The sequence below is a fragment of the Phyllostomus hastatus genome, unplaced genomic scaffold (assembly GCF_019186645.2).
Source record: "Phyllostomus hastatus isolate PE091 unplaced genomic scaffold, TTU_PhHast_1.1 phas_scaffold_93, whole genome shotgun sequence".
NCBI classification, from domain to species: Eukaryota; Metazoa; Chordata; class Mammalia; order Chiroptera; family Phyllostomidae; genus Phyllostomus; species Phyllostomus hastatus.
In genome coordinates this window covers 20,763,725-20,967,748 of record NW_025334042.1, presented here as the reverse complement: position 1 = coordinate 20,967,748, position 204,024 = coordinate 20,763,725, and the positions used below count along the sequence as shown (strand labels likewise).

The 204,024-nt window shown below is 44.1% G+C and overlaps 8 protein-coding genes and 1 pseudogene across 24 annotated transcripts in view; 3 read left to right on the top strand and 6 right to left on the bottom strand.

Annotated features, from left to right (window-relative positions):
• The first annotated feature begins 9,374 nt into the window (after positions 1-9,374).
• Positions 9,375-19,717, top strand: LETMD1 (LETM1 domain containing 1). Of its 7 annotated transcripts, none has more exons than XM_045829046.1 (9): positions 9,378-9,532; positions 10,082-10,233; positions 12,197-12,312; positions 12,931-13,013; positions 14,336-14,522; positions 14,609-14,710; positions 14,815-14,967; positions 15,449-15,545; positions 19,580-19,717. In XM_045829046.1, the coding sequence occupies exons 1-9, from the start codon at positions 9,411-9,413 to the stop codon at positions 19,603-19,605; spliced, it is 1,038 nt and encodes a 345-aa protein (XP_045685002.1). In that variant the 5' UTR covers positions 9,378-9,410; the 3' UTR covers positions 19,606-19,717. The 7 variants fall into 7 exon arrangements, with proteins under 7 accessions (XP_045685007.1, XP_045685005.1, XP_045685002.1 ...); XM_045829045.1 differs by lacking the exon at positions 19,580-19,717 and adding an exon at positions 16,901-17,940; XM_045829044.1 differs by lacking the exon at positions 19,580-19,717 and adding an exon at positions 16,898-17,940.
• Positions 18,641-35,075, bottom strand: CSRNP2 (cysteine and serine rich nuclear protein 2). 4 transcript variants are annotated; one of them, XM_045829042.1, is made up of 6 exons: positions 34,973-35,075; positions 29,503-29,628; positions 29,031-29,267; positions 27,531-27,790; positions 24,041-24,337; positions 18,641-22,062 (listed from the first exon to the last, which is right to left on the bottom strand). In XM_045829042.1, the coding sequence occupies exons 3-6, from the start codon at positions 29,179-29,181 to the stop codon at positions 21,139-21,141; spliced, it is 1,632 nt and encodes a 543-aa protein (XP_045684998.1). In that variant the 5' UTR covers positions 29,182-29,267; positions 29,503-29,628; positions 34,973-35,075; the 3' UTR covers positions 18,641-21,138. The 4 variants fall into 4 exon arrangements, with proteins under 4 accessions (XP_045684998.1, XP_045684997.1, XP_045684995.1 ...); XM_045829041.1 differs by lacking the exon at positions 34,973-35,075 and adding an exon at positions 33,995-34,241; XM_045829039.1 differs by lacking the exons at positions 29,503-29,628; positions 34,973-35,075 and adding an exon at positions 33,995-34,241.
• Positions 35,076-39,273: 4,198 nt separating this feature from the next.
• TFCP2 (transcription factor CP2) lies at positions 39,274-87,323 on the bottom strand. 2 transcript variants are annotated; one of them, XM_045829778.1, is made up of 15 exons: positions 86,564-87,323; positions 64,463-64,614; positions 61,854-61,930; positions 60,638-60,743; positions 57,959-58,065; positions 54,409-54,561; positions 53,556-53,666; positions 53,152-53,240; positions 50,864-50,912; positions 50,361-50,454; positions 49,499-49,589; positions 44,864-44,991; positions 44,293-44,435; positions 41,853-41,904; positions 39,274-41,457 (listed from the first exon to the last, which is right to left on the bottom strand). In XM_045829778.1, exons 1-15 carry the CDS (start codon positions 86,683-86,685, stop codon positions 41,420-41,422), a joined length of 1,512 nt encoding a protein of 503 aa, XP_045685734.1. In that variant the 5' UTR covers positions 86,686-87,323; the 3' UTR covers positions 39,274-41,419. The 2 variants fall into 2 exon arrangements, with proteins under 2 accessions (XP_045685734.1, XP_045685735.1); XM_045829779.1 differs by having other exon boundaries at positions 39,274-41,454.
• Positions 87,324-96,921: 9,598 nt separating this feature from the next.
• Positions 96,922-122,647, bottom strand: POU6F1 (POU class 6 homeobox 1). Of its 6 annotated transcripts, none has more exons than XR_006784621.1 (12): positions 122,380-122,647; positions 113,504-113,598; positions 111,714-111,909; positions 107,561-107,682; positions 106,461-106,686; positions 105,674-105,927; positions 104,871-104,999; positions 104,035-104,238; positions 101,848-101,989; positions 101,136-101,304; positions 97,391-100,139; positions 96,922-97,120 (listed from the first exon to the last, which is right to left on the bottom strand). XR_006784621.1 is itself a non-coding variant. In XM_045829481.1 (12 exons), exons 3-12 carry the CDS (start codon positions 113,549-113,551, stop codon positions 99,794-99,796), a joined length of 1,836 nt encoding a protein of 611 aa, XP_045685437.1. In that variant the 5' UTR covers positions 113,552-113,598; positions 115,509-115,591; positions 122,380-122,647; the 3' UTR covers positions 96,922-99,793. The 6 variants fall into 6 exon arrangements, 5 of the variants coding, with proteins under 5 accessions (XP_045685437.1, XP_045685436.1, XP_045685439.1 ...); XM_045829481.1 differs by adding an exon at positions 115,509-115,591 and having other exon boundaries at positions 96,922-100,139; XM_045829480.1 differs by having other exon boundaries at positions 96,922-100,139.
• LOC123812610 lies at positions 115,159-115,741 on the top strand (annotated as a pseudogene).
• Positions 122,648-138,223: 15,576 nt separating the features above from the next.
• On the top strand, positions 138,224-142,445 carry DAZAP2 (DAZ associated protein 2). Its single transcript, XM_045829445.1, has 4 exons — positions 138,224-138,374; positions 139,315-139,433; positions 139,848-140,093; positions 141,008-142,445. Exons 1-4 carry the CDS (start codon positions 138,362-138,364, stop codon positions 141,134-141,136), a joined length of 507 nt encoding a protein of 168 aa, XP_045685401.1. The 5' UTR covers positions 138,224-138,361; the 3' UTR covers positions 141,137-142,445.
• Positions 142,446-143,657: 1,212 nt separating this feature from the next.
• Positions 143,658-161,543, bottom strand: LOC123812666 (small cell adhesion glycoprotein). The gene is made up of 4 exons (XM_045829446.1): positions 161,359-161,543; positions 160,497-160,568; positions 145,166-145,240; positions 143,658-144,419 (listed from the first exon to the last, which is right to left on the bottom strand). The coding sequence occupies exons 2-4, from the start codon at positions 160,528-160,530 to the stop codon at positions 144,241-144,243; spliced, it is 288 nt and encodes a 95-aa protein (XP_045685402.1). The 5' UTR covers positions 160,531-160,568; positions 161,359-161,543; the 3' UTR covers positions 143,658-144,240.
• Positions 161,544-166,516: 4,973 nt separating this feature from the next.
• BIN2 (bridging integrator 2) lies at positions 166,517-194,545 on the bottom strand. 2 transcript variants are annotated; one of them, XM_045829815.1, is made up of 13 exons: positions 194,402-194,545; positions 187,580-187,660; positions 180,161-180,215; positions 179,772-179,866; positions 179,133-179,228; positions 177,723-177,830; positions 177,322-177,407; positions 176,043-176,118; positions 175,092-175,174; positions 171,329-172,088; positions 169,809-169,889; positions 168,268-168,342; positions 166,517-167,473 (listed from the first exon to the last, which is right to left on the bottom strand). In XM_045829815.1, the coding sequence occupies exons 1-13, from the start codon at positions 194,480-194,482 to the stop codon at positions 167,444-167,446; spliced, it is 1,707 nt and encodes a 568-aa protein (XP_045685771.1). In that variant the 5' UTR covers positions 194,483-194,545; the 3' UTR covers positions 166,517-167,443. The 2 variants fall into 2 exon arrangements, with proteins under 2 accessions (XP_045685771.1, XP_045685772.1); XM_045829816.1 differs by having other exon boundaries at positions 171,329-172,085.
• Positions 194,546-199,519: 4,974 nt separating this feature from the next.
• CELA1 (chymotrypsin like elastase 1) overlaps positions 199,520-204,024 on the bottom strand; it is a 13,152-nt gene continuing 8,647 nt past the window's right edge. The window contains exons 7-8 of the mRNA XM_045829066.1: positions 200,418-200,567; positions 199,520-199,671 (exon numbers count right to left, since the gene is read on the bottom strand). Of these exons, the coding sequence (XP_045685022.1) occupies positions 199,654-199,671; positions 200,418-200,567 (168 nt within the window). The 3' untranslated portion in view covers positions 199,520-199,653. The remainder of the gene's footprint in view (positions 199,672-200,417; positions 200,568-204,024) is intronic.

The window sequence follows — 204,024 nt, the reverse complement described above, 5'->3', positions numbered from 1 at the left end:
CTTGTCCTTAGAATATTGCTCCTCTGAAGATAACCTTCTCCCCTCTTATAGGTCTTCTCTCAAACTGGCTTCAGCTGGCCTCGCCTGAACCCGGTCAGTGTGATGGTCGGGAGACCTGGGTTCTCATTTAGGTTCACCAACTTCTGTACAACTCTGTGTGCCTCAGTTCGCAGTCTTCTAGTAAAATTCAGAAGAAGCTCACAGGGCTTGCAGGTAGGACAGAGAAGTAAAATAAAACAGTAGATGTGAAAGGGCTTTAAAAGTAGGACACAAAAATCCTGTCAGAGGTAAACAAAACAAAACAAAATAAAACAAAAATGCCTTGGCTGGTGTGGCTCAGTGGATTGAGTGTGGGCTGTGAAGCAAAGGATTGCGGGTTCAATTCTCAGTCTAGGGCACATGCCTGTGTTTCAGGCCAGGTCCCCAGCAGGGGACGTGCAAGAAACAATTACACGTTGAGGTTTCTCTTTCTCCTTCCCTTCCCGCTCTCTAAAAATAAATAAATAAAATCTTTTAAAAAATCCTGTTAGAAGTCTATACTTCTTTTCTTTCAGGGCCAGCCCTCTGAGGCGCTCTTTTTTCTTCACAGGAGGATAATGCCCTTCCAGATCCTCAGGTTCTGGTTGTGAAGGATGAGGGACCACTCGTGTGTATCGGCATTTGCCGAGGTTCCTCTCAGTGACTCCCTCTACCTCATCTTTGCTGCTTTTCTAAGCCTGGGCCTTATTTATATTCCCATTCTGTTGTTTCTAAGAAAAAGACTTAGAGGGAGGACGTAGGATGCCTAGAATGCCAAAAATAATCTCTAGAGAAAGAAAAGTGGTAAAAAGTCAAATAGGGAACCCAGAAATTCAGAAGATAGAAAAGGAACAGGCAAAAAATCTGCTACATGTGAATTAAAGACCTAAAGTTATAAAACAAAACAATTTTGAAATTATCTGAAAAAATATATAATATCCTTATGCTCTTAAGGCAGAATGTCTTCAAGCAAATTATGAAAAAGCAGAAATCATAATGAACAACTTTGATAAAATTTACTATAACAAATTAAAAACTTCCACATGAAAGACATCTTAAGCAGGGTTAAATTGTAAGCGACAGATGGGGAGACAGGGAGAAGATATCTTCAAGAAACATGTATGTCAGAAAAAGATTGGTACCTACCATCTGTGAAGGACTCCTACAAACCAATGACAATAAAGAAGATAAACATCCCCATAGAAAAATGGACAAAATGTAGGACCTACCAGAAGAAATTCAAAGAACGAGTAACACATATAAAAATCAACTCTCTCGAGCCATCAGAGAAATACAAAGTAAACCAGCAATGAGCTTGATCGCACATCTGCTGGGTTAGCAATAATTTAAAAGTCTGACCATTTTAAACATCAGTGATGTTCACACAAGAAACATCCAAACCTGAGTGTATTTGAGCCAAACTGACCACAATTGCCAGGAAGCAAGATCTCGAGTGATCTGGAGAATGCCAGCTTGCAGTTTCTTCTATGCACTTGTCGTTAAAGAGGGATCTTCAGGAAGATTGCAGGAAGGGGAGATAAAACCAGGCACAGGACAGTTAACAAGATTATGTGCTCCCTTGAAAGTGTTTCTGCCTTGGAGGGGTCTGGAAAAGATGATTACTTCTGACTTTTCAAAGGCGTGTGTTAACCTAGATGCACGAGAACAGTGGGCAGGACTTGCTTAAAACACTTTCACTAAAGAAGTTATAGGACTGAGGCAAGACGACCCAAGACCAGCCTAGTTGGGAATCTATGGTCAGATCGCCCTGTGAAGTTGCTTTTGGTTAGATTTGTTACAGCGCCCCTTTTCTTCCACAGTGAGGATGCAGGAAAACTAGGAGGATTCTCATATCCTATAAGACCTGATACAACTGCTTTGGAGAGCAACTTGAGATTTGAGCAAGTTGAAAACACATATATCCTTTGCTCCAGAAAGTCTATTGCCTTAGAGCCACCTATTAGTGGCTCATGCACTCAGTTTAGTGGGTCATGTCCAGCATTTTACAAAAAAGAAATAGAACGTAAAATATATGAACTGGGTTTTGATATAAAATGTGTGTACTATGAGTTATGGTTAAAAAACACTCTGAAAACACTGCTTAAGTTTAAGAAAAACTCTTATACCTAAGAACAAGCAGACATCTTTGAGTATGTTCCCTGCAATGTAATGTTTGTAATAATGAAATGCTGAAAGCAATGTAAATGTAGCAAATAAACAAATCAGAGTGTATTCGTGTGATGGAACACCAAGCAGGAGCCAAAATTAATGGACTTGGTCTACAGCATCACATGGATGAATTCTGAAAACAAATTTGAGGGAAACAAAACAGAAAAATGCCACACAAAACCAAATATGTGTGTGTGTGTGTGTGTGTGTTATTTATTTATTTATTTATTTTGAGAATACATTTATTAAAGCTGAGGCAGTGAAACAAAGAAGGTCCTAGGACAGGAGAAGCAGCAGGAGAGAGCCCAGGCAGGGCTGCTTTGGCTCTCTAGAAACTTTATGGGAAAGGAGTGAGCCCAGGCGGGGCTGCTGTCAGCTCACTGGAGAGTCAGAGAAAAAGAATGCCTTAGTTTAGGAGATGCATGCCTGTAGGGGAAGGGAAAGGTGCAGGAGTGCTCCCTGAATTTTCAAAACATTAAAAGAAATACCATAGGCCTCGCAGGTGTGGCCCAGTTGGTTGGATCAGTGTCCCATAGACTGAAAAGTCACGTAGGTTCAATTCCCAGGCAGAGCTCATACTCAGGTTGTAGGTTTGATCTCTGATTGGGCAACCAATCAACTTTCTCTTCTTCTTTAGATTTTATTTATTTTTAGAGAGAGGGAAAGGGAGGGAGAATGAGAGGGAGAGAAACATCAATATGTGGTTGCCTCTTGCATGCCCCCTACTGGGGACCTGTCCCACAACACAGGCATGTTCCCTGACTGAGAATCAAACTGGCAACTCTTTGGTTCACAGGCTGGCACTCAACCCACTGAGCCACACTAACCAGGGCTGATCAACATTTTTTTCACATCAATGTTTCTCTCTCTTTCTCTCTTTCTAAAAGGAATGAAAAAATGTCCTCAGGTGAGGTTAAAAAATAATTTTTTGAAATACCATATACTATTTATTTATACAAGGTATGTCCAGAAAAAGTCCAGCCATTAATATAACAAGTATGGTTTGCATGACATCGATGTAGCCTGGAAGCCAGGAGGAGTGGACTGGAATGCGCATGCATGAACAATGACAACTTCACTGTACTAGTCAGTGGGGGTGGTAGATGCTGTTGAGTGAGCATGTGTACTGTGTGGCCGACGCATTCAAAATGAGTGATCAAGTAAAGCAATGAATCTGCATCAAATTTTGCATTAAGTTTAAACATTCCTCTGCAGAAACTATTCCGATGTTTCAGAAAGCCGTAACTATGGGCAACTGGTGATTGGCAGCTTCATCACAACAACGTCCTCACTAATGCATCACATCTCATGCACAGTTTTTTTGGTGAAACATCAAATCACTCAGGTGACTCAGGCCCACTACAGCCTAGATTTGGCACCCTGTGACTTCTTCCTTTTCCCAAAACTAAAATCACCTTTGAAAGGGAAGTCTTTTCAGATTGTTGATGAGATTAAGGAAAATAAGATGGGGCAGCTGATGGTGACTGGGAGAACTGTGTGAGGTCCCAAGGTGCCTACTTTGAAGGGCACTGAGGTGTCATTGTTTTATACACAACATTTCTTATATCTTGTATCTTTTTCAATAAATGCCTCTATTTTTCATATTACATGGCTGGATACCTTCTGGACAGACCTCACTTAATATAAATTATTATATAAAATTCAAAGATATACTCGTGTATATTCAAAGTATTAAAAATGGACTGATATAAAGGGGCTACCTAAAGGAAGAAAGGGAAATGGGCTTGGGAGAAAATAGGTATGACATTTATTCATTTTGAGTGGTAGATATGTAGATGAATATTATAATATTCTTTGTTCTTTTTCTTTTAAAACATTTTTAACACATAACAAAAAAAAGATGCAAGGACCTACATCCAAGATTGCTCTCTCCAGCAAAGCTTTCTATTAGAATAGAAGGGCAGATAAAGTGCTTCTCAGATAAGGTCAAGTTCAAGGAGTTCATCATCACCAAGCCCTTACTATATAAAATGTTAAAGGGACTTATCTAAGAAAAAGAAGATAAAAAACATGTATAGTAAAATGACAGCAAACTCACAATTACTAACAACCACACTTAAAATAAAAACAAAAAGAAACTAAGCAACTAGAACAGGAACAGAACCACAGAAATGGAGATCACATGGAGGGTTAGCAACAGTGGGAGGAGGAGAGAGGGGGAAAACTTATAGAGAATAAGTAGCATAGATGGTAGGTAGAAAATAGACAGGGGGAGGGCAAGAACAGTATGGGAAATGTAGAAGCCAAAGAACTTATGACACATGGACATGAACTAAAGGCAGGGAATGTGGGTGGGAGAGGGTGTGCAGGGTGGAGGGAAGGAGGGAAAACGGGACAACTTTAATAGCATAATCAATAAAATATATTAAAAATAGAAAAAAAGAGAAGTTTTAATACAAACCATCAGTTATTAAAATTCTTTCAGCCTGGGATTTTTTTTTTTCAATTTCTTCGGAAGAATAACCTGCCCCCAAACAGCCTGTGAAACTCAGAGTGAATTAGTATCTAAAAGTGGCAAATCACTGCAGTTACTGTCTGTACTAGCATGAGGTTTATCTTTCCCTGAATTTTCCAGTCTTTCTTATCTTCATGCATGCCGTTCCTTTTTTCCAAAAAGCCCTTCTTCACAATACTTGTCTGCTAGTCAGTCTCCAATCTATCCTCCATGATCTAGCTCACACCCGACTTCTCTTCATGCGGATGCACCACCATAACCACCAGGATTTTTCAATTGACTGCTCCTTGTTTAACTCTCACTGTACCTTGGACATTTTCCTGTTACAGCACCTATCATATGATAGCATAATTATTTTTTTCCTTTTAAAATCTTTTAAAGTTAGTTGCTAACCCTTACAAACTTGAATTTCTGGTTTTACCTAAAAATTTGGAGGCTCTGACACAATGTGATGAAGTGCCCAGGGCACCTTCCCTGGGGGCACGTTCTCAGCACACCCCATTGTTTTACTTGTATCTCATCTGCTTTGAGTGTGCTAGCCCTTCTAGGTATTTGAGTCCTAAACCTAAGATAAAATACATAATTAAGTAAATAAACCCAGGACTAGTATCATTGATTGTGTGGCTCAAACAACTGACATTTATTTTCTCAGTCCAGGATGCAGGAAGTCCGAGATCAGGAAGCTACCAGGGCTGGTTTCTGTTGATGGCCTTTCTGGCTTGCTGCCTTCTCACAGTGCCCTCACCTGGTGGAGAGAGCAAGAGAGAGTGAGAGAGTAAGAGAGGCACAATTTTTTTTTAATTTTAATTTATCAATTGATTTTAGACAAAGGGGGAGAAAAAGAGAGAGAGCAACATCAATTTGTTGTTCCACTCACTTATGCATTTATTGGTTGATTCTTGTATATGTCCTGCCAGAGGATCCAACTCAAAACCTTGGTGTGTTGAGATGATGCTCTAAACAACTGAGCCACTCCAGCCAGGGCTGAAGCATCTCAATCTTCTGTACTACACCTCTGAGCTTTTGGAGCAAAAGGCCCTGACATTTTCCTGGAACCTAGCAGAAGGGCTACAGAGCAGGCCCTCAAATGTCTGCCAAATGAACAACAGCAAATGGTGACAACAAGTTGAATGACATATGGGATTGGGGAGCTCAAATCCGGTTCCCACTGATTGCAGCAGAAATCTGGGACCACTTAAAGATGGTCACCATTTGGGGGCAGTCTGGTGGTTTCTCACTATCTCTTATCCAGATCTTTATAAAATAACTTTATCAACATCCTGAACCTCCAGTCTCTTCCCACTCTAATCTGTGTTAACTCCAGAGTAATTTTTATAAAACATTGCCTTCATCTTATCATTCCTTTGGACAAAATGCATTGTGATTCCCTAGTACCTTTCAAATCAAATCCCTATCTTTAACCTTTACACTTGAGGTCCACAAGCAAATCTAATCTTCACATGAGGCCCCAAAGGGTACTGCCTCACTTTAGAAATTCCAAACAATCTCTCAATCATTTTATAATGTAAACTATCCTAAGTAGACCTGGGGGAGATGGTCAATAACTGTGAAATTAGTTAATTAATTATCTATTTATTAGTGAATGAAAGAACACAAAAGATAAAGCAATTTCCTTTCTAAGGAATTATTTTGAGAGGAAAAACATTACCTTATACTCTGATATATAAGATATTTATTCAATTAGTAAATACTTAATAAGCACCTCTTGTGCCAGGGACTGTGCTAGGGACCAGAAATACAATGAGCTTAGAATCAAATGGGGAATACAGTCATTAAATGTATAATGCCACTGTTAATGTTGATCACTTTAAGTACTGTGAAGGATAAGTATAGATAGCTACAAGACAAGTTGAAGGGAAACCTAACTCTGCGGGCTTAAGAGTTTCCAGTAAGAGTGCTATTTACACACAAGTAGCAGTAATTCATGTGCCCAGTCTGTCTGGTTCCAACTGCTGACTCATGTCTTTTTTTTTCCCCTTAAGATTATTTTTAGAGAAGGGGGAAGGAGGGAGAAACATCAGTCAGCTGTCTCTCCTATGTGCCCAGACCAGGGACCTAGCCCACCACCCAGGCATGTGCCCCTACTGGGAATTGAACCAGCAACCTTTCAGTCCTCAAGCCAGTGCTCAATCCACTGGACCACACCAGGCAGGGCCAGATCTTGAGTAGGTTACTTAAAACCTCCCTTTCCTCACTTATAAAGTGGAGCTAACAATTGTATCTACCTCATGAAGTGAGGACTGATCGACTTAATACATGTTCTTAATATACTAAGAACAATGAAGGCACATAGTGTCTGCTCAATAATACTAGCTATTATTACCATTTCTAGCTGGAAGACAAGCTAGAAGGCTAGTAGGAAGAAAGAAACTCCAGGCAAAGAGCAACAAGTGCAAAAGCCCAGGGGTATAAAGTTGCTTGGCCTTTGGTAGAACTGAAAGGCCAGTATTTCTTAGCATAAAAAGTTAAGGAGAAAGGGATACCATGAGACATGGGGTGAGGGTGGGAAGGGAGGCCAGGTTAAAGAGCCTGAACTTTATCCTTGGAGTCAGAGGAAACGTGAAAGGTTTTAAAGGAAAGTGACAAGCTTAGATTTGCAGTTTCAAGAGCTTTCTCTGGCTACAGTATGGAGAACTGGTTGGAGAAAAGCCAAAATAGATGACAGGGAGCCAGTAAGGAAGCTACTCTAGTCATCTAGATCAGTGGCACAGGAAAGAAAAGGAAACTGGATGTTTCCTCTGAAGAAACAGAAAATAAAACCAACAAGACTTAGTGTGTGTGTATTGGCCTGAGGGGCACTAAATCATAAATATTTGAGGAAGAAATGAATGAATTCCCATGTTCCTGCCACACTATTTCACTGTATGGAATGCCTTTCTTCTACTCTGTCCTCCCACACAGTTCCTTCCATTCCCATTTCCTTCACAAAATTCTGATGTTAACCCCCTTCTTCCCAGGGGTGTTCTAGAATTTTAGAACTGAACATTCTTTTTATTTAGAGAAAGGGGAAGGGAAGGAGAAAGAGAGGGAGGGAAACATCAATGTGTGGTTGCCTCTCACGTGCCCCCTACTGGGGACCTGGTCCACAACTCAGGCATGTGCCCTGACCAGGAATGGAACCCATGATCCCTTGCTTTGCAGGACAGTGCTCAATCCACTGAACCACACCAGCCAGGGCAAAGAACATTCTCAAGAGATACATAGCAGTTGAAAGGAGTTGGAAATTTTCTGAAGGCAGTGATCATTTTTTAGTCAACTCTGTAACCCGCCCACTTAGCACTTGCAGACAGCCGCCCATGCACAGAACTTTTCCGCTGACTGCACGAGTGGTACAATCGTACATGGCTCACACTGACAGAAAGCTCTGTGACCCAGAAAGCCTCCTACAGCTGTGGGTGCGCTCGCAACCATTTTCTTCCTAGATCTTCACAAAACTCTTGTAAGATTGGTACTATTATAAAGGAAACAAACTCAGAGCTACAGTGACACGTCCAAGGTTACACATATATTAAAGGAAGTGGCAGTGCTAAGATTTGAACGAAGATCTCCTCGTTCCAAATGGGTGCTTGTCAGGATGGTCGAGTGGTCTAAGGCGCCAGACTCCAGCCTCTGCTTCCAAATGGAATGCTCTATTATCCTTCATGGGGAGTACAGGGCAGGACTAAAGTATGTTTAGGGTTGTGTGTATGTGACACAGTGTATTATTGCAGTATTACTATTTGTTTTCCATACAAACGGCTGTAACCCTGCTTTTGCCCCATCCTGTATTCATAATGTACTCAAGAAGACTTAACTCTTGGAAGCAGCTATGTGCCACTTCTGGGAATCTTTTCCAGTTTCAGTTATTAATTAATTCATTTAAAAATGTTTATTGCACACCTAGTACGTGCCAGGTATGGCACCTAGTGTTAGGGGTAGGGTATAGCAGTGAATAAGACAAGACGCTTGCCCTCAATCTCGTTCCGGGAACATGCCAAACAAGGAAGCAAATGTATAAACGATGTACGTGCTAAGTGCTATAAATAACATACACGGGGTGATGGGGGGGGGGAATGTGTGTACTTTGGTCAGAGAAAGCCTCTCAGGGAAGTGACATTTAAAGCCCAAGTTGGGTCTGCAGGAGGTGCTTAAGGAGAGATATTTTCCAACAAACCTATCCGGGGAACCCAACAACAGGAAAAAGCAGACTTGGTTTGCACAGAGGCGGCTCCCAGGCCTCCGGCCACCTGACCGTAACTGGAAATGGCCAGTTCCCAGAGCGTCAAACCGTCACCACTAGAGAATGCCGCGAGTCCTCCCAGCCCCCAGGAGGCGCCGTGGCGCCAGGCACTGCCAAATTGACTTCGGGCACCTACCGCCTTAAGGCCCCAAAGTCTGGGGTACAGAGAGAGGGCAACGGACGGCGCTAGGGAATTGAGAGGGGTCACTAGGCCCTCGAAGAGAGGACGTCCTCAAGATCACAAACCCTACCAGTGGCATGACACTCGCTCCCTTTGGGATAGCCCGCTTCCGGCGCCTTTAAACTAGGAAGTACTGGCTGCGTCCAATCCGACCCTTTCTTCCGTACTCAGTTTTTGGCTTTCGTAGGAGCTGGATTAGCGCGAGGCGAGCGGTCTACGGTTACCAATCAGCACCCAGGGAAAGCGCATGCGTTGTCAAACGAACGCGACGTACTGCGAACTACGACCTGAAGAAAACCTCTTTTGACCCCTCCCTCGCTGGGAAGATGGCGCTCTCCAGGGTGTGCTGGGCTCGGACTGCTCTGTGGGGTTCAGCGGTCACCCCCGCACCTTATGTCACCCGGAGGCTGCAACTTGTTCGCTTTGGACTGGCCTGGGGGGCCCCTCGGTGAGGGACCTGGAGAAGGAAAAGCATTTTTTGATGTACAGGCCCTTCTAGTGTCTCATCCTTCCTTGCATGCTGTTTCTTAGTTGTCAGGGTTCCACTCTCTGGCCTCGGGATTTTTATTCTGTTCAGAAATCGCACCCCGATCCCCGCTAGTGACCTGGCTTCTTGACGTTCTGAATTCTTAGAGCCCTATTTAGAATCCCGGAGCGCCGTTAGTTCGTTTTTCCGGCTTCCCTTTTCTGACTCAGGTTTTACCGCTGTTTACCTCGGTCCCACCCGTCTGGCTTTATCCTCCTGCTCTGGCCTCAGGCCTCGCGCGCTCCCTCCGGACTCATGCCACTCCCGAACTCTCTTTCCTGCTTAGCCTTTCATCTGCCTCATTTTGTTTTTCTCAGTCTGATTGCTTATCTCCTCTTGATCCCTAGGTCTTCCTTGTATTTCGGAGGTTTTAGTGTACATTCTATGAGGCCTGTGTTTTACATTAGGGACGCAGGTGTGAAGAGGCTTCTTGGACTGGTTCCCAGATAGTCTCTTTGATCCTCCTTGTAGGTCTTCAAAGCTTCACCTTTCTCCAAAGGCAGATGTGAAGAGCTTAATCTCTTATGTGGTGACTAAGACAAAAGTGATTAGTGGGAAGTACCATCGTTTTTTGGATCGTCATTTCCCCCGCTTCTATGTCCTGTACACAACCTTCATGAAAGGTAAAACCAAAATTGAAATAGAAATCACTAGAATTAGGTCTTGGGCAATGTCAGAGGGTTAAAGTAAGAATTTGCAGGTTTTGTTATGGGAGAGTGAGCTGGGGTCTTATGTTTCATAAATGCTTGAGTGTTAAAATAAATCTTTTAAGTTAGCACTTCTTGAGGGTGTGGTGGAGTAGCTTAGTTGGTTAGAGCATCATCCCTATACACTTAGTTGGTTAGAGTAGGTTCAACAAGCCCCTCCCCTCAGGGTGCATACATGAATCAACCAATGAATGCACAAATAAGTGGAAAAACAAATGATGTCTGTCTCCCTCCCTCTCTCAAATTAGTAAGTTTTAAAAAATTAAAGAAAAGTATTATGAGAAACAACTTTTAACAATATCCAGTGGGAATATAGGTATTTTTGCACTTTTCTTAACCACACACTTACCTATAGTAGAAATTCTTTGCCATGCACAGCAGCAGGGGTCTGTGGCTGCACAGACTTGCCCTGTGATTTATCAGTTGACTTGGCCCATAAGAAAATGTGGTTTGAGGCTTGTTACAAACCTATCCTAGTTAGCATGTTGTGGAAATAGCTGTGCAATGCTTGGTTTTTGAATGTCTTGGTTCAAATCAGAGCTGTGCTAATTACTAGGAGATGGTATAGTGCCAAGTGTCTATTCTGGAGCCAGAGTGCCTGGGTTCAAATCCCTGCTTGTTAATGGCGGTGTGATTGAGCTTACTTAACCTCTTTGTCATTTGTGTTTTTTTATCTGTAAATTGGGGATAATAATGAAACCTACCTGTGTGACCTTATGGTTGTGAAGATTAAATTAACACATGTAAAGTAGTTAAGGCCTGATATAGTAAGGGCTCAATAAATGTAGCCATAACTATTATTATACCCTATACTTTTACCATAATACCAATTAGAATAAATGCCACACTGTCAGCTCTGAATATTATCATAATTATTACTAGCTGTGTGGATGTGCAAATGACTTATCCTTAATTGTAAAGTGGAGATATGAAAGGCTGCTTTGTCAGCCCCCAGTTTGTAACTAGGATCAAATAGAAAAGGGTCTGAAAGTATTTTGGTTGTTTTTTTTTTTTAATTTTATTTATTTATTTTTTAGAGAGGGAAGGAAGGGAGAAAGAGAGAGACACACATATCAATGTGCGGTTGCTGGGGGCCATGGCCTGCAACCCAGGCATGTACCCTGACTGGGAATTGAACCTGCGATGCTTTGGTTCACAGCCCATGCTCAATCCACTGAGCTATGCCAGCCAGGGCGGTTGTTTTGTTTTTAAGCCTTTTATTATGGAAAAATTTAAACATATGCAAAAGTAGAGAAAATAATACAATGGGCTTCTGTGTGCTCAACCTCACTTCAGCAATTAATTCACAACTTCCCATTTTATTTAATTTATACACATGCTTTCTTCTGTATTATTTTGGAGCCAACCTAGACAGTATATTATTTCTTTCACAAGTAGGAAAGCATTTTTAAAAACTAATGTTCTAGATAAATGTAAGAATTCTAGAATGAAGAGAAAAATACAACCATAGAAATATGTTGCATTACAGTAATTATAAAAGTGTTCTAGAAAGGAGATAAGTTAATTTCTGGTTGGGGAATACACAGAGTTGATTGGACAAGACTTCCTGAGGTTAGGGAGCTTTGACATTTTGCTTTAAAATGGGATTGAGTAATGAAGCAGAAAAGAGAGACCATTCCATAGTAGATTGCAGAAGGCCCGCTTGGCTGGAAGAGAGGTGATGTGCTGTGGGAAAAAGGATGAGAAAAGACATGTAGGGTGGCCTAACGAGCTTCAAGTGACCTAGATGGAAATTTTAATGTCGAGGAGTGTTGGGGAGGGACAAACGTGTGTGTTGTGGGTGGGCTTGGAATAGGAGGCTGTGGTAAGCTTCATACTGGGGTAACGTCACACTCTGTCCTCTGCTTCAATGAGGCAGGATTGCAGATGATTTGGGCTGATGCCAAAAAGACTAAAAGAATAAAGACAAACATGTGGAAGCACAATATAAAGTTTCATCAACTCTCATACCGGGAGATGGAGCATTTGAGACAGGTATGGGCCAGGGCCAGGTACCCAGAAGTTCATGGTGAGGTAATTAAAGTTAACCAAGATCTCAAGTTTTTTTCTTTTCAATTTTGTTAACCACTGACTAAGGGTTTGCCCTTTGCCATGAGATTAAAGTATTGAATTAAATGAGAGCATCAGATTATTTGCCAAAATTGGATTCTTTCATAGTTGTAGCCATCCATAGCAGAGCTCTATAGAATTTTGGGCACATTTTCTGAATAAAAGTTATAGACAGTAAAATCTAATTTGTTTCTGAACATAGAGAAATCTGCAAGGATCAAAAGGCAGCAGGAAAGTGATATTTGGTGGTGACTTGATGAGTAGTTTCAAAGCTGAGAGTAAGACTCTAGGACCCATTCTGCAGATCAGGAATAACTCACTGAGGGATTTGGTATAATGTCAGGCCTTGTTCTCGAGAATATTTGGGATACAAAAGTAAATTAATCAGGGCTTTTGTCTTCAAGGAACCTACCAGCTACAGGTAGACAGAAATAACCTTGACCGTTGGCTGGGCTATAGAAGCTGGCCGCACAGTGGGGTGGCAGGGTGGCCACTGTGTTAAGAATGTGGGCTGAAACTGCATCTGTGTTTATTTCTGCGTAGTTCCGTCGAGACGTCACCAAGTGTCTCTTCCTAGGTATTATTTCCATTCCGCCCTTTGCCAACTACCTGGTCTTCTTGCTAATGTGAGTACAGACTTCTGTCTCCCTAGCATACTGAAGGTCTATAGATTTAAAAAATCACAAATTATTTTAAGGAGAACTTTCCATTCAGCAGCTAGGCAGAAGTTATCAAACTTCCTGCTCCAGTCTTTCCATTAGCCCCAGGTTCAGAAAAGCCACTCCAAATGCCTGGGTTACTGGGACAGCTGTAAGTGTAGGTGGCCTGGACTCTCCCTGTCTCTGAGCTGCCCCTACATGATGTAAAATAAGATAACAACCTTTTTCATTATCCCTAGAGGCAGTAACCCACTCCCTGAGAGACATAGCAATTTGGGACAAATTTTTTTCTTCAGGAGAAAAATGCATTTCATATTTTGAAAACGTAAATCTATTACTTTATCTCTGAAGATGACACTTTTAGATTATGACTTTGCATGTTGTCTGTTGCTGCACAACAAACAACTTCAAAGCTTAATGGCTTAAAACAAGCACCATTTTTATGATTTGCTGGGTCAGGAATTTGGTCAGGTCGGTGATGGACATTTCTCTTCCATGTGGTGTTGACAGAGGTCCCTCATTGACAGTGGTGAAGGTACTAGTCGGGGTGGTTTGAAGTCACTCTCAAGTTTGGTGCCTTTGCAGGGGTGGCTGGAAGACTGGGTCTGTCAGCCACAGTGCCTTCTTGTGGCCTCTTTAATGTGGCCTCAGGGCAGTGCGACTTCTCCCGTGGGAGCTCAGGGCTCCAGGAGTGAGTGTGCCAGGAAGGAAGAATCTGCATGGCCCAGAGAAACCGTTGTACCCCAGGCTTGGAGGTCACAAAGACATACTTCTGCTCTCTTCTGTTGGCTGAGTCAGTCACCCAGATTTTAAAAAGGGACATAGACATCACTTCTCAATAAGAGGAGTGCAAGGGAATTTGTGGCCATGTTTTAAAACCATCACACAGGTAGAGAAATAAATTAAAAGCAATTTTGCCCTTTCTACTTTGTATACACCTGAAGACTGCGTTACTGGTTGAGGTTGTCAGCATCACATAGTGTCCAGCTCTCTAACTCTGTCCAGCTGTGTCCAACATTCTCACTAGTGTTGGTACAAAGGAGTCATTTTTATCTGGCCGCTGCCTGCACTCCTCTTCCACTGCTGCTTCCTTTCACAGAACCTCCGCAGTGCAGCTCAGCCTTGTGCTTTACTGCGTCTCTAAACCTTGGTCTGAGAGCATCTGCAAAGAAAGAGCAGTGTGGTAGGGAGACAGGGTCTCCACCTCCCCTTCCTCGTATTCACGTCTGCCAAAGGCTTTGAAAGATGCCAATTTCAGCAAGTGACTGTTTGATTCCTTTTCCTTTCAGGTATCTGTTTCCTAGGCAACTACTGATCAAACATTTCTGGACCCCAAAGCAACAAATTGACTTCTTAGAGATCTATCATGCTATTCGGAAGCAGTCCCACCCAGAAATCCTCTGTTATTTAGAAAAAATTACCCCCCACATTTCTGATGCAGGACTCCGGTGGCACATGACAGAGCTGTGCACCAAGGTATTCCTCCTTGTTCCAAACTGGGAAACTTGTGAGATCAGTCTGCAATAGCCACCTATCTCTTACCTCTCCCACCCTCTCCCAAGATGCAGCGCGGTACCCATCCGGCAGCACAGGATATCCTGGCTCTGAGAGAGGGTTTCTCTAAGCGTCCTCTGGGCATGGACCAACTCCCTACTTTGCAAATGGTGAGTACTCGGAGGCTTTCTCTTCCCACAGCTTCACCTTGCTTCAGGTCTTTGCTTGCACTGGTGCTGTGTTAATTTTCTCGTCCTATATTGTTGTGTCACAGAAAGCCTTGAGTCGAGCTATGCTTCTCACGCCTCACCTGCCATCTGCCTTGTTGAGACACCGTTTAAAGACTCACACCACTGTGATTCACCAGCTGGACAAGGCTTTGGCAAAGCTGGGGATCAGCCAGCTGACCGCACAGGAAGTGAAATCGGTGAGAGCCTGAGTGCAGTACCAACCCTCCACCCTGGGTGGACTTTCAAGTTCACAGGGCTGGGAGCTTAGAAAGAGCTCGTTGTCTTGCTTGTTATAGCAAAATTCAAGCTCTTCATTCTCTCACCTCATTTCTAGATCTTTTTTTTTTCCTCAGTGAACTTAAAGTACTGGGAAGAAATTGCCCATAGTAATTTTGGTTTATGTTTCTCCTGGCCCTTCAGAAATCGAGGCCATCACACCTTAGATCTACTGTTCTAGCTGGCCCTTCAGAAATCGAGGCCATCACACCTTAGATCTACTGTTCTAGCGTCTATAGGCCTCTTTGCTTGTCATCTTAGTTCAAACTGCCGTGGAGAAAGGTTTCTTGGGATGAGGTTGTAACTTACTTCGAGGCGATTTTGGGTTATTTGTGGGGTTACACTTCCATGGCACACTTGCTCTGTGATTATTAAGGACCATTTCTCTCCCGAGTGTTGCAGGCTTGTTATCTTCGTGGCTTGAATTCTACCCTTATTGCAGAAGAGAGGTGTCGGACTTGGCTGGCGGAATGGCTGCAGATTTCCTGTAACCTGAAGGGTAAGGCAGATCTCTGGCATAACCAAAATCCAAGTAATTTTTGTATTTTATTCAAAGATTATTTTGGATTTATTTATTTATTTTAGAGATCTTATTTATTTTTAGACAGGGGAATAGAGGGAGAAAGAGAGGGAGAGAAACATCATTGTGTGGTTGCCTCTCATGTGCCCTCTACTGGGGACCTGGCCTGCGACCCAGGCATGTGCCCTGACTGGGAATCAAACCAGCAACCCTTTGGTTCACAGGCTGGTGCTCAATCCGCTGAGCCATGCCTGCCAGGGCTATTTTGGATTTAATTATTGAGTACTGTGAGGCCCTTCTCTCACACATATGTCTAACTGGAAGGCACAAGCTCATTAGCCTATAGGGGTTAAGCAGGTAACGAAATGGACTGTACCAGACGAGCGAGTGCACAGTGGGGACGGTGGGAGCACAGGCGTGAGTGCACGCCTGTCTGAAGCGGTTCTCCGCCTCGGCACTATCGATGCTCTGTTGTGAAGGCTGTCTTGTGCTTTATGGGGTGTTTAGCAAAATCCCTGGCCTCTACCCACTACATGTCATTGGTACCACCCTTTGCCCCACTTCTGACAACCTAAAACGTCTTCAGACTTTGCCAAATGCCCAGGCGGGAGGGGAGAGCAGAAGTGTCCGAGTTGAGAAGTACTAGCCTTAAAGGTATTCAGATTCAAAACAAAACCACTCAATTGGCTAAACAATAAGCATCTAAGGTGAGTATTAGGCTGGTGGGTCTCCTGTTCGGAACCTTTGGCTAGGCCTTGATGTTTCCTAAGCCTGTGAATATCAGGTAGGCCTGCTAATCCCGTCCCAGTTGAGAAATATCCCCAGAGCACTAACTTCTACCAGAAGAATCCCAAGGGTGACAGTGGTGTTTAATACCATTGCTGTCTCTGAATTTTCTGCTGCTGTCACAGGAGAGTCAAGAAACGAGGATAAGCCCTGGCTGGTGCGGCTCAGTGGATTGAGTGCCAGCCTGCGAATTGAAAGGTTGCTGGTTCGATTCCCAGTCATATGCCTGGGTTACAGTCAGATTCCCAGGCGGGGACCTGCTAGAGGAAATCAATCAACATTTCTCTCACATGTCTATTTCCTCTCCCTCCCTTCCCCTCTAAAAAAAAAGACATGAGGGTGAGCAGATAGGGGTCTGTGTTGGAAGGAGAGGAGAGCACACCATGCAGGGACTGGAGCGATGCAGGGGAGCTGGAGAACAACAGCCCGTTACGTCACACCTTCTGCACCCGGCTTCCTGCCTCTGGCTTCCAGTCCTGTGAACCAAGGCAGTTGGAAGGCAAGCTGTTCCCTGGCCAAACCATTAACGCTGATGGTGTTTTCAGAAGCTGAGCTGTCCCTTTTGCTACACAATGTGATCCTGCTTTCCATCAACTACACTGGGACGAGGCGCTGAGGGAACGTGTAGCGGATGCCACTGTCCTGCCGTCACAGCACCGCAGCGTGGGACCAAGCAGTACTTGTCAGCACAGTCTGTGTGCACTGCTGGGTGTGTGAGAGGCCGAGGAGCGGGTGCCACGGGCTTCAGTGCGGCACCCAAGTGGGAGCTGGAACCGAAACAAACCCTCTTACAGAGGTGGCCCATGTGAGGTGTCATTCCCAACTCCCTTGGAATTAGCTGGCAGTGGAAGCAGCCACTGTACTGGGCTGTTACTGTGACACGCTTAGTGCAGATCCTAGGAAGCGTCTGCCCCAGGTGGGAGTCCTCGTCTGGCCTAGGGCCCAGCACTGCGACCTTCTTTTGAGCAGTGTTTTTGTTAAAGCCGGTTTCTGGCTGGTGAGGGGACAGCGCCACTTACACTGGAGCAGTTACATGCATGTCCTCTGATGCTCCTCTGAACCCTGAGGTGACCAAAAATAAGAAATTTTTTTGTCCCTTTCATTGGGGTAACTAACCTCTCTTTCCTTCTCAAATCCTTTTACCACTGTAACTTTTTTCCTGAATAAGAAAAAGTTGCATTTTTCATTTTTTAGTGAATAACTTATGGGAACATTTGAATAGAAAAGATGAAAGGAAATACAAGCGCTTCTTGACCCCTTCCCTGGGGTTTAAAGCCTTCACACCCTTGTCTTAATTTCTGGGCTGTGCTACAATCCCTGTGGATCTTAAACTCTTTGCTACCTCCACTGTGTTGCAGCCTTCCCACTGTCACCTACAGTGGCTGCCTTCTTTGGGCCGAGGATGAAGCCCGTCCCGTACTAGTTACTACCCAGCCTGGGAGGCCAGGAGAGGTCTGCATCAAGATAGTAAGTTGGGGTTAGCTTTTGTCTCTGTATGTCCATCAGTGACCTGTAGTAACTTATTGTGAATGCATGAAGTACTGTTTTTAAACCCAAGTAAAGACGGTCTGAAATCAATTGCTGGAAATTACTTGTGCATACTCTAATCATTTTGCTAAGGCTCCTTTACAAGACGCATAACCTAACTAATAGGGGAGATAACTGGTGGGAATAGAACTTTCTGATGGGATGGCAGTTACAGAGGAACTGATTTGAAGTTGATTCTGTTCCTGGATTTTAAATAGCTAGGAAAGAAAAACTCTCTCTTCTCTCTCTCTCTCTATATAAAATAATGAAATTGAGTCCTGGCTGGTGTAGGTCAGTGGATTTAGCACAGGCTGCAAACCAACAGTCTGCTGGTTCAATTCCCAGTCAGGGCACATGCCTGGGTTAGGCCAGGTCCTCAGTGGGGGCCATGTGAGAAGCAACCACACATTGATGTTTCTTTCCCTCTTTTTCTCTCTCCTTTACCCTCTAAAAATAAATAAGATCTTTAAAAAAAGTAATGAAATTGAAAATGGGCCCCAAGAGTAGGGACCGCAGACAGGGAAAAACTCCAGCCAGGCAGGATCCGAGCCTGTTCAGCTGATGAGGGGCTAAGGGCATATGATGCAAGTGACGCTCCTGATGCTCCAAAGAGAACGTTCTATTTTTCCACTGTGAAACTCTTCTATCATTAACATTAATCCCTAACTGACCTAATTAGTTTCATATACAATGCTGGAGAAGTATCCTTTTTCTAACAAGTAACTGGATTGTGGCCTGCCAAGATAAAGAGTAACACACCATTCTTTTGAATATTTCTTTAATATTACATTTAAATATTTTCTTTAAATACAGCATTATTACAATGTAAAGGACCTAAAAGGCAAAAAAAAAAAAAAGTTTTTTTCAGAGAACCAGACAAGCTTTGGATTCACATTGAAAATACAACCTGTGTATAGTATATGAGGAGATTGGAAAATAATGAGTTGCAATAAGAAGTCGTTTCTTTTATCTAGGCCTGGACTGAGCAGGATCAAAGCTCAGTGACCACGAAGCCCTGCTTCTGTGACCAGAGGCCTAGCTTTTCTAGCAACCATGAGCTCTAATTGTGTCCAACTCAGGTAGCACCAGAAATGAGATGGACCAGGTTGTAGAAAAGGCCCTTTGCTTAACAACATAGTTAGTGCTAAATGTTAACACTTAGCATTTAAAAGCTTAGGATCAGTGTGAGTCAGAATTGTAGAGCTAACAAAGGGTTTAGATGAAGAAAACTAGTTTCTTCAGAAAAGTCATCATCATGGGGGTTGGCAATGAGTTTAATAAATTAGACTCAAAATCTTGCTTTGATCACAAAGGCTAATGTGTCTCTGAGCAACTGGAAACACTTCCTAGAGTAGGAACCCTTCCTAAGGAGGGAATGTTTACAACACACCCTCCAACACAAACTTTCGGACAGATTCTTCTCCCCAGAGTCCAATTCCCAATCAAGCTTCAGTCTTGTATTTCAGGGGACCAGTCTAAGGTGCGGGGTGGGGAGGGTTGCAAATCGGTTTGGAATAGTTTCTAGATCTCAGGTACATAAGGCTCTCAACTCTGTCTCATGAGGCTAGAGGATGGGGAGTGTTAAGGACCCATGTACTTAACTAAGAACCCTCCCCGCCAGGAACGGGGAGGCAGGTGGGTTAAAAGATGTCTGCGTGTTAAGTACAAGGCCTGTCAGGCTCAGTTCAGCAATTTTACAGGTGAAGTGCTGCTGGGACATACATGAAGGCCGCTCCAAGACCCCAGGGTCTGTGTCCCACAAGAAGAGGCTTTATGAGCAAGATAAGCAGGAACAGCGATCTCCCCCACCAAGAAAGGTTTTCCACTTTGTTCTACCCTGGTTAATGAACCGTAACCAGCAAAGCATGTTGTAAAGGACACTAGAGCAGAGTGTCTTGCTCCCTACTATCTCCATTTTAAAGCAAAGATAACCTTGCTGATGAGTTCAGTGGCGCGCGCACAGGAACGAAAGCTGGACGTGAGAGGGGCAGGAGCTGTGTGCCCAGGCAGAGGTAAGAACTGGGTCTGAGTCCTGCTCTAGACCTCGGAGGGGGTCAGCAGAACTTGAATTCTTTGGAATGTGGAAGTTGTATGTAGCATTTAAGAATTTATTTGGCATCCAATTTTTTTTTTACTTCCAATTTTTATATATCAAGATGGAGGGGTCTAATAAATATGTGTAGCTCTTGGGGGTGAACTGGAATGGTATAAATCTCCAACCCGATATATCCAAGAAGGACCACCAGGGTAGATACAGGGAAAAAACAAAACAAAACCCAAAACTGGTTGGTGACCTTAGACTGCCACATCCTATATTCCTTTAAAGCTCAAATCTCCCAAGGAGGGTCGGGTGGTGCCTGGGTGAAAGCAAGCACGGCACAAAGTCAACACCTTTGCAGCTGCTGTCTGCTCCTGCGGCCTCCTTTGGACACACTTAGCGCTCCACGTACGCCTCTGTGGGCCCAGCCTAGAGCGGCCTGACGGAGCTAGTGTTAGACACACACAAAGACGGGTTCTTTGTGCCACGTCCCCGGCCAATCTAGCTCTTCAAGGCAGGCCAAGGGTGGGGAGGGGGAGGCAAACAGACGAGTTAAACCCTAGTACCTAAGAACATGAGAAAGAAACAATTCAAGTTACAAACCAGGAATCCCCAGTGTGGGGAACAAGTCAGAGAACACCAAACATGTCAAATATTAACTTATTTACCAAATGGGGGACCGGGGAGGACAGGTTAAATTTTTATAAATCCTAGAGGTTTTGTACAGAGGCAGAGACCCTTCTACCCCCTCCTCTCCAGGCAACATTTCCAACTGTTGTTACAACACACCAAAATGGGATATCGGAGTAGCTACCGAGAAAAATGAGCTTGTACCCTGCCCTGGAGCTCAGGAGAGAAGGGGTTTTGCCATGCTGTTCAAATTATGTATTCTGATCCCTACATAAAGAACAGCTGCTTGAATTACCTAGATTCTCCTGTGAGATCCTAGTTCTTTGTTCTAGTGGCCCAGAAAGCGCAGTATTGGGCACTGTGCAGCCTCCTCTGCCCCAAGACTATCCCCAGATCAAGCTGGGGCTGGTCTTGATTCTGTTAACCCTTTTAAAAATACTTGTACAAACAATCCTTTCCCACCCATTCCCCAAAGACCCCAATAAAATAACATAGGAGCAGCAGCTGCTTCTACAGTTTGTTCTGAAACGGTGTTAGATAAAATAAGGGAATAAATAGAGAAGGGTAAGAGGCAGAATCTCTCTCTGCATGTCACACTGCCAGAGGAAGTTCCAGAGAAGGGTCTTCAGGGGGCCGGTCCTCGCCCTGCTGTGAGGTCTTCTCCACCACACAGCTTTCTTCACTGTCCGTGCTGAAGGGGAGGTTCGAGGGGGACCACGAGGGGCGGAAGTCTTCGTTCTCCGGCTCCTCAGGGTTACAATCTTCGGGCACTAGCGCTTCTAGAGTGGATGTTTTCCCGACCTCTGGTTTACAGAGGGCCGCTGGGTCTGTGGGGCTACAAGCCACCAGTGAGGTAACAGGGAGAGAGAAGACACTGAGATCCTTCTCCCTGGGGAAGGACGGTGGGGCTTCTCCTGTACTAGGCTCTCCTTTCACCCCCAGGACTGGCCTCTGCTCCACCTGATAATAGACCAGGGGCCCACTGTTCAAATAGGACGGACTGGTCACTGCTGAAGCAGCTGGGTGGTCCGAGTTCTCGGCAAAACACAGGACCGAGGAGCCTGGGGTCAGCTGAGCCTGGATGAGAATGGGGGCTGTCAGGCCTGGGCACAGCTCTTCGGAGACGGCCAGGGGCTCCTCCAGGATACACACACCCAGGCTCTCTATGCTGGAGTCCAGGCTGGCACTAGAGCCACTGGAGTCTTCCTCTGCCTTGAGCCGCTCCAGCTCCTCTGCACTCTGTAGGTGCATCACTGCCGTCTCGTTCTCAGCAATGAACTCCTGGAAGTCCTGCGTCTCAGACCCCTGTGCCCCGGTCAGGCTGCAGCTGGTGGTGGGCGAGGGCTCCTCATCTGGGGCGGGCGGGCGGCTCACCTGGCGCTTGCTCTCCAGCTCCAGCTTCATGATGGTGTGGAGGTAATGAGTCCGGACCCGGATTGGGTTAAATTCAATGCGCCCAGCCATGTTCCCACAGCCATCCCGGGAGCAGCCACACGGAAAGGACATGCGGTCCACCTGGGGAAGGCACAGGGAGGTTGAGGTGAGGAGAGACCAACAGATTTAACAAAGGTGACAGGAGACATTAGCTGGCAAAAACAAGCAGCTGGGACTTGTGGTCTCTTTCTAAGAGATAACCAATTCAAAACAACATGCAGCGTGAACTAAGACAGCACCAGAGGTTAGCAAGCCACTCGTGTTTTAATCCTAGTGCAGCTTTGTTCTCTCTCTAGGGCTTTGTTTCCTCTTTTCAACAAAAAGTAGAAGTCTTATCAGAGGGCACTTCCGAGCTCAAAAGTCCAGAGATACCTCTCTAAGCACCAACAGTTCTCAAAGCAAAAGAAATTTACATGTCTCAGATACTGCTTCAGAAGTTACTGGGTTTACTGGGGAAACCACAGTCTGGGGTCTGAGCTTCCTCTCCTGCGATGACAGGCAGGGAAAGGGAGTAGGGCCCCTGCTGGTCCAGACAAATACATTCTGGGGAAACTCCGCCTGCTGCATTTCCCCCGATGGCTGATCGGGCTGGTGCTGAGGCAATAACCAAGATAACTTTCGCACCAGGGATATCTGGAAAAGAGATGCTTTCTACCTCCTTAAAAAAATTTTTTTTAAAGATTTTATTTATTTTTTAGAAAGGGGAAGGGGGGAGAAAGAGGGAGAGACATATCAATGTGTGGTTGCCTGTTGCATGCCCCACACTGGGGACCTGGCCCGCAACCAGCCTGAGACTGGGAATCGAACCTTTCGCGGGCTGGTGTGAATTCCATGTGGATAAGCAATAAGAAAAAAAAAGTAATAAAAATGTTAGAAAAATTATTGGCAACTAAAGCTGCAGAGTACCATCAGCTTTTTCCTTTCTTCTTTTGTGGCAGCCCAAAAGGAAAATAAATATTAGATGGCATATAGGTGATAGAGAATATATTTTTTAATTTAAAACATTTTTTACTGATTTTAGAGAAACATTAATTTGTCGTTCCACTCATTTATACATTCATTGGTTGGTGTTTTTTTTTTTAAGATTTTTTTTAATTTATGTTTTGAGACTGGGGCAGGGCAGAGAGGGAGAGAAACATCAACATGTGGTTGCCTCTCTTGCACCACCTACTGGGGACTTGGCCTGCAACCCAGGCATGTGCCCTGACTGGGAATCGAACAGGCAACCCCTTGGTTTGTAGACCCACGCTCAAACCACTGAGCAACACCAGTCAGGCCCCTTTTCTCCTTTTTGAGTCCCCTAAAAGAGGGAAAAAAGTAGCAAAAAGAAATGAGCAAGCTGGTATATTCAAATACACAATGTCTTCCTATGACGTCAGCTTAAAGAGCTCTTCATTTCACTGCTTAGGGACCATCTAATCACCGGGACTGCCCTCTGGTCTGTGGGTAGCAGACTGATTCATTGTGGGACTTCACTCTGAAAAGCAGTATTTGTTTAGATCTATGATACCTACCCAAAAATAAGAAAAGGTTGGTCAGGAGAAGTTCAACTGTAAGGACTCAGCATCCATACCCTCAGTATACAAGCTCCAGATACATTTCACTCTTCAGGATGGTACTGCTGTTTTCAGTTGAAATGCATCTTCCACGCTGGCCGTCCGAGGGCCAGCGGGAGGTCGATGCATTCTACCTTTCAGGACACTATGAATTTAAGCTTTGCCGGGCCAAGTGTGATCCTGGATGACAGGATCCAAGAACTCTTTCAGTTTTTATAAAACTGAACTAGAGGTACTGTGAATAAGTGTCTGCCAGATAAAATCTAAAGGCCTACCTCATTTCTCTGCTTCCTTTTCTCTCAATGGACCGGTCATTATTTAGGGAACAGTTACTAAGTGTTACATTTACTAACCCCCATTCTTCCATTTGCTGACAGCTGCTTATGCCCCCGAGACACTGTATAAAACACAGACGAGATAACAGGTGTCTCCGCTGCAGGGGCCCCCACACCACATCCCTGACTCTAGTGCAGATACGCCACCTCAGGCCAATGTGGACTGACCTGGCATTTAATCCCAGCTTGGCTACAAGCACACGCTTCTGGGTCGCAATACAGTCGACAGTCACAACCACACTCTTCCCGTGACAGGCGGATGGCTCGAAGTTCTTGCTTCTCTTCAGCGTCAATGCGGTGCACCCCAGAAGCCCTCAACAGGGCCCGTCGCCGTTTGGTGGGCAGAGGTTGCAAGAAGAAGTAATCATCGACCTCCACATTTTCCACATCAATATCTTCATCAGAAACATCATCCAGTGTCAGGCCATCGGCCTCCACCGACTCCACTGTCCCATTCTTGGTCAGCTGCCAAGAGACAGGAAGGAAAGGTTAGCCTCTAGGGCCTTATCAGCCGGAGCTTCCTCCCAGGCTAGCATGGTTCAGAGCAGCAGGATCCAACTCAACTTTCTGCACTATGAAATACCCGTGCTGTCTAATACAGGGGCCACTAGCACGTGGCTCCTGAGCACTGTGAATGTAGCTAGTGCCACTGAGAAACTGAGTTTTAAATTTTACTTGATTTTAGTTCAGTATAAATAGCCATGTGTGGCTACCATACTGGACAGTGTAGGTCAAGAGGATTCATCTACAGCAGGAAAACAGGAAGCCTTATACCCTTCACTTTGCAGCCAGAAGGACACAAAACCATTTTGGAGACAGGTGCATTGGAGGGTAGTACAAGGCTACCATGTCCTTGTCAATGAGCCTGCATCTCCACACTGTGAACAATTCTCTATTCAGAAGAGCTTCATATTATCGGAAGGAAAAAAATGAGAAAATTATTTAGGACTATCAAGCCCTTGCTTCCAGCCCACGGTCTAGAAAAAATTGTATGTGCATTCTTTCTCCTTTCTAATCTGTTTTTAGTTAATTTCTAAGAAAAGTTGTAGGTGAGGTAGGGTGGCATGTGTGACACTGACTGTATTATCTACAGGCAGGTCTGGGTTCTCTGGGCTAGGAGAGACAGGCAGTCAGGAAAAGGGAATCCTAGCGGAAGGACAAGTTGAAGACAATCCATAGCTCAATGAGTTTTGAAAACGTGCTAGAGAATTCAAGTAAAGAAAATGAGGCCTTACAATCCCCAGGGCTCTGAAAGCTACTAGCAGGAAGAAAGCCAAGCTACTGGAGGGTTTGGCTTATTTTGTCAGACAGCCACGGAGTAGTGCTGGTAAAGGAACAACTCCTGGGAGAGATGTGATGCAAGAGAGCTGGGTAACAGGCTACATACCTGTTTTGTTCGTTTGCTTGTTAGCAAGGAGCTGGTAGAAAAATGAGGAGAGAAAGTGGTCCTTTTGAGAATTCCTTAGCCTATTATTTTTCTTCTCTTTTAAAGATTGCATTTACTTATTTATTTTAGAGAGGGGAAGGGAAGGAGAAAAAGAGGGAGAGAAACACCAATGTGCAATTGCCTCTCATGCGCGCCTTGTTGGGGACCTGGCCTGCAACCCAGGCATTTCCCCTGACTGGGAATCAAACCGGCGACCCTTTGGTGCTCAATCCAAACCCTTTGAGCAGGCTGGTGCTCAATCCACTGAACCATGCCAGCCACAGCAGTCTATTATTTCTGTACCAACTACAGGGGTCTTGCTGCAGACCTTAGGATTGCTCCTATCTATTTCACCTGGGTTGGCTTCCTCCCCAATCACCCTCGATCCTGCTCTTCTCTCGAGATCAGAGGTGCAACAGAAAGAAACCCATGTATATATAAAAATTTAATATGTCATGATAGAGGTGACTTTCATATCATTTGTCAGTTTTCTAATAATTTAATGGTATTGGGACAACTGAATATTCTTAAAAAAAGTTAGATCTCCAATCCATACTATTCATAATAATAAATTCCATGTGGATAAAAGGCAAAAAAAGTAGTAAAAATATTAGAAAAATTATTGGCAACTAAAGCTGCAGAGTACCACCAGCTTTTTCCTTTCTTCTTTTTTTTTTTGTGGTAGCCCAGAAGGAAAATAAATATTAGATGGCATATAGGTGATAGAGAATATATTTTTTAATTTAAAATGTTTTTTACTGATTTTAGAGAAACGTCAATTTGTCGTTCCACTCATTTACGCACTCATTGGTGGTTTCTTGTATGTGCCATGACTGGGGAATGAACCTGCAACCCTGGCGTACCGGGACAATGCTGTAGCAAACTGAGCTACCCCGGCCAGGGCCAGAATATATATTTTTGAGGGCAACTGCCTCCCCTATGGAGTGTAAAGATAGAAAAAGTTCTAAGAAAAGAGTAAACCAGACTTGGGGAGGGTGAAGGGTTTCCTCTTGACACAGAAAGTTGTATTAGAGGCCAGCACAGCTGCTGTGCACTAACCTGCTACAAGCAGGAGTCCTGTACCTTAAGCCTTGGGTTTGTCTCTGGACCTCCTCTGTGGGAGGCCACAGAACATGACAACATCCTGTTCTCACAGGTCATTTGTCTACCAGATTTGGGAGAGGGATTCTTCCTGGGGAGAGGGAAGCCTTCACTGCAGATGACGAGAACAGTGTATATTTGCCCAGCTGTTGCTATAGCAGCAGGAAGGGGACGGGGTCAGTGTTGGAATTCCTCAGACAGAAGAAAGGGAAGCCTGAATGTCGTTCCAGTTAGGAGAACAGGTGTAAGGCTTTAGGAGCAGGCTGAGGGGAGCAGACACAGAGCTCCCAAAGGGAGAAAGGCAGGGATCTAGTTAGCCTGCACCCTCTGCCACCAGTCCTCCAACCCTGCGACACCGCGGTTGTCTCAACAGGATTTCACCCCCAGCCCTGGAAACAGTGCAGCCACCGTTTTACTATGGGCCCACCAGAAACTTGGCCAGGCCTAAAGCAGTGTTCTTCCAATTTGGAACTAGAAATTCTGGGGGCAATTTTTGCTGACTGGTGGAAACTATGGCTGTAGAGTGTCCAGCAGCGCTACGAGAGCAAATGGGTGGCTATACAGCACCATCTGAGACGGGCCCCTTCCAGGCCCGCTCTCCTCCCGCACTTGAGGAGCCGGGGCAACACCAGCGGCAGGCGCAGATTATACAATCAAAATAGCCATTCAGTAATGCTGTTGTTTATACCCAAAGACTATCACCTAGAGATCATGGGGGTTACAGAACCAGTAGGATCCTTTCGGACAATGGAAATGATCCAAACCTACCCTGTGCATGCGGGCAACAGATATAATCAACTGACAAGGAACCGAAACATTGTCTTTCCTCAGGTTCTGGGGGAGCAAACTTGAATGCCTTCAAGTACTCACATTTTAAACCTTTAAAAAACAATGAGGGGGCAAGAGTAGGGAATTCTAGAGAAGTCATTTTGCTATCTCTGGTAGATTCCCCACGAGATACAAAAGAAGGGTGTCTCAGACTGAGATTTGATTCCAAATCTGAGCCTCTTCTCTAGAAAGATCTGGAGGCCAAGGGCAACAGTAAAAAAAAAAAAAAAATCAATAGACCTAGACGGTTTCCCACTTTATTTTGGCACAGGGGAAGTACCAGAGCCCAGACCCCCTAGGCACCTTCATCTTCTTGGCGTGGAGTTTCTCCTCCTTCAGGTGCTCACGAAGAATCTCCCGATGGTTCACCTCCTGCTCCTGAGCAAACTCACAGAGCGTGTAGCTGCGTACAGAATTATGACGCTGAGCCATGCCCAGAGAGCTACCGCCCTGGCTGGGCACGCTGGTAAAACCCTGGCGCCGGGCAAAGTAGTACACAGTCACCTGGTCGAAGCGCACATTCTTCCTCCGCAGCTGCTTCTGCCGCTTCAGGATGGAGGTGGCTGCGAAGGGAGCACAGAGTGCTTTTATTGACCCAGAGACAGCCTGTTTGGGGACCTTATTCCTTCTCATCCATCTAGGCTCTCAACTCTCCTCCAAAGGTGATCCCTGTACCCAGAGACACTGCTGATTTTCAAGTCATAAATGCAGAGCTGGAAGGGACCGTCGGCATCAGCTAGTCCACAGCACTACCTCCAGAATGACTGCACCCGAACAGACCGCAAAATCTATTTTTAGATGTCAGCCGGGAAGAGGATTTCCAGGTAATCTGCTCAGGATAAAACCACCTATATAGCTTTACCGTCCAACACAGCAGCTAACAGCCACATACATCGATTTAAATAAAACTTAGTTAAAATGAAGTAACACCTACAACTCAGCTCCTCAGTTACACTAATTCTCAATTCAGGTGCTCAATACTACACATGGCTAATGGCTACCATAGTGGGCAGTGCAGACACAGAACACTTCTTTCATAACAGAAAATTCTGTTAGACAACGTTGTATAATGAGATAGTAAACTTCTGTAACAGGCTAGTATGTGTTTTAGGCTTTTTAAATTTTATTTATTTTTAGAGAGAGAGAAAGGGAGGGAATTGAACCAGTGACCTTCCAGTTTGCAGGCACAATCCACTGAGCCTCACCAGCCAGGGCTAGGTTTGGCAGATCATCAGCACTCTGTTTTAACTACTCGACTCAGCCATTGTATCATGAAAGCAATCAGACAATGGGTGTGGATGTGTTCCAATAAAACTTTATTTACAAAAGTAGGCACTGAGCCAGATTTGGCCCACAGGCAACCCCTGATCTATAGTATCAGACGTTCTTTCCAAGAAAATAATTGAGCCATAAGGATGAAAAAATCTGGAGTTGCCCTCGATGAGCAGTCAGTCAGGATTTGTGTCCTGCTGGAGCTATGGTATCATGGAACTCTATGGGACTTCGGTGGGGAAGGGTAGAATCCTGCACTCCTCTCCTCCTTCACTTTCATTCAGCCCATTCCGGGGACCCACAAACCAAGCACAAGTGAAACCAGCTAGAATAAATCAGACTTAAGTCTACAATATTAGACCAACGAGGTCCTCCAAAGAGCAAGGCTGAGCTAAGAATGGGAAAGATTATGACTAAGGGAAAACCCCCAAGCTGGTTAGCAGCAGCTGTCTCAAAGCGGCAATGGGCTCTGAGGCTTGGGGACTGGGTGCAGGGGTGGGGTGGGGTGGGGTGGGGGAGTGGCTCACTCACGTGCGAAGCTGGCAGTTGTAGGAGGATTGAGGCTGTCGCAGCTGTCAGCACTGTCACTGCTGGAGATCTCATCATCTGAGTTGGACACTGATGAGCCCACATCCACATCATCAAACTTCCTCTTGAGACCCGAGCCCGTGAATGCATCCATTGGTTTCAAAGGGGTTTCCTTGGGGAGCCCACCGCGTTGGCCCCAGAGCCCCCGCTCACCACCAGCTAGCCAGGTGCATTAGGATTCTGCCCAGGGGAAAAGAGGAATCAGCATTCCTGTCCTAAGACAGACCCCTCCCGAGTCTATAAATCAAGCTCTCCGACTGAAGAAAGAAAGCACCTGAGCTAAGCACTGATGTCAGGGCTCTCCAGATTGGGTCATTTCTCTCCTGATTCCCGCCAACATTCTCCTACTTTTGTTTCCCCTCGGCCCCTCCAGTCTCAGTCACTCTCGGAATAATGAGATGAGTAACCACTGCACCTTTCCCAGTGGAGCGAAGGCCCTTGGTTCCGAGCCAGCTGGGCTCCAGGCTTCATTAGCTGGGGCCTAACAGGAACTGCTCCTCTGATCACACGGCGGAGCTCTCCAAGGGGCCAGCAGGAGGGACTGGGGATCAACAGCGGAATTAGGCTGTGCCCAAACCTAGGCTACATCCAATTATTTTTCCTACTGAAGATATGGCCTGGCATTTCCCAAAGTGTACATATGGAATAAACTTATCCAATGGACATTAATAGCTTTTACATGGAAATAGGACTGTCATGTTAAAATAGTTTAGAAAACTGCTTATGGGAGGACCTCTTAGAGGCTTTTAATACGCTAATGAGCATGGGGAGGAGTAGGAGAAAACAGAACACAGTGGGCTTCACACACCTGATTAGGGAACCTTTGTTTTCCAGAGTATTTTAGGGGGCAAATGATCCTTGGAACACACTTTGGGAAATACTGCTCCAGGCTCTCAGTTTCAAAGTACAGCGGCAGCCAGGGAAACACTTTACCCAGATCTTCACAAGTATAAAGTGTCTCTCTGGGCTCCTAAAAAGGTCAAATTTGGTTCTAAACAATGGAGTGAAGATTAGAATCTGCACTGGTTCAAAACTCAGAATCTTTCCCAATCTCATACTGCTCCATAAAACAGGGCTCTGCTGGTCTATCACCTTCCTCTGTGCAAGGAAAACTCAGCTTTCCCACCTTCACCCTCTGCGAAGAAACTGGCAAGGGGGAAACAATAGCAAAAGCAGTGACAATTTACTCCGGTTACATCTATATGGCAGGCAGTGTCTTTAACAAGCTGTCACAGAACCAAGGAGCCTGGATACAGATCTCTCCTCTGTCTTGAGACGTTAGTTCCCAAGGAGGTAAATCTGCTCGACAGAAATGCTGTCAGAGCCAGAGCCATGTGTGATGATAGAGGCCTCCCTGCTTTGCCTCAGTAATGCCAGAATCTCCCCAGACTATGATCTCACTAGTTGCTAATTATGCAGCAGGAATAACAACACTGCCCAGAAAGACAGGGCTGCATTACTGCAGAGCAGCAGCTACCCAGAATATACTGTGGTGTCAAGAAACGCCTGCTACAGAGCTGTTTTTCTGGACTATGTCTTTTAGATGCAATCTGTGTGTTCTTGGACAAGCCCTGCATAGTGAACCAGATCTAATAAGTACTTTAGAAATGACACTTCTGTATCTATCTATCTAGAGCTCATCAAAATCCTGCCTTTTTAAGTCACAAGAGGGATCTAAGAAACCTCAGCTATATAGGTCTCAGACAAGCGCATTCCTGAAATAAATGTGGCCAGGGAGGGGAAAAAAGGTAATCAAGTACTTGAAAGAATCGTAATTAAATTGAAAAATGAGTCCAAAGTATCATTTGTTTATTTTTTAAATCATTAAAAATATTTTTCAATTACAGTTGACATACATTATTGTATTAGTTTTCAATTCTGCTTTTCAGGTTACTGGTCTTGCCATCAGAGGTCACATTCCTAGGACATGGTAAGAATGGAGATAGCCAAGGTCTTTTTATGGGTTAAGAATACTGCTGTGTTTAAAGATAGCTATTAACAAATTTCTCATTCCATTCTATTATGGGAGGGGGGAGGAACCTTTGCAATTGAGTACTTATATGGGTGGGATTAAAAAAAAAAGAGAATAATGTTGACTACTAAATTTAATTCTTCTTCCCGATTTAAAATCCTTATCAACCACATGAAAACTCAAACTGAGCTCCAAATTCTGCTTCCTCAAGAAAGGTGCAAGTCCAGCCTCAGTTTTAACTGAGATCCAGGGGGCGTTGCCACTAGGAAAGAGGTCTTTTCCTCAGCCTGGAATTACTCAGAGATTCATGACTGGAAGCAAATATGCACTTCTGGTCCTTTCCTGGGTATCCCTTTGCTTCTGGCAGCGCGGATTCCCTTTGAATATTTCTCTGTGAGCCCTACATGATATTGGCTTTGGTCCAAAATCATCTTTATTATCAAAATTCTCCCATCTTCACCCAGTTGCCCTCAGGGGTATCATTTCTGGTAGGTTAATCTCTGTGCACTCTGGTGTAGCAAGGGATTGCTGGCTGCTAGTCTCACTCCCCTTTGCCTTTTTATCTGTGTCCTCTCCCCTTCCACTGCTGGAATGGTGGCTTCCGGGCAACCACAGGAGGTAGATAAAGAAGAGAAGATAAAAAGATGTGAAACAAAGGACAAAAATATTTTCTTTAAAATGCCTGAGAATAATCATCTATGGCTATATGTGTCAATAAGGTGTATACTGACTTAGCTCGATCTGTTAGCATCACATTCTCTGACATTAACTCCATTGTTTAAAAAAAAAATCCACCGATTCTGTCCTGACAACCAATATAACTTTAAATTTCAACCCAGCTTTCCTTGTCCAACTCTCTGGTGTGAACTTGACTTGTTAGATAGAAATGTTCACTAGGCACCCAGAACAAACCTCCCATCCACTTCCGCGGTGGCCTGTGGAGATCTTCCTTTGCAACAGCAACAACTAGAATAGGTTCCACATTTTCCAATTTATCAAATCAGTCTCCTTTCAAACCACAATCAGCAACCAGTCATTCCCACCTCTCACCTGGCAGAGGATCAATGCATGTGTTTGAGAAACACAAGTTATACTCCCAGCACTTGACCCCATACAGAAATAATCGAGGTGAGACTGGCAATGCAGGCCATAACTGACAGTTAACTGTCAAAATGAGCAACTCAAACAACAAATGCTTTTGAGAAAATAATGCAAACCTCTGTAAAAGTTTTTAAATGCCAGTGAAATGAAAGGTCAACTGACACTTTCTGGCTACATGCTTTCCGGTCTTCTCTCAAATGTTTCTAGCTTAACATTTCCCAAAGGTATTCACAGTATGTAGAGAGTATCAGGCTAGCACCAAACAAAATAGATATATATGCATACGTGCATTTTAGTACTAGATCTAAGCCTTTTCAGGCATATCACGATTCCTTTAACAAATCTCCAAAACCGGAATGCGCCCCTGCCAAATTTTGTGTATGCAAAATATATTTGCAAAGTTTAGGTAATAAAAGCCTCTCTCCTAAATGAATGCAAAATAAGACAAAGTATACATCTCACAGGAGAAAGCCTCTCCGCTGGAACCCAACCTTCTGCCAAGGGTTAAGGGAGCAAAATCTCTACTAAGATCACCAGGGCTACCATTTGTAGCTAGGTCAGAGGAAGGAAAGCTTTCTAAGTGTTATGATCAACCCGAATAAGATGACCTGTCCTATTTCTCCGTTTACAATATGTTGTGGTTAATTCTTAAATACTATGAATTTAATGGCTCTGTGTGTCCTTGTGATTACCAGGATCATGAACTTTTAAAGCACTCAAGTGAAAACATCCTTTAAACTAGGTATGTCTAGGAAGTCCCCCTCCAACACTCCCTGGTGTTCCCCGGTTCACCGACACAAAGTTAGAATTTGGCTTCCAGTGCCTAAAGCGCCATCATAAGGAGGACACAAGCAAGATCTCCATGGAAGAACTGGAACATGATGCAGGAGGGACCATTAACTCTCAAGGATATCCAGTCATTTATAACTCTGGCACACACCAGCATCCTTCTGGCTTTGGAGATTTGCAAGATGGAAAGTCAGGGCAGAAAAGGAAAATCTGAATTAACCATAGATTTACCTTGAACTGAAAACTGTAGGACAAGGGGTCACTGTGTCTCTTGGGAATAACGTCTAACGTTTCATACTGAAGAACTGTTTGTGTGAGACAATGCCACTCTAACCCCCCTTAAAACGATGAATCAAGACCATAGCACTAAAGGGGATGAATGGCAGTCAGCTGCGTGTTTGGGCCTGTGAAAAGGATCAAGCTAGCAACCAGGGCAAGTGATGCTTTCGTTTTCCCACAGAACGCCAGAAAAATGGGAGACACATCAGGAACCTGAGCTGAAAGGACATGTCAAGTCACCAGTTCCCCTTAATGGAACCCCGCTGAATCCTTCAGCTCCGGGCCCATTTCTTTCTGATTCCCGTTAACCTTCCCGCTCATTCTTATCTTCTGCAGCCCCTACCCAGTTTCCCATCCCTTCCTGCCTGCTACTCAAAAATTCCCAACCACTCCTCCCACATTTTCCTCTATTCTCCCTCCCCTTCCTGCACTTCCCTCCATCCTACATCTTCTCCACTCCATTCCGAACTTAACCCTCATCCGCAATCGTGCCGGCTTCCAAGCCGTCCATCTGTCTCCCTCAAGCTGTCCCCACAGTCCGGGCCCGCGATCTCTGTGCCTCTCGCTCCCACGCCTCTCCCTACTCTTCCCCTTCCCAACGACGCCTTAGCTCCCCGCCCCCGACCGCTCTCGTCCGAGCCGCCAGCATTTCTGACCCCTCCATCCTCACGGCTCTGGGGTAACCACTCTTCCACCGCCGTCTGAGGGCCGATCCCCAGAAAGGACAAGGCGGCACCCTCCGCCCCGCCACCCCCAGGCCCATTACCGGCCCCGCCGCAGTTGCCTCCTCCCGTGATGGTCTCTGCCACCCCCGCTGCTGCCGCCGCCGCCCTAGCCCGCTGGTAAGGAAGGAGGACAGCGCGAGTCCCGGGACTGCAGCGATGGTCGGGGAGTTCCCAGGGCCACAGGACAGGGAGGAGGGTGGGTGGGCAGGTCGGCCGGCAGGCGGCGGAGGGCGGACGGCTCCGGCAACTCGGACGCCCTCGGCAGCAGCCGCCCAGAACCGCCCCGGCTCCGGCTAACAATAGGCTGTGGCCGCAGAGCCCTGGCTCTTATAGGCGCCGGCACGTCTTGACCAAGGCCCGGGGCAGGCTGGGAAATGGAGTCTACGTCCAGGCCCCACGCTCCGCGGCATGCTGGGAATTGGAGGCGGTAACCAGCGCAAAGCCGAAACTCTCCAAGCTACCAGGCTCAGGAGGCGGCGTCCGTGCAGCAGCGGACCCTGGGAAACCGAGTTAGGCGCGGCTGCAGCCTTTTGGAGAGGGTAGACACTCAGCTACAGAGCTTCAATGACTCAACAAATTCTCCTCTAAAACTACCTTTTTCCTTTTGACAGAATCACACTCCCAAGCCTACAAAAGAACATAATCCTCTTTTGTTCGTTCATGGGATATCTTAATCTTAAACGGCATGACGTGCTGCAACCTGCCCAAGATATGGAGAAGAAAATACAAGCAATATACTGAGTTATCTCGATATGTATTGACGGATTGATTGTTTTCTTTCAAAATTATTTTTACATGATCATTGATCTTCACAACTTTGCAACTCACTTTTAAGATGGTATAAATGAAAACTCAGAAGTTATCTGTTATTTGTCAATAACACCCTGACTGGTTTCCCATTCATTCAGAATAGTTCATGTCTCTTCCTTGACATAAAATACCCTACAAGAGATAGGCACCACTTCTCCCTCCAGCTCCCCCAGTCCTATGTCCTCTTGTTTCCCTCTGCTTTCCCTTACCCTTATTCTGCTGGAATACTGGCCCACTGGCTTCCTTGCAGTTCCTTCAACAGGACAGTCATGCTCTCATCTCAGGGCCTGGAACATTATTTCACCAGCTAGCCACACATGCCCTCATTTAATATTTGCTCAAATGCCCCTTTATCAAAGACCTTCTCTAACCATATTTCTACAATAGTGCTTCTCCTGCCCTGGCCCGGTGGCTCAGTTTGTTAGAGTGTCGTCCTGTACCCTGAAAGGTTACAGGCTTGATTCTCCGTCAGGGCACATGCCTACCTTGTGACTGAGATCCCCCTTTGGGGGCACTTAGGGGAGGCAACCTATGGATGACATCGATGTTTCTTTCACCCCCACTTTCCTTTCCCCTCTCTCTAAAAACCAATAAACATATCATCGGATGAGGATTATAAATAAACAAACAAATAAAATAGTGCTTCCCTTTAGTCTCTATCCTCTTGCCTTGCATTTCTGAGCATTTACCACCTGACATATATTTGTTTTCCACTCTTCCCTCACTTGACTACATTTCATGAGAGAAAGGAATTGTTCTGTTTACTGTGTGGTCAGTACCCACTACAAAGCCAGGTATTTGACATTTAGGAGCTCAGTGGATATTTACTGGATATTGAATTGATGGATGGCAGGACTTAAACTCAGCTTAGGCTGGTTCCAAAGCCTAACTTTCCACTGCAACCAAGAACCATGAAGCCAGATCTAGAGGTTGGGTGGCTTGGGAAAAATGCCACAAATTCCATTCTTCCCCCTTAGGTGACATTACAGACTCTAAGAGGCTAAGAAACAATACTGCAAAATGAAACAGCAGCAGATCACAGAAAAAGCAGTCCTCAGGGTACCGTGTAATGGTCATCTCCCTACCGCCAAAATTTAGGTGTGATGCAACATGCAGTCGGTCCCGGAGCCAGATGGCCTAAGAGCAAACCCCAGCTCCCCTGCTCACTGGTAGTGTGACCCTTAATAAGGTATGTCACTTCCCTGTGCCACAGCTCTTGCATCTGGAAAATGAAGACGATAGTATGACTCTTACAGGGTTTTGTGAAGATTAAATAGTTAATAAAGTATCAAATGTTTATAACACAGTCAGTGCTATGTAAATGTTCATGACTCTGTTTTCCCTGGACACAGAAGACAAAAAGGAAGAGAAGGCCCCAGACCACTCTGTGATTCAGTGGGATGAGGAACAAAAAACAGTCTAAAAGTCACGTGGGCAGGCTAAAAAAGGTTTCACAGGCCTACACATTCAGAGTTTGAGCAGTCACGGAGATTTATTGGGGTACCATCCACCTCAGTGCCCAAACTTTGCTGGTTAATGATACCAAACTATATGACAGCCAAAGCAAAGTTATTCTTTAAGATAGCAGAATCCAATTTGGCAATAAGCTCTAGCTTAGTCAAAATACTACCTCGACTGCCCTGGCCAGTGTGGCTCAGTTGGTTAGAGCGCTGTCCTACAAAGCAAAAGGTTGCCAGTTCCATTCCCAGTCAGGGCACATGCCTGAGTTGTAGCCTATCACAGGTGAGAGGCAACCGATCAATGTTTCTCTTCCTCTCTCTAAAAACAAATAAATAAAATCTTAAAAATCAATAAACTTATCCTCAGATGAGGATTTTTGATTAGCAATAATTGCACCTCAGATAAACCTCATTGGCTATAGCTCAGGTGAGGATTTTTTTTTAAATATAAAATAAGGACTGTGTACAGTGCACCTCATCTTATGCAAATATATAAAACACAGATTCACCTAATAGGTAAATGGGTTATTATGCATGTCCCAAAAGACCTCATGCAGTACAAAATAGTATAATAATGCAATAAATAATACACTAATATTTTTTAAATAGCAAGTTCCCTTATAACTGACATTAATCCAATTGAAAATTTTAATTCATGTATAACCTTTAAATCTCTGAATTGGAGAAGGCAAATGTTAGACTGCTGCAATTTCCAAGGTGACATGCTGAATAGGCCTGTGTTCACAAGGAACAACACAGAAGAGATCTGGACATGAATAGGGAAACTGAAAAAAGAGAAAAGAGGAAGTGGAAACGCATGGAAGTTTAAAGCCAAAGGTAAAAATACAAGGTCATTAAGTGATTAAAAAGAGAGAGAGAAATAATGTATGAACGATACAGAAAACAAAAAGCACTGATGGCACTGATCTCACTTCATAAAGGCCATCTTTTCCAGCTTGTTCTACTTCGCAGCGGTAGTGAGTTCTTCCTCATTTAAGCCTTGGAGTTCATATAACAAAAGTCTAATCATAAACTAAAAATAAATATTCTAGTAGAAAAGCCTTAGCTCACACCAACGAAAATACAGCATTTTTAAAAGAAGAATGATGTACGATTACTCTACATGAAATGGTGTACAGGGTGGGGCAAAAGTAGGTGTACAGTTGTTCATATAGAAAATAATACAATCATTAATAACTAGTAATACAAGAATAAACTGTTTCTAGTACTCACAACTGTATACCTACTTTTGCCCTCCTCTGTATAAATTATGCAGCTAGGTGGGGCGTTTGTGCCATTTCCTTTGAGGTTGTGGAGTTCTCATGACAGACCAGCGGAGGCAAACAGACCAAAGGTGTCCAACCTTTTGGCATCTCTGGGCCACACTGGAAGAGGAGTTGTCTTGGGTACCACATTAAATACACTATGACACGTAATCACAAAAAAATCTCATGTTTTAAGTAAATTTAGGATTTTGTATTGGGCTGCATCCATAACCATCTGGGCCACGCAGGTTGGACACTCCTGCCAGAGGAACCATCCACAGCCAGGGAAACTAAATATTCAGAAAAATGATAAAATGGCTCTACTATAGCTCTCTAGTCCCAAGCTATATGGAATTGTTAAGTAGTGACCAGAGAAAAAAAACCTACAGAGAAGGAGGAAGCTCAGTCCTGACTTCAAATATTTGCACCCCAAATTCGCATCACTTCCAAAACTGAACGCAGAAGCTCCATTTAATCCTTCACAGTAGTTTGCAAGGCAGCCCATATCTCTGCAGCAACCCTACACAAAAGCCTTTCAGGATATTTGGGGATGCCAAGGGTTTTCAGAACACTCCTTCATTAGGCATAAATTAGAAATGGCTAGTTCCATTATGCCACACTTTCTTCCCTTGCCATGCTTCTCCGTGCTCCCCCAACTCAGTGGTGAGACCGCGATCTAGCCTCACAACACGCTGTGTCTGACGGCCCCTGGCCCTCAGGAGTCAGAATGCATGCCCCTCAGGCGGACCTCACTTTCTCAGGGCTTCCAGACTCTAGTGGTCTTGTATTCATTGTACTGTAATCTCTTTCCAGACAGCATGACCGTTCCCACTTCTCCTCCCTTTAAATGACTTCTTAAAGAAATCTTTTATGTGGGCAAACAATGTTCTTGTGCCATAATACTGGAAAACAATTTTAGTATTATTCACTGAACATGTTTCATGTAGTGACTTGCACTCAATCCTTAGAGCCCTGTAATGACTCCCCCTTTTTATTTCTCAGTAGCTCCTTTTTAACTGTCAAGTCTTTACACGGCAGATTCTTCTGGATGAACCTATTACCTTCAAGGGAACAAAACAGAAAATGCTAAGTCAAACAGGACACTACTCTACTCTTAGGGGGGTCTAAAACCTAAACATTCTCCTTCTCATACTCTATACCCTCCCTCTGACAGAAATATTGAACTATATATATATATATATTATAAAGATTTTGTTTATTTATTTTTAGAGGGAAAGGAAGGGAAGAGGGAGAGAAACATTAGTGTGTGGTTGCTCTCACTCGCCCCCCACTGGGGACCTGGCCTGCAACCCAGGCATGTGCCCTGACTGGGAATTGAACCAGTGGCTCTTTGGTTTGCAGGCTGGCACTCAGTCCACTGAGCCACACCAGCCAGGGCTAAACTATCTATTTTAAATATCTACTGTCACACTGTTTAAAAGGTAAAAGCCAGCAAATGTTACTTCTAGGAATATCTTAGAAATACCTGCAAAAAATATTGTGAAGATGCATGTTCCAATGGACCTAACCTAAAAGGCATCCACAGGGTATGGCCATTTTTTAGAAAGAATGATGTGGTACTATGAAGTCTAATAGAAAAAGAGGTTCAAGCTATGTTACATAAATACAAAAAGCAAATTGCAGATCATTGGTAAAACAAGAGCCCATCTGAGTATGTGTGTGTGTGTGTTTGTGTGAGACAGACAGACAGACATGGGGGGAGTAATTTTTTTCAATGTTGACCTCTGTAGAGTGAAACTAGGAGTTAAGTAGTAAGTTGCAGCTTTCTTTATTGTTTGCATTTATCACTTTGTGCATGAGTTTCATGAAGAAAAAGCAAGTTTTAAATTTTCATTAAATTGGAAGGATAGAGAACAGATACAATTTTTAAAGGAAGTCAAATAAGCACAATGTTTTAGCACTATACCAATTCTACCAATTATATAGTATTGGCACCATAGTATTTTTGAACCTAAAAAAAGCTTAAGAGATTTTCTGGTTAATTTAAGGACCTGTCACTACAAACTTGTATAAATTTATTTCTATAAATTTGAAGACTACTCTAAAAAAAGACCCCTAATGCCAAGTAAAAATAGTAAGTGTGAATTTATAGTAAATATATTAATAGAATTCTATGTGCATTTGCAGTCAACACGAGTCAAGATTCAGACTTAGAAGGGACCTTAAAAGTCATCTAGTCCAACCCTCCTAGCCTAACATTATTCACACAGAATAGAAAAAAACAAAACACAACAGGAGCCTTCTGAGAGAGCAACTTCCTTGAAGCTGAGAACCAGTCCTAGAAACATGGTGTAATTAGAAAATTCCCCTAAAGCGGAGACGAGACATATGGTAATCATTCACTAAAAAATTATTTTGGCCTATGATGTCAAGTTGCCCAGGTCAGTTCTAAACAAGTTAGTTGACTTAATTTTCCAAAGTTTTCAACTTGTTTCCAACCAAAAGAAATCAGACTGTGTTGCAGGTTGATTTTAATGAACAAAAACCTCTGTATAAAAACATTTAAACATTATCAAATGCTTTGAAAACACATACACACACACACAGACCCAAATTCAATACATAATCTTTGAACGTTATCTTTTTCACTTCAACATAATATGTAAAGGGATTTCTGGATAAAACTTTACATGTGAAAAAGAAAGACCCAGATTCTTACACATGTAAACACACACACAGTCATTCTTTAAGAAATAACAAAAATATATGGTAAGAATGTGAATGGGATCAGAATGAATTTTTTGTAAAGCTTAAATAAAAGAACACTAAATGAATAAAAGAACTTCCTACACCAAGAGAAAATGCAGAGAGGGGAAAGAGAAAGGAGGGGTTAGTCTATCTCATTAATAAATAGTTTGAGGAGGTCATCCAAGAACAGTGAATTTGGGGAGTTACAGAAAATCCCTAGTTTTCACCACCTCAAATGCTAAGACCTGATAACTAATGATGCTTACAAAGCACCTATGTTTTTACTGTCTGTACATTTTGATTTGTGCATCATTATTTAGGTATGGTTTGTCCCTTTCAGTGGTTAGATTCTCAGTTCTCACCCAGTGTTCTGTCCTATTCACCAGAAGAGCCACAGTAAGAAATGACGCCAAGCACAAGGACTGCAAAGGCGGCAGCACTGGGTGGCAACTAGTAAGACCCAGACTGCCTGGGTTTGGCTTTTGGCACCACCACCTGCTCGCTGCCTGCTGCTCAGCAAGCTGTCTAGCCACTACAAGTCTCCATTTCCTCATCTTCAATGAAGAATCATTATCACCTACTTCACATAGGATTATTAAGAGGATTTAAACAAGATAATCCATTAAAAGAATTTATCACACTGCCTGGCACAAATAAACACTCCATAAATGTTAGCTAAAATTACTCTTAGTGACAGTATTACAGAGGAACCAAAGGAAAAATTCTAGTCTATCTCAGTATTTCTCTTTGATGAGGTTTTCAGGGGCCGACTATGGTAAAAAGCCAGTACATGTTTGATGCAAAAGAAATTGAGTATCTAGTCTTATGAATATAGATGTTCACTTTTTTATATTAGAAAAAATCACACAGCTCCGTATCACAAAATTTAACATCTTTCCATTAAACATCACACAGTTATCATCATTGTTATGCTCTACATACACCCCAAATGCTGTGGAGTTTCCACTGATATTCAACAACAGGGTCCAGAAATTGTAACTCAGAAACAGCTGTAGAAAGGCCTGTCGGGCCGTAGTCTGTGTGCCACAGAGCCCGGACCCGCACAGACGGCTGGGCTCTGCCTCCATGGCCTGCGCTCCCCCCAACACAGTCAGATGGGCCAGGTTCCCGCAGACCTTCAACTCTCCATCTGCATCCCCTTCCAGGGGGGTTTCCCAGAGGTGAAGGAAGCAGCAGCCACTGAGGACGGAATGCCCCACATCTACTTCAGTATAATATGATAGCTGTCATTGGTTTCTGCTGTAAAACAGAAAAGAAAGAGGATAATCTTTAGTCACCTTTAAAACATAGTAGGAGGAAAAAAAGTACAGTAAGGTTCTTTTGAGAAAAGGAAAAAACAGCAGGGCAAAGAGCAGCATACCTATTGATGATCACAGAATACTTATAATAAATATCCATTATAAAAACAACATGCCTCCATTTCCTCATTTGTCCATGGAAGGTGAAAGACAACGGCAGAGTCACTAGTTACACTTTGTCTATTCTGATAATGACGAGAAGCCAATTTATACAAAGGAACAAACTCTAATAATGTCACTTTTTCTACTTCAAATATGGTGGTTCATACCTTCCCCCTCTACGAAAAAAGCTCTTAAACTCCTTAGAAAATAATGTTTGCCTTACTATTTTATTACCTTTCATTGTGTCCAGAATAAAACAGGCTTCTTCCTGAAAGTTCTGTATCATCTGAAAAAAAAAAAGCAAAAAAATGTGATTAAAAGCTTTGGTTTGTTGTATTTACTATGCTTATGTGGCTTTTTCTTATATAGATTTAAGTGAAAAATAATCTTTTGCTTTGTTTTGTTTTTAAGTTTTAAAAGCTAAGTAGTCTAGTCCTGGCTGGTGTGGCTCAGTGGATTGAGTGAGCACCAGCCTATGAACCAAAAGGTTGCTGTTTCGATTCCCAGTCAGGGCAGGTGCCTGGGTTGCTGGCTAGGTCCCCAGCAGGGGGCGTGTGATAGGCAACCACACATTGATGTTTCTCTCCCTCTCTCCCCCCACTCCCCTTTGTCTAAAAATAAATAAATAATCTATTAAAAAATAAATAAAAACTAAGTAGTCTAGCCCTGATTGGTGTGGCTCAGTTGGTTGGGCATTGTCCTGCAAAGCAAAAGGTAATGGGTTCGATTCCCAGTCAGGGCACATGCCTGGGTTACCCATTCAGTCCCTAGTCAGGGCATGTACGGGAGGCAACCAATAAATGTTTCTCTCCCTCTCTCCTTCCCTTCCACCCTCTCTCTAAAAATAAATAAATAAAATCTTTTTTTTAAACTATTGTAAAACAGTTGTCTTAAAATTGGAGTATACATTTTCCTGGGTTAACCCCAAGACTTTCCAAGGGGAACACAGACACTGAGAGGCGCATATGAGAGAACTGACTTCCAGTTCTCCAACTTCTGTATCTAATTTCCCCTAAAACTGCCTGAGATTCTTCTGTTTTCCTTTCCCACTTTCCCTTCTTAAACTCCCTTTTCCCATCTATAAAATAAAGGCATGAATTTTACCCTCCTGGAATCCTAAAATGCATTGCCCTGGGGTATAAAAGCCTCCAGTGAGTGAGAGAAACATCGATCAGATTGGCTGCCTCCCATATGCTCTCAGAATGCCCAAGTTTAACTGCAAATGTAAACGCTAATGACTAGGTAGCAAATTCTCTGTGGGGGGTCACATGGTTACCAATTTCTTCTTTTCACCAGAATTGGAGTGACTTAATTACAAACTGTCAAACGACAGATGATTCAAAATAATTTGTGACACCACCATTATGTAATTTTTGGCACATAACTCAGAAGTTCAAAAAAAAGGATCCAGCAATGATGTCATAGCAAAACTCAATCCATTGCTGTCAGTCAATAAATGTGAATCAGGTTCCACAGCACTTGTATCTTGAGGAAAATAACCAGATGGAACTGATGCTGAACTCTTATTTCAATCAATAGGCAGTAATCACTTATAAATGAATTAATTGTGTGCAGGATAGGGGGTAGGGAATCAAAATCAAACAATCCCATCCATCTCATTAATAGATGCACTTCTAATAAATTTTTTCTTAATGTTTAATTATTACTCATTAAAACATATACATTGACATTTTAATCAACTGCATAATTATGGTGTTAATTCTAGTCAGAAGAAATAATTTTATTGAAACAAGTATTTTTAGTGAAACAAACTTTTGTTTCAGTGAAATATAGTAGAATGATTAATAAAAAAGTTCAAGGATAAAAATGCTATGAGAAGTGAATGGAAATATTAATTCATGGAAACAAAGACAGTCTATACAATTTCTGGCCCTGACCAGTGTGGCTCAGTTGGTCAGGCGTTGTACCACAAAAGGAAGGGTTGCTGGGCTCAATTTCTGGTCAGGGCTGGTGGCTGGGTTGTGGGTTCTGTCCGAAGTTGGGGCATGTTCGAGAGGCAACCACTAGAAGTTTCTCTCACACATCGATGCTTCTCTCCCTCCCTTCCACCCCCTCTCTAAAAATGAGTAAATTAAAAAAAATTCTGTTAAATCACTCTTGTATTTAGGTTTCATGGAATACAGTTAGAATAGGGAAGCAATCATTTCATTTTTCTTTTTAATCCTCACCCGAGGACATTTTTTTCCATTGCTTTTAGGGAGAAAGGTAGGGGGTAGAGAGAGAGAGAAAAAAAACAAACCATCTATCAGCTGCTTCCCATGCACTCCTGGACCGTGGATCAAACCTGCAGCCTAGGTATGTGCCCTGACTGGGAATCGAACCTTCAACTCCTCAGTCACAGAATCATGCTCCAACCAACTGAGCCATACTGGCCAGTGCAACCATTTCATTTTTAAATGTCATATAATATGCCCAGAAGTAACATCTTTTGCCACTTTATTTGAACTTAAGAGAAAAAATTTTAAGTCCCTAAAAATGTGCAAGGGGATACACATTTTTGAAAAATTATTTTATTTGGTAAGCAAGTAGAAATGTTTGAGAACCTCTGGTCTAGAAAACAAAGCACTCTGCCTCAATAGAACTGCTCTTGCCCCTGTCACATGCCGTGATAAATCAACTGTCATCTGACGATTCAGCTGCACTGAAAATCTACCTCATCACTGATGAGCACATGGATTCCTGTTGGCCCCTGCTTGTAGATCTGGCTGATCTGGCAAGGAGAAATGCTGAAGAGCTGAGCAATTTTTTCCGTTAGTTCAACAGCTGTCAGTTCTTCTAGGTAGATGGCATGGTACACTGCAAGAGGGAGAGAACAGCGGCAGTCAGCACAAAGTCTATCTGCTCTTAGAGGTAGTGTGATTAATAGAAATGCCCACTTTTCTGAAGGACTCAGTCAATCCTGAGTTCAAATCCTGACGCACCCACTTGCTAGTGTGTGACCTGGGGTAAGTTACTTAACATCCCTAAGCCTCATTCTCCTCACCTAAATGCTGGAGATACAATAAAATCTACTACAAAGAGAGACACTAGTCATAAAAATTAAAACATGTAAAAAAGTGCTGAGAATAGTGCTTGGCACATATGAGGAACTCAATAAATGTTAGCTATTACCACTACTTCTGGCAAATTCTAAATCCACTGTTGGGAAATTCCTATCGTACATACTTGGTAGTCACCTCTTCCTCTTTCTTCACATCTGTCCTGGCCTGTCCAGCATGACCTACCGAAGAAAGTACCATTTGAATCTCCATCCTCATGCTTCTGCTGCTGCTGCTGCTGCTGCTGCTGTTGCTGCTCCCTCAACTGCAAGGATTCCTGACAAACATAAATGGTTAGCCTTGGACGCACCATCCTAAGGAGAAAAAAAAAAACACTGTTAGTTTCACATTTTTCATGGTAAGCACATTTTAAGGGAGAACTTATGTACTTACGTTAATACTACAATGCAAGGGCTGAAAGTTGGCAGCCCATGAGCCAATGCAGCTCACTTGCTGTGTTTTATTAGCTGCCCACTGGGTGCGTGCATGTGTGTGCGCTTAAATGAATTCCTTCCAACAGGAGACATCATATGAACCTCTGAATTTTTGGCTTTTCTTCAACAATCAGATCTGGCAATCCAAAGCCCTCATTCTAGAAGAAAACAATCAGCTGTCCCCCTTACTTGGGGTATGCATACTTCAGTACACCCTAGACCCCGACTGTCACTCATTTACATGTGTCCTCTATAGTTATCTGAGTTTGCAACCTTTGATGTAAAAGGTTAGAAATACAGATGTTCCTCAACTTACAGTGGGGTTATGTTCCGATAAACCCATTGTAAGTTGAAAATACTGTAAATTGCAAACGCCTTAATACGCGTAACCTACCAAATATCATAGCTTAGCCCAGCCTCTCTTAAACATGATCAGAATCACTCATATGAGCCTACAGGTGGGCAAAGTCAGCTCACTGCTGCTGCTCTGCATTACAGAGTACTGTACCACTGATCACTTGAGCCCAGGAAAAGACCAAAATTCAAAAACCAAAGCAGTTTCTGACTGCATATCACTTTTGCACCATCATAAGGCTGAACAATCATAAGTTGAAAGACATCATAAATCAGGGACCCATCTATATTCAAAATGTACAAGCCATTGTTTTATGTCTCATTCAAGATATATCTTTTACTTATTTGTTTATTTATTTTTAAATGTTTTATTTATTTATTTTCAGAGAGGGGAAGGGAGGGAGAAAGAGGAGAGAAATGTCACTGTGTGGTTGCCTCTCAGGCGCCTCCAACTGGGGACCTGGCCCGCAACCCAGGCATGTGCCCTAACTGGGAATCGAACCAGCGACCCTTCAGTTCGCAGGCCAGTGCTCAATCCACTGAGCCACACCAGCCAGGGCCATTAAAAAAAACAAAACAGGTTTATTTACTTGAGAGAGTGGTGGGGCAGGGGGAGAAAGTGAGAGAGAAAGAAAGAGAGGGAGAGAGAGAGGAATATCGATGTAAGAGAGAAACACTGATTAGTTGCCTCCCATATGTGACCCCACCAGGGACTGAACCCACAACCTAGGTATGTCACCAGACTGGGAATCAAACCTTCAGACTTTTGGTATTTGGGATGATGCTCCAACTGAGCTATACTGGCCAGGGCTCAAGGTGTACCTTTTATTTAAAAGTACCAATATAATAAACTGGAGAGTCTTATTTTCAACATTGCTGTCTCCTAAATAGCTTAAGCTTTCTTTCTGTTCTTACTTTTGATAACTGTATTTAATTACCTCTTCATCTGATTATCTTATTAATCCCTATTACTTTAAGTATATTTTATTGATTATTCTATTATAGTTGTCCCATTTTTTCTCCCCTTTACTCTCCTCCACCCTGCACCCCGCCTCCCACCAGCATTCCCCCACTTAGTTCATGTCCATAGGTCATACATGTAAGTTCTTTGGCTTCCCCATTTCCCATACTATTTTTAACCTCTCCCTGTCTATTTTATACCTACCACATACACTTCTTATTCTCTGTACCTTTTCCCCCATTCTCCTCCCTCTGCCTCCCTGCTGATAACTCTCCATGTGATCTCCATTTCTGTGATTCTCTTCTTGTTCTAGTTGTTTGCTTAGTTTGTTTTAGGTTCAGTTGTTGATAGTTGTGAGTTTGCTCTCATATTACTGTTCATAGTTTTGGTCTTTTTTTTCTTAGATAAGTTCCCTTTAACATTTCATATAATAAGGGCTTGGTGATGATGAACTCCTTGAACTTGACCTTATCTGGGAAGCACTTTATCTGCCCTTCCATTCTAAATGATAGCTTTGCTGGATATGATAATCTTGGATGTAGGTCCTTGCCTTTCATGACTTGGAATACTTCTTTCCAGCCTCTTCTTGCCTGCAAGATTTCTTTTGAGAAATCAGCTGATATCGCCCTATGGGAACTCCTTTGTAGGTAACTGTCTCCTTTTCTCTTGCTGCTTTTAAGGTTCTTTTCTTATCTTTAATCTTGAGTAATGTAATGTGTTTTGGCATGTGCTTCCTTGGGTCCAAGTTCTTTGGGACTCTCTGAGCTTCCTAGACTTCCTGGAAGTCTATTTCCTTTGTGGGATTGGGAAAGTTCTCCTCCATTATGTTTTCAACTTTTTGCTCTTCCCTCTTCTCCTCCTGGCACTCCTATGATTTGGATGTTGGAATGTTTAATACAGTTGTCCCGGAGGCTTCTAAACACCTCTTCATTTTGCTGAATTCTTGTTTCTTCATTCTGTTCTGATTGATGTTTATTTCTTCCTTCTGGTCTAAATCATTGATTTGAGTCCCAGTTTCCTTCCCATCATGGTTGGTTCCCTGTATATTTTTCTTTATTTCACTTTGTATAGCCTTTACTCTTTCCTCTCTTTTGCAACCATACTCAACCATTTCTGTGAGCATCCTGATTACCAGTGTTTTGAACTCTGCATCTGATAGGCTGGCTATCTCCTCGTCGCCTAGTTCTTTTTCTGGAGTTTTGATCTGTTCTTTCATTTGGGCCATATTTCTTTGTCTTAGCACAGCTGTTACGTTATAAAGACTGGGGCCTTAGGTATTCGCCAGGGCAGGGCAACCCACTTCACTGCCTTGTGGCACTGTATGTGGGTGAGGGGTCCGAGAAGGAACAATGCCACTTGCTCAGCACTTGCAGGCTTTCAGTCACTTCCCCCACTACCCACAAGTAAATTGGGCCATTCTGGTGCTGATTCCTGGGTGAGTGGGTTTGTGTATATTCTAGGACCCCACAGGTCTCCCCAGTGGACTCTCCTATGAAGTTGGGAGTTTCTCCCACCACTGCAACCCCTACAGATTTTTACAGCCAGAGGTTTTGAGGCTTTCTTTGCTCATGCTGGAACCTTGGGTTGTGCGGTCTGTCTTGCTCTCCCATTTTCCTCTAGGTTAATCCACACATAAATGCGGGACCGCCAGCCACCACCTCACCCACTCAGTATTCCAGCAGCCACTTTGCCACACATCCTCTCTGCCCTGGCTGCCCGTCTCCACCCCTGCTACTAGTCTGGATGTATGTTTCTTCTTTAAGTCCTTGGTTGTCGGACTTCCATATAGTTTGATTTTCTGGCAGTTCTGGCTATTTTTTGTTGTTATATTTGTTGTTGTCCTTCTTTTGGTTGTGTGAGGAGGCAATGTGTATCTACCCACACCTCCATCTTGGCCAGAAGTCCTCATTACTCCCTATTTCTAAATGCTCTTTAGATAATACATTTTAAAATGGAAGACCCAGCCCTGGCTGTAGCTCAGTGGATTGAGTGTCAGCTTGCAAATCAAAAGGTTGCAGGTTCAATTCCCTATTGGAGCACATGTCTGGGTTGCAGGCCAGGTCCCCAGTTGGGGCATGTGAGAGGCAACGGATCGATGTATCTCTCACATATCAATGTTTCTCTTCCTCTCTTTCTCCCACCCTTCCCCTCTCTCTAAAAATAAATAAATAAAATCTTTAAAAAAACATGAAAGATCCATTCTTTTTCCTTAAATCATTAAACCTTGAATTCCACCTCTTAAAATTTTCCAAGTTTATGGCCCACCTAATAACTCTTGTGATGTTCACAAACACAAACAGTTCACAGTCTGTTTCATTATTTAGTCACTGATTTGGTTCTATGGCATCAACCTGTATGTTTTTTCCATCAATACTACTGGTACCTACTGGAAATTAGAAATCATAAATTGGGACTACAAATTACTCTTTGTATTATAAATAATATTTGTAAGCAGACACTTAAGCAATTCCTACCCAATCTTAAAATTGATCTGTTCTCTAGCTAAAACTGATTCAGGGCCTTTATATCTGTTGTCCCTTCTGCCTAGAAAGCTCTTCCCTGGTATGACCTCATAGATGCCAGTCTTTTCATAACTCAGTTTATATAACCACACCCCAGAAAGATCTCTCCTAACCAAAGCCTGGGTACTCCACAGGCCAGAACCTTCGTGTTTTGTTTTGTTTCCCTTCAAAGAACTATCACTACCCAAAATACTTACTGTTTATATCTTTATCTCTCTTCCCATTAGAAAGTAGTCTCCATGATAATGGGTACCCTGTCTGCTTTGCTCACCAATGTATCCTTTAGCCTAAATGGCTCATAATAGTAACAATGAATATTTATTGAATGAAAAAACTACCTGAAAATAAAAAATGGGATATCATGAGGAATTCCTTGAATCAAGTGTGAGAAAGGATATTTTTCATCTTTATTTATTTGGTACATAGCTACGATTCAAAAAGAATGTTTTGACAAGATGTATTTAACTGTGCAATGAGTATTGTGAAGAGTCCCTGAATCCAAATCCATTTGAAATCCAACCTCACTGATATTTTAACACTAATCACATACCGGCCTTTTAATGCATTAAAAAGTCTGATTCCATCTGCAGGGCCACATATTTGGATCACATCATCTCTAGTTAGTTTCAATAAATCTGCCCCTGAAATAAATATAAGAAAATGGGTGATAGAGGCATTGTCTCTGTTTGTTAATGACAGCTAAAATGGGCTCTGCTACAAGGACACTTCACTACTGCTACATTACAATCCTTTTGCATGGTGCATAAGGTCCTCCACGACCTCACCCCTGCTTCCTTTCCCACCTCAATTCCCATCCAATTACTTCTCCACTTAACCCTGTGCTTTCGTGATACTGATGACATCCAATGAGAAGTTGTCCCTCCTGCCTGAAACATCCTTCCACTGCCTGGTCAACAAACTCCTCATCTCTCATGCATCACACATGCTCCTTAACCCCAGGCCCTCCCCTAAATGCCTGTTTGCTTCTACTACATCACAACTACTTGTTCACCCTTTTTTTGGGCTGGGGGTGGAAATATTTTGATGTGATTTTTTGGTAATAGATGATAAATGATCTGGAAGTATGCCTTACCCATTTGAGTATTCCTACCATGACTGGTTACCCTGAAGGTGTTAAATAAAAGTGGAATGTGCAAATAAAATACAATATTGTGACATCAGGAGAAAATTTCAGACTACCTGCAAATGCTCCTTCATAAAATATTATATAGTACATTTTTAAAGTGTTGTAAAAAATGAATATTTTAAAATTAAAATAAGTTTAAGCTAAGAGGTCTTTCTTTTTAAGTATTTCACAGCACATACATACAACACCCTCACAGGGAACCAGGAGGCCCTAGAATGTAGAAGAACATCCCGAGTGGGGGAACAAAAGGTTAGGCAAATTTAACCTGAGAAGTTTGTAAAAAGCCTCGTGAATGTAGAAAACCGGTTTCGATGCAACCACTGCTGAGCTTCCTGAGGTGTGGTTGTTGGCAAGAGGTTCTGAAAGAGAAAAAGCAATTTTTTGGTAACTAAATAGATTGAACTTAAAAAAAGGTAAATGTTACATTATTAGATAAGCAGTAGCCAAACACACCCACACTCAGATAGGCCTGGTTTGCTGGTAAACTGTTTATATATTCTTTTTCCTTCTCTAACCATGCAAGATACCCTTGGATTTTTCCATCCTTATCTTCCCCCACTAGATTATAAGTTCCTTAAATACAAGAGTCCTATGTTTCTTGTTTTATATATCTGGTCCATAGCATAGTATCTGGTTCACAGTCAAAATTCAATAAATATTTAATGAACAAATGAACACACCTTAGAAGTTGGGCACTAGTACTGAACTGCACAGTCATCAAAGTATTATTAGATATTGCAAATAGCTGACATTTAACTTTAAACTTACATCTGTGACTGGAGGGGGCGGCTCTGGCTGGTGGTTTGGTGAACCGTTTCTAAAGAAACATTTACAACGAAAGGATGAGTCCATGACGCGTACTAGGGTTCATCATCTCATTCTTGACCCTCTAAGTCCTAAGCTAGATATTTAAAGGAATCTGTGCTCTCTCATAAAACATTCTTGCTCTTGGACCCAGTTCTTCTATTATGTATTCATTTATTGTAAAGACTTTTTAGAGGGTGAGGGAGGAGGAACTATGTCACTTGCAACATTTTTTATTGGAGACATTGAAAAAAAATGAAGATTCCAGTAAATTGGGACTGATTAGACAAATTAAGACATAAAGACTATTTAACATAAATTTATAAGAATGTAAAATAAATATCAGAATATAAAAGTAATCTTGCCCTGGCTGGTGTGGCTCAGTGGATTGAGTGCCGGCCTGTGAACCACAGGGTGGCTGGTTCGGTTCCCAGTCAGGGCACATGCCTGGGTTGAAGGCCAGTTTCCCAGTTGGGGTAGCATGAGAGGCAACCACACATTGGTGTTTCTCTCCCTCCCTTCCCCTTTCTCTAAAAATAAATAAATAAATAATCTTAAAAAAGAAAGTAATCAATATATTACCACTGCATTAAATATATAAATGTACAAACATACAGAGAAAAAATATTAGAATAAAACTTATGAAATGCAATGCGATCACACAATTTTTATAATAAGAAATAATTATTTTAAAGCAGCTTCAAAAATTAGTGTTACCCAATTTGTAATCCAAGGTCTATTTACATAGTTGGTTTTTCCCTGTCCTCACTTTTGCTTTACAGATTGTCCCTCTTCCCTAATATTTACTTCTTTCATGAGAGGAACATGAGTCTAACAATAAATACATAACAAAAAGGTAAAAAACCTCTTAACCCTATATAATTTTTTTTTTTCCCAATGTGTAGTTGCTTCTTGAGCACCTCATACTGGGGACCTGGCTCACAACCCAGGCACGAGCCCTGACTGGGAATTGAACTGGCAACTCCTTGGTTCACAGCCCACGCTCAATCCACTGAGCTATACTAGCCAGGCCTATAGTATTTTAAATTGCTTATAAGTACACTGGGTAATCTACACTGGTAGTAAGACATTTTTCTTTCAAAAAAGACCTTTTTCTTTTTTGCCTTAATTGCAAAATTCAAATTCAGGATTCAAGTTTCATGATAAACTTATTTCAAGACCCTAGTTATCTATTCTTTCTACAACTTCTACCTATCTTTATTCTTAATGGTTACATTTTGAATATTTAAGCCACCCTAACTAAACACTTTCAGAAGTAGTTTGAACACAGAACCTAAATAAATAAGAAAACAAACATTACAACAAAACAGTATAGTCACACATTTCACAGTCTATTTGAAATTTCAGCTCTGGATGGCATGGATTAGTGGATTGAGAGCCGGCCTGCAAACCAAGGGGTCACCTGTTGCATTCCCAATCAGGGAATCCAACATGCACATGCCTGCCAGGTCCCCAGTGGGGGCACATGAGAGGCAACCACACATTGTTTCTCTCCTTCTCTTTCTCCCTCCCTTCCCCTCTCTCTAAAAATCAATCAATCAATCAATCTTGAAATTTCAATATGGCCTATGCTAAGAGATAAGACACTCTTTAGCAATCATGTTCAACCTTCTTCCCCTGATTACCAAAGATTCATGACAACTAGGTGTTAGGATCATTCTCAGTACGTAGCAAACAGATATCAGTATTTGTACATATGTGTTTCAGTTCCCGATGACCACTCTGCGGTGAGAGTATGATCAGGAAGGGAAAGAACCACAAGTAAGCAGTAACAGGGAGAAGTGAAAAGCCCAGAAAATCAGTCCCTGAATCACTAAAAACCAACAATAAATGTGATTTTCTAATGGGAGGGGAAAAAAATACAAAAGGGTACGTAAAACGCTTTCAGTCTCTTGCAAGCAGATGATCAAAACTGTCTGATACAGTTTGAGCTTTCTATAGCAACAAAGGCTAACTATTCTGGTGCTCTCTCCTCTCCTCTATGAGGAAAGTTATCCTATGAGACAAATTATATAGACTTAGGCAGCAAAAAACCCCACAAAAAACAAATAAAACAAAACCCTTCTTTCAATTTCTTTTGAAGGTAAGCCAAACCTCAGTTACTACATAAATCTATCAAAGACTGACCAAACAGAAGTATTTATTGGTTAGGAAAGATCTTGTTTCTAGGATGATGATTTAAAAATACACATTTACAACAAACACAAGCCAATTCCATTTCCCAAACTTACCCTTCCCCAAGAGAAAAACTGCTATGGGAACTGTTGAAGCCAGGTGATGGGGAATTATTGACATAGGTGATTTCGGGCCACGGAGAACACTGAAACAAAGGACAACTCAGATACTAAAACGTGTAACTGACTCTAGTACTCCACCAAAACACTGTCACTTGAATAGCTCATCTTGATCAGTAAATTTTAGTTCCTCAGATCCCCCCATAACTAAGAGGATAAGTAAGTTCTGACCAGGTGGGAAGCAATTTTTTAAAAATTGAGATATAAATGACATATGACACACTAGCTTTAGGTAAATTAGAACATAATACCTTGATATATGCATATACTGTAAAAGGATTAGATATTTCTTAATAGTAAAATGTATTGATTGAAACTGTCACCAAAGAAATCCTTTTTACCTCTGTGAGTATAGTTGTCTCATAGGAAGGTTGGTATTTCTCCTTTTCATGAGGTGTCCGTTTCTCCATTTTCTCCCTATCTGTTTTTTGCTTTCTGTCTGCACCTTTGGGCTGAAATGAGAAATACTTTATTTTAAACTCACCCTTCAACCCAACAATATTACTTCTAAAAACTTAAATAGTCACAAGTGAAACAAAGATATATTACAATGATATAAAGACAAAATGCATCATTGCATATAAGTCTGAAACTGGGAAATTTAAATGTTTGATGGAGTTAAAAAAGAATAAGAGATCTATAGCTATAGACATGGAAAGATCTCTAAAGCACGTAGAAAAAAGCAATACTCAAAACAGTTCATACAGTGTAATCCCATTTACGTTTGGGAGAAAAGAGAGTGTGCGTACACCTCTGCACACGCGCATGAACGAGCACAGAAGGGGACCGGAAGGACACATGCACCCTAAGCTGCAACAGCGGGGAGCTGCCTCTGGGGAGAGGCTGGGGGGTCAGGGCAAGAGTGGTGAGAGGGGAATGTCCGTTTCGTGCTCTGAATACTCTTGTATTCATGAATCTTTCGCGATGAGAACAAATTTAACCATGTGACAAACATAAAAAGACCAAAATAAGGAAAGATAAAGTACAAATATAACCAAAACTGTCAAGTTTTCATAACTTTGTGAGCTTTTAGAAGAGCCTGTAACTTCAATAGGCTTTAAGGACACTCCAAGAAAGTCCTTGAGTTTTCTTAGTTTTTGTAAAAAGACAAGCTGACTTTTTGACTTGATGACTGAATGTCACAAGCGAGAGGAGGAGGGTAGTTTTCGAGGCCGCCACAGTGCCCAGGGATACCTTGAAGACTTTGATCTGGCAGCTGGCTGAGTGCAAGTGCTCAGTATACTCCCCGTTCTCGTTCTCCTTGAAGGTGTCGATCTGCACGCGGAACGGCACGCCCTTCTCCCCGCCGTGCTTCCTCATGGTGAACTCTGTGCTGATACAGTGCACCTGCGGAGGACACAGCGTCCAGGTTTCAGGGCTGCTGCTGGGCAAACCTGTCCGTGCCATGTTTTGAGCAACTACTAACAGTAAAACCTTTAAAAAGCCTAATGAACACCTACCAGAAAAACTTTTAGTTTTTACCTTGAAGAATTTACACTCTAATGATGGAACTGAGGAAAATTTAAATGATTTACAAATGCAAACAAAGTAAACATACAGATCTAATGTTTACAAAAACTACTGTGAGGAATTAAATTCATTAACTGCTTCAAAGAATAGAGTTAACATAAAAGAGAAATGATTTGTTAGTAAAAGTTTCCTGGACTTCTACATAGATTTTAGAAAGTGGAGGCACCATCCATGCTGGGAAAATGGTAAATAGGAAAGCTGGCAACAAGGGGGAAAAGGTTTGTTTGGCTACTGCATAAAGTCTGAGACCTTGGCGAATGTAAACAGTGGAATCGTTTTTTAAAATATATTTTGTTGATTATATTATTACAGTTGTCCCATTTTCCCCCCTTCATTCCCCTCCACCCTGCACACCCTCTCCCACCCACATTCCCCCCTTTAGTTCATGTCCATGTGTTGTAAGTTCTTTGGCTTCTACATTTCCCATACTATTCTTACCCTTCTCCTGTCTATTTTCTCCCTACCATCTATGCTAATTATTCTCTGTACCTTCTTTCCCTTTCTCCTCCTCCCACTCCCCTGTTGCTAACCCTCCATGTGATCCCCATTTCTGTGGTTCTGTTCCTGTTCTAGTTGTTTGCTTAGTGTGTTTTTGTTTTTGTTTTAGGTGTGGTTGTTAGTAATTGTGAGTTTGGTGTCATTTTACTGTACATGTTTTTGATCTTCTTTTTCTTAGATAAGTCCCTTTAACATTTTATATAATAAGGGCTTGGTGATGATGAACTCCTTGAACTTGACCTTATCTGAGAAGCACTTTATCTGCCTTTCCATTCTAAATGAAAGCTTTGCTGGATAGAGCAATCTGGGATGTAGGTCCTTGCCTTTCATGACTTGGAACACTTCTTTCCAGCCCCTTCTTGCCTGCAAGGTCTCTTTTGAGAAATCAGCTGACAGTCTTATGGGAACTCCTTTGTAGGTTACTGTCTCCTTATCTCTTGCTGCTTCTAGGAGTCTCTCCTTCATTTTTACCTTGGCTAATATAATGATGATGTGCCTTGGTGTGTTCCTCCTTGGGTCCAACTTCTTTGGGACTCTCTGAGCTTTCTGGGTTTCCTGGAAGTCTATTTCCTTTGCCAGAATGGGGAAGTTCTTCTTTATTATTTGTTCAAATCACTTTTCCACTTCTTGCTCTCCCTCTTCCTCTTATGGTACCCCTATAATTCAGATGTTGGAACATTTAAAGATGTCCTGGAGGTTCCTAAGCCTCTCCTCATTTTTTTGAATTCTTATTTCTTCATTCTTTTCCTGTTTGGTTGCTTCTTTCTTCCTTCTGGTCCACTAAGGCTACAGCCTTAGTTTTTTTCATCTAATTTGCGACCAAATTCAACCAATTCTGTGAGCATCCTGATTACTGGTGTTTTGAACTGTGCATCTGATAGGTTGGCTATCTCTTTCATCACTTAGTTGTATTTGCTCTGGAGCTTTGATCTGTTCTTCCATTTGAGCCACTATTTTTTTTTTTTTTTGTCTTGTTGCGCCTGTTAAGTATGAGGGGCGGAGCCTTAGGTGTTCACCAGGAGGGAGCAACCCAGTCGCTGGGTTGTGACACTATTTGTGGGGGCGGGATCTGAGAGGGAACAATGGCGCTTGCTCTGCTCTCTGTTGGATATCAGTTTCTTCCACTGCTTCCCCCAAGCAAACTGGGCCTTTCTGGTGCTGATTCCCATATGGGTGGGCTTGTGCACATTCTAGGACCCTGTGGGTCTCTCCAACAAGCTCTTCTGTGAGGCTGGGAGTCTCTCCCTGTGCCTCAACCCCCACAGATTTCCCCAATCGATGCCTCAAGGCTTTATTTCCCAGCGCTGGGACCCTGGGTTGTGTGGTCTGTCTCGCTCCCCAGCCTTGCCTGGTTTATCTGTGCATAAATGTGGGACCGCCTGGTCAGCCAGGCACCTTGCACGCCGTGCCTCGCTTCACAATTGCCGCTTTGCTGGGTCTGCCTATTGCCACCCCATGCCCGGGGTCTGCCAGCTGCTGCCTGCTTCCATCTTACGCGCCCGGTACCACCGCTTTTTGTGCCGCTACTCCTCTCCGCCCAGCTGCCCAACTCCATCCGGAGTCCCGCCTACCGGTCTGGATGAATGTGTCTATTTTAACTCCTTGGATGTTGGACTTCCATACAGTTCAATTCTCTGTCAGTTTTGGTTGTTATTTTGTTTTTAAATTGTTGTCCTTATTTTGGTTGTGCGAGGAGGCAGTGTGTCTACCTATGCCTCCATCTTGGCCGGAAGTCTGAACAGTGGAATCTTGAATGACCAAATACTAGCTGGGGTAAATTATCTTCTCTAAGCCTCAAGAACTACTCCTAATCCACAGGATTACTGGTGAAAGTCTTAAATAAAATTATATATATAAAGTGTTATACTTAACACAGTAACCATCTCATGGGAACTACTCAATAAACAAACTAATAGTTCTTCTTATGACAAATAAAAATTTTCAAGCAAACTACCTGAAGAAGATAATCAGATATGCAAAGCAAACTTTAAGTACAGAGATGTTCAAAATAACTTTATGGAGAATAGTGAAAAATTAGGGAGGGGGGTAAAAAATACAGACAACTGTAATTGAACAACAATAATTTAAACTAAAAAAATAGTAAAAAATTAAGACAATCTCAATGCTAAATAATTGTTAGGTAAGTTATAGTCCATCCAGAACAAAATGTAGCATGGGGCAAAAGTAGGTTTACAGTTCTCTGTATCAAAAACACAGCTTATTCCTGCATTATTTATTAGTTATTGTATTATTTTCCACATGAACAATTGTAAACCTACTTTTGCCTCACACTGTATTATGCAGGTGTCAGTAAGCATTTGGGGAGAGACAAGCAAATAAATTGGGGAAATTAAAAGAGCACTTCAGAAACTCCTTACTGCTTTCAGGAACATGTTGAGGAGTCTGCACCTGTAAAGATTTCCAACTCGTCCTGGCTGGCATAGCTCAGTGGATTGAGCGCGGGCTGGGAACCAAAGTGTCCCAGGTTCGATTCCCAGCCAGGGTACATGCCTGGGTTGCAGGCCATAACCCCCAGCAACTGCACATTGATGTTTCTCTCTCTCTCTCTATCTCCCTCCCTTCCCTCTCTAAAAATAAATAAATAAGATCTTAAAAAAAAAAAAAGATTTCCAACTCAATGTGTCTTTTCCTTTAAGAAACAAAGTGGTAGTGAGAGATGTTCTTCACAGCTGGAACCCCATTTGCAATGCCTTACCTGAATAAACACTGACGTCCTCTTGGAAGGGTCCCACAGGAACTCCACTGTGTTTAGTTGGTTTGGATTAGCCCTAGGATCGATGATACCCACAGACATCGGGATGTCTGAGAAGCAAAGGGTAATCACTGAATGATTCTGAGTACCACTGGATAAAAAAGCACTGATTCTTATACAGGTATTATTGGCTCCTAGTTACCCAGATTTTTGTGTAAACCTCTTTTTGCAAGTGAAAAAGGTCTGAATAGAGCTAAAATTGACGTAAGTACTTTCCTTCCAAGTATCTTTTTTCCACTTGAAAAAGTTTTTTAAAAATGAGACAATTTAAAAAGTTTCTTTAAATTTTCCAAAATTCTACTTAAAGATAGACTTACCCCACACACTAGCTCTAGTGTCATGAAAATGGTAGCCTACAGTCTGTTTCACTTAGTTTTAAGATTAGCGTTACTGACAGAAGTGCGCTACGAGCACTGCTACAGAAGGGTCAAGTACAGTATCTGAACAGAGGCAGAAGGCACAGCATCACAGACAGAAGTGGAAAAGTCCTCAAATAGCCCTGTAACAGAGTGACACATCTTACACTCAAGAGGTGAGCAAAAATGAATGAGCTTTAGTACAACTTTGCTTTCCATTCTGTATAGCACAGAACCAAAAAGCAGTAAGTGGGCCCCACTCCACTGTGCTAGTTGTTGGGTTCATCCTAAAGCCAACTGTAACATGGATATCAGGATATCTGTATGAGATCCAGTGTTTTCTCAGGTAAAACTAACAGTACCTAGATTTAACTGTGTGTATAAATAGGAGAGAATAACCCATTAAAGGTCAAAGATACAGATGCTGGGATTCCAAGTACATTTATGAAGAGAGATTGTGTGCGTATTTGTAAAGACCTTTCTCTTATGTGCCGTAATGTAAGAAAAACAAATTCTCTGTGTAGCAAAGTAGAAAAACCTGAACTACAAACCAAGAGACACAGATTCTAGTCCAGGCCTCTTACTTCAGGTGAGACAAAGGACTGGCCTAGCTCTCAGGTATTAGTACAGTAAAAGGACTTAAGAAATTTAGGGGAAAAACCTGGTCCCTTTTTATCGGACTCTGAATAGCCAAAACAATCCTGAAAAGTAACAAAATTGGAGGCCTCATACTTTCTGATTTCAAAGCTGTTACAAAGTTACAACTATCAAAAACAGTGCCCAACTGGCATAAAAATGGACATAAGGACAAACGGAACAGAATAGAGCCCAGAAACAAACCTTCAAATATATGATAAAATGATTTTAGACAAGAGTGACAAGGCTATCAATCATAATGGACAGTCTTTTCAACAAATGGTGTTGGAGCCCTGACTGGGCGGCTCAGTGAGTTAGGCACCATCCTGTGGACCAAAAGGTCACCGGTTTGACTCCTGGTCTGGGAACATGCGTGGGTTGTAGGCCACATCCTGGTTGGAGGCGTGTGAGAGAAAACCAATACATCAATGTTTCTCTCCATTTCTTTCTCCCTCCATTCCCCTTTCTCTAAAAATAAGTAAATAAAATCTTTAAAATGAACTTAAAAAGTGGATGTACATCTAAACCTAAAACTATAAAACTCTTAGAAAACACACCAGGAAAAACTTCATGACTCTGGATTTTGCAAAGATTTCTTAAGTGTGACCCAAAAAGCACAGGCAATTTAAACAAACATATACTAGACTACACCAAAATTTAAAACTTTCGTCTAACAAAGGACACTATATGCACAGTGGAAGGACAACCCACAAGAATGGGAGAAAACATGCAAATCAATATCTAATGTGGGGTTAACAGCCAGAGTATATAAAAAACTCCTGCATTCCAACCACCCCCACCCCCCAGATTCGAAAATGGGCACAGGACTCGAATACACATTTCTCCAAAGTTATACAAATGGCCAATAAGCACATGGGAAGATACCCAACATCACTAATCATTAGAGAAATGTAAATCAAAATCACAGTGAGATGCCACTCCATATCCATTCAAGTGGCTAATATAAAAAAAGAAAAAAAGAAAAATAAATAAATGTTGGCACATATGTAGAATAATTAGAACCCTTGTTCATTCTGGTAGGAACATAAAATGGGCAGCCACTGTGGACAAACCGTATGGTGGTTACTAAAAAAACTGAAAGCAGAGACTGAAATAAGTACTTGTACATCCATGTTCACAGTAGCATTATTCATTCGCCATAGCCAAAAGGTGGAATTGACCTAGGCAGCCACTGAGGGGTGAACGGGAAAACAAAATGCGGTATCTATACACAATGGAATATTATTCAGTCATAAAAAGGAAATTCTGACTCATGCAATTATATAAACAAACCTTGAGGATTATACTAAGTGAAATAAGCTAATCACAAAAAGATAAATACTAGATTATTTAACTTATTAAAAATAGTTAAAATGTTATGTATATTTTACCACACCTAATTTTTTTTAAAAAATCACCCAGAAGTAACAGATATGACTGTTATGAGAAACAAAGTGTCCATACTTGCCAACTTTTGGTATCACCATACCAGTAATTTTTTTATACTTAGGCAACAGCCACTACCAATCCATGCTAACTGAGCCCGTGAAGCATTATGAACCAAGGTAAACATCAAGTAAAGAACATCACTTCTCAGACATTGCCTAGGCAGCAGGTTCCCGTAACTCACCTATGTCAAGAATCCTATCTCCAGGTCGGTTCCACCTCCAGCCCTCTAGTTGCTGGTGTTCGGTGTACTGTAGCCGTCTGTCATGGAACACTACACGGAATATACTCTAAAAGCAAACAACAAAACCGAATGATAATAGAATCCCTTAAAAATCAATGATGATAAACAAAAAATTGCAGTAGTCATCCCCGGTTGGTTTCTAGATACACCTAAAATTGTTTAAGACCTATTTCACTCTATTATTTATTTACTTATTTTTATTGATTTGAGAGGGAGGGAGGGACGGAGAGAGGGAGAGAAAGAAACAGAAACACTGATTAGTTGTTCCCCTTATTTATGCACTCATTGGTTGTTTCTTGTATGTGCCCTGACCGAAGATTGAACCCACAACCTTGAGTATCAGGAAAATGCTCTAATCAACTGAGTTACCTATTTCACTCTAAAACCCATACCATACCAAGCTCTATTTTAAGGTAAATTTTATAATTTCCCAAATATAATCTTTATCGTTTGGCTGGTACCATGTTTGGCTAAAACATCAGTCCTGACGGTAACCAGACACAAAGGACCCCTACCGGGGCACGTCTGCATGCCCCCACCGTTACTATGCAGTTGACAGTCAGCTTGGCTCTTCAGATGGACATGAAACCCCACCGAGTCCTCTGCTCGCCAACCCCCCATATAAACCAGGGGTGTCAAACTCATCTTCACCAGGGCCCATGTCAGCCTCGCGGTTGCCTTCAAAGGGCCGAATGTAATTTCAACTCCTAAACAGTTAAGGAGTAGTTACATTTAAACAGTCCTAAAATTATGTCTGCTCTTTGAAGGTAACCATGAGGCTAATGTGGCCCCCGGTGAAAATGAGTTTGACACCCCTGATATAAGCTGTAAACATTGAGAGTAAGCAGAAGTTGTTTCTATCAACTTGCCTTTTGTTACTCTTACTTTGCAGAGGTGCCTGTTAATTTCCTTCTCACCACCTTTTATAGCTGCTGACAACTCCTCTGTCCCAACTGTACTGAGAGTTCATTACCAGCACTCTAGACAAAGAAAACTGCTACTCATCCACACTAGCTTCTGTTTTCCTTACTACTAGACCAGGTACCCAAAAACACACTGGTACTTCTGTAAAGATCTCAAGAAGTTTACTTTGTACCATACAAAAAGAATTTCACTGAGCCAGGAGACTATCCTGAAACATAGTGATAAGTTTTACCTTCACCAACTTGCCATTAATTTCTGGAAGTTCTCCAAGTTTCCTATTGTCTAGCATTCGGATTTCATAAGACTGTCCTAGAAGAAAAAGTAATCATGTATTATATTCATCATAATTAACTTTCAAAATTCAGAAAGGAAAATTTCATTTGGGAGGAAAGTTTCTGTGTGGGTTGTTGTGATGGCAGCGAGTTGAATTTTATGAGAGCAATGTTCTCTGAGGATTCTGGGTATGGGCCCACTGTGCTCTGTCAGATGGGCTGGTGGGCTGAGGCGCGTGAGTCCTAGGGTGGGGGAAAGAACTAGCAGGTGCACCCAAGCTTCAGACACCGGCAGGCAGCTCAGGGGAAGGGAAGGTGTGCGGTGGGCCCAAGGATACCCAGGGGAGACCGGAACCTGTGTGCTGTCAGAGGAATAAGATGAGAACCCCCTTACTCCCATGACACCACAGGCTGTGGCACGCTTCCCCTCCCCCAACAGTTTACCTGCAGGCAGACTGAGGTGCTCAGAGGTGACACACATGTCTAGAATCAGCTTGGAGTTGGGGCAGCTAGAAAATGGTCCAAGCACAGATATGTATGTATACCACTGTCCTTGCAGTGCCATGGGACGTATTCATCTTTTAGACAGAATTGTGACTTGGAGTTACTGAATGAATAAAGATTCTTCTTGCTCCACACACCTACCCCCCAAAAAGGCAGTTTATCTTTTTGGAGCTTTGAAAGTGATGTTAGATTCTGTGTGGGATAAAAGTATACGAGGTCTGTCCAGAAGGCACCAGCCATGTAATATGAAATATAAAGACATTTACTGAAGAAGATACAAGAAACATTGTACATAGGACAATGACACCTCAGTTCCCTTCAAAGTAGGCACCTTGGGACCTCATACAACTCTCCTAATTGCCATCAGCTGCCCCATCATATTTGCCTGAATTTCATCAAGGGTCTGAAATCTCTTCCCTTTCAGAGATGACTTTAGTTTTGGGAAAAGCCAAATTTTGGAAGGCAACAAATCTGGCTGTAGGGGGGCGCTGAGTCACCTGGGTGATCTGATGCTTTGCTTAAAAACTCTGCATGCGACATGATGCATGAGCGGGTACGCTGTTGTGATGAAGCTGCCAATCACCAGTTGTCCACAACTGCAGCCTTCTGAATCATCTGAATAGTTTCCGCAGAGGAATGCTCAAGCTTAACACAAAATCTGATGCAGATTTGTTGCTCTACTTGCTCATTTTGAATGTGATGTCCACCCAGTACACATGCTCACTCAATGGTGTCTACCGCCCCCACTGACTAGTACAGTGAAATCACTGTTCACACATGCACATTCCAGTCCACTCTCCTTGGCTGCCAGGTTACGTTGATGCCACACAAACCATTCTCGTTATATTATTAATGGCTGGAATTTTTTCCAGACAGACGTCATACATTAGCCCTGGTCCTTTTCCTCAGTAATTCAATGTAGCTGGAAGCCAAACTACTCCTTGCATTTAAAACCCAGTTCTGCACTGGCTGGTGTGGTTCAGTGGACTGAGTGCTGGTCTGCTAACCACAAGATCGCCAGTCTGATTCCCAGTCAGGGCACAGGCCTTCTCCCTTTCTTTCTCCCCACCTTCCCTTCCATCTAACAGTAAATGAATAATGTAAAAAGTAAAAGTAAAATAAATGAAATATTTTATAAAACCCAGTTCTTCCATTGTGTGACCTTTTCAAGTTTGTTAATCTTTGCCTCAGTTGCCTCATCCACAAAATGAGAACAAGATTTAGTAGCCCATCTCATAGGGCTATAAGAGGAGTAAATGCCTGAATACATGTAACGCCATGTAAAACAATGTCCGGCACTCCATGGCTCAATGTGTGTCAGCTGCTGTCATTTCTGCTACGTCACCTACATCACCTAGAAGTGATATATTGTAGAAAGGGTCTTTCAAATCATTTAAGGATAGAGTAAAACTTAGTGAAAACCCTGTCTATCTTAGAAGAGCAGAGACCGAATCTCAGGAAAGTTTGTACACACCCACAATATTTTCTTTATGGAGGTATGACAGATAGTTGTTAAATGCAGGAGGAGTATTCATAAACTGCCTTACAGGCAAGAAAAAAAAAGAAAGAATAAAATTTAGTTTATTAAATATACAAGGGTATAATATTATTAGTATTGATAACAACAACTATAATCCTTTACTACATGCTGGGCATAGTGCTAGGTGTTTTCATACATTATACCAGTTAATTGATACAACTCTCTGAGGTATTATCAATCTCATTTTTACAGATAAGGAAACTGAAACATGAAGAGGTTAAGTAGCATGTCCAAGGCCACACAACTGATAAGCAAGAATGCTGGGTAGGGTAGTACTTCTCCGACAGTAACCAGGGAACATGACTGGACAAAAAGAGGGAGATGGGAACGGAAAATTGGCAGGAAGACAAAAGAAGCCAGGAATATGGTGTATATCACATATGACATTAAAACTCAAATATCTGAAGCAAGCCAGTGACTCTGACAGGTCACACTAGAAAAATGCGCTTTTACATGGAGTGTGCCCAATTAAACGTCATGGATCCAGCAGGGCTGCACTGAATGAAGGCACAGGAGGCACCTAACCTTGGTTGAGATAGGTCAGGGTTTCGTCGTGGAGCTTCACTGCCGGAGAGGTGGCAGCACACAGCACATACTGAAAAGGCAGGATTTTATTCTCATTATCAGGAGGCAAACTTGACTCTTCTTGCTTAAAAATGGGCAGTGCAAGGACATCACTGAAATAAAACAAATAAATGACTCTCATTAACATCTGACAAAGGTGCAAGAACACATTTATTATTGAAGAAATTTAACTGCAATTTGCTTTATAAAGCCATAAATACTACTCACTTTGTGGGGTTTCTTCCCAACCGTTCAGTTCAGATTACCTCCTATGACATCCCCCTGACAGTAACACTATGAGCAAAGACAGATACTCACTATGAAAACTACCTAAGTGCCTGAAAACTGCATTTCTAGGAAACGTAAGTATCCCTAGAAGGGCTCTGAAAATTGTATGTAGACTTCCAAAATCTCAATTTAGGACACTCAGCAATATAGTTGTTCTCAGAAAGGTACCAACTACAGTATCTTTTTTAAAAAGTTCTTTATTGTTGTTCAAGTACATTTGTCTCTATTTTCTCCCCACCATGTCCCCCCGCCCCACCCATTCCTGCCTCCCACTCTCAAACCCACCACCTTTGGCTTTGTCCATGTGTCCTTCAAACATGTTCCTCCATGCCTCCCCCCATTACCCCCTATTATCCCTCTCCCTCCTCCTCTCTGATTACTGTCAGATTGTTTTTTATTTCTATCCAACTACAGTATCTTCATAGAACAGTCCCCCCCTTATTCACGGTTTCCCCCATGGTTTCGGTCACCTGCAGTCTGAAAATATTAAATGGAAAATTGGAGACATAAACAATTCCTAAGTTTTAAGTTCCACACCATTCTGAGTAGTATGATGAAATCTCATGCTGTTCTGCTCTGTCCCACCCAGGGCGTGAATCATCCCTTTGTCCAACATACTCTCCGAATACGTTACCCACCTGGTAGTCGCTTAGCAGCACTGGCGGTTATCAGATATTTAGAAAGAGTGACAGTGAGAGCACACACACACACACACACACACACACACACACCCCTTTTGCTACAGTGTAGCAAAAGACATTAGTCTTTGGGAAACTTTGTTGCTATTCCATTCTTAAGTGTATCACATCTGATGATTCCTTGAAGGATTAGTGAAGATTACCAGGAATCAAAGCAAATCGGATTTGGCAACATAGCAACAGCTCAACCTTTAGGAATGTAGGGTGTTTTTTTCCTTCTCAAATTTCGGCGCCTAGCCAGGTTAATATATAGCAACAGTTCCTAGTCTTTTCAATAAAATGTGGCATTACACCTAACCCCTCATGACTAAGCAAAAGACTATAATTTGAGGCTGGAATTCTAAAATTGATTCTAAAATTACCCCTAAAAGTAACTCAGAATAGTATAGCCAAAGCAAACACACAAAACTGTATTTTCTCACCAGAGACTTTAAGATCTAAAGACCTCAAATATATCTGAATTACTCATGTTCTTGGTACACTGAATTTCTTTTACTCTGCTGTGGGAACAAAATACCACTCAGTCCCATATTCCTAGAGATGGAGGCTAACGGTCACTGGTACCTACTGTTCTAAGCCCCTGCTTATACCAAAACAGTAACAAATTCAACCAGAAACAATTTTGGAAATACAGAAAAGTCTGCTCCATCCAGAGGTAAGTTGAGTGCACACTGAGAAAACTCACTCTGGTGGACTCTCAGTAGTTGCCACCAATGTGTAACCTGGCATTTTATTATATTCTCTAATTGCTTCATGTATTTAATTCACTCAATAAAACATAAGCTATTTGAAGGAATTTCTCTTTTCTGTGTTTAGTAAATACTTTTGGTAGGATTTATATGTTTGATGGTTTCCATTCTCCCAAATACTCAGCCCTAATACATTGTGATCATTTTAGAATTCTCAACATCTCATAGTATCTCTGATCAAAGACAAGGATATGGAAAGCTTACCTGTTAAAAATAGTAAGTTGAGTATATTCTTAAAATAGGCATCGCTAAATAGAAATCAACACCTGAGAGTGGAGGCATAACAGTATCAGAAGTGATCTACCCTATATATAACTGGGATTCTCTGAAGAGCTGCTTTGTGGTCCCCTGAAGTATAAATTACCATATTTTGCAGTGTATAATGTGCACCTACATTTTTGGCCCAAACTTTCAGGAAAAAAATTTTTGTCTTAATTTTTAATTCAATTATTTATTTATTTATAGATACTTGTTTTCTGTATTATAAAGGAATTTTAGCATTTATTTTTGAACATATGGTACAAGAAATTTTATGTAAAAAATAATTACAAAACATAAGAACAGATACAAGGTACAAGAATCTATCTTACTCCGTGGATAAACAATACGTCACTCTTCATTTAATTTTTTTAAAGATTTTATTTATTTATTTTTAGAGAGGGAAGGGAGGGAGAAAGAGAGAGAGAGAAACATCAATGTGTGGTTGCTGGGGGTCATGGCCTGCAACCCAGGAATGTGCCCTGACTGGGAATTGAACCTGAGACACTTTGGTTCGAAGCCTGTGCTCAATCCACTGAGCTACACCAGCCAGGTCTTCATTTAATTTGGTTGAATTGTTGGCTGAAAATGCTTTTGTTGCAAGTTCATATTAAGTTCAACAAAATTAATTATCATATTCTGGGGTATTACTTTGTATACAGATATCATTATTGCTTTCTAGAGTTATGCCTTTAATGCATAAGCATAAATGAAAGAATTTAAAACACTCATATAGAGCCCTGGCTGGTGTAGCCCAGTGGATTGAGCACGATCTGTGAACCAAAGCATTGCAGGTTCGATTCTCAGTCAGGGCACATGCTGGGTTGTGGGCCAGGTCCCCAGTAGGGGGCTCTCGAGAGGCAACCACACACTGATATTTCACTCCCTCTCTTTCTCCCTCCCTTCCCCTCTCTTTAAATATAAATAAAATCTTTAAAATTAAAAAATAAATTTAAAAATTGCTAAAAAATAAAATAAAGCATTTATATAGATACAGGATTAGTACTACCCATGTATAGTGTGCATCCTTATTTTTCCCCTCAAGAAATTGGGCAAAAGTGCACATTACACATGGCAAAATATGGTACCCTTTTGATATAAGGCAGCCTCTGAATGATCTCTATCAATTCACAACTATAGTTTAACCTTCTCCCTCAGGTCTACAAGCTATTGAATGCCCTTTTCCAGAAAGAAGCCTAGATCACAGAGAGGGAGAGGTTTGATGAGCTCTATCTTGAGTAAGAGAAGCAAGGAGACAGGTATCTACAGCATCTAAAGAAATCAGAAACTAACACGGGACAATAAGATGCCATTAGCTTCTAGCTTCCCTATTTATAACCCTCATTTAGACTCCATTGTGACAAAAACAAAAAAATTTGAAAACCATGACAATATCCCTATGTTATAAGCATAAATGGGCAATAACTGAAGAGACTATACCCTACTCTGAGGTCAGCTTCAGAAGAAAAAAATATCCAGTAAATGACTGGTCATAACACCAGTTAAAGAGGAGAGAAAAGCAGACTGATTTCCTTGGATTTGTGAGCAGATCAGGGAGAAGACCTGGCAAAGAGAGGAGATGGCTCTGCAAGTTTTAACATGAAGCCAGTGAGATGTCCTGATTGCCGAGTAATGGTGAAATTGTCTTACTTTCTTGTTAGAAGCCTTCTGTCTCAAAGTGATAAAAAAGATTCTTGCTATCTGAACATCTAATGAAAAATCTCATTCAACTAAGAAGCAGCCAGCCTATATAATTTTAAAAATTGCCTTGCTAATTATTCTATTCACCCAGAAGGAATAAGAAATGAGTAGAATTATATTTTAAACCTAATGTGACCAAGAAGAAACTCATCAGAAAAGAGGAAGTGGTTGGAGCCTCAAAAGAAACCAACCAAGCCAAACAGACAAGGAAGAAGAACAAGGAACACATCAGATGTGATTCCTAGACTCTTAAAGAACAGGCTTCACACAGTGAAGACAGACCCAAGCCCAAGGGTGAAAGGTGCTAAAGGGGAGCACAAAAAGATTAAGATTGTCAAAAATGAAGTCCTGCCAATTTCACATTATCAGACAAGGAGGGGGGAGACGAGTGGAAGTATCTAGAAAGACTGGATGAAAAGCTCACCCATTAACTCAGAATTAGAAGGATATGCACAAGAAAAGTACATACAAGAGGAAAGAAACTATTTTTTAAATGTGGCACTGATACACAGAAGAGCAAGCCTGAGCCGAAGCCCAGAATGTGCTGAGACTTGCAAACAGGTAAGGGAGGCACAGTTCCACTCTGTGATGTAAATGGCGTATCACTAACTAATATGAGCAGAGACAGAAGAACATCTCAATTCCTGCATGTCTGTCTTTCTTCTATCTTTCCTGTACAGAAAAACTATTTTGAAAGTAGAAAGAGAAGACCAAATATGGGGAAACTAGATTAACGTCCAAGATAAATAAGGAGACTATCAAAAAGTGAAGGAATGAAATATATACACCTGGATGAAATTGTGTACCAGAATTAAAGAATGTACAGCTGAGACCCATGATGGCACTCTGTAAACTAAGACACATTTCATGATTCTGAAAATGCCAAAGTCACATCAGCTTTTTATGTCTGCAGTAGCAATTTTCAAAATGAGGAGCATATATTCTCCATACCTTACACCAGAGTGATCTGACATGAAATCTGGGCGAGACTTACAACAGGTTATTAAAAGAATAGTTTGGTAAAAAAAATAAATAAAAATAAAAGAATAGTTTGAGTAGTTACACAGGGCATCAGGGATCACTAGGAGACATAGCCAAACTAACTCATTTTCCTTTTTTCATATGATTTGATCAAGGAATGCTGCAAGCATCAGCATTTCTGGATTTTAGCAATGTATAAAATAAAGTCTTTGATACCCCTGTTCAAGGTGAAAACACATGAATCTTGCTACAGTTAAGTGGCTTTACAGATATACAACTGTACCTAAAGAATACAGGTAAGTCTAGATGATTTAGGTATGCCGCAGAACTCTAGAGAAACTCGTCCTCTGTAATATTATTCACAAATAAATGACTTGATGAGGACATTGAACAGGATGATGATCAAATATGCAAATCACAGGAATCTGGGATAGAAAAGCAAATATCCTATATGAGAGAATAACTTTTTAAATTAATTAATATATTTATTTTTAGAGAGAGGGAGGGAGAGAGACATCAATGTGCAATTGGTTGCCTATGCACACCCCCAACTGGGGACTGGCCTGCAACCCAGGCATGTGCCCTGACTGGGAATTGACCAGCCATCTTTTGGTTTGCAGGACAACTGAGTCACACCAGCCAGGGCAAAAGAATCAACTTTTACGGTAGAGTCATACCTTGGTGGTTGTTGGCTTTAGAACTCATCAAACCCTGTATTCGCTGTATTCTGATGAGTAAAAAACATTTCAGCACTTAGTGCTTGCTCAGGACTTGCCACACTTGCTAGAACTTGTATGAGTCACAACTCCTGCAAGAGAAGTGCTTCATCATTCAGTACTCATTGGTCTTGGCACCCGTCAGTTCTGGAATGAATTAACGTGTAGCAAGGCACCACTATAATTCTAATTGGCTGGAACAGGAAGCTAAATCTAATGGGATAAGATTTAATAAGGATAAATATTAAGCCATTCACTTAGAACTAAAAACAACAAAATGGTCCAATATACATGAGAAAGACTAGGGCTTTAAGAAAACATCTATATTAATGAGACAAACAGTGTACTATGGCTGCCAAAAATGCTGATATCAAGTTTCATTAAAAACAAAGTCTGATGATGGAAATGACATTCATCTCTTTGCAAATCAGACAACACTTGAGTACTGTTCTTAGTTCTGAATACAGAACTTTAAACAAGAAGATTTTAAAAATCTAAGAGAGAAATAAGAATTGAGGGGACCTAACATCATGCCATTTGAAGAATTAAATGAAGGAAATGAAGAGTGTTTATCTGAAGCAAAGAAATCTTGTTAGATATACTCTATAAAGAGAGTCAATTACCAGTTCAGGGTTGAGAGAGCTGGCCTCTTTAAAATGTCCTCACACAGCCTGGTGTGTCTCAGTGGGTTGGGCATTATCCCATAAACTGAAAGGTCATGGGTTTGATTCCCAGTCAGGGCAAATGCCTGGGTTGCAGGCCAGGTCCCCACTTGGGAGCATGCAAGAGACAACCAATGGATATTTCTCGCTCACATTGATGTTTCTCTCCCTCTCTCCCATCTCCTAGCCCTAAAAAAATCAATAAGCATGTCCTCAGATAAGGATTTAAAAAAAAAGCTTCCATCATTCATTCAAATATTTATTGAGTGCCTACTGGTGCCAGATACCACTCTAAGTACTAAAAATCACATACGGTTTCTTAAATAAATTTATTTTCCACCCTGGCTGGTGTAGCTTAGTGGATTGAGTGTGGACTGCAGACCAAGGGGTTGCCGGTTTGATTCCCAGTCAGGGCACATGCCTGGGTTGTGGCCAGGTTCCCAGTGGGAGCCATGTGAGAGGCAACCACACATTGATATTTCTCTCCTTCTCTTTCTCCCTCCCTTCCCCTCTCTCTAAAAATGAAATAAATAAAATATTTAAAAATACAAATTTATTTTCCTTTTTCCTCTTTTGTTTTAGTTTTATTTTTTATCCTCACTTGAGGACATGCTTACTGATTTTAGAGAGAGGGTTAAGGAGGGAGATGTATACCGATGTGAAAAACATCAAACTGGGGACTGAGCCCACAACCTAGGCCTGTACCCCGACCAGAATCGAACTCGGGACCTTTCAGTTTACAGGATGATGCTCCAACCAACTGAGCCACGTTGCCCAGGGAACTCTTTATTTTTTCTTTCCTTTGGTCTTCGATATTTCAGCAGTAGTGAATAACTGATGCCTCTTTTTAGTTCTTACTAATTGTTTAACACAAAGTTTATTGCATCATCTCTTTCCCATTCTATACACACTTCTCCCTAACCAATTTATATTCACTAAATTCTTTTTCATTTATGCCTAACCTACAGCTAAATGGTTGCTAGACAATTCCTATCTAAGTGTAACAGGACAAATGGCGAAACAGAGCTTGGAAAGAAATGAAAATAAATAAATCTAGACAATCCAAATATAGTCTTCAGTTTTATGTACCAGAAAAATTGCATGAGATTTCATAACTCGGTTGCTAAATGTTCCTTTAGTAGCTAATCTCCAAAGAGGGCCAAGGACGATCAACATCTCCACGTAGTCACACCTTTATGTGGCCCTCCCTCCACATTGAATCTGGTGAATCTGGACTGGTAAACTGCTTTTAACAAAGACAATCTGAAGGAAATACCAGTGTGCTAGGTCTGGCCTGGAAACTAATCTTTAAGGACTGTCAGCTTGCGCTTTGTTTGGGGAACCCTGACCTCCCAGGTGAGAAGTCTGGCTACTGTGCTGGGGAGACCACCTGGAGCAACACGTGAAAAGGGAGAGGCCTGAGGTATATGCAAAGAGACAGACAGATGCGAGTTGGGCAAGTGAGCCATCTTGAATGTCCCACATAAAGCAAATCTGCACAATCAATCCATGGGCTCATGAGAAGTCATAAATTGTTGTTTCAAGCCACTACATTTTAGCGGTGGTTTGTTAAGATATAAAATAGAGGAGTAGGCCCCTGTTCCAATGTTTCTAAAGAATTCTTTACAACCACATGTAATAGTAGTGCTAAATACATAAAGGAAGATATTAAATTCCTCACACAAAGAAAAAACCCAAAAGGGTACATTCCAAAAGCCATAGTATGGCACTTAAGGAAAAATAAACAACAAAGCACAGAACTGCTTCACTTATATTACCTTTTAAAACAGCAACTGATGCTACAAAAACTACATTGCCAATAAAGCATACTTATTTTCACTCTTCAGGTATAGAAATAGTAGTAAAGAATTTGATCTATGTGGCCAGATTCAAAGAATAAACCAACAGAAATATGCGTAAGAAGACAAGACGCGCACAATGATCAGCCTGACCCGTGAAGACAGCCGCCTCTCTCCTCCACCTTCCCAATGCTCTGGTCCTATGGCTTTCAAACTCTGGATACCATTCACATTAATTAAGTCATTTTAAAAAAGATTTTATTTATTTTTAGAGAGGGGAAGGGAGGGAGAAAGAGAGGGAGAGAAACATCAGTGTGTGGTTGCCTCCCAAACATGCCCACAACCCAGGCATGTGCCCTGCCTGGGAATCGAACTGGTGACCCCCTGGTTCACAGTCTGGCGCTCAATTCACTGAGCCACACCAGCCAGGGCTAATTAAATCATTTTTACATTAAGGCCCAGATGATACATATATATGTGTCTACAAAACTGGAACTAGTTTCAAAAACAATACTTATAGGCCCTGGCTGGCGTAGCTCAGTGGATTGAGCACAGGCTGCGAACCAAAATGTTGCAGGTTCGATTCCCAGTCAGGGTACATGCCTGGGTTGCAGGCCATAACCCCCAGCAACCGCACATTGATGTTTCTCTCTCTCTCTATCTCCCTTCCTTCCCTCTCTAAAAATAAATAAATAAAATCTTAAAAACAAAACAATACTTATTAATTTTTGTATTTTCTATTTGACTTTTTTAAATGTCGCCCACAATCTGCAGTTTGAAAAACACTATTCTAGTTTTTCTCTTAGAACTTTGCAATAAATTTGATCAAGTTTATTTACAGTCCATTTACCAGTATTTAAAAAACTAGCACAGTGAAAGACAAGCCTTCCGTATCAGACTGTAACTCAGCTACTTAAAAACAGGGATATTATCTACTTTAATAAATAACTAAACAAATACTCACAGAGACTCACACAGAGAGTAAACACAGACGGTACTCAAATAGAAAAGTGACTCTTCCTCCAACCCACCCTTACTGGGTCCCTTTTGACTCTCTCATTTATAAACTTATATGTACCTAACTCTCCACTGCAAAGCAACAAACAGTTCTGCAAAACCTAACAGCCAACATATTCATACCAAAGTCTGCCTTAAAAACTGCAATCCAAATCCTGCTTTTTAAGTCAGCAAATATTTGGAAATAAAATAGCTTTCGAGTCATCTTTTGTACCTACAGATTGCTTTACTAAATTAAAGGAGTTGGGTTTGTACGGGAGACATGTAAACACCAGTGGTTCTCAACTTTGGCTGCACTGCACATCAAGAATCACCAGGGAAGGTTTTAAATATCCCTTCCAGGCCATATCCCAATTAAATCAGAACTGGGAGGAAGAGGTTGGTGAGCTTAATTAGAGTGCTGCGTCTTAATAAGTCAAGGTAATGTGTTTGATCTCTATGTCATCTACAATGACCGCTTTTCTCCACCAAGACCTGATTTGACAGAGGCCTTCAGTCAGCCATGTTCGAACGTGACTAGTTAGGGCAAAGGAGTTGTTCCATGACCTCCACAAGGGAAAAACACTGAGCTTGACATTGAATCAGTAAATCCCTTCTAAACCTTTTTATTTTTTCTATTGATTTAGCAAATAGTCTTTGAGCACCTACGGTGTTCCAGGCCAGGCCCTACTTACTGTAGGTAGCAGGATATAGCAATAAACAAGTTGTAGGTAAGATCCCTTTACAAAGCATAGTATCACTGTCATCTAAATTTCTAACTCCCCACAGCAACAAATCATACTATTCTACAAACACCTACTGTTTTCCTACATTCCAGTTCCTTGTCCTTACAGTATTAACTAATACTCAAGGAAGCATAAATCAATTATTTAAAAATATAGTAAAAATGATGTGACTCAAAAGGGCTTAGTGTGTTTCTAGTATCTATTTTACTCAACTCTGCTCTCAGGAGCTTAACTCCACTCCCCTCCAGCTTCAAACCTGGAACGCAGAACACAGACTGCTGAATACGAAATCAAAACACAAGTGAGCAGTAGATGAAAAACACCGTATCTGGACTTTATACTGATTCTGCCCCTGATAGAGATACTGGTCATCTGATAGCCTTTCTTTAGGAATACTGTTTGTGGAACTTTTTTCCAGATCTCAATATGGGCTTAATATTCTTTAAATACTTTAAGAAGGTGCTTTTAGGTATAAAACATTCTATTTCTTCAGCACAGTTATGACAGACCAGAGGTTTGAACAGTTGCCATCATGTACCTATCAAATTTACTGAACACTGACACTAATTTCTTTTCCCCCCAAGTCTTTGACTCTCCCTCATTTCTACTCTGCTATTTGCCAATTCACAATTTAGTCCTCTGGGCAAGGTGTTTTTTAATTTATTTTAGCTAAGAAAGTCACTAAAAACTTCTAATTTCAAATCTGTCTGCAAGCCTTACTTATTTTGGAAGTGGAAAATATCTGACCAATGTCAGATACTTCCAAAAAGCTTGTAAGATGTTAAATGCTTAATCAAAGACTTCTGAATCAGCAAAGCCCTACCTCAGGAGATTTGCCAGATACAAGTCTCTTTCTCAGTTTTTTTTTCCCCCCTGCATTACAGGATTAGCTCTTACCAGCCTAAAAATCTCATTAAAACACTGCTAATTGAAAACATCACCTGTGGCATCATTAGTACTAGGCTCTTTTATTAAATTTCTGAAATTACTGACTCTTCCTATTAATGGCAAGGTGATGAATGGCAACCTGACACAGTATTCATGGGTTACATAACCAGGAAATCTGACAATTTCAATATAGAAAGTAGAACTGCCGCTCAGGCTGGTGTGGCTCAGTGGACTGAGTGCCAGCCTTCAGCCCAAAAGGTTGCCAGTTCAATTCCCAGTCAGGGCACATGCCTGGCTTGTGGCCAGGTTCCCAGTTGGGGACAGGTGAGAGGAAACCAATTGATGTTTCTCTCCCTCTCTTTCTCTCTCCTTTCCCCTCACTCTAAAAATAAATAATAAAATACTTAAAAAAAGAGAGAGAAAAGCATAACTCCCATTTCTGTATTAAAAGATCTGACATCTACCATCATCATATGACCTAATTGAGGGAACAACAGTTTCTGTGTTTGTTTTCCTGTGAATAAGGGAAACTACACTTAGCCCCTCATAGTGGTAAGCCTCAAAGCCTCATGCAGGTCCCAAATGTCTGCCAGTTGCTGCTGCCGCTGCCACCCCTTTTTCCTCTTTCACAGTTAAGCTTTTCTCCCTCTTTGCTGGCAAGAAGTATCACTCACCACCTTTGGGGTTCTTCTGCTTTGCTCATTCCATCCCCAGTACCAAACCTAGTTTCAAGGCCACAGAATCTCCCTAACCCTGATACCTCCCTACACTGAAAGACAAACACAGATAGTTTTCTGTTTTTTAAGATTTGAACTGATAATGACTTCTGGGAAAATCCTAAAGGTACCAGAACACTAGTCCTACGAAATGGTAAAAGGCTTCAGATATCTCCTCTCCCTTTATGCTCGCAGTGTGGGGCTTAGAAAAGTTCTCCTCCTCCTCTTCCTTCAGACCACAACTCTGATGAAGGCCCTCTCTTCTAAAATGGCCAACACTTCCAAGACGTCCTCGATTAGTTCTGATGCTGCAAACAAAGCAGAACTCTTATCTGCTCCCTTTCTTTTATAGAGAATCAATTTACATCTCTAAGAACATGCAAAGCAGAAGATACTCAGTTTATTTGCTAAGCATCAACCCTTTTTAGCAATGATAACTTTTTATCATTATCCTCCAATCTGCAGCCACAGTAACCTTTAAAAATGTAAATCTAAAATATCACTACTCTGTTTACAATGCTTCAGTGGCCTCTCAGTGAGATCATGATAGTTCTCACCAGGGCTCCCAAGTCCTTTCTAAACTGGCTCAGCTTACCTGTACAGTCTCATCTCATACTTCCCACTTTTCCTTTCTCTTTTTTGAAAGTTCCGGCTGAATAACTGAAGTGCCTTTTCCTTGCTCTCCCCTCTACTCCACTTCCCCCCCAACTATTACCCCAGGAAGTGTAACAGCAACTGCAAAGGCCCTGAGGTGGGAGTGCGCACAGCGCATGCGGCTGTGAGGCCGCCAGACTCGGTCAGAGAGGCAGTCCATGGGATCAGTGCCAGAACTCAGGCTTGTACTCAAAGTGAGATGCAAAACCATTGGAGAGTTTTCTGGAGGAAAGTAACATGATCTGTTATCATACATAATTTGTCATACAATTTATCACTCAATCAGGGACATTTTGGTGAGCAAATGAGTGTGCTACTAATAGTTAACTCAGGACAATAAGCATCAACAAGACCTTAATTTTAAAAGGCTTCTGCATGGAGCCAGATAGAAGGGATTCCTCTGGCCAAATCTGGAACAATTTTATCAAAATATATAGTGATAATAAAAGACTAATTTCCTGGTAATAACCTGTTGCATAAACTAATCTGAGGCTACAGGGATAAAAATAAATAAATAACAGAAAGCTCTTTGAAAGCCAACTAATAAATGTAGAAGATATGATTAGAAAAATCATCATTTAGCAACCATCATAAAGATAATTGATTAGGTCAAGAATAATCAGTAAATGCTCAAACTGGTGGAAGTCTGAAAATGGGATATTTCCATAGTCTCAAAATATCTCCTCAAAAAAACCAAGTCAATTCTTCTAAAAGATCAACAAAACTGACAAACTTATAGCTAGATTGTCCAGGAAAAAAAGAGAGAAGACACAAAAAAATAAAATCAGAAATGAAAGTATGCTATTACTACCAAACTTACAGTAATGAAAGGATTATAAGAGAAAACTATAAATAATTTATACACAACAAACTAGATAACCTACATAAAACAGGCAAATTTTTACAAACACACAAAGTACCAAAACTGACTGAAGAAGAATAAAAAAGTCTCAATAGACCATTTATAATGAAATTGGATCAGCAACCAAAAACCTCTTGACACTGAAAAATTCTAGGGCCAAATGCCTTCATTGGTGAACTGTATCAAACATTTAAAGAATTAACACCAATTTTACTCAAACTCTTCCAAAAGAGAGAAGAGGAGGGAACACTTCCTCACATTCTATGAAACCAGCGTTGTTCTGAAACCAAAGCCAGGTGGAGAGATCACGAGAAAAGAACACTGCAGACCAAGTCTCTTATGAATAAAGACACAAAAGTCCTCAACAAAATATTAGCAAACTGAATCTGACAGTACATTAAAATGATTGTAAACTATGACCAAGTAGGATTTATCCCAGGAATGCAAGGGTAGTTCAGCACAAGTAAATCAATCAATGAAATACCTCACATAATCATCTCAACAGAGAAAAGACTACAAAATTCAACACCCTTTTATGATGAAAAAAAAAAAACACAACTCAGTAAAACTTTGATGACATTATGCTAAGCGAAATAATGCAACCAAAAAGGACAAATTTACAAGACTCCAATTATGTGAGGTCCTAGGAGCAGTCAAGTTCACACAGACAGAAAGGAGAGTGGTGGCTGCCGGGGCTGGGGGCACTGGTGATCAGTGGGTACGGAGTTGCAGTTTGGGATGACGAAGAAGCTCTGGAAATGGATGGCAGTGATGACTACACAACAACGTGAATGTGCGTAATGTTACTGAACTGTATGCTTACAAACAGCTAAAATGATAAATTTTATATTATGTGCATTTTACCATAAACACACACACACAGAGCAAACTAGGATTAGATGCAGATGTCCTTAACATTAAAAGGGTATTATGAAAAATCCAAATTTCAATGATGAAAGACTAAAAGCTTTCCCTCTAAGATCAGCAGTAAGACCAGGATGCACTACTGCTATTCAACATTGTACTGGAAATCCTAGAACAATGCAAGAAAAAGAAATAAAAGGTATACAAATTGGAAAAAAAAAAGAACTTTTTCAAGAATGTGAAAAGACGACCTACAGAATGGGAGAAAATATTTGCAAAGCATATATCTGATGACGATCTTGTATCCAGAATAGATAAATAACTTATAACACAACAACAAAAAAGACAACAACCCAATTTAAAATTGGGCAAGGCAGGCTTCTGGTGTAGACAGCGGTGTAGGTTAATGCAGGAGTTGCCTCCTCCCACAACCACATCAAAATTACAGCTAAACTACAGAAACACCATCATTCAGAACTGCCAGAAATTGAGCTGAATAGAAGTTCTGCAACTATGGAATTAAAGAAGAAACCACACGGAGACTGGTAGGAGGGGCAGAGAAGCCGACCAGGCTGGTCTCACACCCACGTATGGTGGGTAAAAACCAAAGTGATGTCACAGCTGAGGAACAAGGGTGCCAGCCCCACACCAGGCCCCCTCAGCCCAAGGTTCCAATACCAGGGTGATAAGTCTCCATAACTTCTTGCTGTTAAAAAAAGCAAGGATCAAGGCCAATGAAGACAAAAATTTCTGGAGTCCCAGGCAGCTCCTCTTAAAGGATCCACACGTGAACTTACTCAGACTCACTCCCTCTGAGCTCAAGCACAGGGGCAACAGCTTGAAAGGCGGCATCAGGGTGAGAGCTGGGAGGCATCAGGGTGAGAGCTGGGAGGCAGCCCTCTCTCAGAAACAGGTGCTGGCAGAGACCGCTGTTCCTTTGATGAGCCCACCTCTCATAAAGCCAGCAGGCAGGCCCCATATCTGAGATCCATCAACCTAACTCATGCTATTTGCCCCACCCTGGTGATTCCCTGAGACCCCACCCCACCCAACTTTCAGGCCCTCCCAAACTGTTTCCAGTGGTTATTCCTGATGAATAGCTTGTCATGGCTTATGCTTCAGATTTCTCTAAATTCTCTCAAGCAAGCAGCATCTGACCTTAACAAGCCCCATTCTCTTGGTAAGTGGCCCCAGGCTCAGCACTAGCAGGAGCAAGCCTTGGTTCACAGCTTGGCCTCACCTGGGCACCTCCAAGCCCAGCATAAGTAGCAGCCACCTGCAGGTAGCTTATGCCAGGCAGCCCCAGGAAGAATACAGGCAGTGGCTGACCTTGGCTGACCTCCCAGGAGCTCCAGAGCCAGCACACCTAGTAGAGTTACAGACCACATCAGAGTACCACCACCCAACCATCTCCACAAGCAACACCCTCAGGGGGCAGACTCGGCAGGCATTAGGGCCCTGCTGAAGTATGTCCTGCTCTGTGTAGTGGGCCCCTGCCCAGCAGATCCTCCACAGTGGTCAGAGGTTGGTGGTTGGTAGTCAGTGGTCACAGCCAGCCCTTGCAGCTGACTGGCCTGGGTAAATCCCTCCTATAGACGTGCTAATAGCAATCAAGAACCAACTATAAGAGGAGGCTGTAGACAGCCCACAGGGTACTTGAGTACCGAGTACTCACGTGAGTACTGAGTACTCACGTGAGTACTGAGGTTGGGTGATGGGAGGCTGTGCCACTGGACCCTACAGGACACCTACTACATTAGACCACTCCAGCAAGCCTGGGAGATACAGCAGCTCTAGCTAATTCATAGAAACAAACCGAGGGAGGCTGCCAAAATGAAGAGACAAAGAAATATGGCCCAAATAAAAGCACAGGAAAAAAACTCCAGAAAAAGAACTAGACAAAATAGAGACAAGCAATCTAATTTACTAGATGTAGAGTTCAAAACACTGGTTATAAATTTGCTCAATTAACCTAGAAAGAACCTCAGCAGCATAAAAAAGATTCAGTCAGAAATGGAGGATACACTAATTGAAGTAAAGAATAATTTACAGGGAATCAATAGTAGAGTAGATGAAGCTGAGAATCAAATCAGCAATTTTAAATATAAGGAAGAAAACAATACTGAATTAGAACAGTAAGAAGAAACAATAATTTTTTTTTAAAAGAGGATAGTGTAAGGAGCCTCTGAGCAACTCCAAGTATAACAACACTTGCATCATGGGGGTGCAGGAAGAAGAGAGACAGCAAGAAATTAAAAACCTGTTTGAAAAAAATGACAGAAAACTTCCCTAACTTAGTGAAGGAAATAAATGTAAAAGTCCAGGAAGAGCAGAGAGCCCCAAATAAGACGAACCCAAAGAAGCCCACACCAAGATACATCATAATTAAGATGGCAAAGGTTAAATACAAAGAAAGAACCTCAGAAGCAGCAAGAGAAAAGCAGTTAGTTACCTATACAGTAGTATAACTGTCAGCTACCCCACAGGGTACTTGAGTATAAGACTCCCCCATAAGTCTACCCCATAAGACTGTCAGCTGATTTCTCAAAAGAAACTTTTCAGGCCAGAAGGGATTGGCAAGAAACATTTAAAGTGATGAAAAACAAGGACCAAGAATCAAGATTACTCTACCCAGAAAAGCTATCATTTAGAATGAAGGACAGATAAGAGACTCCCAGACAAGAAAAAGCTGAAGGAGTTCATCACCACCAAACCAGTATTATATGAAATGTTAAAAGAGTCTACTTTAAGAAGATCAAAAATATGAACAATAAAATGGCAATATATATCTATCAACAATTGAATCTAAAAAACAAAATAAACAAGTGGAATAGAAACAAAATCATAGATACAGAGAATGCTTTGATGATTGCCAGATGAGTAGGCAGGTTGGGGGAATGGGTGAAACAGGTAAAGGGATTAAGAAGTACAAATTGGTTGTTACAGAAGAGTCATGAGGATATAAAGTCCTGAGGAAGTGGGGGGGGGGGCGCTGAATGGAGGGGAGTAAAGAGGGAAAAACTGGGACAGCTGTAATGGCATGAAAAATAAAATATAATTTAGAGAATAGCGGACAAGGGACTGAATGGACACTTCTCCAGAGAAGACACATGAGTCATTCAAATGGTCAACCAGCTCATGAAATGATGTTCAACATCGTGGACTTTAAGGAAATGGGGGAAAAACCCCACAATGAGATACTAGTTCAGACTCAGTAGGATGGCTTTAATCTAAAACAACAACAAAAACTGACCCATGTGGCTCAGTTGGTTGGGTGTTGTTCCACAAAGCAGAAGGTCCCAGGTTCAATTCCCGGTCAGGGCATGTACCTGGGTTGTGGGTTGGGTCCCCTGTTGGGGTGCATATGAGAGGCAACCGATCCATGCCTCTCTCCCTCTCTTTCTCCCTCCTTAGCCCTTGCTTTAAAAATAAGTAAAATTTTTTTTTAATTAAAAAAAATAGCTTGGCGGTTCTTGAAAAAAATTAAGCATATACTACACACCGAATGGCCAAAATCTGGAACACTGACAACAGCAAATGCTGACAAGGATGTGAAGCAAAAGGAACTCTCACTCATTGCTGATGGGAAGCAAAATGGTACAGTCACTTTGAAGAACATTTTGGTGGTTTCTTACAAAACTAAACATACTCTTACTATATGACCCAGCAATAACACTCAATGATATTTACCCAAAGCAGCTGAAAACTATCTTCACACAAAAACCTGCACATGGATGTTTATACCAGCTTTACTCGTAACTGACAAAACTTGGAAGAACTAAGATGTCCTTGTGAATGGATAAATAAATCCTTCCAGACAATGAAATATTATTCACTGCTAAAAAGAAATGAGCTATGGAGCCATAAAAAGACATGGAGGAATATTAAATGCATATTACTAAGTGAAAGAAGAGTCTACATATTGTACGATTCCAATTATATGACCCCCTGGAAAAGACAAAACTATGGAGACAGTAAAAAGATTAAAAGTTGCCAGCCATGGCCAGTGTGGCTCAGTTGGTTGGAACACAGTCCTGTGCACCAAAAGGCTGGGAGTTCAATTCCTAATCAGGGCAATTACCTGGATTGATGGTTTAATATCCAATCAGGGTGTGTATGGGAGGTAACCAATCAATGTTCCTCTCTCAACGTTTTTCTCTCTCTCTTCCTCCCACCCTCTCTCTCTAAACTCAATAAACACATTTACAAATAAAAACAAAAAGGTTAATAGCTGTAAGGGATGGGAGTGGGGAAATGAACAGGCAGAACATGGAAGATTATTAGAGCAGCAAAAATACTTTGTATTGACATGATGGATACATGTCATTATAAATTTGTCTAAAACGCTAGAATGTACAACACCAAGAGTGAAGAGCGAACCCTAAAGTAAACTATGGACTTTGGGTGATTATGGTGTGTCAGTGTGGTTCATCAATGCAGGTCCTGTTACCACCCTGGTGCAGGATGTTGACAGTAGGGGAGGCTTTACATGGATGGAGGCAGGAAGTATGTGAGAAATTTCTTTTCTTTTTTTTTTTTTTTAAAGATTTTATTTATTTATTTTTAGGGAGGGAAGGGAGGGGGGGAGAGAGAGAAACATCAATGTGCGGTTGCTGGGGGTTATGGCCCGCAACCCAGGAATGTACCCTGGCTGGGAATTGAACCTGGGACACTTTGGTTCCCAGCCCACGCTCAATCCACTGAGCTATGCCAGCCAGGGCGAGAAATTTCTGTATCTTCCTCTATTGCTATGAACCTAAAACTACTAAAAAAAAGTCTTTAAATTCCAAAAAAAAAGTTAATCAAAGAATTAAAAGTTAATCATAATCATTGATATGACCCATCAATTCCAACTCTAAATATATACCCGAGAAATGAAGATACGTATAGTGCAGCATGGTGACTATGGTCAGTGACAATGTGTTGCACATCTGAATGTTGCTGACACTTCTTGTAACTATGTACAGCGATGGATGGTGATGGATGGTAACTGGACTTATTGTGGTGACTGTTTCACAAATACACCAAATCATTACATTGTACACCTGAAACTGATACAATGTTATACATCAATTATACCTCAGTAAAAAGAAAAAAATGTTTACACAGAAACTTGTACATGAATATTTATAAACATTCTGTTGTCATTTCCTTCATAAATACAACGCTATGTTACGGTTATTCATAAAAGTCAAAAAGTAGAAATGACCTAAATGTCCATTAAGAGATGAGTGGACAAATTGTGATATGTACATACAATGACATATGACTCAGCCACAAAAAGAGAATGAAGTACTGAAGCATTAATACATGGTACAATGTGGACAAACCCTGAAAACTTATGCTAAGTGACAGAAGCCAGACACACAAAGTCACCCATCCTATGATTCCATTATGTGAACTATCCAGAACAGATCCATTCAGAGACACGATGCATATTAGCGGTTACTAGGGAGACAGGGGAGGGGGAAGTGAGAAGCACTGTTGAGCAGGCAGAGGGTTTTCTTTGGGGGCGATAAGTAGAAAACCAGAACTAGAGGTGGTGGTTGCACAACACTGTGAACACATTAAATACCACTGAGCTCTTCGCTTTAAAACGATTACTTGCAAGTAATGTGAATTCCACTTCAACTTAAAAAATGAGAAAAAGGTAAAATCTTAAAACAAAATTTAATCTTTACTTTTTAAATAACTGTTCTATTGAAATACAATTCGTATGTCATACAATTCACCCATTTAGAATGTACAACGCAATTGTCTTCAGGTAGTCATAGAGTTGTGCAACCTCACAGCTCTAGAACCTTTTTATCGCCCCTCCCCAAAACAATGGTACCCATCAGCAGTCACTCCCCATTCCCTCCTCTCTCACAGCTCTAGTCAACCACTGATCTACTTCCTGTCTCTAGAGATCTGCCTACTCTGTACATTTCATAGAAATGGAATCTTATGTTATGTGGCCTTTTGTGACTGGCTTCTTTCACTCAGCATATTTTCAGGGAATCTCCTTTATTTTAACCACAAAGTTTGTGCCATGTATTAAAATGTAAGGAAAAAAGTAAGAAGAATAATATTAAAGGACTACTTATGAAAAGAACATTACTGAATATGATGGCAGATCAAGAATCAAAAAGAGGAATCCAGTTAAGATGAATCTTTATAAAATGGAAATCAACAGATTTGAAACAAAATCATTAAAGTAAACAAACTAGGGTAAAACAAATACATTAGGGAAAGAATTTTACAAAACAAATGCTTGTCAAAGAGAACATTTTCCCTAATTGAAGGTGTAAAAATGCAATCATAAGGTCTAATTAAAAGGAGAAACAGGAAGAGCAAAAAACCATGACCTCCATCTATAAAAACTCCTCTAGTCAGTGTTTCTTGAAATGTAGTTCCTGGGCTACCTGAATCAAAATCATCTAAGAACCTGTTTTTAAAAAATCAGATTTCTGGACTGTGTCCCAGATAATCACCAACTATGGGACCCTGGAAACTACATTTAATAAGTACTCCAGATAATTCTCATGAAGAGTAAAGTTTGGGAAGTAATATCTAATTAACACAAATTAATGCAAATGATTAAATGTATGCAAGAGCCAAAAGAATAGTGACAAGAGCAAAATGCATGAAAACGGTGAAAAAACAAAATAATAGTAAAAATTTGGCACACTGTGCTTTTGAGAAAACATAAAATAATGTTTGAAAACTCTTGTGGATTTGATGTTGGAAAAAAATTCTAAATGTGTAAAAAAAGCCAATCTTACTAATTCCTACAAAGACCACACAGGGTGTAACACAGCACTCATCAACAGAAGGTCATACAGCAGAGAGGGTACATAGTGGACACACAAATGTTTGTTGACAATGTTTACTATTTTTATAACAACTACAGTTATGATTAAGTATCTCCATCCTAAAATCTAATAACCTTCACAAAAAACAAACTTTGCTGTGATAATCTTCGTGTGAACAATAGCATAAATTGTCAAACATCATGCCAGATACCAACATGCAAGGTCAGACATTTACTTTCAGACCTAGTTAGTCTCTATTTTTATGGTCAGACTTATGTAAACAAGGATGGAAAACTAGAGTTAAATTTCTCAAGAGCACTGCATGACAGAACTCAGATTTCCTTGAAAATCACAAAAATTTGTATACACAGATAGCCTTCATTATTCTAACTATAAGCAAAGATTCCTGAAGGTGAAGTATTTACTAAGTTGTAACTCATAATTTTACTTCAACAAGAAAAGTTCATTTTAGTTTTACAGGGATAAAGAGAGGAAATTTACCTTACATAACTCTCAAAGGATCTCAATACTGTACCAGAATACAAGATTTAAATTTTTGCAGTTTCCCCATAGAAAACATCTTTCCCCTATAAACCCCTAAATCCAATTAAAATGTTAAGTTTTAAAGTGTCTTAGGGAGGAGGATGGGGGCTGGGTGAAAAAGGTGAAGGAATTAAGGAAAAAAAATCTCACAGACAGACAACACTAAGGTGATTACCAGAGGAAAAGGAGGGTGAGGGAGGTAGAAGAGGGTAAAGGGGGGATAAGTGGTGATGAAACACTTGATTTGGGGTGGTGAACATACAATATACAGATGATGTATTATAGAATTGTACACCTGAAACCTACATAATTTTATTAACCAACGTCACCTCAATAACTACAATAAAAATAAAGCCTCTTTTGACTTATTTAGATTAAGTCTTATAATACATTTGGAAACCCAATTATATTCTATCTAACCCTAAAATGCAGATGTTTCAACATTTCCAGACATGATTCTTGCACATCTTATAAATGAAACAATCCGTATTGGGGGAATGAAGGAGCTGATGTATGCAAATGAATTACATGGAAGAGTAGTGATGTTTTCAAAGGGTACTTTTATTTATCATCAACATTTGGCTTGATATAGAAAGGTCTAGGAGTATCTAAAAGCTCTCTTTGACACTTTTCATTTCACAGCTGTTTCAAAACCCCGTAGAATTAAGCAAAGCCTTAAAAGGACACTAACATACAGACGTGCAGACTTCTTCACCAAGGTCTCACATTTCCTTCCAACGAGCATTCAACCAATATTCATCATTAAGACCCAGTTTCCAACTCCCCAACTCCCTAAGTGGCCTCTTCTTCGTACAAGTCCAGTCCAACCTACACACACACACAACACGAGTCTCCAAGTCTCTCCGAGGCACAACAGCCTCTCAACATTTATCTGGCTGCTAATCAAGGGCCATTCTTCCTTCTTCTACTGACCCTGCAGACTTGACACTGCCTACAATCTCGTGTGCCATTTCTTTCACAACACTCACAACTCAAAGCAACGAAAGAAACAAGTCCCTTTTCCCTAAACGCAGACAGCTGCTTTAACTCTATACACTACTCTGCGCCCCACCCCCCACGGCCACCCCTACTCTCTATCCTGCCTTTGTTATTCTGAAAGTGCAGGGTCTGGGAAGACCTCACTCACCTCATGCTATAGGCACCAGCACCCAGTTCCTGGCCGATCCCGGACAGACTAGCATCAAAGTCCTGCACCAGCCCGGATTCAATCACTTCATCGGCCAGAGGCAGCTTCAGAGCCCAAGCCATCCTGGCTCCTTCCTTGCCCCAGGCGACACTGGTTCTTGCACAAAGGTGAGCAGTGTGATTCTACCCAACGGGGGCAAGGACTGTAGGAAACTCCAAACCAAGATCTCCCACGCAGTACCCACCAGCCACCCCTAAGCCCTCCTGCACTAATCTCCTGCACCCTTGGCTCCTTGTTCTGTGCTGCCTCGACTTCCAAAGTCCCTCCCACTCAGAGCTCTGGAGCGGCGTGAGAGCCCTTTCACTTATTCCAGACTGCCCAGAAGTAGCCCTGGACTTCCACACTACCACTCTCTGGCCTCCCCTTTTGCTCGTGGTGGTCACTCGCTGCTTCCCAATGAGACCAACAGCAGCGACCCACCGCCTTAGGCGCTCCCAGGTCGCTTTCGCACCTTTTCACCCCGCCCCTCGCCGCTAAGAACCCCCTCCCTCCCGGGACCCACACTCCCTTTCCCCTCCAGGCCTTGCTTCCGGTCAGCCCCAAGATCACTTCCGGTCAACCCCACGGCTCTTAGAACCAAATCCAGGTTTCTGCTCAGCCTACTCCCTGACTTCTGCAGCACCCCCCCCACGGCCTCGACACATGGAAGGGGAAAGTCCAGCACGGGTAAGACACCCGGAGTCGTCAGGCTCCTCCACCGCCCCCGGCCCCAAGGCCAACCAATCATGGCGCCCTCTTCCTAGGCCGGCCCGGCAAACATGACGTCACCCTAACTTCAACCAATGGAAAAGAGACTTCGTTGGCCCCGGCAGTGCTGATAGGCCAGCTACGCCGCTGCCTCCCGCCCCGAAAATGGGTTGGGTGATGTGGGGATGTGGCGTGCGTCAGGTGTCTTGGTTTAAACGTCTCTCCTCGTCGATACCTGCGATTTGTTTCCGCTAGCTGCCGAGTCAGCTTCTTAAGGCGTGGGTGGAGCTTCTGCTCTAGTTTTAGGGAACCCACACCCACCCCTGGCGACTCGGGGCCGTTTCCCAGACTCTACCTACCCACATTCGTTTGCTCCTGGAATACTCCTTAAACTCACCACTCTGGAGGTCAGGACTTTGCTTAAGCCCTGCTCCCTCCATGGCCTTCCTTTCTTCTGCATTCTTCCTAATGCGTTCGAACAGGAAAGCATAAAATAGGTGAAAATATGGTTTTTAAAAGGTGATGATCTAGCCCTGGCTGGTGTGGCTCAGTGGACCTAGTGCCTAGCCAGAGAACCAAGAAGTCGCTGATTTGACTCGCAGGCCAGGAACACGGCCTGGGTTGCGGGCCCAGTCCCCAGTTGGGGGCGTGCAAGAGGCAACGGAGAGAGAGATCTACCACGTCCATGTTTTTCTTCCTTCCCTTCTCTGTAAAAATAAATAAATCTTAAACAAAGAGAAAAGGCTGTGGTCTTAATGAAGATCAAGCTTTGGGTTTGCGTCTTCACTTACTAGTTTGGTGACTTCGGAATAATCGCTTAATCTGATTGAAATTTAATTTCCTCATTTGAAATGAGATAACCGTGCGTGCTCCACCTTCCTCCTTTGAGGATTAAATAATAATGTTCATAGTTTTTTTAGCAACATCTATATGCCGGGAAATTTTGTTACTGTATCAGTAATCCTCAAGACAATCTTGAACTAGAATTATAATTCTAAAGGTAAGTATTGTGACCCGCATTTTATCAATAAGTAGCGGAGACTAAGTCTTAAATTGGCCAGAGCTAAATTGATGTACCAACTTCGAAGCCTGACATTTTTCACTACAATACATAGGCTACTTGCTAAAGGATTGGCTTATCGTTGTAGTCCATTATTGAATTTTTTACAATCTGCTTTTTTCACTAAACTGCCATCTCCCAAAGAATAGAGAAGACGCCTTTTACAGCCTTCTGTTCTAAATATCTTCTAAAACAGTTCCTGCATCCAATAGAACTTTTTTAAAAATAAAAGTGCTCATTGAATTATAAAGGAAAGAGCTACAGGAAAGAGGTTGATATGAAGTCGACAGCATGCCCCCAGTTTCAACCATTGGCTTCTTTTTTTGAGGGCTCTAGGCTTCTCCATCTTTTTCCTTAATAAGGCCTGGCATCCAAGTCTTGGTTCACTCTTGTGTCAGTCAGTATCTCTTCGAGCCATATTTTCTTCCCTTAAGCCCATGTTATCTCAAAACATATGCCTTTGGCTAAAGGAATGGGTCCTGAGCTCAGACACTGAAAGATGTCATAATCAAAACCCTTTGTATTCAACTATTATGTCCAAAGTATTTTTAAACATCTATTAGGTAGAACTATGCCTTGTTTGAACAATAGTTCCATCACTAGATACATAATTTTAGGCAAGTAACTTTACCTCTCTGAGAATTAGTATTTTAATTCATAAATTAGTGAAAATAACACCCCTCCTAAAATTGTTGGGAGGATTAAATGAAGTGCCAAGAGGCCAATAATTATTATTAAATACTAATTATTCAGTAAATGTTAACTTCAGTCTCCCACTCGCCAATTTTCACTTCTCTGTTAAGATTGGGTCAGTATTATTGTCCTATTTAAAAACATTAAATGACATTATATGATGTGTTATGGTTTTAGTAGCACTTTAACATATATTCTCACTTAATCCTCCCAGAAGTTTTTGTTTTGCATTTCTTTAATGAAGAAACAGGCCAAGGGAAGTCAGAGTGATTAAGGAGACTACAACCTCTCTAGGTTGTAGTCTCTATACATGACTTCACTCTACATGTATACCCTAGAGAAGTCTTGCACATACAAGTACATACCAGGAGACTTGTCAGAGAATGTTCATGGCAGCATTTTTTATAGCAGCAAGACATGAATAAATCAATCCTAGAAATGAGGTAGGGGTGTACAGAAGTCCTCATACAGTGTAGTGTCACTTTCTAAAGATCGAAACCCAGCAAAATTAAGCAATCCATCGTCATTTAGGGGAATACACATTTCTTTAAAATATGCTAGATCAGGGGTGTCAAACTCATTTTCACTGGGGGCCACATCAGCTTTGTTGTTGCCTTCAAAGTGCCAAATGTAACTTTAGGACTGTATAAGTGTAACTACCCCTTAACAGTTAAGGGAGGGCTTGGTGCTGCTGCCGGGTAGAAACAAGGTGGAGGGCCGGATTTGGCCTGCGGGCCTTGTGTTTGCCGCCTGTGTTCTAGATGGTCACTTTAAAGAAAGGCAGGTGAGTGGGCTAGGAAAAGAACTCAAAAGTAGCTTCAGTAGTGTAATAGGTCCTGGCTAGTGTGGCTCAATGGATTGAGTGCTGGATTGTGAACCAAAAGGTTGCTGGTTCGATTCCCAGTAAAGGCACATTCAGCTGGGTTGCAACACCCAGTTGGAGGTGTGCAAGAGTCAACCAATTGATGTTTCTCTCATACATTGATATTTCTCACCCTCTTTTTCTCCCTTCCTTCTCCTCTCTCTAAAAATAAATAAATAAAATCTTTAAAAATAACAGTGGTAATAGTTTACTCAAGTTAAGTAGTAGTTCCATGGGTGATTGTTTCATCATTATGCTTCATAACTTACAAAAAATGTATCATTGAACAGGTAACAAATGTTACATAAACCAGCAGATGAGCCAGAAACTACATTCCTGGTCCCTGATTCTCTTAGCTGGGCTTTGTCTACAGCAATGCCTCCCTGCTGCTGGTTCAAGTTCCTAGGAACCACAGAGACATACAGCCAATAGTAACTAATAATGACAGTCTCATATTTATTGGCCCCGTCATAAGTGCCAAGCCTTGACTAGGTGCTTTATATATATAATCTCATTTCATCCTCACATCACCTCTCCAAGGAAAGCACCATTTCTAGATTAATTTTGTAGATAAGGAAATTGAGGCTTAGGAAAGTTAATTGGCTAGTTCATGGTCACCCAGCTTGAGCATTAAAGCCTGACTGACTGAAATTCCAAGCCAGTACCGAAGCCTGGGCATCTAGCCATCATGGTACTCTCGCTGTGGATGTTCTGACCTAAGAAAGATTTACTTCCTATGTACTCTCTTTAGAGATGAGTTTGAAGCTTGTGGAGGTAAGAATATTGAATTTTCAGAAAATTGTGCCCACGAAGGAATATGGACAATACATGTCTTTTCATATGCAGAAAAATAGCTCATATGAGATGTTTGGAAGAGATGACTGTGCCACATCTAGAAATTTCATGGAGCTCTGTCCTCTGGGAAGCATTTAGAAAAAGACAGACATGTACTTCTTGGAAATGTTTGAGCCTATATTTTTCTGAACCAAAATAAAGACTTCACAAAGGTTTTCTTTACTTTAATTCTAATTAATTCTAAAATAATCTGAGGTGAGGGGCCCAAACCTTGGCTTCTCCCAGTTGGAGTGCCGATCAGCCTTGAGATTTACGTCCTGGAGGGGAGAAGGCTCTTGAAATTCTGTGCCTGGGAGAAGTGGACTTTTCCCTTCCTCTCCCTTCCCCAGTGTTGTTAAGAGTGAAATCCAAATGCCATGGCTGGAAACATGGCTGGATTTCAGGGGCAACCCTGGGGGGTTCTGCCTCCAATAAAAGATCACCAGTGTTCCCCTGGAAATCCAGCAACATCTATCAATAAACCAAACTTTTGTGTTTATAAATTCATCCCATAACAAAAATCCTGACCCCTGTTAGACGTAATAAATGTGACTAAATAACCAGAGCACCTGTGGCACAGAGTTCCAAAATCCTTTTTCTAGACCATTGGGTGAAGTTAAGGCTCATTGCGAAAGGTTCTTTTCCCTAGATTAAATCCTGACACCAGAATGTTTAGATGGAACCAGGGTTTACCCTGGTATGTGGAAGTCCTATCAAAAAGATCGGGACAGATGGCAATCCCCAGGTGCCACCCTGTGTGGGGTGGGATTAGCACACAGACTTCAGAGATAGTTCACCTGGGTTCAAGACTTGGTGCTGCTGCTTACAAGCAAAGCAACCTTGAGTCACTTTCTCATTTTTCCCCATGCCTCAGTTTCTTACCTGTGAAATGGGTATCATAATAGTTCTTACTTTATGAAGTGACATGAGGATTAACTGAAATAATGCATGGTAAATGCTTAGAAGACTGCCTAGTGCAAGTGATAAATGAGGGTTAGTTATTATTGTGTTTGACAAAAAGGGGACCCTAGCACCTGTCTTGCCTACTTATTAAGACAAATCAATTCTCTCAGAGACCCGAGGGCTCGAGCTCCCTGGATCAGCACCTGGGGTTCCCCTTCTCACTCCCCAACTCCAGTCAGTGCCTCTTGCTGGGGTCCCAGGCCAGTCACTGGGCGTTTTCCTCTAAGTACAAGAGAAAACCATTATCCAGGCCAGCTTTTTGTTTTGTTTTGTTTTGTTTTACTGTAAAGCTAGGCTGACCATCTAGCTTTATGTTTTTACATTTTCTTACACCCCACCCAGCCTGTGTTCTTTGAAGGACCTTGCAGTTGAGAGAAAAGGAAATCAAACGTTTTCTCACCCACACAGTTCCAAACAACATCAGATTCCCTTCAACTCCCATCTGCAGCCCAGAACCAGCCCAGGTCCTCTCTAGCTCAGAAAAGGTGAGTTCCTCCTTTACTGCTATACACAGCACATTGGACATCTGTGGTGCTGTGGTTTACAAGAAATATGTATGTCAAATATAATGGCATTATTAGTACTAAAAGTCCATGATACTGAGGCAGGATAGTGGGACACTAGGAAAATTCCTTGGCAAGTGGAATGGGGAAACTGAGACAACTGAATAAACTGGCTGAGCAATTTACAGCCAGATACAGAAAGCCACAGGTGCCAAGTGATGGGCAAAACTGGTGCCGGACCTTGCCCCCAAGTAGACTTTCTGCCCCTGGCATTTAGCTAGCCATGTGGTTTAGACCCTCTGGCCTTTCCTTCCTGGAGATAACATCTAGGCCTCAGTTGCATTTCAGCTCCAGGCCCAGAAAAGCAGCAAAACCAGGGGGATCGATGCCAGGCCAAAAGGCAATGACTAATGACCTTGTGCCCTGGCACTGACCAATCAGTGGGGACCACAACCCTGAAAGGGAACACCTGGGAAAGCTGATGAATATTCTGTTGAGATCCTTCCCTAAGACCTCCCCTAAACTACTAGCCTTTAAAACCTTCAGGAAGGAACCTCTGGGAGCACACCTACACCTTCCCCATCCCCTTCTAATTCCCCCACAGGTACACATCCCCTAAACTCCAAGGATCCCCATGGGACTTGCAACCCGGGGAGCAATGGGCAGCGGCAGCTCATCCTAGGCTAAACGCCACCCCCAACCCTGTCTCCAACACTCCTTTTTCTCTGACTCCCTAGTGGCTGACAGCAGCCCCATCCTGGCTCGCTTCCTTTCCAAATGTTTCTAAAGAGCCAAAGCAACCCCACCTAGTCTCTCTCCCATTGCTTCCTCTATCCTAGGACCTTCCTTGTTTCACAGTCCTTAGCTTTAATAAAAGTACTCTCAAATCACATGGCCTTGTGTTGTGAAGTCTTGCCTGCATGCAGTCAAGAACCCAGGCACTACAGACTGGCTGGAGGCTGACCTGCTCTGGCTTGGTCCCTGTTCAGTAACAATACCACACTTAGTTTTAATACCTGATCTAATTGCAGTTTTAAACTTTCCAAGAAATGCAATCTTTTTTTTTAATACATTATTTTTTTAAAGATTTTGTTTATTTATTTTTAGAGAGGGAAGGGAGGGAGATAGAGAGAGAGAGAGAGAGAGAGAGAAATATCAATGTGTGGTTGCTGGGGGGTCATGGCCTGCAACCCAGGCATGTACCCTGACTGGGAATTGAACCTGCAACACTTTGGTTCGCAGCCCGTGCTCAATCCACTGAGCTACGCCAGCCAGGGCTAGAAATGCAATCTTAATTAACCTTAACCAGTCTGGAATTTTCTGGTCAAGCACTAGTAAGTTAACCTGTAATACAGGCCCTCTTTGTCCCCCATAAAAAGAAGGAGCAAGACAATCTCCAGGATAAAAACCCTTCTGCTTTCCTTCTTCTAAAGAAAAGATGTCTTGCCCTGGCTGGCATAGCTCAGTGGATTGAGCATGGGCTGTGAACCAGGCATCGCAGGTTCGATTCCCAGTCAGGGCACATGCCTGGGTTGCAGGCCACAGCCCCCAGCATCCGCACGCTGATGTTTCTCTCTCTCTCTCTCTCTCTCTCTCTCTCCCTCTCTCCCCCTTTCTCCCTCCCTTCCCTCTCTAAAATAAATAAATAAAATCATAAAAAAAAAGAAAAGCAAAGATGTCCTGGCCTGAGAACAATCCTCTCTTTACTTTCCCTAGTAGCTCCCTTGCACCCATCTTCCTATAAAATCCCTCCATTTCATACAGCCCCTGGGTGCACCCTTCCAGGTGCCAATTGGGATGCTGCTCGATTGAGAATCACGGAATAAAGCCAATTAGATCTTCAAATTCATTGAGTTGAAGTTTTGTTTTTTAACATATCTATTCGGTCACTTGCACCACCAAAATATGTTTCTCATATATGCTTGGTCTTCATCCATAGTTCCTGACTCGCATCTCCCCAAACCCTTGGAATTTCTGAGCTTAAGGGCATTGGGAACATCTTTTGTTACAGCATTTGGTCTCTTGTCCTCAGTTCTTGAAAACCTTCAGAGCCATAAAGGTGAAATGGGTCTTGTTTTCATAACAAGCCCCTTTCTACCACAACTAGGTTTATGTTAATGAAGGTGACTTTTGGAAAGCTCCTAAGGGTGGGGGCTGGTTGCCAGGGGAACCAACAGTGAAAGAGGGTTGGAAATTTTAGTCTCACCTCCTGATGTCTGGGGAGGAGAGAGGGGCTGAGGTTAAATCAATCACCTATGGCAAATGACTTAATCAATCATGCCTATGTAATAAAACCCCATAAAACCCAAAAGGAAGCAGTTTGGAGCAGTTCCAAGTTGGGGAACCAGAACACTTCCTGGGGCCACTGTGCCAGGCCCCAAGCCCTCAAGAACAGAAGCCCCTTTGTTCAGGACCTCACCCTATGTATGTCTAAATCGAGCTGTCGTTCACACCCTAAGTACCCTTTGTAAGAGACTGGCAACCGAGTGAGTAAATGGTTTCCCTGAGTTCTGTGAGCAGTTCTCTCAGATTAATGAAATGCAAGGAGGGGTTATGGGAACCTCTGACTTAGAGCCACTTGGTCAGAAACACAGGTAACATCCCAAACCTGTGATTGGCATCTGGAGTTGGAGGACATAGTCGAAGCCTCCCATATGCAGTAGGTTGGTCAGAAGGACAGGAAATAACCTGGGCTCTCACCTGGTAACAGAAGTGGAGGGAGGAACTGAGACGCTTATTTGTGGAATCCGATGCTTCCTCCAGGTAGACAGTGTCAGAACTGAGCTGAGTTCTTGGACACCCTGCTGGTGTCCGAGAATTGCTTGTTGGTGCAGGGAAGCCTACAAACATGAACACACACACACACACACACACACACACACACACAAATACACGTGTTGGATTTGGGTCCAGGAACCCAAAAGAACAGCCTAGGAATAGAAAGTATGGTTTCTCCACAAACCCACCTCTCTTTCTTTAAAACCTTCCTGGGCCAACTGCCAAAAACCATACACACTGGTCTGAGCCAGCGCTGTCAGCTTCCACTGACTCTTCTGATGGGATCTGCCTCTGTCCAGTCACCACCAGCTGCTGCCCAGGCTCCATTCACTCCTGTATCACAGTCTAAACCCTGCACAGCTAAGCAGAATTCTCTCTACCTGCTTTCACCCAGTAGCCTGAAGTCAGCTCTTGCTATTTCCTTGAAGGAGAGAATAAGAAATACATTCAGTCATCTATCTGAAATTTATCAAGCACCTACAATGTGCCCCTGGCCCGGGTACTAAGTCACAGCCTAGTGTGGACTGCTAGCATTAGGGTTGTGAGATCTGGGCAGAGGTAAGTGCTGGCTTTGATCTAATTTTTTGCTCCATGATTTCACAGTACTGTAAAGCTCCTCTGATCCTTAAGCCTTACATCAGTATCCTAGTCATCTATGGTCCCTTGGGTGGAGTTGGGGTTGTGGGGCATGATCTAGAACCCAGTACAGTGCCTAGTTCAGAAATTCTGTTTGGGTCCTGGCCAGGTGGCTTAGTTGGTTGGAGCATCATCCTGTACACAAAAAGGTTTTGGGTTCAATTTCTGGTCAGAGCACATACTTAGGTTGTGAGTCCAATCCCCAGCTGTGGCACATACAGGAGGCAAAGGGATCGATGTTTCTCACACTGATGTCTCTTTCTCTCCCCCCACCCTCTCTAAAATCAATAAACATCTCCTCGGGTGAGATTTAAAAAACCAGAAATTCTGTTTGGGTGGAATCAAAGGTGATGGATTGCTCTCACCAATTCAGGTAATGGAGTCTAGCCCACATCAGCACCAGGTAGGTGGAGTGGGGAGAGGCAGGCCGAAGGGGAGCGTGGCAAACACCCTGACCCTGCGAGGCAGATCAGCAGAGAGGACTCGTATGACAGCTGTGCTTTCCCAGCTCCAAGCTCACCCATCAGGCCTATCCCTCACGTTTGCAGGCCTGGGGAAGCACAAAATGAAGCCCCGAGTACCATATATTTTATCAAGTATACACCAAGGTAATCATGAATGATCTAGCAGCCGATAATGAATGATAAGCATACTTTCATGAGAACCTGGAAGGCCAGGTTTGAATTTACTTTTAAGAGTCCTTGAAGTTCTGTGCTAGAATATTTCCCAGCCCTGGCCCCCAGCCTCTAGCCTGCCCTCTCTGCCCTCTCTCGGCCCCACCTCACATTGCAAAGGGCGTTGTGTGTGTGTATACACACTCCAGCCTGCATGTCCGAGTTCTGAGCACCCAGGTCTCTGACAAACAGCTGCCTGTTGGTCACTCTTGAGCCTAGGAGCACGCACACAACATGTCTGTTGTCGGGACCCAGAGAAGAGGGGCTGAAAAGCAGGCTTGGCCAGGTCCTAGGTACCAGGAGGGTGGTCTAGAAAGAGAAAGAGCACATCCCCTCAACCCTGCTCCCCGCAGAAGGGGGTGGCTGGAGGGCCAGCGGCAGGGCCTTCTGAAGCGGGAGTGCAGGTCTTGCAGGGCCTGCACCCTCTTGCAGTGGGATTTTCCAGGCCATGCGCTCTGGCAGCTCACTGATACTTCCCGGGCCTCTGACAGGAAGACCTGCATTCCCCACCCTGAGAGGTGGAGGCAAAACATGTAGACCAGTGCAGAAGAAAAATACTGTTTATTCCACACAACGACATCCAGTGTTTCTCCCCTCCCCACCCCTCACTCCAGCCCCCAGTAGGTTTGGCCCCATGTCGGGGACAGACAGAACCTCAGCATCAGAGCCTGGCCTTCAGACTGGATGGGAATCCAACCGTAGGAAGATGACTGGGTGTCCAGGGACCCAAAAAAGGTCAGGGATTCTCATTCCAATTTCAAGTGTGTTCCTCAATCCAGTTGGCCAGATCCTTTCCTCAGACCTCACCTAGGTAAAATACCATGCATAACGCAGGTTCAAAGGTCTCAGCTAATTCACCAGGCCATAGAAAGTTTTGGTCTTTCTTTTATTTAAAACAAAAACCAACAAACAAAACCACAAGCAAACAGTGAAACCAGAACTGCCGTTTCTCCCTCCTTTCCATGGCAAAGGAGATGCTGAGCTCTGGCTTTAAGTCCAGAAAGCTGCTTTCAAAACAAAATTGACATCAACTCCCTTCAGAGTCTGATGCTTCCAGAAACAAAACAGAAAACCCACCTCAGCGCCACAGGTGCTTTCCCGGGGTGAGGGCGGGGGGTTCCCCACAGGGGGAAGCAGGAGATTGAGGCTGGCGAGCTCTGCTTCGGGCACACTTCAGGGACACTCTGCGCCCTCCTGCCTGGGGAATCCAGTCTGCAAATATCCTACCCCCGACACTGTTTCTCTGGAAGACCCGCCATCCTCCCTGCAGAGGAGAAAATGGTTTCGCTGTACCCCAGCCTTGGGAAGACAAATTTAGATGAGAGGGGAGCTGAGAAAGCACGGCCAGCCCTAATTTAGACCAGCAGTTCATTATCTTTTCCTGCCCAGATACCAGACAGACGGTGTACTGCGTGGCCACTGCCATGGACACACCCTGGATTATCCATTACTCCTGGATACTGCCTGTGACCCACCTGGAAGAAAACGCATCTGAACTCAAGTGTTTGAGGGTGAGAGCCTGGATCTCTCTAATTTATTGGAGGGCAAATCACTGAATCCTTAACAAACTCCAGTACTTTATAACACTTTATAGTACTTTATAACACTTGTTGTAAACAAGTGTTACTGAACACTTGTTTACAACACCCCTCCCTTCGTCTCATGGAGACAGGTGGATAACCCTGAACTTGAGTGTGGAACCTCCCCACTTTGGAGACATTTTCTCCTGGGAAGCTGGGGCAGGCAAGATGCCCACCCGCTTCCTCACCACCACTGCACTGAGGCTGGCTTGTTGGTCCCAATACAGTGGGCGGGAGTGTGTGCATGTGGCACTTTGACACACAGCTGTCTTCCCACTGGCAGGGCTACCCAGAGGGTGGCCATGCTGGCACTGCGGGGCCTGGGAGGGACCAGTTGTAGGCAGGAAACAGCATTCTAGAGGAAGCTAGGCTAGGAGGTGGCTGCAATGACCAGCAGAGCTGGTGACAGGCCCTCACCGGGCAGTCACCTCCTCGGGGTGTATCATGTGAGGGGCAGTGGAGGGCAACTGCTAGAGACTCGGCTCTGTCAGGACAGGAGTAGTGAAGGGGGTGGGTGGCGGCTGACCCCCGTGACTCGTGGCCCTGGACAGACAGTCTGCACAGCAAGGCTGGGTTCATCTAAGCAAACCTCTCGGTGCTCGCTGACTTCCTGGAGCCGCATGCAGAGTTCCAGGGGTTACCCAGCCACACTGGGGCTGGGACACTCAGTTAGGAGCCCAGATGAGCTGCCAACCCCCAAAGTGCCACGGTTACCCTCTCTGGGGGCAAAAGCTGTCCTGCTCCAGGGGCCTTCTTGGTTCAGTGGAGCACTGGAGGGATTGCTCACACAAACACAGGGTCTAAGTCTCTGAACAAAACAAGATTTCTCCCCCAGTATCCAAGGCTTAAAGTGACAAAGAAAGTTAGAGTTAGACTTCCACAAAAGACCTTCCTGGGCTGCCATCTGCCCTTTCTGGATGTTGGCCTTCCTCCCAGGCCTTGCTGCCCAGTTTGCTGTTGAATTTGCGCCTTCTGAGAAGGCCCTGATCCGGGGTTGGGGAATAATGTGAGGACAAGAGAAAGAGTCAGCACATCTTTCCTCATTTTTCTCCAAAGTGTCTGCTTACGGGGGTCGCGGGTTTTCCAGGCTGCAACGGTTCTGGGAGGAGATGGTCATGGACAGAGATTAGATTAAAACCTGGAAGAATGGCCTTACTTACTAAATTCCTGACCTACCACAGATCCAGGTCAACTCCAGGACAGCTAGAGCTCTCTGTTGCTTCCTTCCAACATGGATTACAAAAAAAAAGGTTCTTCTTTAGTGCAATTTTCCTCCATAGGAACCAGGGAGAGGTGGGAGGAGGTGCCATGTTCTGGTCCCAAGGCTGTGGAACCTTCTGACCTTGAGGTCAAGGTAGACACCAAGTCTGACCTTCTGAGCAGCACATCACACTTTTCAGAATTGTGTCTCTTAGGTTCTTTCAGGGGACAGAGTGCCTGTAGGCAAAGGGGGGTGAGTCTGTGGTCCTGTGGACACGCCATACCTGCCACACTTACACAGAGGAGGAGAGAAGAGAGGGTGGAAAGAGAATGCCATCGAAAACAAGAGCTAATAGCCAGTCCTTAGGGGCTGCTACAGCCCTGCCCCAAAGACGGGGCAGAATTCACTCTTCCAAAACCACATTAGCAAAGTGCTTATTTAAGTGACACCACAATTCCCTCCTTCAGCATGACCAGCCAGAGCCTGGCACCCTCGGCAGGCTCCTCTGCCTCCCCGTGGTGTGCACTATGTGGGGGGTGGGAGGGAGGCCACTGACACACATGCACACGGTGGAGTCTCAAGACCCAGGACAAGCACAGCCACATGTAGCAGAACGACAGGTGCTGTCACAGCCGTGGCTGCAGCCGGGTGCCAAGGGACAAGTACAAAGTGCTGGAACACAGGGCTGGGGGCTGAGCCCTAAGGGATCTGAAAGACGTTCAGCTTGCTGGTGTTCTTGAGTGTCTGGCGCCGATTGCAGAACCAGACCCGCACGACCTCCCGGTCGTAGTTGAGCTCCTTGGCAATCTCAGTTATTTCCTGGCCCGTGGGCAGTGGGTTCTTCTCGAAGTAGGCATTGAGAGCCACTATGGCCTGGGGGGTGAAGGAAGTGCGGCGTTTGCGTTTCTTGGAGGGCTCCCCTCCCACAAACTCCATCAGGTTCTGCTGGCCTTCCTGGTTCCGGAGCTCGGCTTCATTCAGCCACTTCTCCAGCACGGGCTTCAGCTTCTGAGCACTCTTCGGCGTGATGTCCAGCTTCTCGAACCTGCAGGTGACCCAAGCCCAGGAAGGGACAGTGAGAGTGTCTTACCCCCACACTGGGTGGGAGCACTCTCCAAGAGGTGTTGCTCCTCACCACTCCCGCCAAGTCCCCCCCGCCCCCACCCGGGCCTTGGCTCAGGCAAACCCAGACTTCTCAGACTGCCCTGGGTCCCAGTTCATAGCAGAGGGGCCATTCCCATGGCCTTAGTCCAGCAGTGCAGTGGCAACAGTGCAACTGCTACATGAACAACCATTCTAGAACTTTCACCAAGGCAGGGCCTTTCAGGTATTATCTTGTGAGGCAAATGGATGTCATCAGTGCTGTCTTCCTCTAATTACCCTCTCCTAGCAGTGCTGCTAAGTCAGACTACTCTTCCTGGTGAGCCCGGATGTGACTACAGAGGTCCCGCCGTGGCGCTGAGTCTGAGAGGCGCCATAGTCTATCTGCGGAACTGGAAGGCCGATGAGACCCTCCGGCTGCCCCCGAGCCACACCCTCACTCTTGTTTGAAACCCTGTGCTACCCCTCCTATGGTGCTGGCACTAGACCAGTCTGTGCATTGCACAGAGAAAACCAGCTGCATCACCTTCCAGTCATGCCTTACATGAGGGGGGGACAGAAGCATGGTAGGGGTGCTGGTGGGGTACAGTTGAGAGCCGAGTCAGAACTGAAGTTCCCACCTTTGTAACTAATTTTGTGAGCTGTGCTCCTTTCCCTCTAGGATTCCCGAGTGGATGGGTGTCTTGGCATCCCAGATAAAGACCGTGTGTTGGGAAATGCTCGGGATTGGAGGATAAACATCAGAGGCCCCGCAGAAGGACCTGATCAGTCTTTGGCTCCTCCAAGTATTCACGTCTATGCTTAAAGCAGCCATCCGTGTTTGGAAGAAGGCAGGAGCAAGGCAGAGGAATGAGGTCAAATACCCAGGTGGGTATCTGTGAACACCTAGTGGCAGCGGGCACCCGAGCAGGCTCTGACCTTGCCCAGGAGCCTTACTCACCGGCAGATGGCTGACTGGCTGTAGGCCGGGCCTTCTGTTGCAGTCAGAGCCTGCCCCACCTGGGTCTGCGTGAGGCCCAGGGACAGCCGCCGAATCTTAAAGTTCTTGGCAAACTCCCGGATCTCTTCTAAGTTGATCCCGTCCTCATCCAGGCTCGGGGTATGGGGCTCTAGGCCAGAGGAAGGGACCAGGGGTGAGTGCGGAGGGAAGGTAATCATCACTGCTTACCTAACCCACTGGCCTGGCCTGGTGCAGAGGGGTGAGGACATTTGGCAAAACGCCCATGCACCCCTAAGATCTTCATTAACCTTGTCCCCAAGACAAATGAGACTGGGGGGAAAGGGGCCTGGACCAACCTGTCTAGAGGTAGGGATCTATTTTCAAGTTCTCCCAGCTCTAACTGCTGACCCTCCCCATTCTCCACACTCTGGGACCCCAGGCACACCCACTGGTCATCCACATCCCTCAGATACTGGGTTCGGGACTGTGGGAGAGACAGTCAATGGCTTGGCTCCTCAGAGAAACAGCCTCCACTCTCATCATGCCTAGAATCCAGCTCAACAGGAATAAGAAATGCAGTCCCTGGCATCACGAGTCTGCCCTTGCCCTTTAGACTCCAGTAAATTTATGTGGAGAGCAGAATTCAAAGAAGTCAGCGTGTCCAAATAAATGCCTCTCCCTTTCTCCACAACCTCCTCTGGGAGCCACTTACTGGACACCAGCTGGCTGACAGTGGGGGTCTCCGAGCAGGTAATTGGGATGGGGGCAGAGGCAGATGGCTTGGCCACTGGGGCTGGGCTAGCGATGACCACAGCAGGTGGGGGCACAGCTGGCGTAGGCTGGATGGGCTGCACCTGTGAGAAGAGAGCCAATAAGCCCCTACTGCCCACCTGCCCAGCTCAGGGGGTCGGAGTCCCTGCATGGATCAGAGACAGGGGCAAAAAAAGGCACGATGTCCACACACCCACTTGTGCCCCATCAAAACGCAAGACTAGAAGCTACTTCTTATCACCCACCCGATGATAATGACCTCCGAAACAAGCACACAGCAACTTGTCCCACCAAGCTGGAGCCTCATGGCCACCTGTGGCACAGGCAGGTCCGAGGCTCAAAAGGCTCAGTACACTTGGTCAATGCCCCAACAAACGTTCCCCCTTGAGATAACTCCTCTCGAATCTGTCCTCAGAGGAGAAACCTAACCTATTTTAGAGCCTCCCAAGCCCAAACATCCTTTAATAGGGAACTGGCAAATGACGTTGGGGACCTCCCTACAAGGAGACACAGGGCAGCCATTCAAAAGAGCCAGGTATCTCTCTCCACTGCTGGCAGGGAGCGAGCTCAGGCTCATAGCGCTAAGTGGAAACAAAAAGGCAAGTGAAAACTGGGTTTTATGGAATAATTCTTTTAAAAAAATACATATGAATTTCCAGGAAAAAAATAGAGGTGGAATTAAAAGGCATTTTTACTTTTCTACACTACATATGATCTTGGAATGTTTGTAAAGTCATGTATTATTTACAATTGCAAGAAACTATAACTATATGAAATTAGCATTTTTAGTATTGTGTTTTTAAAAAGCTTCTGGAAAAGTTCAGATTTTTCTAGGATGGGTCCTGTTCTCTGGATTCTACCTCTTGGCAGCTCTGAAGTCCGGTCCTTCCTGCTTTTCAGGGCCTTAGGCTGGGGTCAAGTCCCCTGTCTCTTGCTAGAACTGTTGAAGCTGCCTGCCTCCTAACAGGTGACAAGGACTCAAGTCTCACCACAGTTCACTTCTTGGCTCCGCCTGCTGACAGGAAATTGTTTAATGCACGTTTAATCAGCCATTTCCTGCTAAAAACCCTTCCATGAACCCTCGCTAGCTAGCTCTTAACAGCGACAACAATAAAAACACCATTTTTCAAGTCCTTCCTGTGTACTAAGTGTTAATTGCCTCCGTGCAATATGTCCTTCATACTCATAACCTTCTGCAATTGGTCCTCTTGTAACCCATTTTCCAGATGAGGCGAAGAGGTTATTCTCAAAGCTGGGAAGCAGCTACCACGTTTGAGAACCATGGGTCTCAACACCTGAGAACGCATTATAAAGGGGAATTTTTGGGCCCCACGTGAGACCTACTGAATAAGAAAGTCTGGGATGGGGCCTGGAAGTCTGCATTCTAAAGACCGCTCCAGGTGGTTCTGATGCGCACTCCCATTTGAGAACCCCTGTGTCCTATACTGCTTGCAATTTCCTAATGGTAAAAGACTCTCATCTAACTCATCCCTTAAGGTTAGTTCAATGCCCCTTCTCTGCGAAGCTTTGTAATGAACTTCACAGTCTGTCGACAGCGCCCTTCTCTGGGTTTCCTTACAATGCCCCTTCATAGTCTTTGTCAGGGTACCTTGCACTGTCTCCAGCACTGAGATACCTAAGGCTACGAAGGGCGTCTTACTCATCTCTACATCTTCAGTACCTGAGGTACAGTAGGCACTCAAAAAGTGCTCTTAGAATGAGCAAATAAATGAATAATCAAAGCCACAGCACAGAGTGGAGGGGTGGAGGGGTGCAGGAGGAAGAGGGAGGGGTGCAGAATGACTCTCCGGGGCTCTTCTAGCAGTTTGTTCACCCCGGAGCTGGTGAAGGCCCAGCTTGCTTTGTCTGCCTCCTCCCAGGCCTTCTCAGAAAGGCACTGGCCTCTGAGGGCACACGGACCAGCTGTTGGTGTGTGGGCAGGGGTTGGGGGCGTGTGCAGTTTCCTTGGGCAGAGTATGTGTGACTCCTGTGAGCCTTCTTTCCTGGACCTTCCCTAACTTTGGGGAGGTGCCCCACTTTCCCAGGGGCTTCAGAGAATAACCTTGTCCTAGCTGCAGTCATGCCAGATACCACTGCCAGCCTCCAGCCCCACCCCCGGCCCCTGTACCTCACTCTTAGCAGGGGACTCAGGCGTGCTTGGCTTCCGGACTGCCACAGGCGGAGGCAGGGGGCTGCTGGCCAAGGTTGCAATCACCTGGCCCTGGGCATTCAACAGCAGCTGGGGGGTCACAGCCTGGACCTGCAGGCTTTGGGCTGGTGCCGGGGCTGCCACGCTGGCCGAGTTCACTACCCACGGGAGTGTTCCAATAACCTGGGAGGAAATAAGGCAGGGACCCTCAGTGCGAGGGTGGTATCCAGCTCCACCCTGCACCCAAATCCCCACACTGGCTGGGGAAGGGACTGAGACAAATCACTTAACCGCTATGGGCCTCAGTTTCCTCCTCAGTCAAGTGCAGGACTCAGTGTGGGAGCTGCTTCCATCACCCTGTCTGCAGAGCTGTGATGGAGCAGGAACGAGTCTGCACGTGGGGTCAGACAGACCCGGATGGGAGCCCCGCTCTGCCACAGTTTAGCAGTGTGGCTTCATTTCTCTGAACCTCAGCCTTCTTCCCTGTGAAATGTGAACAAAAGTCTCTACCTAGTACATCTACACCCAGAATGAAGTGAGATGACGTATGAGAAAGCACCTAGCACAGATCTTGGCCACAAAGTAGGTCTCGATAAATGAAGTAGGCATTCACTTCAACTAGAGTGGGCACCTCTAGGGCAAGGTAGCGGCTCTGCCCATGCCTGGTCTCAGCATCAGCAGAGAGCTGACACACGGGAGACAGGAACAGCACTCTGACACCCTGTTTGAGATTCTGTGACCTTCGGTCCAAGTCCTGGTCCTCTGGCCAGCTTCTCCACAGCCCCCATCCCACAGCCCTGGCTTTCACCACTTGCCTGTCCCTGAGCACTGGTGAGGATCTGACTGCTGATCCCTGGCATGCTGGGAATGGCGTTGGCAATGACTGGAGTTGTAGTGAGGGAGCCCAGGATCTGGGTCTGTCCTCCGAGGGATGCAGCACTGATCTGTGGGTGGAGGAAGAGCCTTGCTCAGAAGCCGAGGGGACAGTAAGAGCCCAAGGCAGAGGGAAGAGGGCTCAAGGCACTGGGGTGGGGAGGTAGGGATGTGGGGCAGATATGCAGGAACGTGGGCTACAGGCCCATGTCCTCCGGCTGAACAGCATCCAGGGCTAGGGATGGCAGGGGGTCGGCCGAGAAGGATGGGATCAAAGCCATGGAAGAGTAACTCTGGCTAATCTTTCAGGCCAGGCCTGGGAGGGTAGAAGGGCCAGACTGGAGGGGTTGACATGATTCTAGTCACATCTAACAGCTCCACTGCCAAGCTCGGAGCCACTGTGGATGACACTGACAGTGGGCTGTGAGCCTCCAGCTCCACCTTAGTGACAGCTCACAAGTTTGCAATCCCCAGACATCATCCCACCCTCCAAGGCTGGTGCAGTGGTTCAGGCTCTGGAGAATGTGCCCAGCCCTCTTGGCAGAGGTTGTCTGCTCTCGTCTGGGATGGACGGGCTGGTAGCTGCAAGGAGAAGGCTTCAGAGGGAGCCCATCTCTGCTGATGTGTTGGAAAAGAGCCACACTCTGGGGACTGGTACTCCACCTCCTTCCTCCCCTGCCAGTTCTACCCTTGGCCCAAGATTCAGTCCATCCCTGGTCAGCCCTGGGTGAGGGCAGCAGCTTACGATTCCCGGGCTAAATGCAAAGCCCGCAGGCTGGAGGGTGATCTGTTGGGGTGTGTCCACTGGCTTGGGGGTGGGGGCAGCGGCGGTGGCAGCAGTGGGCTGTGGTAGAATGGCAGGCGTGGTCTGCAGCAGCGGCGGGGTCTGGAACAGCGTCTGGGGCTGAGCTGGTGGCCGGGGCTGGGCAGGCGAGGAGGCCTGTACCGGTGGGGCAGCTTGCACAGGTGCCGGGAGAGCGGTGTTCAGCACGGCGGCTGCTATGGAGCAAGGCAGAGACAGAGGTGCTCAAATGCCTAGCCGCAGCCCAGAGCAGCTCCAATCCCAAGGGATCTGGCACAAGAACGAGAGGGTATCGGGGTGGTGGGGCAGGGGGACAGGCAGCTGTGACTCCCTTGATCCTTGTGGGGGGCAGCACAGGCCAACATCTCTCATCCCCCCTCCCTTGGGCCTGGAGATGTGTAGGTTCGAAACCAGAAGTTGCATCTTCTTGCAGTCCTTCTCAGGAGGCTGGCTGGTCATGGGGTGAATTCTGGCGTGGGGGGAGAGGGGCAGTCTTAGACAGTTGGCTGAAGTAAGACAGGCCTGCTGGGCCAGCATGGTGTCACGGCCTAGAGTCCCAAGGTGCTGCAGCAGCTCTACGGCTGGGTGCCTGGGACACCGCATCCAGACTCCAGGGCTGTCGTCCTGGGCAGGCCGTGGATTCTGAGTCCGACATGGCAGGCCCACGAGCACGAATGGTGGTGGTGAGTGGTGGGGGGCCAGGTGCAGTCCTGGGGAGAGTTGCCGTTACCTTGGAGACTGGCTAAAGGTGGCTTGAAAATTCCCCCCGTAGGAGAAGCGGCGGTCAGTCCTGGGAGGGCAGCCACGGTTGCTGTAGGAATTGTCCACACGGCCAGCCCCTGCTGACCAGCCACTTGACCTGCAATACTGATGGGGATAAGAAGAGGTTGAGTAACTGCCCCTGCTGGAACCATAACTCCTGTCAGAACTGTGGCTAAGTTTTCCTGAGTCAAGACCTGCAAAAGCAAACAAGATTTCAAAAAGAAAAGAAAAAATAAAAAAAAATCAACATTGACAGCGCAAACACTGGGTCTCTCAGACCCAGCAGAGCACAAACAAAGCATTCTGAGGGCAGTGGGGGAAAGGCCGAGGAGGGCGGGGAAGAGACAAGCCCTGGCCTGAGCCAGAGGCTCGACCCTGAGGGGGTGCCTGACAGACTATGCCTTCAGAGAAGCCGCCAAGTCGAAGAAAGGACCTGGCCCTGCTCACAGGACGGCCAAGGGTGCGCAGGCCTCTGCCACTGCAGAGTGCTGCTCCCAGGCTTCCCTGGGCCCTCACCCACAGGACCAACGTTTTATGGCCAGAAAGCCGGGGGTAGGAGCTGATGGAATCAAATGGTCAAGGGCCCACAGAGGCTTCCGAGAAGCTCTGATGGAGGCTACCCTTGATGAATGCCTTGGAAATCTGCGCGTACGGGGAAAGGTCACAGGGAGCTCAGCACTCCCAGAGGACCCTGGAGACAGCTCACTGTGCTGTGGGGCTGCCCCCGGGCTCTACACAAGGACTGTGAGCAGTGCATTAACTCTTCCAGGCACCTACTGGAGGAACTGACAAGGGTAGTTACTCATTCCGTCATTAGATAGACAGATGGCCTGTGGCATGAAAGGGTTAATGTAACTCTACAATCCTTGCTGGACCCAAGATCACCTGGCAAACCTGCTTTTCCCAGTGGGCCTCATCTGGGGCAGGGGAAAGCCGGGGTGCCTAACGGGGGACTCCCTCCCTCCCTCAAGCCACAGCCCCTTCCTTATCCTGCCTCGTGAAGTTGCCAGATCCCATGCCTTGCTTCTGCCCACTGCCCTCTGTCCAGGTCCCAGGGGTGGCTCTTACCTGGGGGGCAGCTTGTACAGCCAGTGGCGTCAGGGTCTGCGATGCCTGAGGCTGGCTTGGGGCTTGGCTGAAGGTGGCGACCGCGGGGACAGGGCTTGAAGGGATTGCTGGGAGTGACTTCACTTCATGTGGCATAGAGAGAGAGGACAAAGAGTGAGCCTGGTGTGAGCAGAGGGGTCAGCGGACTAGAGTGTCTTGTCTGCCGCTTGAAGTGGCAACTCTCAGCCTCCCATTGCATTTTTGCACAACCCAAGACCTATCACTGGCTTTCCCTGGCCCAGAAGGCAGCTTCCCAAATGCTACTGGTAGTGACACTAGGAGACTGGAGAGCCTTGTGCCAGACCTAGAACGTGGGCCCTCTCCTTCCCACACTTAGATGAAGAAAATGCAGGCCTATGCACAGCTGGGTATCAGTCTCTGGTTTTTTGGCTCTACAGAGCACTGTGACCTATCACATCATCAGTAGAGAGGCCTGCAGGGAACGTCTGGGAGGGAGGTCTAGACAGAATCAGTGGGAGCAGCTTCCCTCGGCTCATCCGGCAACTGGACCGTTGCTCAGCCCATCTCCAGGCTCCTTTTTGGATGCAGGTGCTAGCTTGGGGAAAGGGCAAGGCCTCTACAGGGTGCAGCCCTTAAAAGGACAGTCCCTGAAAACTGGACATGCTTTTGCCACACTCAGGATCACAGCGGCTCTCTGGGCCAGGGAGCTTTTCCCTGCCAGTCCCTGAGATCTGAAGTCTGGATGAGCCGCTTCAGTGAGCTTCTAAAGGAACTTCCCATGAACCAGAGCTTTTCATCCAGCTTATAGCTTCCTCGTGCTGTCCTGATTTGTCAGGTACTGGGGATCTCCACCAGGAAGCCTCTTCAAAGCCACACAATGAGGAAAAGGGTTATTATTTCATATATGGTGAGACATTAAGAGGAGTCTAGGTATTGGGTGATGGGTATTAGGCCAGATCAGTGGCCTCTTAGTCCTGGCTGGGCGTAGATTTCCAGGCCCTAATGAATCAGAATGTCTGGGAGTGGAGGGCAGCCACCTCTCCTCTCTCTCTTTAAAAATTTTTTTTTAATTTTTCAGTTGCAGCTGACATTCCATATTATATTAGTTTCAAGTGTACATCACAGTGATTAGGCATTTATGTAACTTACAAGGTGATCACCCCTAGAAGTCCAGTACCCCTCGGACATCACATGTAGTTACTACAATGTTATTGACTATATTCTCTCTGCTGTGCTTTAACTTCCCAGAGGCTGTCTGTGTGACCGGTGGCTGGTACTTCTCAGTCTGTCTTCTTTTAAGCTCCCTTGTGACACAGCACATGGCCACAATGGGAACCACTGAATGAGATCACCCTCCAGCCCTGCGTTCCCACCCCGTATTTTACTCCGGAAAGGCACCACGCAAACTCAGGACTATACTGTTCATAGTACATTATAAAAGAAATCCAGATTGTTTAAGGAATTAAAGAGACAAGCAAGCAGCAACAAAAGCCTTATAAAATACTAAGAGAAAACAAAATGGCAGATTTCACTCCCCCATGGAGGGGAGATACTTTTCTAACTACTACAAAAAAAAAAAAAAAAAAAAAATCAAAGAAGATAAGGATAATCTGAACCCAGAAAAATTAAAAAAACATTTTGCATGACAAATAATAATGAATTATAAATAAGAAAGTGAAAACAGGAATATGATGAGCATGAATGATAAAAGCTTACAATCCAAAGAAATGAACTATTCATTTTATTAGAATATATTTCCAGCCCTGGCCATGTGACTCAGTTGGCTGGGCGTCGTCCTGCAGGGTGAAGGGTCGCCAGTTTGATTCCTGGTCCAGGCGCATGCCTGGGTTGCGAGTTCAGTCCCCAGTGGGTGCATGTATGAGAGGCGACCAACCAATGTTTCTTTTTCATATCGATGTTTCTCCACCTCTCTTTCTCCCTCCCTTCTCCTCTCTCTAGAAATAAATTAAATCTTTAAAAAATAAATATATTTCCAAAGTAAGACCGAGGGATCCAAGTTTGCCTACGCTTAGAGCTTCTGTCACTTCCCGCGAGACAGCCTTTCAGAAAGACGAATGCGCGGAAGCACAGGCAGCGCCTGTTCCTCCGCCGCGTCCCCCGAATTGGTGTTTACCACTGTTGATTTTGCTGGCTTAACCGGTATGCAGTAGCTCATAGCCAATTACTTTTCCTCTCATTGATAGCAAGATTTTGTACTTTTTCATGTGATCACTTCTTCCTACATAAATAATTAATTTCTCTTCAAAAGTAATTTGAGTGGACTATACCTCAAAGGAAAAGATTTTTCAAAGGACCAATACAAAGCCATTCGAAGCAGCACTGGTTATGACAATAAAAAACTAGACAGTCTAACAATTGCCAAAACCAGAACAGGTCTATGAATCTATGGCAAAAAGGAAGCGGGCATCTGAACCAGCAGAGTGGCTAGCGTGACGCTTCATGGTCTGCCCTCGGTGGCCACAACAATAAAAACATGCATGTGTGACAAGGACTAGGAGGTAATTTCGAGTGCCAGAAACCACTAGATTTTTTTCATCCTGAAAAAGATTTCTATTACTTAGCTTTGTTTTGTTTTAAGGAGGAAATGCTTCTTAACATTGCATATCTAGAAAGGTCCCCTTGAGTCTGCAATCTAACCCGGCAGCTTCTTAGGAAGTACCATCAAAATACCTTGCTTGCCTGTGTGACGATAATTAAAATTCCTTTACAGAGAAAAATTTCGTGAAACACCAACCTCTGGAAGAAGATGCACGCTACCATAAACGCTCATGCTAAGGTGTAAATAATTGACTTAGGATCTATTCCCAAGAGCAGGTTTGGATAAGGAGCAGAATTAAAACACCAGAAGAAATGAGATGTGGAATATCCTTAAAAGGGTGAAGAGGGAAATTAAGACACTGTGGATAAACCTGGAAAACCTCTCAAATTTTCTGAAAAAGGGCTTCATCCCCACAATGGAAAGGAATAAAAGGTGGTTGACAGAAAGAATCCTTGTCTTTCCTGTCTGCTCTGCAGGGCGCTGCCCACCCCCCCACCCCCCTCAGCCCCGGGGAACTCAGGTACTGCATGGAAGCAGTGCATTTCCAGGCAAGGGGAAAAGGGTCATATTACTAGGGGGCGGGGGGGGGGGGGCGGGGGGGGATAGGCCAAGTTACTAGGGCCCCAGTTGAGTCTGCACACCAATTTGCAGGTAGAGCGATGGATGTGAGGTCTAGCAGTTTCCTGGTTGAGAAGCTGCTGTTTCCCTGAAGCCTGTCTATTCTCATTTGTTATCTTCTTGGCTCCCTCTCTTAGCCCACCCCCACCAGCCCAGATCTCCAGTCTAGGAAAGGGAAGATAAGCAGAACGCAAGGGGTGATGAATCCTGATGTTCTGGTGAAACTGGCAAGGGAGGCCCTAGGCTTCTTGCAAAAGGAGGTATCTATTCTGCAAGGTGTTAATGAGGAAAGTCCCTCGTTGAAATGGTGTCCTCATTGAAATGGTGTCCTCATTGAAATGGTGTCCTCAATGAAATGGCCAGAAATCGGTGCCTGGTACCAGCCCCAGGCTCTAGAACAACAGCCCCTGCAGTTAATTAGGGAAGGCAGTGTGGGTGGATCAGCCACATCCATTCCCATATAGGAGAATCAAGCTCACGCCCTCAACTCATCTTTGGAGGACAGCAGAAGTAAGCCCACCAGGTTGACTCACACTAGCCCAGCTGGCATTCTGCAAGGTCCTACCTAACCTATATCCTTAGTCCCAGGTAGGTAAGATGCCCTCCCATCCCCAGCTTCTGGGACCTCCCAGCTTCACCACAGCAGGTACTAATTCGGAAGGGCTGGCAGGATCCTGGAGGTCTAGTCCTCTCCGCACAGGGCCCAAGGGTCTGGTTTAGACCTAGGAGGCCCCTCTAAGATTTGTTCAGTCCTCTTAGCTGACCCATCCCAGGAAGTGACTGAAATCAGAACTAAAGCTCTAGGGACAATGAGTGCAGGGCAGCCCTAGCAGCTGGCCTGAAGTGCAGGCCATCATGGCCAAAGGCTGTCCAGTGGGGAGGAAGACAATGAGATCCTAAAGCCATCTAGGTGCCAGAGAACCACAAGAAGGGACCCAAGTGGGACCCAGCCAGATGGGGGCAATGGCCTCGTACCAGTTGCCTCTGCAGAGGAGTCTGGGTTGTCTGGCCCAGCTTCACCAGCAGGTTCATTGGCTTCAGCAGGGCCTCTGCTCTCGCAGCCCTCAGCGGCCACAGCTTCCAGTCCTTTGCCCTCCTCTTCAGCAGGGATCTGGGCATCCACGCCAACTTCCAGCACACGGATAGTCTCATGGCCTGACATCACGATGACCTGCAAAGAGAGGACAGGACACTGCTGGAGGAGGGGCTGATATAGACCCCCCTTGGGGATTAGAGCTCTGGGTATGGTTGGGGTTAGAGAGGAAAGGAGACCTGAGGGTGCAGACGTCCTGTCCCAAGGACTGTGTGCTCTGTGACAGTTCCAGAGCCTGGCGCAAGCTGCAGGCTAGGAGGAAGTAGGCCCCAGGGCATGACACTAGCTGGAAAAAGTCCCATGAAGCCAAACCATTTGGGGATATTTCCATTTGCTCCCTTTCTTGGACTCAGTTCAGGGAGTGGTAAAAGGTCTATCCCGCAGCCTTGCAAGGGTGTCCTCTGGCTGCTATGATATTGGTGTGTGCCTACAAGGTCCCCTGCCACAGTATCCCCAGCTTAAGCTGGGCCAAGAAGCGAATCCTGCCTCATGACCCTTGAAACCTTATAGAAGTTCTGTCAAAGGTAAAGCGGCGGGAAATGAATGCTCCATAATGTTGAGTAAATTTTTCAGCTCATGATTCCTTTATTTCCACAACTCTGGGGTAAAGGCCAAGATTTCCCTACAAGCTAACCCCACGCCCCTGGGCTGGAACTTGTACCCATGGGCCGGTGGCGACAGTTGTGCCATCTGCTGTGGGCCTGCTCTGACCTTGAAGGGAGCCTCCATGCCCCAGGGATGCACGAGGCCCCTGGGCCTCCTCAGAACACGGCCTTCTTGCTCAAACAACCAGCACTCGCTCTTCACCTCCAGCACTGAAATGCTTCCAGTCGGGCCATTCAAACATCAGGGACACTCTACATTGAAAGCTCTGTGTCTGGCCTCCCTGCATTTGCCCTGTGCCTGAAGCCGCCACCCCCACAACACTCTCCTTAAGCCTGAAAACTGGATTCAGCCAGAGACTCTGCTGGAAAAAGTGACAATGTGACCCATCAGGAGAGCGGGAATAAAATAAACCCCCAGAAGCAATTGCCTTTCTGACTCAAACTTGACTCACGAAGGACCTCACTCCCATTACATTCTCTTTTTTTTAAGATTTTATTTATTTATTTTTAGAGAGGAGAAGGGAGAGAGAAAGAGAGGGAGAGAAACATTAATGTGTGGTTGCCTCTCATGCACCCCCTACTGGGGACCTGGCCCACAACTCCGGCATGTGCCCTAGACTGGGAATCGAACTGGCAACCCTTTGATTCACAGGCCAGCACTCAATCCACTGAGTCACACCAGCCAGGGTCCATTACATTGTAAAAACTGTTTATCTTTTTTCTTCTTTTAAAAATTATGTAAGTAATAAGTGGTCATTGAAGAAAAATTAGAAAATATATATAAACAAGAAGAAAAATCAGGAGCAAATTACCCAATGTTCAAATTTTTCCCCAGGTAAACTTATACATTTGTATATTTCAATTTTACTTTTTAAAATCACAGCTTAAACCCCCAAATGTTGCCCCTGAGAAATCCTACCTGGCAAGTACACCTGGACAGGTGAAGTGACCATGAGTTTTGGTAAGAAACAGAAAATAAGGAGGCTCTATAGGGTCTTCCTACTTTCCGATACCCCTTGGCCCATCACCCTCACAACTCCCCCGCCCCTTCCTGCTCCAGAAAGTACCTGCTCGTTGACAGTCAGAGATGACTCTGGACCAGCTCCTGGATCCATGGTCACGTGTCAGGGCGGAGTGGGGGTCGGCCTACACCTAGCACATCCTGTGGAGTGAAATGGGATGGGAAAAGCAAAGGCTGAGATGACACAGTAATACAATTTCCATACTATCTCCAAAAGTCAGAAGTAGAATGGTAGGAAGTGAGAGAAACTAAGTTCTCTCAAGAATTTGTAGACAGAAAGGATTCTAAGAGCTTCAAAACTAAAATGTCTTGCTCCCTACAGCAACCCAGGAGAACCTACACTCAGAAGAACCAGGGTGACAAGAGGACAGAGAGGGGCAGGCATCTGTCCCTGGGAGTTCCCCCATCTACTGGGAGAGAAAATACTCAGCAGAGTCCAAGGAAACTCTGACCCAGACACTCAGAAGCTCAGACATGGATAAGGAGCGCTCTGGGTGTCAGAGTGCTTCTCAGGGGAGGAGTCTGAGCAGACTTCCTAGAAGAGATGGTAAAGACGGCATTAAATAGAAACAGCCTCAAACTTGAATGTGTATGATCATCACCTGGAGCACTTATTAAAATACACAGAGCCCCAGATTTGTCCTGAATAAACATTCCCACAGCGTCTGATTCAGCAGGTGGGTCCCACAGAATCAGCGCTCAGGTGGTTTTGTGCGGTGGCCTAAGGCCCACAGTGGCCTTTCACACCGCAGGCAGAACAACAGCTGGGTGGCAGAGCAGCCTGTCGGATACAGTGAGGAGAGGGAGAAGCCCGTGTAAGGCCAGGCTGTCTGGCTGGAGTCACAAACTACACAGTTATGAGAAATAAAAGGAATAAAGGGGACAAATAGGCATATAGAAAAGTAGGCAATTAACTTTTATTTTGAGTGCCTACTGTGCTGAGCATTTTGTGTAACTAATTCATGTAATACTCATGCCAGCTGTAGGCTAGAGGCATTATTATCACCATATAGATGAGGAAACCAGGCACAGAGAAGTGGTCTGGATTCCTCGCCTTTCCCTACCTCCTCAATCCTGCATTGTTTTACTTTTTCATGAGTGTTTTTATTGAATGAGATAAAACCCATATAACATACAAACTCAGTAGATGTTAACACATTCACAATGTTGTACAACCATCACCACTATTTTTTAAAGATGTATTTATTTGTTTATTTATTTATTTATTTATTTTTAGAGAGGGAAGGGAGGGAGAAAGAGCGAGAGAGAGAGAAACATCAATGTGCGGTTGCTGGGGGCCATAGCCTGCAACCCAGGCATGTGCCCTGACTGGGAATCAAACCTGCGACACTTTGGTACTTTGGTTCGCAGCCCATGCTCAATCCACTGAGCTATGCCAGCCAGGGCTATCCACTATTTAGTTCTGGAATATTTTCATCATTTTCCCTATCCTACCCAAAATCCCATTCCCTGCCACCCCCCAGTTCCTGGATACTACTAATCTGCTTATGACCTACGGGCTTTCCTAGTCTCCATATTTCATATAAATGGAATCTTACAATATATGGCCCCTTGTGTCTGGCTTCTTAGCAGAATGTTTTCATGGTTCATCCATGTTGTAACATGTGCCAGCACTTCATCCCTTTTTATAGCCGGATAATACTCCCTTGTGTGAGTTTGCCGTACTCTCTGAGGTTGGCTCAGGGACAGGCAAACCCAGATTTGATTTCCAAGATGGACAGTCCATCAGACTCAGCTGTGACTTTACCTAACCCACAGGCCCCCGCCAGTCCACTGCCTCCCCATGTAAGCAGGTCAAGAAAACAACCTATGAATTAGACACTTAGAGAATGATTAAGGAAAATATGAACATCATTTAATCCCTGTTACAGAGTGGTACAACATCTTAAAGTAGAGAACGAAGAAAACAATCTGAACTTTTCAGAGAAACCAGCATCTTCTACAGAAAAACAAAAAGTTGGAAATTTGAGAAAAATTTAAACGTATAGACAGTGAATTAAAAAAAAACACACGATGTATTTGAAAAATACCTTCTGGAACATCAAATGCTGTGAATCTGTCACTTGGTACCGGGTCACGCAGTGGTCTCCAAATAGATCTTGTGAGTCAGAATCTTTACAAACAAGAATCAAATGAGGAAAAGGCAAAACTGGTGCAGCAGGTTCAGGAGAAAGAGGACCTTCTTCAGAGGCTAAAACTACAAGGGTCAGAATGCAGAGCCCGCAGAGCCCACAGAGCGACCCGCCGCACGTGCGGATGCTGATGAAGTGGTGCAGTCGGGGCTCGGACTGAGAACGAGAAACGCAGCTCTGCTCGGGCCACTAGGGTTGATTGACATAACAGAAATGAAGAAAAACTTACAGGTGTTTAAGTCATATTTTTTTCTCTGGAATATCTTTGAGAATCACAATGTAATAAAAAAGATGCTTATATATTTTAAGGAGATGATTAAAAAAACACTAAGGCTTAGAGTGGCAATTTTCAGCCTTTTTCATCTCATGGCACACATAAACTAATTTCTAAAATTCTGTAGCACACCAAAGAATATAGTATATTTTTTGCCAATCTGACAATAAAAAATTGAGTATAATTTTGATTCATTTACAGTGAACAGCTATTGTTGTGTTGGCTGTTGTCATTTTTTTAAGTTTTATTTTTTATTATTTTTATTTTATTTTTAGATTTTATTTATTTATTTTTAGAGAGAGGGTAAGGGAAGGAGAAAGAGGGGAAAGGAACTACAATGTGTGGTTGCCTCTCACGCGCCCCCCACTGGGGACCTGGCCTGAAACCCAGGCATGTGCCCTGACTGGGAACCAAACTGTGACCCTTTGGTTCTCAGCCTGTGCTCAATCCACTGAGCTATGCCAGCCAGGGCTGTTGTCATTTTCTTATTTGACAATCTAAGGGAGAAGAGGTCAGTGCTCCTGACTAAATAGTCAGATGTTGCATGTTTTAAAAATTCTTGCAGCACACCAGTTGAAAATCACTGGCTTAGGTAAAGGTATCCTGATGATCGTCAGTTTAGGGCTTGGTTCTATAAACTGAGTTCTAAAATGAAAATTTTAGTATCTTGAATAAATACAACAAATAAAACAACATTTAAAGAAATATTTTTAATAAATTTGGTTCAATTATTTTTTTAAAGACTTCATTTATTTATTTTTAGAGAGAGGGGAAGGGAGGAAGAGAGGCAGAGAAACATCAGGTGTCGTTGCCTCTCACGTGCCCCCTACAGGGGACCTGGCCTGCAACCCAGGCATGTGCCCTGACTGGGAATTGAACCAGCAACCCTGTGGTTCCCAGGCTGGTGCTCAATTCACTGAGCCACACCAGCCAGGGCTTGAAGAACTATTTAAAAATGTAAATAATGACAAAAATGATTTGGACAATTCTGGTGGAAGCTGGGGGCTGGGGAGCCAGAGCCTACCCATAGCCTCCTCTTTTGCCTTCTTTCTCCAGGGAGTTGAGTTTGAAAACTCAACCTGAGGCAAACCTGGCAAGGTGCCCTGCTTGGCTAACAGCTGGCTCATTTATCTCTGGCTTTCCTGTGCTAACATCTAAAGATGCAGGCAATCTCAGGGGGGAATGAATGGCAGGTGTTGAGGCATTTGCCAAAACCTAAAAATCCAGAGGCCCAGGACCATCCATCCAGGTCTTGCAGTGGAGGGGACTGAGATGAGTTACGGGACCTGGTTCTATTTACCATTCTCCTTTAGGAATTGCTTTAGGCTAAGGGCCACATTCCAAGACACCCAGAGGAACACTGGTAAATCTCAAGTAAATCAGAACCCCCTAAAATAGCCCAAGATCACATAGGAAAAATCTGAAATGCTTTGTCCTTCATTTATTCAACAAACATTTCGGGGGTTACTATATGCTGAGTGTTGGGAATACAACAGGGGAAAAACACATTCCCCAGCTTTGTCAAGAAGTCTATAGCCTCCCTCGCATGACAGTCAAGGAAATGAAAACATAAGGACAATACAGGGTGTTAGGGGTCACAGTAGGCGCATACAGAGTGGTAGAGGATGTACAGAAACTATGCCCAATGAAATTTTGTGTGGTCCTTTCCCCTTTGTTCTAGAATGGCATGTGTTTCAGACATGAAATTTTAGGTATGAACAATCTTATGCCATGTACAGGAAAATGGCACTTGTATGGCATTCAGACTTTTAACTCAGACTCATTTCTGTGGTTTTACTCCCTTACCATTTCATGTGGCTGAGGTTTTCAAGGTGTAAAACACCTTCTCAATATACAGTCATTTTGGGGGGTGGAGGGTACTCTGTGTGAAGTCAGTTGACTCCAAGGAATGGCTGCTTGAGCTGAAATTAGTTTTACTGATATTCAGTTGACAGAAAGTCACAAGTCACATTTTTTTTCAGGGGAAATTACATTTCACCTTTTTTATATAATTCTCACAGGGGAGTTTGTTTGCAGACATCAGCATCTTCAGCTCTACACCACTTTCATATTTAAATTGTGCACCCACTCACCTTCTACAGAGTTGCTATTCAAACAGGCCACAAGCACAGGAAGTAGGTAGGAGGTAGGTACAGACCTGTAGCTGGGGCTGAGCAAAATGGGGCAGACAATTCACTCTTCCCCTCCGCCCCTGACAACTACCAAATCTAAATCTTGCTTGGACCTCACCTGGGAACTTTAGATTCATATATCCAATGGCCTACAGGTTGCTTACATCATCTCATACTCAGCGAATCAAAAACAAAACTCCTGCTTTCCACCCCAGATCTGCTGCGCCTGAATGCAGCTTTCCCCATCGCAGCAAATGAAAGCTTTATCCTTCCAGATGCCCAGGCCAACAACCTTGCCATCATCCTTGCCTTCTCTCTTATCCCTCATCTACTCCTTTAGCAAATCTTGTTGGCTCTCCCTTCCAATATGCCCAGAATCCCCCTCTTCCTATCACTATTCCCCTGGCCCATGCAGCTTTAGTGCCTAGTGTGAAGGAACACCACATGCCCTTCTGCACACAAGTACTACCTGCCCTGTTCTTTATTACTTACCCTGTTCTTTTTTCCTTTTTAAATATTTTATTTATTTAATTTTACACAGAGGGGAAGGGAGAGAGGAAGAGAGGGGCAGAAACATCAATGTGTGGTTGCCTCTCATGCACCCCCTACTGGGGACCTGGGCCACAACCCAGGCATGTGCCCTGACTGGGAATCGAATCAGCGACCCTTTAGTTCACAGGCCAGCACTCAATCCACTGAGCCACACCAGCTGGGGCTACTTGCCCTGTTTTTAAATGGCCAGACTCCAGGCATTCCACCACCTCTTTCCAGCTGTCATTGCCTGATGGACTTTCTCTATGTCCTCCCACCCTTCTCCATTTCTGGCCCCAGGACACAGATTTCCCTTCCCACTCGGTGAAGAATAATAATCACTGCCAGTTTATGGGGACCAGGCCCTTAACACGTAGTATCACAAGTGAGGATCCTCTACAGACAGCTTTCTTTCATGACCTCAGCTTTGATACTTGTTAGCTGTGGGACTTGGAACAAATGATTTAATGCCTCAGTTTTTTCATCTGTAACAATGAGAGTGATGGCACCTACTAATAAATTAATGCATGTAAAAAATTTAGATCAATGCCTGGCATTTAATAAGTGCTCAGATAATGGTAGCTATTATAAAATTTACATACATTATCTCATTTCAATTGAGCGTAGCAGTTAAGAACCTAGGTTCATCTCTCAGTTTCACCATTTCTTAGCTGGGAAACCTTGAGCAAAGGCCTGACCTCTCCATGTCCCTCTCCTTCACCATATCTGAAATGTGGATGGTGCTATAGTAAGTTGTATAAGGGCCCAACAAATGTGAACTATTATTATTCAGCCTTGACACTAGCCTCATGAGGCCACAGAGCAAACACAACCTGAAGCTTGACCAATAGTGTGACTGTCCACAGTAGGGCAGTTACCTCTCTGTTTTCTCAGGGATCAGTAATAACAGAGCTTGCCCTAGAATTATTGTACAGAGGACTAAGGACAATTAGCTATTATTACCCCCATTCTCACAGATGAGAAGGTTGAGGATCAAAGAGGGGTAAGGGTATAGGCTTCAAATCCCAGCTTGGCCATGAAATAGCTGTGCCATCTTGGGCGGCTGATTTAATCTCTCTGAAGTGTAATTTCCTTATTTGTAAATGGTGATTAAATGGGCAAGCCTGATGGGGTTGTTATAATGATGGTATAAGATCATGTAACCAAAATGCTTAGCATGGTGCTCTTATTATGATCCACATTTTTATCTGCAGGAAAATGGAGACAGAGAAAGGTCAGGTGACTTTCCCAAGGACACAGGAGAGGCAGTGGCCAATTCAAACTTCGACAGGTGTTCACCTGCCCCAGACCCCTACCCTCCTCTTACCACACCATGCCTCCTCACACCACACCATGCCTCCTCTCGGAAAGTGGAACAACGGCCGATAGGGGCTATCCTGGCACCCAAAGATTGGGACACTTGGAAAAAGGTAGCTCGCAGACCTCCGGCCTCAGACCATGGAGCCCTGGGCAGCTCTGGGTGGCTTGCCAAGCTGGTGGTAGGCTGGCTAGGCACACACAGGGGCTGGGAGGAAGGGCTAGGGAAAGTGATAGGGAAGGAGTGAACAACTTTATTTCCCCTTCTCCAGCATACCATTTGTGATCTTAGACATATAGAGTCAAACAGTAACGACTAGTTTTGTAAGGACAAAGTTAGGGTTAGTTTATCCCTCTGCCCCTTTGCCCTTGTGCCCAAACTCGATTCATCCCAGGCAAGGTGAAGGGAGGGGGCAAATAAAACGTGCAAAATAAAAAGTAGGTGTGTTCCCTCACCAGGTTGTAAGTTCCAAGAAGGTGTGTTTACTTATCCTCACAGCCCAGTGCCTAGTGTAATACCTGGTACTCACCAGGGAGCCGATGAATATAATATAGTGTAGAAATCAGATCATACCGCTTAGCCCCCTCATATTTCCTATGCTCTCCCTCAAATACATGTCCTATTTCATATCTTTTGCCCCTATTTCCAGTTCTGGGCTACCTAAAATGATTTCAAAGTAGTACTGGGTTCTGGACAACCCTGGTCACACTAACCCCTCCTGACGTGCCTGTCCTGCTCCTCATTCCCAAGCCCTCCTTCCCCTGGCCAGTTTCTCCCCAGGGTATCACTTGGTCTTTGGCCTCACTGTCCCTCATTTTGACACAGAAAGAGCTTGGTGTTTAAAGGCAGAAGACCCAAGCTGAGTGTTACTTCTGCCCCAAGTAACGCCCTCTAAGACTCAGTTTCCTTATCTGTAAAATGGGGCTAAATTACACTACCCATCTCATGGATAATTGTGAGGATTAAATTGATGACATTCGTGGGAGGCACTCAGAGCAGGGCCTGGCACACAGCAAACATCATGTAATTGTTACTGCTGCTGCCATTATTTGTAATTGAAATAAGCATGCATAAAAATGTTTTTAATTATAAAGTGCTATAAAAATGTAAAAGATTATTATGACTTTATAGTGAGTAAATCTTGGGGAGTGGCAAATGATCTAATCTTGTATTCCTTAATAATGCAGAAAACCCTTAGAGAAGCAATTTTTCTCTGGCTTTTTAATTGCCAGGTAGTACCTTCAAGAGAAGAAATAGCCCATCACACACACATGTCACATCACATGATAGTATCTTGTCTGTTTCCATGTTCATGATCTGCCTGTCCCCCAAACTGAAATGAAAACTCCATGACAGAGGAAGTTCTATCTGTATTGTTTAGAATGTGGCACACAGTAGGTATTTCTGTGGGACCAGTGAACAAATGAATGAAGTTCTACTGCAGAGAGCAAAGTGCCAGGTCACAGAAACATCACAGAGAGCACCAGGACTTCAATCCAAATGGAACCCTCCATGGAATCCCTCCACAGAAGGCACTGCTTGTCCATCAATGTGGGCTGCCTCAGACGACCAAGATCAGGGTGGGAGGGGGGAGTGTCCATGAACAACCGAAGACCAGCCCTCTACTTTTGGAACAAGGATGCAGAAAGAGCAGATGAGGCTAAAATCTCTGCAAAGAACTTCTTTCATTTGCCCAGGAAGGCTTTCTGACTGCATTTGATTTCCCCCGCCCAGCAGCTGAGGCTATTTTGTGCAGGTTTTAGGCTTCCGATCATATTTGAATGAGGGATCCCAACGCTAAAGTGGAGGTTACTAGCCCCCCTGGGCCTTGCCAGGTGAGAGTGCCCAGAGAGCATATATAGGGCCCATTATTATGACGATCTATTAATAATAATATTGTTATTAAATATTTATGAAGTACTCATGCTCTGCTCAATGGTGACCCTCCAACCTTTCCAGCAACGCCAGGTCCCTAACCCTGAGTCCCACCAACCCTCCCGGTGTATTGTGATCAGATAGAATTGTGACAGGTAGCCTTGGCCGCCTCCGCCGACCTTAACCGCCGGGAACCCAGGCGTCCGGGTTCTCCCGTGGGGCAAGAATCCGCTCCTGGTCGCCACGGGGACTGAGTGCAGAATGTGCTCCACGGTGTGTACCCTACCTGGGCTCCAGAAGCAGAAACGGGGAGGGGCCAGGTGCAGGCTTCCTGCGGGGTCCACCTGGTGGCCGCCCCCGCCCCTCCCGGGGTCTCCGCCAGTCCGCGGACAGGCTAGGGCGCGGCCCCGGGCTCCCCGGCCCCAGGCGGGAGACCGCGCGCTGTCCCACTCCCAGAGCTCCCGGCCGCCCGGCCCAGTAACCTGGAGCCCCGGCCCCGCGGCATTTTTTTCTCTTTATCATAAATATATAAATTATGCTAATTACGGGCATTGCATATTAACCAAACCCGAAACCTCCCCTGCCCGGCCCCCTCCCCCTCCGTGCAAACCCCTCCCCGCCCCGGACCCCGCTACTTACCGGAGCCCGAGCCCGAGCCCGAGCCGCCTTCGCCCCGGGTGCCTGGTGGCTACCGATTAGAGATTCATCTCACAGCCCGGGCCGGGAGGCCGGGGCCCGGGGCGGCCGCCGCCTGTAGACAAAGAAGCCAGTGCGGCTTGGCTCGGCTCGGCTCGGCCCAGGAACCGGTCGGGACCCGCCGCCGCCCCCGGGCCCCCAGCCCGGGAGGGACGGAGCCGGAGGGGACTCCGCGGGCTGCGCGGGGCGGGGGCGGGACGCCGGGGAAGCGGGCCGGGGAAGCTGGGGTGGGGGTGGGGTGGTCAGGTATATATATTTTTCTTCTTTTTCCCCTTCCACGGCCCCCCCTTTTTTCCTCCCCCCTTTTTCCCCTCCTTCTGCTACTTGGATTTTTTTAGCTGCTGCGTCATGAGCATAATTTATGCAAAGAGCTTTGCCGCATGCTGCACCGCGCTCGCCAGCCGCCGGGGGCGGGCGGGGAAGGGAGGGGATCGCGGAGCCAGAAACCGGCGGTGGGGGCGGGGAAGGGACCCTCGGCCTCCAGCCGCGTCCTGCGGCCCCCAGAGGCTCGCACCGGGACCGGACTGGAGGGAGGGCGGGCGGGCGGGGCGGGTCTGGCAGCCCCCCGCAAGGCACCGCTGGAGGCCGTTTCGTTTCGGAAGGTGCGCGAGTGGAGCGTGGGCGTGGGCGTGGGCGTGCGGACTGGGACCCGAAGCCACAGTCCCTCCAGCCTGGGGTCGGGGCGGGCACGGCTGCGACTGACTCCCGGCAGCCACCTTCCCCTCCCTGCGTTAGTCATCTGCCCTTCTCCACACTGAAAGTCAAGTTCGTGTCCTTCCCAAGCCTCAGGCCGGGACGTCTCTGCGAGAACGGAGAGGGAACTCGGACGTCGCTCTGCCCGCGTCGAGCCCCGAGCAGCTGCGCCCCACCTTCATCTCAGGGCGGGGACCCGGGTCCGCAACGCTCCCCGCCACCCTGGGGGCGGCGGCGGGCTGTGCTGTGTGAAGGCAGCGGGCCTGCGTCCTTGTCCAAGACGACAAGGAAATGTAGAAAATAGACAAAAGTTCTGTGCAATGGAGAAAACACAATGTCCGCCTTGGGGTGGTGGTGGTGGGAAGGGTCTGGCTCGTGCGGAGGCTCAGGAAGGTAGGGGAGGGGGCAGGGATAAGAGGCAGAGTTTGGGACCGAGGGAACGCGGAGGGGTTGGGAGAACCTAGAGGAAGAGGAGTGAGGGGCGTAGAAACCGGGGAGGAGGGAGCCTCTGCACCCCCGGGGAACGTGGATCCCCGAGTCGAGGCAGCCCACCCCCATCGGGGGTCTGCGGTGAGATGGGCACGCCGAGTTAGAGGAAGTGCAGCCTCAGCCCTCCCCAGACAGTGCGGAGGAGGGCAGGAGGGGGCGTAGCACCAGGTGACCCCGGACCACCGCACCCTTTGCAGAAAGTTCGTTGCTGCTCGCGCACACCCGGGCCCCTCTCACAGGCGTCTCCCTCTGGAAGCCGGGCCCGCGGAGCTCAGGGTCCGTCAGCTTGCTGTTTCCACCTGGGGGTGGGGAGAAGCCGCTGATGTCAGATTTTGGAGAACCGAAGAGTTAGGAGTACAATATTTAGGTTTTAGTCCCAACTCTTTCACTAGCAGTCCGGGCAAGTCATTCAACTTCTTCATTCCTTAAAAAGGAGGGTCCCTGGCTGGTTTGGGCATCCTCTTGATGCTTCTCTCCCTCTATTTCTCCCTCCCTCCGCCTTTCTCTAAAAATCAATACATAAAGTCTTTAAAAAGAATAAAATGAGAATAATATCTGTAATCACTACTTCTCATGGTTGAAACTTAAAAATATATGTTTGTTTGTTTGTTTGTTTGTTTGTTTGTTTGTAGAGAGGGGAAGGCTCTGGCTGGTCTGGCTCAGTGGATTGAGTACCGGCCTGTGAACCAAAGGGTCGCTGGTTTGATTCCCAATCGCCCTGGGTTGCAGGCCAGGGGCCGTGAGAGGCAACCACGCATTGATGTTTCTCTCCCTCTCTTCCCCCATCTAAAATAAATAAATAAAATCTCTAAAAAAGAGATAGAGAGAGGGAAAGGGAGAGAGGGAGAGGAACATCCATGGAAACATCCATGTATGAGAGAAAACGTTGATGGGTTGCCTCTTCCATGTGCCCCAATATGGGACCCTACCCAGCACCCCACCCAGGCATGTGCCCTGGTCCTGGATAGAGCTGGCACAGAACTGGCATCAAACCGCTGACCCTTTGCTTTACAGTACAACTCTCAACCAACTGAGCCATACCAGTCCACGCCAGTCAGGGTGGGGTTGAAGCTCCTTAGTTTAATCATGAGTCTGTATGTCAGCTCTATACAACAGTTTCATTACTTGTACAATAACTGGAATCACTTTAATGGCCCTGTGAAACTAATACGTCATAGTAGTATAGCTCTTGGGAGTTTTGTTTGGTTTGTGGTCCTTGTGGTCCTTCCCCTCACACTGTAAATTCCTTTACAGCACAGGTTGTGACTTGGTTTTGTAAGTCATGTGTTTCCTACCACTCTTTATGTGACGCCGTGTAGTGCTGTCACCATGAAGAGAGAAACCCTTAGGCTATGTGGCTTGGTTTGGTGCTATACACAGACCCAGTGCTGGGGATAAGGTGGATATCAGGGATCGTGTGACGAAAGAGATGGATATGCTCAAAGGGGTTCAGGTAGACATATGTCAAAATGTTAATTGTAGTTTTCTTTTAGAAAAGGAAACCTTTAATTTATAGTGTATACATTTCTGTGTTGCTCGAATGTTCCTTTTTAAATTTTTTGTTGGGATATGACATGTGACACGGATCCCGGCTCCTGGGGTCCGCCACATTGTGGATGAGACATGAGACATTCACACGGACTACGGAGTCCTGTGGAGGAAAAGGGCGAGCATGGCTTCTCTCTCAAGGAGAGCAAAAGCCAAGGCCCTTGCCGTGACCAGCCTTAATTGGGTTTCTCTGCACATTATATGATGGTCCTCACTTACTATGCACAGGTTCCCTTTAGGTGGTTACCTTTTACAGAAAACAAAGGAGATGATGCCACTAATCACATCACAGAAGAAGGATATTTGCAAATGCAAAGGGAAAAGTGATTGAACTGGGTATACTCCATACTCGGGAGTTTTAGCATAGATTTTAGGAAGTTACAGTAAGCACTTGCTGTGTCAATTCAGGGTGAGGGAGTTTTAGCAAAAGCAAGTCTCAAAGTGGCCTAGATACATTGCAGGCCTGATTCTCCATGGGAGAACTTATCCGTGGGCGTGGGTCCTGTGCATCTCCGAGTGGGAGTTGGGCCCACGCCATGCAGAACAGTCTCCTACAGACATGCACACAGTAAAGCGCACAAATCTTAATGTATACCTTGGTGACTCTATACATTACATATGTAATCACCACCCATAATAAGATACAAAGCATTTCTGACACGTGGGAAAGCTCCCTTGTGCCCCTTTAGACCTGGTAAACCCCCAGTGACCACTATTCCCATTTCGATCACCACTGATTGGTTTGCTGGTTCTTGAACTTCATATAAATGGAGTCAGACAGTATGTTCTCTTTTGTGTCTGGTTTCTGTCATTCAACAGATGTTTCTCAGATTTATCCATGTTGTAGGGTCTAGCAGTATTGTTCTTTGTTATTGTTATATATATTTCATTGCATAATTATGCTACAGTTCATTCATTCTACTATTGTTGGCCATTGGATTGTTTCTGTTTTTGTCTTTTATTAATAAAACTGCTGTGAGCATTCCTTTCTTTACAAGTCTTTTGGTGAATATGGACTTATTTCTACTGGGTAAACACTGAGGAGTGGAATTGCTAGATTTGGAGTATGTGTTTAACTTTTGTAGCTACTGCTAAATAGTTTTCCAAAATGTTTGAACCAATTTATGTCCTTACTAGTAACATATGAGAGTTCTAGTTGTTCTGTATCCTCAAATACTTCCAATACAGTCTCTTTTTCTTGGTGCAAGTTTGCAATATAACCTTTTTGGAATAGTGTATATTTTATAATCAGAAAAAAGTCAACAATATAAATATTTTCAAGGGCGGATAGGGAGAAGATGTCACTCACTAGTGGCTTCCTTCTGCTTCTCATGCCAAATAAAACTCCTCAGCAGAATCCTCAGCCCAGCACTTTTTCCCCTTCACTCCCACGTCCCACACCTTCTAATCCTACATTTATTTTAAAAATGCTTATTATTTTTTACCCACCATGGGCCAGACACCTGGGCTGGTTGCTAAGTGTCCAGTGGAATTTATAGTTTACTGGGAAAACAGACATTAAACAAAAAATAAACACATAAATATATCATTATACGTGATAATTAAAAACATAAGAAGGTAATTTAACACCCAGGGGCAGGGATGACACCTCTAAAGAAGTCATACATACGGTGAACAGGGCAAAGTTTGGAAGACAGAATAAGCAGGAAGCAGAAGGAACAGCAGAAGAGGCGATGAGGCAGGAAAGAACTTGGTGTTCAAGAACCAAAGGCTGGCACAAAGGGCTGGAACACAGCAAGTGACAGCACAGAATGAAGCTGGAAAGATAGGCAGCGCCAGATCCAGAAGGCCTGGCTAGATATATCCCCTAATCTTTTTATTTAATTGGGTCCCTTCTTTCTTTACAAAGTCTATCAAGATCTATCTCCTCCACGAAGCCTTCTTGAATAATGGGTTATTCTAATTAATATTATTATTTTAATTACATCATTGTTCCAATAACTTCATTGTGTAATTTGTCATTCATAGGCTGTTGATTCTGTTTCCTGAGAATACTTTGTTTTACCCCACAGATGTGGGACAGAGCCTCCTGCTTCCTCTTTTGCTTGCTCTCCAAGCGCCCAGCTTATCAGGGATGCTCTATTCATAATAAGAGTCTCCCTTGGCACATACTTTATTCCTAGAAAACTCTAGTAATGTAAGCAGATAATCCGTGGGGTCCTTACTTCCTTGGCCGGTGAACTGATTCTGTTCCAAGGCTTCAAAAGTTGTGGAGCAACCAAATTTCCCCAGGTTCGTGCATATTTTCCCAAACACCTTCCTTACCTCCATAGTCCATCTTGCCCCTCCCCCTCTCGGTGGCCAGACTAAAGGCACCACCGCTGTTGCTAAGGGACTGAGGCTTGGGCAGCTGCGAGTGAGCTGAAGGGTGATTCAGGAGGGAGTCAGGTTGGTCAGCAAGAAAAGAACCTCTCAGCTGTGAGAGCAACTCATTTCCCAGTGCTTCTCCAGCCAGTTTTTTTTTAACCCCCCTGTGTGTTTGTTACTTGCATGTTATCTCTGAAAGCATTTAGGATTAAAAATAAAAATAAAAAATCCCTGGAGACTTAAATGTTATAATGTTATGGCTTGTTGTGGTTGGTCACTTTTCTTAAAACAAGGAAGCTGTAGTCCATCTTGACTGGTCGCATCGAAGTCCTTGTGAGGAGAATGGGCTGTGAAGGGGGAGGTCCTGAGTGCTGTTAACAACCCAGGGATACTCTAAGGTGAGAAGCCAGGGTTTTTGAGAACTTGGACGTGACAATGAGTGTGGCTGTGCCTGCCCCATTTTTTACAGACCTCCCACCCTGAAATGCACATACAATATTTTATTGTATTTACTTTAATTTTAACAATGATGTATTTCTGGGCTGTTGTCACTCTGACAGATCACCCTACCAGCTCAAAGAGTAAATATGGTTTTCCCCCCCATAATTTTTGTACAGTAACAAGGTGAGGAGCATTTCAGCTCATAAATTATTTACCAAACCTCACAGGCATAATAGGCTGTGTGCATATTCATCAGGCTATCATCCATTATTCATAAGAGGTTCACTTCAACTGTTAGAAGAAAATGAGGTTGTTGATTGAAATGCTGAAGAAATGTGGGCTTTTGTCCTCCCCCCTCCTTTCTCCCATCTGAGTTGGTCTGGAAGTTTCCATCAAAAAATGATACTGTAGGGAAAAAATTTATTCCTGACGTGCAGATGTGTTGATAAGGGGAAAGGAAAGCTTGGAGTAGGAAATAAATTGGCAGAATCAACCACCATCCATCTAACTTGGCTAAAGGCCATTGACTCCTGCTTCCACAAATATTGTGGCCAGGAAGAGGCCAAAGGGGGTCCCCTTGCTTGCAACAAAGGGCAGCTTCAGCAAATATGATAGAATTAATACTTACATTAATTAAGATATAGGTTGCAGCCCCGACTGATGTGGCTCAGTGGGCTGGGCCATCATACAGCAAAGCAAAAGGTCATTGGTTGGGTTCTAGGTCAGGGCACACACCTGGGTTGCTGGCCAGGTCCCTGGATAGAGGTGTGTTAGAGGCAACCTATCGATGTTTCTCTTCCTCTTTCTCCTTCCCTTTCCCTCTCTCTAAAAACAAATAAATAAAATCTTTGTTTTTAAAGATACAAGTTGCATTCTACAGGTGAAGAAGTATTTGGATTTATCTCCTTATTTGACCTTCACAAGTCTGTGAGGTAGGAATAATTTTCAAGATGAGAAAACTGAGGCTCAGAGAGGTTGACTGACTTGTCTAAGGCTGAACAGCTAATGAGAAACAGACCAGGACTAGAACCTAAATTTTCTTCCACATTCCATGTTCTTTATATTCTGGATGATAATAAAACCCACCATACCCAAGGTAGATGCATTTTAGAATGTTTTCCATTAACCACTGATTTTATTGTTTTCCCTTTTTAATGCCTTTATTGTTTCCATGAGCTACAGTATAGGCTGGATAGCATCAAATAATACAAAATTCTATAGGATAGAGAATAACAAGTGTCCCTGGTGCACGGACAGGATGTTAAGTGCCACGTCTGCCAGCCTCCATCGCCACAGGAAGCAGTAGGAGACATCGTAACCAGTCAGATCCAGAGATCTGGGTTCAGATCTGATCGTGGTCACGTACTAGCTGTGTGACCGTGAGCAACTTAGCCTCTTCAAAGCACATTTATAAAATGGGGACAACATGCCTCGGGTGTTTTGTGTTAAACGAGATACAATATATGAAACCCAAGCGTCAGCATTTTCCTCACCTCTCTCTAGTTTGTATATTCCGTGTAGAAGGATGGTTAACAAGGCTCCTCTCATGCCCGCACCCAAGTCCTCTGCTTGACTGTCAGTGTCATCTGATCCTGGGCCACTCTCTTGGATGTTGGCCATGGCTGAGAGCTCCTGGTGTGAGTTTCCTGAATAAAACGCAACTGTATGTTCAGTGGGACACAGCTGTGAATTCTCCCTGACGTGTGACTACACAAGGTTATACCTGACTGAAGTGTTGGGGGAAAACTAAAAAGAATTTCAGTGAATAAAGGAAAACATGAAAACTTTGGATTTTGCCCTACTCAGTTAGCTAAGTTGGTTGGAGCATCGTCCTGGACACCAAAAGGTTGCAGGTTCGATCCCCAGTCAAGGCACATTCCTGGGTTGGGGATCAATCATATATAGTAGGCAACTGATCCATGTTTCTCTTACATGAATGTCTCTCTCTCTGTATTTTAAATCAATAGAAACATATCCTCAAGTGAGGGTTTAAAAAAAAAACTTGGATTTTTAACTTTTTCTATAATCCAAGTGTAAAACAGCTAAGAAATTCAATCTTTATTAAGGGGTCAGGTCCTTTCACGGATGAACCCTAGCCACTAACCTGGCTCCCAGCCCTCAGGTCCGCTTCCCTCCCTGGGAACTCCTGGGAAGGACTCCTTCAAACCCCGCCCCTTTCTGGGAAGCCCCGGGTCCTTCTTCCCTGTGGTTCCTCAGCTATCCTCATAAGTACATGTTACCGAATCCAACATATTCAGTCTGGAAGAGGCGGGAGTGTGGAGGGGAGGAACGGAGAAAAGGCGCCCAACTGCCCGTGTTCCAGTGAGCTTTGGCGCACAGCCATCCGGCGACATCGTCAGGGGCAGGCTGACAGGCCAAGTCCAGACCCCTTCCAGGCTCCTGCGATGCAAATAAGGCTCTGTTCCTCCGAGTACCCTTTGGAAAGTAAGTGACCTTTGGAACACACACACACACACACACACACACACACACACACACATTCACTCACCTCAAAGAATAAAATGACATCACAACCCCCAAACCAGCAAATGTGTGTGTGTGTTAGTACCAATCCACTACTTTGCATTTTAATAAGCATTTAATGATTCTGATGCAGTGATGCAGGTGGTTTGGGATTTCACATTGAGAAAAACTAATCAAACCTCAAAAGAAGAGACACTGCCCTAGGATGTCCTAGGCTGCCCGGCTACAGCAGAGTGAGCCCTGTACATTATTTTTCAGGGCGGTGTTAGTGCCTCTCCTACAAAGGCTTGCCGGGAATAAGAAAGGAGGGTCCATTTCTGAGTCATATATCTTATAATCCTTGTTCCCTTAGTTACACAAAACCAGCCAAAGCTTTAAAAGACTGCTTCAAAGAGCCTGACTAGATTCTCCCACAGATCTCCACCCTCCCTCTTTGGGGTAGAAAAAGTTCGTTTTGTTTTTTCTAGTTACATAAGTGAAGAGCACAACACATAGTAGGTGTACAATAAAGGCACATTAAAAAGCTCCAATCAGTGTAATGAACTGGGGGCGGGGGGGGGGGCCCTCGAGCAGGAAGAGGCAGTGTTGTTCTCTGAGCCCTGTGGAGCAAGTGCAGCTGCCCCATCTCCTCTGCAGCACTTACTGCATTATGCTGTAATTTCCCTTTCAGTGTCTGTCTGGCCCAAGCACGTTAAAAGAGTTCATTAGCCATCATCGTTGGCTTTTCCCTCTTCTTCATCCCAACACTATTTTTAAACATCTCTATGAGATGTAACTGACATACAATAAACTGCACATTTAAAATGTACAATTTTGTAAGTTTTGACATGTGCACACACACCTGAAACCATCACTGTCAAGATTATAAACATATCCATCACCCCAAGAGTTTCCCAGCATCCATCTCTCCCTCCTGGCCCTTCCCCTCCCTTTACACAGGCAGCCACTGACCTGGTCTTTATCACTATAGATTAGTCTGTATTTTCCAAAATTGTGTATAAATGAAATTGTGCAGCATGAGCACCTTTATAAAATCTGGCCTCTCCCTCCCCATCGTTGAGGTTATTTGTGTCATTGTGTGGATCCACAGTCCATTCCTTTGGCTGCACAGGAACGCCACAGTTTGCTCATCCACTGACCTGCTGGTGGACATGCAGCTTGTTTCCAGTTTGTGACTCTTACAAACAAAGCTGCTGTAAACATCCATGTGTGAGTCTTTGTGTGCCACTCAAAACTAGTACACAGTAGTATTGAGTGCAAACTGTAACCAAAAAAATTTAACAAGACTTTGTGTGCCCACATACCTTCATTTCTCTTGGGTTAACAGAGTGGAATGGCTGGATCACACAGTAGGTATACAGTGAACTCTTAAAGACCCTGCCATACTGTTTTCAAAGTAGTTGTGCCATTTTTTTCACTCTTACCAGCAGTGTATGAGAATTTCAGTAGCTCCACATCCTCACCAACACTTGAGATGGCCAGTCTTTTTCATATCTGGCATTTTAATAGGTGTGTCAACATTGTTTCAACCTTTTGAATTGATTAGCACCCACATAGTTCAAAAAAATTTTTTTTAATTAAAGGTATACAGTGAAAAGCCTCACTCCCATCCCTGTCTCCCCACACCACCCCATAACCACTTTTATAGCTATGTTGTGTATTTTTCTAGGATTCTTGAATCAAATACTAATAAATATCCTTGGTTTTCCTGTTCTAGTACACAAAAGGCACCATGCTAAGTTCTGAACCTTTTCTTATTTTTCATTTAAAAAATATTTTGGCCCTGGCTGGTGTATTGTGGGACGACAGCCAACAAACTGAAAGGTCATTGGTTTGATTCCCCATCAGGGCATGTGCCTGGGTTGCAGGTTCTGTCCCAGGTCGGGGTGCATGCAAGAGGTAACTGATCAATGTTTCTCTCTCACATCAATGATTCTCTCCCTCTCTTCTTTCCCCTTCTCTGTCTCTAGAATCAGTAATAGAAAAAAAAATATTTTGGAGAGCTTTCTCATTCTTTGTTACAGCTGCACAGTATTGTACAGATGTACTAAGATTTATGCCTCCAATTCCCTATTAATGAATATATGGGTTACTTCTAATCTTTTTCTTTTATGAACAATGCTGCAGTGAACAGACTTATATACAGTGTTTCTCATGAGTGCGAATTTATCTGTAGGAATCATCCCTAGAAGTGGAATGGTAATTTTTAATTCTGATTATATTGCCAAAGTAACCCTATAGGAGTTGTACTAATTTACACCCTCACAATCGATAAATTAGTGTTTGCTTCTCCACAGTCCCATACACAGAGTAAAATTAGCAAATGTTTGGCGTTCTGCCAATCTGAAATTTGTATCTGTGTAGCTTTAAAAAAAAAAGATTTTATTTATTTATTTATTTATTTATTTGTAGAGAGACAGGAAGGGAGCGAGAAGGAGAGGAACATCACCCGGTTGCTGCTGCAAGTTCACAACCAGGGCCCGCAACCCAGGCATGTGCCCTGACTGGGAACTGAACTGGCGACCTTTTGGTTTGTAGGCCTGTGCTGAACCTACTGAGCTACACCAGCCAGGGCTGAACTGTTTTCATATCTTCCCTATTCGTGAGCTCTCTCACTTCTAGGCCTTTGCATAAGCTGTTCCCTCTTTGAGGGACCCTCTTCACTTGCTTACCTTCCCACTCACCCTTTGGATTTCATCTCAGACATCACTGCCAGCAGGAAGCCTTCCCTGACCACAGTAGAGGAGACTGGGCGTTTTCATTACACCCCATACTGCCCTAGTATCAGCACTAAGCACACTATATTATGATTATCTGTTTACGCTTCTGTCTTTCTGATTGGGTAGACTACCTTCCATGAGGGGAGAAATTAAGCTTGCTTCTCCACTATTGTTCCCCTAATGCTTGTCACAGGGCCTGGCACATAATAGGTGCTCAATAAATAGTTGTTAAATTAATTCAGGAAAGGATGTTTGATAAATGACTAAATGAACATCTCACCTCCTTGGGAGACCCAGGAAAATGAGAACAGAAAGGCTCCTGATTCCCATCCAAAAAGGTGAGCTAGTTGCTAATTAATCCTACCTGCCAGAGAAAGCAGTGAGTTGTAACCCCTTCCATTTCTGTTAGTAATCCCAGGTCCTAGGAGAATACACAAAACATCTAATATCTTGTAGAGGAGGTACTGACCAATCTGAGGGCAGCTTGCCTTAGCTAGGTCCTGAAGAATTCCCAGGTGTTAGGAGTTAATTAACCCTTTAGTCACTGAACCGTGGAGAGGTCCTGAGGTAGTAGGGGATTCCAGTAGAGGGTTAGAGCAGAGGGGCAGATACTTGGGGAGAGGTTTTGCGTCAATGGCTTTTTACCATCCAGTGTAAGTATTTGAATATTTAATACCTGACAGGCCCTGAGTAGGAGTTACAACTTGATTATCAGCTCTACCCACTTCCCCTTGGCCTTCCCAGGCTCCCTTTGCTCTTTCCCCCCTCAAAGCGAGTCTAGATTTAGAGCTGAAGGTGACACAAAGATTGTGTAATTTGGGGGAAGATGATGAAATGGAGACCCTTGGGAGGAAATGGATTAAAAACACCATAAAGAGATTAAATAATGTAAACAGATTTTTTTTTAAAATGTTTGTACAGTCAAGCAAATCTAAGTTTGAATACTGACTGGCTCTGCAGCTGTGTAATTTAGTTCAGCTCCTTAACCTCTCTGAAACACAGTTCCCTTACCTGCACCTTTCCTCAGAGTCTGCTATGGACATTAAATAAAAATATCTGTAAGGTCACTGGCACAGTATCAGATTCATACACAGAAAGGAATATGGGGGAGCTGAATCAATTAGAACCAAAGTCTAGTTAGTTGGTGGCAGAGTGGGAGCAGAATTAGATCCATGTCCCATTGTCTCATTGACATGGGCAGCGAGAGATCGATCCAGTTCCAGGGTCCCTACATGAGGGATCAGAAGGACAAGTAAGGGAGATTCCTTTCACAGTTTCACTCCTTTACATTCTGAGGCCCTAAGCATAGGGTAAGGGTGGGGACAGATTAGTGACCTCACTCTCCAGTTTCCGGCTTTAGGCTGAAATTAGCTTAAGATCTGATTTAGAAAAGTTAGGATACAGGGAAAAAGATTTTCCTAATCTGATTTCCAAAGATTTATTCACTCATTTATTCACTGATTGCTGATTGCAAAGGCCCTAGGGATAATGGTCCAAACAAACAAACTAACACAAAACAAAACCCCAAAACAGAACTTTTCCAAACTATGGGTCCTGACTTGTTAGTGGGATGTGACATCACAACCAGAATTTAAAAAGAAAGAAAGAAAGAAAGAGAACAGAAAATACCACAGTACATTCATTGTATATAGAAGGATAAGTACTAGGTTATACAAGTTTGTTTCAGTTACATATGTTTATAAATGTGTATGTGCTGGGTAATGATGTAGAGTGAATTACTGTGGATTCTGCTGAAAAATTTTTACAAGCTCCTACCCTAGTAGGTAAGCTTCAGGAGAGCAATGGTTTTATTTTCTTTTAGGACAGTGCCTGGCCTTGGTAAGTAACCTATAAATAAATGTTGAATGAATGAATGTCTAACACTGTGCCTGCCTTCAAGAAGAACAGAATCAGACTTCCTGTCAAGACGGAGATATAGGCAAACACACTTCACCTCCTCGTGCAACCACAGAAAGAATCACAACTAGACCTCAAGATGAATAACAGCCAAAACCACCAGAAAATTGAGCTGTATGGAAGTCCAACAACCAAGGATTTAAAGAAGCCACATTCATCTAGACAGGTGCCTTTTCCACAATAGGCCACACTAATAAGAGAAGAGAGGGAGTCATAGCAGCTCTACCTAATGTACAGAAACAAACACAAGGAGGCTGCCAGATTGAGAGACATAGAAATATGGCTCAAATGAAAGAACAGAACAGAACCCCAGAAAAAGAACTGAATGAAACAGAGAGAACCAACCTATCAGAGGCAGAGTACAAAACACTGGTGATCAGGATGCTCAAAGAACTCACTGAATGTGGCAACAAAATAAAAAAGACTGGGGAAGAAATGAAGGTTACATTAAGTGAAATAAAAAGAAATCTACAGGGAACCAAGAGTGGAGGAGATGAAGCCAGGATTGAAATCAACGATTTGGAACATGAGAAGGAACTAAGCCTTTAACCACAACAGCAATAAGAAAAAAGAACTAAAAAAAAAAAATGAGTGCAGTATAAGAAACCTCTGGGATATCTCCAAATGTACCAACCAACATCCGAATCATAGGGATGTCAGAAGAAGAGGAAGAGAAAAAAATAAAAAATTTATTTGAAAAAACAATGAAAGAAAACTTCCCTAATTTGGTAAAGGACATAGACATTAAAGTTCAGGAAGCCAAGAGAGTCCCAAACAAGTTGGACCCAAAGACAGCCATGCCAAGACACATCATAATTAAAATGCCAAAGGTTAAAGATAAAGAATGTTAAAAGCAGCAAGAGAAAATTAGAGTTATCTACAAAGGAGTTCCCATAAGACTGTCAGCTGATTTCTCAAAAGTAAGTTTGCAGACAAGAAAGCGCTGGCAAGAAGTATTCAAAGTGATGAAAAGCAGGTACATACAACCAAGATTACTCTATCCAGCAAAGCTATCATTTAGAAATGAAAGGCAGATAAAGTACTTCCCAGACAAGGTAATCATCACCAGCAAGCCATTATTACCTGAAATGTTGAAAGGATTTATCTAAGAAAAAGAAAAAGATCAACTATGAACATTAAAATGGCAACAAATTCACAACAATCAACAACTGAATCTAAAAAAAAAAAACCAACCACCCCAAAACAAAACAAAAAACTAAGCAAACAATTAAACAGGAACAGAATCACAGAAACATAACACATGGAGGGTTATCAGCTGGGAGGGGAAGGGGAAAAATGCAAGAAAAGGTGCAGGGATTAAGAAGCACAATTGGCAGGTACAAAATAGTGGGAGGTTAAGAACAGTACAGGAAATGGAGAAGCCAAAGAACTTATTTGTATGACCCATGGACATGAACTAAGGCGAGGGGAGGATTGCTGGAAGGAATGGGGTTATCAGGCAGAGGAGGGCAAAGGGGGACAAATTGGGATGACTGTAATAGCATAATCAATAAAATATATTAAAAAAGAAGAAGCTCTGGCTGGTGTAGCTCAGTGTATTGATCATGGGCCTGGCAACCAAAGGGTCACTGGTTTGATTCCCAGTCAGGGCACATGCTTGGGTTGTGGGCCAGGTCCTTAGTGTGGGGCGGGCAAGAGGCAACCACACACTGATATTTCCCTCCCTCTCTTTCTCCTTCCCTTCCCCTCTCTCTAAAAATAAATACATAAAGTCTTTTTAAAAATACATTTAAAAATAAAAAATAGATAAAAAAGAAGAACAGAGTCTTAAATACAGGAAAAAGGTAGATATCAGAGGCTGTATAAAACAAGTATCAGCCTGAACCAAATTAATAATGTAAATATACTAAAAAGAGAAAAAAATACCTAAAAGACATTCAAAAACAAAAACTCTTAGAAATTGGATTTTTAGAATATTTTAGTCATGATAGGCAGTATGGTGTGTAAGAAAAACAAAAACACCAACTTGGGAGCTTGGGCACCAGCACACAAGACCTGTTTCTGTAACCACTTCACTGTGTGACTTCGGAGGATCTCTTTACTTACTCCTCCCATTTGAAAAACAGGACTGCTCAGACAAGACTTGCCTGAAGGCTGTTGTGAAGACCCCTTGAAGTCATGCATTTTAAGGGCGCTCATACAATACTGGAGACAAAAGTGAGAGTTGAAGTCAGTAGGGGTCTTTTTAGTGGTTTAATTACTTACTTAATCAACAAATATTTATCAGGTTTCTAAAGTTTACGGAGGGCTTTTCTTTCCAAAGCTTTCCCTTTTCTGATCCTTTTCTAACACCATTCTTATCACATACAATATAGACGGTAAACTCCATCAGAAAACAGTGTTGAGCTGTCTTGTTCTGCTTCCTCTCTGTACTTGCACATAGCAAGCTCTCAGCAGCTATTTTAAAATGAAGGATGGAAGGAAAAAACTTATTTGCTGCCCTGAAGGACAGCATCTTTGCCCTAAAGGGCAATTAAGTTAGAGGCAAAGTGATACAAAGAGAAAATACACACAAGGCACTGTAAGGGTCACCTGTAAGGAGCGCCAAAAGAAGGGCAGGGCCACGGCACTCCTTGGGTACCACGAGTATGCCACTTCTAGGGCCAGCTATTGTGGAGGACGCAGCACAGTGCGCCCTTGGTTTTGGTGAGGAAGACGAGCAACACAAATACATACTGACAGCCTGCCTGTGGAACGGACAAGACAGTGAAGATTTATTTGAGTGACGGTCTAATTCAGAAAAGGACAGCTGTGATCTGAACTGGCAAATATTTACGGAACTGAGGCTTAAGCTGGGCTTGGTAGGAACGCGTGATAGATCAAGGTTTAAGGAGCACATTCCAGGTAGATAAATCATTGAAATCTCTGCCCCTCGTGGAAAGGTTGTCAAGGTAAGGTGACCTTGAGCTGATGCGTGTAGGTGGAAAAGATTCCGGGGAATAGTTTAATGGTTCTGCCTCAGAGCGTCCCAGAGAAAAGGACCAGTTTTGAGACAATACCTGTACGCGTACTTATTTGCTTTTCCGCTAGTCGAAGGACAAGGGTGGGGGTTACAGGGCAACACCGAGCGGGTGGGGCCAACGCCAGTGGGCGGAACCACGCGGGCCCTCCCTTTAGCTACAGGAGGCCTGGCAAAGGGGCGGGGTTTCCGGCGGCAGCGGCATTTGGGCGTGGGGTGACGCTAGAGGACAAGTCGGCACGTGACACGGAAGTGACTACGAACAGGAAGAGGACGAAAAAAATAACCGTCCGCGACGCCGAGCCGAACCGGACCCGCAGCCACCATGAACAGCAAAGGCAAGGACAGGGATGGGCTGAGGCCGACGGGGGGGAAGTAGTGCTGACCGGAGCGAGCGGGCCTGGAGCCCAGGGACCCCTAACGCCAAGCTTGGGGCAAGCTTCGCCGTCCTCCTCGGCCGGCTACAGCCCTAGGGGCTGCGCCGGACGCCCTCGTCATCCCCGAATTACGGCTGCTCGCTCCCTCCCGGCCCTTTCCCCCTTCAACTCTGTGGCGCAGTTTGGCGGTGCGGGCTCGGGCGGGGGTGTTGCGGGGGGGGAGGTTTGTCATGATGGGCATCTGCAGAAGCAAATAGGGAGCTAGAGCAGGGATTTGGGTAGGCCAATGGAGAGCCGGCAGAGGCGGGGCTCCGCGCTCCGAAACGCTAGGCAAGCCCGGGGCTTAACTAGTAAGGTGCGGTGTTGGTGGGCGGGCCAGGGCCTGAGGGGTCAGGTTCCCCTTCCTTCGCTGGAGGCAGAACACGTTCTTCCTTTTACAGTCAAGACTTGACCCTTCACCCTCTGTCCGGTTGCAGAATTCACTTTCACCATTCACTCATTCTTTTAATTTGAAGTCGACCTTGGGTGGACATCTTTGAGACAGCCACCGTTACTCACGAGGTATTGCTGGTTACAACCAGGCCTGTGGAAACTATCCAGAGCAGGGGCACCCATGAAACATGGGCTCGAACTTGTGCATTCTGGAAGGAACTTGGGCCCAGCAAGACTTTTCACTTCCACCAATGTACTAGTGGGAAGAGCGACTTTGCTGTCCAGTTGGAATCTAGCATTTTCAGCAATAAGGGTGCAGGGAGAATGCTTATTTTCTTGGCTCCTCTGGGGCAGTCTGTTTTTGCAAATCCCCTACTGCTTACTCCCTCTAAGTTAACTATCCAATATGCTCTCCTCCATTTTGGTGGCTCTGTATGGTAGGCAGCATGCATTTATTCTTGTCTTCCAGGTCAATATCCAACACAGCCAACCTACCCTGTGCAGCCTCCTGGGAATCCAGTGTACCCTCAGACCTTGCATCTTCCTCAGGCTCCACCCTATACCGATGCTCCACCTGCCTACTCAGAGGTGCTTTCAGTTTACTAGACTTGAACTTGTTGAGAATAAGTTGGATTGTATTTTCAGTTCTTAGCTAAGTCTGACTCCATAGATTCATGAACAGGAGAGTACTCACATGAATAATCTAAAACAGTATATCATTCCTCAATTTCTGTTGGGTTCAGAATGCACTGTCTGATGATTTTTACATTATTTGGCACAGGCTGAGGTTAAGATGAATTTGTGTTCCTTGAGTCTGATGTACGCTGTAGCAGGAAGGGATTTAGGAGAATATTGAGCAGTAGGGGAAAGGCAACTTATATAATTCATAGATTGTAATCTGCACAGAGAGATTTAAGAATGACTCATTAAAGAGGAAACAGGAATGAAGTCTAAAGTAGAAGTGTCATCAAGTAACATTTTGCCTTCTCCTGCCTTTTCTAGCTCTATCGTCCGAGCTTTGTGCACCCAGGGGCTGCCACCGTCCCCACCATGTCAGCTGCGTTTCCTGGCGCCTCACTGTATCTCCCCATGGCCCAGTCTGTGGCTGTTGGACCTTTAGGTTCCACAATCCCTATGGCTTATTATCCAGTTGGCCCCATTTATCCACCTGGTTCAACAGTGCTGGTGGAAGGAGGGTATGATCCAGGTGCCAGGTTTGGAGCTGGGGCTACTGCTGGCAACATTCCTGTGAGTATGACTTTGTCAGAAAAAACTCAGCCCTTGTGCATTTAAACTTTCTGAAATGACTATATATTCATCCTTTCGCCATCCTTGGATAATAGTTGCTGATTTTAGTGCAACCAGTGACATCCACTAGTCAGGCAGAAAGCAGCTGAGAAGGCCTGTGAACTGTGGCAGGACAGTAGTGTCTGGAACCTTCACTGGGGTCTGAGTTAACCAGATTCCTTTGTTTTCCTGCCCTCGGAATCTTGCCTGCTGCTTTTTCAGTTCTCTTTGGTACAGTGAACTGGTCTGGTAACATTTACTCATTCCATAGCATTGACTTCATATTTGCCATAAGCATGGCATTGTATTAGGAGCTGTGATGATTAAAAAGTAAAATGCATAAGTGGCATTTAGGAAGATACTAGGAATTTTGTGTCTCCTGCTTAGTTTCCCTGTGCATGGGGTTTAGAGCCCAAATGGTCCTTGCTGGGCTTTAAGGCCTGTCTGTTTACCATCTGTCAGAGAAGAGGTGGGAACACTGTGGCTAGGTAGAGCCCTTTGGTTATCCCATAGTCTTCTGAAAGCTATTGAGGGACCTTGTGGTATAGGGCTGTGGACCTGGCAGTCGATCCATTTTTGGAATGTGGGTAGGAAATCACTGAAGATGCCAATGGGTCTAGACTACCCATATTCAGAAGGTATCCAGAGGCTTTATCTTGGAACTGGAACCCTTTGAATAAGTGGTGTCCCCTTTTCTCTTTGTATCTCTGGGTTCATAGATCTGCTTTAGAACCCAGATTGCTGGCAGACTGTCTCCTAAAGATGCTATTGGTCAGCACATTGCCATCTTCCATACAGGGTCCTCTGTTTCACCTGTACCTGCTTCCCTCACATCAGCTGCTTTGTGCCCAGTCAATCTTGTCTTTTCCTTTCAGCCTCCACCCCCAGGATGTCCTCCGAATGCTGCTCAGCTGGCAGTCATGCAGGGAGCCAATGTCCTCATAACTCAGCGGAAGGGGAACTTCTTCATGGGTGGCACAGATGGTGGCTATACCATCTGGTGAAGAACCAAGGCCACCTCTGTGCCGGGAAAGACATCACATACCTTCAGCACTTCTCACAATGTAACTGCTTTAGTCATATTAACCTGAAGTTGCAGTTTAAGACACATGTTGTTGGGGTGTCTTTCTGGTGCCCAAACTTTCAGGCACTTTTCAAACTTAATAAGGAACCATGTAATGGTAGCAGTACCTCCCTAAAGCATTTTGAGGTAGGGGAGGTATCCATTCATAAAATGAATGTGGGTGAAGCAGCCCTAAGGATCTTCCTTTAATTCCTCTGGAGTAATACTGTACCATACTGGTCTTTGCTTTTAGTAATAAAACATCAAATTAGGTTTGGAGGGAACTTTGATCTTCCTAAGAATTAAAGTTGCCAAATTATTCTGATTGGTCTTTAATCTCCTTTAAGTCTTTGATTTATATGACTTGTTATAAATGCATTAGTTGTCTGCCTTTTCTTTTCCATCCTTTGTCCCACATCTCACCCTCAGCCCGTCTTCCATTCCCTCCCGCCATCTCCATTGAATCAATGGTGCAGGACAGAAAGCCAGTCAGACTAATTTCCTTCTCTCCTTGCACTTCTCCCCACTTGTCATCTTTTAACTAGTCTTTCACAGGGATCCTCTGAAACCCCCCCGTGCCCAAGCACAGACCCCATTACTTCTGCTTATGCATCTCCTCAGGCAAGAGACGAGGGTACCTTTGGACCCTCTTCCTAGGTTGTCTCTTCATACATGAACCAAATCCAAATTTGCTTTGGTGCCAGAAAAACAGCTTGTTTGAACACATAGTAACACAAACTGTACTGTTAACAACAGTTTGTTTACAATGTGTGCCTGGGCAGGGGGCAATGAGGAGGATGCATTTCACAAGCCTGATGACTTTAGAGCCGAAATTAAGGGGAGTTTTCAGATCAAAAATTGGTCACCATTTATTGTTCGAGTGTCCGATGCAGCCACTCACGGCTCCCAGGAATTCCTCAGCTGGGTTAATGGGGTCCTGTTGTGAACGCCTCACTGCAAAATGACTCAAGTCCAGTGAAATCTCATTAGGGTTAAGACTATTTCAGGGATCCTTAATATTTTAATTTTTCAGCAATTGGAGTTTATTTTATTTTATAATTTCAGTTCATCTAAATTGTGTTCCGTACATGTGATGTTTGACTGTACCATTGACTGTTATGGAAGTTCAGCGTTGTATGTCTCTCTCTACACTGTGGTGCACTTAACTTGTGGATTTTTTTATACTAAAAATGTAGAATAAAGACTATTTTGAAGATTTGAATAAAGTGATGAAGTTGCATTACACCTCACTTCAAGGATTCTTTATTCAGCTTGTTTTTAGATTTATTCTGTTTATATCTTTTATATCTCACCAAGAATTCAGATTGGTGGTGCTGCCATTTAAAAAAAAACAAACAACGAAGCCTTTGAAATAAATGCAGGGGGACAAGGCTAAGATTGGATCATTCTTAATTCCACCCAAGATATTTCCCTTTTCCTAAGCTCTTTCAGATTTTTTTAAAATTTATTTTTAAAAATTGAGTTTAGGGGGAGAGAAAGAGAAACATCGATTTTTGTTCCACTTATTTATGCATTCATCAGTTGATCATTATATGTGCCCTGATGGGGGATCAAACTTGTAGCCTTGGCATATTGGGATGACTGTAACCAACTGTGCTACCTGGCCAGTGCAGATTCTCAAAAGTCTATTATGCCAGAGGAATTCAGAATACAAACTTAGAAATAAGGTCATGAGCCCTGGCCAGGGGGCTCGGTTGGAGCGTTGCCTTGTACACCAAAAGGCTGAGGCTTCAATTCTGGGTCACAACACACACCTAGATTGTGGGTTTGTTTTCCATTTGGGGCACATACGGGAGGCAACCAACCTATATTTCTCTCTTAATGTCAGTGTTTCTCTGTCTTTGAAATTGATTTTTTCAAAAGATTGATTCTGCTAACTTGCCCTAAAGTTTGACTTGAAAAAAATGTTTTTAGTATAACAGTTCGTGTGAGTTCAGGATAACCTTCAGTTCCTCCGAAGTTCCATGTGAAGAAGTACTGAAAACTGGAAGCGAGCTTGCCAGATTGATTTCCTGAACTCTTGAAATCTTACTTCAGGTGGACTTGGGGAGCTAATGATTTCTACCAAAATAATTGCACCTTTTAAACATACCTCATTTTGAGATACAAGTTAAATCCAAGAAGCTTTGCTGGGCTCGATTCAAGGACATTAGTGGGAAAAGTGAGAAGACTGCTCCCGGTTCCCCCTGTGCACACAGAGAATAGATTCTGGAAAACTGCTCCTTGTCAGGGTGGAGAGGAAACCAATCTATCTCCCAGGGTATGTTTGTGATGACACCCCTCTGGGACCAGCTTCCCAGGACCAGCTTCCTTTCAACTTCCAAAACTTCCCTAGGGTTCTTGCTTGTGTGAGAACACGCAAAGGAGTTAAGCAAAAAAAAAAAAAAAAAGTTTAGGGATAAGTCAAAATGAAAAGGTAGTTATTTCTTAAGAGAATCTGATTTCTGAGTCAATGAAAAATTTTAATTCTGATAAAAATAGCATTAAGTACGGCGTTAGGGAATACCTAAAGGATGGGCTCAGATGAAGGGATGCTGCACATTGACCAGGAGGTAAGGTCTCTACATAGTCTTCTCTCCCTCCTGGCCTGGCCTTTCACTGTGGCATCCAGCCTCTGGGAAGGAGTATGGATGCTCTCTCCACTCAGGCTATCACTAGGTGACCAGGCAGGGGGCAGAGGAGCAGCCAGTGACTTTAACTCTCTTCTCCCCTTTGACCTGTGAAAAAAACTGAAGATGATTGGGCACATACTCAAATGTTGCCTGGTATGGCTCCATCTTGCTGGTCAGTCACAAACACTGCAGTGTTACAAAGGCCCTGGCTAAAGACATAAGTAGCTTTCTCCATGTCCCTGGTTCCTGGTGTCAGTGATGCTGGATTTGGGCCTCCTCCTGGAAGGAGCTCAGGTTTGCCCATATCAATCAATGCTTCTCACTGGTTTTAGATAAAAGTTTCACCTAATAAATTAAATAGTCAGTGTGTTAGCACTGGAGCCTGGATAAGCTCCTTGGGGCCTGGGAATCACTAGATGAAATATTCCTCCTTCTCCCTGCCCTTGGCTGAGTCACTCTCCATCTGAAGGATGGTGCTGGGCTCTCCTTCTGCAGGTTCGTAGGTGACGTAGCTGCCTTTGTTCTTGTACAGGTAAAAGAAGATCAAGATCACGACTGAGAGCAGGGTGAGGAAGACCACGGTGATAACAACTTGGAAAGGAGAGGGAAAATGTAGAGATATTTCAGGATTGAGTATGTCTCAGTTATTCAAAGCATCCCCTGAGTTAGACAATTCCCTCACTTTTCATAAGGATCCTTCTGGTCTAGTTAACTAGTGTCCACTTCCAAATCCATATTCCCCAACCAAGCCCAACTCCCGTGGGACACAATCCCTGGGGTCTCTGGGTCTCAAGCTAAGGACACAAGGCTTTTGATTTCTGGTAAAACTGAACTCTCTGTCAACTAGTTTCTGATGAGTATAATAGAAACAGAAAGGAGGCAAACAGGAAATAGCTTATCCCAACAGGAAGGGTTGTTTAAATCCATAGCCTCCTGTTGGGGGTTCTCTGCTCCCTCCCATCCTCTTCCTCATCCACTGGACAAACCACACACATCCTCCTCCCGACCCACATGCTGGAGTGTAGACCCCACATGCATCTATATATCTATTTGTGGCCACATCCCAACCTCTCCCAACCTATCATTTACTGGCAGTGCCTCTCATGGAAGCCTCGAGGAGTCTCTCAGAGCTGTGTGTGTGTGTGTGTGTGTGTGTGTGTGTGTGTGTGTAAGACAACCTATGTGCCAAAATGAGCCCATTTGTGGATTTGGTCTCTGATTTGTAGTGCTGTCCTGCACAGGGAATCCCAGGTCATCACACTGCAGTCCTGGCTGCCTGGCACGAGAAGGCCCCTAAATGCAGAGGTCCCTCGGATTTGGCTCAGGGCCTTGGTTACCTGCAATGAGTGCTGTGCTGGCTTCCACATCTGGGGGCAGAGTCTCAGTGATCTGCTGGATTGGGGTGGTCAGTTCTGGAAAATAAAGAAAAGTGGAAAAGGAAATGGGGTGAATTTTTTCTTCTAAAGTATATATTTGTCCTTCAAATTTCATCACCCTACCTTCTTCCCTATTCAAAAATTTATCCTTCAGCTTCTATAGTAAATCCACAAAGGATACCTGGGGAATGGAGGAAAAAATAAGCCACCACCCGAAGACAGTGCACATTTTCATGGACTTCCCTCTGCCCAGTGCAGTGGTTAAGGGCTTTAGTGTCTGACCGACAGGGTTCAAATCTGAGCTGCTGTTTCCTGGCTGTGGAGCCCTGGGAAAATGACCTAACCACCCTGTGCCTCAGCTTCCTCATCTGCAAAATGAAGATAACAGTGCCTACCTTAATAGGGTTATTGTGACATGTAATAACTCAACGAGGCAAAGCCAGTATTAGAAATGCATATCTTTGCACAAATGAAATCCAACCATATGTGTATATATTTGTATTGTATAGTATATGCTTTTCTTCAGTGTTCTTACAAACTCTCCATAAATATTGTTTTTTAAAAAAGATTTGATTTACTTATTTTTAGAGAGAGGAGCAGGGAGAGAGAAAGAGAGAGAGGAGTATCAATTAGTTGCATCTTGCATACCCCAGGCATGTGCCTTGGCCAGGATCGAACCAGCAAAGGCTGTGAACTTTTTTTTTAAGATTTGATTTATTTATTTTTAGAGAGAGAGTAAGAGAGGGAGAAATAGAGGGAAAGAAACATCAGTGTGTGGTCTTGCACATCCCCAACTGGGTACCTGGCCCACAACCCAGGCATGTGCTCCGACCAGGAATCAAACAGGTGATCCTCTGGTTCACAGGCCAGTACTTGATCCACTGAGCCATACCAGCCAGGGCTGAACATTATTTTTAAATAATGAGATAAGGCTCCTCCCTTATTAAAAACCCTGTCTACACTCACTAGAGTAGGCCCTGCAATTTGAAAGGTTCTGAAACAAGGCCTCTCCTATCTTAAAATAGACCCCACACTCTGTCCTGCTCTTCTCCATCTATCCCTCAGGGTCGAACGTCCTTCCCCTTAAGTGTCACGCCAGGTGGGAACACTACAGAACTAGTTGTCTCTAGAAGTCCCTGTCAGATGTTACATGGGAAGTAAGGAAGCCCCTCAGTTCTCCCCTAGTTAGCATTTTAGTATAAAAGTTTGACAAGGGAACAATGAACACTACCACAGGACAGACGCACCCTGGGGAAAACAGGGTGGCTAGATCCTGGAATGAGCTACAGGAGGCAATCACTATTCATTCAACAGATGGTAATAGCAGCACTCATTAACTGCCTGCTGTTTGCCAGGTACTGTGCTGGGCATGATGGGGATAGAACAGTGAGCAAAACAGACAGGGCCTGCCTTCACAGGACGTACCCTCCACCCCACCGCGGTAACGGTTATGAACTGCAATACGTGTGGCAAAGGGAATATCCGGGCGCTTAGCACGTAGCAGAGGGGCCTGATCTGGTTTTCCAGCAGGAATAGAAGTCGACAGGGTAAAAGGAGCAGGAAGTGGGGCATATTCTATGCAGAGACTGGAGCCTGGGTCAAGCTCAGAGACAAGAGGACTCAAAGGCCAGTGTGGCTGGAGCACAGGGCACTAGCACGATTCTTGTCCAGCACCTGACACCCTCAGGTGTCCAGCCAGGGCAAGTGAAATCATGTGAAATCACTCGCCAGCGGTGGTCTGGTGAGCCTGGGAGCAGCACTATGAGGGGCAATGGTGTTGAGGGGCCTTTCCACATGGGCTAAGGGGAGGCTGGATGGCCCGTCCTGGTTCTGCAACAGAGTAGGCAGAGGCAGGCTGCCTAGAGCGCCTCTCATCCCAAGGTCAGGCCACACCCATCCCCACTGTTCTCCACTCTTTCTTTAGGAATGGGGGTACACTCAGCTAGTTTGTGGACTTGGGCAAATGGTTCTCTCTCTTGATTCATTCATGGAGTCTCATCTATTACAGATGGGGACTATATTAAAACCAACCTTGTGGGGTTACTGGGAAGATAAATTTAGAAAACATATAAGTGTCACATAGTAGCAACCACTTAAAATATTATTAAGGTGACTTTGTTTATATGTGTAGTGATTAAAAGAGAGAACTGTTCTGTTTGACTCCCGCCCCAGCATAGAACAAGGTGACTCTGAGGAAGTAACTAAACCCCTCCGAGCCTCAGCCTGTTCCGAGGGAGTGTGGCAGGAAGCTTCTACGGGGCCTCCCAATGATTCTGGCCTCCTGGTAGTCTCACCCTCGTGTAAGTCCCTCTCCCTGTGTGTGGGCTGGACCCAGAGACTTGCTTCTAATAAACAGAATACCACAAAAGGGATGAGACGTCGCTTGTGAGATTATACTGTGACTTCCATTTTTTTAAAAAAGCCCTGAAGTTTATCTACCTGATCACTGCCCCAAGCACACCGTCCCTCCCCCAAATCTCCCACAGCTGTACTCCATCTTCTCACCGTAGACCCAGAATTCTGTACACTTGCTCATAATCTGGCTCCCTAAACATTGGAGAACTTAAGATAAACAGAAAACCAAGAAGAATAATGTATGTACAAAAGCTTAGAATAATGATGTGTAAGATTTAGTTCAATCAATCAACAATTTACTTTGCACCTGCTATGTGCCTGAGACACTGCCATAGATGCTGGGAAGCAACAGTGATGAGGGCAAATGGGATGACCACGGCGAGGAATTTTAGTGAGGGTTCTGGGAACAGATACAAACGAGTCCCTGAAGATGAATCTGGGAGGAAAGATGATTCCTAGTTGGGAAATTCTGCAAACGACCTCAGTTACAACAGCTGTCATTTACTAAGTCCCTGCTTTGTATAAGGTGCTGTATAGATATAATTATTAATCCTCGTAACACCAATCACTTCAAAGTAGGTGTTTTTATTTGCTAATGTAGACCCCGAGGCCCCGGCAGAGAGGGCAGTGACATACCTCAGATTACAGAGGAAGGGGCGGTGTGTGCAGCCACGATCTGAACCCAGGACGCACTCCAAAGCCCAAGCAAGGTATTAATACTAAGCTTTCCTATCACCGTCCTTTTCTTTTCTTTTTTTCCAATAGGGAAAAAGAGGAAGAGGTAATGAACGATAATTACGAGGCTGCGCAACAAGTTTTCCAAAATGTTCAGGGTGTAAAAGATATGGATAAAGGCAGAAGGAGACCCAGAGGACTCCGATCAAATATAGACTGTCGTGCTTCAGGGAGCGCTCCGCTACCACAAACTCGCTCACGGCGATCAGTGAGTGGGTGTGCTGTCAGTGTAGTGTGGAAGTCATGTTAGTTCCTGAGCAGGTTTCCCAGCGTTCATGTTTGATGTTCTACACCTAAAGAGAACATTTCAGCAATATCAAAAGACCTTAAGAAACAAAATTCAATAGAAGGGCCCTGGCAGGGTAGCTCAGTTGGTTAGAGTGTTGTTCCAATAGGCCAAAGTTGCGGGTTCAATCCCCATCCAGGGCACATATAAGAATCAACCAATGAATGCACAAATGAGTGGAACACCAAATCGGTGTTTTTCTCTCCCTCCCCTCTCTTAAAAAATCAATAAAATTAAAAAAAAAGAAAAGAAAGAAAGCAACAGCCCTGACCAGTGTGGCTCAGTTGGTTAAGCCTTGTCCCGCAGATTGAAAGAAAGGTCGCCAGGGTTTCATTCTGGTCAGAGCACAGGCCGGGGTTGCAGATTTGGTCCCTGGCTGGGGCATGGACGAGAGGCACAGATCGCTGTTTCTCTCTCACGCTGATTTTTTTCCTCCCCCTCTTAAAAAAAAAAGAAACAAACAAACAAACAAACAAAATACTAGAAATGCCTTCCTTGGATGCAGAAATTGGTTGGTTTCCACTTTTATTAAGCTATCTGGTGAAGCAGTAAGTACCAATGAAGGAGGTACAGAGAAATTTACCTCTATATGAGAACCATGGACTGACGGAGAAGGCAGGCCCTGCATCTGATCGTTAGTTTTGATGAACAGCTTTACTCTGCTGGCGGCGAAGGCTCTCTGGGACCTACTTCTAAAAGGAGGGAGCGCACACGGCAGGACACAGTGGGCAAAGGACTAACAGGGATTTGAGGTGCAGATGTTGGTGGAGGTTTTACTGTCATTACTTCAACTGAGATTGTTGTTGTACGTTTAGGGTTCTCATTACAGTGTCGTAAGTGTTGAGGGGCCGGCCCCAATCCTGCCTTTCCTGTAAGCCCATTTTCAGTAATGTAATTTCAGAATGTGAGTCTTTTAAAAAAATGTGCATCAAGGTTTATAGCAGAAACACCTCCATTAAAGGCTACCAGAGACAGAAGAATGGTGTTAGGAAGTTCTATGTAGCTCAAGTTGGCAAACAAACTTAAGAAGAGTTATATTTGGAGCAAGAACAGGGAAAGGGCTAAGCATGCTGTTGGGGCCTGAAGATGCCAAGCTGGAGGAAACAGAGAAAGCAGAATTCCTCCAGCCCTTTTTGCCTCTGTCTCCTGTCAGAGAGAATGCTTTTTGCACAAAAGGAGCAGCAGGAGCTTGGTGATGTGGGGAAGTAAACTTAGGAGAAGGAATACAGCCCAGAAAGCACCAGGCTAATCCAAAGGGAATCCAGGTAAATGACAGCCAAGGGCACTGAACGAACATGTAAGAGATCACTACTGGTGACATGGCAGCACCCGAGAAAAAGAGAGGGGTCAGGAGCCTGACGAGCCATAGAAAGAACGTGAGTTCCGTAAGCAGCTGGGGATCCTGATGTGGTTTCCCAGCAAAATTCTGGAACAAGTTACTAGGGTCTGCTTTGGGGGCCTTGATCTTGAAATAGCACACACATCAGGAGCCAGTATGGGACCACAATGAGCAAGCAGCTCAGGCAAGCCACACGACCTTCTTAGACTTGAAGTCCAGGCTCATGGACAGAGAAAGTGAAAATTAACTCAACAAGCATTCACTGACCGCGTACTCTGTGCCAGGCCCTCTTCTAGGCTCTGGGCACAGATCAGCGAGCACAACAAACAACAGCCCACGCCGGCGCAGTTCCCCAGACAATCAAACAGAACTTACCGTATGACCCAGCAATTCCACTTCTGGGGATATAACCGAAATAAAGGAAAGCAGGAACTTGAACAGGTATCTGTACACCCACATTCAGAGCAGCACGACTCACACAGCTATTAAGTGAAACAACTCAAATGTCCAAGAACAGACAAATGGATAAACAAAACGCCACATACATGTACAATATTATCCAGCCTTAGAAAGGAAGAAAATGCTGGCACATAACACAAAATCATGAACCTTGAAGACATTATGCTAAATGAAATAAGCTTCCCGTGAAAGAGTAAGTATTGTATGGTTGCATTTATATGAGGTACCTGGAAGAGTGAAATTCACAGAGGCAGAATAGTGGGTGTCAGGGAGTGGGAGGAGGGGAGAATGGAGAGTTGTTTAACACGTAGAGTTTCAGTTCAGGATGAAAAAGTTCTGGAAATGGATGGTGGTGATGTTGCACAACAATGTGAATGACTTAATGCCACGAACTGTAGGCTTAAAAATTGCACGTTCGCCCTGACCGGTATGACTCTGTTGGCTGGGCGTGCCCTGCAAAGTGGAAGGTCCCAGTCAGGCCGCATTCCCCAGGCTGCAGGGTCGGTGTCCAGCACGGGCCTGAGAGGCGCCAACCCACACTTCTCTCTGCATCGTTGTTTCTCTCCCTTTCTCCCTCCCTTTCCTCCTTTCTAAAAATAAACAAAATCTTTTAAAAAATGTAAATTTTACAGTTTAAAAAGAACACTTTTTTATACAATTTACTCTCTGAGGGGGAAGGGAGACAATAAACAAAATAACAAATAGACTGTATTGGCTGTTGATCATCAGTGCTACACAGAACAAACAGGTAGGAAGGGGGACAGGGAGTTTGGATGTAGATAGGGGTGGTCTGGGAAAGTCCCCCTGATGAGGTGACTTGAGTGAAAACCTACAGAGGGTGAGGGAGGCAGCCATGTAGAGACCTGGGAGAGGAACATTCCAGGGGAGTTCAAGGGAAGGCTATCCACAACACGGAAATGCGCCTGGGACCACTGCAGACTCTGCGTGTGAGAGGTGCGGCCCAGAGGTCCCTTGGAGGGAGCAAGAAGGCGAGCAGGAGAAGAAATCCGGGGGCTGCATGAGCATGTGAGATGGGACTCTTTTAGAGGTTTCTGAGGAGACACTGGTTGGATTTATATATATACCCATATATAAAAAAATTTATATATAAATTTTAAAGATTTTGTTTATATATAGAGAGAGAGGAAGGGAGACAGATATGGATTTATATATATTCATATATATATAATTTATTTATATATATAAAAATTTTAAAGATTTTGTTTACTTATATTTATAGAGAGGGGAAGGGAGGGAGAAAGAGAGGAAGAGAAGCATCGATGTGTGAGATACATACCGATCAGTTGCCTCTCCCACACCCTCAACTGGGGACCTGGCCTTGAACACAGGCATGTGCCCTGACTGGGAATCAAACTGGTGACCTTTCAGTTTGCAGGCTGGCGCTCAATCCACTGAGCCACACCAGCCAGGGCTGGATTTATATTTTAAAGCAGTGCCTCTCAAACCCTGTTGTGCATAAGAATCTCCTAGGGATAAGGTGAAAATGAAGATTCTGATTCAGTAGGTTTGGGGTAGGGCTTGAAATTCCAAAGACCACATTTTTATTTTTAAAGTTTTACCCGAGGACACTTCTTTTTTATTGCTTTTAGAGAAAGAGGAAGGAAGAGAGAGAAACATTAATGTGAGAGACAAACATTGATCAGTTGCCTTCTGTATATCCCCAAACCAAGGACTGAACCTACAGCTTTTTGGTTACAGGATGATGCTCCAACCAACTGAGTCACACTGGCCAGGGCCCAGAAGGCACACTTTTGGAACAGTGTGTCCACTATGTTGTGAGAAAGCCTAATCCAGCACGATGAAGGATGAGATGCCACATGGTGAAAAATTGAGGGCCCCAGGCTCAGTCAGCCAGTACCAACCATACATGCTACATGTATGAGGCAGGTCATCTTGGACCTTCTAGCCCAGTGGACCTTCCAGTGGATTGCAGCTGCATCAGTGAACGCTGATGAAACCAGCAGAGGAGTCCCCAGCCAACTCACAGAATTCTAAGAAATAATAAATTACTATTCATGCCCTGGACAGGTAACTCAATTGGTTAGAGCATCATCCCAATATGCCAAGGTTGTGGGTTCGATCCCTGGTCAAAGCACATGGAAGAATCAACTAATGAATACATAAATAAGTGGAACAACAAATCGATGTTTCCCTCTGTCTAAAATCAACTAAGAAAATAGACAAATTGCTATTGTTTTAGGCTACTAAGTGTTGAGGTGGTTTGTTTTGCAGCAATAATAAATTAAAACAGTTGCTCTGGCTGGTGTGGCTCAGTAGACTGAGCACTGGCCTGTGATCCAAGAGGTTGCCTGTTCGATTCCCAGTCAGAGCACATGACTGGGTTGCAGATCAGGTCCCCAGTAAGGGATGCATGAGAGGCAACCACACATTGATATTTCTCTCCCTCTTTCTCCCTCCCTTCCCCTCTGTCAAAAAATAAGTAAAATCTTTTTTTTAAGGAAGACAGGTCAGAAATCTCTCTCATCTTTTTTTTTCTTAAATATTTATTTATTTTTAGAAAAAGGGAGGGAGAAAGAGAGGGAAAGAAACATCCATGTGTGGTTGCCTCTCACATACCCCCAACTGGGGACTTGGCTTGCAACCCAGGCATGTGCCCTGACTGGGAATAGAACCAGTGACCCTTTGGTTCACAGGCCAACACTCAGTCCACTGAGCCATACCAGCCAGAGCACATAAAGAAAATCTTTAAAAAAATGAAACAGTAAAGGATATTGTGGAAAGACAGGGGTAGAAGTAGAAGCTGGTGTACCTGGCACAAGGGCACAGGTGCATCCACCCAAAGGGGGAGCCTTTTTCTAATTTGCATGAAAACACTGACTGGGTCAAGCAGCAAATCCCCGAGAAGTGGTGGGATTCTGGATATTCTGTAGTTATGGCTGACAGGATGTGGGGTGGAGTCAAGGATGACACCCAGGTTTGGGCCTGAGTGACTGGAGGGAGGGACGGCATGGTGTAACCCGAGATGGGAAGCCTATAGGAGGAACAGATTTGGAAGGGAAGATCCAGAGTTCAATTTTGGACATGACTGCTTCTTAGATATCCAAGTGCAGAAGTTAAGACTGGAATTTGGGAAAGAGGTGTGCACTGGAGATTTAAAGTCAGCATAATTAAGATCATGAGAGTGGCTGAGATTGCCAAGGGAGTACAGACAAAGAGGATCAAGGACTGAGCCCAGGGAGGAAACAGCAAAACAGCAGCTAAACAGGCCAAGTACAAAGACCACTGGGATTCGCCAAGCAAAAGTCATGAATGACCTTGACAAGAGAAGCTTTGGTGAATTGCTAGTATAAGCCTCGGGTTTACAGTGGGTTCAAAATAAGTAAATAAATACATGGAAGGAAAGGAACTGAAGGCAGAATAAAACAAACTTTCCTGTAAAGGTGAGTAGAGAAACGGACTGTAGCTAGAGTGGGGAACAGTACAAGCCTTTTGTTTTTGTTTTGTTTTTTTAAGGATGAGAAAAATGACAGTATGTTTATGTCCATGTAGAAATGACTCAGTCTACAGCCATGCCACCCTGAACGCACCCAATCTCGTCTGATCTCGGAAGCTAAGCAGGGTCGGGCCTGGTTAGTGCTTGGATGGGAGAAATGACTCAGGTGAGAGGGAGCAACTGATGATGCGTGAGAGAGGATGGTGGCTGGAAGCATGGCTGGGGCGGGCTTGGGGTGTAGTGCACAAATAGAGGGGCTGGCTGCAAACAGAGCAGGGGTCATTCATGATTAGTGCATAGTGGGAACAAAGGCAGGTAGTAAGCAGATGCGAGTAGTAGGGAGGGGCCTTTGAGTCCTCTTCTGAGAACTTTAATTCATTCAAGAAGATAGAATGCAAGGTCATTAATCAAGAGTGAGGATGGGGAGGGGGTTGAAGGAGAGTTAAGGTGCTGCATGAGTAGGCAGCTACTCATCACAGAACACGTGTTAGGACTGTTTATCCTATCCTTATGGGGTAACGAGGCCTGGCTATAAGGACCAAGTGGGGCAGTAACTGACTGTCAAGGAAGGGAGCGAGTGACGGCAGTCTAAGCAGAGGTTCTTCCACTGGGGCTTGACCTTGGTTCTTTTCGAATTGACATTATTATGTCAAACCATGCTAGGGACAAATTAAGGCCTTTATGCAATTCAAAATAAAGATATTAAATCATAAGACTGGTAGAAGAAAGTCTAATAATACAATTTGTTCCTTGTAATGACTCTGGCTTTTTGTTTGTTTTTAAAATATATCAAATATTAAAATTCTTTGCAAGATCTTCTGTTTTGGTGTTCTCCCTTACTGGTGCCTCGCACACGAGTTAGTGCCCTTTGGGTAAATGCAGACTCCTGTGGACCCAGGAAAGGAACGACAAACTTGTGAAACACTCAGAGCTAGAGGGGCAACTAGCAAGCTGGTAACAAACAAGAGATTTCAAATGACTGGAGAAATGGGCCAAGCAGAACGAGATGAGAATTGAACAGATTCCCTGCTGTCAGGTCCAGGAAACCAATGAACTCAGAAGTAAAGTGGGGAGTGGGGAAGAGCGGGGAAGCCACGTTTAGTGGCAGCATATATAAAAGCCTCACAGTGGGACCACTAGAAAGGATATACCCCCACACAGTAGCAAGAATGACAGGTAGGTTATAGAATTTGGGATGCTTTTTATTTTCTTCTACTAGATGTTTCTTCCTTTATCGTCCAAATTTCTTATGATAGTTACTCATATAAAAGATTTTAAACTTGCGTTACATTAGGCACCATTAATATGGCCTCTGATCATGGAGGCGACGGTGCAGCCCTCCTTTGCGCCACTCCTAGACCGCAGAGTCGCAGCTGGTGGCACAGTTCTGAGATGAGCAGCCACCAATGTGACTGGCCTGGGGACCGTATCAGGTAAGAGAAGCTTGTGAGAGAAAGCCCAGACAGAAGACTTAGGGGGGAGCCTAGACCTTGAACTCCGTCTTCAAATAGGCCGCTGGGTGACCTGCACAAAGGGCAGAACTGGCGGGAGCAGACGCCCGGCCACAGGAGCAAGAGCACGAGTGGACACACACTTCCGGTCCCGGAGAGAGTCCCAACACGGGCGGGGGGCGGAACTAGCCGGCCCTCTGGACCTTTGCTGGCCTCGGTGTGCGAATTTTTATTAATTGAAAGCGTTCTATTGGAATTCACTTCACAATCAGTTTCGAAGTAGGGGAATCTCAGCGAAGTCTGCAGTTAACAGTACTACACCGATGTTCACTTCTTCATTCACAAAAGTGCCCTCGTCACGTACGACGCTGACATTAAAGGAAAACTGGCTGAAGCGTACATGGGAGCTCTCTGTACTATTTTTTGCAACTTCTCTATTCATCTAAAACTATTTCAAAATAAAATGTTTACTTTTTTTAAATAAAGATTTTTATTTATTTATTTTTAGAGAGGGAATGGAGGGAGAAAGAGAGAGAGAGAGAGAGAGACAGACAGACAGACAGGCAGATAGACAGACATCAATGTGCGGTTGCTGGGGGTCATGGCCTGCAACCCAGGCATATACCCTGACTGGGAATCGAACTGCGACACTTTGGTTCGCAGCCCGAGCTCAATCCACTGAGCTATGCCAGCCAGGGCTTAAAATGTTTACTTTTAAAAATTAAATTTCTGAACTCACATAGAAGCACTTTTCTCAGACTAAAGGTCACAGACTAAAGGTCCTGAGAGCTGATGAGCCAGGGCCCTTCAGGCTTCAGTGACAGAGCTGCAGTGTACATGCATGATTTACAGCTTACAAAACGTAACACTGTGTTATCTCCACCCCACGAGTGTGACGGAAGCAGGATTGGTAGTTTCATTCTGCTCAAGCCAAGACACCGGGGCAGCTCAGCAAGCCGTTGACTGAGCCAGGTGTCCAGTCTGTCTCTGCATTCCAAGGGTCTGAGCGCCACCCAGGACCACCGCCTGAGTTCCGGAAACATCCCGAGCTGCCTCCAGTGAAGCTTTTGTTTACGTGGCCACCGGGCTTGGTTCTCTGAATTTTACTGCAGATGGGAAGGGTGTTCCCTGTTGTACTGTTTGCAAGAATGACGCATATCTGAAAGTCCATCCACAGAGGAATGCTTAAATAAATTACAGGCCATTCATTCTGGAAACACTATACAGTTGTTAAGAAGAATGTGGTAGATCTGCAGTTACTGGGACAGGACCTATGGTTAGATGAAAAAAGCAAATTGCTGGGGCTGTATGTGTAATATGATTAGATGTTTGTGAAAAAAGTAAATTAAAATAAAAATATAAACACATACATAGAGAGAGTATATATATGTGTGTATACATGTGTGTATATAATACGTGTGTATACATATATATATAGAGAGAGAGAGAAGGTCAAGGAGGCTATCCCCTGAGGGGCACGGAACAGCTTCTCAATGAAAACAACAACAACAAAGAAAACAAAGTTCCCAAAGCCTGGGATAAAGGGTGGGGAGGGGAGCAGCTTTTAGCTCTTCCTCCATCATCTCCTGTTGCTACCCCATTTCTCTTCAATCTCTTGTCCAAGGAAGGAATAATAATAATGTTACTTTCTTCCTTCCCTTCTCAGGCTTGGAAGGGCTGTAGCACCAGTTTTTGTTTTTTTTTTCAGGGGGGAGGCCTGGGCATGAGAACCACATGATCTGAGGCTCCATCTAAATCCTAACGGACGGCAAATGAATTTCAAGATCTATTTTGCTCACTCACCTCCCTCCCTTTTTTTGTTAACCCAGATACGGGTTGGTTTCTTTGTGGCCCTTGTTCCCCTAATCTCTTATCACTGAGGCATCAGATCCTTTGCCACTTGAGTCTGCCAACCTACTTATTTGCTCTAGACCTGCCCAACACAGGGCGGCTCCCCCAATCTCTTTTCCCATGGGAACCCGCCCTGGAATTCTGCTTCCTTTCTCCTTCCTTCTCTTTTCTGTGCCCCAGCCAGTGGGGTGGCGCGGCACTCTGAGGGCAGTGTACCATGGCAGAAAGAATACAGGCTCTGGAATAAATCAGGCTTGGCACAAAATCCCGCCTCTGCCATTATCAGCCACGTGACCTTGGGAGAATTTCTTATCGTCTGAAAATTTAACTTCCTGTACCTTAGTTTTTGCTTCTGTACAATGAGAATAAAACCTGCTCATAGGGCTGTGGTGAAAAGTAGGTGAGATGAAAAACACTCTGTGTCTAATCCAGAGTGAGGAAAACCTAGGAGGTAACTAGCATGACCAGGTGGAAAGGGAGGGGCTTTACTCATGGGCAGACAGAGCCCACAATGCCGGGTTCTACTCCCTCCTCCTTCCAGAGAGGTGACCTTGGCACCAGGCACAGTGGGCACAGTGTCTAGGGTCGACAGCACTTCTAGGGGCCCATGAAAATGGATTTTAATGATTTTAGTGGTAATGATTTAAATCTCTTTTTAAAATCACAAAGAGAAATCAAATGTTTAGGTCGAGGAAATTGTAATAATGTTCTATCTATAAATGATTAATTACAAATGCAACTGTTAATGATTTTATTACACTATATTTTTCTTTACACCAACCTAGCTGTACAATACAATTTTCAATATACATCTTTTCTAATGGAGGAGTGAGCCTACAAGGGGAAAAGGGCCAAGGGCCCGTGAAGGCCGTAGCTCAGCCCTCAATTTCAACATCCCGAGAGGCTGTCTCCTTCAGGAGACCTTTACAGGAAAAGGACGTGACAGAGGCAGGTGGAGAGATGGGGAAGGGATGTGCAAGACACTCAGTGACGGCAACATTTAACATAACAGCCCTCACCCTGCTGGGATCTCTCCCTTCCTGTTTCTAAATTGTATTGGCTTGGGCCCAGTGGGTAGGGGCCGCATGGTCTGCCCTAAAATACCACATCACGCACATCACTAGTTGGGCCAAGAATGTAAATATAAAAGTCAACAACAACAATGATGGCAAAACAAGACAATTAAAATTGGGCAAGGGACTTGAATAGACATTTCTCCAAAGAAGATATGCAAATGCTCAACATCACTCATAATTAAAGAAATGTGAATCGAAACCACAAGGAGATACCACTTCACACCCATTAAGACAGAGACTATATATATAAAAAAAGAAATTAATGAGAATGTAGAGAAAATGGAACACTTGTGCACTGCTGGTGGGTCTGTAAACTGTGGAAAACAGTGTGGCAGTTCCTCAAAAAATTAAACATAGAGTTACCACATGATTCAACAGTTGCTCTTCTGGGTCTGTACACCCAAAAGAATGGAGATCAGGGACTTAAAGAGATACCTGTATGCCCATGTTCATAGCATCATGATTCATGATAGCTAAGAGAGGGAAACAACCCAAATATCTATCCGTGGATGAACAGAATAACGAAATGATATAGATGTAAATGCATAACTATACACAAAATTATATACATATACGCATATACCCAGCCTTAAAAAAGGAAAGAAGACCTGACACGTGCTACAACATGGATGAACCCTGGAGATGTTATGCTAAGAGAAAAAAGACACAAAAAGACAGAATCTGTAAGATCCCACTTGTATGAGGCACTCAGTCAAACTCACACAGGTAGGAAGTGGAACAGTGTTTACCAAAGGCCAGGGGGTGAGGGAGGTGAAGAAACTCTGGAGGAGGATGGTAGTGATGGTTGCGTGGTGCTGTGAATGTAATACTTAATATCACTAGCCTGTACACCAACAAATGGTTAAGATGGTAACACTTACATTATGTATATTTTACCACAAATTTTAAAAAAGAAAAAAATGTCAACACTTCCCCTTTTGCTCAAGTGCCAATTCCTCAGCTAGCTGCAGAAGCCTCACCTCTCTTCCCTCCCGGCGGGCTGATTTGGGAGGTCCTCTGCCCTCTCCTTCGGAACAACCCCCAGGGTAAATGCAGTCTCTGCAGTTTCACGCCGGGTGCTACCTTCATGCCTGTACACACCTCATCATCCATCCTTCAAGGGTAAGGGCTCGACCCCTTCCCCGCTCTTGAAGCCTTTGCTGACCAATTTAAACTTCTACCCATTTCTCCCTTTTCTTATCTCCCATCATTCCACTAACAGTCTGACTTGCGTGCATCACTAGCCATAGAGGACGCTGTCTTAGACTCCCCGCTGCGATGTCCTTCACCTGTTTCCACATCAGTAAAATAGAGAATGTCTGTCCTAATGACAAATGAAACTGTGTATATGAAAACAAAGATGTATAGACCAATCGAGCTTTTGTTCCTCCCTTAACCTAACTAGCACATGATGAAAAGAATCAATGAATATATCATCTCATGACCAGTTTGGTTATGAAACGAAAGGTGGGAATCTATTCTAAATGTGGAGAGATGGACCACTGCCAGGAACAGTGTTGGTTTTCGTTTTGTTTTTTGTTTTAAAGATTTTATTTAGTTAATTTTAGAGGGAGGGGAAGGGAGGATGAGAAAGAAAGACACATCGGTGTGAGAGAGGAAAACTGATGGCTGGCCTCCCACACTTGCCCTCACCAGGAATCAAACCAGCAACCTTTTGCTGTGCAGGACCACGCCTGCTCCCCTCAGTCCTCCCTTCATTGACCACACCAGTCAGGGCAGGAACAGTGGGTTTTTGATGCTTGAGTATGCCACCAGAGGTGTGGACTTAGACAGCAGGCAGAATTCCTTTCCAGGAAGAGGCAGGTAGGTTTCTAACAGGTACATAACAATAACCACCACCACCGTTACTGAGCTTACTAGATCTGACACACAGTACTAGGTGTTTTACATAGGTTGTCTCATTTAATCCTTACAGATAAACCTCATAAGATAGGTACTATTTCCCCTATTCTACAAGGAGGAAACTGGATCTTAGAGGTTAGACAACTCACTCAGGGTCACAAGGCTTGAAGTGGCAGTGCCAGGAACCCGCACAGGCCCATGAGACTTAGCTTCAAAGTGCGCTAACGTGCACGCTCTAGTTGCCTTCTGCTTCCTCCCACTACCTATTTGGGTGTGAGGCTGGCAGAAAGGTGGGAAAGTCTTCTTATCTGGCCTGGGACTTCAAGGAATTCCAAGACTGGGTTGGGGGCGAGGATGTTGAATGAGTCTCTACCATTCTAACTGGGAAAGGCCTTCACCTACCTCTTGGAGAAGGCGTGGTTGGGAAGCTAGTCATTGCAGCAAGTGGATGGGCACCTTGAGGAACGAGCAAATCTGCAGCAAGCAGGGGAAAAAAGACAGGTAAGAGGTGGGTGGGCTCCTGTTTGGGGCTGGAGACCACTCGAAATCCCAGAAAAGCCTTCGGTGCCAGATTTTCCTGAGTCTCTTCCCCATTCCCTCTTTCCCCTGTGGAGCTAGTCCTAAACCCTTGTTTGGTTTCCCTGAGTATCTCCTCAGGCTGCAGTTATCAAGAGCAGAACTGAGAGACCACCTGTATCTGGGGTGCATTATCTTTGAAAGCTCTACCCTGACATCCTTTCACTGGGTCACGACATTTACCTAAGAGATTTCTCAAGGCCTGAGTAAGTTGGGCAAAGGTATGCAAATTAACAGCGGCCCCAGTTTCGCCAAATCATGGTAACAGGTACCCAGTTCTTTCACAGCCTGGAGTTTGGGCGGAGCCATCCTCTTGTGTCAGGAGGGGGTGGGGGCTGTTGCGCAGAACCTGCGCCAAGGCTTGGGGGCCACGTGGGGGCTGGGACCTGCCGTTAAGGTGGAGGTGGGGGATGACCCAGGCAAAGGAAGCTGGAGGTAGGGGTCGCCTTTTGGCCTGACACAGTCGTTCCACCCAGCCAAGCTGGGTGTCTTTCATTAGTCTTCCCTTCATTGTCCACTGCGCCGTCCTACAGCCTACTGAACCCCACTAGCCGGCCACTGGAGCCGAACCCCACTTGGCCGAGCGGGAGTCTCTGGCGCTGTCGGGGGACCCTCTCCACCTCCGCGGCCGTCGGGTCTCGCTCCGCGGCCCCGCCCCCTGGCCCCGGCCCCAGCCTTCCTGCGCTACCTGCACGCCGCGGGCCCGCCGTGCTCCGTGGGTGGCCCAGCAGCCGTGACGGGAGGCTCCAGCCCAGGGCCGAGCTCCGGCCACGCTCCGTTTCAGTTCCTGCCGGGGCCGGCGTGGCTGCAGTGCGAGTGTGGGCGACCGGGCTCGCCTGGCTCTCCGCCCTCCCCAGCTCCCCTCCTCCACGTGCTCACCTTACCAGTCGGACGGGCTGGCGCGGAAGGGCCGGCGCCACGCAGCGCGTCCTTTTGAACTCGACCGGGGCGGGAACCGTGGAGATTCGCGCAGACCCACCGGGGGGCACCGAGTGCAGGAAGCCGCGGAGAGACGCGCAGAGTTAGTTGCCGAGACCAGCGAGTGGGGGTGGGCGGGCCGGCCGAATGGGTGGGACAGGAAAAGAGGAGAGAAACCGCCCTCTGCAGGTTCCCTCTGCTCGCCCGGCCGCCTCTGCTGCCCCAGGAGGAAAGGCAGCCTTTCCTTCTCCGACTGTCGCTTCACTCTCCATCCGGAGCCGCTTCCTCCCTCGCTCCGGGGCTGGGATGGGGCGGGTACGGGATGTGAACCCGGGGCCCGCTTTCCCCTTGATCGACGTTATTTGAATTTTCAACAAATGTGAAAATTACTTACTTGCGTTTGCATATCATTTACTAAATAGGTTTGAGTCCAGAAACTTGGAGCGTAAGGTAACTTAGTGGCGCACCGCGGGCCGGGCTGCTGGGAGGCGAGGCGGGGAGGAGAACGTCGCCCCCTCCGGATCTTCCTTGTCCCACATCCCTCTGAGGTGGTGCAGAGGCTTGGACTTTGGGTTCAAACAGTCCCAGCTCCGCGGCTTGTTAGCTGTGTGATTTCGGGCACATTACGTCACATCGCTAAAACCTGCGCCCTCGTCCCTGAAATGGGGGGCTGAAAATGATAATGCCTGTAAAGCCATTTCTTTTTAGATGTGGCTTGCGCGTGGTAGGGACCTTGATTTAATCAATGCCAGTCAGCCACCTCTCGACTCAGTTTGTGGCAGGAAATGCTACCAAATTAATGACGAACTCAGTGACTAAGGATGGGATAGTATAAACACAGGCTCTGGAATCTTCTCTGCTTCGTGATCTTGGGCAAGTTCTGTTTCATTTCTCTTATTGGGACATTTGTCTCATAAGAGTTACTGTAAGGATGTAATGGGTTAATACTTCTAAAGCAGCGATTTTCGACCGTTTTCACCTCGTGGCACACATAAATTACTAAAATTCTGTGGCACATTAAAAATATATTTTTTGCCCATCTGACAACAAAATAGGTATTATTTTTTTGTTATTTTTTTATTTGACAATCTAGGGAAAAAGAAGTCAGTGCCCCTGACTAAATGGTCAGGTATTGCAAGTTTTAAAAGTTCTTGCAGCACACCAGTGTGCCTGCCACGGCACACCGGTTGAAAATCACTGATCTTAAAGCCTTAGAACCTTACCTGATAAATAGCAGAAGTGCTCAATAATTGCTAGCTATTGTTATCCTGGCTTCCTACTTGGGTGTAGAGCTCCTGTGGTTATTCTGCCTTCCATCCCAGTGATACAGACTTCTGTGCTTTCTTCTTATTCCTGTAAAGAGTTCTCTAGCTTTGGGAATCAGTATTTACAGACTGGTAGAGAGACAGGGATTGTGCATGTGCATCTGGGGGACAAAAACTGAAAGAACCAGTCTCAGAGAAAAGAGGCATAGTGCAAGGAAAAAAGGCAAAGACGTAAAATAGCAAGGGTAGTTGCTTTCATTCCTAAAGGTGTGATTCGGTTGGTAAAACTGAGGATGAAACAGAGTAAGTTGATGAAATTCATTTTATTTGAATATATTTTTAAAGGCATAGCAGTGATCAGTGAAAATGAGAGCCTGACCCTGGACAGTGTGGCTCAAGCAACCCAGTGGAGAGTGTTGCTTGGGTGTCATCCCACAGGGTGAAAGGTCGCCAGCTGGATTCCCGGTCAGGGCACACGCCTGGGGTGTGGGTTCGGTCCCCAGTCAGGCGAGTATGAGATGCAATGATCGGTGTTTCTCTCATATCAATGTTTCTCCCCCTTTCTCCCTCACTTCCCCACTCTCTAAAGAGAAATGAATGAATAAAATCCTTAAAAAGAAAAAAGAAGAAAACTGAGGTGTGGGAAAAGTCACTCCAAGAAAGGCAAAGAAAGTAACACGTGGGCAAGACTTATGTAAGTTAATGAAAAGGTGAGCTGGGCCAGTAATTCAGATAAAAGAATAAAGAAAAAAGTAGCTCAGTTGGTTAAAGCATCTGGTCTGGATACACCAAGGTTGTAGGTTTGATCCCTGCTCAAGGAATATACAAGAATCAACCAATAGGAAGGGGGGGGGCAGGTGAAAGTGGAAGAGGGAATAAGGGGGATAAATGGTAAGAAATAATAACTAAAAAAGAACCAACCAATGAATGCATGGGTAAGTGGAACAAAAACGTTGTTTCTCTGTTCCTCTCTCTCTAAAATCAATAAATTAAAAAAGAGAGAGAAAAGGAAATTCAAATCCTAAGGGTTAAATTCCAAAAGTTGACAATTGCTTGCATTTACTGATAATGATGAACTGACCCTGAATTTCAGGAAAGGTTGAAACTTTTCTTGTATTATGGCTGGAATCTCTCTCATAGCATATCCTTTATGTATTGAAAATTGAATCACAGGCTCTCAGAGGCCATCAGCTGAATTGACTCTACTGATTTGCTATGTTACTTTCACAGTTTAAAGGTTAATAGTCTCTCATAAGCATCTTTTTTCTTTTATAACCTTAGAGGTCTTGCTGGTACATGATTTTGTCCCTGTAGACACATACCATTCACTTTAAAAGTGTAAAAATGCAGAAAAATAGGACCCAGCACACATGTTTGCCACCAGTTTAACAGACAACAAACAATACTGTAAGCAGTGTGTGCGCCCTGCTCTGTGGTGTATCTTAGATATCCTGGATATCTTACCTAGTCTGTCAGTACTGTCCTTCAGATTGCCAGAAGGCAGGGACTGGGTGCAGTTAATTCTACATAGAGATGCAAACAGATGACGAATGAAGCTTCCCTGGTGGTGAGCTGCCAGTGTCCTCCAGGGACTAACTGCTAAACCTCGGAAACTGGGGCAGCCATCCTTTTGTCAGCAGACGGACCTCTAGGGGCCTCACGACAGGGGAAAAGAGATGCTCATCTCCACTCCATTTTATTGGCTTTTGGCCCCTCGTGTTGCTGCCAAGATGAAAGTCTTCTAAGTCCTGGCCTTTTGCCCCTGGAAAACTTACCATTCTGTAAATCACGGTCAACAGTTTAGTTCCTACCTGGGACTATCTGTCCTAGGTAAGCCAAATTATTTGTCATACCCAACATAGTGGCTCTTTCTCCTGCCTTCCTGACACCTCCAGTAGAGCCAGTGGACAGATGAAGTGTCCATTCCACAGTTTGGTCCAATTTTCTACTTCGGTTGTACCTGTTAGAGCAGTTACCTTGGGTGTCTGTCTTCCCCCACAAGACCCGAAGTCACAGGCAGCAAACACAAGGCCCGAGGGCCAAATCCAGCCCTCCACCTTGTTTTATCCAGCAGCAGTGCTGAGCTGTCACGTAACTGTTAAGGAGCAGTTACATTTATACAGTCCTAAAATTACATTTGGCCCTTTGAAGGCAACCGTGAGGCTGATGTGGCCCCTGATGAAAATGGGTTTGACGCCTAAGTCCCTAGAAATTCTCTCTGGCACACTCCCCAAAGAGAACCAATTTCCTAGGAGATAAGGGTGAGTGCAAGCCTGCAGAGAAAAAGCCTGACCTGGGCTTTGCCGGATGAATGGGTAGGGAATCCCTAGCAGCTCACGGAGGGGGTTGGGGCACACCTTGGACAGCTAGGGCCCTGTATTCCAAGCCTTTCCCCCACCCTTCCAATACCCCTGGAGTATTGCTCCCAGCAGCAAAAGAATGAGATGCCTTCTAGGAGAGGTATTAAATTACAGGCAGTAGGCCTTTTAGAGGGAGGCTAGCAATCTCCTATCCATTACAAGAGAGATCCTCTGAAGATTTTTAAAATACAACAAAAGAGTAGCAGGAGCAGATCTCAGGAAAATGACTTCTGAATACAAACACGTATTTCCAGTTCCCTAATGGACACACCTACCAGAAAGTCCTGTAAGTTCTCAAACTTGTTAGTGTCCAATGTTGGCACGAGATACCCCAAAACCTGCACACAGGGCATACAATTTGATATTCTGACACATACATACACCCCACAAATTATCACAATCAAAATTAAGAACATTTCTATCACCCCCAAAGTTTCCTTGTACTTCTTTGTAATCCACCCTCCTTACTACCACCCCCACCACCAGTCTGTCACGGTAGACACTAACATGTTTCCCCCCAAACTGGGCCAATCAGATTCTTTCTCCAGGGAATCTGGATCTGGAAAGGACATAGGGGCACATGTTGCCTGAAGCCAAGTCTCCCAATGACAGCTGCCTAGAGGGGCAAGCCACACATTCCTGCTACAGACATCCGTGGGCTGGTTCTTGTCCTTTCTGCAGCCTGGCTGTTCTTTCAGCTCTGTGAACTGCCCAACATCCTTCAACATGTGCTTTATTGCTTACTCGTGTCAGTTTGTCGCCTGCAGAGAACCCACATACAACGCACTTCCTCCTGTAGTCACCACTTCAGGGAACGGCACCATGGAATTCTAGTCTCTCAAGCCTAACCTAGACTAACTCCCTAAACCTTGAGTCATCGTGTGTCCCTAACACATTGAGAAACCCTGCCTGTTCTCTGGGCTCAATGCTCTGTCTCTATAAAGTCCTCACTTTTTCTACTCATCATTGTTTCTCCAGTACCTAGTGCAGTGCTTGGCTCAGAGCAGGTACTCAATAAATGCTTGCTGAATGACCGAAAAAGGTAACATCTATCACCCTTAGAAACAAAAGCAGCTCTGGCTGGTGTGCGGCAGTGGACTGAGTGCTAGCCTGTGAATTGAAAGGCTGCTGGTTCAATTCCCAGTCAGGGCACATGACTGGGTTGTGAGCCAGGTCTTCAGTTGGGGGCATGGCACGATGTTTCTCTCCCTCTTTCTTCCTCCCTTCCCCCTCTCTAAAAATAAACAAAACCTTAAACAAAAACTTTCATCAGTGACATATAAAAAAGGCAAAGATGGAGGAATGAGTGTTTGCATGTGTACGTGTTTATCAGGGTGGCAGGATTTACGAAGTTAGTTTTTAATGTTTTTCACAGAAGCAAATGATAGAACTTGAATCCAGTACTTGATTCCCAACTCCATGCCATTTCCATAATATTACTATACTTTCTATCCTTTCCCTTCACTTGGAGTTCCATGTCTTCTCCCATCCTGCTCATAGCCTTACTTACACCAAGTACCAGATTATAAACACTAGACGTAGCTCTAAAGTGTAACCGCTTTCCAAGGGTATTTGCTTATTAACTATAGGGGGTGGGGGTGGTACACGACTTAGACTGGGGAGCCTGTGGCCCCTGGCATCATCAAAGCATATAGCCAGGTCGTCAGGTGAGAAGGAGGTCAGGGACGGGACTAAGGCTTTCCAGCCCCGGGGCAGAACCAGTTCCCTTGGGCAAGTGGAGGACACTGTTGGGCTGGGACAGCCTCTGTGTCAGACAAAGCATCTACACGTAGAATATTTTAACAATCTGAAAAGATGTTCTTTTGACAGTAAGTCTTGCAAAATGAGCAGTAAATCAAAGATTTGTTTCCTTTTCCCTGAGTATGTGTGGTTACATGTTTGTCTATAGATGCTTTTGTTTGTTGTAGTCATTGTAGCCCCACTTCAATTGATATGTAAAGTCTTAATTGTTCTAACAATGCCAAAATCTGAATTAAATATTCCCTGAGCCTGACGATCTCTTCTCCCAGGCCTGCCTCCCTCCCTCACCTAATTCTGCTCCTCAGCCTCCATTAATGTGACTAGGTCTTTAGACACCATCAGCACCCATACTGCTTGAGAATCTAGAAATGACCGTTGAATCTTAAGTCCCTCTGACTTATTTATATGCCCTGTAGCTGAGGAGTTTCTCTGGGAGGTGTAAGTGCGGGCAGGTCTTGGCAGTTCCTCTTCAGAGCTGTTCACTTTGAACTGTAGATACCTGGAAAGAAAACACGATTGCGTTAGATACTCACCTGCCCTCCCAACAACCGCTCAAGAAGGGCAGAAACTCAACGTGCTCCTGTTGAACTACACAGCATGTTGTGCACAGCCAAGGGACGTGACACCGGCTGTTGGGATTATTGTCAAGACTTGTTACACATATTGTTCATGACATCCTCCACTGTTTCTTCATGAGGATTTGCAGGAGGGATTTCTTTCTCTTCTTAGTATTGGAACAGTTGTTCTCTGAAGGAATGGCATCATGAGCTGGGTGAAGTGATCAGATTTTTCTCTTCTTGGATGTTTAGAAAGTCTGGAGCCAATTTCATGATCCATCCTTAGTAAGTTTACTTTATCGAATGTATTCTTGTACTCGCCTAATTCAAAGCTCCATTTTGTGTCCCTGTCACTAACACACTCCCGAGTGATTTTGCTGTGTGCGTACTCAATATGAATATGTGCATTTACCTTTTTGTATGCCTTTTGTAGATCTTAACTCCCTTTTGAAATAAGTTCAGATATAACTCACTAAGTACTTAGGAGACAGGGCCATTGTGAGAGTTCAAGAGTTTCAAGGCCAAATGTTGGGAAATGGGCACCAAAAAACAGAGTCCCAGTTTACTCTTGGTTGCCCGGGCTCCCACCTGCTTGACTCTGCCCTGAGGATACTGTTCACTGCCGAGTTCCCCTCGTAGCCCCTAGGGGAGATTCCGGTCTGTAGCCAAACTTCTCTTCATTCCCAGTGACCAATCTTACCACCCATCCTGGTCTCTGTGTATCCGGCTTCCTTACCTCTTCTTGAGGCTCAGGCGCTGTGACGTTGCTGTCTTCTGGGACTGCAGAGACATGAAGCTGGAGACCTGGGCTCTACAAAAAGAAGATTTCTCCCAGTGAGAGGTGGCTCAGGCTCCCCAGCCTCTCCACTTAAAAGGGTCTTTGGTGCCTTACACGACAGGGCCACAGACAACACTGTCATTTCATTCCTGTCATCCTCTTTCACAGGCCGAGAAACCAAGACTCAGAGGGTGAAATGACTTGCTGGGACAGGTGGCCAGGTCTCTGGGCTCCAGAGATGCTTCCGTGATCAGACACCACATGATGTGTGACATGCATCTGTGTGTCTGTCTCTGTGGGAGTCTGTGAGGGCGTAACCACCGTCTTAAGAACACCACTTCTAGACTGACCTCCTCAGCAGCACACTGCAGCTCTCACACTTAGAGATGAGCCTAACCTGTGGCGGTTAGGAGGCAAGTGGGATGAATGATGGTTTCTTTGGGAAAAGTTCTAGGTTCTGCGATAGGAACTCAAGTGTGGGAAGCCCTGTCAAGGAGCTGCTAAGCCAGGGGATGCCCTTGGCACTCTACAACTTAGAATGAATTTACTTTTTAATTGAAGTTTAATTCACACACTATAAAATTCACCCCTTTAAAGTAGAACCAAATTCTATCAGTGTGACAGATGCTTGAAATTCTCTGATTTTTCCTTTAAGGAAATTTTCCTTCTTACTATCTCCTCTTATTCCAAGCCATACATTACCTCAAAGGTAATACCATCTCCCAGAAAGTTACCATTCTCTCAGGTAATTCAAATGCTAAGTGAGAACAAATTTTCTCACAGTGATCTTTTTATTGACCCATTTTATATGTGATATGTCCATAATTCTGCTTGAGAAAAAATATGATTTATGATGCATCTACAAGGGAAGTGAATGGATCTTGTAGGACAGGCTTCGGAAGCCTGAGGACCCTGATAGGCTAGGATCTAAGATGCTCTAGTTGCTTAATTCCATGGGAAAAATATGTCTCCTTAGCTGATGACCAAGGCAATCCCACAGGAGAAGCCAGAGGTAAAAATCATGATAAATCTCAAATATAAGGAGGTGGCCTCGGGGGAAAGGAGGGCAGTGTTACTAGCCTGTTCCTCAAAACAGTCAGACAGCATCTTGGCTCTCCATAATCTCCACTTCAGTAAGATTACTCCCAGAATAAAAATGTGTTTTATTATTCACCAGAGCCAAACAGAAGGTGACTTGATTGCTGTCTCCACACTAAAGTCATATGTTCCAAAGTCAAATTTAAACTAACTTTGGATTGTTCATACTGTAGAGTTACCCTTTTCAGTACAGAAAGGTCAGAAGTGGCTACACTTGCCTCAGAATCCCACCTCTACCGTGTGCTTACTCACCAGCCACACGCCCACATCTCTCTCAATGAGCATGGTTACCTCAGACTAGAAACCAGCCAAGGGAAAGTTTTGTATCTTGCTCTGTTAGGACCTCCAGTACTTCCTGTGAGTCAAGTCTTAGGGCATAGTGTCCACTTAGATTTTAGTACCTCGGGGGACTCAGCCGAGATAAGCTTATTGTTCTCATCCTCGTCTTCCATCTTACTTGCCTTGTCAGACTCTGAAAAACCCTGTGGGTAAAAGAGGACAATGTAGAAGGAAGTTCTGCACCTTTACACCCTGGATGCCTTTGTCCGTGTTGACTCCTCTCAGATGGCAGAAGGCACCCAAGGTGGTGGGAGCCATCAGTTAGGCACAGGCAGGAGTAGGGTGCTATGATCTGCAGGTGCCAGACATCTCATGCTCCCAGATACCTGCTTGGCTCGTGCCCCAGCCTCCTTCATTGCTCTAAAGTCACCTTCTCTGCCACTCTGTTTAAAATCACAATTCAGCCCCCACTCCCTGTGTCTTCCCCTACTTAATTTTTCTCCATCTTTTATCACCACTAATTGTAATTTTACTTGTTTATTCTGTTTTGTGTGCTTCTCCCTTTCCCCATTAGGGTGTTAGATGCAGAGAATTTTGGGTTTTGTTCACTCTACTACCCCACCTTCTAGGAAAGTGCCTGGTACGTAGTAAGGGCTCAATAAGTAATTGTGGAATAAATGAATGAATGACTCTTGGTACCATCTAGTCAGATGCCTCAGCAAAACCCTCTCAACAATGCACCTGAAAGATGTTCATATGTCTTAGCTTTTAGAATTAAGGAAGGAGAACTATTTCTCAATGTGGTCCACCCCATTTTGGTTTTTAGAAGCCCGTTGTATCCCCTTTCCCCTATATTTAAAAAATATTATTCCATATCATTTTTAACAGAGCCAGTTACTAAAAGTTCTCCTTGTATTGATAAAAAATGTACTTAAAAAAATCTTTACACATAGGGCCTCCCAGTTCTGCCCCTGGGAATCTCATAGAACAAGTCAAATCTCTCTGATAGCCTTTCCATATAATGTAAATGGAATATGACTTTTCAGATCTTTCACAGAACTGGTTGCTCTCTGAAGGGTCTGTGTTTCCGTTTTAACACAATTCTTGTCTCATCCACATCCTCATCTTTCAAAAGACCATCTCCTTTGCTTTCCTTCCTCTGTGAGTTCCTTCTTTCAGGTCTTTCTTATCAAAGAACTAATACTTTGGAGATCTGCTAATGCCATTTTGGTTGAGGTCTATTTACCGTAGCCACAAGCAGGGCAAACTGAAGTGAGACCCTCTTCCCACCCCCCACCCCCCTTTTTAAAAAGGTAAAGCTCAGGATGCCAGTTGTTGATTCCCTATATTGGAACTCCCAGGACTTGGAGCAAAAAAAGAAAATTAGTAGAAATCTTCTCATAAAAATATTGGAGATGAGCCCCTCACAGAAGTCAATTAATTATCTAAAGAGTCAAGTCACTAAATTAGTTGCTCTGAAGATGTGAAATAATCCCCAGAACCAGAAAATGGTGATCAAGAGTATCTTTGAGACTATAATATAATGACATAAAGTCCACTCGACTGTGGGACAACCTGGCTGTAGTAAAGATGATCTGAATGGAGGCTATATAGGAACAGACTCAATCAGATGCACTCTCACCTGAGGGATCATCGTGGTGGGGGAAGCACAAAGTTCTGGGTTTGGGTGGTTGATGTTTTCCTTTTCTCCATCCTCAGGAGTTCTTGTTGGCTTCTCTGGTGGCTGTGGATCAAGAGAAACCTCCAAAGAGGCCCTAGGACTAGGACTCGGCGTCCCAGACCTCAAGGAGGCCCTGGAGCTGGTGGGTGAACCCTGCTCAGAGGCTGTGGGACTGGAGGGTGTGTTCCCTGTGGAGGTCCTGGGGCTGGGAGCGGCTTTGGGGGGAGGAGGCCTAGTAGGGGGTGCTGAGGTCCTCTGGACAGGGGCTCTCTTCTTCGACTGCTCAGACCCTTCACTCGAGGTTCGGGTTCGGAGGACAACTTCCGGGACAGGTGAAGTCTGCTCTGAAGGGGTTGGGGCCATGCCTGGGGATGGAGCTGGGGACTGAGGGGGAACTTCCTCCTGGGACTCCACACCCTCAGTGGTGGAAGAGGGCTGGGCCTGGGTGGGGCCATTGCAGGCCGGCAGAGGCTCTTCCCCCTCAGAGGAGCTTGTTTCAGCCTCTTTCTCCTCTATTTCCTTGTCTGGTAAGGGCTCTTCTTTAATCTCAATGTTGTCTTCTTCCTGGGCTGTATCGGATGCTAGCTCTTCTTCACTTGCTGAGGTGGAGTCCTTCTCACTCGTCAAGGGAACTGCAGAGGGACTGGTAGGTGAGGTAAGAGGGCTGGAGACGGCGGATGTTCGAACTGGAGAAGAGATGACTAAAGAGCGTCTGCTGCTGCTAAAAAATAAAGGGCATTCACATTCAGAAGAGCTAAAAACTGGAAGTTGTATTGAGTATTTTTAAATACCTCCAAACGATGCATGCCATAGAATAATAGAACAGAATAATAAAAAAATAAAGTACTTTAAAATGATATTAGAAAGTTTATATAATTTGCAACAATGCTTACATTATAAAGTGAAGTGAAAAGTGACTATATCACAACCACGATTATTTAAAAATATATAAGATATTTCCAGTCTCTACTGGAAAGTACTAGCAATATACTAACAAAATATTTTCTCTGGAGAAAATATTCCTGGGTGATATACAACTGATCTTCATGGATTCTGCATCTGCAAACTCATCAACCCCCTAAAATTTACTTGTAACCACAAATCAATACTTGTGATGCTTTCATGGTCATTTGGGGACACGTGCAAGTTGTAAAACATCAGTGCCTGACAGCACTTTCTCAGCTGAGGTCTCACCAGGAAAACTTCCGCCCCCTTGTTACAGCTCTCACACCGTGAATGTGTTTCTTGGCCATGGTGTCTACATTGCTGTGCTTCTCCTTAGTGTTTCTGCTGTTTAAAGTGGCCTCTGAGTGTGGCAATACAGTGCTAAGAGCAACAAGACTGCGATGAGCCTTATAGGGAAAACGTGTATGTTATATGAGTTTTATCCAGGCAGGAGTGATATAGTGCTGGAGGCTGTGAGTTCAGTATTAACGAATCAACAATATATACTAAATAAGAAGTCTCTAAGCAGAAACACTCAGAACACAAGCTTATGTCTGAACAGGTGATGACAATGTTGGGACCAGGGGCTCGCAGGAACCTAACCCTGAGTTTTCCCTGGGAGCAGTGGTTCGGTATTCACCAATGCAGTGCTGGACTTGATTTGATAGAACAAAACTACCATGGATAACAAAAACTGACTGTAACATTATCAAGTATGTTGGATACGGTGCCGAGTGCTTCTATAGCCAGTATCAGCTTAATGCCTCGCCTCTGTAAGTGCCTCCTATGAACTATCCACTAACTTACTCAACCACCCCAAAATATCTGCTTGACAGGTACCAACTATATGTTGTGTCCTGGGCACTAGAATGGGAGATATGGATAGGAAGGGAAAGATGTAGAAAAAAGTTCCTTCTAAGGGAGTTTCTGACATGACATTAAGCTGAGTGATATAAGGTTCTTTCCAGCACTAGAATTCTAGAGTTCAATAGGTTTAGAAGGCCAGGGACACAGCAAGTACACACCAGATTTCCCTACATGGTTCTGAGACACCTTGGTGTAAGTAATGGTAGGTTTCAGATGAACGGACAATTAGAGAGAACTACGGTGTTCAATACTGAGAAGAGGGGAGAGTTTTTGGAGCGAAGTAGGAAGTCTATTTTGGCTATTTAGTGGTTGTTTTTAATAGTCTGTAACTAATTGCTAAATGAATAGTATGAGCAACAGATGTGAGCCCTATTCTTCCTTCAAGTCCCAAGCTCAGTCTTACCACTGCCTTGAAGCCTCCCCAGACCATCTGCACACTGGCAATTACCTACCTCCCTGGGATGCCTACCAGGCTCATTAGGCTCTGCAGTCTCAGGCACTATGTATGTGCAAGTTCATATTGTTCCTTGTCTCCTTATGCACATTTTCTGTCCTTTCAAGTATTTGTAAATCACTTCAGGGAAAGGACAAATCTCCTATCTTTGGTGTCCTAATGTTTGGCATAAAATCTTGCACATAGAAGGAACTTAATAAAACTTCCTGAATAAAGGCTTCAGAATAAGAAAGGAATCACATTCTGAGGGGCCGGTGAATTACTTACACTTACCAGCATAAAGAATGCATGAGGGCAATAGATACCACAAAAAAAAAAAAAGTGGAAAATCAATGCATAACAGATTGAAAAAGGATTTTGCAACGAATATCATTAGATAATTAATACCCAGAATATACAAAACCCCCAAAACTTCATATAAATAATTTTTTTAAAAGGATAAAAAATCCAAATGAAAAATGTGAAAAAAGGATAAACAAAAGAGTTACAAAATAGGAATCTTAACTCACTACTAACAAGAAAAGATGTTAAAGCTCACTAGCAATTGTGGAGATGTGAATTAAAATTGCAAAAAATTCTATTTCATACCCATTAGCTTGAAAATTAAGAAATCTGACAACGTTACATGTAGCAAGAATATGGAGCAAGGGGGACTTTCATTCACTGTCGACGGGCTGTAAACTGAAACAGTCACTCTGAAGAACACTTTGGTAATGGCAACATCTTGTAAGGCCGAAGGAGCCCAGATGCACAGATCTGTGACTCAGCAGTGCCACTCCCTGCACACACCCTACGGAAACTCTTGATAATATTCACAAGGAGAAAGGTAAAATGTGTTCAATGTAATATTATTTGTAATAGCAAAAACTGGAAAACAACCAAAATGTCCATTAGCAGGAGAGGAGATGAATAAATTGTGAACTAGCCATACATAACAGTATGGAAAGAAAAGGTCAGAGCTAGCAACACAAAGCCACAAGAAAGAATAAACCTCATAAACAATACTAAGAGAACAAAAGAAGTTGCAAAAGAATACATACAGTATAATTGTACTTATATACAGTTTAAAAACCCGTGAAACAATGTTTTCCATGTGTATAGTAACAGTACAGAGACATGCACGTGCATGGGGATACTAAATACTGAATTTCAGGTAGTGACTGACTGTCTGTAGTGGAAAGTGAGTGGGGAAGGAATTAGGAGCTTCAGTCATATATATATAATAGTCATGTTCTTAAATTTGGTGGTAGGTGTATGGCTACTTGTATGATTCTTTATACCTTTGGTGATAGCTGAAATGTTTCATAAAGGGTAAGGTTTATACAGAGGCGCAACAACAAATGACATCATGCACGTAAGCAGGAAGGAAAGGCCAGGATCTGGGCCCGGGGATCAGAGTGTAGAACACGCCTGCCCACAGGGCGAGGGAACCAGGGAAGAGTCTCCGGAGTTGCTCACCTTGACAGTCCCTTCACCACAAAGACTTTGTTGGAATGTTGCTTCTCCAGTTTGCTCATCACCTCATAGAGATTGTGGTTCAGCTAGAGCCAGCAAGAGAAGGGGATGCTTACTCAGACGGAGCTTGAGGCTGACATATTCCTTCCCTACGCTCAGACAGTGAGCCAATCGAAAACCTCCCCACCCTTAACTATAAAGTCATCCCCATCTCTTTTGCACTAAGCGTCCAGGGTCCTGTCCCACCATCCCTTCTTTCTTGACTTCCTTCTTAAGTTCTGCCTCTTCCATCAGACTGGCAGTGTTCTGAAGGTGGGGTCCTTGATGTTTGATTTGAGGTTCTAGCTTCTCTCAGGTGATCCCAGGAATGAAAACTCATTGTATTATAACTAGGCAAATCATAATTTAGCCAAAGTAACTGTGGAGAGGAACATGTGGGGGTGTGAATTATATATGTGAATATATAATAATGGCCGAGAGTCTTGGAATCTCAGGACTAGAAAAGACCCCATGAGGTCATGTTTTGTTGGCTGCCTGTCACTGAACAGGAGTGGCCCTATTCAAAACCAACTAACTACCAGAGAAACTGACTTGTGTTTAATAATTTAAACATTGCCCTCTCTGCTCCATAGCAACCAAAGACAGAGGTCTCACAACTTGGTTCCCCACTTCAGCTATTTCTTCCATAGGCCTAACCCCCTTTATTCATCTGAAGTTCAAGTTTGGATGCTATTATTCAGTTGTTAATGGTGATGGAAAGGGTCCTCTGATATATACATTTATGCTTTAATATGGTCAACACAGTAAATCAGGCGCTATTATTTTATCATGAGAAAAAGGTAAAAATCTGTGGTGCTGACTTGGATACTTAATGAGATTATGTAAATGAGGACTACTTCCATATTGACCATAAAAACCCACTGAGGGGTCTAAAATTGACCAGCTGTGCCTTACCTTGCTCATTTCCCTGTAGAAGACATCCTTCAAGTTGGAAATGTTTTGAAAGATGGTCACATAACAGCCAATACGACTATCAGAAGGCAAAACAACAAACATATGGGTAAGGGGAGGTAAAGGAAGTCTTTGTTTGAAAACATAAGGTAGGAGCTTTAGTCAAAGCCAGCCACCACAGGGATCCTTGGAGAAAGGCACCCCATACTCTAAGACTCAGGATGTTCTGGGACCTGTACTTATCAGGGCCAGCCCAGGAGCACACTTGACTCTCAGGAGGGAGAAGGTCAGAGGAGGCACGCAGCCCGGGCTGACACCAAAATACAGTATCACAGACCTCTAGCTGCACAAAGTTATCTGATTCAGGCTCTTTAGATACTGAAGCAGACATAAAAGTGCTCTGAAGAATTTTTAAAGTGCTAACTAAATATAAGGCCATAAAAAAAAGAAAATGTGTTTTTTTGCAAATTAAAAAAATAAATATAAAGCTATGCAATTATAATTATTGCAATAATTAATTATTCTTTCTCATTATGCAATATTGGACTTCTGTGAAGCTGTATGTACACTAATGGGATTCTACTAGAAATGAATTGGGAAAATTTACATTTTGAGAAACTATTAAATTTCAATTGTATTTAAATTGAGTCATATAATGTTTTAGAATATATGTAGTTACTAAAAAGGCTCCATAATATGTGGACTAATATTAAGTGACAATATGAAATACACTGGCCACAACTGCATTAAAGCATATCTTATGCCGTGAAAAAAAAAACCCCATAGGATTTGTATAGAATTTCCGCGCAGATTCCTTTTCCAATGTAAAAAAGTTATACCTAAAACACTTTTACTGCTGTGAAGCAGACATCTTCATTAATGGAAATAATCATCCCACAATTTAATCTATGTAAATCTGGATGGTCACAAACCAAGGTTGTTTTAAACAATACGCCCTTGTGGCGTGAACCAGATACTCGTGGTAAGCCTGATGACAGCAATTTACTCGCCAAGATCTCTCCTATCCAAGGAGCACCTTGTTTTTAAACCCAGAAAAGCTGGCAGGGCAAGGATGGTTATCTCTGTACTGCAGATGAAGAAACCAGGGTCCAGAGAGATACTGAGGCTTGCCTAACATTACACAGCAGGTTAGCAGCTGGGCTGAGGCTACATCACTCTTAGACCGGGATGGTTTTTTTCATGAGATGACATGTTTGGGCTGCCGGCTGCCTGGGCCTCTGGTGGCCTAGGAGCCCAGCACTTTCCTGGACTCAATCATTACCTATTATAAAGAACGGGTAGCTCCTCTAGTAGTTCCTGGTTCAGATCCTCGAACACGAGCTGGGCTTTGTTGAACTCTTCCTCTGCCTACGTGGTAAAAGAGACAACTATTCCTCTCAATCCTCAACCCCAGGATAGAACCTACTTCTTTCATCCTCTGCATTTTTTTTCAGGGACTAGGCTTACTCAGAACCAGGGCTCTCCTCCCTCAGACCCATGCCCTCCCCAGCCTTGAGTTTCTGGCTCTCTGTGAAGCACTGGTGTCAGAGGAAACAGGATTTCCTTCAGGACTTTGGATGTTAAATTCATCACTTCCTAAACCAAGTGTGGTCCAGCCACCTGCCACCATTGTGGGGAGAGAGAGGGCAGGAAGATTTTATCAGGATTTTTTTTTTTTTTTACCTTGGCAATCTTGGCCTCATCCTTCTTCTTGGCATTCTGCACTGCCTCCAGGTGGTGTCTGGCACTGTCGTAGTCCACGAGTTTCCGACCCCGCTTGGCGATTCTTTCCTAACCCAGAGTCATGAGAAAGGGCCCTGATACTCTTCAGTGGCCAGGCGGTCAGCAACAGAGTATCAAACAGAGAGGCAAGATTCCTGTGTCCTACCGTCAAATTTCATGTTCTACTGGGGTTTTGTGCCCAAGGGATCTCTCTCACTATCCGGAAAGAATGGGGATTCTCAGGGAGAGAGAGAATAAAGGGCAATTCGACAAAGCACTTGTAAGCTTGCCATTAACTATTAATATTTGCTATGAACTCACTAAAACTATTTTAGCCTCCAGGATAAACAGTCTTGAGAATCCTATGAAACTGAAAGGTAGAGGAGTTTTGGGTCTTACTCCTAACACTGCCACTTACTAGCCTTGTGACCTAGGGCAAGGTCCATCTCTTCTGAAGCCTCAGTAGCCTCACCTGTCTTTTGGTATTATTTTACAGATCCAATGCTGAATATACAGTGCTTTGAAAATCCTAAAGCACCACAAAAACATTACAAGCACTGAGAGAAAGTCTACTCAATCTCATCCAAACTACAAATTATACCAGGGAGAAGTAAACTATGTTATTGACCCCCATCTCATTTTTTCAATCACTGAATTTGAAAGGATCTTAGCAATTATCTGGTCCAATGTCCTATGCAATACATGAACCTTCTGTACAACAGCCAAAATAAGAAGTAGTTTGAGTGTGGCTCAGGTGGTTGGAGCGTAGTCCTGTAGACCAAAAGGTTGTGGGTTCGATCCCCAGTCAAGGCACATACCAGAAGGCAACCAACCAATCAATGTTTCTCTCTCTCCCACTTCCTCTCCCTCTAAAATCAATAAGCATCTTTTAAAAAAGTAGTATGACTTCTGTTTGAACACAGAATAGAGAACCCACTATCTTATGAAATAAATGAATTCTAATTCCGCTTTCTGGAACTGTTTAGAACAGGTTCAGTTCCTCTTTAGCCTACCAGACTTTCAAGTATTTGAAGATAACTATTTCAACTCCTTCCGCTTCTCTACAATAAACCTCTTCTGGTCCCATCAGCTGTTTCAAACAACTAAAAGGGATGCTCTGGCCTCGATCTAATTCAAAACCAGCCCAAATCTAGTTCACTGAAATCTTAAGTCTAAACATAACCTTCATACTACCTCTAATCCTTCACCCTAACCTCCTGTCTAACTAACCCTCAACGTTAACCCTTCTAACCTACTCAACTTCATTCTTAACTGGGGGTCCTAACCCTACTTACAAGTTTAACCCAGTATGGTCTCTAACTTTATGGGCCACTCATAATCCATCCTTGATTCTGTAAATCGGGTGAGTACCTTTATTTCTCCAAACTGGGCGACATAGTTTTCCATGGTCCTCAAAGCCTGGTCAGCTAGTTTCTCTTCATAGTCTTCCCAGAGGAGGTCGTTATTCTGTGGGGCAGAGGTGAAGGGGAGTGGTGAGGGCCCCACTGCTCAACAACTGCATACCAGGGAAACACCCAAAGTCTTCCTGCAATAGCTTCCTTTTTTGAGCACCGGGAAGAATCAGATGAAGAAACAGCCCTTCCCCAAGGAATTGCCCTACAAGTGATTGGACATACATTTAGGGATTAAGAACAGGAACAGATGGTCAGAGTCTTGGACTCTAGTGCGTGAAAGATAGGGAAGTTTGGAAGTAAATAACAGCATGAGTTAGTTTTCAAAACCAACCAGTCAGGTTTTATACACGCAAAACATCCGTAAGGTTTTAAAAAGGGGAAGAAGGTCAAAAACAGAGTAGTCCACAGATTAGGGAAAACCTGTTTTTACCTTAGAGTTGCAGCATTTTCCTGTCACCTGTGACTGGGATACACAAATGAGCAATGTGAACTGGCTGCTTTGCTGTCCTGTCCGCTTGGATGGAGAAGCTAAGGTGAAACTGAAATGAGGGCAGGGGGGAGTTGTGAAGAGTTCTAAGGCCCAGAACACTCTTACCCCTACGATGGTCTTCAGCTCCTCATGACCGTCCCACTCGCTGCTGTAGATCTCCTGCAGCGTTTGTGACACTCTCTTTGAACTTTCATGTATCACTGGAAGGAGAGAACTCCATAAAGTTTCCCGAAAGAATAGTCTCATATAATCATATGGGCGACAGGCAAATAAGTAGGTTCAATTCAGAAGGACAAACTCAGAAGGTCTGGGTTATTGGTGAGGGAAGCTGGATGGGGCTGGGATGGGACTCTTCCTTGGCCCACAAAACTCCAGGAGTCAGGGGCAGGCACGTGATAAAAACCCTGAGTATGGCTGATTTTTATTTCCATCCCCAGAGCTCCTACAAGCTGCACAAACACCCTCTGGGTTTTCTCCTGTGTTGCAATACCCACCTTTGACTGCACTAAGGAAGTTCTTCAGGTCCTTGTATAGTTTGAGGCCCTCTGCCTGAAAGGGAGAAATGCCTTTGGTGACTAAAGAGATATAATTGGAAAGATGCTCCGGAGGTCAAAGTATGAAAGTAGCTTAAAAGCAGAAGTCAGTCTTGGATTTTCTCCAAACATTTGCAAATGTTGCAAATTAGCCTTTACTGTTTTACCAAGAAGTTGTAGGTTGTCTCCTTAGGGCAATTTGTAAGTTGGGAGATTGCTCCCACTACATCGGCATGTCTTCCTTCCTGTTCCTCCTTCCGGAGAACCAGAGCCTATACCAAAGTTTCTCTGCTGAAATGTAATGATCCTCTGGCTTCTGCCTTCCTCTCTGGGGAAACTGCTCCTGTCTTCTGTAGACACTGGGCATTCCTCCTTCCCTGCTCCCTCACACAGGCCATTCTTCTCCCCTAATGTCCTCTCTGCTTTGCCCCGCGCTACCCTTCCCTTCCATCAGCCACTGCTTTACACTTCTCTTCTCACCACTGACTCTCCTGCTGTTCCACTCCAGTGTCCTCACCTACAGTTCTCTCTATCTTCCTGATTCTAGCTTCGCTCCTGGACCTGAATTCTCATTTTTAATGCTAGGACTCCCAAGCACAGATTACGTCTCCTCCCTCTGAAACAGAAAAAGGGAGGAAGGAGAGGAAGGTCTCATTTATATTCTGCAGCTTACACCTCAACCCAATAAATGAGCCACTTTTGTTATAACTCTGACAAAGGTTCATTTAGCCTCTGCTTCTTGAAGACCTCCAACCACCAGAAACTCATGACCTCTTATTGAGGCTGCACTTCATTTTCTAATAGTTCTATCAGAACTTTTACCCACTGGCCTTGGATTGGCCTCCTGGACTCAGAGTAGATCTCATTTCCCTTCACACGTTTGAAGACATCTTTCATGTGCCCTATACCAAGTCTTTTTCCCAGGCTTCCTCAGTTGTTCTGCAGGCTATTGTTTAAAGCCCCTTTCCCTTCTAGTCTCTTTCCTCTGTGTGAACCCCCACTTCTAGGAGTTGGATGAGAGGGAAGTTTGAGGCCTGGCCAGTGACATTTTAGAGCCTGACTTCAGGAGTGTGGGACTGGACTGAAAGGGAGGCCAACTTCAAGGGCCAGGTTGTGGGTCTGCACAGTGATCCTCCTCCCAGTTCAGATGATGAAGTACCTGAACTAAGATATACTATGTTCATTTGTTTTATTTGCTTGTGTTCATTACCAGATAGACTATTGAGCATATTGAAAGTATAAAAAATTATAGGAGAAAAGCTGAAAATTTAGTAAATTCTACCCAGCAACTTAAAATTTTTATTTGTGGAAATCTTTGAGAAAATGATCATTACTATTTAATTTTAGCAGCAGAAAATCCAGGTCTGCTCAATCAAATAAAGAAAACTGGACTAAATATTTCATCTATCTTCTTGCCTCCAGAGCTCTCCTCTGAGCCGGTCCAAACTTTTGGCCATACTTCAGGTTAAAAGTCCTTTTCTAGGGGCTGAATTCCAGGGCTCAAGGGACATTAAAACAGAAATAATCTCAAATTAATCTAAGGCACTGTCAGAGAGGGGGAGGAGCTGGGATTGCGTAGTGTGTCATGGCAAATGAGAATCAAGACAGTATCAGAGAAGCGACCAGGGACAAGTCAGATGCCACAGAGAGGGTAGAAGGCAGGAAGAATTGGTAAAAGTCACAGGACTTGGTAACTGGAGGTCACTGTTGACCGTGAGAAAGTGTTTTCGGTAGCATGACAGAAAAATCCAGCCAGTTAAAAAAAACTCAGAACCACTCAGCACTCACCAGAACGGGTATCTCACTTCCTCCTTGCTTCTTCACTAACAGAAAAAAAGTTTAAATAGTCTAAGATGTTAAATGTACATTAATATCTTTTAAATATGACTATGGTATGTAGCTATAAGCGTGAGGGTTTTCAAAATGTGATAACCAAAGTTTTAAAGAGTTTTGAAAGAGGTTTAGGGATTATAGAAATTAACAAAGATCTCAATTTCTTTTTTGAAGGAAAACAACTCAGACACAACTTTTTACTCCACCATGAAGATTTAGTATCAAAAATACATATCTGAGGAACAAAAACTGTGAAACTATCTTATATAAGTTCTACAAATACAATTCTCAAATTAAAAAAAAATTTAAACATGTATTTCATTTATTGATTGATTTATTTTTAGAGAGAGGGGAAGGGAGGGAGAAAGAGAGGGTGAGAAACACCAATGAGTGATTGCCTCTTGAGCACCCTCTTCTGGGGACCTGGCCTGCAACCCAGGCATGTGTCCTGACTGGGAACTGAACTGGCGGCCCTTTGGTTCAGAAGCCGGCACTCAATCAACTGAGCCACACCAGCCAGGGCAAAATTCTCAATTTTTATTCCATTAGATATTACATGGCCTGAAAAAAACAGACTAATAATCAAGGCTACCATGTATGATTGTGCAGGTCGTATGTATACTGTTCAAAACTAGGGGCTACTCTTTATACGATAGTCCACAACATGTGAACACCTTCCACCCTCCACTACATCTCACAGAAGTCCAAATCCATTTCTGTGTTTTAGAATCAAGCCCCCTGGTCAAACTTCTTCCTTTATGCTTTCGTTCTTCCCTCTGAGGAGTTGAAGTGGTACTAGTGGGACATGGGTTGGCAGATCAGCCCTGGGTATCATTTTATTTCTCCGACCTGTCTATCTTCCCTGAAATGTCTCCAGGATGAATCACCCCAGAACATTTCTTCTTTCCTGACAGAGACAACTCTCAGTGTTCAGTTTCCACTTGTCTGGGAGTCAAACACTTGTCTCTGCCACCAACTAGCAAGTTGATCCTCTCCTTTGGCTGCAGTTTCCTCATCTATAAATGCTGCGTAAGGCAATTTTGAGCTCTAAATCTGTGTATCACTTCTGCTTTCTGAAGCCTTGTCAAATTCTTGGCAGCACTATTAAGAGTCTGAGTCTGTCTCTCCCATCATCCCTTATACAAAGAGTCTCAACCCTCAGTTAATGAACCACTCGCTCTGGAAGCTTCTCCTAAGCTCTCAGGCAGATAGATAGAGCTAGCTGTCCGAACAGACTCAGGTAATGAGGATGAAGAAGGTCCTCGCCCTGGGTTTCCCTACTTGCTGGAGAAAAACGGACTCAGAGAAACCCAAACCTTCAGCAGAACAAGTAAAGGGCATGACTGACTGGCTTGAGCAAGGGCTGGAAGAGTTTGATATGAGGGAGGCCCAGAAGGGAGAGATGAAGCTGGGCAGTTAGATGTGATTTTAAAGGCAATGATCTGGAACCAGCTGTCACTACCAGAAAGAGTAAAATGCTGCTTGAGAAAAAGAATTCTTCCTACATAATATGTTTTGGAGAGAGGGGAAGAGGGAAGCAAGCAGTGCTCTCAAAGATAAATTATCTATGGAAATTTGATTAGGAACCTAGGCAGCTACAAGACCTTGAAATCAGGCTGGGACATTTGGGAGTGATATTTATTTATTAACTAACAAAAACTTTACCTACAAGTTGATTGTGGGTAAGGAATAGGGCACATGACCAAGCGGTCCAGCCTCTGGAATACTTAACTTTCCATCTCTGGCCCTCTCCTTTTTCCTCCTGTTTGTCTGAGCCACCCCAGCTCCAGCCTCAGACCTGACTGTATCATCTATGGCTGTCTTTCTTCTTAAACTGTGGGAGCCTTGAGGGCAAGTATGTTGTCTTATTTACACTGAAGTCCCAGCATCTAGCACAGTGTCTGCAAGCTAGGCACCTATAAAATGTCTGTTGCATGAACTTTCCAAGCATGTCCAAATACAAGTTGCTAGAGATGTAGCATTCTCTCAGGAGAAAAGATTTTCCTCGTTCCTAATCTAACTCCATTTCATTTCTCAAATATATATATATATTTCCCCCCATGGAGTGACACTTAGTGGGGGCTCGCACAGGGAATTCTGAGGGAATTGTCCATCTGATCCTCGTTTTCTTCCTGACGACCCAGTCTCTTGCCCTTCCTGCCCACACCCCTGCTATTGGAGGGTGATCCCATGAGGCATACGGGGAAAGAAAAGACTGAGGGACAGAATGGGCCACGAGTGGGAAACCTTTCCAAGTGGGTGTCAGCTTACTGATTCCTGCTCTTTTCATGCTGGAGTTGAAAGTAGAACAGTAACTAGTGGAGAAGAGGCCCAGGGAGGCTTCTCTTGAGGTACAGGGAAGAAAGCACAGGGTTCAAGTCTGAACCCTAGCTCGGCAACTCTTCTGCTGTGTTACCTTGACGAAATCATTCCCTCTCAATCAGATCCTATTTCCCCTCAAAGAAGTTAGACTAGATCGGTTGCCAAATGCTGTCCTCAGACTAGCTGCTACATCATAATTACCTACAAAGCTTAATGTAAAACACAGATTCCCTAGTTAATGATCACCTATGATTGTTAACATCACACAAAAAAGGAGACAACCAGGCATTATGTGCCTCCAATGAAAGAATAGAACACCTATAAAAATAAGTACTCTTTTTAAAAAATATTTTATTTATTTATTTTTAGAGAGAGGAGAAGGGAAGGAGAAAGAGAGGGAGAGAGAAACATCCATGTATGGTTGTCTCTTGCATGCCTGACTGGGAATTGAACCGGCAACCCTTTGGTTTGCAGGCTGACACTCAATCCACTGAGCCATACCAGCTAGGGCAATAATAAGTATTCTTGCCATCAAAAGAAACAAAAACAAAAATCTGAATCTCATCAAGGCCCTAAATCTAACTACGAATTTTCAGAGAATTTAAGAGACAGGGAACATGTTAAATTATACCACAGAGATTCAATCACCAAAATTTAGACTGCATGAAACTGCAGGTAAATAACCTAGTATCAACGAATAAACTACAAAAAAAGGATTAGAAACCTGTAGATTAAGAGATTCAACCTTAACTTTAAGAGATTTAAACATGTCAACTAGTTATTGATATAAATAAACTATAGAAAAGACACAAGGGAATGTGAACATTGACTGGATATTTTATGATATTAAGAAATTATTGCTGCCCCGCCTGGTGGCTCAGTGTATTGAGCATGGGCCTGTGACCCAAAAGGTTGCTGGTTTGATTCCCTGTCAGGGCACATGCTTGGGCTGTGGCCCAGATCCCCAGTTCGGGGGTGCACAAGAGGCAAACGCACATTGATGTTTCTCTCTCTCTCTTTCTCCCTCCCTCCCCTCCCCTCTCTCTAAAAAATAAATACATAAAATTAAAAAAGAAATTATTGCTAAAGTTTTTAGATATCACTAAAACACATGTTTTAGTGGGAGAGTTATCATGAAATATCTGAAAAGATATTTGTATTATTCTGTTTAGTGAAAAAGGCAAGTTATAAAACCATATGAATGGGATAATTTCACTTTTGTAAACCTTGTTTATTCATAGTGAATATATTTAGAGATCATATACATACATAGCAAAGTTATTGTAAGGATATAAAACAGTGGTTGTAGCATGGAAGGGTATAAAATCATTATTTTTAAATTAATTTTTTTCTTGATGTACTTTCTGATTTGTTATGAGAAGTGTTTTATAGAAAAATATTTTTAGGTGCAATAATGGTTTTATGATTATATTTTAAAAGTCTTTATCTTTAGAGATTGATAATGAAAATTTATAGATAAAATAATATGATACCTTGAATCTGCTTCATAATAATCCAGGATGAGGGAAGTGGGTAGAGACAAAGGCAGAACAAGATTCCCAGGACTTGATAAATTATTGAAGCAGAGTGATGGGTACATATGGATTTGTTATACACATTCTTCTATCTTTGTGTATATACGAAGCTTTCCATTAAAACGAGTTTAAAAATACAGATTCCAAGGCCCTCTACCAGTGACCTTGCATTTAAAAATATTTCCAAATGATTCTAACACACTCTACTACTGAGTTAAAGAATAACTAATATCATTTTAATATAATTCTAAAGAATTACTTTGTATATAATCCAACTAACTGCTGTATGATAAAGATTTTGGCTATTCTTCATCTCTGGTTCCTGGGAGGTAAGCCCCAAATATCTGTGACTGCCCAGGTGACAGGAGTATCCTTGTTGCTCATGGATGGTGGGCCCCTCGGACTGCACCTCAGGAGGGCGGCAGGTCAGGCTGGAAAATGCGCAGTGGAGTTAGAGGTCTAGGGCTCTGAGGCAGGTGCTATCAGCCCAGACTCCAGGGGACGGGAGGGGAGCTGGAGATTGAGTTCAATCCCTTGACCAATGATTCCCTTTGCAGTGAAGTCACAATAAAAACTCTAGACACCTGAAGCCAGGGTGAGCTTTCTTGGTTGGTTACCTAGATCAGTGTGCTGGGAGGGTGACATGTCCTGTGATGTGTCCTGTGGACACATGTCTTTGGGACCTGCACAGACCTTACCGTGTAGGTCTTCATTTGTCTGGTTTTGACTTGTATCCTTTATAATAAAACTGCAGTGGTAACTAGGGCCCTTTCCTGAGTTCTGGGAGTCATTTTAGCAAACTGTGGAAGCTGAGCAGCTAGTAGCTACCCCCAAATTTATAGCCAGTTGGTTGGAAATGCTGGGGGCCAGGGAACTCTGGAGTCTGTGCCGGTGTCTGAAGTATGGCAGTGCAGTGGGGGACTGCACCCTTAACCCATGAAATTCGACCTAACTGTGAGCAGTCAGTGTCCGAATTGCAATGTAACTAGATATTCATTTAAGTTAACAACTCCCTTCTTCCATCAAGCGGGATCACAATCTCTGAGGCTGTTGTAGGAATTGAATGAGATGGGTGTAAAGCACTGAGCACGATGCCTGGCACATGGAGGTGGAAATTCAAATACCCCATGAAAGTTAAACCTCTGTTACCCACTTCTTAATGTAGGTTTTCTACATAAGATTACCCATAGTACCCAGTAAAGACAGAAGGCACAGTGAGAGTAGGAGGTGGTGGTGAGAATGACCAGTGAAAAGATGGAGATATTACTTTAGAATAAAAGGCTTAGGTGGGATATGTAGATGTAGTGGACAAAGAGGCCACATGGAAAACATGGGGCTACTGAGACAAAAGCCCTAGGGTGGGAGAGGGGCACCCTGGGAAGTAAATAAGATGGCAGGGGCTCATTTTGTCTAAGGACCTGATGATGCCATTGTACCCTGAGGGAACCACTAAGAGAAAAGAACCCTTGTCTGCACCCCCCTAGGACCCAGCGCCAGCAGGAACAGGAAAGGTAAGTTTCTCTGGTACCAGAGGAAGGACAAGCAGCAGGGCACGCAGTGGCCCTTACCCCAGGGGGAAGAGGGGTCAGTAGGGATGCTTGCTCATTTGAAGAACGTGCTGTTCCTCTGCCCCTCAGCACTCACGTCTTCCTTCTTCCTCCAAGCTTCCCTTCCCCACCCTCCAGATTACCTGCTGATAGTAAAAGTTGTTGGCACTTTGTTCAAACCGTTCATCTTTGGTTTCCACAGTTTTCCCCAACTTCTGCAGTACCTGGGGATATAAGTCAGAAAGGTCCATAAGGTTATACATGGTCAAATCTCTCTTATTTGTTGGCTTCATATGACCCTGGCTTCTCTCTCTGAGTTTCAGATGCAGCTAAAGGGCCACTGTACTGACATCAGCCCAACAGAATTACATATATAGTACAAGGCTGAATAAACAATCATATTTTGTGGCTCTTTTCAAATTGCATACCCATGGGGATATGCAGCAGTATGCTAGAAGCCATATATAAAGCCTAGAGTAAATAAGGTATATGTTCCTAGAATGACAGTGTTATTTACATTGTTTTTTGGGGGGAGGAATGGGGAGTATTATATTAAAATAAGGATTAATAGGAAGAATGTAAAATGTTCATGGCTTTTAAAGATATCACATGAGCCTTAAAGAATTTTTCACATAGCTATAGGTTCCTCTAGATAGACGAGATTAGAGAGGTGGGTGGTTGACTCTTCTCTTATGAGGGCACTTGTGGAAAACTTTAAGAAGCCCTGATAAAATGCATTTAAAATTCAGCTAAAAATTAATGCTATCCATGTCTGTCTCCTCTCCACTGGGAACCCAAGAGCTAACCATTATACTGGTCTCAGTGCCAACGTGAAGGACGTGGAAATGAAAAAGACACAGTCCTTGTTCTCATAGGGGACACTCACTCACAAACAAATACGAAAGTCCTGCCTCTTCTGTCTGCAACCCATTTTGGGAGGAGGCACCACCATCTCCCGTGTTCACGTTGGTGAGTTCACGTTAAGGTGAGTTCACGTTGGAATCTCGGGAGTTTCCTGCCCTCAACTCTGTCTGGCCCACCTCCTTCATTAAATCCCCGACCATGAACACCTCTGAAAACCACCTCATGCTTTCTAGTTTCACTGCCATGGCTTCAGCCCAGGCCCTGACCATTTCTCACCTGGTCTCTATAAATAGGCCTGCCATGCTTCTGCTTAAGAGCTTCTTATGAGACTCCATTTACCTTCTCGACAAATTTTCACTAAAAACCTGTTACGTATCTGTAAGTTATAGTTGCAGCTTTAGCATGTACACCAGTCTCAACGATTTGCTACTCATTTGGCCTCTGTTCTCACAGCTCCTCCTTCTCGCAGGTCCTTCCCGCCCCAACACTTCATTTGTTTCCTGAGTAACCACAGTTCTTGCTTGTTGTAGATGTTGTTCCCTCTTTCTGGGATGCCCTTCCCCACCTTGGCTGTCAGGCTACTATCTAGAAAAACCCAATTCAAACTTATATCCTTTGTGACACTTAATCACATCTGCTTCACCTTATTCATCAAGTTTAATCACTTCCTCCTAAGCACTTACAACTTCTGTACCTCACATGCATTTCTGATACTGTTTTATATTTGTATTTGTCTATCTATGTCTCCTTCTAAATTGTAAGCTCCTTACGGATTGAGTACTTGCCTTCTTCATCTAAATTTCTCAGTATCCAGCAAATGGATACTTAATACTTATAATAGGAAGGAGAGTAAAACTGATACAGGAGAGGAACAATGAGCTGGGTCTGGAATTAAGATTATGCTAGATTAGAACAGAGTATAAAGGGTGAGGGTGGAAAGAAGCTTCTAGGAAAAGACATCAGCAAAGTCACAGGAGTATGCAAACTTTTAAAAAATTATTTATTTTTAGAGAGAGGAGAAGGGAAGGAGAAAGAGAGGGAGAGAAAAATCAATGTGTGATTGCCTCTCACATGCCTCTATTGGGTTCTGGCCCATAACCCAGGCATGTGCCCTGACTGGGAATCAAAACGGCGACCCTTTGGTTTGCAGGCTGGTGCTCAATCCACTGAGCCACACCAGCCAAGACAGGAGTATGCAAAATTTTAGCAACTTCATGAGATAGTTCAGCATGGCTGGTTTAGGGTGTGTTACGGGGAATGTGTGTACAGAAGCTAGAGAGGGCAGCTGGGCTCTGAATCACATGAAAGACTGCCCGAGTCCTGGGAGTGAGAAAGACTCCATCCTTAGGCCTGGGGCTAGTATCTCTCACTTCTGGAGCTCTCTCCATAATGGTTAATATAAAGGACCCTGGAGTCAGACAGATACAAGCATGCCCCCACCTTGGCCTTTCCACTTACTGGCTATAATAAGCCTTTGGGCACATCACTTAAACTCTTGAACCCCTGTTTATTGAACTCCCTTTCCTCCATTAAGATAATAGTATCTCCTGGGGTTGTTGGTAAAATTAAATGATATTATACATTTAAATTGCTTTAAAAGTGCTGCCCTAAGGTGAGTACTCAATACAAATTCACTGTTACTCCATCTAGTTCCACTCCTTCCCCCATGTATACTTGTCTTTGTTTCCTTTTCAGTTTAAGCATATGTGTTCGTCTATGTCTAACTTCACTTTACTTACAACCCAGCCCTGGCTGTGCAAAGTCCACCAGCTTCCTTGGCTCCACCTTCTCACCCCAACAAAGCACTATTTTCTACCAAGAAAGTTGCAAAACCACCTTGTTTAGTGGTTAACTCAGCTCTTCCTTCCTGCCAACCCTCCCTTCCTTTGCGTGGGGCGTGGTTCTTCTTAGGTGCAGGGGCTGGAAGAATAAGGAGTCAAGTGAGGCGAGAGTCTGTGTGGCATACCCCAGAGTGGACCTGTACTCCCAATGCCCACAAGGCTCCAGGCAAAAAAGGGCTGGAAGGCGTGGGAGTGTGTGTGCTGAGGAAACACAACCACCTTCAATTCTGAAACTGAAAAGATGGGTATTATCACCCTGAAAACATAACCCAGTGCCCTGGGCCCAAAGTTTTTTGTTGCCATAAGCAACAGGGCCAGGTGTCCCAGCACATACACTAGGCTGTAAATGTTCTTTCTTAACTAGGGTTCCCAGAGGGGAGAGGAGGTATAGGTGCTCCACAGATGTTTGTTGAAAAAATGAATAAATTCTACCTTTGGATCACTTCCCATCAAAGGCCCACCTAGTGCCAATCCCCGAAGTCCTGCACTGAGAATTCTGCCCAAATTTGCTTAGCTTAGTGGCTTGGAAATTAGAATATAGATATTTAGGAAGAAAGAGCAGGGATAAGAGACAAAGTAAATGTAGCAAAGTGTTAACACTCAGTGAAATGGGTAAAGAATATTCCAATGTTCACTGATTTATTTTAACTTCTGTGTAGGTTGAGGTGGGAGGGTAGAACTTGAAAAAAAAAAACCTCACTACAGACATGTTTGGTGGATATAGTTCATCACCATGACCCTTCCCCATAATCATTTATTATATCTTAGTTAATTCTCTCAATTGGGGTAATTTGAATGGCGCCTGTACATTAGATATTATGAGATTTTGTTAAAACTTTTTTCTTAGGTGCGATAATGATCCTTACTTTCAGGATATATGCTAAAGTAAGCTCTCCTTAATAAGGCCCTAATATACTTTCCAGCCTTTTCTCCCACCACTCCTTGCCTGAAAGGATTTCCAGATGCCTTGCCTTGCTCATGCTGGCTGGAATGCTCCCTCACACCTTGCCCGAGGAACCACCACGACCTCCACTACAAAACCTCCCTCAGTTCTCAACTTTTCTGTCCTCTGCGTTCCCACAGTGGCACAACTCTCTTAGGTCACTTATTTCATCTTTTTGTTTTGTTTTGTTTTTTAAAGACTTTATTTATTCATTTTTAGAGATGGGGAGGAGAGGGAGAGAGAGAGGGAGAAGAGCATCTGTGTGAGATGTGAGACAGAAACAGATGGGTTGCCTCTCACCTCTCATATGCACCCTGACAGGGGATGACCGGGACCATACCCACCCGGGGCCACATGTGCCTGGACGGGGGATCAAACCCACGACTCAGGCATGTGTCCCAACCAGGAAATGAACTTTTGCTTGGCGGGACAACACCCACCCAACTGAATCATTCAGGGTCAGGGTGCTTTTCTTTTGTTTTAAACTAGACTGGAAGCTTCTGGCAGGCAAGAATGCCTCTAACTCCTCTCTAAATTCCCTCCTGAGTCCAGCTGGGTATCCAGAATAGAAGTTTTTCTCTAAATATTATTGACTGAATCGTCTGGGACACAAGTTGAGTAAAAATCAACAGAGGAAAAGACCAACAAAGGAGTGGTAAAAAAAAAAAAAAAAGCCCTTTCTTGGGGAATCAGAAATCTGAAAGGCCTGCCCCAGACCTGTCACAAACAGTTGGTGAAGACATGAAGATGTATCAAATTGTAAAAACACTGTAAAGCCAGTCTGCTTTGTCTCATGTTGAGTCTGGGTGGGAACTGGGAAATAAAACAAGAACGCTTCATTTCCACTGTGTTCAATAGTCACCAGACCTTCACTCCTAACTTTTCAGACTCGGCAGCCTGAGCAAAAGGTGTTTCCATGCCCGGCTTTGCTCCTGAGAAGAGATCAGCAGGAAGCAGGCAGGCACAGATATCAGACTGGTGTGCGGGGACCCTTTAAACAGAGCAGCCTAAGTCTGGCATCCAAAGGCAAGACACCTGGGCTCCAGTGATAATTCTGTCACATGCCAATCTCTTTTGAGCCTTATTTCCTTGTTTCTAAAATTGGGATGCTAATAACATGCTTGAGGGTTGAAAAGATGAAGTGAGATCATATCATGAGTATGTTGGCTCCATAAAGGGAAAGATCATGCCTTTCTTAGTGGGTGCTTGATATGTGACACATTTGACTATTTGACATGTTGGTTATTACATACTGCTCAGAATATTACAGCCAACTGCTTACAGAAAAAGTGCAAAGTTTGCCAGGGAGTCCTTTCTTTTGACTGTAACTTTTGCCATCTTTCTCTTGCCTTCAATAACTTCTCATTCAACAATTAAAAAAAAATAAAAATAACTTCCCAAGACTCAAAGACTCTGGAAGGCTGAACTGAGCTCCTCCCCATATTCCAGGCCATTCCCACTCCACCCATGCAGCATCTGCGATCTTAGGGTGCTAGCTCAACTTCTGCCTGCCACTGTGCCTAAGTCTGGGTTCAGAGTATCTTCTTCTGCAGCAATCTGGGGATCCCCAGGGCAGACTCGAGTTTGTTCTTCACTCCGCCGTTTCAAGGTTCAGACCTGGAAAAACAGGGTGTACCTGGGCAGCTGGTTCTCCCTTTGGAAAGTATTTGACTCTGGTTTAGTGAGTCTTCTCCCCTTCTCACTTGGGTGTCTTTATCATTTTGAGTTTCCAAATTGCTGAACACTAACTCTCTCGTTTTACAAATGCAGATTCTGAAGCCCAGAGTAGGGTCATTATTTACCTAAGGCTTAGGAATCCATGCTTAAAAAAGGAGAGAAATCACAGAGCAAGAGCATAGCATTGATGATAGGCTGGATGAGGACAGAAGGTGAAAGAGTGAGGTAAAATCAATTTCTGTGTCTTTTAAAAATAATTATTCTCCATAAGTTTTTGTCTTTTGGGTTTTCTTTTTGTTTTCCCAAACCATAGTGTAGCTAGCCTTCCCCTATTCTCCAGTGCCTCTGGTTTCTCCACACTGCTTCTAACTGGACCTTCACAGAGACTCTGATCTCTGTGCACCAGATCTGGAACAAGACAGCCTTTTGAGAGGCTGAAACCATGATCAAGTTAAAGTTAGGGTAAGGTGAAGTAACAAAGGCTAGCCACACAAAATATTTCCCTTTTCCTCTGCTCTTTCATATGACTCGGCTTCCATTCCCCGCCCCCCCACCCCTTCCATTGTGAGCTTCTTAAAGATAAGGACTGTATCTACATTCCATCAATTCTCTGCTGATAATCCCACTTGGGAGAGCTGGTGGCCTTTAAACCTCCCAGGACCCAAGCCAGTGCTCTGCTTTTTAGAAGATGACACAAATATTTCAATTCTTAAGCATGTGGTATTCATCCAAATGCTTCTAAGACCATGAATCCTTAGAAAACCACAGTTCTATGTCAGATTCTTCTTATCTTTCCCTCTCCTTTTTCTACTGGCTTATTCATCTTCCCATACCATCTCATCTACCAGAGTGTTGACAGGGGCAGGGCAGAAGCTGACGTTAGAAGCAAAGAAAATACTGTGGGTAGGTAGAAACAAGAATGCCATGAACTGTGTAGAGCAGTGTTCACATAATTTACATAGGGAGGCAAGTTACAGAAGGACAGCCTACCTAAGTGCTAGTGCTACAACAGGAATGCCATTAGCTAATCAAGGGCACAATTTAAACTGAGATGCACCTTCATCACCTTGGGACAGTCCTCTCCAATGCCAGAGGGACAGTACAGGAAGCAGATAAGGGCTTCTCTTACATCAGCTTAACCAACACCCCGAGGCCAGGCAGGCTCGGGATCAGAGAGTCGTGCAGATGACTCCAGCCCTTGGACTCCCAGTCCACATCACCCGGTAACACGGGAAGCACAGCTGGTCATCTTTGTCTCATGCCTTTGGGGGAATTACCTCCTTTGAACCCTCAATGTCATCATCTGCAAAATACCACCCTTGCTAGGTTGCTAGGACAAAAACTGCTACATAGCAATCGCCAACGTTAGTTCCTTCCCTTCATCTTTTTCTGGGCCAGGCGGAGCGTTAAGGCTCCTGAGAGAGACTGATGTCTCCGCAGCTTCCTTCATACTCGCCCAAGATTGGGTGATGTTCTCCCTCTCTCTCAAGTCGGCTTGTTTTCATGGACCACTCCTCACTCCCGTTTCCCGGGGGAAGCCGGACACCCTTCTCTTCAGCCCAGACCTCTGGGGCCCCTTGGCACCCTGTACACCCCTCTCGCCACATCCAGCCTCCGCTGGAATGGAGGCCCCCACTGACCTTCTCCTGGGCCCTGCTGAACTTCTTCTGCATCTGCTTGGCAAAGACGCCGGCAGCACCTCCAGCCTTGCCCTCTGCCATCCTGTCGGTTCCCTGGGGGAGCCGGCCCTGGCGGCCCAGGCAGGAGCCCTGTGGTTTTCTGGAGGCTGCTGAGGAGGAAGTGCAGTTCCCAGCATGCTTTGCATCCGGCCCTGGTGGGCGGGGCCGCGACTTCCCCACGGCAGCTGCCCCTGCGAGACTGGGCACGTAGCCCTGTGGCTGCCTCAGGACCGGCCCCGGGCCGCCCGGAAACCCAGTGCGGCGAGCCTAGGCCGCTACAGCGGCCACCCTGAGGCCCACCGCGAGGCCCACGCGAGCCCAGCCAGCACTGACCCCTGAAGCACTCCCCGAGGCCCACCACAGTCCAGCGCTGGGTGTGGCCCTCGGGCGCAGAGGCTGGGGCTGTTCAGCGGAGGCTGGAAATTTGGTCCCGCCCGAAGGTGGCCCGCACTCAACACCAACTTTAAAGTTGTTCAGCCCTGAGGTGTAGGAACAGCAGCCCCGTGAACAGAGTTTTCAGACGTGGGCCAGTACTCAATTCATTCCCGAAAGGTAATTACCTAGAACAATCCGCGCTCGAAAATAAGTGAACCCGTGGGGTAGAAAATACTGTGATTTTCACTCAGCAAGAGTACTTAGTGTATGGGAAAACACGTGTCACTTATATGGGTATGAATACTGGGTTGCCAAGTAAAATATACTTCTTTAGGTTACAGTTTTTAAAGACGGAAAGCCCCTATCAGAGAGGTTGGCTCTAAGCCTAGAACTGGTAGGGCTAGAGTCCACACTTGAATTTGAAAGGCAAGGACAACTGAGGTGGAGATACAAATGGGGGTCCTTGGGAAAGGAAAGGGTCTTATTGAAAAAAGACTGAGGAGGAGGGTAGGGGAGCTGGGGACGGGGAGCAAATCATTCCGGCCTGATAAACTAGCACCAGGTACTAGAAAGAGGCAGAGCATGAAGACAGACACAGATTGTGCAAGTTGGGGCGGGACTGCTGCTGTCACAACTGTTGCTTCTCTAGGTAGAAGGTCTCTAACAGGAAGTTACTCTTTGACCCGTTTAAGCAAATAGCTGGAAATTAGGACAGTTGGTTTGGAGGAACTATTTACTCAAGGATTTTCTCAGTGAAGATGAAATTCCCTGAAGGAAGGGAAGAGAGTCAAAATGTACTTCCTAAGCAGTGGAGAAGGAAGCCGGACGCCTGGGACAAAATTAGAGGCTGTTGTCTACTATTGTTTTCCACACCATTCCCCCAAATGGATGTGCTACACTCAGGATCAATTGTGTCACAGGCACTGGAGAGTGCTGGGAAGCCAAAGATGAATTAAAAATATGTGACCTCTGCCCTGGCCAGGTGGCTCAGTAGGTTGGAGCATCGTCTCGTGCACCAAAGGGTTGCAGTTTCTGGTCAGGGCACATGCCCGGCTTTCTGGTTCCATCCCTGGTCGGGGCGCATGTGTAGAAAAGCAGCTGAATCGATGTTTCTCTCCCACACTGGTGTGTCTGTCTGTCTGTCTGTCTGTCTGTCTGTCTGTCTCCTTTCTCTCCCTCTCTGCCCCTTCCTCTCACTTTAAAATCAATCAACGTATCCTTGGGTGAGGATTAAAATAAATAAATAAATAAATCATTTCTAACCTCAGAGAGGTGGAGAAAGGTTGGTAATCCGATTATTATAATGTTAATGTTATATATGTTACTCATTTATACAGATAGGTACAATTTTTTTCATGTAATAGATCAATAGATTTATTCTGAATGTTAGTTGTGAGATGGTCTAGAAGGGGCAGAATGAAGAAAATGGAAGGACTCCATGTTGGATAAAGAGAAGTGGGGAGAAGCCCAGAGAATGGTGGTACTGTGGGGGCAACTGAAAAAAGATGGTGGTGTTCACAGGTGTGTCACTAACAGGAGGCCAATACCTGTGTCACTCTCAGGAATCCACAGCATCTTCAGCAATGCAGTCCAGCCACTGCCTCCAAAGAAACTCTCTGCAGTGCTACTCTCTTGGGAACTGAAATTGATGGTCACCAAATCAAATACTACTAGAGCACAAATAATCTAGAAGTTAACTAGATAGGGAAATTGAGTCACAGAACTGGCTGGTGGCTTGCCCAAGGTTTCCCATTCCTCATTTGTGAAACTGAGATTGGGAATACAGGCATCCTGATTCCAGCCCACCTTCTGATAAGTGGAACAGTATACACTGTTCCAGAGGCCTCTGCTGACACAGCAGCCTACGGACTCCAGGACCTGTCTTAGCCGGTTTCCCCTGCTATAGTGTTAACTACCCTGGTTCCTCTCATCTGGTCTTCAGTGACCACTGGGGAAAGTTGCTTCTCAAGACAGCTGTCCCAAGGAAGTCCATACCATGCAGCTAGTGGGGTTTGGGGAGCAAGCTTCTGTGGGAAAGCGGTAGAAAGATTTTAGGAAGAACCGTGGCCAGGACCAATGCCACCCTGAACCACAGAGTGCTCTTTCACTGAATACAAGGATTTTAAGCTGATATACCAGCAGTATGCAGTTTTCTTCATTGTGGTTGAAGTTAATGACACCAAGAATGAGATGGCATTTTATGAATTTATCCATAAATTTGTGGAAGTTTTAGTCCAGTACTTCAGCTGTGTGAGTGAATTAGATATGATGTTTAATTTGGATAGAATATACATCATTTTGGATGAGATGGTGTTAAACAGCTGCATTGTAGAAGTGAGTTGGGCAAGAATTCTTGCCCCTTTACTGATTCTTGACAAGATGTCAGAAGGCTGCATAATGAAAGGCTCTGCCAGGCATCATCGACACAGGAAATGAGAACATGGGACACCTCTCAACATCTGTAGCCCAGAAGAGCATACATTGCAAAATGGAGCATCCTTCCAAAGGCATTTTGAATAGGTGCTTTTCACAGTTCCTAAACAGAAAACAAACCTATATTTTAATACATGATGTACAAAGAAAAACAATCCCTGGGAGATGTTTTATTTTCTAACCATAAGCATCTCCCTCTACTTGTTTAAATTTTGTTAAATAAAATTGTTGCTCTCTGCTTCCCTTTGCAAATTAAATTCAAGAATAGCAGCATGAGGTGGGAAGAAAGTGTGGTAGCCTTTATCAACCAATAAAAATTTAAAACTGACTAAAAAAAAAAAGAAAGTTGCTTCTCATCCTCTTAGGCTTCTCTTCTCAATTTCCTCTTCACTCTATCGTAGAACACACTAACAGACTGAGCCCTGGCCAGGATGAGGCAAATTATCAGCTTCCCAGTTCTCTGTGGTTTATAGAACCCTGAATTAGGTTGCCTATTTTAGTCCCAGCCTTGAAGTGCTGACTCATACTTATCTGAGGATATACTAGGTCTGTCCAGAAGGTATTTATTGAAGAAGACACATAAGACATTGTACACAGGACAATGACACTTCAGTCCTCTTCAAAGTAGGCACCTTGGGACCTCACACAGTTCTCCCAGTTGTCATCTGCTGCCTCATCATCTTTTCTTGAATCTCATCAAAGATCTGAGATCTCTTCCCTTTCAAAGGTGATTTAGTTTTGGGAAAAGCCAGAAATCGCAGAGTATCAGATCAAATCTAGGCTGTAGTGGGGTCTGAGTCACCTGAGTACTTGATATTTTGCTAAAAAACTCTACATGGGACATGCGGCATGAATGAGTGCATTGTTGTAATGAACTGCCAATCACCAGTTGCCAATAGCTGTGGCCTTCTGAACCATTTGAATAGTTTCCACAGAGGAATGTTCGAGCTTAATGCAAATTTGCAAAAAAATTTGATACAGATTTGTTGCTCTTATTGCTCAGTCATTTTGAATGTGATGGCCACACAGTACACATGCTCACTCACCAGCGTCTACCGCCCCCACTGACTAGTACAGTGAAGGTGAAGTCGTCATTGTTCATGCACGTGCATTCTAGTCCATTCTCCTTGGCTGCCAGCTTACATTGATGTTGCACAAACTGTTGCTGTTATATTAACAATGGCTGAACTTTTTTTTGGACAGACTATGTATATGTGTGTGTATATATACATATATATTTTTTTTCCAAAACACTTGTGAGCATTTCACGAACTTTCCTCTGTGTGGCTTTGAGCTACCAGGACATAGGACCACCAATACCCTTGATCTTCTCCTCAGCCTTTGTGCTGAAGAATTTGGCCATTGTGATGACAGGCTACTTTGGGAGCTATCCCTTCCCCAGAAATTTGGAGTGGCACAATTGTACCACATCAACGACGGGAGCAGCTCCACTCTTGTTTTTGGCAGCATTTACCTGTGTCTGCTCACTGACCAATGCCCACAGTTTATCAAGGTTGACAGGTGGGCAGAAGCTCTGATTCCTCTTTAAGTGGTCATGCCTCACACCAACTTTCCCAAAGTAGCCTGGGTGATAGTTATCAAAGTTGATCCTGTGGTGATGCAAGCCACCAGCATTACCTTGACCTCCCAAATGCTTCTGGTGCTTGCAGATGCAACTATGGCTGTGGCTCACGTGAGGTCCCATATTATTGTCTCCTCTCTCTTTTTGTTCTGCCTCTTCCCCTTAATCTTTCTTTTCTTTGTTCAGGATCTTCATTTATCCTTTTTTAATCTTTCCTTCCTAGTCTCCTTTACTAATTTGCCACTCTCTTTGCTGGCATCTGACTTACCACCTAACCCTGTATTCCTCTCTCTAGTGTATCCTACCAGGAAGTTGCCCTTATCCAGAACCTTGAACTGAGCACTGGTTCTAGGCACTGAGGGGGGAACAAAAGGAGGAGCCACATAGTGTGGTTGGGAGATCAGAGCACATTTTGTAACTCAGGAGCATTTAAAAGTACTCTGCGCCTTTAAATATAGCAAATATGCATAGGAGGAGGGCAGATGGGCAGATTAATGGATAGGTAGATCCTAAAATACAAGGTTATCCAAAAAAATATCATATAAAACCATCCCTACTTGGTTTAGTTTGTGAACTGGTAGAGGTGGCAGCAAATGAAAGAATCAGCCCAGAAATGTGCAATCCAACTTGGGTCCTCTAACTGCATTTCTTCTAAAGAGCTTAATCACAAATAAAAAGACACAAGTTGATAATGTATATGCAGTTTTATTTGCTTTTCTGTATCTGGCTCAACTGTCTCCTGGAATGTTTTTTCTTGATGGCCTCAAGTTCTGTTGTGAATTGAAGAATCATCTTGGGATGCCTTTTGTACTCAGGAAGATGTTCAGTTGCTGGCAATGACCTGAAGGAAAAGCCATTTATATCCACAGTCAGTTATTTCTGCCCATCTCTTTTCTTTTTGCTTCAGGGTTCCTAGCTGAGTATTGCCCTGTACTGGGTTTATGGGAGTTAAGAGGTTGTGGGGCAGGAAGTAGGTTTCGTCTGTGTCAGGGCAATTCAATATTATAGGCATATACCCAGGACTTAGAGGCAAGGACAGACTTTGAAATGGTTGTGAGTCAGTGTTCATGTCACAGGACTCCAGAATGTGTGAAAAGCTGGAGGGCACAGGTGGGATGACTGTGAGACTCTCCCATGAGGTCGATGCAGGTAGAGTCTCACCTAATCCTCAAACATTGTTTAAAGTAGTAAAACCTCTTTCCAAAGGGTAGAGCAAATTTTCATCATGGGAGAGAATGTTAGTGCCTCTTCCCTTGCCCAGGACCATGCAGGCCTTCTGAAGCTGTTTTTCCTTTGGCTTTAATTTAGGACAGCAGTGATATACGCCTGCTTCAGATGTGTTGTTACCACTATCTTACCCTATGCAGCAAACAACATGGTGAGGCCTGCTTAGTGGGCATGTGAAGGGGAACTCAGGACGCGAGCATTATTGAGGGAAAGTGCATTATGGAGGGAAGGGAAAGGAGTAAAACATATGAATGTGATGAGAAAAATGTTGGCTTTCCCCGCCCAACTTTTGCTCCCCAACCCAGCTAGTGTACAGGCCTCCAGGTGACCCTATTTCAACCATTATTTGAAAGGACTCACATTATTCATCCAAGAGATGTAAGCAGAGACCCGGGTGAAGACTGTGGGCTTCCTGGCGACATTACAGCCCTGGCTGGACACAAAGCTGGTCACCCCATGGACGACATACTGGCCATTCACTGAGCAGTGGAGGGGGCCCCCAGAATCACCCTGCAGGGAATAAAAGCAAAGTCCTAAAATCCCAGATATTTTTATCTTTTGGCCTTTACTTGTGCTTATGCCCTGCCCACCCCCATCTCTGTAGAAACCTGTACAGTTTTAAAACTCCAGTTCAAATCACCACTTGCTTCATATCCCCACAATCAAGATGAATCTTTTTCCTTTCTAAACAACCACAGTACTTTTTCCTTTCTTTTGCATTATTTATGTCATGCAGAACATGCAGAGCTTTGTATTTTGGTTTCACAATTTGTTTCTACCTCCCACACATATCTAAGAGCTTGAGACAAGAGTTATATCTTGCTGATATTTTTCCTTTCCACAATGCTAACATAGAACTTTGAACATCTATAGCTTAATAGCTTTTATTGACTTAAATTGAACCTGGGATGGGAGAAGTAGGGCGTTCTAATGATTTCTTTATCACATACATTTAGACTAATGGGCCTAATTAGACTTAGCTTTTACACACAGGGGAGTTAATCGACGCATGTTAAACTGGGGTAAAGAGGAGAGGAGTGATGTATTTGGTAGTGGTTACATACTCAGGCTTAGAATCAGAGGAATCTGGGTTTATAGAATATAACCTTGACAGTCTTCTTCTTACTCAGTCCCCAGAATGCCATTCTGAAACTCCAGATAGAAAGTTGGAAGATATTTCTTGGGACAATCTGGACAGTGAAAGAGGGAAGATCTAAAGATACTGAGGCTGGAAATCCCCCAGTGAAATGGCCTAGCCAGATCACTTGACAAAGTAGTTCACTGTAGCTGAACTCCACCTAAGGTTCAGAGCTGCCTATCAGCTTTTTTACCACCCACTCTGAAATAAGAGCAAGTGGTCAAGGATTACCAAACATATAAAGAAAGTCTGTAATACAAAAATAAAAGAAAGAGACAAAGAAATAAATAAAAAATGAAGGCAACAGAGATTATGCAGGGAGAAGAAAACAAGAAATAAAATTATGATGAATATTGCATCCATGATATAAGAACTGTATGCTATTAAACAGAACATTCAGAAAACAAAAACAGCCTTTGGAAATTATGAATATGATAATAGAAATGAAATATTGAAAGTGTTGGAAGATAAAGTAGAACAAACAAACAAAATATAGAGAAAATAAGAGAACCGGTTTAGGAGGCAAATGTGTGAATAACAAATTCTAGAAAGAGAAAAGAAACATAGAGTGGAGGAAATCATCAACAAATAGACATCTTTGGAAACAAAGCTCTAGAGTTTCCAGAATGGAAAAAACTTAGGAAGTGTCCCTCGTGACCAATGCAAACAGACTCATACTGAGACACAGAACACTAGGGACAAGAGAAGATAAAATTGGTCACTTACTAATCAGTGGAGAGTGTGGGGTTGAATCAGCAATAAGTTGAGTATATATTATGCAAATAAAAAAGACAATTGTTTTGTAGGGAAAACAATCGTTTTCAGCTTTGCAGGAAATGAAAAGTAATCCTAGAATACATGGTTTGGTTGTGAGTAGCATTTCACATAACATAATAAACATTAAATGTTACTCTAGTACAAATTACTTTTGGAGGTTGAGGTGGTGATGGGAAGAGTTTATGTTTAGGGGACAAGTATATATGTGTAAAAGGAAGAGAAATCTTCATTTCTCATAATGTCTGAACTGAAAATTTAAACAGCAATATGACCGTATATGTTTTTAGAGAGATATGGCGTAGAAACCAAGGTCTGCTGAAAAGAGTTGAAAGCGGTCTCTTCCAGGGAACAAGAACTCAAGGGGTAGAAGGAATCTTTTCCCTTATTAAGCCCTGTAGTTTTATTTGCCACCTTAAGCAATTTAATACCTATAGCTTCCATGAAAAATGAAAACTTAAAAAAAAAAAGAACTAGGGAAAGAGACCAAAAGTTCAAGTTAGTGATTTATTTTTAAAAGGGGCTAGCTCTACCCTACCTGAACTGTTGCTTAGGCAAAGAAGATGTTTGCTTTAGATTATCAGACTCAAAATAAACAAAACAGCTTAAATCTCTCCTACTCAAATTCTAATAGGGATTTGAGAGTATTTCTGGGCCAGAGGACAGAAGGGCAACTGAATTTTATGTAACGCTATTCTCTTCTGCCAATTAACCTGAAAAGAAACAAAGGCTCTGGCGAGATGGAGAGTAAGACTGAGGATTTCAGGACGGAAGGAAGAGATGGACAAGAGCTCAGTGGGGTACGTGGGTTGAGGTAAGTGGAGGTCAGTTAATTCACTCTCAGGGAAGGGCCTGGGACACAGAAGTCTGAAAACCTAAAGGAGCACACTCTTTGGAAAGCTCCAATGGGAAGGCACTCAGAGACACAATTGTCTTGGAGAATTGTCAATTTCGAGTGGCAGCCAGAAGAGAAGTACTCTAGGTTTTCAGAATTCAAGACCCTGGAAGAGAAGAAAAACTTTGAACACACAGAGAACACCAGCATGCACAGAAAAAAGGCCACAAGAAGACACAGCAAGAAGGTCACCACCCGAAAGTCCAGGAGAAAGGCCTGAGAAGAAAACCAAACCTGAGGACACCTTGACTGGACACCCAGCGTCCAGAACTGACCTGGCCCTAATTTCTCATCTTGGTGATTGTTGACCCCTGATGCAGCAGAAGACAATAACTGAGTTTTGGCTAAAGGTCACAAGATGTAAGCTGTTAAAAATAACATCTTAATCTAAGTTTTGTTTCAGCTCCTGAGCCCTAAGGCGGATGACCCCCTTGGCTACCTTTTTTTGAGACTGGACAACTGGACTTTTCAAAAATGTCAGTGTCGTGAAAGACAAGAAATACAGTAAAATAAAATACAAGGGACAATAAAGGAGACTAAAGAGATAATTCTATTAAAAAACAAACAAACAAACAAACAAAGACCCTGGAAGAGAGCAAAGGGAAGTGAATTAACTCAAAAAGGTTAAAGCCTTAAGAAGTTATAAATTAAGCTGGCTGGTGGGGACTTGGAAGAGGTTGCCTTAGACCAAGGGTGCCAAACTCATTTTCACCGGGGGCCACATCAGCCTCCAGCTTGCCTTCAAAGGGCCGAATGCAATTTTAGGACTGTATAAATGTAACTACTCCTTAACAGGTAAGCCAGAGCTCAGCGCTGCTGGTGTAGGGTAGAAACAAGGTGCCGGGCAGATAAAACAAGGTGGAGGGCCGGATTCGGCCTCTGACCTCGTGTTTGCCACCTGTGCCTTAGGCCTTGGTTCCTTTTTTTGCCCCTCCTTGCATATTGGGTTCCTACGATACAGGACACATAGGTTTTAACACTGGGGAAGTTCTGGGAAAACTAGGATGATTTGGTCAACTTCCATAATGCTAAGTACTCACAAAAAACTTTTATTTAATTTTTTTTCTTCTGCTATTGCAGCCTAGCTACCAGCTTCCTGCTGGCTTCTCTTCCTCTTCTACCTAGCTTAGACTTTGTGTTTGATCAGCAAGCCTGTCTGT

Coding starts and splice junctions, on each gene's coding strand:
- CSRNP2 (XM_045829042.1), bottom strand. CDS start 29,181: ATGGATGCATTCACGGGCTCGGGTCTCAAGAGGAAGTTTGATGATGTG. Junction 24,338..27,530: donor TCCACGCCAAGAAGATGAAG/GTGCCTAGGGGG, acceptor GTCTCTTGGCAG/CTGACCAAGAATGGGACAGT. Junction 22,063..24,040: donor AAGCTGGGATTAAATGCCAG/GTCAGTCCACAT, acceptor TGCCTTCCCCAG/GTGGACCGCATGTCCTTTCC.
- BIN2 (XM_045829815.1), bottom strand. CDS start 194,482: ATGGCAGAGGGCAAGGCTGGAGGTGCTGCCGGCGTCTTTGCCAAGCAG. Junction 179,229..179,771: donor AGCTGAAGACCATCGTAGGG/GTAAGAGTGTTC, acceptor TCTGCCCCACAG/AATAACGACCTCCTCTGGGA. Junction 177,408..177,722: donor ATGAGGCCAAGATTGCCAAG/GTAAAAAAAAAA, acceptor TTTACCACGTAG/GCAGAGGAAGAGTTCAACAA.
- LETMD1 (XM_045829044.1), top strand. CDS start 9,411: ATGGCGCTCTCCAGGGTGTGCTGGGCTCGGACTGCTCTGTGGGGTTCA. Junction 13,014..14,335: donor TACCTGGTCTTCTTGCTAAT/GTGAGTACAGAC, acceptor TTTTCCTTTCAG/GTATCTGTTTCCTAGGCAAC. Junction 14,711..14,814: donor AACTCCCTACTTTGCAAATG/GTGAGTACTCGG, acceptor GTTGTGTCACAG/AAAGCCTTGAGTCGAGCTAT.
- LOC123812666 (XM_045829446.1), bottom strand. CDS start 160,530: ATGACTAGCTTCCCAACCACGCCTTCTCCAAGAG. Junction 145,241..160,496: donor AACCACGCCTTCTCCAAGAG/GTAGGTGAAGGC, acceptor TTTATTTTCCAG/AACTGACCACCCCAATCCAG. Junction 144,420..145,165: donor CAGCACAGCACTCATTGCAG/GTAACCAAGGCC, acceptor CTCCTTTCCAAG/TTGTTATCACCGTGGTCTTC.
- DAZAP2 (XM_045829445.1), top strand. Junction 139,434..139,847: donor CTCCACCTGCCTACTCAGAG/GTGCTTTCAGTT, acceptor TGCCTTTTCTAG/CTCTATCGTCCGAGCTTTGT. Junction 140,094..141,007: donor CTACTGCTGGCAACATTCCT/GTGAGTATGACT, acceptor TTTTCCTTTCAG/CCTCCACCCCCAGGATGTCC.
- TFCP2 (XM_045829778.1), bottom strand. CDS start 86,685: ATGGCTTGGGCTCTGAAGCTGCCTCTGGCCGATGAAGTGATTGAATCC. Junction 64,615..86,563: donor GCTGGTGCCTATAGCATGAG/GTGAGTGAGGTC, acceptor GTTTTATTTCAG/TGATGTCCTTGCACTGCCCA. Junction 44,992..49,498: donor TTTAATGCATTAAAAGGCCG/GTATGTGATTAG, acceptor TTTTCTCCTTAG/GATGGTGCGTCCAAGGCTAA.
- POU6F1 (XM_045829481.1), bottom strand. CDS start 113,551: ATGGATCCAGGAGCTGGTCCAGAGTCATCTCTGACTGTCAACGAGCAG. Junction 107,683..111,713: donor CTCCTCTGCAGAGGCAACTG/GTACGAGGCCAT, acceptor TGCCACATGAAG/TGAAGTCACTCCCAGCAATC. Junction 101,990..104,034: donor AGTCCCCTGCTAAGAGTGAG/GTACAGGGGCCG, acceptor CTCTTCTCACAG/GTGCAGCCCATCCAGCCTAC.